Source organism: Sciurus carolinensis, chromosome 14, assembly GCF_902686445.1.
Source record: "Sciurus carolinensis chromosome 14, mSciCar1.2, whole genome shotgun sequence".
NCBI lineage: Eukaryota > Metazoa > Chordata > Mammalia > Rodentia > Sciuridae > Sciurus > Sciurus carolinensis.
Window position 1 is genome coordinate 70,854,797 of NC_062226.1, and position 228,550 is coordinate 71,083,346.

The window sequence follows — 228,550 nt, forward strand, 5'->3', positions numbered from 1 at the left end:
CCGATGAGTCTTTCCTCTTGGTCAGAACTTTGCATCCTTTTCTAATGATGATGGGAAATAAACCCCGACTTCTGGGGCAGAGTTCAAGGCAGCATACCCAGAAGTGTGAATTTTTTTTCCCAAAAACTTTATTTTGAATCTTAAAATTAGATTTTTGTTTTTCATTCCAATACATTTATATTTGTATTTTACAGGAAAAACCCAAACTTGGATCCCAAGTTTTGAGGTAAAATTCTCTACATACATATGCATACATATACATACATCTTCTTTGTACTCATTTGTAAGACATGGTTCTATTAAGAATTCAAAAATTGTTTCACCCTGTTATTAAGGGCCTACTACATATAGAACTCAATTTTTTTTTTTCTTTAAGAACTGGGAATGTCTCAGAATTCCAATCCACCTCAATTTACAAATAAGGACTGAGATTCATGAGCTCTTAAAGATTTGTATAAGCATAGAAAATGAAACCTGGCATAGTGGTGCAGGCTTGTAATCCCAGTGACTTGGGAGACTGAGGCAGGGGGATCATGAGTTCAAAGCCAGCTTCATCAACTTAGCAAGGCCCTAAGCAACTCATTGAGACCTAGCCTCTAAATAAAATACAAAAAAGGGCTGGGGATGTGGCTCAGTGGTTGAGTGCCCCTGAGTTCAATCCCTGGTACCAATAAATAAGAATAGGATGTGAAGAATCCTGGTTGCCTCTGACCATAATCCCAACTTCTAGGGAGGCTGAGGCAGGAGGATGGCAAGTTGGAGGCCAGCCTGGGCAACTTGGTGAAATCATGTCTGAAAAAAAGTTCAGTGCCTCTGGGTTTAGTCCACAGTACCACAAAAAATAACAAAGACTAGGGGAGCTGAGGTTGTAGCTCAGTGGTAGAGCACTTTAGCATGTGTGAGGCACTGGGTTTGATTCTCAGCACCATATATAAATAAAGTGAAGGTCCATCGATAACTAAAAAATATTTTAAAAAATAGGGTATGATATTTTGGATGATTTTGTTAAAAGACTTCAAGGGTCTACAAAACATTGATAATAATGAAATATTTACTAAATAGCTTAAATTCTCAATGATAGGGCATTGATTAAATTATGGTAAATTTGTATGATAAAATACTTTTTGGCTATTTAAAAATTCCATTATAACTAAGATTATACAGTTGAACTTCCAAAGCCTAGATTCCACATCTAGATTGGTTGAATCTCAAATGACAAAATATATCAGAAAAAAATTGTGTCTGTACCAAAATTGTACAGAAAAAATCTTCATTATTCCCTAAACAACATAATAATAATTTATATATCATTTACATTCTGTTAGATAAAGTATACAGAAGACTATGCACAGCTTATATGCAAACAATGCCAGTTTATAAGGCACTGGAGCTTCCACAGATGTTGGTGTCTGTGGAGATCCTGTAGCCAATCTCCTGTGCAAACAGGAATGACTGCATTCCAGAGTATTAGGGAGAAGTATATTCATAGAGGAATAATACTTTTGAAATAACACAAAAATACAATTTTTATAATTAAAAAAAAGTTTTTTTCAAGTTTATATTAACAAAGACACACACTTTGATTAGCCACCCATCTCTTATGCATTTTCTTAGAGATGTATTGACTTTTTTAAGTGATTGTGCCTATCATTATTGTCCTCATGGTTATAAATATATTTTGACATATATGCCTCTCACCCACAAAAACACACTTTCCATATTTTAGAAAACTAATTGATATTTGGAAAAATGTAGATATGTAAAATGAGAAAAACTGGTACCAGAATAATATACAATACGATCCTAATTTCATATATATGATACAAATTGTACATAATATAATCATGTATACATAAAATAGACTGGGATAATATAAACTAAAATGTGAACAATGATTTCTCTGGTAGAATTAGTGGAGATAATCAAGACCTGTAAATATGTGTTCTCTATACTTTTCTGAATGTTTCAATCTTTCTACAATGAAAAATTTAATGTATGTATTAAGGGCCTGAGAGGGAAGAAGGACACAAAGGTGGTTTTAATGACTTTTGAGAAGATATGGGAAGTGACCTTGAAATATGTTTCCATCTCTGTATTATTCTACTGATATCACTATGACATGTTTATGTATGTCCTCCATTTATTTTTATTTGAATTACACCTTCTGGTAACATACATCGGAAGTAGTACTAAATGTGTTCTTATTATGGATTCCTTATTACAAAAACAGCAAGCATATATCTCCATTAAAAGAATTAAGTGCTAAATTTTAAATACTTTATTATAATGTTGCCATTGTGATTATATCTTGTAGTATATCCTATCCACTATCCTAAAATCTAAATCAAAGAACTTAACTAGCAAAGAAATAATAGGTGAAAAAATGTATATATTTAAAAGCATACATTAAATGTAGGGGCATTGAATATATCTTTGTCCTGGTGTGTTAGTTTATTTCCCTAAATATAAGATTCCATTTTTTAAAAAGTCTGAAAACATCCATGAATGCTAATGCCATCTATTGTTATCCCTTGTTTACATCTCTATCACTTCATTTTTCCAGTTGTTGGGATAAAAATAAGAAAATGCATGTGATAGTATCTTTAAACTGAGAAACATACAAATTGTTACTTTTTTCTATGATTTAAGAAACCATTATGACTAGTCAGTTTTAAAACAACCACAAGTAAGACTAAATATTTTGAATATGAAACTGTGATCTACTATTTCTATAGACAGTTATTATACTGCAATTACAATTTAATTTCCTAGTTAAAGAATGAACTTTCTTTAACCTCACAAAGTATATGTTATCAAGATAATAATGAAGATGATTTTAAATGACCAGTTTTTCCTATGTTAGATCCTATGAAGATAGGAGAGTGAAGATGCTGGTTACATAAATAGTTTTTATTATTGTGATATTTTATTTTTCTTGACATTTGATAGTTCCAAAATGTCATCCTTTTCCTTTGGCCAATTCTTCCTTTCTAACACAGAGGCCCAAGAGACCCATGATGTAATCTTTAGAAAAGAACAGGAAAAAAATGAATAGAGAGAAAAAGATTCAATCCAGGACCTGCATATGAAAACAGATAGGGAGAGGGAACCTCCCCATGATGCAATGAATGTCTCTTATGTACTGAAAATGTCAAACTGTCATAGGAATTTCCTTAGTAATATGCCTTTTAATGGATAACTAATTAAAAATTTTCAGCTTAATTATGACAGATGAAAATTATAGACTTAGCTTCAAAATTCATAACTAAAAATTTTTGGTGGGAACTTCATTTTGACTGTTGAAGAGGTTTAGTCTGAGAACTGGTATCTGACTAAAAGTACAGGCTATATTTTCTGTTCTCCTTTCTAAAGTCAATTGTTTAATTCAGAAATTTTGTGATAAAAATACACCTTATTTCTCAGATTATTTCTATTTCCATTGTAAGCCACCTTTGAGACCCACCAAAATTACCCCCAGGAAATGCTGAATTTACTTTGTTAAGTGTTGAATTAATTCTCTTAATTTGCAGTATAATATTGATAGAGACTAAGAGAGAATGTCAAAGAGTAACTCCCTAATTATGTCTTTTCACTTTAAGTCTTTAATTTCTATGGGTAAGCCCCCCAAATCATCAGTGTGCAAAATAGACAGTAAAAATAATACTGGGTTTATAGTAAGGGAAGGCTAAATATTATCCTTGAGAGGAGAAGACATGACTGAGCATTTTCACTTATTTATTCTATAAATTTTAATGAGTGTTACTGTGTATAAGACATTGTGCTAGATGCTGGATATTCATGGTGAGAAAAACAGACCTGCTTTAGACCCTGCCATAGGACTTACAGCCCGATGGAAAAGATGGTCGATGCCCAGATAAGTAGACAAATATGAAATGAACAGTTTCACAAAAGGAAAAATCAGGATACAGATGTAGATTGTGTGGTTAGAGAAGCCCACTCTGGGTAATGATAACTTAAGCTGAGACCTGAAAGAGGAGAAGGAATCAGCCCTGTGAAAAGCAGGGAAAGCCCCTGGTGAGTGGTGGAAACTTGTCAAAGCCTAGTAAGAGCTGACTTAACCTGTCTCAAGAACTGAAAGAAGGCCAAACGAGTAACTTTTACCAATCTTATAGTGTTTGTAAAGTGATTTCAGATTCAGAATGGTTGGCACCTGAATTCCAATAATGAGCATGATTGCTTACCTACATTTTTCACCTTTTTATATTTGCTGTGTTCTTTATTGTACCAAACAGCTTCCCAAGCTGAATGTTAGATTCATTTGCAGAATAAGAAAATCTGTTTTAAGGTAATCAGTTAAGGTCCTCTCAGAAAAATGGAGGTCCAACTCTGTATTCTAAGTAACAAGGTTAAGACAGGTCATTTGAGACTTTTATACCCTTTGAAAGTTGAGAGGACAGAGGTCAGAGCACAGTCACCAACCTCTCAGCCTTCAGTAGTAAAACAAGTGACTATATCTTGTCCAGAAGTTACTTCAAATATCAAGAATCTCTGGGAGACAGTGCCAACTCTTTCTACATTATGTACTCAAGTGCTTCTCAAGAAACAACCTGGGAGTGTGTCAGACTTCATATTGACTGTCTGTACATGCTTCTGCCTGCAGCTGTCGCCTGAAGAGAAAGACCTATTCTCTCCACTTTCCAAATCTTGTGCTCTTGCTAGTAAAATGCCATGTTACCAAGGAGAATAAAAAAAATAAAAAGGAGAATAAAAGGAATGCTGGTGATGTTTGAGTGATCATAATCCCACATTGGCAACAAATAATCTAGAATAGTTTATCTTTTCGACTTTGGATTTTTTTTTTTTTTTTTTTTTTTTTTTTTTGTGGTCCCAGGGATTGAACCCAGGGCCTTGTGCATGTGGGGCAAGCACTCTACCAACTGAACTGTATCCTGAACCCCCATTCTACTTTGGAAAGGAGCTGGGGGGAAGGTGAGTTATCCATAAGAGATAATGGTAAGAGAAAAGCCATTCCCACTTGGTCCCTAGATGCTTTGTATTCTGGTTTTAGAAAACATGGCATCATCATTACATGGTGCTTTGGATTACTTATCTATCTTGTAGTATGTCACTGCAAGTCACAGTGTGCTGTCTAATCAAGCACTGTAAGTCTGCAATATGTCATCCCACTGTTTTATTAAGCAATCTGCTTCAAAATAGTGGGTACATGTTATGATCAGTGAATCCCATAGGTACAAAACCTATTCTCTTGCTCCTTTTGTTGTGAAATGAGTTCCTCAGTCAGAAATTATGTATACTAATTATCAATTGCTGTGTAACAAAACCTCAAATTTAGTGACTTAAACAGCATTATCATTTCTCACAATTCTGTACATTGAGTGGGACCTACCTTGTGGGGTTAGTTAGGGATATGCAATTATAATCAGATAATGACTGGGGTTGCAGTCATCTGAAGGCTTAATTGACCTGGATCTTCAAGACTGTTTCTTTATTCTTATCTGGTGTCTTGGTGCTCTCTTTCTCTCTATGTGACATCTCATACTCTAGGGCTATTTTATAATATGGAAGTCATACACAGGAACTAGATTCCTAGAGACAGGAAGTGGGAACTCAGTCTAGTTAAGGGCTGCATAGCATCGGTTTTTCAACATTAAAATGATCAAAACTGTGCCAGCACTTGCCCAGTTCAAGAGAATGGAGAAAGTCTCATGGGAGTGTGAAGGTCATCTTGCAGAAGAGAATGTGGGATAGAAGATACTATTTCTCCTATCTTTTTAGAAAATAAAATCTATTACCAGTATTAAATAAGGCACCATGAAGTAAATATGGCAACAGTAACCTATGGATAATAGAAGAAGAAACTGGAGGAGGGAAAGGTTAAACTGCTGTATCCATGTTTTAAGAGTCCATTGTGAATAACCTGCCATCTAGTTGCATGTTGGTTCTCTTTGGTCTTTGCTGCTGAAAGCTTGGGCACCTAGCAATAACTGACTAGATCAGCTTCGGGTGGGTGGATGGAGATAAAATTATATTGTTGAACATAGGTGTGTCTTTACTTTCTTCATGAGTTTCTGGAGCAAGCATTGTTATGGCTAAGGAAAGAGACTATTAGTTACAGAATGGAACTGTCTGTCCTCCTGATTATCAAGGACGTTTATGGAACACATTACCAGAATCTACGCCTATTCAGAGAAATCCTCTCTTCTCCAAACCTCTTTCTCATCAGTTTCTTAATTTTGCTAGTTCTTATATAATTGATTCACACATATACAAGTTCTTGACTATCTTACCAAGCTATTTGCCATTATACATAGATCAGTATAGATCTAGTCCTCTTGCCATGTCTTCTTCCAATCTAAATAAACAACTAAATGCACAGTCTGATGTTTTGTCTATTTGGAGATTTCCCTTCTTGTCAATCATTTAGGACCATTCAAGAGTGAGTCTGTAATACTAAAGCCATCCTCTTTTGGGTATTACCAAAACATTGTGATGAACTATCTGGAAACCAGATAAATTGTCATTTTTCACAGTTCTGTGTCTTGGATAATTCTCCATGAGGCCAAAGGTATGGATATAGAGAGTTCAATGTAGTACAAGTTACTACCATTGGTGTCTGAGTCACTTACTCACACAACTTGTGTCTTTGAGAACAGATTGAACTTCATCTCTATCCCCCTAACAGAGCTGTGGTCCTCTGAGTCAGGGAACACCTTAGCTCATATGATTACTTGGTGTCTCATAGTTAGATATTTCCTGAGGGACCAGCAGCAAGCACAGAACTATTTCTCAAAAGGATATTACTTACTACAGAAGAAAGTTGGCTTCTTCCCCACAACCCTAAGTGTATTGGCATGACATTTTTATTTGTTACTGTGAGAGCATTCCTATCTGCTATTTCAAGCACCATTTGGTCTGGTCTGCTGAGTCATATACCCTGAGATCAGCTTGCATGGAAGCTTAAACCTGCTTCACATCCTCCAATTGCTCTGGAATTCTTTCAAAACTATGGGTTACTCAGTAAAGGGTTCAAAGAACATTCAACTAGATTGTATGTCACTTCTGGAATCCCAATTGGCCTATGCATTTCTCAGTGATACAGTCCAAGAGGGAAGACTTGCCTTTCAGCTTGGTGGAAATACTGTGGCATGCCCCAGCCTAATGAATTCCTAGAAACTTCATTCAGGTGTTCCTGAATGTTTTAAAGGCTTATCTTCCATCCTGCCATACATGTGACTTAGCAAGACCTAAGGTGTTTACTACTTCTTGTACATGTAGTCAAATTCCTCAAAGGAATAAAGGGACTCATTACACTCATACACTCCTGCATATATCCATTTAACTAAACAGTTGTCTAATTCAGTATCTTTAGTCTTCCACAGAATGTAAACTTCAGAAGGACTGGAACCCTATTTGTCCCATGCAGTTCCCTTTTCCTTGCCTTGTATAGGGTGGGCTCTCAAAAGTTAAGTGAATGAATGATTGTATGGAATTATGAAAGAAAAGGGTGATAAAAGTATAAGGATGGATATGATAACCATCACATAATATAAGTGTAATAAGGTAGCAGTACAGGAAGTCCCCTAGGAATTCGGTCAGAAACCTAATCATAAGGAACCTTGAGGCTTTATTTTGGCAGTTGAAATTTTTTTTGAAAAGTTGCAGAGAGCCCTTGAAAAGGTTTATGCTTCTTTGCTGTTGAACTCTACTCTTTCTTCAAGGACACTCTCATCACTTTATACTTTGTTTCATTTGGGCATGTGTCATAATGCACACACATATCTTTATATACACACTTAAGAGTAAGAGTTTTATCAGGTAATAAAATGAGAGAATCCATTGATCTTGAATTTTGTCTTCCTAGTACCTGGTACAGTACCTGAACATAGTAAGCACTTCAACACCTATCAAATGAACAAATAAAGGACAATTAAAATACCACCTCCACCTTGAAACCTTCTTTGATCATCTAAGCTGGAAATGCTCTCCTATAATCTTAAACTTAATTGTGTTCTGCATAATCTTTGTGTGGCACTTTTAATGTATTGCCTTATAGTTATTTATATAAATCTCTAATATCTTTTACTAAGTTGGAAGTAGTGGTCAAATAATTTTTGCATACCAACAAAATAGTACATTTCCTTATATGAGGCAGATATTTAGTACATATTTAATGAATGAAATAAAGAAAGAAAATGTATTTCTCTTTCATTTTTAGTTTCATGGATAGCAAAGAATTATGCAACGAGAAGCATAATTCTTAAAATTTGTTATCAGGTAGTTATAATTACTGTAGATGTATTTTATTCTAAAATTTTGTTATTCTCACCAACTGAATGAATGTGGAGAATACAGGAAAACTTGTTTCAGAAAAAAACTATAAGTAATCATGTCTTTTAAAAGTCATTTTCAATTAAGATATTCACAACTCATAAAATTAAACCTTTTAAATTATACCATTTATTGGTATTTAATATATCCATATGGGGCTGAGGTTGTAACTCAGTAGTAGAGTGCTTGCCTAGCATGTGTGAGGCACTGGGTTTAATCTTCAGCACCACATATAAATAAATAAAGGTATTATGTCCATCTACAATTAAAAATACTATATAAAAATACTATATATATGCATAGTATATATATAGTATATATATGGTATATATATATATATATTCTCATATGGTTAGTTATATCACCATCATTACTACCTAATTGTGGAACATTTACATTTACATTTATGCTTCTTTTGTCTCCTTAGACTCTGTTCTTGACTTTTAATTTGCTTTGTGTTTTAGTCAGCCATTTCATTGCTGTGACCAAAAGACCTGACAAGAACAATTAGAGAAGGAAAAGTTTATTTTGGGGCTCATGGTTTTAGAGGTCTCAGTTCATAGTAGGCCTGCTCCATTCCTTGGGGCTCCAGGTGAGGCAGAACATCATGGCAGAAGGGTGTGGCAGAGGAAAGAGATTCAAGACACCACATCAGGAAAGAGAGAAAGGGAGAAACAGGGATTGTGGCTCAGTGGTAGAGCACTTGCCAAGTACATGTGAGGCACTGGGTTCAATCCTCAATACCACATAAATAAAAAAAAGAAAGAAAGAAAGGGAGAGACAAGAAACTGACTCTACTTGCAATGGATGCCACCAATGACCCACCTTCTCCAGTCATACCCTACCTGCCTACAGTTACCACTCATTTAATCCCTGTCAGAGGATTAACATGATGATTGGGTCAAGGCTCTCATAACCCAATCATTTCACCTTTAAACCTTCTTCCATAGTCTCACACATCTCATATCTAAACCATAACACTTTGTAATCTTTTGCTGAAACTGACCATGCTGTGTGGGATAATAGAATTTGAGTTAAATAGGTTTTACTGAAAGGTTTTAATGTTAATCTGACTGGAAGTTGGACTATGTTTGATTTTTGCTATAGCTGTAAGTGCCAAAGGATTCTGTTGATTCAGGTGTACTTGTATTTTTTCTTACCTATTTTCTTTAGATTTCCCTAAAAACTCCTTCTTAAACAGAATCTGTGTCTTGTAGCTCTTTTGGTTGAAGTCCTTTGGTATTATACTGGAACCTTGTAGGTGTGGTAGTAACATGCTACTGTCTGTGGTTTTAATGGACCATTTTATTTGATTTAATTTTCTTTCCTATCTTAGCATATCGTATTAGTTTGTTAAGTCTGTTATAGTTAAAATACCACAGACCAGATGGCTTAAACAGAAGTCTCTTGAAGCTAGCAGTCTACAATCAAGGGGCAGCATTGGTTTCTTCTGAGGCCTGCCTGCTTGCTTGCAGATGTTCTGTTCTTGCTATGTTCTCATGTTTTTTTCCCAGCTGTGAATGTACATCCCCATCATCTGTGTGCCCAAATTTCCTCTTCTTACAAGTCATATTAGATTAGAGCACACCCCACTGCTGTCATTTTGCCCTAGTTAACCTCTTTAAAGTTCCTATCTTCAAATACAGTCAGAGTCTTAAGTACTGGGAATTAGAGCTTCAACATATGAAATTTGGGATGATACAATTCAGACTATACCATGTATCAATTGTAATTTTTAAACTTAAAAAAAATTGTTTTCCTAGCATGCAGAGTATCTATTAAGAACTAATGAAAGTCCATTTCCACGTGATTCTATTCTGCAAGGGTGCAAGTACCTCATAACATTGTCCTGATTCCTCCTGCCTGTGCCTTATAATATTGCTGTTATTCATTTCTCCTATCCATAAATGTTAATCACTGAACACAATATATCTATTATTATTTTAAATATTTTCTCTTACATCAATTGAGTATAAGAAAAACAAAAGATTTAACTTTCATATTTTCCTTCTTGAAGGCTCTTCCTTTCTTTGTATAGATTCATGATTCTGACCTATATCATTTCACTGCTATCTGAAAAAACTTTGTTAAGCATGAAAAATTCCCTAAATTTCTATTTGACTGAGAAAATCTCAATTTCTCATTCAGTTTGAAAGGATAATTTCATTGGATACAGAATTATAGGTTGGTGAATTTTTTCTTCCAACACTTTGAGAATTTTATTCCACTCTCTTCTCACATGGTATCTGAAGAGAAGTGTAATTTAATCCTTCTCCTTTCACTTCTCTAAGATTCTCTTCCCTCTTCCCCAGTTTTGTTTAACTGATTTTTGAACTTTGATTTTCTGTGGTTTGAATTGGAAATGCCTAGGTGCAGATTTTTTGGTGATGATCCTGTTTGGTGTTCTCTGAGCTTCCTGGACCAACAGTTTTGTGTCTGCATCAGTGTTGGAAAACTTAGCTATTTTTACATCAGACTTTTCTGGTTTTTTGTTTTTCTTACTCCTTCTGGGGTTCTTGTTATGCACATGTTATAGCTTTTATAATGATCCCAAAGATCAGCATGATATTTTAACAGTTTGAAATACCCAAGAAACATATTTTCCTCAAGAATAAAGGAAAACCAAAATTTGGATTGAGGAATCTTGGTTCTACTTCATTTGCTCACCTACTTATTCACTCATTCAACATATATCTTTGCTGAATGTCCACTTTGCATCAGTTCTCCACATCTTTGTTTAATGGGATGGCCTTGTATGCATTACATTCCTTGAGCATTTCTCAGCAGTGACAACTTCATCACATTAGTAATGAACCAGGAATTAATAATTCAATATATTATGTTTACTTCCAGGTCTTAATAGAAACCAATTGGAAGAAAAACCATGCAGAAACCTGCAATGACATTTTTAGTTTATTTCTATGGAAAGAAATAGGTACAGAATTGATGATATTATTTACTATTAATATGCTTTGCTTTGAAGGAGCAGCTTCTCATGAAAATCCATCAAAAAGTAAAAAATATAAATGACCATGTAATCTGCAGAGGTGTTTTTTTTTTTTCTTAAATGATGAAGACATCCAATGAAGGGTAAATATGTTTATGTATTTTAATAACTTACATTGAAAGGACCAGTTTAAATGAAGGAAATGAACACTACTACAGATGGCTTAGTTTTACCCCTGAACATGATTCTTTTTGCCATATGGAGTCATGCATGAACAGCAGCTCATTCTCCAGTCTGTAATAATCCTACCAAAAGGAAAGTCTGAACAGGAACAACATGTATTAATAACAAATATAAAGAATTGCTAAATATTTGGACTTATACTCCTGGCTCCAACTTGCTACATGGGGACAGCTTTTAATATCTATGAATATCTATGAATATTCCTCCATTCTGAGGTTAAATAGCATGCCTAACAATGGCTCGCTCTGTAACCAGGAAAAAGAAGTTTAATTTTCTAGTGTTGTATTTTGCATAAGAAGAGCCATGCAAATTTAGGGGTATCTTGCCTTGTACAACAACATATTTATCAATCTACTTCAATCCTTGACTCTTCCTTTTCCTAATATTTAAAACATTTTTTTTCTTTTTCTGTTTTCATGTCTGAGTTTCTCCCCATGACTTGTACACACAGTGTACATATAAGAAAAAGTCTGAAAGACTACATAAGCTCCATAATGTAAATAGTATTTATCTCTGAGAGGTAATTGTTAAATGTTGATTATATAATTGAACATAACTATATGAATCATTAAGGATATTGATAGATATATTTAAAAGATGAAATACTTGCCTTCTTTCTTAGGCAGAATTTTTAGCCTGTTTCCCCTGTTCTTGACAAGGTTGATAATGTAGGTCATTCTTCTAGGCCTAACCCCTGAACAACTTCTGCAGTGATTTTTCCAATACACAAAAATGACTGTGTCAATCCTATGCTTAAAAGCTTTCAGTTGTTATTTTATCACTCACTAAAGAAATATTTGGATTCTTTGTCATGACACAAAAGGCTTTCATAGCCTATCCCAAGCTACTGTTTTCAGAGTTACTTCTTTATGTCAGTCCCTGCAGTAGGATTGCAAAGAAAATGAGAAATGGGTTTTATGACCTTGGGGAATTCACAAATAGTGAACTGGTACTGCTGCTCAATAGCTGTAATGCTCTGGTTAGTGCATGGAGCAGGAATCATCATGGCATTTCAGAATTCTAAGTAATTATGCCCAATGAACAAATAAAGTCTTATCATCTGATGCCTATTTAAGTCAAAATGAGGAGGGCTATAATTGCCCTAGGAAAAGAGATGGGTATTGGAAAATGAGCCTTGAAAAACAGTCGGAGGAGGAAGAGGTTCTGCTAATAGTAATGCCACTCTTTTGTCTGCAGGTGGAATGATGCATAATCACATCCTGTTTTGTTTGGAGTTTTGGAGGTGGCAGATTTTTTTAATGCAAAAAAAATACCATCTCTTACCCACCTGTTTTATTTAACCCTCAAAACATCTCTATGATACCCTCAATTCATAAGTAAGAAAGAAGACTGAAGAAAATAAATAACTGATTTAAAGTTACACAGCAAACTAAGTCAGAATTTCCTTTGAATCAAAATCCTACGATCATCATGGATAAAATATCAGGGTTTATTCTCTGATCTAAGAGTAAGGAAGTGGAAGGAAGTGGGATTCCAGTTTCTGCAACTGGAAGCCATCTTGAAGAAGCCTCTTGGAAATATCTGTGCTCCTTAGTGTGACAAACAAACAAACAAACAAAAAAAAAAAAAACCACCACAGCAAGAAATCATTATTCTGTTTACTAAATGCCCAGTAGTTTGCCAAATGCTTTACATATATCATTAGATTTAATCCTAGTGACTTTATGAGGTAGCTGCTTTATTTTTCTTCATTTTCTAGAGGAAAATAGCAAGGGTTAGGTAATCAACTTAGCCCAAAGTTGCACAATAAATAAGTGGCAGATGAGGGACTTGCATACATGACAGAGCCAATGGTCTTAATGTTGGGCTCCAAAACCCAGTGCATGCCTTCCTCTAAGAGAATGGTTAGTTTTGTTTTTATCAGGATAACTGTTCCCAGAATTTTGGATATCATGCATCAATTTTTTGGTTTTCAGTTTTGTGTGGTAGTGGTGGTGGTGGTGTGTGTATTTTTACAATGTCTCTTCCTTCTTTGGCTCAAAGTCATTTTGATTCAATGGAAGGATATGATAGCAACTTATTCCTTCTGTGATTTTTCTCCTCTCCCTAACCTTATCTTCTTAGTGCTCTAATATTACCAAGCTATTGCAGTTGTTTGTAATCAGCTTATTATTGAGCCACAGTATAAAATCCTACAAAATGAGAATTTTATAGTAAAAAGGGCAGAAGGCACACCAAAATTAGAATCTGAAAGCCTGATCTCCAGTCCCAAGTCTGCCCTTCTCCAGCTGTGTGTCTTTGATCAAGCAGTTTTAATTTTTCTAAGGTTTCTATTTTCTTAACTTTAAATCACCAATAAGTTTTCCTTGTGCCTTTTCTCATAGAAGATGTAGAAGAGTCTAAACAAGTTATTTTACGGATTGATTTATTCAAAATGAAACAATTCCAAACACCTGTATCTTGAATGCGCTCACTTTTAAATCCACTTCTAAGAAAACCCTCAGAATTCTGTGAAAGAATATTTAAATTTTTTCACTGATTTGTCCCTGAAAAATTGTAGAGTGCAATCTGATATTGCATATAGATAAGAACTTTAGTTCACTGCTAATAAAGAATTAATTCTTTTAATATTTCTGGATAGAAATTTGATGAAACAAAAATATTTTAATCTAGAAAACTTACTTTATTGGTTTCAAGTTTATACATGGTAATATTTCTTATAATAATGAAAAACGGGAAAAGCTCAATTTCTTATAATCAAGAGGAAATGATTAAATAGACTTTAGAATATTTAAATAATCACATACTTCTTTTCACCAAATTAAAATGATTTAAAAATCAAATAACCCTTTGGTTATGTCCATAATTATTGTATTAGGTTGTTTTAAAAAACCACTATCAAAAATATGGTTTTAGTTGATCATTAATATACCTTCCACTTTATCCATTCATCAAACATTTTGTGAGTGTAAATAGTGTGCCAGGCATGCTACTATATGGTGCTGGAGATATGGTGGGTCAATGAAAAGTGAGTCACTAGAATCCGACTACATTCTAGAGAGGCAACAACAAAGTAACAAAGAACAATATGAAACAATGCAAACAAAATAAAACAGTAATGAGGTAAACCCAGAAAAAAAAATTGCAGGTTTGTTTTTCTAACAAAAGAAAAAATAGAGTTGTGTGATAGTGAATAAGTTGGTGGATGGTGGCAACTTAAGATAGGGTAGTCACAAAGGCTCTGGGATGAGACTTGACAGATGGGAAGGATTGCCCATGTAAAATATAGGGAAAAGTATGGTCAGGAAGCACAGAACTGTGAAAACAAACATTCTTATGTAGAAAAGAAGTCACTGTGCTATGGGACCAGAAACGATGCCACTGTGGTTAGTGTGAAGTGATGGAGGGTAGGAGGGTGCAGGTAGTGCTAAATGGAGTTGGAGAAATAGGATCTCATTCCTAAGTAAGGGCTTGTATGCCACAAAAGGAGTTTAAATTTTATTCCAAGAGCCATATGAAGCCATTGAATTCTTTGACACTGGGAGATGACATAATGAGATTGTTGCCTTCCGATGACTGGATTATAGTAGAAGTAGGGAGAAAAATTAAGCCTATTGCCAGATGGGAGCTAGGAATGATTGTTGTCATTGAAGGAAAATGGGCCAAATATGAATATATTTTTGAAGATATGATGAATTGCTTTTTCTAATGGACAATATGTTGGTGGTGTAGTGACTAAATACTTAAAGAAGTGGAAATATTGAAAATACAAAGTTATTATGTTATAGTATAAGTATAGTTGACTTTTTATACAATAGATCTCTTGAATGTATTCTTCTTATCTAAATTAAATTTTCTATCTTTGACTAACATCTCCTCTATCCAACCTCTACTTCAGCCTCTGGTAACCATCATTCTGTTTCTATGAGTTCAACCTTTTTAAATTCTGCATGTGGTAAATGTAAATGTGGATTTCAGGAATTGTGCATTTTTGTTGCTATAATAAAATACCTCAGACTGTATACTTTACTTAAAAAGAGATTTATTTAGTTCACAGTTCTAGAGATTCAAGAGCACAATGCCCACTTCTGCTCAGTGTTAAGGGGCGCAACTTAAGAACAGACTGAGTGCCACTGAGAAGTCCAAATTTGGGAGTTTATTAAGCCAACCGACTGACTTCTCTCACACAATGCTCCCAAAAATGGCTAGTGGGAGAACAGCCCTGACTATAGGGTTGTAGGGGTTCTTATACACATCAATCACATCAATCATAAGTGTCTGTTGCTATTATTTGAAATTACACATTAGCATCATGTGATCATCAAAAGAGGGGGAAGTGGGTCAAAACGACCCTTACCTAGGTACAAACTAAAGAATGGTTGCTAACATCCACACAATCACCGTTCACATGGTACATTGTTTAGGAGCAATAGGAATCAAAAGAGAGCAATTTTTCATTACGTAAGAATTGCTAAACATGTCACGCTAAGTAACTTATGATGGGTACAGAGGCGGGGTATTTAGAAGCTAAGCAATTGTTGATGGGTACGGAGGAGGGGTGTTCCCATGGGAGAAGCTTATTTCCTACATAACATGGAGTCTCAGAGCAAAATGGAGTTTGTTTAGTCATTTCCCTTAGAGTCTGGTGTATAACATTCTCATGGAGCTAGGTCTGTGAGCCCATCACACTCAGCTTTGGTGAAGACCTTTTGACGACATCACAATGTGGTAGATGTATCAGTGTGGGACTGTGTGCAAGAGAAAAAGACAGAGAGAGCGCACATGGCAAGGAAGGAAGTCAGAGAAATTCAAGGTCCAGACTTACTCTTTTTATACAACATATAATTGCAAGAACTAATTCACTCTATGAGACCAGCATTAATGTCGGAGAGTGGTACTCTCCTCTCATGACCTATATTACCTTGTACTAGTCCTTACCTCCTAAAGGTTCCAATTCCTGTCAACAACACCATGCTGGGAACAAAATTAATTGAACACAAACCTTTGGAGGACCACTCAAACCATGTTCAAATCCAGCAGGGAAAATGTCTATATTGGATATAATATCCAAAGATTATATAAAACATTGGTTTAGTTATTCCAATAAATCATCTATCACTCTATTTAGAATCTTTCTCAAGTGAATATTTAAGGGTTAATTTTAAATTTTCTCATTATTCTTACCCAGATGTTTTCTGTGAGACTTTCCCCCAAGGTCTCTGATGTTTCTTGGAGAGACTGAATCACAACCTTCAGATTTTGTGTATCACTGGTTCTTGGGTTGCTTCTTGGTGAAATGTTTTTAAAACAAACATTTCTTTTAGCAAAATTCTGGTGTGTTATTATATAGTTGGCAAGAAGTAGAATGGAAAGAAGGGCCAAAAGAGAAGTGGGGAAAGAATGTCGTAAATACAATACTCATAACAAAAGGAATATGAGGAATTAGCATACTCAGGCACTGCTGGAAAGAGTATAATTTTTTTACAAGCTTTCTGGAGGGCTCTTTGATACAATCAAACTCTTAAAGCTGCACTTAGTTTTTAATCCAAAAGTTCAATTTCTACATTATTATAAGGAACTCATTTGATATGCATGAAAAGATTTAGTTGTAAGAAAGCTAATGGCAGCATTCATTATAATAAATAATAGGAAAAACACTACCCAAACAATGAAATATTCTCCTGTCATTAACTATTACATTATAGAATGTTTAATGACATCCAAAATGTTAACATTGTTGATCAAAGATAGTTACAAGATGTTGTTTATATTGTGATTGCGTAACAACAACAACAAATAGATTGGAAGATATTATATCAAAATATCAGTGTTATTGGTATTGTGATTTTTATTTCTTCCCTCTTCCTCTTTTCCTTCCTACCTCCCTTCCTTCCTTCCCTCCATTTCCCTTTCCTTCCTTCCTTCCTTCCTTCCTCCCTTCCTTCCTTCCTTCCTTTCTTCCTCCCTCCTTCCCTCCCTCCCTCCCTTCCTTTCTTCCTTCCTTACTTTCTTCTTCTTTCCTTCCATTATGCACATATATAAGATAAAACATATTAAGAAAAAGAATGAAAATTGCTGCTATTGAATGATATATGCCAAATCAACAGAATTGAGACCTCTGCTAAAGAGGATGACGTGAATATTAGCAACTGTGACAAATACCAAACAAAAAATTAGCAATGCAGGGAGAGTAGACATTCATATTTAGCAAAGAATTATTTTATAATGTTCCCTCTAAAAATATTTGTTGAGATATTTAGATTTCAAATGATTGAAAGTAGACATCTGGACTGCATCAAGTTTCCCCTAGAGTAAGATGTGACTTGGGTCCTTGCACAAGGGACATGAAGGAGAACAACAAGCAGAGAGGGATGCCTTGGGAGCTAATTGAACCTGTAGAGATGTTATTTGTTCCCTTCAGTACAAGACAACTCAGACATAAGGGTCTTAAAAAGTCTGCCCTCAGGGCAAAAGTGACTACTTCAGAGTCTTTCCCTCCAATAATCCCTCTGCCTGTAGAAACTGGAAGTTTGTATTTGAAATTAGATAAAAACCATGAGGCATATTTGGAGTCCTGTGGAAGGCACCATTGCTTTGTACCTTTCTGCCTTTTTGCCATTCTTATGCTACTCTCTCTTCCAGGAATGCCCTACACAATTCCTGACTCTGGGTTATGAACTACTACCATAAGTGATTATCTGCTTATAAATTCTGGCCATGGACAGAAGACAAAATCTTTATATTCATCCCCTAATAACCCCTCCTAAACCAATCTGAGAAGCACAAAGTGCATAACCCCTGTATTGACCAGTATAACTTGTGAGCTCAGTCTGATGGGAAGAATAGACACATGCTCCTTAGGTAGATTAAATATGGTTTTAATTATCTAAATGATCTAAAAGGAACTCATTGAAGTTATGATATACAGCACAGAGATGAGCTGCATCATTCAGGACAGATGGAGGTTCAGTCTTCTGAAATCCTCACCACAGGGTTCACAGTTGCGCTGAACTATATCTGAGTAAAGGTAATAATCAGCCCTTCTAGAAGTTTAATGGGCCTTCTTTTTTCATCAGGTTTATGTACACAAGACTGGATCAGTTCTCCAAGTATGCTAATCTTATTTTGTGCTGGGGACCACCTCACCAGAGCCAGGAGCACCTCATTAAACCCAACTTTAGACTGTGGAAATAAATGAAGATCAACAAAATGAGAACAAGCAAAGACTATTTATTGAGAGCTTGCTATATGGAGGGAGTCAGTCACCACCATTTGTACTTTGTCAGAGACTCAAAGTTACACATAAGAGTGGAGAAAAGAGGTTTAAATTATGCCCTAATTGGAGGCTGTTGGCAGGGGAAAGTATAAGTAGACCTGGGACAAAAAGTAAGGGAACTATCAGTTAATAATCAAGTCCTGGTCATTTGGAGTTGACTGTTACAGGGGTAACTGTCCTGGACTGTCACCAGAGTTAGCAGTCTGACTACCTACAAGTCTGACTTACAGAAGCCTGACTTTCTGGGCTAGTTGACTTCCTGGCCATAGTTCATTCATAGTTCATAGTTCACTTACATATTTAATCTTTCAATATACAGTATGGTTACAGGAGGCAATAAATACAGTACAGTAAACCCAGTACGAACTGTCCCATTTGTCACCTTTGGTCTCCCTGAACTACTGCATCCTGGTCCAAGTAGACTCTTAAACTTGGCATTGCAGAGCAAGAATAGGTTGTCTCCCGAGGCATCTGAGAGTCACAAGAACAAAACCTTAGATCTGTTATAAAGCTTGTCTAGCAACTGGAAAAGTAATGTGGGCAGGAATGGAAGGAAAATGGAAGTGACAATTGTTCTCTTCTCCCAAACCACCTTCATGGCTATATTTCATCTACAGACCTTAATGCAACCAGTGTGCAAGTCTGAAACTGTTTTTAACTGCTCTTAGATATAGCGATTTAGGACTGTGTCATCCAAATAATGCTATTAGTGCTGCTGTAGTGACAAGCCAGGCAGCTCACTGAAGGGCTTGATGATGATCTATCATGACAGACAAGTTGCCTTTGGACAGTATGTCACATGCAGGACTCAGAGATTCTTTCTGGGAATTGTGACGGTACTGCTACATTCAGGTGAGGGAGTTTAGATGAGAAGGAAGCAAAAGGCACTTAAGGTAAATGAGCCAATCATCCTCTCTTGGGTCTTATTTGAACAGGAAGAGAGCTTGATTGACAACTATGAATTGATTTTTATCCATATATTTAAAAATGTAGCACTTTGATGGCTCTCAACCTCTCTTTCCCATCTCTTTTTTAGTATCAATAATGAAACTTTAGCAGTGTTTTCTTATCATTCATTTAGAAATATTTCTGCTTTCATTACCTGAGGCCATAGTATTTAATTTTTTCTCTAAGATGTCTGACATATATGAATCCCATTTCTCAAAAAATTTAACTTGAGATTGAGGAACAAACAAATGCCAACTCAATCTAATCAGATAAGCATTTGTTGATGCCATACTTTGTTCTCAGCACTGTCATCTTGAATAATATCAAAGGTAACATTTCATTCCTGATCTTAATAAATAGAGAGAAGAAAATTTCAGAAAACTTCATAGGAACTACTAAGAAAAATTAAAATGTAATATAATTTTTAATTAATGAAAAATATACTAGCAAATATTGCATAGTCTGTAAATGAGACAGAAATAAAAAAGCAAGAAAACATTGTAAGAAAAGAAAGAAGATAATGTCATTAAACAAAAATATGAGATATAATAATCAAGAGAAATTGTTTTAACTTCACTTGTGAAAGCAAGGTTAACTATATTCTATCTACAAATGAACCCTATCCTAAATAACTCTAGAAGGTCAAGTATAAAAAGATAACCCAAGATACCCCAGGAAAACATAAATAACCAGAGTATATGTTGCAATAGTAATATTGAATAAGTATAATTCAGGTTCAAAAAATTAAAATCAAACAAATGACCTAATTTTATGTTGATGGAATTAATCAAAATATTTGCAAAGATAGCAAGAGGTAGTAGGTTCGTTCACTCTGTTGGTATAATCTATCAGATTCTTTTCAGCCCTTCTATTATTTTCAATCATGGGGGGGTCTCTTCTCAATGCATTTTCTTCTTATCGGGTATAGTTTCTGCACCTCAATGTGTAATGCATCATTTTCAGGAAAGTTTTTTTTATTTTTAAAAAGCATCTTCTGAAATATCACATATTTTATTCTCTTATTGCTGCATAACAAATTACCACAAATGTAATGGCTTAAAGCAATACCCATTTATTAGTTTACTGATCTGCAAGATGGAAGTCTGGGCAGGCTTGCCTAAGTTCCCTGATTAGGGCCTCAACAGGTCAAAATCAAGATGTTAAATGGACTGGGCTCTTATCTGGAAGTTTCAGATCTGACTTTCCCTTGTGCCACCAGCCAAAGAAAACTCAACTTTCAAAGAGCTCACATGATTGATTAAAACTACTTGGGGTAATCTGTCTTTTGATTAACTCAAAAGTCAACTGGTCAGTACTCTTAAATTACATCTGCAAAGTTCCCTTTGTTGTGTAATGTGACATAATCACAGGGTGATACTACATGTGTCTTATTCATATTCCCTCAGATTAGGGCAGGAAATCTTGGGGTGAGGGTGTGCATTTCAAGATCCTTCCTACTACATTACTAAGGCTTCTCTCCTCTTACTGTCACAGGACCCTTTTTTTTTAAAGAATATTTTTCTTTGTAGATAGACAAAGATAACTTTATTATTTGTTTGTTTGTTTGTTTGTTTATTTATTTATTTATTTATTTTTATGTGGTGCTGAGGATCAAACCCAGTGCCTCATATGATAGGCAAGAACTCTACCACTGAGCCACAATGCCAGCACGAGATGACTCTTGAAGGAATACAGTTTCTCAGCATCCTTTACAAATATCTTAGTCTCTCTCTTAATTTTACCAAATTAGAATTTTGTTTTCCACATATCTTGTGACTTTCCAAAAATTTTCTTGATGAGAGGAGCAAACTGCAGAAAATTGTATCCATGTTCACACTGAAAGCTTCTCTGACCATTTTTGGTGGTGTTTTACTCCTTTATCAGACTGTTTTATTATCCCAATGTTTGTTTCTTTTGAATTTCCTTTCAGAGTTATCTTATAGTCTGTGTCTAATAATTCATATTTCAGAGTTAGGAAAGGAGGGATCGAAATCCATTTCTGGCAGGCCATATAGCCCATCTTGTAGAGTGCCTGCCTCTCATGCTGGAGACCCAGGTTCGAGTCCCCAGCACTCTGGGATTGTGGAAATAACAAACAAATGAAATCCATTTCTGTTGTCTTGCTCATCCTAGCTTGCTTCTGTCTACATTGGGTAATATGGTCTTGTGAGGTCACATTTGTTGAATTTGATCTGGTGGAAACCTAAGATCCTAACTTGGGGATGTATTTTGCTTCAGATAGGATTTGTATTTTCAAACACCCCTTCAAATATCCCTGTCTTAATGGTATAAGACCTTGCATCTTGCTAGCAGTCAAGAACTTGATCTCCTGGTAGTTGCTCTGATTCTAACATTAGCCTCAAAGTTTACATATATTTTGAATTTATTTCTCTTTGATTTATATTCATCTGTCTTCTCTTTCTCCCTTCTTTATTTTCTCCTCTTGCTTCCTTTATTTCTCCCATTCTTTCTTCCTTCCTCCCTGCTTAGCCCATTCTTATAAAAATATAGAATCATGTGTATGAGAGACAGTATCTCCACTGAACCCAATGTCCCTAGGGTAAAATCTGGGTCTTTTCCGAGATATTTTAAAGGAAGTCATGACAAAAGTGATGCTGCACAGCTTGGAGCATCAAACCATAACAAAGATGCAGAGCAGGTAGGTTTGCTTACTTTATCTGAAAAAAAAAAAAAAAAGAGGAGGTGTGTAATCTCTCTTCAAATATTTGAAAGGATCTCATGATAGAAACAAGACTTATCTTTTGTTTTCCAGAAGTTGCACCAACAGGTAGATCTAGCAGGAGGGTTCACTTCAGCTCAAGAGAACATAGAACTTGTACAAATGGGAATATTCTGCCTTAAAATGCAATCTCCCTCTCTGTGATCATGCAGATGCAGAATAAGTATCCTCTGCATTTCAACTTTGGCTAAGATGCCATAGAAGTACATGGGTTCAACACTGGTTGGTTCCATGATTCGCTCTCTTTCTCTCTTTAAATATAAAATAAGAAATTGTAGCCACTCATAACAAGTACTTATCCCACATTCTGACTATATGAAAAGAAATTTTGTGTTACAGTATTGAAGAAACCTTTCAAACTTGGCAAATCAAAGTAGTCGTTAACTTATTTTACTTCCAAAATAGTGCTCTTTGAAACAAACCAAGAAAAACATGCAATTAATTTTTATGCAAAGTATTCCTCTCATGCATATCTGCATTGGGATAAAATATGATGTATTTTTCCATAATAATAAGTAAGGTTCAGTCAGAAATAGGGATTTAATTTATCTTAAAGTAGAACAGACACTTAATAGTAGAAACTAAGATTTAGTTTATCTTAAAGTAGAGAAGAGATAACACAGCATAAGCCATATAATGAAATCTGAAATATATTTCAGGGTTCAGGGTATTTGATATATATCTATATTCTTGATAGAATTGGATACATTCTTTTGAATATTTTTATACAAGATATTCAGATATTGTTAATTTTTTCCTTAGAATTTTATAGGGAAGTAAAACATACTTGTTCTAAAATCATAGCTTGGGGAGAAACAAAGCATTTGATTCTTCACTATGAAATAAAAGTTTATGTTGAAGTGTTTTAGAAATCTAGAAATTCCTTTTTATCTCTGGATTCTACAGTGACAATAAAACTCTGAGAAAGAAAGACTAATTTTTCTAGTTCTTCCAGTGACAATAGACACACTACAGGAGATAAGGTTACCCAGAGAAGGACAGTAAGCCAAACATAGGGAGGATGGGAGCAACAAATGGCACATGGTAGAACAGACGTTCTTTAGGACAGAAGGGAAAATTTGATACTAGACCTAAACAGTTTGACTTTTCTTTCTTTTTTAATGCAAGCCTTGGAAAATTAAATCCATAATTTCAGAGGAAGTTAACAAGGCAGGAACTTTGGAAAGAGTGCTAATTGGCCAACCTCCTAATGCCGTAAGTGGAAAGTCATAACATATCCAAGGAACAGAAAAGTTATAGGAGCAATGGTTAAGCTGAAAAAATAAACCTGTAGTTCTAGAGGCCAGATTCCTGCAAACAGAATATATATACATACACACACGTACATATATATTTATGTATGGTGTCTATAGTAGAATGAGCACATTCCTTGCAGTCAGAAGATATGAATGTGTATGATACTAGCTTTACCTCTCAATTATACATGATTCAGTTTCCTTTTCTTAGAAATAGAAATGACAATATATATTGTGAGGGCTAATTTTATGTGTCAGTTTGACTGGGCAAGGGGATACCTGGCTATCCCTGATTTCTGAGAATGTTTGTGAGGGTGTGTCTAGGAGAAAGTAGCATTCAAGTCAGGGACTGAGTAAAGAAGAAACACCCTCATCATTATGGGCTAGCATCGTCCAGTTCACTGTTAGTTTAAGTAGAACAAAAAGGTGGAGGAAGGAAAAATTCTCTTTGAGCTGGGACATACATCTTCCTCTGCCCTCAGACATCATAGCTCCTAATTCTGAGACTTACACCAGAGGCCATCCCTGGTTCTCAGGCCTTTCATCTCAAACTGAATAACTGGGTTAGCTTTCCTGGTTCTTCAGCTTCTGATTGTAGGTGGTAAGACTTCTTGGCTTCCATAGTTGCATAAGCCAATTCCCACAATAAATCTTCTCTTATACATTTATACGGTTATGGAGAACCCTAATGAATATGATAACCCCACATACATTTCGTGAGGGACAAGGAAAAGTAAAAGCATTCTATACAGAGATGGATGAGATATCTTATTGTTTTTATTGACAGAATTATCGTTGATTTTGCCCACCAGGCCTGCTTCCCCCTTATTCTGGAAGTAGTAACCTATTTTTCCCTTTAGTCCAATCTCATACTTTCAGTCTAGGTTGTCATTCCGAGAAGGGAGCCTATGACACAGACCTAGCTAGCAGAAGTATTGCATCACTCCTGGCCCTGGCCCTAGTGATCTATTTTTTCAGAATAGATCATAATAGTAAAGTCAGGCCAATCAACATCTAGGACTTTTCATTGGTTCTAGAGGAAAGGGAAACACTGCATGCTATGGGACAGTGAGGAAACAGTGCATGTCAGTGGTCATCTTGGGGAGGGCTTGGCTGAGAGTAAGCTAACCCAAGAAAGAAAGCAGAACCAGGAAATAGAAACAGCATTCTGAAGGCATCCTCAAGCCCTGGGATTCAGATGTGCTTAAACCTAATGTATCTCTGGAATTCCCAGTTGGCATGAGTCCAAAAATCCCTCTAACTGGTTTGACCTAGTTCTGTCCTTTGTCATCAAGAGTATACTAGCTGAGTCACTACTATTAGAGAAACTTTAACTAGAAAACATTGGTGTTACTTGGAAAATTCCTGAACCCAATTTACATTAAGGCAATTAGGTGACTACTTTGAATTCTACCCTGAAAAGCAGGGAAACTTTCAGTTCCTTCCATAGTTTTTTCCTTCTCAGATAAGGTCAGGAGGTTTTTTCAGCTTATTCCCTTTGGCCCCCTTACTCAACTCTTTTCATAAGAACTTCCAATGGGTAGCTAAATCAGTTTTGCTGCTAAGAAACAAGGAAGGTACCAAAAAGCAAAGCAGTACTCCGGAGAAGAGGAAGAAACCAAGGACTTAGACCATTTCTGAAAAATGGATATTTAGTCTTTGAATAATTAAGGTTATCCATCCAGTTCATAGGATATTAAAAGTCCCTAATCTATTTATGTTAGAGCAGGTCATTACTAATCTAGAATATTAAAATTTTATCATAATAGTTATGGACACTTCTGCCAAAGAGTTTCACTTATTGATTGGATTAGATATTGAAATAAGGGAAATGTTGAATTATGGAATACTGTATATTGAATATTTAATAAGTTAATCTCCCCATGCTGATAGTAGGAGTTCCAGAAAGAATGCCAGTTACATGTTGACACTTAATCAATACTAGTTAATGATAAAGGCTTGAGAGCAAGTGGATGCCTAATTGGTTCACAGTCGAAATTAAAGCACAGAGATATTGCACTCAAGATTAAAATCTTTTTAGAAAAGACTTTCAGTAGTTATGGATAGTTAAGGGAAAGAAGAGTAAAGCTCTTGCTGGAGTTGACTCCAAAAGTTCCTGAGTTTTAGGCCTGAACTTATTCATATAAACTTTAGCCCCTGGTTTCTAGGTCTGATTATTTTTCTTTTATATTTTTTCATACAACTTTGAATTGTACCAGATTTTATTGGGTGTTCAGCAGAAGATTCTGCCTCCAAAATCCATACTGCTTCTCAAAGCAGTGGGGGAAGAAAACAGGGAGAGACAGAAGGAGGAGAGAGAAGAAAGGGAAAAATGGAGGAAAGGAGTTCTTGGGAGAGACAGGAAGAGTGGGGAAAGGGAAAGAAGAAAGGAGGAGATGGAGAGGAGAAAAAAGATAAGGGTCCAGTAGATGGTGAGAGATCAGAATGAATAAGAACTTCTTATTTTGATATAACAAGTGGACACCAACTTTTTTTTTAAACTAACATTCAAAAGGGTACACATGGATGAGTATATGGTTGGTGACAGGAGGTCCTTATTACTGGAGAACTAAAATTAATCCTGGATTATGATATAAATGCTTGGTTTTTAGTTTTTGCATGCTTTATAATATAAATACAAAATTTTAATGCATTTAAACCAGATTTGACATAGAGATAATGGAAATTAATTTTAAGTCATTTAAAATTTTTGTCTCAGCTTAATTGAAAGACATTTGGCAGAGAGAAATAATTTTAATAATGGGGTTTGGGGGAAAACATGCTGCTGGGGACCTTGGAAGGTCCCCAGCAGAATTTTTGTGGGAGTTGAGCTCATGATTGTTAGGACAGGAAGGGAAAGGAGATGGTGAAGAGGTTCACCCCTGTGGCCATTTACATCTAGTGGGTTTTTTTTTTTTTTTTTTTTTTTTTTTTTTTTTTTTTTTAATTTGCTGTCCTGCCCAGTTCTTGGAAGCCTTTTCAGGGATCTGATAAAGTTAACAAGGAAATGTAGTGATGGGAGCATAGCTCCATGGTGGAGTGCTTGCCTTGCATGCGCAATACTCTGGGTTCAATTCCCAGCACTACCAAAAAAAAAAAAAATTAGAAAAGGCTCACATGACATATTCCCATTTATCCTACAGAAAAATCCTTTCATCTACCTGAGCTGTATTACAGTGAAAAGGGATTAGTAAATGGAAGGCATTGCTTTAACCCTGCACTTCAATGGTTTGATGAAGTTTGAGGAAAATAAGAATAACTCAAGTGTTGAAGACCAATGATTTCATATTTATAATGCACAAAGTTTTGAAAAGGGTCTATTGAACACAAAACTACCTCATTATCACTGGTAACATATCCAAATATCTTGCCAACATTTTCTGATTCAGACTTACATTTCATATTAGAATGTGTTAAAAATCTTCCTTTGATTTCCTTTCTGTCAATTGTGGCAGCGCAGAATTAGCATTATTTTACTTTCTGTTTTCAAGCAGTGTATCTGGCTGTTTTGTGAGACATTCTGGGGGAAAAAAGAGAAAGAAAAAAATGATAAAAATGATATTCATTTAAATAAACCTTATAAACAGATACAGTTTGAAAAACAGTATAGTTAGAGAACTGTACATAATTACAACCACATTTTAGGATAGTTTTCCAAATGATAAAGTGAAAGTCTGAATATAATAACAATAGCAGCAGGAGTTGACATTTAATTGAGGGTCAAACACTATTAGGCATTATTCCACCTGCTTTTGGTGTGTTTATTATGTAATCCTCACAAAGACCCTCTGTGATAACTGCTGTTCCATTCCTATTTTATTGATAAGAAATCAAGAAACCAAAGATTCTGCAGAATGTATTGGGGTATACACAAAGAATGGAATGCATCTGAATTTGAAGATATCAGAGTTAATCTCCTACATCCCAGCACAAGGATGTTGAAGAGTATTTGGTAGATACATAATATTTTCCTTTATTGGGTGACAATAAAGCTTAAAAAGCTGATATAGAAAAGATAGAAAAGAATAAAAAGGCATATTCACAGACTCAAATGGGCCATCAGCTTGGTTTAAGAAACTCTCAAATAAATGCTATGTCTGTTTTGCTTGTTTTCTTAATTTAGTACTCTGTGGTGTGCTGAAAACTTTCTAATCTCTGTAGTAACCCCCCTCCACAACCCCCCCATACTTCAGAAAGAGTTTGGCACTGGGCAGCTTCCATTTTTCAGTCAAATCATCTGTAAAGACCTATCATCTTGTTTGCACATATATTATTATCACTTTAAGCATAAGTAAAATATACAAAAATACTAGTAATGGTGGTAACATTTTTGGAGCAACAGCAATATGTTTTGCTTTGATTGAACAGAATTGAACTTGACATGGATCTTATTGATTCTTTTAAAATTAACTTCTATTTTTCTTTTCATTCCCTCAAAAAGAAAAGGGCTAAAATAGCAGTCAGAACTCTGCAAGCACTTAGCTAGTATCAGTGGACTATTTATTTGGTTTTAAATAATGTGGTTTAACTCTGGCTGTTAGTAAAGTAGGGACCTTAAACCACAGGCGCCCACACTATGCACCACAGGCCTCAGAAAAGCACTTAGTAGTTGTGTGTAATCAAATTTGTGAAGTCTGATCCAGAAGAGTGCTCGAGTATTTATAGGAACACTATAATAAATCTGCTGTAAATGAGAGAATCTATTGTAATATCAATTATCTCTTAGTTCTTAAGTTTGAATTTTTGTGCATGTGAGATCTTAAGATCAGACACTTCGGATATCTGTGGAAGTCGTGGTAAATCTAAGGTAGTCAAACAATATTCATTTGTTCACTGTATACTCTGAAAAAAATGCCATATTCTAAGTATTATGCTGGGTGGGAATAAATAAGTTCAATGGTCCTCTTAAAGTGTTAAGTTTAGGGAGGAGAATTTGAGTGTGTTAAACATTATTTTCTTGGAAAGTAAAAAAATGAAATAAGCACCTTTCTATAACACAGTTACCTAACGGCTTCTTGGAGGCAAGACCATAATCTTTTTTGGAATCTCCTTCCCAAATATGGCACACAACACGATATTGTGATATACTTGTGTTCTCACAAAATGTCAACAGTTGCAAGGAGGAGAACTTGGGAAGTCTTGGGGAACCGAGTGCCAAGTCCTAAGTTGTGCTCAGAGGTGGAATCCTCCCACATCACCGTCTGAAGAGACCTCAGATTCTTGGGACTACCCTTCTTCACAGTTCCATCCTCTCCTCTCTTTTTTTTTTTTTTTTCCCCAGAGGCAGATACTAGTGCTCAGAAAAGTTGAGAGAGCAGCTGAAACTGGAACCAACCTTTTTTTTTTTTTTTTTTTTTTTCCCTTTTTTTGCGGTGCTGGGGATTGAACCGAGGGCCTTATGCTTGCAAGGCAAGCACTCTACCCACTGAGCTATATCCCCAGCCCTGGAACCAATCTTTTTGATCCTCAAAATATTCAGTTAATTTGCATGATTCCATGCCTCTATCACAGATAGGCAAGCTGGATAGAAATGACAATTTAGGGTCGGAGGAGCTGTAGTTCTCTGGCTCCCTTTCAGTGGTGTGGTGCCTACAGTTAAGGGAGGTTAAAAAGAACTCCGCAAGGATGGTGGAAACGGACCCAACTTGGGGCTCGGAGACTTTGCCAACTGGTTAGTCCTTAGCTGACCCTCCGCGCCCGGTACCTCCTCCCCCCACTCCTAGGTTTAGGCAGATCAACGAAACTGCAGATCAGCACACACTCCTCCACCTATCCGTAACCACAAGGTCTAGGAAACCAGAGCTCTTAGGTGGGAGGGATCCGCCCTCCCATTGACTACGCCCTCCCATTGACCCCGCCCCAGGTTGCTTGGGAGATGAGGGACGCCGAATCTTGGTTCTTGTAGCACCGGCTGGACGCGTGCAGAGGGAAATCCTCCTGGGTCTCTGCTCACAGCGGCCATGCGGGGCGGTGATGGCCTTTGCCGGGAGTGGTGCAACAGTAATCAATACTGGTTTGAGATTGGACCCACTGACTTGTTCGAACGCAAGGGTTCCCTGACCCTCCGGTCCTATCACAAGAAATATTCGAAGCCTGTGTTGGTGCATTCCTGGTGAGCAACCTAACCGCAGTTCCCGGGTGCTGGGGAGAGGGAGGAGTGGAGTAGGGATGGAACGGGAAAGAGGGAAAGGAGGAACAGAGAGGGAACAGTAGAGGAAGGGAGAGAGGAAACAGAAGAGAGTAACAAAAGAAGGGGAGAAGAGAAGAGGAAGAAGGAAAAAGAATAAAGAAGTGAGGAATTAACAAGGAAGACAAGAGAGAGAAATGGAACCGCGTAGAAGAGACAGAAGGCAAAGGGGAAAAGAGACCTTCCAACGAGCTACGAATAGGGTGAGAGTGAATTGGACAGCAGAAGGAGAGGCGAGAGTCTCTCCAGGACTACGCATAAGCTGGGCCCAGCATATGACAGACCTGCAATGCTGCCGCCCTGCTCCCTGGTCATCTGAGGTTTCACACCATCAATGCAGAGAAAGCAGCTGTGGGTGGTTTCAGAGGCTTGGAAATCACCTGAGACAAGTAATTATAGAAGGCAGATCCTATTAGAGAGGGTTGGAGGGAGCTGTTCACTAGAGGACTAGCCTCCATGGCTGCCTTTCTTTCCTTCCCTCCCTCCCTCCCTCCCTTCCTTCCAGGTAATTGAACTCAAGGGCACTCAACCACTGAATCCCAGCCCTAATTTGTATTTTATTTAGAGACAGGGTCTCACTGATTGCTTAGAGCCTTACTTTTGCTTAGGCTGGCTTTGAACTCAAGGTCCTCCTGATTCAGCCTCCTGAGCTGCTGGGATTACAGGCAAGCACCACCAGACCTGGCTATGGCTGCCTTTTTGTAGTGGTGTCCGGGTGTGGCTCTGGAAAGAGGTCCTTAAATATCCTCCAGGCTATTTACTAAGCCTATTCTAACCAGAGGTAGAGAACTGGAGTCTCCCACTGGGTAAGACCAATAGATAGTTTGTTTGGCATGTATTCTGCCACATTTTTTCTTTTTTATTAAAAAAGAAAAATGACCACAATTAAAGCTAGGAAATTTGTGTAAAAATTCAGGGTTATGTTTTCTCTTGTAAAATTGAAAGGCCAGGTAAGAGAAAATTGTATTCCCCTGGGAACTCTGAATGCACAGGAGCTCAGTGGTCTACCCCTTAAGATGGGACTGGTTCTCTCTCTAGGAATCTTTACTCAGATTGTTTTTAGGCATTTGGATTACTTCCTGTTCTTTGCAGTTTGTGCTTAGAATTCATTAGCGATTCTCTTCTTTTATAAAATGTTATAACAACCATTAACAACACCAAGATGTATAACTGGAAGAGAAGTGGAGATTTCCTTCTTTTGTGGTCAGTTTTCCTGGCTATATAGTTGACAATAATTACTTTTGAGTATTTGGAATATTTTGAGAACTGTACAGAGAGAAATGAAAAGAAGACATAAATCGTGTTGACTGTATGCTTTTGCCTTTGAAAGGAGTTGAATGATTTTTGACTCTAGCCCTACTTGCTTCTATTCATTCATGTGATTTATATGATACCTGCCGTTTCTATCTTGCAGGATTTCTAAAGATCACTCCCTGCTTTCCCACAAGTTTCCTCCCCCACTTTTATTTCTTATCCCTGAAATGGACTCTCTTTACTCTGAACTCAGTGTGCGAGGTTAGATAGATCTGGAATCCAAAGCTACACTGGAAACAGACAATCCTTTTTTTTAGGTTCATATAGGGCTTACCTTATGACTCTCAAGCAAAACACTTAGCTTTTCTGTGGTTCTGTTACGCCATAGGATTTGGGTCATAATATAAATCACCACTAGAAGTTGTTGTTAAAGAGAAAGAACTATTGCAAAGGGACAGTACTACTGCTCTCTTCTGCACTATGATTGCTTTGAAACGCTGCCTTGTGAACATCATAGCCATCAGTAGCAAAGCCACAGAAGAAGAACATTAATGTGAAAGAGGAAAGGAACCTGGTGAGGGGAGAAAGGTAGTAGAAGACTCAAAGTAATTCCCACACTGCTGAAAATGTCATGCTGTTGGTTTTAGAAGGATGATTTGAGAGCTGGGGGACTTAAATTCAATCCAACAAACACTGTGTTAAGTACTTTGCTTCATGTTGGGGGCATAGAGATAGAAACACACTTTTATCAATGAGATCATTTTTGTAAAGCATTTATCTTCATGCCTGAACTTAGTAAGTAGTAAATACTATATGAGAACTAGTATTATTTATTTAGTATAACAATGCTTAGAATACCAACTTTGCTGCTACGTGACGTGGCAAGTTGACCACTCTGGGCCTCTGTCTCTGCATCTGTAAAATTATGATGACGGGATATGGCATAGTATGTGAAGCACCCTTTAACATATAGTCTGGGACATAGTAAGTGCAGTGAAGGCCGCTAAAATCTGTAACTCAAAATCAAGGCACTTTCCTGGTCACTTACAAACATGTGTAGAGCAACAAAAACAAGCCCTCCCCCCAGTTTTTTTTCCCAGCATGTGTTCCCAACTGAGGTTAAACAGAGTCATACTCTGCCTTCTTGTTTCTTTTCTTAAACTGTAAATGTGATCTATTTAATGCCATTTTTTTTTCATTTCTTGTGTGTGTGTGTGTGTGTGTGTGTGTGTGTGTGTTTTGGTGGTATTGTTAAAACAGCCTCTAAGCTTTCTACCAAAATGCTGGTTAGAGTGTCTAAGTGCAAGAGGGCTGTGATAAACTTTATAGAAAACTCGTGTGTGGTTAGATAAACCTCATTCAGGTATGGGGTATACTACCTTTGGCAATAAGTTCATAAATCAACTACATTAATTAAGTTGTCTTTAACAAGAAATGTACATAAAGCAAGTTTATATATTGATTTGTCCGTGAAAATATTGTGACTAGAAAGAAGTTCACAGGAATATAATACTGTTTCCTCTAGGAGAAATGGTTCAGAATTCACTAATGAAGTACTGGTGGCAACTTTGTAAAACATGTAAATAATGAGACTAGACTGTAAAATGTGAGAAATACTAACATTTTTCTGCAGCAGGCTGTACTGCTAACATCCTTGTTTTTCTTCCATATCCAACCAGTCACCAAGATCTGTGCTAAAAAAGCTGCATAAAATTCAGAGTATGTAAGCTTCTGAAAGAAGAATATTATTGACCACTTTGTTTATATGCATTTGGGTCATAATTGTTAACTTTCTGTTAACTTATTTTATGATATATTAAAACATTTATTAAATTTTACTACCTTTTATTAGTGGTCTTTTGTTTAATTGATGAACACCTGATACCTATAATGGTGTATTCATCATTTGGGTGACTTCTCAACTAAGCATTATATTACTTAATTTACTGAACCTATATATACACAGAACAGTCTGTACCTGGCTTACAGTCAGTAAATTCTGATTTACTTCTGATTTTAGCTTAAACATTTGAATCTTTTTCTCATTCTTTTTACCTAGTATGTAATAGAAATCTGCTTGATCTCTCTACATGTTTTAAAACAGTTGTGTATGATGGATACCATAAAGTGATACAATCAAGATGGTTGTTTAGGCACATCTCAGATCCATAACTGGAGATAAGACCTAGCCCAGGAGCTCTCTCTTTTATCCACAGTGGAGAACAGAGAAAGACATATTGCCTCTGAATGAGAGATGCATTTTGTAGAACTTATCCTTCCCTACTCCTTCTGTAGCATTTATGGAAACTTATCCCAGATGTTTCCATTAGAACTTCCAACTTGAGAGGAAATTTTCTCCTGGGTATCTTCCTACTTATTGGAATAATGGAAGAATAAGAACTAGAACAATTTAGACTTTCCCTTAATGAATTCTCTTGTGCGATGCTATTCATTCATTCATTCTCATCTTTTCCTTGGCCAAACTGATATCCAGTAGTAAGTGATAATAATTTAAAACAACAACAACAACAAAAATCATTCAGATCTCTATGGAGATAGTTCCTGCTCTGGTCTCCATGGTGACACTTAGTTTTAAGGACTCAGGTTAATTTTATGTATTTGTAATTTCAATTACTTTTCTTTCTTGCCTAATCCCCAAATTAAAGAACCTGGGTGTTTTATTTCCCACATTCCTTCCTCCTACCTTATAATGGGAAGAAAACAGAAAGAGAAAGGAAAAAAAAAGGAAGAAAAAACGTGATAATTGTGAGGGAAACTCATAGTTCTAAAGATTTTCACAAAAAACTCACTTGGGCATGGATGATAAACTGGAATTAAAGGTGAAAACTAATCTTTTCTGTGAGGCTCTTCAGACGTCTATCCTCCTGTGCTCTTTAAACAGGGAGTTCCTAAGTGTTTAAGGTACTCCACATTCACTGGAGAACCTGGTTCCAATCATTAGCATACTCAAATAGAAAATGGAGTGGATTTTCTAATTTGCTATGTCATTCTTCCAGTATTTGATCAATGATTTCCTTTAGTACTGACCTTTAAGCATTTAGAATTTGCTCACATCACTGAGGGCCAAGCCAGAGTCATGTAGATCTTTGCTAGCCTGCAATCTTATCTCCTTATGCCTCCAGCATACATACAAGAACTAGAATAAAAGCAAAGAAAAAAAATACAGCCCCTTGCTAACCACACACTGCAGCCACTTCTTTTGCTGAAATTCACAAGGGCTTCCCCTCCTATCAAGCCTATATTTAGCATAGACTTGGGCTTCAGTAGAAATCTTAGTTATTCTTATTTTTTGTACATCTGAGGCAAGTTTGGTTATAGGATTTTCTTGCACACAGCATATAATTTAAATTGAAGGGAGAAGACAGTAAAGGGGCTTTTTAATCAGCAGTAAGAAGTGAAAAGAGTAAGCCTTTGGATAAGGAATAAGAACACAGTAAGTGCTCAATTATGTTTATCCAATAAATACATAAATGAGCAGGTAGAAAGAATACAGATAGAAACCCAAAAGACACTACATGCTAGAGCAAAAACATACCTATCTCTATATATCTATATGTTTACACACACACACACACACACATATTTGTATTTTTTAGATGGGGTCTATTTATGTTGCCCAGGCTGGCTTCAGAATCCTCCTGCCTCAACCTCCTAATTAGCTGGGACTACAGGTGTGTTCCACTATGCCTAACCCCTTTATTTATATAGTTTTAGAAGACCTGGGGCTAAAGGCTACCCTATAACAGAAAAAAAAAAAAAAAAAAAAAAAAAAAGGATTCAATTTCCATAGCCATGATCCTGAAGCAACAGGACACAAATTGGCCACCTCTGTATTAGTCACTTTAGAATGGAGAATTAGAAAATGGGAGCCAGGATTGTACTGGTCCTAGTTCCAGTGCGTGACATCCCATCAGGGACTGATAGGTACTAAGGAGATTTTGAGTTGGTGGAGGGAGAAATGATATTTATTCCTGATAGAGGTATTTTTATTTCTTAACTTATGAAAGTTCCAAATTGTTCCATCCAGCGGAACGTGTGAGGAGAAAGGAGACACCACTAATCTTTAGTTTGATGAGATTTATTGCGTCCCCCCTGTTTCTCTGTCTCCTTTGTTCTCTCCCTATCTTCCTTCTCTTCTTTCTCCCTCCTTTCCTCCCCCAGGCTCCTAGCTCATCAGCCAATTATAACAAAGCTTTCTCTCACGCAGGAGAGCATGCAGAGGAATGCCAGCATAACACTATATAAATCACAAGCTGTCCACGCGTGGCATGATATTAGATAGCCAATCCTTGAGCCTGGCGTTAACACATCATAAGTCTCCAAGGAACTAGTAACAGCAAGCAGCCTTTTTGGGTACTTCCTTATTTTGGTAGCCAGTGCCCTTTAGCTCACTGCCAGGTACCATCTTGTCCAAGATGGCCCCCAACACCAAATCACAATATCCTGTGGGCATTTAATATGATGAAATAATAGAATAAGGACATGAAAATATATACACTGTCTAGAGGATAGCAGAATAAAAAATTTGCATACAACTCAGATGCATGTAGAAAATTTATTTTCTGAAACGAATCTTTATAACTTTTCAACCATTGGTGACTACAGAAAAATTCAGACATGCCAATTAAAACTTATTTCTACCTCTTCAAGTTTAAGCAACTTGCTTTAAGTTAAAATTGTCCCTTTCAGAAGAGTGCCTACTGTTTCTGAGTCCTTCATCCTCCACATTCTCCTTCCTCCAATGCCATCTGTGTGTGTGAGAGGGACGGAGGTTATGTGATATGGGGGTGGGGAGGACTCAGGCCTCCAGATCTATGTGTGGATTCTTGTTCTTGCTCACCTCAAGCTAAGCCTACTGCTGTGCCTGCTGCTGGTGAATTTGTGGCTTCAACTGTTGTTTTGTTGAGGACCTGGTGTCTCTGCCTTACAGACTCAGTCCGTCTTGTCTCTTGCTGGTACTGAAGATCCCTATGTCAAATTCATCCTCTGCCAGACCCTGACTTAAGACTAGTCACACAAAGTCCACTGTGGTAGGGGCACCACATCCTTTAATGTGGTAGTCTATGGCCACCCATAGACACTCGACTCAGCTTCCACTGAAGTTCCCCATAGAGGGCTTTGGTGTGCCTGAGATAGTTTACTTTTGTTGGCCTGAGATATATCAAAAGCCCCTCCTTCACTTTCTGTAGTGCCCTTCTTCTCTGACCAGGGCTAGCTCTGGTCAATAGAAGCCTAAGAAATTTGGAAGACATCTGATTTTCAAGAAAAACATTTCACTCAGGACTCAAAATTTTGATTTTTTCAGTCAAATTAATTAGCAGTACTTAATTTTTCTTCATATTTCTGGTGAAAGCAGTCCTAATTCTTCCCAAGACAAACGTGGGTGCCTCTGATTTATTAGAGCAAAGGTTATTTTAATGGGAGTTCAGCAAAGTATAAAGATTAATATTGGAAAATATAATCTCATTCTAAGTAAGTCTTAAAACAAGCACATACTATAGCCTTTGATGAAAAAAAATATGTCTACTTGCATTAAAAAGAGACTTGAAGAACATCCACCATATAACAGAAAATATTTATTACTGGGTGGTGGATCACTGGACTATTTGTCCATTTTTTCCCCTCTTTCTTTGCTACTTCTACATTTTTCTATAAAGAACTTGTATTTTTTCATGGTAAGAATAAAGTAAAATTACTTAAAAAATTTGATATCATTTTCTACAGCTTTCCCCCTGAAGCAAATATATTCTCTAAATGATCCGAATGTAGACAAAATACTTCATCTCCTTCAGAGTCTGACTCACTCTCAGTGGCTTATTATGAGTCTTTTTAAAATATCTTTTTAATTGCTAGTTTATGTTGGGTAAAAAGGATGATGCTGTGCACATTCATTTGGTTTAACCACCCTTTATTCTTGTCTGTATTCTATAATGGTAGATTCTATGCCATGGTTATTTTTAATCCAGTCCTACGTTTTTATTCTTCAATATACGCATTTACCCACAAGTGCTTTTGAATGGAGTAGTTTTTTGGGAGAACACTTTATTTTCTATTTTTTGAGATAAAATTCAGGAGACCCTGCCTCCCTTTGGTCTCAAACTCATATTTTTCTTTTAATGTTCTTTTTTTTAAATTCAAATTCCAATCAAATGCTTTATTTATTTTATTTTATTTTATTTTATTTTTTGCTACCCGGAATTGAACCACTTAACCACTGAGCCACATCCCCAGCCCTTTTTATGTTTTATTTTGAAACAGGGTCTCACTAAGTTGCTTAGGGTCTCCCTAAGTTGTTGAGGCTGGCTTTGAACTTGCAATCCTCCTGCCTCAGCCTCTGGAGGCACTGGGATTATAGGCATGTAGCACCACCCTGGACTCAAATTCCTCTTTAGAAAAACCAATGTTTCTAGAATTGTGCTGCCATGATCTTTGTGTGAAGGTTTGCTGAACTTGACTGGCATTTACAAAAGTAAGACAGTTTTGCATGCAAGGTGAACCCTTGGAAGGCAGAGAATGAGAACAGGAGTGTCCTGGTGTGGACACACTGGGGCTAGGAAAGACCATTACTGTGCATAAGGGACTCTGCTTCAAGCTAATACCCTACCCTTATGACCATCCAACAGTCGGGTTTGGGAGCCACCAGGAGCCACCAGAACCTTCAATGCATTGTAAAGCTGCTACAGTCCTTTCTCTCAGATAGTCTCAAGGACTTTTTCACCAAGCTTCCCTAGTTTTACCTCACTGATGAACTCTTTCTAGGTAAGGGTGTAGGAGTTGAGGGAGAAGGTGAGAAGAATGTAGGGCTTAGTGGAACTTAAGACAAAGAAGGGTTCAGGCTATGGACATCCAGATACCCAGACTCAAGGCTCAGCACCAGAACTAATATTAAATAAACATTTCTGAGTTTGGCTGATAACCTACCACCCTTGATGTCTTTTCCCTTTTGTATCACTCTTTTGGTGACTAGTAACAGATACTCAGCTTGCACTAGCTTAAGTAAACAGCATGAATCAACCCAAGATATTTATGGATGGTTGATTATCTGGTAAGAAAGACAGAAGTACAGCTGGACCTTAGAAACAACCAGACACAAGGATGCAAATGCTAACAGGTCTTGCTGCATTTCTCTTCTTTCTTTCTCTTTATGTGTTGCTTCATCTTATCATTGAAGACTGTGGGAAACATGGTTGCTGCAGCTGAAGTTTATACCTTATGTCTTCATCTTACAAAGAAATTTTGGTTTTAAGGTGTTTTCAGTTCAATGTCAAAAAACTTCTTGTCAGATGCCTATTCCTGGGCCAATATCTGTTTGGAATCGTATGACTGAGCATGATCACATGGGAACATGGCACCTCTCAAACAGTCATGGGGCAAGGTGGATGTACCTGAGGCTAGAAGAAGTGTTCAACTGGTGATCCTAGAGGTAACTCCCAGACCAGAGAAGGAATTCCAAACTCCAAATACCCAGTTTTATAGCAAAAGTTTAACAACCCATTAATGTGTCAGGAGGTTGACTTTAAACTCTTACTCAGTGCAGGTGTAAAAAATTGACCTTAAATGTAATGGGCAGAACAAAGAAATCTTGTGTAGAGATTAAACACATTTTTGTGGTACTTTGAAAGTTAGTTATGAATAAATCTGAATATTGTGTTGTTTTTGATAGATACTAATTATTTATTGCTGTTTCCTTTGTTTCATTTTGAAATACAATTAAATTTTAATTGTTATTAGTCATGCTGTGTATTTTCTTTATTTTGATTTAACTAAGTTTTGATGCATTAAGGATAATTAATTGGCAGAAATATGATATGTTTCCTTGGTAAGATATTAGATTTCCTAACCAGATTGTTCTAGTTTCAATTAAATGGAAGAATTAATATAATGTCATTAATGTATTGCAAAACAAATCTTAGTGCAAATATTCTAGCCTCCTTTTGTAGAAAGTGATAGAAAGAATATTTAAAGATTACAATGTAAGAATGAATAACTTGTCACATTTTTTAAACAGAAAAACTGAATTGCTCAGCTAGGAGCCAGAAGCTTTAAATGAACTTTAAAAAAATCACTAAGTTTTTTCCTTCATTGTCTTCTTTCTAAGTAAAAACCTCTTCTTTGAAAAGTATTTATTAAAATAGATTTATTGGGGGATGAAGATATAAATCAGTGGTATAGTGCTTATCTTAGTACGTGTGAGACCTTTGGTTGGATCCCCAGAAACAGGTGCATGCACACACATGCATGCACACAGGTTAAAAATACATTTATTGAGTCATTACTATGTCAAAGGCATTCTACTGGGTCAAGAATTTTACAGTGACAATCCTCCCTGTCTTTAAGATATTACTGTGAGACAAGAGTGATGAGGACTGAGTGATTATAATACACTATAATACGTGCTTTGATTAGGGGAAAGAAAGGTATTCTGAGAGCATCTGTAGGAGCATTTAACTTGGGCCAGTTGGACCAGATCAAGTTTTCTAGAGGACGTTCATTAACCCGTGGGATTCGCAAGGAGAACCAAAGCGTGGTATGTTAGTTTTCAACAGAGGGCAGTGCTGTCCCTTCCTCCAGAGTCTTTGGTAGTACGTGGGGCCATTGTTTTTGTTGCATTATGACTGGTATCCTGTAATGTAGCATTTGATTACATGAATTGTGACTTTTAGTCATGGGGGTGACCCTAGCATCTTAACAAAATTTATTCATCTATACAATGCCTAATTTATGTATCTGTAAACCTACAACCAAATGAGTGGAAACAGCAGAGATACTGTGTATCTACAGTTGATAAATTAAGGTTAACTAGTTTTCTTTTAATATTTTTAGTTATAGATGGACACAATGTCTTTATTTATTTTTATGTGGTGCTGAGGATTGAACACAGTGTCTCAGACATGCTAGGCAAGCACTCTACCACAGTGCTATAATCCCAGCCCAGTTAACTAGTTTCCATATATCCATTCATAGTAAGGGTGAGAAGGGCAACATCCCTAATAATCCCTAATCATTTATTCAGTGACAGAAAAGGATTTCCCCAGTCATTATTATGTAAGATCCTGAGCATTTGTAGCTCAGTGGCACTTGCTCTCCTTGCAAGGATGCATGTCAATCAGTAACCACTGGGTTGCTGCAGGCAATCTCCTAGAGGTTAAGGTATTGTGACCTCCCACCCAGACCTCAAAAATGTGTTGTGTGAATTGTTAGAAAAATGTAGCCTGGTTAGATTTTATGGATTTTTAGTTGAGATTTTTCTTTGCATGTTAAACAGTTTTATAATCAATATAAGTGAGTTATTTGGAGGCACTATCTTCGGTTGGTTTACACTTAGGTCAAAATCAGTGTGGTGAATGTTACATGATAGGTCTTCCTCATTGTCCAAGCTCCTGTCCCTGCATTTCTGTCAAATAAACTGGTCAAGGCATGTCAAATGTCCCACTAGATAGTAAGGCACAAATTGAAAATTTTCTTCCACATATAAACCATCTGGGTTGAATACTGTCTTGGGAAACAATTCTTTGCTCTTTGATAACATTCTCTATTTCTTCCTCATAAATCATTGATTTTTAGACTTTTTGTCTCTACTGGGGAAAGTTTTGGTAATTTTTTTTTCTTACAAAGTTATGTATGTCTTCTAACTTTCCAAATATATTTGCATGGAGTTATGGAAAGAAGCATTCAATGTGCTAAAATTTTCTTCTATGGTTTCTTCAATGGTTATATTTGTCTATTTTTGCAACAACTTTATTAAGATATAATTCATATACTATACAAAACTCCCCTTTAAAGTGAAAAATTCAATGACTTCTAGTATATTTGCAGAGTTGTGGATCCATTACCACAATCAGTTTTAGAATATTTTCATTACTCCCATGTAAATACTGTTTATCTTAGCTTTTATTTCTAAAACTCTTAAAACACTTAATCCTTAAACCTAGGTAACTGCTATTTTCTGTTTCTATGTATTTATGTTTTGAACATTTCATATAGATGCAATTATAGAATATATAGTAATTTGTGATTTACCATAATGTTTTCAAGGTTTATCCATATTGTAGCATTTATCAGTATTTTATTTCATTTTATTGTTTGATAATATTATAGTGTATGGATGTTGCATTCCTTTCTTTTGTCTTTGCTCTTTTTCTTGACTTATTAGATACAAGTTTATACCATTTACTTACTCATTTATTTCTCGATTTTACTGTTTTCTAATTCATTCAATTCTGCTTTTACTTTAAATTATTGATTTGTTTGCTCTTTTTCTATGCTTGTGAATTTGATGCTTCACTTATTTATTTTCCTTGGTTTACTTTTAGTGATATAAGTATTTATAGCTTTGAACTTTTCTCTGGGCACTGCTTTAGGTTTATTCTATGGATTCTTATAAGTAGTATTTTCATTTGTCTGAATTTTTGAGAAGTTCATCAAGTTGAGTCAGATCTCAGACTCAAGCTGTTTGATAAAGTGTTTAAGTGTTTACAGATTGAAGAAAGACCTCTAAAAATGTCACTTAATTTCTAGTTTTATGACATGGTGGTCAGAAAATGTAATACATTTTTCAAATATTTTGAATAATTTCTTAATTTTTGTGAAAGTTCCATGTACCTTGGAGTTGAATTCTTTAGGCAGGACACCAAATATTGGTTTTGCTCATCTTCCCATATCAATTCTAAGCTCTCCTACTTGCCCTAGGAAAATGACTCAAATTCCATCTAGACTCAGGTCCAAAGTCTTGGATATGCTGTTCATGTCATAGTTTCTTTACCAAGTCTAGCTTTGGTTCTTCTTAGATCAAAAACCTATGAGGAAAATATTTCATGACCCCAATTTATATAATCTCTCATTTCCCTTTACTTTCTTTGTGCAAGTCAGTCAACTATTTTCTAAATTTGTATCATTCTCTTTTAAAAATACCTTGTTAAAAACAGCCAACAGCAATTCACACAGAGAACTAACTTTTTTATTTATTTTATTTTATTTTTTTTTAGAAATCTCTTTTTAGTCTCACTAGGTACGTGGTTTGGCTTCTAATTTCTTGTGACTAGTTTTTTTTTTCTGTCCAGCTTTTAGCCAATGCCATATATTTTATATTTTTGTTATAGCAGTGCCTGATCTGATATAAATTTCTTTGCTAGCCTAGGCTAGGCTTAATCTTTGATAACTAATAACCCCCCAAACTCTGTTACTTATCACATAAAGGTTTATTTCCTGCTCACCTAATGTCTACTGTAGTTTTTTGTAGCGGGCAGGCATTCCTCTGGGATTCAGGCTGATTGAAGTCCTATCATTGCTACATTGTAAATGTCCCCTCCAACACTCATGCTGAAATGTGATTGCCATTGAGATGGTATTGGGATGTGGGACCTCTAAGAATGGTCATTATCTTGGAAGTGGGTTAATGATGTCATGAGTGGCTTTGTTATAAAGCAAGTTTGCCCTCTTTTTCACTCATATGATGCTCTCCTCTGTTGTGATACAGCAAAGAGGCCCTCACCAAACACCAGCACTTGATATTAGACTTTGCAATCTTTGAAGACTTTTCTCTGTTCTGTGACAGATACATGTCTTTGCCAATTATCCAATCTGTGGAATTCTATCATAGTAGCAAAAAACAGGCTAGAAAAGTCATCTAGAAATTCATCTCTTACTCTGGCAGGAGAAGAAAGAGTTGAGAATTGCATAAGAACTTTCATAGTCTTAACCCAGAAATGGAGCATATAGTTTCTACTCAGAATTTGTAATGGGCTAGAACTAGTTGAATGGTCCTACTCTAGGGGCTGACAATTTAGCCTTCTGCTTTCCAAGGAGAAATTGTATTGGTGACCACAACATCTGTCACATGCAGAAGACTTGTAAGACTCCCCTTCTAGTGTGGACTCTGGGGAGACTTTTATCCTCTCACCCTCAAATCAAGAACTTCTAGCCCTGTAGCCATGGCCCATGAACAATGCTGGCAAATGCTCTGCAGACATGAGCAGGTTTGGTGCTTTGAAATTCTGCTTGTCCCTCTGGTTATAGAATTTCACTCAAAAATTGACCTGGAAATTCTCCACTGGATTTTCAGCTCTTAAATGCTTCTAATATGTTGGATCTTTTCATAAATATATTTTGTCTAGCATTTTTTATTGTTTTTGGTGAAAGACCTTACCTGCATAACCACAGGTCATTTGGTTGGCACTCCCAGAGATCGTGCCTCTGAACAATCTTGTCACTGGAACTTCTCACCATAGCCTCTTTCAATTTGACTTTGACTGCACCCTGGCTGCACCCTGGTAGCCCTTGCATGGGTTATAATCTGGGATTTTAACTTCTGATTTTGCCAAAAATTTAGTTTGCTTTCAATTTTTCCATTTCTTTTGCTGTTTTTGCATGGTTTCTTAGAAGAAAGGGGGAAAAGTGTGCATTCATACAGCTATGTTCATAATGAGTGTTTTAAGTGTAGATTCTATTTATGAAGAAAAGTTTGTTTCTAATGTATATGAAATTAATTGCTCTGAGACCAAATAATCTTGTGTTATTTACTCAATATTCATGGCTCATGGACTCACAGAAATGTGCATTTAAATGGACATTAAGCTCACCTAACATACTCTTTTAATGTTATTCTGGGAGAAATAGTAAGACTATAGGGATAGGAGCTTACACAGGTAATCAGGTGTTGTTTGCTTTTTGGATTGTGGCAGGGAGGGGTGTTTGATTTCCATGTCTCTCCAAGCTAGCTATACTACATTCCCAGGAGAAATTATATTGGTGACCACAACATCTGTCACATGCAGAAGACTTGTAAGACTCCCCTTTCTAGGGTGGACTCTGGAGCGACTTTTATCCTCTAACCCTCAAATCAAGAACTTCTAGCCCTGCAGCCGTGGTCCATGGTCTATGGTCCATGTCAAAGTGTTCTTTGAAAATAGTGATTGTTAAAGTATGAGACGCTTTTAAAAACCCTCTCTCTTTGGTTCCACCCTTCCACCACTCAGAGTGTTTTTAACCAGGTAATATAAACTGTTTTTGGAGGAGCAGGTCTAAGAAACCATAACAAGTGTCCTAGAATTTGAAGGTAACTGAGATCTGGTTGTCTCAACATAGGAGACAGAATGTCTTTATCCTGGTTTGACCAGGACGGTCCTAATTGTGACACTCCTGGTGGACTTAGTGTTTATTTCCCTCTTAAAGTGTCCCAGGTGAGAATCAATTATAGCATCACCCTTCTTGATACATGTCCCTTCAGCTGCTTTCAAATCACATGTTTGGCAGTTAATTAGACTGACATTTAACTTTGCTGTTAAGGTAGACAATGTGTTCTTTTAGTTTCTTCCCAGTATTCTCCATAGGAGCTACTGTTTTGGAAGATTTTCCATAAAGAAAATTCATAATAGTCATACGTTTTATTTACACGCTGCTTGATATACATTGAATGAGGAAAATAATTTATCTTTGCAAGATGTTTTTCTTTTGAGTGCAGTTAACCTTTAAGTTCTGTGGCTTCTTGGTATAGATGCACAAATCACATACAGCATGAGACATTGAAAAACAAAGTCCCTTTTCATAAGTTGAAAATGACACTATTTCTCCCAAGAACATAAGATTTTCTTTATGATTCTGCAAGTGTATCTAAAAGTCTTCATTTGTCAGTTTGATGGATGTGCCATCAAGTAACAACTATTTTGGCATGTAAATCTTTTGCCTAGGAAATCTTTAAAGAGGATTGTTAAACATTTCTTTGCTGTCTTTGCTTCGATTGGTTTTATTCTTCTAATGTGTCAGGGAATGTAGCTGACTCTCCAGGGTAATTTTCTTTTAAAGTCTTAGATAGCAGATGATTATAAAATCTAACAGAGAAGTTATCTTTCTCTTCTCATTTGTGCTACATTTGCATCAGAAAATACAATAGCTGACAGCCTGGTTGTGCGCCACATTAATAATTCTAAAATTTAAAGTTAATATATTCTGCCATCTGGAGTCTTAACTAAACATTTTTAACATCTTTGAAATCTGCAAAGAAAATTTGTCTCTTGTTAAGTAACCAGAGACTAGAATCTGGCTCAGCTTTTCATTGTTCTCATGTCAGATATTGCTCAGATTCAAAATCCCATAACCAGTGTGATACATATGTATACCAAGAGTTTTCCCAATCAGCTAGTTGATTTATGATTCCTCTGGAGACAGGTTGGTATTGCAGAAAACCAGCTTCTCTATTTGCACAACCATTCCCTTTTTATGTGTGCTTTTGCAGACTGGTTCAGGAGACTCTATTTTGATGACACATTTGAAAACCCTTGTATTCAGAGAGGTGACAGCAACAAAATTTGGAATATTCAATCAATCAAGAAAGATTTTAATGAACATTTATAATGTGTTAGACTATGCTAGTCACTGAGATTAAAAAAATGAATAAAAAATCATTTTTGTGTCTAAGAAGCTCTTAGTCTAGTGAGGAGGAGGATGTGTTAATGGATAATTATAACACAGTGTGAAAGATGGGGTAGTGATAGAGATGCTGGTATCCACCATACCCCAACTTCACTTCCCTCACACAGACATGGGACCACAAAACCCCTAGATGTGTCTGTCCCCTTTCCACTGAGGAGAATTCTATGAACTAACCCCACCATATCCTCTACCACCAGGAGCTGGGCCTGTCGGGCCTGTGTTAGCCTGAGGGGAGATGTAGGTACCCCCACTGGCCGGCAACTCTGGCATTGAATCTGTTCAGTCCTGTAACTCACTTGGGGAGTTGTGTTTACTTAAGGGGAGTGTACAGATCCAATTCAATATGGAAGAACCTACCTCTCAAGGAAGAAAACCCAAGCTCCCAAAAGGCCCCAGAGACTAGATCTGCAGATTCCCTTTAAAAGTCAAGACTTGGGACTCTGCCATGTTTGGCCCCATGGGGAGGTCGGAAGATAGAGTTATGGAGGTTTCAGGAGAATGAGGGGTTGGGAACTTGAAGTGATTTACCACCTGGTTAAGTTGGGCTTTTGTCCAGAATGAGATTGGCTTATGCTGGTCTTTGCCCTGTTGATGTCTATTGTGCCAAACTCTCTTTAAATCATTTCAAGTAGCATTTCAACAATAGGGCCAGGATTTCAAACTCTGTTTTATGCAGTTTGCACCTTGAATTCTCTCCCATCAGTTTGTTCCACATTCCTAATTCTATGCATAGTGTTAAAACACGAAATTACAATGAATTCAGTTTAAAGATCGAATTGGCTTTTATACGTAATTCTAGAACCAGGAAGTATCTTTCTAGGAAACAGAATAACTGTTCCACTGAGCCAAGCACAAAAGAGTTGAAGAAAGCAAAAACAGAGAATAAAAAGCTGATGGATCATTTCAAAAGTTACTTTCCTTATGGTGTTAAGACAAAGGGGACTCCCATATAATGCTGACTCAGGTGGACTTGTGGTTCCCTGTGTTTTTGGAAATCTAGCCTTTCAAATTCAGTTGCATTAGGTAGTGTTAAGCACAAGTGAGTCCATTCTGGTTTGGCCTGGTCTGCTTGGGGCTTGGTGCAGAGAGCTAATTCAAAACAATGGACTCCTGTAAACTTTAACAATTGTCATATTCTTTCTCTCATAGGAGGTTAGAGAAAATATTTCATCTTCTGGTCTTTCAGGATGTCTTAGATAAGGATTTATCATAAAGAAAAAGCCATAGCATTCTTCTCTGGGCTTTGGTAGAGCAAGGTTGTCAACAGAAGCAACCCTGTTTCTTAAGCAAAATTCTGGTGCTGTAGACGAGAAGCCCTGAGGGCCCTCCTCCCAGCCATAATGAGAGCCTGTACCCACCACCAGGCCTCAAAGACACCATGCTTCCTTCAGTCAGTGGCACAGAGTACTTATATCCAAGCATCGTTGGCCTTGAGCAAATTCTGACCAGCTCCTGTCAAGTTCATATCAGGATGAATTAACATTTACAAAACACTGTGGACTTGACCAATGGTAGTCAATGAGGATCTTTTGCCTAATCCAAAGTGACAAACAAGTGTGATAACAATATAGCACATTTCTTATATTGCTAGATTTATTGAGTTTGAAGGACTGTAGGTTGTTTTTACTGATATTTTGGCATTAGTGATCTTCTTATTAAAGGATAGAGATGATTATTTTTTTTTTGAATGTTCTTGTCAAAACAAAAAGTTGGCAGCCTTCTATTGGTTACAACCATTTTAGGGGGAAGTTTGGCTGCTTGGTGAAGCACTCAGGTTTGGGAACCAATGATTCAAGGGTCTGGGGTGTTGCTATTCTCCAGAGCTTCCTCAGTCTCAGCACCTTCAGCATCTGGGGCCAGATATGTGTGTGTTGTGGGCAGTGTAGAATGCTTAGCACTATCACCAGCAGCTCCTTGCTAGATGCTGTTAGAAATCCATCCAACCCAGATGCCACAACTAAAAATGTCTACAAATGTTAATAAATGTCTTTATTGCCTGTGGTGTTTGCAGGGGAAGGGTACAAATAGATCCATTCCCAAAACTCAACTGAGAAACACTGGTCTAGAGCAGTATTTTTCAAACTATGGTTTCAACCTATTAATGTACTGTGAACTTTGATTTAGAGCATTACTAGAAGCATTAAAGATGAGAAAGGAGATGAGAAAGAAGAGTCTTTTGTATAAGAGAAAACTGGGTATCTACACATAGAAGAACGATACTAGAACCCTATCTCTCACCATCAACTCAAAATGGATTTGACATTTAAATGTAACACATGAAATTTCTAGGAGAAAACAGGAGAAACATTTCAGGACATTGAAATGGGCAAGGATTTCTTTTCTTTCTTTTTTTTTTTTGGACAAGACTCTAAAAACACAGGAAATAGAAGCAAAAGCAGACAAATGGGATTATATCAGATTAAAAAGCTTCGGCACAGCGATGGAAACAATCAACAGAGTGACAAGATAAACCTCAAAATGGGAGAAAAATACTTGCCAACTAAACCTCTGATAAAGGTTATATCCAGAATATAAAAGGAATTTAAAAAATTTAATAACAGAGGAACAGTCCAATTTAGAAAATGGGTAATAGACCTAAACAGAATTTAGCAAAAGAAGACATCTAACTGGCCAACAGATATATAACAAAACGTTCAACCTCATGGATGAATCCATAATGGGAGACCACGAAGGCAGAGGACGCTTCTGCAGACGTAGGTCATGAGAATCAGTGACAACGAAGATGGGGTTTTGTTGTCACAGCACCACACAGAGATGGAAGAAATCCTGAATTGACCAAGATTAAGGTTTGCCCACCCGGCCAAATAAGAGCTTGGAACTTAATTGAAAAATTAAGTTCAATTATGGAAAAGTAAAATTGTAATTGTTGGATACTGGAGTTTGAAGTTTGACTAGTATTCACTACACATAGATGCTCATGATGCTTCATAGTGTATAAAAACTTTTTCCTTTATTTTAAAATTTCAATTCTTATAAAAAAGTAAAAAGATATTGTTATTACTTCTGTAATCATTTTTCAAGTATGAAAATGAAACATGGAAAGGTTAAAGTGACCTGCTCAAGGTCACACAGCTAGGACCCGGCTGAGCAATGACTCAGATCCATGACTCTTCACTCTTCTGCTTCTTGATGTTGTTCAAACTCCTCCCTAAGGACTTAAGTAAAAGCTTCCTGTTAGGCTCTCATTAAATGCTGTTAGGTTACCAAAAAAGCTTTTCGTGTTTGCAATCTGATGCTCAACTATGAGGCTAGAAGGAGACTTACATGCTGGCACTCTGCTGTAACCACTCCAGGCCTCCTGACTGTGCGGTTCTACTGCAAAACTCTGCTCTCATCCTCCAAGGTCTAGGTTCACAGGAATGAGGTAATGACTTGGGACCCAACAGAGCATGGGATGAGAGTCTCATGACTTGGGTGCTGTGTGCCTGATTCAGGTTGGGGAATGCTGCTCTGCTTCCTCATTCACCACATTATAGACTTCTCTTGTTTCATTGTCTCTGCCTCTGACTAGACAGTAAGTAACTGAAGGTGGAGACTCCATCAGGCATGCTCCCCATTACATATCCTGCACTGAACAAAATGCCTTGCAGGTTGTAGTATCTTAGTCCACTTTCTGTGACTGTAACACAATACCTACAACTGGATAACTTATAAAGGAAAAAAGTTTGTTTAGCTCATGGTTCTGGAGGCTAGAAGTCCAAGATCAGGTGAACACATTGGCAATGGCCTCATGCTGCAGTCTAATAGCCAAAAACCAGAAGGGAAATGAGAGGCAAAACTCAAGAGGCAGCCTTGCCTTATAGCAGTTTCCTGTCTAGGTAACTAATCCAGTCTCTTGAGATTGAGAACTCATTGCTGCGAGAGAAGCATTAATCCCTCTTCCTGAGCTACTTACCTCTCAAAGGCTCTGCCTCCCCACATTGCCACCGTGACTATCAAATTCCAATCTGAATTTCAGAGAAGACAAACCACAGCAAGTAGATCCTTAAAAATATTTGCTAAATGAAAAAATTGATGAATGGATGAATTCTTGGCTACTTGGGTGTCTCTTATACATTTCTAATCGTGTGTGCTTTAATAGAGGCTCCTCTGCCTTTTCAGTACTGGGAATTGAACCCAGGGGCGCTCTACTGAGCTACATTCCCAGACTTTTATTTATTTATTTATTTATTTATTTATTTATTTATTTATTTATTCTCACTAAATTGCTGAGGCTGGCCTTGAATTTGCTATCCTCCTGCCTCAGCCTCCCTTGTAGCTGGAATTACAGGTACACCTCTACACCCAGCAATAGAGGCCCTATCAGAGGGGTGTTTAGTCTCAGCTTCCTTTATTTCACCTAACAAAGTTTTAGAAAAATAACAGTTTCTATTGACAGCTAGCACATACCTCCTCTTCATTCCTTATCCCAAGTTCCTCCTTTTCATTATTCCTAGCCACACTTTGGTCAAGATGTTTAGAATATTTTTTCCTCTCTTCCAGTACATTTTTAAGATTTTTTTTTCTTTTTTGCCTATGTTAGTTTTCTCTAGATGCTCTTTAGAAGCAGGGAGCAAGGGTTATAAATCAATATGAGCAAATACTTTGCTATCTCATTTTGTGAAAAAAAAATTAAGTTAAAATTCACGGTAGAAGAAATTTCTAAAGTGGCAAGTTGCCTTTCCAAGATATTACCATGTCTTATTTTAGAATTTACTGTCGGTAACTAATCTACATTATTAAATAAGATTCAGTTCATTGGAGTTGCTGAATAATTACTGTGTTGGGTAAGTAGTGCTTTTGCGATATTATTAGTTTTATCACATATGCTAAGTTACTTTTTGGAAGTAGCCTTGGCATTACTTGAAAAGAGATGGAAAATACTTTATTTGTCACAAATTCAATAAATTTGCAATTAAAATCATGCCACAAATATGGTAAAATTTCACTGGATGGTTTTAAAAAAATGTAGTGCAATGCATGATAAATAAGATTTATCCATTAATGGACTCCTAATTTTTTTTTCTTAAGGCACCATGATAGAGAAGCTTTTCCCAAAGATTATGATATAGAGGGTCCTGAGAAAATTAAAAAACTGTGTAATTCAACATATTGCCGATTAGGAACTGACGAACCTCCAGTAAGTAGTTGCTGCTAATTTCTTAAAGTCTTGCATCTTTCTCATGGTGAAACATGAAAATGTAAGGAAAGAAATATTTTTTCAGCACTAACTCTAAACAAGGTTAGCTGCTTTGGTTGGCGACTTAGCCATTGTGCTTTCACAAACTTACCTATACAAATGCACCTAATTCATAAGGTTTGGGGGAGGAATTAAATGAAACAAAGTACTTAAAATAGTGCCTGACTATGTTAATTACCTTTCTGCTACTGTGATGAAGTACCTGACATATATATGAAGTAAAGAGGTTTATCTTGTTTTATTGTTCTGGAGGTGTAAGTCGAAAATCAGGTAAATCCATAGTTTTGGGCCTCTGATGAGGTTGGAGCACATGTTAGGGCAAGAAGTCACATTTTGTTATGGGATAGATCTTAAATATCCCCCAGAAAGTTCATGTGTTTGATCTGCAGATGGTAGTACTAGTGGGAGGTGGCAGAAACTTCAGGAGGTAGAGCCTCATTGCAGGAAGCTGGTCACTAGGGACGTGGCTTGAAAGGTATATTGGGATCCTGGCCCCTTCTTTCTCTTCTTTTTCTACCCTGCTGGGTCCCTATGAGCTGAACTGCTTTTTTCCACTACACCCTTCCCACTGTGATATTCTGCCTGGCCTTGGGCACAAAGCAGCAAGGCTGAGTGACTATGGCCTGAACCTCTGGAACTGTGAACCAAAACACAATTTTTCTCCTTTTAAGTTTTTTCTCAGGTATTTTGTCACAGTGAGAGAAAGCTGACTGACACAGAGGCTGAAAGGCTGTGGTTCCCCAATACCTTTTTATTTTCTTTTTCTTTCTTTCTTTCTTTTTTTTTTTTTTTTTTTGGTACTAGGGATTGAACCCAGAGGCTCTTAATCACTCAACCACATCCCTAGCCCTTTTTTATTTTTTATTTTGAGACAGGGTCTCGTTAAGTTGCTGAGGACCTTGCTAAGTTGCCGAGGCTGGCTTTGAACACCCCAATTCTTTCTGATGGTATGCCCCCAATGACTTCCACTAGGCCCTCCTCCTAAAGATCCCCAGTGCTTCCTGATACTGCCATCCTGGGGACCAAGTACTTAACAGAAAGGTCTTTGAGGGATATTCAGTATCCAAATTACAGCACTGGCACATCGCAAGTGCTCACAAAATTGTTACCATTATGATTATGTTGCTGTTGCTGCAAAAGCATCTTTTTTTTTTTTTTTTGCCTTTTCTTTTTTTTTTTTTATTATTGTAAACAAATGGGATACATGTTGTTTCTCTGTTTGTACATGGCGTAAAGGCATACCATTTGTGTAATCATAAATTTACATAGGGTAATGTTGTTTGATTCATTCTGTTATTTTTTTCCCCTTCCCCCCCACCCCTCCAACTCCAGCATCTTGCTAGCGGCCTTCTTGGTGTCCAAAATAACCCTGTGAAGTAGATACTATGACCTCTAATTTTATAAAGCAGAGGAAGGAGACTCTCTATCCCTTTGCATCAAGCTGTCTTGTTGGTCATTAGCTAGTATATGAAGCGTGATGCTCAACTAGTCAATAGCCACTCTGCTCCACTCCCACTCCTCCAAACCCATGTTTTCTTGAGTGTGGGGCTGTAATCAGAGCAAGAGAAGACAGGCAAGACGGTCATTGTCTAGCATGTAATTAGGGTCTTTGACCTTCAAAAAACATTTATTTTTGCCAGATATGGTGGAGCATGCCTGTTATCCCAGTGGCTCTGGAGGCTGAGGCAGGAGGATCTCAAGTTCAAAGCCAGTCTCAGCAATTTAGCAAGGCTCTAAGCAACTTAGCGAGACCCTGTCTCAAAATAAAAGATAAAAAGGACTAGGGATGTAGCTGAGTGGTCTACCAAAAAAAAAAAAAAAAAGGGAAAATATTCCCCACAAGTGCAAGGAGTGTGAGTAAATGCCCTCACCACTATACACACGTGCACACACACACACACACACACACACACAAACCACCAAAAACCATTTAGTTTTTATTCCTATGTGGCCTCTGGGTTGTGGGAGAAAGTGAGATGAAGCAAAGTATAGGAACCTCAACTATTTCTTCCCCTAGATTCTATGCATTATATTAGTCAAGCACTAAGTTTATATGAAGATGCATAAATAATGTTTATGTTTTCCATGTCTTTTTGTTCATGGGCATGAATGTAATGTCCTTCCTCTACCAGATTTAGAATATGTATTAGAAAGGAAGGAAATAGATCAAGGAGTCACTATTTCAGATAAAATTGCTATTCTAGTATCTTAATAATAAGTTACATTTTTCTCTCATAGACTTTTTGTGCATTAAGTACTGTTCCATCCATCTTGGTCCTTGTTCTTCACATCAAGGCTCTAAAATTGGCAAGAAAGATATTCTTTTGGTGCTAAACCTAGACTTCCAGTTCTTATCCAAGGTCCCAAGGGTACATAGAAGGGGGGGATATAGGTACGGGGCCTCCAGGATTTCTTATGACAGATGAATGAGTCCTTTTTCCTGTTTAGCAGAATTCTGATAGAGTTCTACAGACAAGAACATTCTTGAAAGTTGGCAGGAACCACACATCTGAAAGCAAGATGCTGGACTATATAGGCAGAAACTCTGGAGAGACTATCAGCTAGGTTAAAGCAGTACTAGCAGTTATGTTCTTGAAGGTTAGAGTCTGAAGAGTTGAAACAGGATTCATTTAATTTGGGGTTTCATTTCCCTTCTTCCCCATCTGAGAGGAGTTATCAAAGGAACCACTGAGAGAGATTACTGTGTGTCCTAGAATTTAGAAGACACAGAGGGAGAGGTCAAATCTGAAAAATGTGAAGTTACACTCCATTTATGTATGATTTATCGAAGTGTATAAATGTATTCTACTGTCATATAACTAATTAGAACAAATAAAAATTTTTTTAAAAAAAGCAAGAGAGGTCAAGAGAGTCAGGGCCTCTTAAAGCTATGCCTTTTTACCTGACCTCTTCCTGTTTGACCAGTTAGAAGAGAGAGTAGCAGAGGGAAGCACAGCTGGGTAAAGCTTCACCCACTGCAGGTTCCCAGGCCTAAAGCAGCACCAAGCAGGAAAATAGGAAGCTTGCATGGAATGCAGTTAGAAACTCTGATCATTTCACTGGACTGGGAACTTTCCTAAGTAGAAGGAGATCCTTTGTCCCAGAAAAACTATGAGGCCGGCCTAAGATTTCCATTAAGCCAAAGAAAAGAATGAGCTGTGCATATGAGATGCAAGGGGCAGCTTGTTTAAAATAAAGTTACTTCATGATTGCATCCCATTGATGCAACTGGATCAATTCAATAAGGCAGTTACATTAAAAGTGCTCATTTCATCCTTTGGACAACTCTCTAAGCAGGTACCATATGTGACCCGTGTTATATAGAAAATGAGACCAAGTGAAGTGTAATCACTATTCCAGGTCAAAGAGCTAAAAAGCATATTAAAAACTAAAATACTTTCCCAAACTGCCTCTTCACAACTAGTTTAATGACCTCTTTACTCTCCACATTGCATCCTGATCATTTTTGGATCTGACTTGAGTATAGTATATATCTCATTGTGCATGTGTTGAGGTTTTGATTTCTCCTAACTTAGCTATGACTTTTGTCCTGTTTCCTTGAGTTACTTCCACATGAGTGCTGGCAAGCCCTTTCCCATCTGTTTCCCCTCCTAGTTGCCTTCTTAGCATTTTTGTTTTTTGCAAGATTACTGCTGAGTGGCTGTTTCTTGTGTCCACAAGCATGGCATTTCTGTTTAACTGATTGAAGTTCTCCTTGCACTTAAATTCAGCTGCAGGGGATAATGTGAACATCATTTATTTGTAAATGAATGGGACTCTCTTTGTCTACATTTTGGTTAAAGGTCCAAAAGACCAAGAATGAAACAATATTTTCACAAGCCAAAGTGAAATATTAGATCACTTAATGCCAGATCCTCAAATATGATGGTGCCCTTAGGAGCCCACTCACATGAAGGATATGAAAGTATTAAAATGTAAGAAGGTAAAAGAAGAGTTTGAGAGAAAGTTCTGCAAAGCTCATTTGCAAATCTCCTTGAGTGCCTAGTGATAGACACAAGGCTCTGGTGATCTATCTAAAGAAGCAGAGCAGAAGGAGGGAGGCAGCTACATGTCTGCCAGAGGTTGAGCAAGGATGTATGAATATGTGGGCCCAGATGTAGCTCTTGTGGATCAGATGTGGGTCATGAGGAACAGAGAGATACCATGGAACAGTTTCATAGTCTGCCTTCATTATATATGGGAGGAGGACTGCCTGGACGTTCAGGGCTTGAGGTTGGTTCTGCCCAAACAGAAGCATCCCGTCTCATGAAATACGCCATTGAATCTTCCCACAGAAGATCCCAAAGTCTACCAGAACATTCCAGGAAAGCCAGCTTTCATCAGTGTCAGGAAGGATCAAACATAAACATTGTCCACAGGAAATTAAAATGAGATTGCATTCTGCCCTGACTGTATTTACCTCTTCTTCCTCCTACCCCACACTCTTGGCATCATCCACCAAGGAGACAGAGGGAGGTGGGCAGTAGGGAAGAATTCTAAGAGGACAATTGAAAAAAAGTCAACTCTGCTCCCCCATTCCCATTAGAGTAGGCCAGGACAGAATTAGACATTAATTAGACATTAGAGTAGCCCAAGATAGAATCTTCAACTTTAAGTTTGAAGTTTTGAGTATTACGTGAGACTGGGCATTCTACTTACCTTGATAAGACTCTTGAGACAGAAACAGCCAGAGAATTTTTTTCCATTATCTGAAGGTAATCAGAAAATTCCTGGGGATTTTCTGATGTATCATCAAAGAGAAATGAGCAAGAACTAGCCCCTAGGAATGACTATGGAAGAGCAGTTATGGAGGAAGAACAGGTTTGTTTCCCTGATTGTACCTACTTACAAATCCTACTTGCTCAGTGAGCCAGTTACCCATTTGCATGTTAAAAAAAAAAGAAGCCCATTTTTATTTTCCTTCTCTATTCCCTTTCCTTACTTTAGTTTTCTTCATATCACTTATATCACTAGATTTATCTTAGACTTATTTAGTTGTTAACTGACTGTTTCCCTTTACTGGGATACGAGCTTCATGAGAGTAGGGACTTTGGTTGGTTTTGTTCCCTGTTATATCCACAATTCCTAGAATAATGACCAGCACATTCACATGTGTGTTCAATATATATTTGTGAAAGGAAGGAAGGAGCAAAGGAGGAAAGGAAAGAAGAAAGGACAGAATTATACTAGATCTGAGACATTAGATAATAATTTACTTACCTAGTTCAGATACTTTTCTTTGACAGAGTAGAAAAGTGATTTGACGGTAATCTTACCAGATACTTCTTGCATTTATGTCTGAGTACCTGAATGGAGTATATGGATCAAATTTTTATAGACAGAGCAACTGTAAATGCCATTTTAACAGTAAGATATTTGGGGACAGTGGGTTGCTGAGCCAGGGCTCCCTTTGCTTTTTGTCTCCATAGTCTCTGAATATGGAGTTGATGGCAACATTTTGAGCATCATTTCCTGGAAGTATGTTGGATTGTCTTTCAGTATCAGCATAACTGCATCTGCCTTTCCTGTTTCAGGAATTCTGTATAAATTTTGGCCAATGAAAGTACTTTGCCTGTTCTTTGCTACATCTGTGGGGTCATTTATTCTAGCAAATATCTTCTCTGTCATTTCTAGGGATTTGGGACAGGAATGAAAGCAGGCCACACACGATTTGAATTCCATCACTCTTTGCTGCTCCACTTAAATGTTAATAATCATGCCCTCATTCAACTCTTAGACTAGATTTTAATTTTTCACATATATTAGTTTACTGAAGCAGGCATAACTGTTACATTGAAGAAATGAGATTTAAATGGCCCAATCATGGGCATGTGCACACATGTACACACACCCACACCCATATTCTTTGCTTCCACTGTTTATACCGCTCCAAGAAGTTTGTTATTCCTTTTTCCTTGGATAAAACCTTATATGGATACCATAATTTTTATAGTAACTCACAGATCATAAAGAGTCTATTGCTCACATTTCAATAATTAAAATATCTCATCAAAGTGATGTAATTTCATGATTTCATTTAAGGTTAAAACTTTTGTCCTCCCCCAGCTAAAGCCTAATTGAGACCAGTGACATTTGCAGAGGGAAGTGGGAAGTAAAGGGTGGGGTGAGGTTTGCTGATTTTCTATTTCTCCACCTGCCCTACTCTTTCCTTTCCCCAGACAACTGTACGGCAAGAAGGTCCTTTTGTGATTATTTGACTACTATTAATTGTGTAATCAAGACTGTTTTGTGACAAGAAATGGTTTTTGTTACCTTACTGTGATCTGAAAAAAAAAAAAAAAAAAAAACTTGTTCAAGATTTATTTCTTCTAGGGAATATAACCATCAAACAAAAGCTTGCTTGAACAGGTAGTGAGAGGGAAATTAATTTAGTTTTTTATTATACCCAACAAGTCCCATTTGTTCAAAATAATGATGGTTATATTTGTGGGGAACTCTCCGGGATCCTTTAGACTCTGTGTGGCACTAATGAGTTAACCTAGATGTGAAAATAACCAGTATTTTCAAGGGCAAAACTACTGCTGAGAAATAAGAATAGCCTTTCGATGACTTTTAAAGATAAAGATTTCTAACAAAGTCATGGTGTTACCTGTTCTTGCTGCTGCTGATTTTTTTGGCAATTGTACAAAAATGCTACCCTTGGAGGGGGTGTGCTGTTTGACAGCTAAAGACTCTTCTTTATTTTTGACCAAAGATCTAAGATCTACAATTTTCCAATTTATTCCAAAGTGAGAAGACAAACTAGTTATGTAGAACATGCAAAGCATTTGGTCAGAAACAGAATTTCTTGGTCTCTCATTTGCCTTGAAGGTGTAAAGACAAACACACAAATGGTTGTTGAATTGAGAGGACCTGGACAAAAGTGTTAAGAATGTGGAGGAATCATCTGGAGGGAGAGTGCAAGTTGTGATCTCACTCCCAGGGGGTAGGGATGGGAAAGGTGTCCCTTCACTTCAAACCTGAAGAGTCTGGCCCTCTCAGGTACTGCCCAGGGACTTGATAAGAGTTCCTTGGAGGTTGAGTGATTTGATGCACTGGGTTCTCTCTCATTCATGCTTGCTAAAAGACTATAGGCTAGAGGGTTTCAGAAGTAGCCTGTGGCACCAGAGGGAAAATTTGACTTGACAAGTACCTATACTTTCTTCAGTATGAGTCAGAGGAGTCTGCTTTTGGGGGCCCAAGAAAGAACTGCCAATTGAAAGTCATCTAACATGAACCTTCCCGTGATTCTGCCAGGAAGTAAGTCCTCCTCAGGTCAAAGATGCTGGCTACCTTAAATGTATAATTTAAGAGGAGGTCACAAGCTACTCCTCATTCTCTGTGCTAATTACCCAGGTTATGGGTCTACCAGGTTTTCTTACATGCAACACATATGGGGGAGTTCATTCTGGAAGTTTAGAAATTGGGACTTAAAAAAATACTGATAGTCAAGAAAACAGGCAATAAGTGATATTACGAAATGTGCTGCCTATACACATTTGATATTTTTTATATTACCATTTGACTCAAGCTAGATTTTATTATGCAAATTAAATGGAAATTTTAGTGATTATGTTATGAGTGTGTGCTGTGTTAATTTAGCTCTCTCATGTACCAAATTGCCAATCTTCAGTTTGTGATATATATATATATATATATATATATATATATATATATATATATATACATATAAACCCAAAAGACTTTTAAACATATGGAAGTGCTTTTATGAATTACCCACGCGTATGTCAGGTTATGAACATTTCTACACCAAAGTGATTTTTCACATTAAGCTGGTGTAGGATTAGGTTTGCCTACATATACCAGAAACCAGGAATCAACAGAGGCTGTTCACATTAGGTTTTATTCTTTTATGTAAAAAGCATGGAGGATAGCAGGTCAGGACAGTATGAAAGTCCTGCAAATTGCCACAAGAGACATCCTCTCTCCAGCATTCTGCTCTGCCATCCCTGGGGTAAGACCAAATGGCTGTTGGAAACCAGTCATTATGCTCACATTTTATCAGCAAAGAGGAAAAGAAAAGAAAGAACTTTCCCAAAGGTTTTGTAAGTTTACTTTCATTTATGTTCCATTGTCCAGTCATGTCTAAGTATAAGGGAGGCTGGAAAATGGTCTACAGTTCAATGTGTCCAGGTAACATGAGGATTCTACTACTGCTATAGAAGGAAGGCTTGATTTTGGGGATAACATTTGCCTCTGATACAGGAACACAGAGGTTATAAGTAGGGTCTAGAGTCAACTTTTCTTTGATTCTTTGCTCTATTACCTGCTTGGTTGCAACTTTAGTCAAGAGTCATAAAATTTCCCATATCTTTATTTCCTCACTTGTAAAGTGAGAATAGCAGAGTTTTCGTGGGCACTTTAAGACGTTTAGAATGGCTGGGCACAGTGGTGCAAGCTTGTAGTCCCAGTGGCTCGGGAGGTGAAGGCAGGAGGATCACAAGCTCAAGGCCAGCCTCAGTAACTTAGTGAGACCCTAAGCAATTTAGTGAGACCCTGTTTCAAGATAAAAATATAAAAAGCACTGGGGAATGTGGTCAGTAGTTAAGTGCTATGGGTTCCAAAAACAACAACAAAAAAAAGAGATATTTAGAATAATGTCTGGATATGTGCTGTTGTTATTGCCATTATCCCATGATTTATTATAACTTACTAAGCTACAGCCAGTGTAGCCTCCGGAGTTTGTTTACAACTCTAACCCTGTATTATTCAGGTTCGTGTCATTACCACAAAATACCTGAGGCATATAATTTATAAAGAAAAGAGGTTCATTTAGTTACAGTTTTGGAGCTTGAAAGTCCAAATAACATAATGCAGGCTCTGATGAAGAACCCATGGCAGAAAGTGGCAGTGTGCATAGGCAGGGAGGATTACATGTTGTGGTAGAAAGCAGGGAGAGCTGCGTGGGACCAGGCTTGCTGCATTTTATCATCCCTCTCTCAAGAACCACCATGGGGTCACAAGAGAACTTCCTTATACCCTAATGACCCAGGAACTCAAACTAGACCCTACCCCTTAAAGGTTCACACTCCCACCTAGTGACACTACCCTGGAAACCAGTTCTTCAATCCTAGGAGCCACTAGGGTGGAGGGGACACTGTTAAGTCATACGCAAGCCATGGCATCTTAAACTACTATGAAGACTGTCATTGCATGAATATATATGGACAGGTGAATGAATGAATCAGATTGGATAGAACTTGTACTTTCTAGCTGCACTTTGCCTAATTCCTTTCAGCCTATTTTCCCACCTCTAGAATGGAAATAAATTATGTCAAGTATTCTTTCTTTGCCCTCCAGATCTATTTTCTAGCTTTCTCAACCAAGTGCCAAGGAAGATGACCTTTGAGCTCCACTGCTCTCTGGCATTCTGTCGGGGATTGGCCTACAGGAAGCTCTGGCAGGTGATTAGAGGTGGGAGGAGAATGGGTGAGACCACTTGTTCCTGTGGTTTCCTGCCTGCAGGACCATGATTTGGTGATCACTGCGTGCCTGTTCTGAAAACCACAACTATTAGATGGTACTGTCTTTATGGCTGTAGGTTTTTTTTTGGCTTCGGCAACTGCTTTGCCATGTGGCTTTTCTCTATTGCTATTCTCAGAGTACTTCAACATTGTTGAGATCTTAATGTTCGCCATACTTTTATAAATAGATCCTTCTTATGTTCTCCTCAGTTCCCCATTTGATTGGTCTTTTCCTTCTGAAGCCATAATTGGTAAACAGAAGTCACAGAGTTGCTCTTTGTATTCAGTGAAATAATGCATATAAAGTGTCTGGCACAGAATAAGTACTCAATAAACTTAAATCCTACTAATGCTATTATTATCTGTTTCCTTTTATCCTGCATTATTTCATGTTTGGCAATATCTTTCCTTCACATAATTTCTGAAGGGTTGGTGGATTTATTGAAATATTTTACTGTTGAAAATGATCAGAGAATAGCTAACATCAAGTTTACAATCTTATACCTTCAAAAAAAATGGGTGCTAATTGTTTCTCCAAAGATATTTTTTCTTTCTTTGTTGTTAAAATGTATAACATGGGCTAGAGTTGTGGCTCAGTAGTAAAATGCTTGCCTGGCATGTGTGAGGCACTGGGTTCTATCATAAGCACCACATAAAAATGAAATAAAGTGGAGGTATTATGTCCATCTACAACTAAAAAAATTTTTTTAAATGTATAACATGAGGTCCCTACGAGGCTCCCTTAGCATTGACTTGTGAGCTGTGAAATCTTGGAGGATAAACAGTTGAGCTATTGGTATATGAGTCATAGCTAGGAAATTAGGCTGGGAGGCTAGTGATTTAGGAAGTTGAGTTTTAGAGAGCAGTAGTCAGAGAAGCCAAGAATTTAGAGATTTGTGGTGTAGATCAGGGAACCAGGTCCAAAGACTAGAATTTAAACTATTTCCAGTAGGGTAGGATCCTAGTTATAGCACAGCCTATTGCTAACCTGAGGTGGACCAAAGATCTTTGACTACAGTTGTGACACTCCTTGGTCAGAGGCTCCAGCTTTCTAAAGAGGGGTCAGTCCTTTGTAAAACGAAAATCTAGTGGAATTATTATGTTCTGAAGCTTCGCCAGGTATTTGGAGGAACATAGTCTTCAGGCTCAGGAAAAAAAGTGGGTCCTTTGTGTTCTGAGTTCTGGTTTTCTGTTCTGAACCTCCAGATTCATGATCTAGAGGTTCGTATGGGAGAAATACTGACTCCTCAGCACCTGTTTTTCTTGGGTGCTAAGCAATTGCTTCACAGTTTTCAGATCATCCCCCATAGTAATTGCTTGATGGTTATTGAATTTTTCTCTCTGCTCAGGAATGAATTACAGTGATGATGATGACAATGACGATGATATCTGAACCCCTTTTTTGGTTTAAAAAGTGATTGCTACAAATGTTTGCTTACTTAGGGAAGTTAAATATACCAACCCTAAGAAGGATAAAGAAGGAAATAGAAAGTAGGTAAAAATTGTTATTTAGTTGAATGAAACCCTTTCCACTTCATAGGAACAACAAATTTGATTTTTATTTTCCAACAACACATAGTAAGAAATTACCATTTTTAGATATTCATGATAAAATAGTTTGATGACCATGAGATATTACTTGTTTTTTAATGTAAAGAAGTCAATAATTGAAATCAGAATGCAAGTCAATGGGAATATATTTTAGTAACTGGCCATTGTTGGTGATTAATTTATTTTTCTTATATTGACTTCTATTTTTTCAGATTTGGATATCAGAAGCACATGAACAGATGTCACAAGTTTTATTAAACAAAAGCTTTGTTGAAATAAAGAGCAAGGCCTTATTAAATGAGGAAACATTGTGCTCTGGGATTATTGAAAGGTATTCTTTTGCTTATAGGACCTGAATATGGAGAAAAGGATTTGTATTAATAGTAATGTATATGGCCCCCTTATACCGTAAGCACTTTTGCCTCAAACTTCAATACTTTCTTGTCATGCCATTCCCTTTCTTTGGAATTCATTTTCCCTCAAATGTGTACCAGTCAACACATTAATTATTCTGGGTCCAGCTAAAAATCTCATTTTCTTTTTATACGTTTTTCTGACTATCTAGGTTTGAACCCCACTTTTACAATCATGAAAGTTATTAGGTGTATACAATCCTGTTTGTACACCTATAAAATGGGAATTACTAAAGTGTTCACTTCAAAAGATTGTTCAGAAGTTTAGATGAGGTAAAGTATGAAATGTACCTAGAAATACGGCCTGAAATGCTGTAAGGATTAGGTAAGCTGTCATTAGCCAGTATTAATTGCTCTGGTATCCCTGCCATTGGAATTTGACATCCTACATGACTGCTGGACTTGTATTCTAGTTGTTTATATGTGTGCAATTCCTTGAGAGTAGGAACTGTTTCATAGTTATACCTACAGCCTACAACTGGCACAGGGCTTCTTCATGGAAGAGCATGACATAGACTTTGTCTTTTATTATTATCATTGGAAAATGCAAAGTGATGACAAAATGTTAAAAATTCCTTTTACTTAGACATTTATCTTGCAAAGTGTAGAAAACATTGCAAACATAAAGTCCTTTAAAAATAATTGTAAGCATTCAACCCCAAATTCATTTGATATAGCTTTGATAATTTATTTATGGCAGTTTGACATGTTTTATTAAAAATTGCTCTCTTGTTTACAGGGACACAGGGCTGCCTGCAAGAGGCTTTGGGGCTGTTTTTACCAGACATCCACCAGATTGGGACAAAATGTAAGTAACCCCTAAAGTGCTGCAGGTTGTATGAAATATTTATTGATCAAGAGGAGTGAAAGTGTGAGGGTGTGCCAAGGTCACAAAATGATCTTTACATGACATTTTAGACTTTATTTAACAAAATTTTTTTGTCAGGGTTTGGGATGTAGCTCAGTTGGTAGAGTGCTTGCCTCACATGCACAAAGCCCTGGGTTCAATTCCCAGCACCACACACGCACACACAAAATGTCAATCAAGAGGCATAACATTAAGGGAAATGCAAATCAAAACTACCCTAAGATTTCATCTCACCCCAATTAGAATGGTGATTATCAAGAACACAAGCAACAATAGGTGTTGGCGAGGATGTGGAGAAAAAGGAACACTCATACATTGCTGGTGGGGTTGCAAATTCGTGCAGCCACTCTGGAAAGCAGTATGGAGATTCCTCAGAAAGCTTGGAATGGAAACACCATTTGACCCAGCTATCCCACTCCTTGGCCTATACCCAAAGGACTTAAAATCAGCATACTACAGAGATACAGCCACATCAATGTTCATTGCTGCTCAATTCACCATAGCCAGATTGTGGAACCAACCTAGATGCCCTTCAGTTGATGAATGGATAAAGAAACTGTGGCATATATATACAATGGAATATTACTCCGCAATGAAGAATGATAAAATTATGGCATTTACAGGCAAATGGATGAAATTGGAGAATATCATGCTAAGTGAGATAAGCCAATCTCAAAAAACTAAAGGACAAATGATCTCGCTGATAAGCGGATGAGGACATATAATGGGGGGTGGGAGGGGTTAGCATTAGGGTTAGGGTTAGGTTTAGGGTTAGGGATAAGGAGTGTGGTAAGAATGAAGGAAAGAAGGACTGTATAGAGGGAAAAGAGGGATGGGAGGGGTGGGGGGAAGGGAAAAAAATAATGAATCAAACATCATAGCCCTATGTAAACGTATGATTACACAAATGGTATGCCTTGACTCCATGTACAAATAGAGAAACAACATGTATCCCATTTGTATACAATATTAATAAAAAAAAACCAATTTACATAAAAAAAGAATTAAATCCTAATTATCAATCAGTACGTATTTCAAAGGAGCTCACCAATAATTTTCTAAATCAACACTGTTTTCTTGTCTGATTGGTTCACATAATGACCACAACCTTTCAACCATTACTTAATGCGTACTCGAAAACTATGTATTAATTTTAAGAATTGTCAAATAGTGGAATTAATAAAGCCAAATTTAAGCAAAAAAAAAGAGGCATAACATTAATAATAATAATAGTAATAATAATAACAGGAATACTACAAGTCAATCCTCATTATTTGCACACTTTGTATTTACAAATGCTCCTACCTCTCTAAAATTTATTTGTAACCTTCAAATCAATACTTATGGCACTGATGTGGTTACTTGTAGACCTGGGCAAAAATTTTGAGTCACCTGATGTTCACGCTTTCAGCTGAAATAAAATGAGGTGATCTGTTTGAGTTCTTGTTTTAGTTCTCATGCAATAAACGACTGTCCCTTTCACAGTCTATTTAGTGCCATGCTTTTCTAACTTTTATGCTTTTTGTTGATTTCATTGTTAAAATGTCCCCCAAGCATAGTGCTGAAGTGCCATCGTGTCCCTAAGTACAATAAAGCTGTGATGTGCCTTTTGGAGAAAATCCATGTGTTAGATAAGCTTCATTCAGGCCACCAATTATAGAGCTGTCGGGTGGGAGTTCAATGTTAATGAAGCAACAATATATTCTAAATATAAATCTTTAAAAAGAAACGTATACAAAATAAGGTTCTGTATTGGTCAAGCAGTGACACCTCGGGACAATATGCTTTCAGGAGCCTTGTATTTCCCTTAAGAGCAATGGTTCAATGTTTGCTAATTTGGTATTTGCAACAACTTCTTAGAGCACTACTGTGAAGAACAGAATGTGCTGTAGAGCAAGAACTTAATGCATTTTTACTGATAATAGAAAATTTGGGGGGAACAGCATTAATTATTACAATAAAAAAGAAATTTCTTATCTACTCATCTTTCTAAAGAAGACGTATTTCCTAAGATACATGTAAGTGGTATGGAAATACACTTATGAACACGATAAAACTCTTGGATTTTTTTATAGGCTTTTTGTGAAGACTAATCAAATTAATATACATAAAACAATTAGAACAGCAGCTGTGAGTTCAGGAGAATTTTCTTGATTTGTTTCATTCTTGATTCGTTTTGTTTTCTCTGTTCTCTTTCAGAAATCCTTTACTTTGATGTTGGGTTGCTTGGCCTTGTTCCTCTGATTTTCTTGTCTTTTCTCTCTCATTTCTTTTTTATCTTCAGTCTTTACTTTCTTCTCTATTACTTCAATCCTACTAATGATTTTTTTTTGTTTTCTGAATTATTCTGTTTTTATAAAATCCTTTTGGGGTTTCATGACTATAGTATCTTCCCTTATCCATTTGGGGATGTTCATGATAGTGTGTTTTTCTTTAAATTTCTTCCCACGCATAGTCTCTGTTTGCTCAAAGCTGCTTTTCCGTTAGTTTTAGTTTTTGTTCACATGGCATCTATCTTCCATGCTAGAGGCATTTTCCTCAGATGGCTGGTAATCAATCCTAGGTTTCTGTTCATGATTAAGCCATAGGGCTGGAAGCCTGTGAGCAAGCATCACTGGAGGAATCCAGGTGAGTCATTTTGTTCAAAGAAGCCTTAGTGTGGTGATTTCAGTCTTTCCTCTTGGGCTGGTCGGATTACCAGAGGAGGCTCCCCAATCTCCCACCTAAAAGAAGACAGACGGGTGCCTGTGTCCTTGTTGTGCTGGGACATCAGTGTTAATCCTCATTGTGTAGAGTCACTGAACTGTGTTGTTGACCAAAGACCTTCTTCTCAGTGAACCAAGTTCAAGCCTTCTGCTGGCAGAGGGGAGGTGCAGCTTCTGTGCCGTGGAAGAAGGTCTTTGGAACTCTAACTGCTTCTCAAATAGCTCTGCCCCAATCACTCTTCGATCTCTTAGGATCTGGCTTTCTGCTACCTTATCCATCGTCCCTTAAGCTTCCACAATTTGTTTCTCTCATCCCTTCTGTTGTATCCGTTCTGGTAGATTTTAAGTTTTTTTAGATTCTTTAATAAAATTTTAGTGGAGCTTTTGAGGAAGCAAGATTCGATGTGTTATTCAACCTTAACTCTGAAGTCATCGGGTCTCATCTGGTAGTTCACCTCCTCCAGAGGACCTTCCCATACCTAGCACCCCTATTCCCATGACTTCATTAGGCCCCTCCTCATGGCTTTTCAAAGTGCTGTGTGCTTCTATTATACTAACACTATTCATTTGCTTTTGTCATTAGTTCCTTTCTTGTGTTTCTTGCTAAATTCAATGCCCTGAGGGGCAAGATTGTCACAGCTCCCTCCCCAGTGCCTAACATAGTGCCTGACCTATGGCAGCTACACCTTGATTTTATCTTGAATGCATAGGTTAATTAATTCTGATGTTGAACAGCAAATTGTAATGAAAGAAGGGTATAACTAATTCCTATCTAATTTGATTTAAGAATTTGAGACCTGGAGAACCCAAAGATGTTCTTAATTCTATTTTGATAAATGCATTAGAAGACATGATCTTTTAGAAAACCAGTCCTTATTATTAATTTGAATTGTTAGATCTACTTGTTTGTGTTATTTGATTTATGAGTATTAGTGAGGAAATAAATACATGAGCACCTTCAACTGTCCTCTGCTAATTCCATATGTAATTCTTTCAGGTAATACACACTAATTAAAGGACAGTCCATATTATAGAATGCTGTGGTGGTTTAGAATGTGCTCTCTTGAATATTAAATATTCTTTTGCTTCTTGCCAGCTGTACAGCTGTGGAAGTTAAATGTCAACTTTAAAAGGCAATGAATAAGAATGAGTTTGCTCAATGGACCAAAATAATGTGCTTCAATCTATAAAAGAAAGGCTGTAATCATAATGTAAATTTAAACTTCAGGTTACCTCTTAAGAAAAAATAAAAACAGGAAAAAGGTATAGTTTTGTTATTAGGGAGATATTAGTCCAGAACACTAATCTTAATTTTTTAGATAATATCCATTATGTTGTAATGACACTCGGGTATTTGTTTCTTTTTCTCATAACTCAGCCTTTGGCCCACTTACTTCACTTTGGACCAAGATGGAGAAGAACACAATATTTACACAAATTGGTAGTAGATATCTCAGTGAAACAGGATGAAAATCAGAAGAACTAGAATGTTCAGTATCACTTATTACTTTGTCAGACTTGTCACTCCTGACTTTAGAGAAAAGGGCTCTGAGAACAGTTTTTTTCCCCTTATATGCCACAGACTGAGATAAATGGAAAAAGTTTATAATAAAGGGAGCAGTTAGGTATAGATGAAAAGTGATAGCAAAGACTTACTATGAAATTTATAAACTTTGAGTCTGGATTGAGCTCATCTGGTACAAGAGTTATTGTTTCCCTTGAGGGTTGGCTATATTCCCAATGTCAATGACTTGATATTGGCCAGTGATGGAAGAGGTGAGAGTCAAGGAGCTTCAAAAATCTCTTAGACAGTAATAGTGCTCTTTCGGTTGCCCATCTGGCTGCCTGTGTAAGGAGTCTCAAACATACACTACTTTTATTTTATAGATGTGGACAATCAGGCATAGAAAAATAAAGGGAGGATGATTTCCTTTAAGCCACATAGGAAAAGTGGATAGGAATGTGAATATAGTGAGCAGGCTAACTTTAGAATCTTTCTTTGCCCTCTTATCTGATTCTCAAGCATCTCAAGTAATTTTGACTCAATTTGGAAAGATTCTTTCCTGGAAAGAAAAAGGCCTGGAAAACTAAATTATGAATTATCTGATTATCTAATACAGAATAATTTCATGATTTGTTCAGACCCAGCTAGTTATAGATAATTTAAGAAGTAAGGTTTTGTGTGTAAAAGTATCTGAACAACATCTGTAACAATTAGATGAATAGCTAGAAAGGAAAACAATAGAATAAACAGCAAAACTATATAAAAAAGATTCAATTTTAAAAGGGAAATGTAGCAAGAAATATAATTTTATGTGAAGGTCTTATTTCTCAGAAGCCCTAACAAATATACTTATGTAATCTTGTGCGATCCTGGGATAAGTTTCCACGGAAGAAATCAGTATTTTGTTTGTTTGTTTGTTTGTTTGTTTTTTAATAGGGAAACCTCAATTCTGGTAGAGGGTATTTGCCATGTGAGAAGCAGCTGCTTAGCAGCTGGGATCAGTTTGAGAATAGTCCAGGAGTACTGAGCACTGAGCACCCACTGGAGGATGGAGAAGTAGCCAAGGTAGACCTCATACAAGGTCAACCCTAGATATTGCATACTGTCATTTTTTAACTGAACCTCATTGCCTTCTGATGGTAGTGATCAGTATAGTTGTTGAAATTTTATGATAAGTGTGTCATGTTTCCAAAATTCACCCAAACATTTACACGATCCTCCTGGTGGGAGAAGAAACAAATTAATATTGATTTGGATCTCTGGGTAACTTTTTGACATTGTGTAGTTTTTTTGGAAGAGCACAGTATGGGAAACTAGGAACCCTGGGATTTACTTTTTGGCCCATGTTAAAGCTACTAGGTGACCTTGTGCTGGCTAATAACTCTCTCTTGACTCCGGTTGTTTCCATCTGGAAAATGAGGGGATTGGACCAAATGATCTGTAAAGTCCTTTCCCGTGCTAAAATTTTATGACTCTAAGGAGCAAGGCATCTATGGTCGTGTAAATAGGCAAGTTAAATGAGGCCAAAAGTAGTTCAGGCAGTTAAATGTTCATTGTTGGCAGAGAGCCCTCATGCATATGTGTGTGTGTAGTGGTCACTTCACAGTAGCCACGGCAAGCTGGGGCCACAGTTTATTCCTCTCACTGGGGTACTTAGCATCTGTAAAACTTCTGCACTCTTCAAAGGAAACGTACTGCATATAAATTGCTAGAGAATTTCCCCCCCTTTTCTCAAAGTACAATACAAAGCATTTGCTTTCTTTTCTGCTTAGGCAGTCCTGTGGTGGTTTATATCCTGGTGAAACACCAGCTAGTTGTTCAGCACTTTTCCAGATGAAATTAAAAAAAAAAAAGAATTTAAAAAAAACTACAGGTTAAACCTCCAAGGGTGATGATGAGGATAACGTCAAAGGAAATGTAAGAGGAGAGTGGTGTGGTGAAAAGACTATACAACTGGAAGGAGAAGGACCTGAATTCCATTCCCGACTCTACATCTTTTTCATGGCAGGACCTTTAGTTTTTGTGTGTCCATCATTTTTCATTTGGGCCAACATCCTCTCTTCCCCTCAGTGTAATTCATCTAGGCCATGTGGTGCACAGGCTGATACTGTTCCCCATTCCCATCTCCCCATAACCTCAAGTGTTGGGTACCTGATCCAGGCCAGACCAAGCAGAGAACATGCAGGGCTGACTCACATGGAGAGGACTATTCCTCTCCTACTCCCAGGTTGCAGGTTCAGAGGATAGCTTCCTTCTGGGGGAGCATCTGTCTATAAATTGAATTAGGCAGAGGTATAGAAAAGGAATGTTCTGATGACCTTCTGCTTCCATGAGCTGGTATTTTTCTTTTCTATTCAAGTTTGAGTTGGGTTCCTGTGCTTTAAAACTATAACAGAAATATTAATAAAATCAAATACTAATATGGAATTTATTATGTGTCATATTTTTATGTATGCTAACTTGTTATTCCCTACAAGAACGCTGGAGGTGGGTTCCATCATCTGCATTCTGTGAGGGTAAAAAAGAGGCACAGAGAAGTCAAGTAACATGTCCAAACTCTCATAGCTGGTATGTGATAACAAGTCAGAATTTGAACTAAGACACTTTAATATTAAAGTTTATGATCTTAGACACTCTCACATGCTACCTTGCCAACTAGGAGGACTTCAGTTCTCTGAATATCACTTTTCTCTATAAAAATGGAATAACAATGATTACATTTAGGCAGACTAGGTCCTGAGCACTTTAGCATTGTTTTATATATATAATGTACACACACACACACACACACACACACACACACACATATATGTATGAGATTTTATAATGGGAATTATCTCACTCAATTGTGGAGGCCAAGAAATCTAATCATCTGTTGTCTGCAAGCTACCAGGAGAGCCTTCAGGTCACTCTGTTAGAGTCTGAAGGTCTGAGAAAGGGGGGAACTGATGGTATAACACCCAGTTCAACTCTGAAGGCATGAGAACTTGTGGGATGTGACTTATATGAGGCTGCTCATATAAGTCCTAGAGTTCCAAGAACTAGAAGCTGAAGGCAAGAGAAAATGTCTGAGGGCAAGAGAAAATGGATGTCCCAGCTCAAGAAGAGAGTGGAAATTTTCCTTTCCTCTGCCTTTTAGTTTTGCTTGGGTTCTCCGTGGGTTGCATGGTGCCTACCTCTATTGGCGAGGGAAATCTTTACTCAGTCTACTAATTCAAATGCTTATCTCTTTTAGAGATGCACTCACAGACACACCCGGAAATCATGTTTTACCAGCTATCTGGGTGTCCTTTGGTCCGGTAAAGATGACATAAAATTAACCCTCTCTAGCACCAACTTCATAAAGAAAATGTGGTGAAAGCTTTTTTATCCCTTTTGAAATTTTCAAAATTTTCAAATTTTCCATGTTTTAAACAATCTAGTTACTGGTTCCTCTGACATTCCTAAATCCTGGTTTGACAATTTTCCCCTGTGAGGCAGGAATTTTACGTGGGCTTGTATCATCCACCTGGGTTGCCTGGCATGGGTGGGTGGGCTGGTGTCGAGTGGTGATGGCTTTCTGTTTAGCCAAATCTGCTGCAGTGATTTCAGAGTCAAGCTAAATGTTATTTCTCTTTGCATTCATTACTTCTACATATAGAGAATCCCTCCTTAGCTGGTGTATGTAGAAGCCAAATTGCTCAGTAGGTGGGATCCTTTTCCATATGTTAATATTTGGACTTGTGACTCAGGTCCTGACTGAGTTTGGTTTGGAATTTGGGTTGTGTGCCTTGGCAAAGGACTGTTTTAATGGCTGGAAATAATAATGTCTTCTATTGCCATCTTTACATTGTAATTCTAACAATTTGATTTTAAAAATTATGTCAAATCACATAATATAGTGCCCATTAGATCTAAAGGTTTGGCATCACAATGAACTGATGGCTGGCAGAACACCCTTTGTTCTCTGTAAGTCTTTTTAGGGTCTGGCTTCATTAAAGAAGCTATTCAAATTAGATTTGCCAAATCAGGTTTCTTTGTGCTTTTTGGAGATGCTCAATAATTTCCCTAAGAATTATGAAGAGAAGCTTATATGATTTACCTGTTGTGGTTGCTAGTCTGTACAGATCACCCAACAGTTCCTTCCCACTCTGTGCATGCTTGCTGCTGCTCCCATCAAGAGGCAGAGGTTGTCTGTCTTCGGTACCTAGAGAGGCTTTGGACTGACTCATTAATAGGATGTGGCAGAGGTGAGTTTAGGGACACTTCTAGTACAAATCTTAAAAAAATCTGGTAGTTTCTATTGGTAATTTTCTGATTCTTGGACCCCAGTTGATATGCTGAGAGAAGCCCAAGTCACACGGAGGAGAACCAAGGCACTGTGTTTGACAGCTCCTGCTGAGCTCCTACACAGTAGACATAACACACTGTCAGTCACGTGAGTTAAGCTATCCTGCATATTACAGCTCAGTCAAGCTCCTCTGTGACTAGCTCTGACACTATGTGGAACAGAAAAGTCACCCAGTCCAATCATCTCCCTGAATGATCAGAAATTATAGAATATTTGTTACTTTCTAGCCACAGCAATAGGTAATTGAAACAATCTTCTTATCTCTTAAAACCATGTTTATATGATTCCGTCTTCCATGATTAGACCTACACGTACAGTTTTAATGATCTCTATCTGAGATGCAAACAGTTCAAATTTGGGGGACTAATGAACTAATAAATCAATGTGATATAGTAATCGACTTAAAATGATTTAAACACTTAAGCGTAAACTATAAAGCTTAATTGTAAACAAGTTAAACTATAAAACTCCTAGGAGAAAATGTGGAGGGAAACCTTAACTTTGGTGTTGGCACTATTTTTGGATAGGACATAAAATCACAGACAACAAGAACAAAACCAAGCAAGTGGTATCACACTGGAAAACAACAACTATGCTTCTGCACAGTGAAGGAAAGGATCAACAAAATAAAAAAGTAATTTATGGATCAGGAGAAAATATTTGCAGGCCATGTCTGATAAGGTGGTAATCTCCAAAATATGTAAGGAATTTATACAGCTTATATCTTAGTTTAAAATGGGAAAAGAATTTAAATAGGTATTTTTCTAAAGAAGATATATAAATGGCAAATAACTGTATGAGAAGGTGCTTAGCATCAATAATTAGCAGGGGCATACAAATAAAGCATAATGAGATGTCACTGCAGACCTCTTAGAATGGCTATGATCAAAGACAAAGATAATAAGTGTTGGCAAGGATGTGGAGAAATTGGAACCTGTGTACACAGTTGGTGGGAATGTGAAGTGATGAAACCATTATGATAAAGAATATGAAAGTTCCTCAAAAATTAAAAATAAACCCACCATATGATCCAGTAGCCTCATTACTGCATATGTGTTCAAAGAAACTAAATCAGTATGGAGATATCTGTATCCTCATCTTCATTGCAGCTTTATTCACAATAACTAAGATATGGAATCAACTCGAGTATCATCAGTGGTGATGGATTGTGGTTTTCATACCAATGGAGTAGCCTTAAAAAGAAGACTATTATTTGTGACAACATGGATGAACCCGGAGAACATCATGTTATGTGAAATGCAGATACAGAAAGAAAAATGCTGCAGGATCTCAATTTATGTGTAGAACCCAAAAAGTTGACTCCACAGAGCAGAGGGTGTAGAATGGTGGTCACCAGCAGCTAGAGGATGGAGTAAATGGGGAAATGTAGAATGAATAAATTCCGGAGACCCAATGTACAGTATAGGAACTAGTTAATAATACTGTATTGCAACCTGAAACTTGGTAAGCGAGTGGGTGTTAAGTGTTAACACACACACATACACACACACAATAACTATGTAGGGAGATGATATTTTAATGAGTTGTAGTTATCAAAACACATCATAGACCTTAAATTACATAATTTAAAAAATCTAAAACAGTAATTAGAAACCAAAGAATGTGGTAAAGATTTTCAAAATTTCTTGATTATAGAATTTATATGTAAACCTGACATTTATTTTTATTCCATGTACATTAATGATGACCCAGCATTACTAGTATTACTCTTCATAATATTGAAAGTTTATGCACTTGTCATATAAATAGCATTATATATAACAACTTAAACTCTTCAGTTGGTCCCAGTACTATATTGTGCATCTTTGAGCCAAAGGGTAGTTTTACAGAAATAAGAACTTTCCAGAATGACAGAAATCTTTGCTTCTGTCCCTGTTTGATTTGATTTCATATTTGCCATTTACATAGGTATATCATTACTCTAACATGTAAACCTTACATTGTTCTTTCAAATGGTTTTTAAAAATTATTAGCCCTGAGAAAATTACATTTGTTCCACACATAAATGAACTAACTCTCAACATAACCATTTGATGAGTTCTACTATGTACTAGGGAAAGTTACACATTGGGAGTATAGAGTCAAAAGACACCTGCCTGTTTGCCCAATATGTGAGACAAAACAATAATCAACCAGCACTTTTGCGTCTGTAAAGAATATGCTTGGCTGGAAGTAACAGATAACCTAACGAGTAGCATCATGAATAATTAAGGAATTTATTTGTTCACCTGGCATGAACTATAAGAGGAGGGAGTCCAAGACCAATATGGTGCTGAAACAGTATTGTTCAGTATCTAGAATCTTTCCATCTTCTTTCTCTATAAGCCTTATTAGGTAGTTTTCATCCTCACAGTCTTGAGATGGTTGCTATGTCTCCAAACAACCAACCTGTTTCAGAAAATAAGAAAGTGAAGAGCTAAAAGGAAACCCTCTCCAGGATCTTCATCTACATAGAGAAAGACATAGGAGATGGAAGTTGGAATAGGTGTTGAATGAACCAACCTGTAAGCTACCACATGCCTGAGTGAACTTTGTATGCAAGGGGACCACATAACTCACATTTGGAAGGCCAATTAAGGCCTGAACTGAGTCTTTCAGTGTAAACTGGAGTCGGCCAGATCAACAGGAGAGAAGAGCACCCTAGACAGAGATGTAGAACCTATGAATGCAGGGAGGAGAGGGACCCATCCTGGGGATGCCTGACTCACAAAGTATAAGTCTATAGGGATGGCAGCTAAAGTTGGAGAGAGATGTTGGGGGACAAGAAGACAAGGACCTGAAAGCCACATTAAGGACTTTGGATTTGACATTCAGGCGACATGAAGAGTTTTCAAGCATGGAGTAGGAATGATCAGATTTGGGTTGAGAAAGCAGAGAACAGAAGGTAGGCAACAGAGACTGCAGTCAGGAAACTCTTCACCTTATCAAAGTCAGACATGATCAGGACCTGACCTCAGTGATGGCTGTGTGAAGGGAGAGAGGTACAGATTTTGGATGCATTAATATAGAAGAATTGACATTACTCGATGACCTAATAGTTGTGGGGGTCAAGAAGACTTCGGATTTACTACTAGGTTTCTGGCTTAGGCAACTGGAGTGGCATGGGGCCATTCCCTGAGTCAGGGAAGATGGCAGGAAGAACACGTGTTTAAGATAGCAGGTGAATATTTGAGATTGGAGCACAAGAGATCATGGATCCAGTTCTAATTGCTAGCATAAGATCAGAACAGGTTCCTTTACCTCCAGTCTTGTCCCCGTTAATCCCTCCTCCACCCTATGGTTTGAATAATCTCTTTAAAAAGCAAGGAGAACCATTCCCTCCCACTGTTTAATTAATACCATCACAGTATAGCTTTCTCTTTTACTCTTCATGAGCACTTACTATGTGTCTGACACTAAGCTAAGGGCTTTACATTCCTTATTTCATTTAATTCTCAGTGTTTAGCATAGATACTGCAAAATTCCTCTTTAAACAGAACTCAGAAGGGTAAGGAAACTCTCCCAAAGTCCCTTACCAATCAGCACTGGAGCCGGGTTTGTAACTAGTCTGCTCCACCTGACTGCAGAATCTGTTTCATTTACCATGACATTGCCTTGTGCTTCATGCTCAGATGTACATGGTACTGCACATACTTAAAGTACTCCCTTCTTCCTAATGATTATACAAGGTTGTTAGGATGGCTAGGTTCCTAATTGTCTAGAGGAAGGAAACAAATTCAGAAATAATCAAGGAGTCTGATTCCTTATTTATTATTATTTTTATTTTTTATTTTTCGGTGGTGCTGGGGATTGAACCCAGGGTCTTGTGCAAGTGAAGCAAGCACTCTACCAACTGAGCTATATCCCCAGCCCTCTGATTCCTTATTAATTAATTAATCCTTTCATATAGTTTATAAATATTTATGGAGCAGATACTAATAGGAAGAGTTATGAAATGAAGCAGTGTTTAAGTGATTTTCTTAAGGTTGCATGACTGCTTAAGGTCAAAGCAGAAACTAGAAGTTTTGGGTCACAGTTCTGTGTTCTTGATGGCAGGGAAGAGCTGCTTTCAAAGTTGCTAGGGCATGGTTTGGATCAGGAGTAAGGACAGATTCAAATTGTTCTCCAATTCATCTTTCCTTTCCATCTCTTACATACTGACTTCTTAGAAGTTCATTTCTAAAAATCTAAATTATAGACTTGGCATTCAGTAGCTGTGGAGAATTATTAGATACCATCTGTATAACTTCAGTCAGTAGATAGAAGTAGGAGGAAATGGTAGGGACATCCATATCAGCACAAAATAAAATATGTTTTAAAAATGATGGTTGCTCTTAAGAATGGAACAGAATTTTCCCAAATGGTCGGAATCTTTCCTCCTTCCCCACTGCAACGTGGAGATTTCGTGACCCTCTGTGCCTGGACTTGTCTTAATATAATGGATGCTGTTCTACTGCTTCTAGTGATGAGATTAATTTCAAATAAATTTTCTACTTCTTTGAGTCACTTACTCAGATTCAGATGCCTAGATGGGACCACGTGATTTGGTGAATATATGTCACATCCCTTTGTTCTGACTGTCAGGGTGCTGGGTGAGAAAATATCTGTCTCTCTGTCTAGACACAACAGAAAACAAAAGTTGACCTTTAAGTTTCTTCCAAGTTTAAGAAATTGTGACTCTGTGGATTTGGGTATATCATCTCGTCACCTCTTCACACGTTATCACTGGTGTTTTTACAGGTGTAGATACTTTAACACTACAGCTCTAATGATAACTTTAACATCAAACTTATTTTTCTTTCTCATCTTATAAAACACCTTTAGTTGTTCTTTACCTTGCAAGTTGTCTCATAGCTGCATCTGTTAAAGGTCAAAGAGGGCATGTGTGACAAGTGGTGGGTGATGCTGGGTGTAAGCCAGCTGTCTAAATTCCAAGCATCCTTACAGTGAGGCATTATCCTGGTGAATTTATCAGCATCTGGTCTTCAGTTTTGCATTTCCAGAAAGATCATTTTATCTGTGCTTCAGAATTTATCTGACTCATGGAGATTGACTTGTGCTCATTAAACTCATAAGAAAAGCCAAAATTCTAATTAGTTAATTTATAATGAGAAATAAAATTTTCAAGCACACTAGACAGTCATGTCAGCCTAATAAAAGCATTCTCTTACCGTAAAAAACCATATGGGAAGCCAGATTATAATCAGAATGTGGGTTCAGTGTTTGGAATCTGAGCCAGGGGAATTGGTTATATGATTATAATGATTAATGACCTTAGACTCTGATTGCAATAGGACTCTCTCAGTTGTAGGTGACAGAAACACATCATCACAGGTAAAAGAAGGGTTTATTAAGGGAGTATCAGAGTACCTCATAGAACTACGGTGAAGTCTATAGTGGAACCTGGCTCTAGGCTTAACTGCAATCAGTACAATACCTCTGGGATTCTCTTTCTGTTGGCTATTTGCTCCCTCTGAGGACCAGCTTTTTCCACTTGTGTGGGGATATTACTTCTAGTGGTTCCTGTTACAGAAGAGTGGCCCTTTCCCATTGGTTTCCATTAAGAAAGGGAAACCCCCATGGTTATGGTTCAGATAATCATAAAGTTTAGAGTTGTAGTTTAGTCAAGACCTATATATGAAATGTCTTCTAAAAGCTCATATGTGAGACAACTCAAGAATTTTCAGAGGTGAAAAGATTAGATCATGAAATCTTGACCTAATCAGCAGATTGATCCTCTGAAATGGATTAAATTGGTGGAGGTAACTGTAGGCAGGTAGGGTGTGGCTGGAGGAAGTAGGTCACTGGAGATATATTATTGCAACTTAAATTTTGTTCTTGACGAACAAAACTCTCTGCCTACTGTTTCCTTGTCCTGAGCTGCTTTTCTCTACCACACCCTTCCTCCATGATTTTTTGACTCAAGTTGGGCCCAGAGCTGGGAAGTCAGCCAACCATGGACTGAACTTCTGAAGCTGTGAGCTAAAAAATCTTTTCCTCCTCTATGTTGCTCTTGTCAGGTCTTTTGGTCATAGTGATGAAAAATTTGACTAAAACAGCCATGGGGAATCCTAACTGCTTGTGGTCAGAGGCTGATATTTGGATTTTTCAGCTCTATAAAGATGGGAATGTCAGAGCAGAAACCCATGACATAAACTTGATCCTGGTGGTCCCAAACAATGATCTAAAGTTATTGTTGCTGCTAGCGAGTCTTTTTAGTATACTGACATTAATGTACTCCAGCTTCACTCCCAGAACTGGAGAGGTGTTTATGAGCCAGGATACCTCTTCTCTAAGTGACAGGATTGCTGGGTAATATGTGATTTGCATCTTCCATTTAGTAAGATATTGCTACAGTGTATGAATGCTCTTATTCTTTAATATCTTCATAAGATTTATAAGGATTTTAAAATCACCTATCTAATGGATGTGAAATGGTACTTCATTTTGTTTTACTTTGCATTTCACTAATTATTGGATTTACAACAGAATTTTAAGAGTGAATTTATTTCTAAATAGTTATATTTAGAAATATTATATATTTATAGTTATATTTATTTCTAAATAGCCATGTTGGTTTCTTACACTGTGAATTGAGAGTTAATAGCCTTTGTGCATTTTCTACTGGAATTTTGTCTTGTTGATTTGCAAAAGTGTTTTAAAATTTATTCTGGGTACTAATCCTATTTTGGTTAAATTTGTAATGAGTTTCTTCCTCCAGTCTATGATTTTTCTTGTAACTTTATTTTTGGTGTCTTTTGATCAACAGAAATTTTGAATTGTAATTTAGCTAAGATCTATATATAAAATGCCAAACTGTAAACTTTTAAAAAGTTACATATACATATGCACACACACACATATATATACATGTATGCATATATACATATGTAACATGCATAATATATATGAATACACATGTAACATTTTTATAAGGCTAACCAGTTAGTCCAGCACCATTTGATCCACACTTCCCTTGCTAATTAACAACACCATTCTATCATATGCCAAATTCTCACATTAAGCAAGTCTATTTCTCAGCTCTAGAGCTCTATTTGTATATTCTTGCACTGATACAGCACTGTATTAATTACTACATCTTTATGCTATGTCTTGATATCTGATGGTGTGAACTTAACCATCATCTTCCTTTTCAAAATTAACTCCACTCTCCTTGGCAGATTTGGAGTCATATGACTTAATTAAGATTTGTTTAGCAAGTTCCATGTAACACCTTGCTTTCGTGTTTGGATTGGCAGAGCTTTAGATTAGTATAGTACTGTTACCCTTTTCTTTTCTTTTCTTTTCTTTTTTTTTTGGACACGGTAACTTTATTTATTTGTATGCGGTGCTAAGGATCGAACCCAGTACCTCACACGTGCTAGGTGAATTGCTGTACCATTGAGCCACAACCCCAGCCCAAAGTTACCCCTTTCTGTTCATTTAATTATATTGGCTTTTCCTGGACTAGCAGCAATCATAGGTAATTATACAAAGGGGAAATAGGTTTGGGCAGTTTGCTCAGTATTTTAGTTCAAGAGTGCCCTCTTCTGTTAGAATACTGAAGTAAAGTTGATTTAATTGGTGACACTCAACTGGGTAGAGGGTACAAGGTGGAGGGAGGGAGGGGAGGTATGCTGATAATGTGGTATCATTTATAGCTCCATGATATTTAATTTCTGATGTTTGGTTTTTCTCCACCTTCCCAATTGCCCCCGTTTTCCCAGAAGCAATGCTTTACCTTGACTGCTATTCTGGTCCTTTGTACTTGGAAAACCATGTTCCAGATCCTCGAGACTTTTCTCAATATCTCCCCACATCAGGGAAGGATGCTTGCTTTCTGGAGGTGAAGTCTTCTGTGTCCTATCCCTGTCCCACAAGGGACCTGCTACCCTCTGCTCTCTTCCATGTAATCCCTTCCTGACTCTGTCCTGTCATGTGCTTTGATCTGGCTTTGCATATTGATTGTGGATTGTTCTGCCTGCCCACATGTAAATTGAAGCTTGTAATGTCAAAAGAAAAAAATTATAACAAATTTAAAGATCTTAGTTTTTTACTTGCAAATCTAGAGTCAGGTAACATTTTCATCTTATAAAGTAAAATGAGCTGAACAGAGGAGGTTGGTTTTATAGACAGTGCAGGCTGAAGAGAGCAGAAACAAAGAACAAAAAGTGGGTTGGTTGTTTCAAAGTTATTTTCCTTGCAAAAGGTAAAACAAAGGGATCTCCCTTATTGTACTATGTAAAACTGGTTTGTTGGGGGAGATATGACTACCATCTCTCTCTCTCATTATTTCTTGGAAAGTCAAATAACTAGGTTTTGGGCTAGGGGAATGGAACCTCAGCATAAGATTCCATTTTGGTTTGTTCTGTTGGGCCTATTGCAGGTGCTCAGTTCAAACAATAGTCTATAAATTTTATTTAACAATAGTATTTTCTATCCTCTATTTTTCTCTACTTATGGGCAAATGTATGATTTAATTTTCTTTGTTGTTGACCTGTAAGACTTTGGAGGGTATATATACAGATTTGGATTTAGGGAACCAAAAGGTGGAGAAATTTCATCTTTGTGATTCTGTCTTCTTATGCCTTATGTATTCTATACATCTTTAGCTTATTGACTTAGAATTGTTATATATTGTCTTGATGACTTGTCCCTTTAATCAGTGGGTAATGTTCTCTATAACTAGTAATTTTTGACTCAGTCTTATATTTGCAGTTAGTATAAGAATATAATTTCTTTTTGATTAGTATTTACTACATATATTGATATACTTTTACTTTCAAACTTTCTTGGAAAATAATTTTATGTTAAACATTAAAGCACATAATTGGACATTTAAAAATACAGATTAAAGTTCAATTTAAGTGAGAAAATGTCTTCACTAATGAGTTTAACCATTTTACTTTCATTGTGACTGCTAAGATATCTTATGATTTTAATTTGTCCTATGAGCAGAAATCATTTTTTCCATTTCCTTTTATTTTTCTTTCCTTCTTTTTTTTTTAAAGATTGTTTTTTCTTTTTTAAATCCCATTTACCAGTTTGAAAGTTACACTTCCAGTTTGTCTTCTTTTGACCATCAGTGCTCAAGACTCTGGTGTGCAACAGGAGTCACCTGGCAGGATTATTAAACTGCAGCTGGCTGTTGCTATCCATAGAGTTTCTAATTCAATGAGCTTGGGTTAGGACCCAAGTACATTTGGCCCTCCAGATCCTCAGGTTTCTCAAATGCATGTTCAATCAGCCAGACCGAATATATTTGAAAAAAGTGTATTTGTACATCTGTACTGAACATGTATAGACTTTTCCCCCTTAATTATTCCCTAAATAATAAAGTATAAGAATTATTTACACATTGAATATTCATGTTAGGTATTAGAAGTAATATAAAGATGACTTATAGTTCATAGGAGGATGTGCATAGATTATATGCAAATACTACATCATTTTACATAAGGATTGTGAGCATCCACAGATTTTGTTATCCACTGGGGTCCTGGAACCAACCCCTGTGATACCCAGGGATGACTATATTTGCATTTTTATCATGTTCCCTGGTACTGCTGTGCTGGAAACTACACATGGAGAGTAGGTAGGAGTTGGTGGTTACCACCAAGCTAAATACTAGCAACTGTAGCTAGTAGACCATCTGATTTGGACTTTGTTATTTTAGGATTCTTGTTGAAATGTCTTACTTTCCAAAGAAACTAAATGGTTTCATTGGCCATCTGATCCTGTAATATTGCTAGGAATAGAAGTAGGGTTTAAATTTCTCACAGGAGAATCATTTTCCCTTATCCTAAGCTCCAGAAGGAAGCTTTCTCACAAGTTTCTCTGGGCTGGGAACTGTGGTTTCTCTGGTCTCTTTTATGTAGAAGTGCAGCCTTTACAGATTCTAAGTTGCGAACTGGAGTTTAGCTCCTTACCTTATGTGATGCTAAGATTGTTTCTCTTGACCTAAAGTTAGAACTCCCCCTCTAAACCTGGGCCAACAACTTTTAGGAATTCCCATTGTAGTGAGTGTCCTCTTCATTTCTAACATCTTTGGGTTTCCCTTTTGAGCTTTGTTTGGCTCGTCCATTAGTGTGTGTGGAGGTGTTTCATCCAGCATTTCTCTATGTTTAAGGGGATGTGGGCTGGATATACTCCGGGTTTTCAGTTTACCTAGTTGTCTTCTATTATCTTTTCAGTTGTCAGCCTACAGAGAATGTAGGGGAAAGGGTCAAAAAGGTCTAGAAGCCAAAAGAGGGTAGTAAAGAGAATTCCTGGTATGCAGAGCACCTGAGCTCAGGGACTTGGGACTTAGTAGCCACAAATTTTATTCACACAGTAGAGTAGTAGGTGGTGCTGCATTGAAGTAATAGAAGGAGGGTTACGTGCTGGTGGTGGATGATACTTAAACAGAGTCTGGGACAGTTGTGTGGTTTAAACATTTTGTTGGGGCCAGTCCATCCTGAAATGTTTATTTCAGGCAAAGTTTATATCACTAACACTTTAAAATTTCTTTCTTTTTGGAGTTCTTTTCTCAGATGTTGACTTATCCCTCTTAGGTATACAATGACAACATACTCTGAAGATTATGTTCCACCATATGATTGTCCGCCACGTGTGAGTACAAGAACACCAATTTAATATTTATGTACTTAAAATAACAGATTGCATCTAGTGTAAATAGTCAATCTTGTGAAGAAAGAAGAATTTGCTGAGATTTATGATGTTTTATATTTATTTAGAGATATTACTTGTTTGTGAAAGTCAATAGAATATTTTATAATTATGATTTATTTTTTGAAGCTTATAGATTTTAGGGAGGAAAATATTGCCGTGTCCAAAACATATTAATCACTTTCTTCCTCATCTTATTGCTCCCACCCTAAACTTAATTTATCTGGAATGAGAACCTACTTTTTATTTGTGTCATATGGACACATAAATATGTGGCTTAATTTAGCTCTGGGAAATGTGTATGTTGATTTTTAAAAAGTCCAGTTTGTAACTTGAACATATTTGTAGGGCTCAGTGGCAAGGTGTTTGCCTAGCATGTGTGAGGTCCTGGGTTGATTCCCAGTACCAAGAAAAAGAAAAGAAAGCTGGGTGCGCGTCATGCACCTATAATCCAAGCAGCTTGGGAGGCTGAGACAGGAAGATTGTGAGTCAAAGCCAGACTCAGCAACGGCGAGGCACTAAGCAACTCAGTGAGACCCGGTCTTCAGATATAATACAAAATAGGGCTGGGGATGTGACTCAGTGTTTAAATGCCCCTGGGTTCAATCCCTGGTACCAAAAAAAAAAAAAAAAAAAAAAAAAGAAAAGAAAGAAAGAAGGAAAATATGCAACAAAATTAACTTTGCCTTGGAAGTTTTAACCAGTGCCATAGACATGAAATAGAAATAAGAGATTTAACTACTGATAAAGAGGAAAAATAAGACATTGTTTTCACAGATACTGTGGTTATCTACTTAGGAGAACCAAGATATTAAAACTGAGAAATAATTAGAATGAATAAAATAGTTTTCCTTCATATCAGCACATATAAATTATTAACCAGTTAGTAAATTATAAAGAAAAAAACCATACAAATTATTACAGTAACACAAATTTAAAATACTTGTATGAGAAAAATTTTACTCAGATTAGTCAAAGAAGATGTGGTGATTCATCTCCAAAGATGGCAGAGGCTACTTCCCCATCAAGAGGTGATTGTCCCTCCATCTCTTGAATCTGGACTGTCAGGACTGATTGGCAATATTTTTTTAAATAATAATAATCAGTGGGGTGAAAATGGGGTGAGATGGGTACTTTATGTGTTGCTAGGAAGACTGTAAATTGGATTTGGCAACATGCGTTAAGATACCATTTGACCTAGTAATTCTACTTCTAGGAAATTTCCCAATGAACAATATTTCAAATTAGGAATAAAACTTACATCAAAATGAGCTAATTACTGAATTATTTATAGTGGCAAAACTTGGGAACATCTAAATATTTATATTAGGAATGGTATTAACTATAATCATATGATGATAGTGCAGCCCTTATAATGTCCATAGATAGTCCTTAGTGTCTTAATAAATCTTCATTGAAGGCTTAAAAAAATTAAGATGCCAAATTATGTGTTGTTTATCCTAAACTGGTAAAATATAAAGACAATTTAATAACTGGAGAAACGATTGAAATACTAGTAAAGTTGGCCAATGAATGTTGAGATTCTAGGTGATTTTCTTCATCTTTATCCTTTTTAGAATTTTCTAATACAACAAGCATTATCATTAATAATTAGAAAATCAGGAGGAAACATTATTTAAATATGCACTTCAGATCTATTTCCTTTTTATATAGGCTTTGTCTCGATCTTTGAACAAAAGGAAATTGCATGACACCTAACTAAAAACTCACAAAATTCAAAGAACTGAATATAATAACTATAAAGTATGTGAGGTGTATTTTCATGGCACATCAATTTTTAGCCATTGTGTTATATGTTCCTGTCTTTAATATTTTCAGCATTGTGCTTTAATATTTCTCATTTTGCTTGTTTCCACATTAGTAGCACAGCATGCTATAGCAGTTGTTTAGATTTATTGCAGAGTTCCATTCCTTCACTTCTAACTTCCATGCCAAAGTAAATGAATTCAAGGCATACTTTTAGCACTGCATCCAATATCCACATTTAATGAGCACTTGCATTATATTGTTACAGGATATAAAAAAAATTAAATTATAATAACAGTAGATGGTTAAAACCCAGCAGTGTAATGACTGAACTCTGACAATGAAGTTACCGTGCATGAATAAATATATGACACAAAATACTGAAAAAGAGGATGTTTGTTGACTTGCTAGAGACGTCTCCACGTGGCCTAGGCAGAAGTTAGTTTCACCATTCATTCATCCTACTATGTTTGCCATTATGTAATTCTGAAAGAAATCTGAAAACATTTGGATATATATTATTTCAAATGTGCATGAACTGATACTTCAATTTTCATATTATGTTCTCTTACATTTTCTTAATTCACATTTATGTAAAGTGGGACAGAATTATTGTAGGTAAAGGGAATGCAGGGTATCATCTCCTGGTTCTAAATAAAGACAAGAAAAGAATGCTAAAAAGTCATTTACAAGAAGAATGGGGGGAAAAAATTGCGAGCTGTCTTTTCTGAACTCCATTTCTTAAACTGGAGGCTCCTTACAGCTCATCTCAATTTTGATTAAAGATATCAGCTCTTAAAAGTACTTCTCCATTTCCTAAAGAGTCAGAACAGAGAATAAGTTGCAGAAAAGTTATATTAGAGAATGGGTCCAAGGCTGACTGACTGATGCATAAGCCCTTAGGACAAGGCAGCAAGCTGAGGATAATGGTGGAGAGTTGACTTACCCTAGTGAGATGTGTAGGGAGAAGAATTAGTTCAGTCAGGGGCTAGCAAACTCAGGAAGTTGAAAGGTCAAAGACATGAAAAATGTAGATTTTTAAACAAACTATATAAGAGTAGCTATAGGAGTGAGAGCTAGAAGAAGTCATTATTGAAGGGGCTATATTAGAACTTACTATTTCAGAGGTAGGACAGTTTTGGAAAATGACAGAGGCTAGGATGTGATCATGGGAATGAGTTTCTGGCATGTATCAAATTAATTAATTTAAGAAAGTGAAAGCATGGCAAACCAGATGTTGGCTAGATCCAAAGTATGAACGTTGGAAGTTAACATACAAGAGGGCAGGACAGAAGGGCAGGGCCGAAGACTGAATCAGATAACCAGCTCCCAGTGAACTTCAGCAGCACCTGAAAGTTGATGGCTCTTCCCAGCCACGCAGCTACCATTTGGTCAATCACAAGTATGAAGCACATTTTTTTTTTTTTCTTTAATGGAACTGCCTTTTGAATTGTCTTTCCAGGCATATGAGTATTTTCAAATGAAAAATTGTTGTGTAACCTAGTTCATTCATAAGTAAAAAGCTAAGGAAGTTTTTAATAATTATATTTTAAAGTTAGCCTGTGTCCCAAATGGACCCCAGGAGTGCATGCATTATCTAATAGTAAAGAAGTTGTTTCTGTTTAAGAGTCATTCATAACAAAAACTGGATTGGCCTGCCCTACCCCTGAGGCTCTGTGCACTGGGATGGACATAGCATTGTTAATATACTGTATTTCTGTGCTGGTTGGAAATTATCTGTGGTTTGAAATTCCTCAGGACTCTTCTGGCTCAGCCCTCCCCTGGAACCTCTGACCTCAGCAGGGCATGATTATTTTCTGTGACCCTAAGCACTTTACCTTCACAGGTCCCTCCTGCCATTAAAATACATGAATAAAAAATATATTTTTGACTGAGTTGGTGTAAAGACAAATATAATCCACTAGATTTTTTTTCCCTTGGGGGACTTTTAAAGCTTATTAAAGAAATTATATTTTAGGTTCTATTTCTCATTAGCATTTTGCAGAGAAAACCCACTTTTTCTTCTTTTTTTTTTTTTTTAACACTACTTGAATCCTTGCCTATTTGCCTGTGCTTATTTGTGTATTTATTTATTTATTTTTGGTACCTGGTGGTGAACCCTGGGCATTTAACCACTGAGCCACATTCCCTAGCCTTTTTTATCTTTTATTTTGCAATAGGGTCTCGCTAAATTGCTTAGGGCCTTGCTAAATTGCTGAGGCTGTCTTTGAACTTGTGCTCCTCCTGCCTCAGCCTCCCAAGCCACTGGGATTACAGGTACACCACTCTGCCTGGCTCTGTGTGGTATTTTTATAGCCATACTTGTGAACCTGTTATTATTGTTAACCCTCCTGAAATTATTACCAATGTACCAATGAGTGTTCTTACATAAAACTGAAGTACCAATACTCACTTTTTCCTGGGAAGTACTTTTGGACTTTTATATATTATTTTAGGCAAAAATTTCTATATTTCTATATTGCTATTATCAATGCAAAACACACTTCTTGCTCCATAGGGATTGAGTTTACTCAGGATCAAATTTGAGTGATCAGGGCCTGGGAACATGGAACAAGTTTCCATAGATAACATGTTTTGCAATGGAAAAGGTTACATGAACAAAGTAAAAGTCATAAATGGATACATTTGCCATTACATTGGTTGGGGGCTTCAGGTAGGGGGCTAGAGCAGAGCAGGACATTTCTTCTATAGGTTTCAGATGACATCTTACAGCCAGTCTTCTTAGCTGTAGAGTTGCTGGAGGCTAGGGGTTGCTAAACTTAGTGATACATTCCAAGAATTTCACCTAGTGATTATGAGAAAGTTAGGTCAGAAACGGAGGTTGGAAGATCATTTTCATTCTTTAGCTGAAACATTCCATCTTTCCACAATCACAATGTTCTAATCAACCTAGGTCGGTCTGCAGGATCTTTAATATAGAAGGGCTTCTTCAGAGAACTTCAGTTCACATTACCTTTGGTTTCGGCCCTGAAATGTTTGTGGATACTATATAACCAGCATGATTCTCTAGCCTGTCATTTGATAAAGTCTATTTTTTAAAATGGAGTCTGCATTTTTGGATTGTGGTAAAATATACATTAACAAAATTTATCATTTGAACCTTTTTTTCTTGTATAATCCAGTAGTATTAAATACATTCCCATTGTTATATTCTTTTTTTAAAAATTCTGACTTTTAAAAGCTATTAAAACACTATTATGGGCCCCTAAAAGCATCATGGGCCCTAGACACTGTGCTTCCTGTGTGATGTCTACATGGGTCCAGCCTGGACCTCCTAGAAGCAGGTCAGTACCTGAATGCCCAGGGACCTCCAGAAATTGCTAAGTCAGACTGGCTGGTAAATACTTTTCATGTCATTCAGACCTCAGTGCTTCTTGCCTACAGACCAAGGTGGACATGGGGGCAGCACCATCAAGCAGAGGTGAGCATAGGGGCAGTACCACTACAGAGCCCTTTATTTATTAGCCTTATTCATAACAAAGGAACTTCACAAATAATGGAATTGCTTTTGGTTTTCTGCCAGTTAAAAAAAGGATGCCTACCAGAGGACTTTAAAAGAAAACAGGAATGACTCACAGAAAAACAAGAAGAACTGAGACAGAAAATGACTTTGGAACAGGGTGGGGCTCTATAGGAAGCATCACTTCTCTGAAATAAATTAACTGTCAATGCCCAGTTCTTTTTAAGACCTTTAAATTGTATCTTTGCTCTATTCTTGGTCCCTGGTGTTTTCCCTGGTGTCATTTCAGTATAGACAGGCCTGTTATTTTCCTTTTTTCCCCAGCTATTTTAAAAATAATAAAATGGGAAATTATGTGATATAAATTTGTTCACATAAAATACTCATGTATAAAACCTTGTAGTTCAGGATAAATGGGGTTCAGCCAAACTTTTACCTGGGAAATTAAGGCTGACATTTAAGTAGATAATGTTCTAGGCTCCATAATGTGTCTTCATTACTTTTTATTTCAGTGCTTCTTTTATTTGAACTGCACCTGAACATATCCACTATTTAATTTCCCCTTTTTTCCTATTAATGTTCTGACTCATTATCTACTAACAAAAGAAAAATTGCCAATTACTGAGTATGCTTATTTATCTTTTTTGTATTGAACAAGATGAGTGAGATTTTTAGAATCTGTAAATGAGGCAGTGACAGTGGATGGAATTGGAGGAGAAGGAAGAGGTCATGCAGTTGTACCACAGGTCTCATTATCACGTCAGAGGGTTCCATAATGCTGCTTCCTCTGTTACTTGGATCCAGAAGGAGATGGTGACCTTCCTGACCTTCGGTGTTCTGCCAAGGTCAATGTGTGTTATACTATATGTGCTGATCTCATATGCACATGGGTAGGCCTGGTTTTGCAGCTCCATAGGCAAACAATTCTGGCTCTGAGTCTCATGTCATTCTGCCAGTACTAAGGACCACATTACCTAGACCCCAGCTGCAACCTCAGGCTCTGCTGGTAGTTGTTCTGATAGCTCTACAGGGCTTCCATAACTTCCCCTTTTGATTGGGATACCATAGGATTTGCCTTATTGGGTGTAATATACAGTTGCTGGTATATAACAAGAAGAAAGGAAAGGAAGGAAGTAGGGGAGGAAGGAAAGGGAGAAAAAGAGAAATGGAATAGCATTTGTTGAGTGTCTACCATACTGCAGGCAATGGCCTAGTTTTCTTGCATGCTCAATTAACCATCTTGTTACCCTGGGAAACCATCCCTGCTAAAATTATATATTGGAAAACCTGTATATTAGTTCAATAAAGATTAGTCATGACACAGCAGAGGTGTGTCCACAATTAACTTGAGTCTGACTCCAGATAGCAGGTTTTCATCCACCTTGTACAAACTGGACTCAATTACATAATCAAACGTTGTAGGCCTTGGTAGTCTGAGCTGAAGATTAGTGGGTTGGACAACCATGATGGTTAATTTTCTATTTGAACCTGGTGGGGCTACAATACCCAAATGTTTAGTCAAATACTAACCTAAATGTTGCTGTGAGGCTTCTTTGTAAATATGACTAATATTCACAATCAGTTGATTTTAAGTAAAGGAGATTGTCTTCAATAATGTGGGTGGGCCTCATCCAATCAGTTGATAACCTTAATAGAAAAGCATTGAGGGTTCATTGAGAAGAAGAAATTCAACCTCAAGACTATAGCATAGAAATCTTGCCCAATTCCAGCCTGTCCACCTGCTCCAGGGATTTAAGATTTGCCAGCTCTCATACTTATATAATCCCATGAGCCAGACCAGATCCTTAACATCTCTCTCTCTCTCTCTTTTTCTTTCTCTCTCTCTCTCTTTCCTATCATTTCTGTCTCTCAGGAGCATCCTGACTGATGTAGATAGAATGATCTTTACAAGTTCTTTGACTCTCAAATTCTACTCTTTGATTTGACTCTATCTCATTGATTCTGTTCCGCTGAAACTGTTATTTATTTTATGACCAAGTAATCTTTTTGATTAAAGTCCTTGCCAGACATTTAATTCAAGGCTGCTTGAAAATTAGGAAATAAATATTTTAACTCCCTGTTCATCTCATGTACTGCCAACAGCACTGAAATTGTGGAATATCACTTCTCAGGTTATAATTTTTAGTGTTGTGTCCTTTCAGTAGAAAAGATAACCTGTTTCTCCTGAAACTTTACCTTTTATTTTATTCTTTTTTTTTTTTTTTTTTTCAATACTGGCATTCAACTTAGGGCCTTCCGTGTACTAAGCAGGCACTCTACCACTGAACTACATTCCCAGCTTTTCTTTAAAATTTTTACTTTTTTTTTTTTTTTTGGGGGGGGTGCTGGGTAAAATTTTTACTTTTTAAGACAGGATCTCACTAAATTGCTTGCACTGGCCTTAAACTCGCCTCAGCCTTCTGAGTAGCTGTGATTATAGATTAGCATCACCGTGCACAGCCACCTTTGTCTTATATTACCTTCTGAAGTTAAGTAACCCTACTCTATCTTTTTTTTATGGGTTAGATCACACAGCTCATTTCTACTTCAAAGAATTTGGGATTATGAGAGATTTTCTTTTCTTTTTGATTATGCTTAATTTCTACAGTGAACATATTAGGCTTTTGTGAAGAGAAAAATAGGTTTTAAAATCAAGAATGCTAGGTCTCAGATTTATATATAACCCATTATAAATATAAATCAGTGGCAGAGGCAAATGTCTTAACAAATTAAAAAATAAGAAAAATGATATTTGTATTTTATATGATTGAAATAATAGGACTAGTCAAACTTTGTGCATTAGAAAGAAAAATATGTGTTAGTGTCTAATGTTTGATAGCACATTGCTTAGTTTTTGATGCTGGCCATAACTAAAATTTGTGTAATATTAATCTTTTAAAGTCAACTTCTTTTGTGGCAGTTTTGTTCAGAAATGTTATTATGTTGACTAGATTTATTGATGATATGGATATTTATATTTAAACCTACAGCCTAAATTTTTTGTACTTTCCTTGACTATTTTCCTATTGTTGAATAGCTATATTTGTTTTAAATTCCTTGTCATAAATTTTATCAAATAAAAGCAAGTTTAGAAAATGTTTCTTAAATACATAACAAAAATATATCCCAATAGTTGCATATTTTTTGTTGCTACATTTGCCAATTATTCTCGTATTTGTAATAAAATCATTGGGAGAAATAAGAATATAATAACTTGAAGTTTAGTGAAGGAAATGAGTGTGGAGATCTGTTCCTGATGCTCCCCAGGGTAGATAAAGATAGATGTGGCCATAAGAGAATCATTCTTTTCCTTCCACACCATTTTGGAAGGTATGTGCTTAGTAGAAAATTATTAGGGGAAGAGAGGTCTTCAGTCAACTGTATAAGTGGTAAAATCTTCATATATGAGGTATACTGAAAATAATGAAGGAAAATAATACAGTAAACTACTTTTACATCTACTTTCATTTTATCCAATGTGACATTCACATAAATAAGTGTGCTGCTTCAGATATCATTTAAGAGTAAATGAAGTACCCAAAATGAGCTTACTTACAGCCATACTAGGGAAGGATGGTCTTTGTTCTATGACGGCCAGGTGGCTAATAGCTGTCTTTAATGGTGGACACAAGGTTAGTTTGCAGTGACTGATTTGGCTGGGAAACAACCTATTATGCATTTTTATGGATGAGCTAGATGAAAGAATTGAGACTATGCTTTCGAATTATCTTATAATACCAAATTAGGCAGAATTACTGATGTTCCAGAAGGCAGGTCTAAAACTGAAAATGACCTTGAAAAATAAAACTATCCAAAATAAAAAAAGTCCTAATAAAAGGATGAAATCAAATAATAAGTATAACCAGGAAAAGTCTACTGAAAGATTGGGTGAGGACTGAGGATACATTGACTAAGAAATGGTAGTGTCATTTTATTCTGGAAAAAAAAAGAAAAAAGATGCAGGAGATAATGCTGCTGGGAATAAGAATACAGTACCCTAGAGGCAGTCGGGGTGGAGGTGATGTGGGCATTGGCCACCCTGTCTCTTAAAGACACATCAATACTTTTTACTGACGGAATGGGGAAAGGTGTTATACTTGTCCTTCATAATGAGGGAAGGGCAATTGGGAAACTGCTCACTCACCTAATGATCTATTAAAGAAAAAGAAGGAAACAAAAGAGAAGGAAGTTTTCTTAACTGATTTTCTTAAGGCTCTCTTTCTCCTGCAGAGATTCTCTGGCTGCAATGTCAGTGGTTCCTGTTGCTTCAGGGCCTGTTTTAGTCTCAGTGTTCTTTTCTCTGACACTTTCTTTTCTGCTTTTTATTGGCTTGTTTTATTGAACTCCCAACCCTCTTCTGAAGAAGCAGCACACTCAAAGGCAACCAGAGATCGATTTACACTGTTGCATTTGGTCCAGTCTTGCTCTCTGTCATGCTTCCTTGGAAGTTAACATTATTGGCTCCCACTGCATTTTTTAACCTCCCTGCCCCTGCAGGACCTACAACATTGTGACATGATCTTTACATCTCTTTCTCTGTCTTTGTGGCTTCTTTATGGTCTCACCTCTGGGCATCCCCAGTGTTTAGGCTCCAGAACCCTGCTGCTTCCACTTTACACAGTTTCAGGGAATTCATCCATTCCCAGGGCTCTGCATCAACCATCATTTTGGGGTTACAACTTTTATTGTTTTATAATTTTAAACTTACAAGAATGCTGCAAGAATTGCACAAGGAGCTCCTATATTAAGCAGTTTCCCATGTGAGAGAGGACTAGAAAATTATGCTCCTTTACTCTAAATAGATCAATGTGGATTTCTTAAGAACAAGGACACATAGCTATAGTACATTATTCAACCTTAGGAAATTTGATAGAGTACAATTATGTAATCCACATGCAAATATCACGCATAGTACCAATAATGTTCTTTATATCTATTTTTCCCCTGCCAATGTTCATGGCTGGGCATGGGACACTGACTCCTCTCCAGGCCCGGGCCATCTGTCCCATAACATCACCTTCCAAATAAACATTTTGTACTGATGTCATCTCAAAATAAAAATGTCTAAAATGTGACTCATCATTCCCCCCCACCAAAGAAGTCCTCCTGCATCCCCCATGTCTTTCTTATTCCTTTTAGTAACATTATAACTCTCCTAGCCATCCAGATTTGAAGTTGTGAATCATCTTTGGTTCTCCATCCCTGGTTAGTCACCTTAGTACTCTAAGTTCTTCCTGTGAAATGTGCTTTCCACTCTGTTTCTGCATAAACCTTTGAGTGCTAATTCCTACCTATTGCACACCTTAGACAAATTCTTCCATTTACCATCTCTTACCTAAAGGGCTCAGAAAAAGCAAATGTCTGCCTGACTTTAAGTAAACTTTGTCAGAAATTAAGAACTGAGTAGCACTAAATAGTGGGCCAGCCACCAATGTGTGGTATTTCACAAATCTGTCCCTCTATGTAATTTCTAAATAATTTTTCCCTCCCCATTATCTCCTGCATCTTTTTTTTTTTTTCCAGAACCACTAAGATTTAACTATTAAGTTAGGGCATTGAGCAATTTCCTTCTCCTGTCGACTCATGTATGCAGAGGAAGTGTGTAATTAGCCTTCTCCCCAACCCACCAGCAGTGGGAAAACACTTAATTCTTCCCACCAGTTAAAGCATCCTTTGGTTCCAAAAGTGTTTAATCTCTCTTGAAAATATTCTCACTTCCTCCCATCCCCTGTATGCAGTAAAGAGCTAACATAACAGAGCTGAGATTATTGTCCTTTAAAAAGCCTGATTACAAGGCTTGGCTGACATCTAGAAACTTGGCTTTCAGGGTAAGAATTCCCTGAGTAGAATGGCTCACTGTGTATAATCCGTTTGTGCAAACGATATGGTTTAGCCAAACACATTTTCTTTCTGGGAGCCTGAAATTTTGGAACATGCCAGGCAAAGGATGCCTGTGTAACTGGTCCCTGATTAAAAAAAAAAAAAAAAAAAAAAAAAAAAACTTGGGCAATGAGTTTCTAATGAGCTTCACCGGTAGAGAACATTTCACAGTCCAGTGTTGGGGAAATTATATTCACCTGTGAGTCCACTGGGACAGGGCTCTTGGAGGTTTGCACCTGACTTCTGCCCATGCACCTTTTCTCTTTGCTAATTTTGCTTTGTATCCTTTTGCTATAATACATCATAGCCATGAGTTCAACTACATAAATATATAACTATGAGTCTTCCTAGAAAATCATCAAGCCTACCAGTGGTCTTAGGGACATTGATATACCCTACTTTTCTCCCTGAAAAGAAGAGGAAAAGTGTATTTTTCAAAAATGGCTGCCACTTGTGCTCCCATCCCACTTGATCTTATAATGTAATTTTGACATTCTCCCCACTGAGAGGCAGAATCTATGTTACCTGCCCTGGAAGTGATGCTCTGTGGATTTGAAAGCTAACTAATAAGAAGTGGTGCACCTTCCTCCTAGTTCACTTTGTGGTGCTCATTCTCAGAACTTAGTTGCCATATTGTAAGGAAGCCCAAGCAAGACATGGGGAGGACTGGTGCAGTTGTTCCGTCCCACAGCCCAGCCAAGATCCCAGTGGACAGCCAACATCAGCTACCAGTTGGAATGAGAGATGTTTCCTGTCCCCAGCCCTCAAGTTGCCCCAACTTTCAAGTCTTCCCAGATGATCCCTAGATGTTGTGGTACAGAAGCTCTGTTTTTGCTATACCCTGTCCAAGTACCTGACCCAATATTATGATGGCTACTGTTTTATATTACTGTGTCTGGGGTGGTTTGCAGTAAAAATAAGATAAACTCTCCCTAAGAAGATACCTTACTTTTGGAGAGTGGGATGTGGCTTAGCATCCTGATAGCAGAGACAAGAGTAGAGTTTACCTGTAATGTTCTCGCCTCTTCTGGGTCTCTCTGGGGGATGCTGTGCTCTACCTGGTGCTTTTCAACTGATGCAGTGTTCAACTCTGCAGCACCATTGTTCCTTTCTGCAGACTTGCAACTACTTCCAGATCTTGTCTATTCCACAGGATACAAAAAATGGTTCAGGATAGATGACTTTTAGAGGGTCCTTCTGCTTGGTCATGCCAGGCAATTGAAAGGACAGTCTGAGAGGTAATCTGCTTCCAGAGTTTTCTGTAGGGGTGGAACCAGTAGACCCCCTATGTCTTTCTGCCACTATTCTCATTTATATAATGTACTTCTCTCTCTCTAGGACAAAGGGACTCTGCCCGATTAAAACCCAAGGATGGAAACATTGGAAATGGGCCCTTTTCCATTTTCTTTTCCTTTATTTGTTCCTTCCTGCAATTCCCCAGATAGACACTTCCCTATAGTCCTCTTCACTCTTCTCTAAGCCATCAGAGCAAAGGGTGTTTTCCCTATGCATTTGGAGAACTCCACGATCTGACATTTGGTCACTGACATTCTGAAATACTCAAAACTGTGCATTGGGTTACAAGGCTATTGTCTTACTAGCCAAAAAATATCCTATTTTGCATGTTAGAAGTTGACATTACTTTGCTCTTTGATTGGTATGTTTCTGAAACAAAATTTAACCTTCTTTTGGGCAAGTGAGGGATTACGTACATTGAAAGGGGAAAATATACGAATAATTTTCAAATGACTCCCCCTTTATCGGTTTGAGTGGTACACTAAGTCACTTGCTTCTGCAAGACTCCCATCATCTCAGTTTTGTCATGGTCTAAGCTGCCATGGATATTAGAGTCTTTTAAGGTTGTTCTTAGGGCACCTGCTTTTCTTTCTATTCTACTTTATGATGCCTTTCGTATTAAACTTTGAAGAGCATACTCATTCTGCTTTTTTATGATAAATTATATCCTCCAGGTTCCTAGTAATTTCTTCTAATTTTTGAATACTTGCTTTGTTCACCTACTTCATATTTGCATCCCAATTGTCTCCTTCATCACAAATCTCCTGTTTGCCTTCCCTCTTTTTATACATACCCTACTCCCTTGGTTCTGACTCATTTTTTTGCTGTAAGTATCTCAGTGTTGCAATACTGCATATTATTAGGTATTTGTCAGGATGCTTTAGGCAAGGTGTAAAAAATCTAGATCCAATTGAATCAGGCAATAAAAGCAAATATTAGCTCACATTTTTTTGAAACATTAGGCTTCAGGAAAGGACTAATAAATACAGTGATGCATCTTGTTTCTCACTGATTCTCAGATCTGCCTTTGAATGTGTTGATACATGCTAAATTAGTTGTAGGAAGGCTGTCAATAGCAACCTGATCTAGATGCTTCCTCATTTATGACCAAGAATAGAAAAAATCATTGAACAAAAGTCCTGGGATTTAATCTGTTTGGACACAATCAAGTCATATGCCTAACACTGAACCCATCCTTGTCTTTGAGAATGGAGGAAGATTTCACTAATTTTATTAGGTTAATTAGTTTCTACCCCTAGACTTGAGACTGGGGCCAATCCTAGTGAAACTGCCTGGCAGTTACACATTGGGAAATGGGAGAAGTGGATTTAGGGTGAGTTGGAGCCAGTTCTTAACAGTCTGTACAAGCTGATTAAGCTCCTGTCTTCTTACCTAACTCAGTCTTCATTGATTTCACTCTGGTAACTTGAAGTCAGTCAAAGCAGGAATATTTATCTCACAGAAATCAGCAAATGTTACAAATTGACTTTTTTTTCATTTGCTTTGTTTTTAGAATCACTGATACGCCACTGATGAGGTTTTGTAATCAGTGTGAACAGGCAATAGTTTCTAACTAGTTTTTCTGACTTCAGAAATCGCTACCTTTAATGCAGTTGTTCTTTTTAAAACACCAGTTCTAGTGAGATGTAAATCCACATACCATAAAATTCACCCTTTTAAAGTGTATGATTCACTGGTTTTTAGCATATATGTTTTTTAGCATTTAGCATATAATGATCGCCACGATTTCCAAACATTTTCAATTTCCAAACATTTTAATGTATGCTTAGACCACATTTGTTTATCTGTCCATCAACTGAGGACATGTGAGTTATTGAGATCCAGTTCTCAGCACAGTTCTGAATCCAGTCCTTTCCATTTCTAGTCTTTAGTACTTCTACTGCTAGAATCATTTTCCTAAAACATAACATTTCATCTTGTTGCTAATCGCATAAAAACATATCCTCCTGTCTACCTATGAGATGCTGAAGGAACAAATTAATTTTGCATTTGAAATGCTCTTGAGTTTGACCACAATAGGGATGGGAACAAGAAGATCCCATCTCCTTCTGATGGAGTAGTTTGAGCCAATGTTGCTCAGATCTCATGTAAAGTACCTCTATCAACCAACTAACCATGCAATCAACCAATCAACTATGATTACCACAACCACCACCAACAATGGCAACAACAAATAAAAAAACAAAAACAAAGAAATAGTCTATTGGAAAAAGCTAAAGTCCAAAATATGTAAAGTAATGACATAGATATTATGTAGCTTTATGATTTCATAGTTTATATTTCTTTTCATCTCTTCATTAAAGGTTTCTAGAGAGACAATGGGTCTTTCAGTCAGTCAGACCTAGTTTGTAGTTCCTTATTATTGGCTTTCTTTAAATTCTCTCCTTTTGAGATTTTAAGCAAATTGCCTTATGTGTAAAATAGGAGTAAAATTCTTACTTCAGGGCCTGGTTATGGATTAAAAGATATATATACTCAAATACTGTGCCCAACCCATAATAGGCACTCAATAGATAAATGGACACTATTTTGGTTGAACATATGGTTAAATTTTTCAATTTGTAAGAAAACCAATCTAAGATTAGGACTACTTTCATTGTTTTATAGCTTTGGCAATTTAATTTCAATATTGTCCTAGTGCTTTAAAATTATAGCCAATTTAAAGCAGAAATTAGATAATCACTTAAAAGACTTTATGTTCCATGTCTGCCATCACCCCTAGTATACCCCAAAAGAATCAATATTTCCTTTGGAAATGGTCAATGATAATGTCTTGTTATATTACAGTGAAGTTTTTATGAAGTGACCTAAGGATAAACATCTTAAACTATGCTGAGTGACATGGGGTTGATTTCTCATAGGAATGAATCTAGGCTGTGGCATTTACCACTGTGGGAAGTCTGACTCGGTAGTGATTATTAAAGATGCAACCCAAGATGTTGCTCTTTGGAATGATTATAACATATATTAACAACAATAACAACAAGGGAAAGTGTTGAATGGTAGTTAAATTTTAATGTTTGGTTGCATTTAGATGATCATAAAATTTAAATTGTTCTTTATGCCAGGTACTTAGAATTTAGAAAACATTTACTTATATTACAATTTGTCTTTTTAATTTTATAAAAAAATTAAACAGGATTTTTTTTCTTTCAGATTTTGAAATACTTATAAAGGCAAGGCTCATTCACTTGAGGCATTTGTTTGAGAGACTAAATTCGTTAATTGTTAAAAATTTACTTTTGATTATAAGAATAATATATTAAGATGAACTTTTGGAGATCATTCTTCTTTATATATTTTAGACATTCAATGTTATTTATCTTTTTCCTCCTCTTAGGATTATCTCTGTCAAGATGATTACTCAATAGTCCACAGAAAATGCCGTTCTCAGTTCACAGACCTAGATGGTTCCAAAAGATTTGGCATCAACACTTGGCATGATGAGAGCGGGATTTATGCAAATTCAGATGTAAAACAAAAACTCTACTCATTGACTGTTAGTCCTATTGTGCCCTTTTTAAAATAATGTATTGAATCAGATCTTTGGATAATGAAAGAATAATGGATGTAACAGTTTGACGATTGCCTATCTTAATAAATGCAATGGAATTAGGTTCCTTTTAAACCCAAATTCTTGTATTCTAGACCAGTGTTAATGTCTTTATTTTCATAAGTTACTTCGTCTTGTTCTCAAGTTAAGTATGCATACCATTCAGGGCATACCACAAAATTCTAGATGGTATTTGGGGCAATTTTACTTTATTTTATTTTGTTTTATGTTCTGTGAGTTATTTTAATATAATATAATTTAATAGGATAAATGGATACAACCAGTTCAGTCAAGTTTATGATTGCCTAGTAGATAGATAAGTTTTTAAAAGTTTAAAGATTTTTTTTCTTTTTTGAAAAACATTTTGATTGACACAGTAATTGTACTTATTTATATTTTACAGGATGATATTTCAATATACAATGGATAACAATTAAATCAGGGTAGTTAGCATTTCTATCACCTCCAACATTTATTATTTCTTTGTGCTGGGAACATCTATTTAGCCTTTTTGAAATATATAAGAAACTGTTGTACTTACCTTTCCCTGCTTTCCTCCAGTTCCTGCACTCTTTTAGTAATGCCTTTATTAAATGCTTCCCAAATAGCTCATAGTGGTATGCTATCTGCCTATACCCCAAGACAGAAGAACTCTTAGAGATCTAGTCTCAGAGCTGTCTGTTGAATGTTGGCATCCTTGGTTTCTCACACCACTAGCAATGTCGACCCTCAGACTTTGACTGGGACCCCTGATGTGCTGCTCTTTCCTCTCCAGCACCTCCATCACTGGCTCCTCTTCCATTTCCTACCTGTAATTAGCGAGGTGTTTCCCTCGCTTCTCTTCTGTTTGGTTTTAGCTATTACCTTTATGTAGAACTGTGGTTTTGTTCTCTTATTTACCATGACACCCTTGAGAGAAAATATTCACATGTCTGACACAATGCCTTGATGTTCCCAGAGTGTGATGAGGTCCAAAGAAACTGGTTAGCAAGTAAAACAATGCTCACGATGGTTAATTGTATATGTCAAATTGTCTAAGCCACAGTGCCCAGATAATTAAATAATGTTTCCGCGAGGATGTTTTGGGGTGAGATGTATTTTTATTTTATTTATTTATTTATTTATTTATTTTTATTGTAAACAAATGGGATACATGTTGTTTCTCTGTACATGAAGTAAAAGCATACCATTTGTGTAATCATACATTTACATAGGGTAATGTTGTTTGATTCATTCTGTTATTTTTTTCCCTTCCCCCCACCCCTCCCACCCCTCTTTTCCCTCTATACAGTCCTTCCTTCCTACAATGGAATATTACTCAGCCATAAAGAATAATAAAATTATGGCATTTGCAGGCAAATGGATGAAATTGGAGAATATCATGCTAAGTGAGATAAGCCAATCTCAAAAAACCAAAGGACGAATGATCTCGCTGATAAGCGGATGATGACACATAATGGGGGGTGGGAGGGGGGCAAGAATGGAGATGTATTTTTAAATTGGTGGACTTTGAGTAAAGCTGATTGGCCTTCAAACGAGGGCGTGTGGACCTCAACCAGTCAGCTGAAGGCCTGACAAGAACAAAAGACCAACCTCTCTCAAGCAAGAGGGACAGATGGTGAGATGCCACAGACAGCCTTTGAATTTGAACTGAAATATTGACACACTACCCCACCCTTCTGACTTTGGAGATGCCAACCCCACGTGAGCCAATTCTTTAACCCTTCTCAAATTTTACAAATGTCTGACACAGATTAGATTGACTGCAGATTATAAATTATTTAGGCTGGGCTGGGTGTGGTGGTGCATGCCTATAATCCCAGTGACTCTGGAGGCTGAGGCAGAAGGATCACAAGTTCAAGGCTAGCCTCAGCAATTTAGCGAGGCCCTTAACAGCTCAGTGAGATATCCTGTCTCAAAATAAAAAAATAAAAAGGGTTGAGGAGCGACTCAGAGTTCAAGCACCCTGGTTCAATCCCTGGTAATCCCCAAAAATAAATAAATAAAAGAAAAGAAAAGAATTTAGGCTGGTCTGGGCTTAACTGCATTGCTTCTCTCCCATCCAGGAATACATCAGAATGCAGGCTAGGGAGAGCAACACTGTTGGTGTGCACTAGTTTGTTTCCTAAAAGAAACAAAATTCTTATACTGGTTTAAATGATAAGCACATTCATGACCTTATGTAACAAGAAGTGCAGGGGTGGGACAGACCCCCTGTGCATGACGTCCAGGTTCTGTGGTTCTCTTGGTTCTACACTTAGACTGGCTCCCTGGAAGTTGAAGCTATTCCCGGACTTGCAACCAGGCACGAAAATATCCACAGGAATAAATATGATGGTCTCTTTCTTGAGTTTGTTTCTCAGAATTTGGGAAAACTTCCCCAGAAACCTCCTCCATGCAATCTTAGTGGTCAACCTCAGGTTCCTAAAACAATCCTGGGCAGGGAGAATGGCACGCTTGGCTCAGACAAACTAGAATCTCCTCTGGAGCTGCTAAATGGATTTGGCTTCTTCTGAATACAGTCAGGTGGTCACATGAGGAAAATCAAGATCTTGCTGAGAGGGAATAAAGGGGCAAGCAAGAGTTGGCTGGGTAGTCAGTGAAGTATACCAAAGGAGTCACCTTAGCTTTATACAAACAGATGCTGCCTTGGTTCTCTGCCAAATAAAATAACAGTTTCTATTAAAAAAAATCAAACCACACTGAATACAATGTTCTTTGAGGATTTACTTAAGTTCTGGGGCATGAGGATGAGTTGTATTACACATTTACTTGAAGCCCCTCATGAGATGTCTCTGCTATCTCATATCTTTCTGCTCCCGTCCTCTTGTGTCCTTCCATCCACCCTAACCCTCACTGTCAAACAGCTCTCTCCCCTTTTCTATTTTAGGAGTGAACTCATATCCTGTTTCTTGTCTCATGCAGCGAAGCTCTACCAATGCTTATTTGAGAACCTAGAAGCTCAGCTTCTTCAATCACCAACCAGAATGTTCTTTTTCATATCATTGCATAAAGTCTATAAAAACTTTTATTTTCTTTGAAAAAGTAAAGCTTTTTCAAGGACATTATTTTAAATAATATCAGTGGAAGGCTACCTGTGACCCATCTCGTTAGTGATTTTAAGGGGCTGGCACTGTGTAGTGAAAGCTTTCATATCAGTAATGGTTTGGGCCTTTTCCTTGCTGGAGTCACACAGACTGCTAATCTTCACCAGGAAAGGAAACTAATGTTCAAAATTGAGGTAATCTTCCATTCCTCATTCTCATTCCATTTCTGTTTCTCATGACTGTTAGCAACACCCTGTCCTACCACCTGCCACTTTAAATTTCTTTCTCCTTTGTTCTTTACATTAATCTATCACTTTCCTAAATTTGGTCTGGGAGTGTTAATTGGTGTTTCTGGAAGCAAAGTGGTCATGGTCACACAATTTTGGGGAATTTTTTATCCTGGAGCACTTTCATACACACAAAATCATGCACGTTCGAATATTAAAGACCCCAAGAAATTTCATATAACAAAAGGCAGTTAAGTTAAATCCCATTTAATCCAATATTTCCCAGATTTCTTTCATCCCAGAATAATTTTTGTAAGGAAAACCTATTAATAAATACTAGGATATTCATATTTAATGGAAAACAGTAGGAAAAATATTGAGCTGAGCAATTTCTAAATCAGGGTGCAGGACAAAATTAAGATTTCCTGAATGTCTGGTAAGTACTATATATGTTGGTAAAATCATTTTTAAAATCTCATTTCTACCACTAAGAAAAAAAAAAAACACACTACATACATCTTTTATTAAACTGGTTTTAGACAGAAATCCAATTTCATGATGATGAAATCAAGTATGAATTTACCTCAAATAAAGTACAAATTTACCTTAAATAGGCACATTACTATCCTATCCTTTCTCCCTTATCTTTCTAAGGAAAGAATAAAGGTTAACCCCTCTATTTTAAATTCTCAAAACTATTCATGCCACATTTCACTTGAAAGTTTTCATTAAATACCAATGATTTGTGGTTTCAACTATCATTTTAATATGTGCAGAATCGAGTATCTGTAGGTTATAATTATTTTATTTTACATGGCAACAGCAATCTAAGGACTTAATGAGAGTTTGTTTGTTTTTTTTAACCTTAATGTTTAATGGAATGCATGTAGGTGACTCCTAAGGGTCCCTTTATTAGAATGTAAAATTCTTTGGGACAGATTATTAACCTAACATCAAGACTATTAGCAAAAACTGCATTTAATTAAATTTAAGACTATAAAAATAGGTAGAATCATCAAATAGAAAAATCACCAAATCAAGCAAGTTGCATCCTGCCAAACCCCAATAAAGTGGATAAACAAAAGGTAATCCTTCCCAAAGAAAGAGAGGCAAATTAAAAGGGATAATGTGAAGCAAATTTGGAAAGATGTAGGAGAGGAGAAATTGAAGTTGTATTTGGAAAATGGGGAGAGTTTAATGAATTACAGTTAGAGTGTTATTCAATATTCTCTAGATGAATTTGACTCACATTTTTATTAAAATTTATACAAACTCCCAATAGATTGGTTCTGGTAGCATGTTGACAAGCCTGGTAATTACAGTTGACTGAGCTGTTTTTATAAGACCCAAGAGTTGGTCACAGAAAAATCCTATAGTCACTACTTAAAACAAAACAAACAAAAAACCCTGCACATGTATATTGTGGCTTTTTAAAAGCTGAAGGTCAAAGTACATCATCATATAAGGAAATAACTCTGAAAAAGCTCAAGCAAATATAGAAGTCAGAAAAGATTTCCCTGTCTAAGCCAATGGAAGAAAAGAACACATGGCAATCATAAAGAGTATTTCTTTTCAGGATGCCTCTTTCTCCTAAGTAGTTTAAAGCCCAACAGAGTGTGCAGAAAGCTCATTTATAATGCAGGAAAATAGAAAAAGAGTCTGTTGGCATTTCTGGTTTCTATTGAATAGCAAGACAGTGACTGTGAAAGAAAAGAAAAATCTCAAGGAAATGGGTAGTTGAAAGGCACGATGAGATGATAAAATAAAGCAGTTAAGTGAATGTGGAGGCAGATTTGAGAAAACGATCTCAAGAGATTGCCAAACAGATGGCGTGCTGAAGAAGGCTGGATTTCTCAGAAGACAGGCTTACCTCAGTTAAGTCCTGGAGCAGGGGAAAGGGGGGTTTTCTGAGTAGAGGATAACTGGATTGTGTCCTCTCTCAAATGAAAGGTGTAGGTGGTGATTTTTTATGAAACTATATCAAGGATGAAATTTATAAAGTTTTGTAGACTTTTAGAATTAAAGAGTAGAAAAGGTACATCTGCTACTCAGCTTTAAATGATACCTGTTTGTTATGGCTTGGATATGAGCACCCCCCCACACACACACACAAAAACTCCTGTGTTAATTCAGGAATGTTCAGAGGTGAAAAGATGGGATCATAAGAGCTGAAACCAAAACGGTCCATCCTAGTTTGAATGGACTGACAGGGTGATAACTGGTAGGTAGGTGGGGCATGGCGGGAGGAGGCGGATCACTGGGGCGATGCCCTGCAGAGGCGCATCCTCCCTCTGGCCCCTTCCCCCTTTCTCTGTTCCTCAGCCACCCTGAGGTGAACACTTTACCTCTGTCATGCCCTTCGGCAATAACACTGCACTTCATCTTGGGCCCAGAGCAATGGAGTCAGCCAGTTTTGGACTGAACCCTCTGAAACCATGAGTTAAAATAGATTTTCCTCCTCTCGCTTGTTCTTGTCAGGTATTTTCATCGTGGTGACGCAAAGTTGACTAACACATTGTCTTAAAAGTGTTTGTGGTACTAGGGCGCCTTGGAGAAATGTTTAATTCTGAGATGTGGCAGGGAATATATAAGATGAGCCAGGATCATCTTGTCATTGCAACTAGTAAAGACACACACAGACACATAAGAACAGTGTTAGGGAGATAATGTCAAAGCGTCACAAGAGTTGACTGAAAGGGCAACCAGATGGTCCTAGCTGAAACATGCTTTGAGCAACAAAATAAATAAAATCATATTAGCTTCTAGTCAAAACTAGAAAATAAATGCCATATTTATATTGTTATATTTGTACTAGTTAAATAAGTGATTGAGTACACACTAAATGGAAAAGAATAAACAAATCTCTCAAGCCTTGTGCTGTGGAACTTGTTGTTGGTTTTTTCCTCACATGTTAGTTTGTTTGGGTGCAATACCTTATTTTTAAATTGTAAAAACGCTATATCAAGTTAACCAAGTTAGTGGTTCCAGAAAACATTTGGTAGGAAAAAATAAATAATATGATTATTAGGCTCCATAGATGCAAAACATGCTATGTAATTTCATGTATTAAAAATTCAAAATATATAATTAAGGCAAACTAATCTAAAATCTTAGAGGTTAAATGGTGGTTACCTTTGAGAGATGTGACCGGTGAGGCACTAGAGCTGCTTCAGGGGGCTATGATGCTATTTTTCTTGGTCTGAGTGGCAGTTACTGCTATAAGCTTATGGGTTTTTTTTCACTTTTTTATATGTATATTATACTTTAATACAAATTTTATTAAAGAAAAATACTAAACTGGAGAGCTTTGCCAATGCTCTTTTTGAAATTTATCTTAAGTATGGTCTACAAATGCTTCCTGAATAGTAAACATATTTCTTAATTGAGGACCATGGGGTGCCGTGTTGTCATTAAAAATGTTTTTTGTCCATTTATTCATTCACTCTTTCACAAGTGTTTATTAAACTTCTAGGGCTGGCACAGGGAATGGATTGCCTATCTCTAAAACCATAGATTACATATGAAATGGAAATAGAAACAGAACACTACAAAATATCAGAATAATTGCTATCATGTAATATGTGCAAATGCAAAGGGATTCTAGAGATGTTCTCTGGTCTCCTGGGGGAAATCCAAGTTTCTCAACTAAGGAGGGACACAAGTTGATATATAAAGAAGTCATTACATGACCTTTGTACACTTGAGTGAAAGAAACTAGGGGTGGGTACATGGGAGAGGTGAGATGAGGAGAGAATTCCAGACAGAGGTGCTGGTTAGAGAAAAGTCACAGGGGCATGATGCATATAGGGAACTTTCCATAGTTTTGGAGAGAGAAAGTGGCAGTAACTGAGATGACAGAGGAAGGCAGGAGCCACCTCATGCAAAGTACACCTGCAGAAGATTCTATTCAGGAGGTGATGAGCTTTTAAGATGTTGAACAATCTGGCAAGAAATATGAGTAGAAATATAACTGAAGGTAGCATGGAGGAATGCTTAGAGAGGACATGGCTGGAAGAAGAAAGACTCTGAAGAAGCTGCCATCAGGGTATAGAAGACAGACTATGGCAGAATGGACAGGAAGCAGCACAGATGTTTAAGATTTAGAGTTGGCAGGTCTTAGTGATTAGATGGGTAGGGGATGAAATAGGAATCCATGAAGACATCAATGGTATCATTATTGATGTTAGAGAACACAGAAGGAAAAGTCAGGGTATGGAAGATGAGTTCTGTCTGGGATATGAACATAGGCTTACTCTGGGTGGGGATATCTAGCACAAAGTTGGATGTAATGGGAATGGAACCCAGAAGAATGATCTGGAGCTATGGGAGTTTTCTGTCATAGACATGTAACTGGTAATTAAAACTAGCTGAGGTCAACCGTGGCATGTAGAGTCACCAGCATACTAGAGGTCCTAAGGAGGCAGACTTCTGTAGTTTCTCTATGGTGCCAGGCTAGCTCAGATGCTGAAAAGGATGCGGAGTCAAGACCCAGACTCTGGGAGTTGGGTGGAAGCAGGCTTGTGGCAAGCAGCCTGCAAACTCATTTATTGCAGGAACAGTTATACATTTTGTAGGTTTCTTGCCCAATCACAATGTGCCATGGGGGATCAGACAACCAGGTTCCTATACGAGTTCCCTTGGTAACACTGAGTCGATTTGGGGCAGTTGTTTACTTTCCTAGGTAACCAAAGCGGGATGCTCCTCCCTGCAAGTTTTCCTTACACACTTGAGACATACACTGCTGCCAGCCAAGAACTAGGATTTCTCCCAACAGACTTGAGATTCAGAGTAGTGAGGGAATGAGAAAACAGAGTGAGGTCATGAACTCGTGAGAAAAGCACATTATTAGAATTTAAGATTTTTAGGCTGGGCCATTTCCGAGTTATAAATGGAATTAAGTTCCATGAGGGCAGAAGCATTTCACTTCCCCAATAAGTAGAACAGAGTATGACATATGGTAGGTGCTCAGTAAATATTTGATAAATGGAGCATTGTTGAATTAGACTGAGTGGGAAGTTAATGAATGGGATAAAGTCAAGGAAATCTCATGAAAGTTTTATAAAATTTGGTTAAGGGAGTTTGATTTGTGTTTGATAGTGCATGTTTCATGTCTTCCTTTGTGGAAAGTAAATTAGTAGGTATGTTCAGGAGGTGTCTATTGCCTGGAATATGATCATATTCATAAAACATCTTTTACTATTTCCTGCTTTAGAGAAAATTAATATATAATACACACAATAGATAACTGTCTACAGTCTATTCTTTTCAACAACATTCTACTTTGAGAATTTCACCAGACTACCATTTAAAAATGTTTGATATGAAATACGTAGAATCATCTATGAGGTAGTCTAATTAAATGTTTAGCTTGAATACATCAAGCTGTTGGTCCTATCCTTCAGTTTGTAAGCAATACAAAGGATATAAAACCAGAAAAAATGACACCACATAGAAATAATCAGATAAATATTGAAGACAGGACATTCTGTAGAACAGTTGGCCCAGTTGATTTAATGAGCCAGTGAGATTTAAAAGAGGAAAGGGATGATTCTGCCTGATTAGAAGAAGGAGCTTGGACTGGATTATTGTTTGGATCAAGCAATTGTGAAAACATTTTGTCACAAATCAGAGAATTAGACTATGAACTTGGTATGAGAAAAATGAAAGCTTATTGATGTGGAAAGGTATGGTCATATAGTGACTAAAACAGGATATCTAGAATATATGATTTTGGTAAAATTTTCACCAATGTTTATAAGTGTCTAAAAATACCTGAAAGGGAAGGTACAGGGAATTGAGATTAACCAAATTATGTTATGCCTGTGTACAAATATGGCATAATGAATCCCACTATTATCTATAATTATAATGCACCAATAAAAAATATCTGAACAGATCTGAAATAAACTCTTAACAGAGGTAAGTCCTGGCTTTTGGAAATGTAATAATTTTATTGTTCTTTACCAGTACTTTTTACTTTTTACAATGTATTTATATATTTTTGGAATACTAAAAGTTTACTTTTTTGTTTTAAAGGTTAAAGTGAAAAGAAATTGAAGATGAAGTTTAGAAATAACATTTTCATTCTAAACATCACAAGAGAATGAAAGAACTTCCTGTATTAGTTTGCTAGAGCTGATGTAACAAAATATTATACACTTAGTAGCTTAAACAACTGAAATTTATTGTTTCTCAATGCTGGATTCTGAGATGCAGGTGGCTGGTTCCTTCAAGGGCTGTGGGTGAGAGTCTGGTCTATGCTTTTTTCTCAGCTTCCAGGGGTTTGTTGGCCTCATCCTTATTTCTGCTTCCATTGTCTCCATAAGTTCTTCCAGGGTGCATATCTGTGCCCAATGCCCTCCCTGCCTTTCATAAGGACACCGACACTCTTGGGTTAGGGGTCCATCCTATTTCAGTATGATTCATCTTAACTAACTCTATCTTGTTTACAAATATCACCACAGATTCACCTCCATAGATCTGAATGTCTTATTTGAATTTGAACTCAGATGCCCCAATACATGTTTGTCTATAAAAATCCTGGGAGGGAGTTTAAGAGTTTTTAGGCTGGGCCATTTCTGAGTTACAAAGTCAGATGTTGAAATTGATGAAATTGATAGAAAAGGTTAAAAAAAAGTACAATTATTTATGGAAAAATATTGATTTGGAGAATCAATGTTGGTCTCATATGCAGTTTTTGATTATTAGGTAATACCAGAAATGAGGATACAGTATCAAAATACATGTATATATATATATATATATATATATATATATATATATATATATATATATTTTCCCCCCCCTACATCTGGCAAACATTGCCATGGAATGTTCATATTTTAGTTTGGTCTTGTCAACGTTTAAATCTGGCTCCCTCTCCTGGAGGATATGATTTTTTCCTCTCCTTAATTGGAGTCCAAAAAGAGTATACAGAATAAGTTCATAGCTCAGGGATTTTGATTGTTCATTTGTAGATGGTTATGGCTTCCTTGACCAACTTGTGGTTTATAATGGGTAAAAACTTGTACTTCACATTTATAGATCAGACACTAATTACCCACCACCCTCTACTTCAAACAGAGCTAACATTTAACTCAGTTCCTAAGGTACGTAAGTCCATGACCTTGACTTTCAGTCTTCCTCTTGTCAGGATATAGTCTGCTGGTATGAATTTAGGCTTTCAGAACTAGAAGGAACCTGTAGATCTCCTCCAAACCAACTCTTCTTTTCCAGATGAGAAAGCACAGGTGCAGTGAGGAAGTGATTTCCCTAAATCCTGCAATTATGAGAATTTCATTGTGGGTATGTCACAAATTATGTATTATGTGCTTCTCTAACACTTTACAGCCATTAATGCATCAATCTAAGGTAAGGGACATTTTTTGATTGCCTACTTCTTGTCAGACACTAGGAGATATACAAAAATGTGTGAGATGTGATCTTTGCTCCTCAAAGAGCAATATTAATTAAATTGTATGAATAGTGATTTTAGGCTAGACACAGTTGCCAGGTCTACGGCTCTACACAGCCAATTGAATGCTGTTTTTCACATTAATTAGTACTCATTTTTAACAGATGACTGATCATTTCTTTGCATTGCCCATTAATCTTCGTGATTAGATGTTGGCCCCTTTACAGCTGGCTTTGGGGCTTGACTTTTTCTGAACTGGAAACTGGTGACTTTGAATAGGAGTGATGGAACCAAATGCATGTTGAGGTTTCAAATATTTTTTTGTTAATGTGTAAAATGTTTTGGAATGTTTAGGTGAAAGTTGTTTTTGGATAAAAATATCAGAATCTCCATAAATTCATTTGTTCCCTGGAAAACAGGTCAGTATCTAGTGCTATTTATGAGTCCAGCTGTCTCAACACTAATTCTTTTTTTTTTTTTTTTTGATACAGGGATTGAATCTAAGAACACTTAACCATTGCACTACATCCACAGCCTTTTTTACTTTTTGTTTTGAGACAGGGTCTTGCTGAGTTTCTGAGGCTGGCCTTGAACTTGTGCTCCTCCTTCTTCAGTCTCCTGAGTCACTGGGATTACAGGTGTGAGTCACTGTGTAAGCCCTTTTTACAATATTAAGATGCCCATGTAAGTCTTTTGTAATCATATACTACTTTTATCTGTCCACTGTGGTAACATAATTCTTATGTGGTAACATAATTCTTCTATACCTATATGCATATATAGACTCTCACAAGAGTTAACTAATAAGCAGAGAGAGAATGGAGCCATTCTGATTTTATTGCTTAGACCATTCTATCAATTACTCGTTTTGCTGCCCAGAAAATCAACAAGAAGCGGTGTGCACATAGAGGTGGCACATTGTAATAATTAGCACAGACTCAACCTTTCGCTCTGCCATTTGCCTGCTATGTTACCTTGGAAAGTTACCTAATCTCTCTGTGTCTCATATTCCTCATAAAGTTGTTGCAGTTATTAATGAATAAATATACATGAGTCTGGAGAACAGATCCTGGAACATAGTAAGTATGTATATATACTCATGAACTCTATTAATACTTTGATTTATATGTGCAAGAAAAATAATTATGGTGTTCATGGATTCTAAGAAAAGATTTAAAAGTTAATTTCAAAATAAGAACCAACTTAGTAAATACTATTTCATACTAGCTCTGGACATAGATGTGAGGGTTGGTGTTCTTTAGGGAGAGTGCCCTTTTCCAGAACCAGTAACCAGGGTGATAAATCTCAGTTCTAACCTAATGAACTAAATGTCAATCACCTACTGTTCACATACCTTCTGCTTAGAAGATATGAAAGTACTTAAGAGATGGTCTTTAAGTTCATCAAGAGGGGGGAAAATCCTCTCATGTCAAAAGTTGAAGAAGATGTATTTGAGCATATTACATTTCTCTTCCTCTGGAAACATCTTAGAAATCATAAACTTTTCTCATCAGTGATTCTTGGGTTTTAGTATCAAAGGAAGGTACAGTTGTAACAAAAGGACTTTGTGTTCTTAATATTCACCCTGTAACAGCAGGTACTTTGTTGAGCACCTCTCTGAAGACTTTACAGAATATGAAATCACTTCCAGAGCTGAGAATCATTTTGGGGTTCAGCACTACCTCATTTTCATCAAGGTAGATGTAAATGAGATTATTTCAAATGACTAGAGCTTTTCTAAGCATTTAACTTTTAAAACTCAGATGAGATTTAATCACCTGTTTCCTATTTTATATCATTGATGTCTTTTATTCTGCACTGCCCAGAAATCAAGCTGAGTTTGAATTAAAATCCATTTTCCAGGCTGCTTCTGAAAGATAAAACAGACTAATTGGTTTGAAGCTTCTTCAAAGCCCATACAACAGGTTGAGTTTTAGATGTTTAGTCATTTGTACTGTAGAGTGTCTGTCCAATCACTGACAAGCCAAAACCTTCTATGAGCTGTTTTCTCTCAGTGCCTGTGATCTCCAGAGCAGACCACAGGCTTCACCATAAGTAGCTTGTCACTATTAATTGGGGATCTTACATCATGCCACTGTTGCCGCAACCCCATTTAGCATCAAAGAGTGAATGACATCAATGTCATAGCACCCCTGCTATAAGTTAGCAATGAATAAACCCATTAAAATGAAGGGCCACTGGACCTCTACTTTACTGTTCAAGGAGCTCTTCTGACCTGATGCACAGAGAAACTAGTGAGAATCATTAAACATAAAAAGCAAAACCTCTGGAAATGGTCCTAGGGAGGAACAGCAAATGAAAAAAAATCTATTCAAGACCTACAAAAATTGGTAAGAAATGTGACAGTCTCTGGTATCTGAACCAAGATCACTCCTTCACCTTTTCCAGTTCAATGAGGCAAAAACACTTGACAAATGAGGAATGGAAGAATTTCCTCAACCTGATGAAGAGCATCTACTGAAACCTCATAGCTAACTGAATGTGGTTGTGCACACCTGTAATCCCAGCTGCTTCAGAAGCTGAGGCAGGAGAATTTCAAGTTCGAGTCCAGCCTGGACAATTTAGTGAGATCCTGTCTCAAAATTAAAAAATTGAAATGGCTGGGGATGTAGCTCAGTGGTGGAGTGCCCCTGAATTCAAGCCCTGGTATTATGGGAAACAGACTGGTTGAGAAGCAGCAAGCAGCACTTGGAGAGAACTCCAAACTTAATTTTACACTGGTGGGCCCAGAGGAAAACAAAATTCCAAAGTCTGAGCCCTGGTTTGTAGTGTCTCACAGCATTTAGAGGTTATTGGGCATCATCTTAGACCCATTCCATCATTGGGGCTTTTTTCCTCTTAAAAAAAATTCCTAATCTACATAGCTGAAGGCTTTCTGCAGGGTCTCTAACAAAGCATGCTTACAGAAACAGACAAACAACAGTTCTTTTCATAGGCATCTGTTACATTTCAAGAGGGCATGTGGTCAGAATCCTAGGGCAGTTATTAACAATCCAAAAGGTAGGGACCTATGGTTAATTAGGCTTCCTGGAGAAAGGCTGAGAGGAGGGGAAGGGGAACTGACCCTTTCCCTAGGCATTGGTCTTTCACCATAACGCTTTTATCATTTCATTTCACAACCAGGTCTGGTTTTGCCATCACACTAGTACAGAAGTTGTCTGTGTGTGTGTGTGTGTGTGTGTGTGTGTGTGTGTGTGTGTTGGGGGGGTGGGAGACTCATAGCTGACACCTCACTTAATGGTGAGAGAGTGAATACTTTCTCCCTTAGCTTAGGAATGGGACAAGAAAGTCCTCTTTCTCCACTTCTACTTGACATTGTATTGAAGATTTTAGTTAGGGAAATTGGTCCAGGAAATAAAAAGCAAGCCTTCAAATTTGAAAGTAGTACAACTCTCTACTTCAAGAAAAGATGCTCTTTGTATGTAAAAAATTCTAATGAATTCACTAAAAGTTATTAGAACTAATTTAAAAAATCCAGCAAGAGGTTCCAAGATTTCAGGATAGAAAAGGTTGTGTTCCTGGCTGCTCTGTGGTGTGAAACCAAGAAAGCAGACAGGCAGCGTCTCTGCTGCAAGGTGGGTGAACAAAAAAAAAAAAAAAAAAAAAAAAAAAAAAAAAAAAAAAAAAGGTGGGGGGAGGGGGTATATTCTGGAATTTAAAACTGGACATTCAAAGCAGATAAGGGGACTCAGGAGGTTGGATATAATAAAATAAGTTGGGCCAGATGCACCAACCAGAGCAGTCCCTCCATGAGTGTAGTAGAGGGATAAGGGAATTAAAGGAACCTGCATTTTTAGGAGGCCTGAGGCATGTCTGGGTACAGAGTGTTTAGAGATCAAGGACACTGCCCCACTAATCTGAAAGGCACTCTGCACAATGTCTTGTGTGGGAAAGAAGTCACCATCTCTCCAGGTGGATTATGGAGGACAAAGGAAGGAACCATTTTGCAGCCACGATGTGGGGGCTGGTAGCTGAGGAAGCCATTCCTTGAAACCCAAGTTTGGCTCCAAATTACAGGCCCAGTAAACACACACTGCATGACATTAGCGTGTGCTTAAGTGTCCAGGAGAAGATCAAACCTGGAGAGAGGTTTACACAGGGGACAACTGGTTGTGGAAACCCCCGTGAATCTGATACCACTCTTTACGGGTCCTGCTCCCTCAGGTGTTGAAGTATAACGCCGAGAAGCACGCCAAAGCAAATGTAGAGTGGAAATTAAGCTTTATTAAAGACAAGTAAAAGCAGATTTCTCCCGGGTGGAAGAAGGGGACCCAAAGGCGGAATACATGGGATGAGCAAATCTTGTCCTTTTTATAGGCTTTATTCTCCCATTCTTTTCCCCTTATCTCTTTCCTTCCTGCCTACGGGATTAGGCCTGGTTTTGCAGGTGAGATGTAGAAGGTGAAAAGTGGATGGGGCAAGGGAGGGCCAAAGTGATTCAGCCAGGTAAGGGCCCAGGGGGCATTAATCAGCATCTCCCTGCCTGTAGTCTCTGACAAGGGCAGGTAAATTTGGTCATCAATGGACTCTGCAGGTCCTTGACATTCTATTCTCCCAGGGCAGTCTCCAACTTCCAGAGGCAGATGACTTTCATGGCCTCCATTTCCTTGATCTGACCCGATCCCCTATTTCCACACTAACTGCCTGTCCCCAATTCTGGCTTCAGTTCTACTCCTCCCTTTCCAATCCAACTGCTTGAAGGACCTGCTGGGAGAGATGTATCTGACTGGGAATTCAGAAGGGCAGAGATTAGAGAGATTGTTTGGAGACTGAACCTGAGACCAGGAAACATGGCATCCACAGGTAATATAGTAGACTATGTATTGGCTTCGCCACCACATGAATGGAACTCAGGGGAGATCCCTGGGTACAGTCTTCCAGTATGGACTGGCAATTACTGGACCCTGGAGGTGCACGCATTTAAAATCTCCAGACCAACTGACATTCAGTGAAGAGCCTGGAGCCCACCTACACCTAAACCTTGGCTCCAGGAATTCCACCTGTTGGATTACCTCTCTCACTCCAGCAATCTGGAAGATAGAGCACCATGCTCCAGATGACCTTAAACTAAAACTGCTGAAAAGAGAAGCTGAGAATCTTCTGAACTCAAACAGAAAGAATTCTTTAACTTTTCATTAAGATTTTTTTTTTTCTGTTTTCCTTTCTTTTTCTTTTCTCTGTTTAATTTTGACCTTAACAGTTCATGGACATTTATATATATACATACATATTTGATTTTTCCCCCTCACTTCTAGCACTTAGAAGTCAGTTACTTTTTATGGATCAGTTTTTTGAGGACTAGGATGTTTGATTATTATATTTGTCTTGTTTTATGTTCTTTTATTTTATTTTTAATTTAAAAAAATTTTACTTTGTATATTTTTATCTTACCTGTTTCCCTTGATTCTCTTTCTCTCTTTTCTTCTGCTAACAACCAATCTCTATTGTTCTCTCTTGCACTCTTCCTTTAATTTTCTATTTTTATCTTCTCTCCTCCTTCCTCATAATCAACACATTCTATATCACTTCTGTTTTCTCCCTGTCCACAGTTTGAAACTGTAAGCTCTTTTGCAAACTTTGCAAACTTGCTGTTTTATTGTAGACAATAACTGATCATATTATTTCTGCTTGTTGTGATAATTAACATTGTAGACATCATAGTAGGGACTATTTGGTTTAATGCTGGATATTGCTTGCATTGGCTGTTATTATTTGTCACCCTCTAAGCAGTGAAGTACTGGAAATGTTCAGGGACACTATGTGTCCACAGGGTAAAAACTCTACTACCTCAGGCGAGTAGACATACAAACAACATGAAAAAACAAGGAAACAAATCACCCCAAACAAACCAAGATACTCCAATAACAGAATCCACTGACACCACAGTAGAGGAAATGTTAGAGAAGAAGTTAGAATGTGCATAGTTAAATTGATCTTTGAATTAAAGGATAGTGTAATCAGAAAAAATACATGAAGTGAAAGATCACTTCAATAAAGAGAGATTCTGAAAAAAAAAACAAGCAGAAATATTTGAAATGAAGGAATCAATAAACCAAATTATAAATTCAATAAAAGTATCACTATCAGACTAGACCACTTGTAAGAGTTTCAGGCAATGAAGACAAAAATATAATCTTGTAAACAAAGTTGACTGTAGAGAAAAGATGTTAAGAGACCATGAACAGAACTTCTAAGAAATATAGGATAATGTGAAAAAAACAAATTTAAGATTTATTGGGATAGATGAAAGTCCCGAAATACAAATGAAAGGAATGTACAATATTTTCAATGAAATAATATCAGAAAATTTCCCAAACCTAAAGAATGAAATGGAAAATCAAATATAGTAGGCTTATGAGACCCCCACATATACAAAATTACAACAGTCCCACGCCAAGGCACATTATTATGAAAATGCCTAACATACAGAATAAGGATAGAATTTTAAAGGCTGCCTGAGAAAAACAGCTGGTCACATTTAGAGGGAAACCAATCCAGAACTCAGACCCTCAAAGCTAGGAGGTCTTGGAATAATATAAACCAAGCTCTGAAAGAAAATGGGTGCCAGCAGAGAATACTATACCCAGCAAAATTAAGTTTCAAAATTGATGATGAAATAAAATCTTCCATGATAAACTAAAGTTAAAAGAATTCACAACCAGACAGCCTGCACCACAAAACATACTCAAGAACATATTTTATGAAGAAAGAAGAAATGAAAAATAAAAGTGAAAACCAGCAAAGGAAAGAGCTACACTAAAAGAATAGTGTATCAGTAGAGAAACAAATTAAAATTAAAAATCAGAAATAAAAAACAGAATAAAAATCATATCTCAAAATTAGCATTGAATGTAAATGGCCTAAACTCATCAATCAAAAGATATAAACTGGCAGATTGGATCAAAAAATAAGACCCAACAATATTCTGTCTCCAAGAGACTCACCACATAGACAAAGATACCCACAGACTAAAGGTTTGAGTAAACAAGCAGGGGTTTCTATCTGATCAGACAAAGTGGACTTCAAGCCAAAGTTAATTAGAAAAGACAAAGAAGAACATTTCACACTGCTTAAGGGAATTAATGTTATGTCAACAAGATGTAACAACTGTAAAAACTTATGCTTCAAACAATGGAGCATCTATGTAAATCAATTTGAAGAAGCAAATAGACCACAACACAGTAATACTTGGGGACCTTAATACACCTCTCTCACTGCTGAATAGATCCTCCAAACAAAAACTAAATAAAGAAGCTACTGAACTAAAAATACAATTAATAATTTAGACTTAACACATATATAGACTGTTTCACCCATCAATGACTGATATACAGCAGCACACAGATCCTTCTCTAAAATAGACCATATCTTAGGCCACAAAGTAACTCTTAGTGAATACAAGAAAATGGAGATAATACCCTGCATCCTATCAGACCATAATGAAATGAAATTAGAAATCAATGATAAAAAAATTAGAAGCTATTCCAACACCTGGAGACTAGATAATATACTATTGAATGACCAACAGATAGCAGAAGAGATTGGGAATGAAATTAAAAAAATATTTAGAGGAAAATGAGAACACTGATGCAGCATATCAAAATCTCTAGGACACTATGAAGGCAGTGCTAAGAGGAAAGTTCATCACGTTGAGCTCATTCATAAAAAGAATAGAAAGTCAACAAATAAATAACCTAACATTACATCTCAAAGCTCTAGAAAAAGAACAACAAACCAACTCCAAAAGCAGTAGACAATGGGAAATAATTAAAATCAGCACTGAAATCAGTAAAATTGAAGCAAAAGACACAATTTAAAAAATTGACAAAACAAAAAGTTGGTCTTTGGAAAAAAATCAATAAAATTGATAAACCCTTAACCAAGTTAACAAAGAGAAAACTCAAATCACTAAAATTCATGATGAAAAAGGATATATCACTACTAAAATACAGAAGATAATAAGAACCTATTTTGAAAATTTATACTCTAACAAAACAGAAAATCTCGAAGACATCAACAAATTTCTAGAGAATATGACCTACCCAAATTGAATCAGGACATACATAATTTAAATGGATCAATTCCAAGCAATGAAATTGAAGATGCCATCAAATACTTACCAAGATAGAAAAGCCCAGGACCAGATGGATTCTTAGCTGAGTTCTACCAGACTTTCAAAGAAGCACTAACACCAATCTTCCTTAAATTATTCTAAGAAATAGGAAAGGAGAGGTCCCTTCCAAACTCATTCTATGAAGCTGGCATCATCCTGATACCAAAAACAGGCAAAGACATATCAAGGAAAGAAAATTTCAAACCAATATCCTTGATGAACATAGATATAAAAATTCTTAATAAAATGCTGACAAATCACACACAAAATATGTTAAAAATAGTGCACCATGATCAAGTGGGGTTCATCCCAAGGATGCAAGGTTGGTTCAACTTATGGAAATCAATAAATGTAATTCATCACATCAATAGACTTAAAGACAAGAATCACATGATCATCTCAAAAGATGCAGAAAAAGCATTTAAAAAAATACAGCATCTCTTCATGTTCAAAACACTAGAAAGACTAGGGATAGTAGGAACGTAACTCAACATTGTAAAAGGTACATATGCTAATCCCAAGGACAACATCATTTTAATTGGAGGAAAATTGAAAGCATTCTAAAAACTGGAAGAAGACAAGATTGCCCTTTATTACCACTTCTCTTCAACATAGTCCTGGAAACTCTAGCCAGAGCAATTAGACAGAGGAAAGAAATTATAGTGATACAAATAGGAAAAGAACTCGAACTTATTTGCTGACAACATAATTCTATATTTAGAAGCCCCAAAAAACTCCACCAGAAAATTTATAGAACTCATAAATTCAGCAAAGTAGCAGGATATAAAATTAACACCCATAAATTAATTGTGTTTCTATATATCAGTGATGAATCAACTAAAAGAGAAATTAGGAAAACCATCCCATTTCAATAGCCTCCAAGAAAATAATATATTTGAGAATAAATCTAACAAAAGAGGTGAAAGACCTCTACAATGAAAACTATAGAACACTAAAGAAAGAAATTGAAGAAGACCTTAGAAGATAGAAAGATCTACCATATTCTTGGATAGGCAGAATTAATATTGTCAAAATGGCCATACTAGCGAAAGTGCTATAGAGATATAATGCGGTTCTATTAAGGTTCCAATGACATTCTTCATAGAAATAGAAAAAGCAATTAGGAAATTCATTTGGAAAAATAAGAGGCCCAGAATAGCCAAAGCAATCCTTAGCAAGAAAAGTGATACAGGAGGCATCACAATACCTGACCTTAAATTATGCTACAGAGCTATAGTAACAAAAACAGCATGGTATTGGCACCAAAACAGACATGAAGACTAAGGGAACAGAATAGAAGACACAGAGACAAACCCATGAAAATGCAGTTATCTCATCCTAGACAAAGGTACCTAAACATATATTGGAGAAAAGTAATGGTGCTGGGAAAACTGAAATCCATATGTAATAAATTAGACCCCTATCTCTCACCCTGCGCATAACTCAATTCTAAGTGGATCAAGGACCTATGCATTATATCAGATACCCCATGCCTACTGAAGAAAAAGTAGGCCTAAATCTCCATTATGTCAGCTTAGGAACTGAATTCCTCAACAAGATTCTAAAAGTGCAAGAAGTAAAATCAAGAATCAATAAATGGGATAGTATCAAACTAAAAAGCTTCTTCATAGCAAAAGAAACAATCAGGAACATGAAGAGAGACCCTACAGAATGGGAGAAAATCTTTGCCACCTGCACCTCAGATAGAGCACTAATCTCCAGGATATATAAAGAACTCAAAAAACTCAATACCAAAAAAACTATTTACCCAATCAATAAATGGACAAAGGAACTGATCAGACACTTCACAGAAGAAATATGGTCAACAAATACATGAAAAAATTTTCAACATCTCTAGCAATTAGAGAAATACAAATTAAAACTACACTGAAATTTCATCTCACTCCAGTCAGAATGGCAGTTGTAAAGGATACAAGTAACAATAAATGATGGCGAGGATGTGGAGAAAAAGGTTCACTCATACATTACTGGTGGGACTGCAAATTGGTGCAACCACTCTGGAAAGCAGTATGGAGATTCCTCAGAAAACTTGGAATAGAACCACTATTTGACCCAGTTATCCCACTCCTCGGCATATACCTAACAGGCTTAAAATCAGCATACTCTACTGATGTGGCCATTCCAATATTCACAGTAACTCAATTCACAATAGCTAAGCTATGGAACTAAACTAGGTGCCCATCAATGGATAAATGGATAAAGAAAATGTGGTATATATACATAATGGAATATTACTCAGCCATAAGGATGAATGAAATTATGGCATTTGCCAGTAAATGAATGGAACTGGAGACTATCATGCTATGTGAAATAAGCCAATCCCAAAAAAACAAAGACCAAATGTTCTCTCTCATATGTGGATGTTGACTCACAATAGGTGATGTTAGATGTAAAGGGGGGCAGTTTTGGTTCGTTGATAACTCCCAGAAAAGATGCTCCGCAGATACAAGTCTCACATGAGGAACTTTTATTCAAGTGGACAAAACGTGTCCGCTCGGGGGAAAGGGGAAAGGGAAAAAGGGAAGAAGAAGATGGGGCACGGTTCTTTGTATTGGAATTTCGCGGGCTGGGAGGAACCAATCACGGAGGAGAATTATTACAGACTGACTGATGGACCAATGACATATTGGAACGTAATGTAGGGGGGGGCAGGAAGGTTACAGCGACCTAAGCCGGAAATTCCTGTAACGGGAGAGGCGGGCTTAACACAGATTGACAGGTGATGCCTGTAGCGGGAGAGAAAAAGGTGGCTTTATACCTAACAGGTGAGAACCGGGAGGAAGAAGTGGAGGTTCACTGGATTGGACAGGGGGCAATGTGGAGAAGAGAGCAGAGATGGGAATGGGAAGGGGAATGGGAATGGGAAAGACAGTAGAATGAATTGGACATAACTTTCCTATGTTTATATATGGATACATGACCATTGTAACTCCACATCATGTACAACCACAGGAATAGGAAGTTATATTCCATGTGTGCATGATATGTCCCAATACATTCTACTGTCATGTATAACTAAAAAGAACAAAGAAAAAAAAGAAAAAAAATCAGCAAATTTTCAGGATACAACTCAACTCTATTTTTATATATATGCAATGAACAATCAAAAAATGAAACTATAAAAATTCTATTCACAGTCACATCCAAAGAAATAAAATATTTGGGGAAAGAAAAGACGGCATAATTTATACCTGGAAAACTACAAAGCATAGTTCAAAGTAATTAAGCCAGCACTAAAACCCATATGGAATTGCAGGGGACCCAAAATAGCCCAAGACATACAAATAACAAATAAGCACATGAAAAGATGATTAACATTATTAGTCGTTCGGGAAATGCAAATCAGAATCACAAGATAACACGCCCACTAGGATGATTAGGATACAAAGGTGCTGCTGAAGATGTGGAGAAATTGGAGCCCTCATACACTACCAGTGGGAGCATAACATGGGTAGTTGCTTTGGAAAACAGTCTGGTAGTTCCTGATATTATTAAACATAGAGTTACTATATACCCCAGCAATTCCACTCCTAGTTTCATACCCAAGAGAAAAGAAAACACATGTTCAAACAGATGAATGTTCATAGTAGCATTATTCATAAAAGTCTCAGGGTGGAGGAAACCCAAATGTCTATCAACAGATGAATGAATAAACAAAATGTGACCTGACCATATGACAGATAATTATGCTGCCAAAAAAAAAAAAGAAATTCCCATATATGCTACAATATGGACAAAGAACCCACTCACAAAATATTAAATAGCATATGATTCCATGTATGTGACAGTTCAGAATAAAGTAGTTTTTAAAAGAAAAAGTGGTAAATGTTTGCTTAAGATGGGAAGAAGTGGGTGGACATAAGGGTGATTACTAAAGGGTATGGGGTTTCTTCATGATGTGATAAAAATGTCCTAATATTTACTGTGGGGGGTTACACATATCTGTGGATATACTAAGAACCAAGGTGTAGGCTTTACATGAGTTATTTGTATGGCATGTGAATTATATCTCTATAGCACAATTTTAAAAATAAATGGAGGGTTGTTGAAAGAGGGAAGAGAAATATAGGGGGAAAACATGTGAAATAACATAGTACTCAAAATTAGGAATATGTTGGTGGGTATGGGTTTTCAAGTAGCGGTAAGGGAAGAAGGCTGGTCATTCAGTTAACCAGGATGTTTATTGGTATGCTAGAGTCACACTGAAAATGGTAAATATGCTTGAAGCTTTTTCTCCCTAATAGTTTGAAATAGAAGAAATTCAGAGAGACCCTATAAAACAATCTTCCCAGAGTTTCAAAGTATTTGCACATCCTACATGAAACTCATGCTGTCTTTTCTAAGTCCAATGGTAATGAAGAGTTATCACCATCATATTTACAGAAAGGAAGAATGAAATTTATGATTGTACCTTGCCTATGTTCCTATGTTTTTATTTAAAACTTTATGTTGTTCCCCTATAAAAAGTAAACTCCATAATTCATTCATTCTACAAACATTTGTAGCATTCCAAACACTGTTTTAGGAGCTTGGGATATTTCTGAGAGCAAAGAACAAAAATTTTATATCTAACATAGAATTTATATTCTGTTAAGGGGAAATAGATAATACTCAATAAACTTTAAAAAATAAGTAAATCTTAGGGTGTGTTTGAAGGTCCTTTGGATAAAATAGACCATGAGCACATTGACTTACTATATTTCTATGTGTGCCAACTCTAGTACCTAGAAGAGCTCTTGGCTTAGGGAGTGTAATAGTCAGGGTTCTCTAGAGGAGCAGAATCAACAGGAAGTATGATTATAAAAGGGGATTTATTAGATTGGCTTACACAGAAACTGGACTCCATAATGTCCATCTGGAGGCTGGAGAACTGGAAGAACCAGTAGCTGCACAATCCAAGAGGCAGAAGCCCCAGAACAAGAAGGATCAACAGTGCTACCCTAGTCCGAGACCAAGGCTTCTGGAAACTACCTGGAGAATCACTGGCAGAGTCCACTTTGGAACAGTGAAGAAGAGAGAGTTAGATATCCTCAGATGATCAAAGTAGTGATCAAGAACCCCTTCAAGAAGAGTCGAGCTTGCATCTACAACTGCCTCCTTGTTCTTCCAAGTTTTATTCCATCCTATTGGGCGGTGCTACCCACACTTTAGGGAGAGTCTTCACTTCATTCAGTTCACTATCCCACATGCCAATCATTCCTAGACACACCCTCATTGACACACCCAGAATCCTCTTAATCATTGGCATCTCTTAATCCAATCAAGTTGACAATTCAAATTAATCATTACAGGGACTGGGGTTGTGACTCAGTGGTAGTAGGCTTGCCTAGTACACATAAGGCCCTGGGTTCAATCCTCAGCACTGCATAAAAATAAAGGTATTGCATCCACCTACAACCAAAAAATATATTAATTTTTTTGGAGCCAACCTAGATGCCCTTTAACAGATGAATGGATAGAAAACAGAAAATGTGGTACATATACACAATGGAATATTACTCAGCTTTAAAGTAGAATGAAATTACGGCATTTGCAGGTAAATAGATGGAACTGGAGAGTATCATGCTATGTGAAATAAGCCAATCCCAAAAAACCAAAGGCTGACTGTTTTCTCTGATAAGCAGATGCTGATCCATAGTGGGGAATGGGTAGGGGAGAATGAAAGAACTTTGGATTGTACAGAGGGGGGTGTGGGGAGGGGTGGGCGGGTGGGGAAGGGAAGGATGGTAGATTGTGAGACAGACATTATTACCCTATATACATGTACAAAAAGAATTTTTAAAAAATATTTATTAATGACAAAAAAAGCTAATGAAAATAAATAAATGTTTTTAAAAAATGAGAAATGTGATTTAAAAAACCAACCAAACAACAACAACAAAAAAAACAAATTAACCATTACAGGGAGGCACAATGAATATTGGTTGAATAAACAAGTAAATTAATGGATTGACATAGAGTTTTTTGGTTTGTACTTTGGAACTAGTTTCCTCTTATTTAAAAAAATTGCTGCAACTATAGAAAGATTTTAACATCTGTGACCCTCCCTGTTCAACTGTGCTTTTAAAAATTTTTAAAATTTTTAATTTGTTCCAATTAGTTATACAATACATTTATGCATTTTGATAAATCATACATAAATGAAGTATAATTTCTCACTTTTTTTGATTGTACATGTTGTATAATTACCTTGGTTATGCAGTCATATGTGTACATAAGATAATAAGGTCTATTTCATTCTACACTCCCTCTTACCCCCAGGTCCGCTCCCCTCCCTTCACTCCCCACTACCTAATCTAAAGTAACTCTATTCTTCCCCCCATCTTATTGTGAATTAGCATCTACATGTCAGAGAAAACATTTGGCCTTTGGTTCTTTGGGATTGGCTTATTTCACTTAGCATGATAAAAGGAAGTATAGTGTATTGGTGAAGCACAAAATTCTCTGATGCTAGACCATATGGATTCATGTGCCAGGTTTACTACTTCTTTCTGAACACTTTAATTATTTGTATCATTATTTATAACGATTTCTAATTGCACCATTTTATTTATAACTAGAGACTTTGTGTTTTGAAGACCTCCCTGCTACAGATAATTTTGACATTGTTAACTTCGTCCTGATAATTCCCTAGAACTCTTACATTCAGTTGACATTTATTATTTGTTAGTTGTTTGCAAGAAATCCTTGAATCCTAAGGGTATTAAATAATTCCTTGCCCATCATAAGTGGATGCTAATGATCCTTCACTGCCATCAATAGGAAATTAGATGCCAAGATCCTGTGCAAGATTCATCTTTATCAGCTGGGACTGTCTCATTCACATCCAGCATTCTCTGAACCTGGCATGTACAGAAATATAGCATGTGTTTGGTGAATAAACAAAAAGTTATAATCCAGTAGCAGCACTGAGGTATACACACCAAAACCACATAGTTTCAACTGCGTGATGTTCTGTTTAGAGTGTCTTTGGGCTATTTGAGGTTGGTTGCCTTTTCTGGTTTCCCTTTCAGACCAGCAAATTCTGCACAGAGGACCAGGTGCCTGTAGTTTGTCAGCAGCTCAGGAACAGGTTGTGCCTTGGACATCAGCCAGCCTGGGGTGAAGTTCAGAGAGCAAGTCCCTTCTTTGGAAGTGCTATTGCAACCACTGTACACAACCCCAAACACTTGTGAGCTAGATTTTGCTTAGATTCTGTTATTTCTTCTTTTTGACGGTTCTGCTTTGAAAGTAAAGCAACAGTAGGGTTTGTTAAGATGGCTCATTCAAATAATAATTTATTATCCATGATATAAGGATATCAGGAAGTGGCAAGCTCTTCAGCTGTTTATTTCCATCCCTCTGGGTGGAAAGAAGTATGGAGATGTCTCAGTTGCTATGGATACCAAGTCTTCTAGAGAATAGAATCCTTTTAACAAAATCCAGTTCAGTTAGATTGGTTTTTCTTTTGAACATATCTATTCAGCATACTTTTGTCATACAAAAAGTTACATACCTGCATTAGGAAATGGTGTTTTAGTTTTTTCTCCAACTTTGCCTTGAAGTTTTTGTTTTTCCTAAATCCCCTTCTTCCTACACCAGAAGATGTGACATGGAAAACTGTATTTCTGGCATTCCTTCTATCCTAACTAGGAAAACTGACTTACTTAGTTCCACACAATTATATGCAAGTATCACAACATAAATGACCCATTTGGGAAGTTGAGGTCTTTTTCACTTAGTCTTTAAAAAAACATGTTAATTATAAAAAGGCACATAACCACCTCCTTAACATTTCATTGGTTCATTGGATTAGATTTCCTTAAATTAGAATCTCTTTAAGATGTCTAATTTTGAACATAGTATTAAGTTAATTGATTGTTGTAGATGGGGAAAAAGTCACAAAGGCTTCAAAAGAAAACTGAGAAAGCGACAACTCAGGTCAAGGGTCTAAGAAAAGTCTATTCCCATGTATGAACGAAGCTGGACTCCTCGCTAAGAAAAGACATTTTGAAAGTTAAAATTTCTAGTTAAATCATCATTCATCTATTTTTCAGATGAATCATTTTAGAGGATTTATAAGAACACCATCACTTTTTGAACTCTTGCTTTGGTCTCTCATTTCTAATTCTAACTCATATCTATAGAGAGGGGTTGAGGTTCATTACATAAATTGAAAATTGCTGTAGGCTGCCATGATGGAGATGAAAGGGCCAGCTTATGAGTCATGAGGACTGGAATGTAGTCCCAACTCTGCCTCCAGCTGTGTGGCCTCAGATGAATCATTTAACCTCTCTGGTCTTAATTTCATCATCTGAAAATTAGAGGTCAGACTACATTATTTTCCAAAGTCCCTTGACATCCTAAAATATCTACATTGCTTTGAAATTTATTCACAGCTCCAATTGATACTCAGCATCAAGGCTAGAAACTAAGTAGGCTAACTGAGTTCAAAACCAAATGGAAAAGAGAAACTTTTAGAAGTACAAATCTGCCGACAACTTTATTTCCATCCCGCACTGCATTCAAAATGATTTTAAATTTGTAGTGGAAAATAAGAATGTGACCACATTCAGGTGAATGATGTACCCCATTTTTGTACAATGAATCAAAATGCAGTCTGTAAAAAAGAAAAATTTTAAATATTTTAAAGAAAAAGAAAAATCTTTATTGTTGGGGATGCTTTGTCCGGATGTAAAGTAAGTATGTAAAAGCAATCCTGGCTTACATTTGTATAAAGTAAGTGTAGCGCTTGTATAAAGGAAAAAGATGTTTCCTTTATACATGTGCGACATTTTGCTAATTATTTTGCGTGGTTCAACTCACTGATCCTCACAGCTAACTATATGGTGGATATTATCCTATTTATTTTACAGATAAAAATGGAAATAATAAAGAATAAAAAATATTAGTCTTTTGTCCTAAGTGTCTCAACTAGCAAGTGGCAGAGCCAGAAACTGAATCCCTGCTGCTGAATTTGTATGTCCAGGGCATATAAACATTATAAGGTACAGCCTTTCTGGTTTTGTGTGTGTATGGTTTATATCCTATGTGTCTAAACACAAACTCATTATCTCCCTTGCATTCCCCAACCCAGCCTTCTCTGCGTGCCTGACCTCAGTGAAAGGCACCATGCCTAACAATAACAAGGCAGGAAACTGGAAATAGGCTTCACACTGCCCATCCCTCACTTCACCTACCACCCATGTCACCCTCTCTTCTTACTGTCAATTTATTGAATAGTTCTCAAAGTGAATGTGTCAGAGTCCCAGAGGACAACCTGGCACATTCTAAGGGACTTTAACAAAGGGACCATTTGTCAGTTGTGGGAAAACTCAGCATAATCTACAAGAAATGAGGACGAGAAATAGTAGATGCTGTGGGTATATGTCATAGGTTGAATCATGCTCTTCCCAAGGAGACATCTCGGAGTCCTCCCTAATACCTTTGAACATGACCTTATTTGGAAATAAATAGTTTTTTTTTTTAATAGAGCTAATTGAATTAAAATGAGATCAATAGGGTAGACCCTAATCCAACAGGGATTTTCCTTATAAAAGAGGGAAATGTGGACACACAGACATACAGATACACAGGAAGAAGGCCATGTGGACACAACAGCAAAGCGGGGGATGATGTTCCTGCAAGCCAAGGGACTCCAAAGACTGCCAGCACACCCAGTGAGGAGAGACAATGGAACCAGTTCTCCCTTGCAGCCTTCAGAAGGATCCCACCCAACTGATACCTTGATCTCAGATTTTCAGCCTCCGCAACTGTGAGATTAGATAATTCTGATGTTTAAGCCACTCAGTTTGTGGTACTTTATTACACAACCTAGCACACTAACACAGCGCCCTTTGACCTGAAGGTGGTTGGAAGAAGACGGTATCCTAAGAACCAGGTGAGAGCTATAGTTATGGATAAGGGACTGCCTCCAGGGAACTTTGGTTCAACTATTTGCTTACTTTAATTAGTAGAGTTTGCACAGGAAAGATGCAATAAATTCTCGATTCTTTCCCTTTGTTTACTAGTTTTCAGAATAGTGGATAGTTTTCCTACAACCTCCAAAAAGATGACTGATTTTTTTCTGGATCATGAATTGAAGATTTTTTAGCATACTTAGTGTACTGCAATCATTGCAGGCCATGTTTGCAGCTTTTTGTTACTATAATGAATACCTGAGATAATCAACTTAGAAGGAGAAAAGGTTGATTTTGGCTCACAGTTTCAGAGGTTTCAGTTCCTATTCACTTGACCTATTGTTTTGGAGACTGTGGCAAGCAAGAAGTACATCATGGTAGGATCTTGGGTTGAAGGAGGCTGCTCATCTCATGGTGGCTGGGAAGCAAAGAGAGGAAGGGGCCAGGATCACAGTATCAAGGGCACACCCCCAGTGACCTAACTTCCTTCCAGGAGGCTCCACCTCATAAAGGTTCATCATCTCCCATGATGGAGTTTCATGGGCTGGGGACCAAGCTTTTAACATGGACCTCTGGGGGACCCTTATTTAAACCTTCACACAAAAGTTACATTTTCTTGCCATACTTATCTTAGTTTGGGCCCAAAGAGACTCTTTGTCAGTTTAGCTCTTTAGTCATTTCCTATAGCTCCAGAGGTCTCTGACGACTTTCTTACTCTCTGGTATGACAAGATGCCTAGGCTCTGCTTGATTCTTTTTAGGGGAAAATGAATGGGACCATAGAGTATGGCCATTTCCTGACTTTTGATGGGGCTTCATCTTGCATCCTTTGAAAAGTAATTGCCTCTTTGGTTGGTGTCTGGTGGGAGGGACCTGGTTGAGGTGGGGTTTGTGTGACTTTTCCTTATGAATTTGAAGGATTACATACCTGCTCCTACCACTGAGTCCCTGATTTATTCTGTTGCCTTTACTAATATCAGTGGTTAGGTCAGGAAAAACAGTGGTCTCTTTGAATATTCTAGGTAGGATATCTTTTAATAAGGAGATACTATGGCCTTAATTTTATCCCTCCATTCATATATTGAAGTCCTAACTCACAATGAAAAAGTATGTGGCAATAATTTTTGGGAGGTTTAGATAAAATAATAAGGGTGGGGCCCTCATGATGGAATTAGTGCCCTTATGAGACACTAGCGAGTTTGTCTTGCTTCTCCCTCTCTACCTAGACACACCAAGGAAAAGCCAGGTGATGACAGAGAAGACAGCTTTCTGCAAGCCAAGTAGACAGTCCTCACAAGGGACTGAATGGGCTGGTACCATGGTTTAGTTGGAGGTGTGTTTTGGAAATGCAGTAGGAAAGGGAGGGGAGGAACAGGAGATTTAAAGAAACAGATGAAGAAAGGAACAATGTTGGAACTGGGAAATGGAGGAGTCCATAGAGCCTCAGGGCTGACTTTTTCTCCCCTTCCTTTCCCTTTCCTACCCGCTACCATCTTTGATATTCCAGTGTGTATCAACCAAATGTAGTTCCAGAGAGGCAGCCTGGGAGGAAGTGAGCTGTAAGAGTTTTCTGAGGGGCTTCCCACAATATGACCCTTTTCAATTTAGCCAATTTCTGCAATAACTGCTGCAGCCACAAGCCAAAAATCTTTACATGTGACTGTTGAAAAGCTATGTACAGATTGAATGAGTAAGATATGGACCCTGCCCCTATAAAAATTCACAAAGAAGGAGACATAACTGATACTCTACCAGCAGAGTTATGCTACTGGTACCCATCAATTAAAAGGTCTCTGATGTTGTGATGACCTGGAAAATTCCAGTGGCAGAAAGAATTTGCAGCATCGTGGGTATGAAGGGAGAGGAGAGAGAGAATCTGAAGCAGAGGACATGATATGAAGGGCTTTTTAAAGCCAAGATTAAAAAGTTTGGATTTTGTTCTACCTGCAATGGACCACCATTGGAGTATTTTGAGCAGGAGAGTGATATGATTTGACTTATACTTTCAGCAAGCTGCCATTTGGAGAATGAGAAAAGAAGAACACCATTCAGATGGGCTTTGCAGCTGAGTGAAGGTTTAGGGTTCCCTTAGCTAAGGTGTTAACAAGGAAAATGGAGAGAAGTGATTTGATAAAGAATGTTCTTTTGAGGTAGTGTCAATACTTTCCAATGGGTTGGAAGTGAGAGTAGGGAAAAGAAAGAAATCAAAAAAAGGACTTTCAGATTTTGTCTAGAGGAATGGGAGGTTGGTGGTGCCATTTACTGAGATGGAAAAGGTTAAGGGAATAATACATTTGGTGGGAAAAATGAAGAGCTCTCTCTTGGTCAAAATAAGTTTGAGAGACTTATGGGACATCTGAGTGGAAATGTTGTGGTAATGTCCCCAACTGGGCTCCCATGCTCCAGTCTTTGTTCTCATTACCTCCCCTCCACTTACTCCTCCCTTCTCTTCTACAAGCCTATTAATCCTTCTAAAGTTTGTCTGAGGTCATGCAACCTGCATGCTTTAAAACACTCAGTATGCCTTGGATACCCTCAGAATCACATGTGCATATCCATCTGGTTTTCAGCCCTTAAACTATGCTCAGAGCATCTTTCATTCTTGTCTCTCACAACTGCCCAATATCTACCAAGTAATCTAGCTAAGCTGGATGACTTCTGTTCCCCAAATACACCTTGTACATCCCTGCTCTAGACCTTTTTCTCACATTCTTCTCTCTGCCTGCAATGTTCTCCTTCTCCTTCTTCTAATCAATCCTGTATGTCAGACCTATTTTGATTGATGGTAGTTATCAACAGACTTCTCCAATTGCCACGGTCAAGTGGAATTACTCTTTCTATCCTTTTATAATGTATTGTTCAGATTTTACATATGTGCTAAGATTCTACAGGGTATTGGAGTTACTGGTTTATTTACTCACCATTTACCCACTTTAGTAGAAAGTTCTGTAAGGTCAGAGGCTGTATTTTCTTCTCTGTATTCCTTGGTTGTCATTGAATCCTGTATAATAAAAACACAAAATTAATATTTGCTGACCAGGGTCAGTGACATGTGCCTATAGTCCTAGCACTTGGGAGGCTAAAGTGAGAGGATCACTTGAGTCCAGAACTTTAAGATCAGCCTGGGCAACATGGTGTGAGACCCTGTCTCAAAATAAAACAAAGCAAAACAAATAATACTTACTGAACTGAAATGAATCAAATTGTCATTTTATTCAATAATGCATTTTTCAGACAAAAACATATGATACACTCAGTGTACACATTTTTTAGGTTGGTGAGAAGAGAAAAAAGCAAGTTTACAAGTTTATATAAAGAAGTTATTTATTAAAATCCTGCAGACAGCCAATGAGTGTCAAAAAAATAATTTAATACAATCCAAAGCATGGGTTAGAAAGTCCAAATCTCACCTAGTTCCAAATGGGTACCCTAATTGTTCTGAACAATTTCAGAATGGACTATTCACTTTCTGTGGATTATACTAGGTCTAAAAACAAATAATCTTATTGGTGTAAAAGTTCTTTTTTTTAATCAGCCCAAACTGCCTTCCAATTACTTCTGACGGTAGGTCTATTCTGTTAATTCCTGCCACCGCATGATCAAACCCAGAACTTAATGAGTTAAACAGGGACTTTTAATCCTCTCACAATTCTGTGGTTTGATGGAGTTCATCTGGTAGTTCCTCAGCTTCACATGATAATAACTGCAGATTCAGGCATCTGAGGGCTTGTCTGAGCTTAAACACCCAGCATGGCTCAGTTATATAGCTGGTCATTGCCATTGGCTCTTGACTGGGGACTCAACTGGGACTGTCAGATATAGCGCCTTGGTCTTCTCCATGTGCCCTTTGCATATGGGTTTCTTTTGGGCCTTATAGCAAAATAACCTAGTGTCTCTGAGTAATCTCATGAGTGAAAACATAGTTTTTAGAGACTTTGTGCCATTACCTTCCCCTAAAACCTTTCCAGATTGTCATTACTAACAAAGTAAATTATTTGAGACAGAACAAAACAATCTGTACTAGAAGATTCCAAAGGGTTTTTTGTCTGCATATCAATACAAATACTTTCTATCCACCAATGAAACTTAAAGGGGCCACAGATGATAAAGTATCTATGCTTATGTATAGTCAAGGAATTCACTGGTAAGTAGGCCCATATTTCACATGCTTTATCTTAATTTTTCTATAACTTGCTATGGATTCATCAGAAGTTTCTATGAAGAAACTAGAAGTTAAGGCTAACTGTTTTGTTCCATGTTTCCACTGTCTTCCGAGTTGTTAAAATGGGATTTCATGCTGTCACTGATGGTCATTAATCAAGGGACCTCATGACCAATTTTATCTGAAATCTAGTTAGAAAATGACAGAAAAGGATCATTTAAAACAGGCATGCGCTATTTAGAACAGAGGCTATATGGTGACCTCAGTGTCAGAGACATGTAGCTTTAAGATATGTCACTGACCAACTCTGAACAAGTCACTTGAGCTCAAAAGATTCAGTTTTCTTATCAGAAAGATCAGATTATAAAAGTTGTTGATTGGGTAATATTAAACAAGGTAATAAAGAGATTGCATAACACAATATGCCTGACACAATCTAAGTTTTAATCTCAGTATTATTACTATTAGTGTCATTAATATAAAGAGTTGTGCTTTTTTAAAAAATTAATTTTTATAGCAACACTTTTGATCAGGGATGTAATTAACTTTATTAGTTATTTATTTCAAACTTCTCACCTGCAAATGGAGGAAACATAATAGATATGACAAACTATATGAAAATTAGGAATAATACATGTGTAGTGCCTGATGTATGTTAAGTTTTCAGTAGGCAGAAGACACTATTGTAGCACAGAGTAGAATCAGAATTCAAACCTAGGTCTGATTTATGCTCCTCTTACTTTTCCATGAGTTTCCTTAACATGAAATTTTCTTGCTTCACAATTGTGCTCAAGATTCCCCCACTTGTTGTGGTTTTACTTCTCAATTAATGTGTAAGTTGGAAAAGAAATTCTGTGATCTACCATACATTCATTTATTTTTAAAAAGAAATATTATAAAGAGAAGGAATTGTGAGATTAAAATAATTGTCAACCAAGATTGCTATATCCAGCAAAGCTATCCTTCAGAATGTAAGGATAAATAAAAACCTTCCAGATAAGCAGAAACAAAAAGAATTCATGACTACTAAACTGGTACTACAGAAAATACTTAAAGAAATGCCACATACTGAAGAATAAAAAACAAACCCCAGGGCTCAAAACTGAACATATCTCATTTGAAGAGTAGTTATGCATTTTTTCTGAATGTTTAAAGATTTTGGTTTAGAATGAGAGGGCAATTTTGAAAGAATAAACGAAGATCAAATTCACTAATTATAATCAACTAAGGTTCAACTGAAATCAAAAGCAGCAAAACACTAGACTTTTATCAAAATTTGGATAATACTGACATTGGATTATTGATTTGGTGATTCCTGTTAACTGGGCCCACCTCCTTTTTGGCATTTCGAGCACATTTATAGAGAATAAAAGATTTAAATGTTTTTTTATTAAATAGCAATGCTTAGTACTGTGACTAAAATAGTCAGAATACTTATAAACTAAAGGGTATGACTCCAAATGAATAGAACAAATGGTACACACCCTTGAAGTCTCATTAATCTTTGCTTAGGAGCTACAAGAGCAAAACTCACCGCTCAGAAATTTAAAAAAAAATATTTTGAAAGGTTGAAAGTCTAGAGGATAGTTTAGGAAAAAAAAAAATTCCAGTGGAAATCTTCTTTCATATAGTGAAAAAGAATTGTCAGTATGACTGAAGCAAAGCAAGGTGGTTGTAAGATTTTAATAATAACAACAATGTCCATGAATAGTACCTTCATGCTAGCACCAATGTTCTTAGACTTATTGGTTTGTTGCTAGTCCTACTTCAGTGAGAGTCCTGTGTTACCCTCTGAAAGAGTCTTCAAAGCCCTAATACCTTTAACAGAGTCCCATACTCTGTGGTACATTATTATGTCAATTGGAAAATGCGTCTGATCATGGGCATGAATATTAACACTTGGATATTTTGTAATGCACATGATGATAAGGTACCATCCACAGTATAGAAAAAAACAACTTGCAGTCATGGAAATTTGCATATTTATATTTGGGTGGATAAAAGAAACCATATCAAAGTATAACTCTAGGTTGTAGCTAGTTTTGCCACCAATTACATAATGTTTTCAAATTTAGTATTACAGGGAATAGGTACCTAGACTTTCTAGATGCTTCTTTAAATGAATTGCCTTTTATCAATTGTATCATGTAGGACAAAACCAATGGTCATTATTTTTGCATCTATGGCTAAAGTGACATAAACTAAATTGTTTTTATTGATCATTAAATTGAATTCCATAGAAACTCATAGTCAACACAGATAGAGGTCTTCTTTTTAGTCTGCAGTACAGAACTCCAACCCAAGGCATTAAAAAATTCCTCTTTGAATAGCTCTCCTCCCCAGTGGTGCTATTTTAGAGACCTTACAGTTTTATTCCCCCCTTAACATGTTAATTTAGTTCAGAACAGATGTGTATGGCATCTGTGCACATATGTTCCCTACAGAATTCTTGGGAGTGAAGGATCAGTCCTCCAATTTTGAAGCAGATCCCTCATAAAGAACACACTTGAACCACCATTTCTGAATCTAAGAAACTGTGCTTTCTCTCTATCTTGAAAACTATCTGTGTTTTATGTGCTGGACAATTTAATGAGTTGCCTTTTTCTTCCTCCAAGATTTTTTCTTGGCACACTCTACTCTTCCTGCTGGGGTCAGACTGGGGACTCATTCAATTTGTGCCTGCAAGTCAGCTGGGCAGGCCCAGTCTCAGAGCGATGGCCTCCTCACAAAGCCAGCTTTGTAACAGGGGTCCTAGACCGTGGAGAAATCCACCAGAGCAAGAAGTTCCTTTCTGCAACTCTTGGTTAGTGCTGACAAGTGTTCTGGGAATTTTCACCAGGCATTCTGATTTCCCAGTGAGGTTTCTATGGCTACATAGTCAACATTTTTCAATACTAACTTTGGACCACATGGGAGAGAGCTCCAAGAAATAATGTCTGTTTTACATAAAAAAATCTTGTCATTTCAGAAATGATTAGGAAAGCCAGTTATATTTGAGAACCAGTGAAATGCCTCATGCCATGGGACAGACATCCTGTCTTAGAGGGGAAGCCCCACTCGGCCAAGGGTTCATCCTCACTGATGCTAATGGTCTGTGGGTAAATGACACTAACCACACCAAAGTTCACAGTCAAAATGCTCCTGACATCTGTTGGAGGACAATGGGAAGGTCAGGATATGACAATCCTGAGTCCAGTGTTACCTGAAAACTGGTCTTCCCCACCACCAAGATTTTGCAATGCTTAAATATTGTTCTACTTCCCATATCATTCAGGGAATCAATCTAAGCTATGCTTAAATTATTCTGAACTCTCTTTAGAAACCAGTGAATGTTGAAATTTAATTGACATTATGATGGGATTGGGAGATGCGACCTTTAAGAAGTGAGTAGTTCATAAGGGCTCCTATGAATGGATTAATGTCATTATCATGGGAGTGAATTATTTATCACACAGGTGCGTTTGTTATAGCTGGAGAAGTAGCTCAGTGGTAGAGTACAAGAGGGGCCCTGGGTTCAATTCCCTAGTACCGGGAGTAGAGGGAAGTGGGTTTGTTGTAAAAGCAAGTTCTCTTGAATACCTAGTTTCTGGCTCTTATATGTTCTCACTGGCAATGTGATTCCTTCTGCAATGTTATGATGTAGCATGGAGGCCCTCACCAGATGTAACCCTTCAGTTTTAGATTTCCCAGCCTCCAGAACAGTGAGAAATGAATTTTTTTTCCATAGATTACCCAGTCTGTAGTATTCTGTTATAGTAGCAAACAATGGACACCGGCTAGTATTAGAAGATATATAATTAAAACCAACATCTCCTCCCAACCCAGAAAACTTCTTTACAGTGGTAGAAGAGAAAGAAAACAATTTTATATTTAAAAAAAAATCTGTGAAACCAGAATGTGATGTGTGTTATAGGAAAACCAATAAAGAGATTGTAAAAACAGATAGGAATTTCACTTTTTTATATTAACAAGTGGATGATATATTAGGCAGGTTTTGTAATTTACAGTCAGGTGAAAAGTTAGACCCATCTCTTCCCAGGACATGGGAAGATGCACCTTATCTTCCTTACACTTCAAAGACATGAATCCCAGTCTTAAGGAAATATAGCTGAGCTCTGAGACTGGCAAGAGACTCTCTCAGCCATTGAAAAGATTTGTGTACATTTGAAAAGGATATGAAAAAAATTTTGAAAGGGAGGAGAAGGGAAAAATTACTCCTGTTTTTAGTAGGGATAATTAAGCCTCTTATTTTTAATTTGCATTTGCTTTTTACACCACCTAAGTCCTAACTCTTCAGGATTATGCTAAACTTAACCATCCTTCTCCACACACCCAACTTTTAGGGTCAATTATTCTTCACTGTTTCTGCTCCAACAATTTCCTGCAAAGTTATCCTTGCATGTCTCCTCCTGGGATTGTACTTTTCTGATCCGGAACTTCTCAACTCTCCCTAAAGTAGCTACCATACCCAGATACAAGTTTGAGTTTATTTTCTTTCCTTGGGAATATCATTAGAGTAAACATTAGCTTCTTTCCAACTAAATTTGTATTTCACTCACTTTGGAGGTGAAAATGGAATAACTCCTAAATATATGAGCCATGGAGGACCCTGCCCTCAGAATTTAGTGACTCAAATTTTACAAGAGGTCAACCTCTAAGGAAAAAGAAAAAATGGCACCTAAGACATAGATCTATCTTCTCATTAACTGATCTGAAATAAAAACGTAATTTGTTGCTTAAACTTGCTATAAATTAAGTTTCAATGGAATTTCAGACTGAGCAGAAACTGCATTAACATTGGAGTCATCTTCTGAGGTTACTTGCCCTCTAATTCTCCCTCAGACAATTCTCATCCTCCAGAAAAAATGATCCCAAACATTACAATTTAAAACCTGATAGGATATGAACTAACTTTGCACCTATTAGCAAATTTATGTCAGCATTCCCTATTGCCAACATCTCCCTGTTCTTCAAATTGTTATTTGAATTGATTTTAACGTCTTACTGGTTTCCACATTAATGAATTCAAGTCTTTGACACTGGTTTCTTTTACATTTGTTTGAGAGTGAGTGATATTTTAAATTCTTTGAATAATTTATTTTAGCATCAGTTTCTGGAGTTTGGTCTTTTTATATTTTTATTTTTTATTTTTATTTTTTGCAGTGCTGGGGATCTAACTCAGGCCCTTGTGAATACCTGGCATGTACTTTACCACTGAGCTACATCCCCAGCCTAAGTTTGGGGTCTTGTTTGGCTGGTTTCCAATCTCATTAGGAGCCAAATCTAAAACTCTGCAGCAGCCTAGACTGACCTCTCTAATATATTCCTTCTATGGCTTGAATGTTTTATCCCTCCAAAGCTCATGTGTTAGAAACTTAATCATTAATGTAGCGATGTTGGGAGGTGGGGCCTGATGGGAAGTGTTTCAGTTATGAGGGTTCTGCCCTCGTGTACAGGTTAATGCCGTTATAAAGGGGAGAGATTGGCATCCTCTTGTTGTCTTAGTTTGCCCTTCTGCCATATGATGATACATTAAGAAGGCCCTCACCAAACATCGGTACCATGTAGTACTTCCCAATCTTCAGAACTCTGATCCATTACATTTCTTTTCATTCTAAATTACCAGGTCTATGGTATTTATAGCACTTCAGAACAGATTAGACAGCTCCTATTTCTTCCTTTATCCAATTAATAAGTAATTCTCTAGCTCTTATTATTGTACAACACTGCTAGAAACTGGAGACATAGTAATGAGAAGATGAGAAAGTCTTGATACTTATGCAGCTTAGATAACAAATAAGTAATCTTATTGAATAAGCAAGTAAATTTCAAACAACTGATATGTGCAATGAAGAAGATAGTTCAGAGATGAGGAGCTACTGTAGACTGGGTGGTTAGGACGCCTTCATGACAGAGCAGCATGAAATGACAAGAAGTCTTCCATGGAAGGATTTAGGAAAACGTCCTAGGCAGAAGGAACAGCAAGGGTGAAGGTCTCTTGATGAGAACATGCCTAACTGATTTGAAGAAGTCAGAAGCCAGATCATGATGGGTCTTGTGGCTGTGGGGAGGGATCTGGTTTTGACTGGAAGCATGATGTGAGTTTCAAGCAGGGATTTGCACAATGTGAGTTATCCTTTGCAGAGACAACTCAGGCAACAGGGAGTTTGGGAGATAGATGGAGGGCTTTGGGAAAACTAGTCCATCTCTATTAACCACATATGCCTTCTCAGTAAAGTGAGTATAATACTAACCCCAATGAAAGATCGTTGTGAAGATGCAGTGAGACTGGATCCCTGAAGTCTTACTTTCCTCCCTTACGTAAATCACTCTTCTCATAGGTGAGCATGTCAACACCAAGCCAGGCCAGGTTGGCTTAGTCACTGAGCTTCCAGATGGCATCTCCCAAATGACCCCTGTTTGCCTGAGTGGGGAAAGAGGTCAGAGAGGTAGTTAAGCTAGGTAGGAACTGGGTGGAGGTGAGAATAAGAATCTAACACATGCTTTATGAGCCCTGGTAAGTCTGTAAGTCCAGATTGAGTGGTGATTTTGTTTTATCTTCTTTTAGTACTAGACAAATGTAAAATAATCCTAATATTCTTACGAAGGTCAGAAAGAAAGGGATGAAGGAAGGGAAGGAGAAAGGGATGATGGAGGAAGAGAAAGAAAGATGAAAGGAGCAAGCTCTACATTGCAGAGGTTTGGGTTGAAGACATTATTTCAGATAGATTCTTCAATCTTCCTTTTTGAAGGAGTGATGTCTTTCTGTCCTTCTTGTTTGGAGCAGCTCTTCTGGCTTAATTATAAGAAAGGGAAACCTGGCTTAGAAAAATTCAGGAGAGAGAAAAAAATTCCAGAAATGTCAAGGTTCCCCTTGCCCTTTACTGATGGGTGTCAGCTGAAGTACCTCCCTCTGGTAGAGGGCTTGGTGTAGCAACGTCCCTATGAAGCTGATATTATCTCCCATGTTGAAAGAGATGTTGAGACCCAAAGGGCTTAAGGAACTTGCATGTAGTTGATAAGTAATGTAGCTGGACATGAACACAAGTCCTATCTGACTCCAAGTCCCACACTCAAAAGCCACAGAGTAGGTATATATCAGCTTTTCCTATGGTTTGACCCCTACCAAGGGTCTATTTTGAACTCAGACTATTCAGATTTTTTTAATGTTCTTGTCTGCAACATAGATTCTACTGTTATATTCCCTAACCCTGCTTAGGTAGGAAAGAACGCATGTAAATATTATCTATTTTAGACTTGGGATCTGTAATCTTCCATTTTTCCAAACGATATTTCTTATACTTAAAAAAAGACAGATTCTTTTAATTTCCTCTTCACAAAGCAGCATGTTGAATCTGTGCATAAGAATAAATCTGCTTCGTGTAAATAAATTTGAGTGGTTAAAGCAAATATATTCCACATTTGTTTTTGTTGATTAAGGGAACCAGGCAAAGTCAGATGGTTGGGATGCTGCACATGCCCATGGAGTATTCTGGACAGTTCCAGAAATCAACAATTAAGTTAGGCCCATTTTGACTATCTTGTGTTAGCTCAGGGCAGATTTTGTATCATATTGGGTCTGACAGTCACCTCTCTACAATGTATCATTTCTGTGATCTTAGGAAAGTCTGTTTTCCTAGCCCCGAATTAACATGGGACATTAGGACTGAGTGGAGAATGTGTGTTTGGGGAGGGTGGTTGTGGGTAGTGAGAATGTGCATATTTTAATTTTCAGAGGCACAATGCACTAATTCATTATCTCCTAAGTTCTGCTCTGTGGCAGGCCTTTGTGGTATTTAGCCCACTAGTAAGAGTTTTTGCCTTCATTTGTTCCAATTACAGCCATTTTTGTAAATGACTAAAGCAATTATTTCCTGGGTTTATTTCTCTTCCTGAGGTGCATGCAGGGGAAAGTATAATAAAACATGGAGCTGTTTTGGAGGATAGCAAGGGGATCTCTGACCTCCCTCCTTACATTTTCAAAAGAGGAATATAAAAGCAGCTTTTTTTTTCTTTTTCTGGTTAGTTCTTGCATATCACAGACATGAGATGCTAATGGCAGTTGGGGAAAGAGTGAGCAACCAAGGCTGTTTTCCTCCAAAAGCTCTGTCATTGTATCTCAGACTAGTTTCTCAGCTGTAGTTTTTGTTCTTCAGGACTCATCGGTTATATGTCAATAAATACATTTGCTATGGGCTAAATGTTTGTAGCTCTTGAAAACTCACTTGCTGGAACCCTGATTCCCAGGGTACTTGGAGATGTGGTCCTTAGGAAATAATTAGGGTCATTTAGGACATGAGGTTGGAACCCCATGGTGGGATAAGTACCCTACAAAGAGATGAAGTGACCAGAGCTTCCTCTCTCTGCCATGTTAGTCTGCAGACTAGGAAGCAGACCTCACTAGAATCAGGCTGTGTCTCCCTGGTCTTGGACTTCTCTCTTCCAGAGATATGAGGGATAAATTTCTGTCCTTCAAGCCAGCCATGCTATTGTGCTTTGGTAACAGCAGCCCAAACAGACTAAGACACCACTCAAACCAACTAAGCAAAAGGGCTTACAGGGGGGAAAAAAAAATAGTTTTTCTTCATCTCTCAGAAATTCTTAGTTGGAACAGATCCTGGTAAGAAAAGACAGATTAACAAGAGAAAAACAAATGGAAGTTTATTAGCATGTGCATTTCATGTGTACCTGGAAGACATCCAGAGAATGAGTAGTTCTCAAAGAGGTGGCTTGAATTTCAGCTTACATACCATCAATTTTGGAAAAGTGACAAGACAAAGGGAAGGAACTTTGAGTTTCTAGGGCTGCAAATTGTGAGATGAAATGGTAACTATATGGACAATAAATCTACTGACTGAAACTTGCTCATGTTGATTCTTCTGGTGCCCCGTCAGGTTGATAAGGATCCAGAGTTGTCTTCAATGGTTAATCTTATTCTTCCAGGTAGAAAGGGTGGAGGTGAAATGGCAGGATACCCTTTGTCTTTATAATTCTATGTCCTGCTTTTAGGCAAACAGAAGGAATGTGGAGAGTTCTCCTGCATGAGTTTCTTTTGAATTGCCTTCAGTTCAACAACCGTTTTCAGTTGGGGTGGAATAATTTGGTCTCCTACAGACTTGAAGGAATTTATTAAAAGGACAAAAGAGATACTTTAGAATAGCACAATGTAGGGATGTAGCTAAGGGGCAGATTGGAACCACCACTTGAAAGAGACATGAGTGTTTATTGTGTCTGCCTAATTATTTATACCTGCTTTATTCTGTCTTTCTGCAGACTGACTTCCTCTACTTTTCCTGTTCACACTGTGGAAAACCAGTCTTCTGATAGTTTTTGAGTTGAAATACTATGGTGTGAGTCTCTGGGTTGATTTTTCTCTCACAGACACCAATTCCAAATTTCTAGAAAAAAGGATCTCATTTGCCAGTCTGGCTCAATTGCCCATTCCAGACCATCAACCATGGTCATGGTTTTGAGGAGATTAATATTGTGCAAGAAGGCTATGACCACATGTGGTTGGGGACTTGAGGGGTAGTCACCTGAGAAGAGGGAATTGTTGTAAATTGGAGAGATCACTCAGTAGGTATCCATTGTAGGAGTGTTGATTTGCGATGGTATATTTAACTAAGAATGATATCATAGGTCTTTCTATAGAAATATGGAAGCAAATGGCTATGCTCTGGTTGGTCTGATCAGACCAGCTGTCCCTTGTAACTGGAGTTACATATCTTAGGAGTGTGACGTCTTGTGTTTGTTTCCTGTGTCTTTAATGATAGTCCCATCTCATAGCATGAGAAAGTTGTTCACTGCAGATTTAGGGAGGTAGAATGAAACAGCAATAGTTTTCCCTGGTGAGCTTGAGAAAAAAAAACAACCCTGGAAAAAGATGCATGGAATTTCCCTGTTTAATTAAATGTCCTCAAAGCCATGAATACTAACATGCAAATTGAATTAAATCTTTGTCCTTCCTGAACAGCCTTGGAGGAAGATTTCCATACTAAAGCTGAGGGGCTGGAGCTCATGGCTCTAACTTGTCTTCTGTGTTTAGAGGCTTCTATTTTCTACTGTGACCATCATTCTAATTGGGGTGTATGTAATCTGCTCAGTTTTTAATACTTCTGCTTAATGAGGAAACGTGATTTCCTAGACATCGGAAAACTCAGTGGTGATAAGGCTGGGACTCTATTGCAAATGCCAAGAGAAATGAGATAATATGGTTTACAAAATAGCCTCCACATGTGAACACTTGGAAGAATGTGCTTTTTGTTTAATTTCCATTTTATATAGAAATATAGAAACATATCTATATATGTCCTTTCCATGGCATTAAAGAGTGGAATGAGCATATTGTAAGAAGATGCTGTGAGTTCCCTTCAAACTGGTGTTACCAGGCAGTGGGGAGAAAACTTGTCACCAGAAAATGGCAGGGTTGGAAACCCCTGCCTCACCCATGTGAGTCTCTGTCATCCTGTGTGTGTGTGTGTGTGTGTGTGTGTGTGTGTGTGTGTGTAATCTTCCCTGAAAAACTCACTTTTGTCATAGTACTCATGTTCTATTGCTGCTGAAACCAATTACCACAAACTGAGTAGCTTAAAACAACACAAATTGATTATGTCACACTTTGGGAGGACAGAAGCACAGGACTCACTGGGATAAAATCATGGGTTGGACAAGGTTGAATGCTTTCTGAGTTTTTAGGAGAAAATCCATTTTCTTTATAGATTTTAGAGGCTGCCCACATTCCTTGGTTGGTGGTCCCTTTGTCGCACTTTCAAAGCCAGCAGTGTTGTTTCTCTTATGTGGTCACAGCTATCTCTGACAACCAGGGGGAAAGGTCCTGAGATTTTACTAACCTATTACCTGGGCCCAGCTGGATAATCCAGGATAAACACCTCATTCCAGGATCCTTAATCACATCTGCAAAGTTCCCTTTGCCACATTAGGGTAACATAATCACAGGTTCTAGAGATTAGGACATGGACATTGCAGGAAGGCCATTATGAAGGTCTTGCCAATCATTTCTGAATGGAAGAAAACAATTCTATCTGAAACACAGGATGACTGCAACCTCTTCTCCCTTCCAGAAAGATGATGGAATTCTTCTGCAGAGGAGTTATAAAAACAATCTAATTTTTTTTTTTAAAGGAAAACACCAAGATATTCTTAAAAGGCCTTTTTAGATATGAAAGGTGAGGCTTTCTTGGGCTTGGATAAGATGGGAAACGTTCAGAAAAGAAGAAAATTGTTCTGAATAATGAAGTAACAGGGACTTTGGAAACTGCACACAGGAATATACATGCAAACATGTATGAAGATCCTTGGCAACTCCTCTACACGTTGAAATTTAAAGTCCTCTAATATGGACTCCCAGTGTGACTGAAATTCCACAATCCTTCCTTTTTTTCATAGTTTTTTTGGGAACATTGCTCTTGAACTTCTCACTTTGGGTCACCCACATACCACCTATGTCAAGGAGGGCATGGTGAGATTTTTTGGCCTTGGCTCTGGGTTTACAAAGATTCTTCCCTCTTCCTGGCCTCAGGGAGAAATCCACACCCTTGTGGCCTGGCAGATTTTGGTTTAGCAAAATCTCAAACACAAACACCTACCCTTTTGAGAACATGGGGAAGGGAACATTTCAGTGTGCAACTACTTCTGTGTAGCTAATTTGTTTTTTAAATAAAATGGGGAACATTTTTTTTTCTCTGCTCATTACTATAATCCTATATTTGTGATGACCTTCAAAGTCCAGAGTGATTGTAGGTTTATCATGCAGTTATCCCTTCCAGGATTGCCCTTCTTACTTCCTACCATCTACCTGAATTCCCTCATCTTTGCAAGACCTGGCTTGGCTAGGGCTTCCCCCAGTTGAGCCTCCTCTGATTATCCAAGAAAAAATGAAACACTCCCCTCTTTGAATCCTTTTAGGATTCTCTTCTCACTTCACCATTAAACATTTTCCTCCCATATTTTCTTTCAAAGGAATAAATTAAGAGGGTCTCTGAGTGTCTGAACTTATATATCTAAGTTTTCATTTTGCCTGGTAACTGGTGAGCACTCAATAAATGTTAAATGCAGTAGAAAAATGCAGTAGAAAGCTCTTATTTTTTCTACTTAGAACTTTTCCTTTTTTTTCCTTTTTTTTTTTTTTTTTTTTTTTTTTTTGGTACCAGGGATTGAATTCGGGGCACTTAACCATGGAACTACATCCCCAGTCCTTTTTTGTATTTTATTTAGAGACAGGGTCTCACTGAGTTGCTTAGGACTTCACTAAGTTGCTGAGGCTGGCATTGAACTTGAGATCTTCCTGCCTCAGCCTCCTGAGCTGCTGGGATTATAGGCATGCACCACTGCGCCCTGTGAACTTTCCCCTTTGTCTTGAAATTGCACTTTCCCTTTCATTTGGTAACTGATTTATCCATCCATTAAATTTTTATTGGGTACCTAGAGTCAAACAACTCCAGCTGCCTGGAATCCATCGACAAACAAAACTTACCAAAAATTCCTGCTGTTGTGGAGAAGGGAAAAAAATAATTGGCATAAAGAAGTAAATCTGATTGTAGAAAGTAACATGTGAGTGGAGAAAAGAATATTATAAAGAGGAATGAGGAGAATTATGAGTGTCAAGGGAGAGGAAAAAATTGTAATTAAATTGGATGGCCAGGTTTGGCCTTGCTGAGAAAGTGATATTTGAGCAAAGACTTGAATGAGGTAAGGAAGAGGATTCTGTGGCTATCTTAGAGAAGGATGTTCCAGGAAAAAAGAAAATCTCATACAAAGGCTGGAATAAGAATGGGGTTGGCATATTTAAAGTGCTGCAAGATGAACAAATGGAAAATAGTTGGAGATAAGGCCAATGATTAAATAGGGGACCAAGATCACAGAGGGCTTTTAAGTCTATCATAAAGGTTTTCACTAACTCCCATTCAATCAAGTGGTTTCAGAGGATGCTTCAGGCTCTAAAGTGGTCCCTCCTCACTCCTATCCAATTCTGTTGCTCTCCAGTGCCATTAATTAGTTCAGGGGTGAGTAGGGGAAAATTTCTTCCATGAAATTTTATACCTAAATATGGGAGCAGAGAGTGAGGATCTGTTCTATATATACGGATGGATTTTCAATTCCTTGCCAATCCCTTTCAGTGTGGCTGCAGCCTACAGGGAGAGAAAAAGAACAAGTTTTAGCTCAGACTTCCATAACAAACATCATAGATAGGGTGGCTTAAATGGCAGCCATTCATGTCTCATGATGCTGGAGGCCAGCAGTCTGAAGTGAAGGTGCCAACACGGTTGGGTTCTACTGGATGCAGACTGCCAACTTCTCCTTATATCCTCAAATGGTGGAAAGAGGGCTAGTAGCTAGCTCTCTGGTCTCTGCAAATAAGGCTCCTAGATCTATTCATGAGGGCTCTACCCAGAGGGCCTGTTAATGCCATCATATTAGGGATTAAATTTCAAGATATGAATTTGGGGGGGAACATACACATTCAGTCCATAACAGAACACATTACCCAGACTCCTTTATAACTGGGTTTTTCACGTGACTTCACTGACACTAAATAGATGCCCCTGAGAGATTTGGAAGGCAGAAGTTCACATTGTGGAGCTGTTTCTGGCAAATACCGTGTGCATATGCTTGGGTTTTCTGTGACAGTTGGAGCTGAGGTCCCTGCACCTGGTTCCTAGCTTTGTGGGCATCAAGAAGCAGAATATGGGACACCCATTTTACTTGCACAGAGAGTAGCGGAAGCAGTGGATGGTTATCTGATTGTGGCAGAAAACTGTGGGAGTCGATCCTGGAAGCTCAGTCTACTGCCTGCATCTCCAGTCCTTAGTAAACACCTAATTCTAGGAGGGATGGAGGGAGCAAGCACCATGTGGTTAAACGTGATCACCAGATATATGCTTTCTGCTTGAACTGGCAGGAAACGTTTCTGCTTTCTGCAATTGAAACCTGATGCATATAGACCCTTTCTGGTAGGAGGTATAACATGAACTATTAGACATCCTGATGGGATTGCTTGCTTGCAGAGAGAGAATGAAGTCAACTCAGGCTGAAGGATAGAAGGGGACTGAGGCAGAGAGTTTAAGTTTAAATTTCGATTCCTACTACCCATGAGGCCCTGTTAGACATATTACTCTTTCATAATTTGGAATATGAATATTTGAGTTACCTCAAAATCTTTACTAAGAATTCTTCTATTTGAGGTAGATTTCTGTTAGTAGCAGATCAAAAATGAATTGAATTGGGTTGAAAAATAATCCTGGAGATGTCATTACTGGGATGTAGAACTTTTAAACATTTGGAGATGTATAACTTTTAAACAATTAGTCCATTTAGTATGTCCTTCTGTCCTCTCTCTGCTTTATGGTTACTTATTTTGATCATGTAGAATTTGGGGCAAGGTCAAACTTAAAGCCATGAGGTTGCATTGCTCTGATTCATGGCCACGGCTTCATCCTAACCAATCTTTCACTGCTGGAAAAATCACCTCAAGTTAGGGGCCTGCTGTTGGCAAGTCAGAAATCTGTACGAAGTAGAGGTAGCACATGAATGGGCCATAAAGCAAGCTGCTCCACCTGAAACATTGATGGCTACTTTGGAACATAGCACTCTGCCACCTGAAGCGGTGTGCCAATGTTGGCGATTTCATATTTAGTTATGAAGACAAACTTGTCTTTTGCCAAAATCCAATGCCAAAGCCAGATACATCGTTTCCCAACAAGTGGCCTATCTAAAATTGCAAGCAAAACTTTTTGTAATCACATAACTAGGAATTGCAAACTAGTACCCCTAAGCCTTTCTCATCTCCACCACTGGGTGGCAGCCAGCTGCCAGGTGTCAGGTTGACAATACTGAACAATTTTCTTGGGGTGCCCTGTGGTCCTGTTACGAACCCTTTTTTAGGAATGATCCTTGCTCATAGCTCTTGATGAAAGCATGCACTTGGTGCTGATTTTCCCCCATGTGATCTCTTCTCCCTCAAATAGTCCTGGTCCTCTGGGTCCTTATTTTGCCCCTAGAAAAGCCAATCATTGACTGGCCAGGGGCCCACCAAAGTTGTTCTTCAGAAAGTAAAGAAACTACCTAGCCGGTAATAAATACTGGTGTTCAAATGGCCAAAGCACAGGCGAACAGAGGAGGAAAAAGGAAGATACCCTGCACTTTCATGTGTCAAAGAATTCTATCAAGAAAGTAAAAGGACCACCCACAGAATGGAAGAAAACATTTGCAAATCATATTATCTCATAAGGGTGTAGTATAAAGGATGTAAAAGAGAATTCTAACAGTTCAATGTAAAAAAGACGATTCAATTTTAAATATGAACAAAGGATCTGAATAGAAATTTATCCAGAAAAGGCACACGAATGACCCATAAGGAAAAACAAAGAAGCTCAACATTATTAGCCTTTATGGAAACAAAATTCTGATAAGATACTACATTATACCCAATAGGATGGCTATAATTTAACAAAAAAAAAAGTAGAATGTGGGAAAATGGAATCCTCATGTATTATTGGGAGGTAAAATGGTACAACCACTGTAGAAAACAACTTGGCAGTTCCTCAAAAAGTTAGACCTACAGTTATTAAATATGACCCAGAAATTCCATGCCTAGATATATACCCAAGAGAGTTGAAAACATTTTCACACAAAACATATATATGTACGTTACTAGCAGCATTATTCATAATAGCCAAAAGGACAGAAACAATCCAACAGTCCATCAACTGATGAACAGATACACAGAGTGGTGTATCTACACAGTTCTTTGGGGGACATACCTAGGAGTGGAATTTTTGAATCATATGGCCTTCTTTACCTTTTTGAGTAACTGTCAGACAGTTTCTGGGAATTTATTTTTGTCTGTTTCTTCTACTACTTTTAAAGGATCTGATGATAATGAATATGAAATCAGAAGTCAATAATATTTATGGTCATGTATTAGATGGGTTTACAAAGCCATTTTTGTCAGACAAACTTTTACCAGGGGCTTACTGTGTGTTAGGTACTCTTCTAGAGGTTGAAGAAACAAAGACCCATAAGGTAGAGTCCTTGCTTAGAGGGGCTTACAGTTCCTGAGTGGGGCAGGGTTACATAGGAAGAAGCAGAGAAGTGGTCCCTGCCTGGAAGGACTTATACTCTAGTAAGGAAAGATTCTAAAATAAACAGATACACATGTGCAAAAAAAGTAGAATGTGGGAAATAACCGCATTATGGTTATCCATAACCAGAAACTGAGTTCAAACAGGGATGGATTTATATATATATATATATATATAAATGATGGATTTTGAGTAGAATTTGTTTTGATAGAAAAAGTGGGCTAAGAATTCTAGAGATGAAGTCCTCATGATATGGAGGGACAAATTCTGAGCTTCCATGTATCGGCACTGCAAGTTTCCTGCCAGCTTGGCCACAGGCTGACGGTACAAATATTTATATTTTTCTAGGCCTCAGTTTCCTTGATTTCCAAAAAGGGAGGTGGTTTGGATCATCTCTATGACCTTTCAGGGTTTTTACAAGTTGTTCTTATTGCTATAGAGGAAGCTGGAATTGTTTTTTAATGATACCAAAGTCTTGGGAAAAGAATATATAATGTATTAGCAATTGTTCTGTCTGACTGGGAGCCACTCTTGGCATATGAAAAGGAAAGTTTTACAGGTTTATCCTTATGGAGTTTCGCAGGACCGACAGGATGTTTACGTGCATGACTGAGGCAGGAGGAAGGGAATAGAATTCTACAGATATTGTTGATATTTGACAGTAATCTGGTTGCTGCCACTAACTGCCCAGGGGCAACATGTTTGTGCCTGAATGAAACTAGGGCCATGGAAGCAGGTGGGTGGGTATCACACTGGGGAAACACAATATTTTGAAATAATTCATTGTACCTACTGCAGAGTACATAGTGGCAAGGCAGAGTGAAAGATGAAGATTCCCTCAGGTGACCTGGATGCAGAGCTGACTCTGCAAGTACATACTGACCCCTCCATTTCTCCAGTCCTTCATTCCTGCCAGACTTTTCTTTCCCTTCATTATCCCTCACTCCACATTCTGTAATCTCCTAGTATTTCAGTCCTCTTTTGACTCCATTTGACTCCCTATAAACTCTGAATTCCAAGTCAGTCATTGCTCTACTCTGTAATCTTCAAACCCTTCGCCCCTCAGACCTCCGTCCTGTCTTCCACACGGTAAGGACTTCCTCAGTCCCTCACCCTGATACAGGGCAACTTGCCTTCATTTTGAGCCTTGTCTCCTGGGAAATTCTATATATTCTCAAATGTCCTTTTCACTTCAGCCCAATTCCACCACTGTCCTATCCAAAGCTGGTCCCTAAAAGTCATTCCTTTGATAATCCTGCCTGTCTTATAACTTTGTTTTCTCCTTTGATATTTTCTAATTGACAAATCTGCCCAAGTCTTTTTTCATTGGAAACACTACTTCTTTTTTTGCCCAGGATTAATACTCAGGAGTAATGGTAATTGACAAAAAGAAATAAGATAAACCTAACATTTTAACGTGGACTCATGGTTATTACTGGAGCTTTAGATATGGTTATAGGGTGGAAGGGCACAGTTTGAATTGAAACCCTAACTCATACAGGCTTTATATTCAGAGGAACTGGAAATCTCAAGGAAGGCTGGCCACACAGAAGGCTTGGTTTTATGGCTCAATGAGGTCCTCAAAACCCGGACTTTCATTTTTCTATTTCCCCTTCCATGGTATCAATTTCATCTAAACTAAACTCTTTCTGTGGTCCTGAGATAGTTACAAGCAACTTTCTGAGCTGGGGACTTCCTGTTCACCTCTACAGGCAAGAAAAACTTTATTCTAACATCCCAGAGGAAGCCCTGAAGTGCACTCTGAGTGGGTCTGAGGTCATATGCTCACTGAGAACCAATCACAGTGGTTATTCCATGAGTGCAGTGGTTGCCATATCCTGGGTCACCAGCTCTATTCCTGTAGCTGAAGTGGAGCTTCCGTTCCTGAAACCTTGTGACTCCCCTAAATTAAATCAGAGCATTTGTCCTTTCCCTGTGTACTTCTAGACCTGCAGATTAGTTTGGACCCCCCTTCCCAATGCTGTTGTTTTAACCTTTCTGAGCTCCAGCCCTCCTACTTAAGTTAGAGCACTAGATGTAAACAGGTACCATGTGGAAAATTCCAGAACTGTGTGGAAGCATGTGGTCAGAGATGAAAGGAGGCAGAGAAGTGGTGAGGGTCAAGAACCATTTGGCTCTGTGATAGTGATGAGGTGATGTCATGATTTCAACTCTCCAGACATCTGCTGGGAGGGTCCCGTTACTAAAAGTGGAACAGCTGATTAGAGGACAAAGAGAACAGAGCTTCCACTTAATTCTGACCAAAAAGGAAAAGCCAGTTGGTGCAACAGAAGGTATGGTAGACATGGGAGGAAGTGACTGAGTCACCTTGGAATTCATAATGGCAGAGAAGGGAACAAATGGGCATGTTCAGACATATTCATTGGTTTTTTTAATCAAAGGTAAAATGAGTTCATAGCATGTTCCTAAAAGGGACTATGACTTCAGAAGAATGAGTAACTTTAAAAAAAAAGAAAAAGGAATGTGTACTCTGTAATCTTGGGTTATCCTAATGAGAAGAATACAGAGGAGACATTAAAGAAACTGACTGAGTGTGTCCATCTAAGACCAGATTTAGAAAGAACAAAAACAGAATCTTGGAGGAAGGGCATACAGTCATGGTTAAATCTATGACCACAGATGTGGTACAAATCTGTACAAAGAAAATATCTTGAAAGACTGAATATGAATAAGTTGAGACTAGAGCAAAGGTTCAAACCAAAAAACTTTTACTTTTTTTTTTTTTTTTTTTGTAGTGAAGATTGAACCCAGGGCCTCACACATGCTAGGCAAGTGCTCCTACCACTGAAATACAACTCCAGATATCTTTTATTTATTTATTTTTTGAGAGATGGTCTTACTAAGTTTCAGACTGACCTCAACTTTATGATACTTTTTCCTCTGCCTCCTGAATAACTGGGATTACCCCTTTACTTTTTTCATATTTTTTAATTGGTACTTTATAGTTGTACATAATGGTGGGATTTGTTGTTACATAATCATATATGCACACGATAGAACAGAACAGTATAATTTGGCCAGTGTCATTCCCCATTTTTTCCTTTTTCCCTTTCCTCTCTTCCCCTGATCCTTCTCCTCTACTCTACTGATCTCCTTTCAATTTTCATGGGATTCTGCCACAGCCACACCTTTCTTTTCCTTTTACTCTCTAACTTCTATGTATGAGAAAAAAGATATGATCTTGACTTTCCAAGTTTGGTCTATTTAGTTTAATATAATGGCCTCAAGTTCCATTCATTTTCTTGCAAATAACATAATTTTATTTTTCTTTATGGCGGGATAAAACTCCATGTATATAAACACCACATTTTCTTTTTCTATTCATTCGTTGGTGGACACCTAGGCTGGTTCTAAAGTTCAGTGATTGATAATTATACTGCTGCAAACATGGGTACGCATGCATTGCTATAGTATGCTGACTTCAATTCTTGAGGATAAATACCAAGGAGTAGTATAACTGAGTCATATGGTGGTTCCATTCCTTGTCTTTTGAGGAAGCTTCATACTGATTTCCATAATGATCATACTAATTTACAATCTCACCCAAAGTGCAAAAGTGTTCTTTTTCTCCACATCCTCTCCAGCAGTTATTATTGTTTGTATACTTGATGGCTGCCATTCCAACTGGAGTGACATAAAATCTCAGTGTAGTTTGGATTTGCCTTTTCCTAATTACTAATGATGTTGACATTTTTTTCATATAGTTATTGACTATTTGTAGTTCTTCTTTTGAGAAGTGTCTGTTTTGTTCATTTGCTCGTTTATTAATTTTTTTGTTTTTTGTCATATTTATATATTCTGGATATTAATCCTGTCAGAACAGTGACTAGCAAAGATTTTCTCCCATTCCGTGAACTCTCTCTTTACATTCCTAATTGTTTTCTTTGCTGTTCAGAAGCTTCCAATTTGATGTCATTCCATTTATTAATTCTTGGCATTATTTCTTGAACTTCATGGGTCTTATTGAGAAAATTGTTACTAGCACCTGTTTGTTGAAGTATTGACCCTACATTTTCTTCTAGTTAAGTTGTGTGGTTTCTGGTCTAATTCTTAGGTCTTTCATTTTGAGCTGATTTTTGTGCAGGGTGGGAGATAAGAGTCTAGTCTCATTCTTCTACATATGGATAACCAGTTGTCCCAGCACCTTTTTTTTTTTTTTTTGCAGTGCTGGGGATTTGAACCCAGGGCCTTGTGCTTGCAAGGCAAGCCCTCTACCAACTGAGCTATCTCCCCAGCCCCCAGCACATTTTTTAATAAGGCTGCCCTTTTTCCAAAAAAAGAAATTTTTTTGGCACCTTAGTCAAGGATCACATGACTGTAGATATATGGGTTTGTCTCTGTGTCTTCTATTCTATACCATTGGTCTATGTGTCTGATTTTATTCTAGTATTATGCAGATTTTGTTACTATAGTTCTGTGCTATAATTTGAAGTCAGGTACTCTGACTTCAAATGCCTCCAGCATTGCTTTTGAGGCTTAGAATTGCTTTGGCTATTCTGGGTCTTTTATTCTTCCAAATGAATTTTAGGACTGTTTTTCTAGTTCTGTGAAGAATGTAATTGGTATTTTGGTGGGGATTGCATCTTATTCACTTTTTTTTTTTAAGTGAGAAGATGAACAAAGAAGGAAAAGGCTATCGTTTGGGGCTGGTGGTATCGAGTTAGATGAAATTTAAAATACAACAACTCAACTGCCATGCCTGCCTCTCCCCTTTAAAGAAAAGGGGTTTTCAACATGGAAAAGTTGGCAGGTCAGAGAGAACTATATTCTCTAAACATGATAGTAAGCATATCAACCCACTAAAATGCATTTCATTAATTCAGTTAAATGAATTATATCCAAAGATATCAAAGCAACTTGCTAATCTAATGGGTCTTGGGATCTGTAGTAGGCAGAATAATAACTTCTTTTAAAGATTTCCACATCCTAATCCCTGGAGCCTGTGAATATGCTACCTTACATGGCAAAAAGGAACTTTGCAATTGTGATTAAGTTAAGTCTCTTTAGATGGAGAGATTATTTAGTTATTTTGATGGGCCCAATGTGATCACAAAGCTCCTATGAGATGGGTAGGAAAGTCAGAGATGGAACAGATAATGTGAGGATGGAAACAAAAGTTGGAGTGTTGTCACTACTGGCTGGAGTCACAAGCCTCCAGAAGCTGGAAAAGGCAAGGGAAGATTCTCCCCTCAAAGCCTCCAGGAGGAAAGCAGCCCTGTCAATACATTCATTGTAGTCCATTGAGACTGATTTGAGACTTCTGAAGCTCAGAACTGTAATGTAACAGCTCAGAGCTGTTATTTAAAGCCAGAAAGTCCGCGTTAATTTGTTATAGCAGCAATGGGAAACTAATACAAGGTCACTGCTCCAGATCTGGAATACCACCTCAAAGAGGAAAGAAAGTTCCACAGAATGGAGGTGGGCACGTTCCAATTTTATATGGGATGTTATAAGTATAAACTTAGTGTTAACTTTTGGTATGACTGTGGATTAGATTATTACACAAGTGGCTTGTAAGCACTTAGAATAGTAGGTCAACATCAGGAACAAGTGAAAATAAACTAAGAATCAATTATCTCTAAATAAGGTGAGTTGGGTTTTAAAGTTACTGGACTTTTATCAGAAATATGTCTATACCATGCAAATAAAGGATTTGACAAAGCTTTTGATAAAATGCACTATTATAATTATGCAGACAAGATAAACCGATGCAGACTGAATCATGGACAATTTAAACTGATTTATAGTTGATTGAAAAACTGCATCCAGAAAGTATTGTTTGATTGATCACTTTGGAAAACAAAAACAAAAAAGTCTTCTCTGGTATTTTTGGTCAAATCCTAGATAGATAGATAGATAGATAGATAGATAGATAGATAGTTTTTCAAAATGAGCTTGAATGGTTACATACATGATACATTTACTAGATTTATTGATAAGACAATGTTAATAGATGAGTGAAAAGAATCATACTTTAAAAGGCCTTCCTAGGTTGTAAAAAAGTGTGCAAAAGTAGTAACAGTAATACTGAAAAGAGAGATCTATAAAATCAGGCATTAGATTTTAAACATTGTGAAAGTATATATAGTATAGTCAACAGAGGAGATATTTGGAATAACAAAAAATACCTATTTCAGAATAAAATAATACTTGGTGATTTTAGTTGAGATGGACAGAATTTGAATCAAAAAGAATGTGGTAAAACTACAATTTCATCCTGGGTTGCATTTTTAGAAGCCAGACCTTTAGATCTGCCCTGGTTTGACTGCTGCTGGGATAAGTACCCAGTATTGTTCACCACACAAGCAGGGTGTAACCTGAGAGGGTGCTGGAAACCATATCTGTAATTGTGGGTCCTAAAGATGTAAATATGCAGGGTGTGTCCTGGGTCTGATGGACAGCATGGCTAGAATGAAGGGCTAGAATGAAGGGCTTTCACTGGATGTGAGAAGAACCAGACTGATAGGTTAGGTGCAGGCAATTCGCAGTGACTGGACCCTGAATTCTAAGCCTAAAGTGTGAGCTCTATCTGTTAGACAGCTTGGAGGTCCTGAGCATTCATAAGTAGGAGAGGGTAGGTAAGAGCTGTGTTTTTGAGTTTACATCTGACATTTGCATAACATGGAGGCAATGGGATAGAATAGCAGTATTGCTGAGTAGTAAGTGCTCAGGATCTGAAACCCAGGCTGCAATAGGATGCTGGTCTTCAATTTCTTGATATTTAACTTTGGTCAGGATTCTGTACCTTATAATATGAACCATAGTAGTATCTATATTATAAAGTTGTTATGTGTAGAATAAGTTAAAATACATGCAGGCACATAGTAGAGCTCAGAATATACTAGCAAGTAGCTATTATTAGAGTTCAAACTTGGAATGTATGGGCAATAAAGACTCATAATGGAAGGTACAGTTGCACAAAACACACTGAAGGAAAAATCCAGAGGCCTTGCTGCATACCTGGACTTGAATTGGCTCTTACTCGGTCTTTTTCAAGTGTTCCCAGCTTTGCTCCATCATGTTGCAGGATGGAGTCTGTGAGGTCTTCCCCTTCATACATGCCCAGAGTGATTTCCATAACCAATGGCTCTTATGTAACATAAATCCCTCAAGGGATTGGTTCCATGACTATGGATAGCAAACTCTGCAGATGCTCAAGACCTTGATACAAAATGGTACAGTATTTGCACATAACCTATGTATGTTCTCCAGTACACTTTAAATCATTTCTAGATTACTTAAAATGCCTAATACAATGCAAATAGTAGTTATGCTCTATTGTTTAGGGTATAACAAGAAGAAAAAAAGTCAGTATAGATGCAATTTTCTCCCCGCATATTTTTAGTCCTCAGTTCATTGATTCCTTGGATGTGGAAACTGCAGATATAGAGGGCCAACCCTATGGTTGATAAAGGAGGGAGCGAAATTAATGATGATTCTGTTTCCAATCCTTTCTGTGTGTGCATGTATGTGTGTGGAGGGGTTGTCTGTGATTAAAAAAAAGTGACACACAAGAGATAAATCAATTAACTTTAGAAGTAAAGGGGTTCAATTTGGAAGTGTAGTGAGGTTGCAAATTATTTAGGGTTGAATTCCAAAGGTGCTGAGACAGAAGTGATTTCAGTTACTCTGGGTCTGGTCAGTTTCTCTTGAGTTGCACACAGAGGAAATGGCTGGGATTTTTGAAGATATGCCTCATCAAAATTTATCTTTTTCCAGAGGAGCTGCAACAATTTGCAACTCCACCAGCAATGTAAAGTGTGCCTTTTTCTCCACATCCACGCCAACATCTGTTATTGTTTGTGTTCTTGATGAAAGCCATTCTAATTGGAGTAAGATGAAATCTTAGAGTTGTTTTAATTTGCATTTCTCTAATTACTAGAGATGTTGAACACTTTTTCATATATTTATTAATTGCCTGTGTGTCTTCTTCTGTAAAGTGTCCAGTTCCTTGGCCCATTTACTGATTGGGTTCTTTGTATTTTTGGTGTAAAGTTTTGTAAGTTCTTTACAAATTTTGGAGACAAGAGCTCTATCTGAAGTGTGTGTGGAAAAGATTTTCTCCCACTCTGTAGGCTCTCTTTTCACATTATTGATTGTATCCTTTGCTGAGAAAAAACTTTTTAGTTTGAGTCTATCCCATTTATTGATTCTTGCTTTGATTTCTTGTGCTTTGGGGGTCTTGTTGAGGAAGTCTGATCCTAAGCCAACATGATGAAGATTCAGGCCTACTTTGTCTTCTATTAGGTGGCAGGATCTCTGGTCTAATTCCTATGTCTTTAATCCATTTTGAGTTGAGTTTTGTTCAGGGTGAGAGATAGAGTTTTAATTTCATTTTACTGCATATGGATTTCCAGTTTTGCCTGCACTATTTGTTGAACAGGCTATCTTTTCTCCATTGTACATTTTTGGCTCCTTTGTCTAGTATGAGGTGGCTGTATTTATGTGGTTTTGTCTCTGTGTCTTCTATTCTGTACCATTGGTCTGCCTGTCTGTTTTGGAGCCAATAAGCAGTGTGGTGAACCCTAAGAAAACTTGGAATGGATCTACCTTTTGACCCAGTTATCCCACTCCTCGGTTTATACCCAAAGGACCTAAAATCAGCAAATTACAGTAACACAGCCACATCAATGTTTATAGCAGCTCAGTCCACAATAGCTAGATTGTGGAACCAACCTAGATGCCCTTCAACAGATGAATGGATAAAGAAACCGTGGTATATATACACAATGGAATACTATTCAGCCATAAAGAAGAATAATATTATGGTATTTGCAAATCAATGGATGGAATTGGAGAATATCATGCTAAGTGAAATAAGCCAATCCCAAAAAACCAAAGGCCAAATGTTTTCCCTGATAAGTGGAGAATGATATATAATGGGGGAGGGGGCATGGGGAATGAGAGAATAATGGGGGAACTTTAGAATATGTAGAAGGAAATGAGAGGAAGGGGGATATGAAAAATGGTGGAATGAGACAGACATCATTACCCTATGGGCATTTATGATTACATGAATGGTATGAGTCTACATCGTGTACAACCGTAGAAATGAAATGATGTACCCCATTTGTGTACAATGAATCAAAATGCAGTCTGTAAAAAATTAAAAGCTAAATAAAAATAATAATAATAATAAATTTATCTTTTTCTAGGTGTGTGAGATGGTGGTGATGGTGCCATCTATAGTTTTTTAAAGTGAATATTGTAGAATTATGAAAATTCACAGTGTATATGATCAGAATCAGTTGTACAGCATACCAGCAGAGATACCTAATGAATATAGGTGAGAGTTTCAATGCCTCATGGCTCCATAGTGATAATCTTTTTCTTCCCCTCCCCCTCCTTCACCTCTGCCTTCTTTTTCTTCTTCTTCTCCCTCTTCTCCTCCTTTTCCTCCTCCTCCTCCTCATTTTTCTTCTTTTCCTCCTCCTCCTCCTCCTCCTCCTCCTCCTTCTTCTTCTTCCTTGTATTGATACTGGGGATTGAACCCAAGGGTGCGCTACCATTGAGCTACACCCCCAGCCCCCTTTACCCCTTTTAAATTTTGAGACAGGGTTTCACTATATTTTCAAGTTTAGCCTCAAATTTGCAATCCTTCTGCCCCCAGTCTCTTGAGTTGCTGAGATCGTAACCAAGTACCACTGAACCTGACTTGGAGAACTGCCCATCATTTGGCAAATCCAAGCAAACAAATGATTTTGAAGATGACTTTTCATTACAGAGTTGGGCTTAGAAGTCATCATACAGGGGACAACAGGACAAGTTCCCTCCATTCTTTTTAATCTTACTCTTTTGTTTCCATAATGATGCCTATACTTTCTACACTATCCCAAATACCCATCTAAGGACAGGAAGCAAAGAATAGTCTGGAAATGCTTTTCATTCCTTCAGCAAATATGGACTATTGCATTAACCACCAGATTTGGGGACTGGGATTCAAAGATTACTATCAGTCTAACACTATGTGCCATAATGGTTCAGGGTTATAAGTCAGAAGGGGCATTTTAAAAACACTAACTAGCTTTGGAGGGAAAAATGCAAGCCAGAATGCAGTGCTTCACTTTGCTAGACTCAAAAAAACAATTTTTAAAAATGATTCTGATGAATGTAGAAGCCAGCAATTGAAGAAAACAACCTATTATGCAGAACACAGAAACCATCTAGCCATTTGCTAATGGTCAATAGACAATAGTTGACTGATAGAAATCAGCCATGAGCTAAGCCCAAATATGAATACCACAGAGCTCTTCACCTCAAATGCCTGAGAAGGGTTGCCTTGTTTTGTTGATATTGCTGTTAAGGAAAAAGAAAATCATGAATCTGGACATCCTTCCTCCTAATATTAACCATCTGCCCAAATGTAACCTACTTATTTCCTGGCTGACATTCCACTTTTGTGGCTCTTTCTTTTCATAGTGATTATGAAAAATTCCTAATGGTGAATGGTGCTCAGTAATGTAATGGAACAGCTTGGAGGCTGGCTTCCAAGTTCTTCAACAACAAGGCTCCTTCTCCCTAAAATGTTAAAATTCAAATATTAAAACTCCAAGAGAATGGTTAGGCAAGTCCATGTTCCTTGTGAAAATCTCCCAAATGAAATATGTTTTGAAAAAATTTTAGAAAGGAAGAGTTGAACATGAGGATGAAAGGTCAAGGTCAACTTAACTCTGCTTCAGAGGAAAAAGGGACCAAAGCCTGTTTTGTCAGCACCCAGACCCTCAGAAGCAGAGAGGAGTCATCTTCTACTAATGCTCAGCAGATGTTCAAACAGAGATGCTAACCTCAATTGTCTTAGCTGAAAGTGGTCAGAAAATAATGTTTAAAAGAAGTGACAAGATGCTGTCTTTAAATTTGAAGGTTTATGCAACAAAGGTTGGAGTAGATAAACAGGAGACTCTTGAAGACACTTCTCAACCTTGAGCTGTTTTGCTCAAAGTTTGACTTTTGTTTTGTCTTTTTTCCATAGAAGGATATTCCCATTTGAGTCCCTGGCAGGGGTGTATTGCATAGATCATGCTGGGTCGAGACTCAGTGATATCCACATTTAGCCAGACTCTCAGAAATGTTCTCATCCTCAACACGGACTGAGCCTTGAATCATTAAATGAAAGGGAAGAGTAGATTTTTTCTGGGCATCATTTCCAAGTAATAAAATTATGAAAAAATCCAATGAGAAGGTTGGTAGGGTCTCTTAGTATATGGCTTCCAGAAGGGGAATACATTCAGTTTGCCTCTAATTATCAATCAACATATTCCATTTATCTTTAACTCTTTTAATGAATTAATTCAAAGGGCTCTGTTGAAGGATTCTTAGGACGGAGTCTCTGTAGCACCTGCCTTGGCCTATCCCCAGACTCAGCCTTTTCTGCTGTAGGTGTTTAGTCCACATTGGCCTTGGAGAGGATTTTACAAACATCCTCTACGTGCATGCCTGTGTATAGAGAAATAAAATGCAGACAGAGGATGTGGTGTGACCGACTGTCTCTCACTTGGAGGCCCCTGACCTCACTTGGAGGGATCTGGCCTCTTGGAGAAGGATGCAGATGCCAAGAGCCCAAAGGAGGGAAAGATGCAGCCCATGCTGGATTGTTTGCCTGTAACCTCTGGGTGATGTACGGGTTGCTCCTGAAAGCGGAAATCTGCTCTGTTTCAAGTTTTCTGGCTTCTGTCCTCAAATACTGGCCATAATTTCAGGCCAGTTGAGATAGATGATGTTTCTGGGATTTACACTGCACTTCTTAAAAAAATGTTTCCCTCTCACATGACCCTGAGCGGTACTTTTCTCCTTTCTACTTCATCCTCACGCAAAGATAAAAATGCCCTGCAAGGAGTTAATGGCCTAACAGCCACGCAGCTGGCAGTAGTAGATCACAAAGCAGTACAAAAATCCAATTATCTCCTTTGTCTGAGATGAAAACCTATACTTTGAGAGTGGGGGAAGGGTCTCTCTTGCACGGTTGCTTGATTTAAGATTTTGTGCTAGAAAGGAAGACAGGTTCTCTGGTGTGGCTTGGCTCCTGGTTCACAGAAGTTTGTCTCTCTTGCTTGACTCTGGTTGCCTGAACACTTTGGAAATCCAGGAATTAGGACAAAGGAACCCCTTCACCTAGGTTTCTGGCTACTTTAGAGCTTGTGTGTGTGTGTGTGTGTGTGTGTGTGTGTGTGTATGTGTGTGTGTGTGTGTGTGTTTCTGGTATTTGAACCCAGGGCCTCATACATGCCAGGCAAGCACTTTACCACTGAACTACATCCTCAGCCCCTACATTAGAGCTTTGAATGTGTGGTTAGCTAGCAATAAATATGTTAATGATGATGGTGATTCCAGTAACTTACTATCACTGTAGGAGATGTTTTGGCAGAAATTTGGAAAGAGGCTGCTGCTGAAACTTTGGAGAGCCAGTTGCAGTAAGAAATATGTAAAAGTCACAGAGAGATAATAAATAGTTATTGGCTATCTCATTGGCTTAGAGATGGTGGGAGAATTTCCAATTCCAAACCAAAGAGAATGTTTGGGATTCAGTTAGAAAATAAGTAGCCATTAAAAATGCAGAATGAATAGAAACAAGTAAACAGTTTACCATGATCAGAAACCATTTGTCACTTAACCTATTATTCTCCATCTCCACTTTGCCCTGACAATCTTGTGGAAAGGCACAATTAAGGCCTTCTTAAAAAACAGCAAGAGGATCAGAAAGGTGAGAGACTTGTATAGTGAGCACAATAATTAGGATCAATGCTAGAGTCAAACTCTTGGCAGGGCAGGAAAGGGCAGGAATGCAGATCTTGAAATTCAGTAGTTCTGGGTTTGAATTCTTGTTCAGCAGCAAAATAGTTCTATGATGTAGGGCAAATGAAGTCTATTTATATGAGCCTTCCTTTTGTTTTTAATGTATAGCCTAGTAATACTTTGGTGAGTTATTAAGGAGGGTTAATAATAAATACATAAATATGTCTTCCCCATAATATAATCCTACAGAGTAGGACGGGTAGATAATATCATGGAACCAATGTAGGACTCAAATTATAAAGGAACTAGAATTCATCAGCAGTGCCTGTCAGGATGCCTGGTCACAAGGGTCAGAGAGAGGCTTTGACCCTTTCTGTGATACAGCATTGTCAAGCCTTTTGGAGTCTCAATAGACTGATGAGAAATTTACCACTGTGAAGAAGCAAAGCTCTTTTTATAGGGCCACAGTTAGACCTTTGAAGGCCAAGGTTGTCCTTATTCCAACCTGCAGGTATAAAAATGCAGGTTTTACTTTACATGGGATGCTCTGGCCTCTGCACTCAGCCCCATCTCTGGGAAGATCTAGGATCTACCGGTTCATGTTTAGATTTTCTGGCATATTTCATTTGCTCTGCTTGTTGACTGGTTTGGGGATAAACCACAGAGAAAGCTTCCTAAAACCTGAGTCTTCAATGTTGTCAGTCCTCAACCTGACCTAGTTTACTAACTTAAGCCCAACAATAATGAATTACAAAGATAAGGGATTGCTCAGAGGATAAAAGAAATTGCAGAATGACTAGACCTCCCAGAGAGCAGTCTGACTTTACTTGGTTAATTCCTGTAGGAGGCAGGAATGAAGGAGCACTTCAATGGGATTAATTCTTCAATCGTTTCTCTAAACCTGGATCCCTTCCTAAGATCCAAATTCTCAAAGGAGATAATTTGATTGGCCTAACTTGGGTCCCATGTGCAGAGTCTCACCCAAACTCATCCCAATAAAGAAGGGATATTTTCCTCGAGGAGAAAGCAAAGGAAAGCTGGGTGGGTCAAACATTGGGTGTCTCTCTTCTGGTTAGGAATGTCAGTAGAAGCGTTATAATCGCCTGAGGCTGTAGTCTCACAATCTTCTCTGCAGGTAAGATATAGTTGCAGAATACAGAGAGAAAATGATTAACCAAGGGCTGGGGATATAGCTCAATTGGTAGAGTGCTTGTACTGTATGCTCAAGACCCTGGGCTCAATCCCCAGCACCACAAAAAAAAAAAAAAAAAAAAAAAAAAAAAGAAAAGAAAAAAAAATTAACCAAAACCTGTCCAGGTGTTGCACTTCACTCCCAAGTGAAGTATTCCTATGTATATTAACAAGTGAACAAGCTTCACAATAATTTAATATGAAAAGTTCTACAGAGCACCACATGGTCCAAATGTTTCAGGCCTTGAATAGGAAGTCTGTTTTTTAGCACCTAGAAGGAAATACACCTACTGGGTATGTGCATAAGAAGCTGATTCAATTCTAGATCTTGTTGCATCAAACAGCGTCTATCTTAAGTAGCTGGAAGACAGGAGCTGCTGGGACTAAAGCAGGAAGAGTCATGGTAGAATTGGCATCTCTTCACCCTAGAGCTGAGCACAGCAGCCTGAAATAGCTTTCTGGATTTACCAAAGGAGACTCAGACACTATGTTCCTGCAGCACAATATTCTAAATCTTCCTGAGTCAAAGCATTCAGAAGCAGGTCTCTCTTTAATCCCAACCCACCTCCGTAGGCAAAGTAGCTTCATTTCAAAGCCTGGGTCTCTCTCCATGTGCCATTCTGATTCTCTAAGAGGACAAGGAATCCCTCCCTTTACAATCATGTAAGAATCTGTCTTTAGGAATAAAAAATAAGCAATAGCCAATATTTGTGAATACTTTGTTCTGAGAGCTGAGTTGCTCATTTCCCCTCCTTCTCTGATCACCTAGAGACTGACATCTGTGGACCATATCAACAGGTCCATTAGCCCACTGGTTTCTGCTTACATTTGACCAATGGGAGGTGCCAGTGGGATACAGGAGAGAGAAGAGGGCAAGATCAAAGCACTTCTCCTGGGCTCCCTGCCTGCTGGGCCAAGGATTAGCAGTATCTGCTTCTCTTGGAAGTCACAGCCCCTGTTGTGTAGTCCTTTCCTAAGCCATAGCTGTAGCTCACTCCTTTAAATAGTAACCTTCTCTGCACTGTTTCCTTCAGATTCAGGAGGGATCTCTCCAGGGGGCGTCAGCAACCTCATTGGTTTCTATTAATCCTGTGCACAGTTTGGTAAATGCTCCCTTAATAAACTCTCCTCGATATTTGAATGTGGTATCTGTTTGCTGAGTGGGCTCTCCTTTAACAGCTATTATTGTCCCTGTACTATAGATGAGAAAAGAGTGGCCCAACATCATCACAAAATTCAGTGTTAACTCTGGGGCTTGAACTCAGGCCCCCTTTACTAACCTAGTCTGCATGACTGTCTTCATATTAAGGAAAGCTCATTGCTTTCAGCTCAAGTCACTCTCCAAACTCACAGGCATTTGTCATGTGTGAGACAGTATTTTTGGAGGAGTGACTTCATTTCCCACAAGGAGTATGTCCAGCTTTGTCCTACATACCAAAGGTGATCGGGGTCCCTATTCCTTCTTTGGTTAAAAAGAATTGTTCGTCTCTCCTCTTTTCATTCAGGAATACCTCCAGAGATTTTGCTATTTGTAATACTATTAAGCAGAACTCTTAAACATAATTATTGGAAAACAACCTTAATGAAATCTGGCTCAAGGCAAGTCCTGAAATACCAGAGCAGAGAGAAACCTAATTAGCCATTTCCCCCCAACTCTAGATGCCACAAAGCACATTAGAGCTGCAAATGACCTTAGAGAGTATCCAGGCTCTTAACCTCATTTTGGGTAATGACCCTCTTAAAATCTGAAAAGCTGTGAACCCTCCCAAAAGAAATGCAATCTCTGTCTCTCTTGCTCTCTTTCACACAAACACACACACACACACACACACACACACATACACACACAAACTTGCGTACACACATGCATAATCTTACCTATTAATTTTTTAAGGGAGTCATTGTCTTTCTGAAGGTCACCCATGGGCCCCCATATTAACCTTCCCTGTTCCAGGCTAATCTCTTGCAGATGAGGAAATTGATACCCAGTAAGGTAAAATAAATGGCTTGCCTAGGGTCACACAGCTCATTAGTTGGTATATTAATCAGATTGGGTTAAGTTATGCTGCAATAACAAACAAAATAATTTCAGTAGGTTAATTAAAACAACAGGGCCCCTCCCACATCATGTGGTTTCCATGTGTTCTGCTGCATGCCATTTTCACACAATGGTGTAGGGTGACCAACAAGTGCCTTCTAGAGCATCATCTGTCATTATGACAGGAGAGGGCATTGTAAACTAGGCACTGATTTTTAAAATTAGGTATTTTTTTCTAACTCTAGATACCATAGAGCACATTGGAGAAATGACCTTAAAGATGATCCAGGCTCTTACCTTCATGAAGAAAGTGACACCTCACCCCTGGTCATACTTCATTGGCTAAAACATGTCACATGGCCATTTCCAACCATCAGCCAGGCAGAGAGGCCACTGGTGGATAGTGCAAGTGACTACAAAGGCTGGAAAAGCCAGAGGTAGATCCAAGTCATTTTAACTCTTGTCCAAATGCTCTCTACATTCCCAAGGCAACCAAATAATACTCTAATTCATCTGGATGTATCCTCAAGAAGAGTTGTCATGTGCTCAGGCGGATCATGTTTCTAGTACAAAATTGAGCTTAACTTGGAGGCGTCTGTCTTATTTGTAAATTCTGATTTTCTGGCACAGTTCATTTGAGATGTTATCAAGGTGAAGGAGTCCTGTCCCATATGTTGCATCAGTACTGATCTTATACAACTCTCAGTTTTCTAACTAAAGAAATTTTTATTATCTAAAATATTCTTTTTTTTAGATCATTAAAATTTTAATTATTTGCTGAAAATTCACATGCCATCATATATTTTTACATTTCTATAAATTACAACTGGATTTGTTCTCCAGAATTTTTTATTTATAACAATAGCAATGAAAACACATGTAGTTTAAAAAACAATACACTTAAGAGTTAGTTAATTTTGTTGATACCTATAATATCATTGTACTATTTTAAAAAAACCTTGTCAATGTCACTTTATTTTCCTATTATGTTAGGATTGGTAGATGAATTAATATGGTTTAACTACTCACTATATAATATGTCAAATAGCAGCTCCCCCCTCAAGATATCTACTTTATCATCCCTGGATTTGTGAATAAGTTATGTTGGCATAACTTCATGGCCAGGAGAGTGAGGTTGCAGGTGGTATTAAGGTTGCTGTTCAATTGACCTTACAGTAAGAAAATTATCCTGCAACGTGATCTTAATACGAAAGAGGACAGCAAGAGGATCAGTGAGTGATACAGTGTTAGAGAGACTGGCTAGTCTGCTGCTAAGAAGTTTGGTGGCCACAGGCAGGTAGCCGTAAGCAGCTGGCAAAGGCAAGTAGATAGACTCTCCACTGGGGCTTCTAGAAAAAAATACAGTCTTGTGTTCACCTTGTTTCTAGCCTAGTGAGATCCATTTTGAGATTCTGACCTTCAAGTTGTAAGAATAAATTTGTGTTGTTTTAAGCCCTAGAACTTGTAGTATTTGTTTTAGCAGCAATTGAAAACTTAGTATATACTATCAGATAGAAAGATTAGATTTCTTTTATTTCTATTGTCCACACACTATGGGTCAAGTACTTTAATGGGTTAAATATGACATACACACTGACACCCACACACTCATTTTTTTTTTTGACCAAGAGAAAGATAAAATTTTTACTACTCTTAATAGCTAAAGGATCAGTTCTTTGCCCCAAAGAACTCTCTATCTTTCAAGGCTGGCTGCTACACAAACATCCTCAAAAATATATTCTGGAACAAAAAATAGCTGCTCAGAAGATATGCAGAAACAAGGGAGGCACAGATTGTTTCCCAGCAAATCAGCATACTACAGTGACGCAGTCACAATCAATGTTTATAGCAGCTCAGTTCACAATAGCTAGATTGTGGAACCAACCTAGATGCCCTTCAACAGATGAATGGATAAAGAAACTGTGGTATATATACCCAATGGAATATTATTCAGGCATAAAGAAGTATAATATTATGGCATTTTCAAATAAATGAATGGAATTGGAGAATATCATGTTAAGTGAAATAAGCCAAGCCCAAAAAACCAAAGGCCGAATGTTTTCCCTGATGATGATATATAATGGGGGTGGGGGGGTGGGGAGTGAGAGAAGAATGGAGGAACTTTATATTATGTAGAAGGAAATGAGAGAGAGGGGATATGAAAAATGGTGGCATGAGACAGTCATCATTACCCTATGTACATGTATGATTACACGAATGGTATGAATCTACATCGTGTACAACCATAGAAATGAAATGATGTACCCCATTTGTGTACAATGAATCAAAATGCAGTCTGTAAAAGATAAAAAAAAAATTTTTGAAAAGAGTAGAATTATGCAGGAAAGTGATTTCCAAAAATTTGGCTGTAATATTCTCATACGTCTTTTTTCTAATTCTCATTTATTTTTCCTAGTCCTCCAAAGCTTAGGACCCATAATATTGCCAACGCAAATACAGAGTCGTCTCTGGATTTTTCTGATGTTAGTAACTGGTGATACAAGTCTCTATTTTTACCTCCAATTGTTCATTCATCCACACTTTGTTGAATAACTGCTTTACTCTGAGGATTGTAATAAATTATAGAATTCACATAATCTGGAATGGAGTAACTGCTCGAAACGTGAAGTGTGTATGTGTGATTATATTTATATTTTGAAGTGGATATAGGATAATGATTAAGAACACATACTCTAGAATCTGACGGGCCAGGTTAGCATCTTGATGTCACCACTTAGTGTAAGTCAAAACATATTTGATAGTTTTTTTAACCTCTCTGTGCCTCAGGTTCTCATCATTAAATTGGGATAATGACATTTCCAACATTTGGGCAGTGGTGAGAATTAACTGAAGTAATACACGGAAACCATCTACTGTGGGACATGGCTTGGAGAAAGCCCTTGATACCGTGAGCTATTATTACTGTTGTCAGAATTTTTATTGGAGAGTCAGAGGCTATTTGCCACCTGGGTCACGCAGAGAGCAGGAAACAGCATGGGCTTTGCAAGTCGCTAGAGTTGGGTTTGCATCTCAGCTCTGTTGTGGTGTAAAGTGGGCAAGTTACTAACTGCCCTGTGCTGTAGTTCTTCAGTGATATGTGACAGTTCTCCATGTCTTGCGGGGTGTTTGGGAGGACCCCATAGGGATGGAACTCTACAGTGGCTCACAAAGGGAATGGTATGGTGGAGACAGTTAATAAACGGTAGTTCTGGATTCTGTGGGGCATAGGAAGATGAACCAAGGAAGCGAGTCCTCTCTCTAGCCTTGCAGAAATTTATAATCTTGTTGTGGAGATCAGATGCATTCACAGATAACTATACCTAACCCAAAATGATGAGTGCCATCAAGGAAAGACAGCTAATGCGCTGGTGGGCAGTGGTGGTTTGCATTAGGCCAGTTCCTCTAATGGGGTCATTTGAGCTGAGCTGTTGACTTTGACTGGAAAATGTGCTCTTTGCTAAAAAGATATTTTAATTTACAAACACCGGTTGTTTTCTTTTTCTCCTTCTCTCCTCATCAACACTTCCTCACCTCCAAATCTGAGAACACCCTATTGTAATCACTGATAATTCTTTACAGAGAGCAGAAATCTATTACCCTCCCTGCCAGCACACTGTGCTGATGTGCTCTGTTTTCTGGTTGTGATATTTACAGCAGCTCAGTTAAGATTTAATTTTCTTCTATTCCCTGAACTTTGCAGCCCTCATTTTTCATTTGCTGTCTGAGATTCAATGCTCCGGCACCCTGGAACCACTGCTGGAAAGACTTACTTAACATTCAGAATCGATGAACAAACAGGAGAAACGTTTTACCGGAGGCAGCCTCAAGTGATGTGGGGTTTAGCTTTGTTTCTTAGCAATAGTTTTGTATGCTTTTTTCTGCTTCCTGTGGCCAACTGCATTTCTCCACCTAACTATCAAATAAGATGCCTTGGAGGCCCCTGAACTTCGGCATTCTCTCCTGGAGATGCTACTACAGTCCAGGACCTCTCTGGTGCCTTTATTATTTCCTTCTGGTGTTCCCCTCTGGACTTGCTTGACCTTGTGTGAATCAGCACCCCCACCTCGACCTTTTTTCTTTTCCTTTTCACATGACTCTGGCTGGACTTGCTATATCACATAAAATCTTGACTAGTGAGATCTCAGAGCTGGCAGGTATTTCCCTTCCCTCTGTAGCTGTGGGCTCCGGACTTTGATGAATGTATTCTACTCCAGCGCTCCCTACACAGTCCTGCTTCTCAACACCATGAGAGTATTCAACGTGGGTAGGGGTGGTTGGATACTTTTCAGCCCCTGGCCTTTCATTCTGCAGTTCCTCTGCTGAGGTATGAGTGGGCTTCTGGTCATTCTGGATCTGTGACGTTTGGGTTACTGCCTGCCCTCGCCCAACACACATGTCCACATTATTGCACTAGGAGCCAAGTTGACTATACCTCCCTAGCCACACTTCATTGGTTAGACAGGAATGTAACAGAAACAGGACAATGAATCTCTTCCCTGAGATTTAGATTTGGGACTGAGAGAGAGATTTGGGCCAATCTTTATGGGGACTCAAGCCGCAGATGTGAAAGTGAAGGGAACTGGATGCTATTTTTCTTCCAGGATGAGTCAGTGTGCAGGAGAAAAAGAAAACAGGACAGTCATGCAGAAAGTGAAGAAGGAGAGATGGGACAACTGGGAACACTTGGAGTTCTGGTTCTGGTTGCTCTTAAGGTCTAATAATGCATATCTTCCTATTGAGAGGACTCTTTATTGGGTGCCACAGGTTGCCTTCAAACCTTTGTTAAAAACAAACAAACAAAAAAAACTACTTGGTTTAGACTGCTGCTAGTTGTTTTCTATCACAGGTAATCAAAGTGTGTCAATTAGTGCAATGTTTTCCCTTATTGAATAGCTAGGTTTATGCTTTCCATGATGGCTAACCAAGAGAGAAGTTAGGTTATTATTCAGCACCTTTCCAATGTGGTCAAAAAAGAATCACCAAAAACACCCCAAAGAATTGAAAGCAGGGGGTCTTGGATAGAAATTTGTACAGCCATATTCATTCTTGCATTGTTTATAAACAAAAAGTAGAAGCAAGCCAAGTGACCACGAACAGCAGAGTGGATACACAGAACGTGAAATATATATATATATATATATATATATATATATATATATATATATATATATTTCAGCCTTAGAAAAGAAATTCTGATATAAAGCACAATATCAATGAGTCTTGAGAACATTATGGTAAATGAAATGAGCCAGTCACAAAAAGACAAATACTGTGTGATTCCTCTTATATGAAGGACCCAGAGTAATCAAATTTATAGAGACAGGAAGTGGGATGGTGGTTACCAGAGAATGGAGAGTTTGGAGAATGGGAAGTTGTTTATGGTCATAGAGCTTGAGCTTTGGACTATGAAGAGTTCTGGAGGCTGGTGGCACACAGCTTGGATACCTGTTAACACTACTCAACTGTACATTTAAAATGGTTATGATAGAAAAATTTATGTTATGTATTTTACCACAATTTTTAAAAAAATCATCAAGTTCCCTGAATAATAGCTTTGATTTTGGGAATGTGAACAGAGAGAGTTTGATTAACCTGGATCGTGAATAAAAGGCCCACCATCTCTTCCTGGCTTTGAACTCAAAGAGGTGTGTGCAAGGTCACTTAACTTCTTTAAACCTCACTTCACTCATATGTTCCTTGGATTCATTCATGTTGGGGGCCGTCTTGGACAAGATGGCGCCTGGCAGTGAGCCAAAGGGCACTGGCTACCAAAATAAGGTAGTACCCAAAAAAGGCTGCTTGCTGTTACTAGTTCCTTGGAGACTTATGATGTGTTAATGCCAGGCTCAAGGAATGGCTATCTAATATCAGGCCACGTGTGGACAGCATAGTGTTATGCTGGCATTCCTCTGCCTGCTCTCCTGCGTAAGAGAAAGCTTTGCTATAATTGGCTGATAAGCTAGGAGCCTGGGGGAGGAGAGGAGGAGAGAGGAGAAGAAGGAAGATAGGGAGAGAACAAAGGAGACAGAGAAACAGGGAGGACGCAATAAATCTCCTCAACTAAAGATTGGTGGTGTCTCCTTTCTCCGTGCTGGTTCTGCTGGACGGAACACATTCACACCTTCTGTAGGTTCTAGGACCCACACAGACTTCTGGGAACACAAAGGTGAATGAGAGATGGGTTCCGGGAGAAACTTGTCTGGAGAGGCCATGTCTGGGAGGGAGTATCAAGAAAGATCATCCAAGAGGGACTCTGGGTAGGAAAGGGAGGGCATTCCAGGCTGTGAAGCAGTGTGCACAAAGGCACAGAGGGGTGAATGGGCCTGAAGGGTCAGGAGAATCCTGAGAAGCACATCACAGTTGAAGCCTGAGCATGTCCAAGTTACTCTATCAGAATGGCAAGGGACCTGAAATATGTACCCACCAGCCCCTGCCAGTGAGAGGTTAAGGGCTGCTCATCTCCCTTCCCCCTGCACTGTGGCTGACCCTGGCTGCCGAAGATCTGGAGACCACCTACAGACAGAGATAAGCCACAAAAGTCGGACTGCCTGGGAAGGGCCAAGGGCATACCAGTCGGGGGTAAGAAGTATATAAAACTATTTTGCTTTATTATTATAAAGGCAAGCTAGAGATAATCAAAAACACAAGCAATAATAAGTGTTGGTGTGGATGTGGGGGAAAAGGCACACTCATACATTGCTGATGGAGTTGCAAATTGGTGCAGTCACTCTGGAAAGCAGTATGGAGATTCCTCAGAAAACTTGGAATGAACCCACCATTTGACCCAGTTATCCCACTCCTCCATTTATACCCAAAGGACTTAAAATCAGCATACTACAGTGATGCAGCCACATCAATGTTTATAGCAGCTCAATTCACAATAGCTAGATTGTGGAACCAAACTAGATGCCCTTCAATTGGTGAATGGATAAAGAAACTGTAGTATACATACACAATGGAATATTGCTCAGCCATAAAGAAGAATAAAATTATGGCATTTGCTGGTAAATGGATGAAGTTAGAAAATATCATGCTAAGTGAAATAGGCCAAGCCCAAAAAACCAAAGGTTGAATGTTTTCTCTGATAAGGACATGACAATATATAACAAGGGGAGGTGATGGGGGGAAGAGAAGAATGAAGGAACTTTGGATGGTATAGAGGAAAAAGGGGAGGGGGGTGGGGATGGAAAAACAGTAGAATGAAACAGACAGTATTACCCTACATATATGTATGATTACATGAATGGCATGAATCTACACTGTGTACACCCATAGAAATAAAAAGTTTATGTACAATCAGTCAAAATGCAGTCTGTAAAAATAACAAAAGTTTTAATAAAAAAGTAAAAATAAATAAATAAATAAAGGTAAGCTAGAGATAAATCCCACCCTAAAGCTTCACTGTGTCAAGAAACATGGACCAAAGTGTGTGTAAAGCAAGATGGAAAGGGTTGAATACCAAAAGAAGTCAAGAGCATTTCATAGGCATCAGAGGAAGAGCTAGGAGGGAGTCAGAGGGGAGACTGAGGGGGTACAGAGGAGGGGTAGCGTTTGAGCTGTGCGTTAATAGGATTAAGGCATGCAGATCACAGAGTTAGCATATTAATTGTATTTGTGTATTTAATTGTGTAATGATATGTTAATATGGCACATGTGTAAATATCTACACCTGGCTGACCGGCAGCAGTATTCATTCACTGTTCATTCATTCAATAGTCATTTATTTAGTGCATACCACAGATAGGTGTCTGTTCTAGATGTTTAGCTTAGATTCTGGAGGGCAATATTAATAAGTGTTAAAAATAAAAGGATTCTGAAAGATCGTGTTCCATGTGAGCCTACTTTTACCCTGTGTGGACATATAAACATATGTATGATAAAAATGAGACCATGCATGCATATTTATATATAAATAAGAGAAAGTGAGGGAGCTACTGCAACAGAAATTTGGAAGGATACAAAAGTGTTGACCGTGATCATATTTCAGTGGTGAAATTACATTTTCTTTTATCTCTCTGATTTTCCATTTTGGGGTGCAATAAACTTGTGTTTTATTGCAAAAATGAGAAAATTATATAGAACTTGTGTGCACTCAAGCAACTAAGTGCTAATAGTTAGAATTTAGCAGAAATTGCAAAGAGTCATTACCTACTTTCCTTATGCCCGTTTCCTAAAATAGTTGTTGCATTTCTCTAACCCTGAAGGCCTCTTGATGTTCGATTCTTTCCCCTACATCTGTTACCATCCCCATTGTTTGTGGCCCATAAATCCTTTTATTTGATAAAATAAAATCTTCAGCTTGAGGGGCGTATTTTCCCCAAAGAATATTGTGCTCAAAATCTGAAGCTTTAATCTTTTAGAAGGAGAAAATACTCTATAAATGCAAATGATTACTATAAGTTAAGAGTATAGAAAATGTTCAGATAAAACTGACTAGAAAGTAGCTCATGGATTTTATAATGAAAACACATATACATACACAAAAAATTTAGGGTTTACTTGATGTGGGAACCTCCCATTTGTAAGAGTGGTCCGGATGCAAAACTGTGGTTCTCTTCCTGAACCCCAAATGCACAGGGGTTGGCCCTGACTCACCAGCCCTCAGCCTGGAGCCTCAGCCATTGAATGCATTTGCAGAGCCAAATTCTAGACTGAGGCTCAGGAACAGTTTGTTTGTCATGGCATTACTGCTGGCAGACACAAATGCCTTTTTTCCACTGAGGCCCAGTTTGCTTGGCATGACCTGGTTTATCTGGCACAGCTACTTAATGGTGCTCCAGCTTTCCAGAACTGCCTGCCTCTCACAAATAGGCTGGGTGTGGTGATTTTCATAGGCTCACAGTTTAGATTATGAATTTTCACCTTGGCTTTCATTTATTTACTTTTTGGTTTCCTATTCCAATTGTTCCTGACTCTTCTTAATTTGAATGTTGGCAATTTTAATTGCAATTTTGAATTGCGTTCATTTATTCCATGAATATTTTTTTCACCCTGACTGTGATTACGGACACTGCTGTCATTTTAAGAAAAAAGATCAATTTGCCTATGTAATTTGTTAAAAGATGAAGGTTCGGTGGAGGTGGGTATAATTTGAGGGATAATTTACATGAATTCAGGACAAAAGCTTAAAAAATATGATTCCTCTTTCTGTTAGTCAGTTTTCCTCCACTGTGATGAAACGCCTGGGAAAAATAACTTAAAGATTTATTTTGGATCATGGTTTCAGAGATTTCAGTCCACAGTTGCTTGGCCCTGATGTCATAAGCTTGTGGTGAGGCACAACATCATGGTGGAGAGGGTGTTATGAAACAAAACTGCTTACCTCATGGCAGCCAGGAAGCAGAAGGGTGGGACAGGGACTAGGGAAAAGATACAGTTCCCAAGGCCATGGCCCCAAGGAACCACTCCCTTCAACTAAGTCCCACATGGACAGTTTCCACCACCTTCCAAGAATCAGTTCTGAAATGGTCCATTGATGAGGTCAGAGTCCTTGCTATTCAAACACTTCCGCAAAGCCCCACCTGTGATCATTGCTGCTTTGGGAACCAAGCCTTCAGTGTATGAGCCTTTGGGGGATATTTCATATCAAAACCATAACAATCATCATTTTCATGATTGTTTCATTTTGTTACTTAAATTTTTTTTTTTTTTTTAATTTCTGTTGCTCTTAGAATGAAGTTCAAGTGCATCAGGATGGACAGTAAGGCCTGGTGCCTACCTCTTCTGCAGCCCCAACACTCACATTCTAACTGCAACATAATCCATTTGTTTGTTTCCGCTGGAGCACTGAACTGTTTCACCTCTGGGTCTTCACATTGGATTTTTTCTTTTCTTCCTGGGACACTCCACCCCTTCCTTTCTGCGTAACTCCTGCGTATTTTTCAGACCTTGGCTCACAAGTGGTTTTCTCCAAGAAGCCTCCCCAAATCTCCTTAGGCTAGGGTAGGGTCCTGTCCTCTGTGTTGTGTCTTCATGGCATGTCATCCCCTGTTCACTTCTCTGCCTCCTCCATTTGTCTGTAAAATTGCTGAAGAGAAGGGACCATTTCTTTCTGTTGCCATTTTATCCCTTGTACCTAGCACACTACCTGGTGGGCACATAGTAGGTGCCCAGTAAAAGTTTCTTAATTGAAAGGGTGCTTTAGAATAATTTTTTGAGAGAAGGAATCAGGATTTAAGTTGTTTTATGGGTTCTGTTCTGACATTCATTTGGGCACCTGAAATATTCAATTAATTCAGATTAAACAAATATCGAACAGTTATGTGTCAATTGCTTCCACCTATGCCATTTTACTCCATATTTCCTTTACTCTCTGTATTTCAGCTGATGACCTTTAGGTTCAGTGAGGATGAACATGATCACGGTAGCCAATGAACGCAAAGAACTCTGAGCTTCAGAGACCTCCCTCATTGCTCTTGGCCCTACAGCAGGGTGCGACCTCTATAAACATTTGACTCTTAGCATGTCCTCCTGCCACAGCCATCTCCTAGGCTATCATGTTGGAACATGTTGAATTGCCTACATGAAAGATAAATCTAAGACAGAACTCTAAATCGAATGCTGGAGGGGCGTTGGGAGTGGAAAGTCTGGTCTAGGAACAAAGACATCTTGTTCTTGTCTTACCTTTGTTACTAGTTGTTTTGACATCGGGCAAGTCACTTAGTCTCTCAGGACCTTAGATTTCTTCTCTATCCAATGAGTAAAAATAACTCATTATTTTTAACTTATCCATAACTTAAGTTATGGATAACTTTTAGGGGCCTTTCAGCTTTAAATTCTATAATACTAAGCTTGCAACCTGGTATGTAGCATCAGAATTACACAAAGATTACTGCTCAGGGTATCATTAAGTCTCTCTGAGACATCTCACTTCTCAGGGACTATCCTGAAATTGCATTCTGAAGGTAAGAAAGAAGAGAATAAACACAGTTTCATACAACTTTTTTGTGCATACAACTTTTTTGTGCTAGGGGAGAATTAAATGAAAAGAATGACTCTCATGGAATATGCCACCTGTCCTTCTGCTCTCATTATTAGCCCTTGAGTAAGCCCCAGAGAAATGTGCTTATTTTTCGCACACCTTCCCATAATCATAGAATAGATTCCTTCTAATGGACACTTATTTTATGAAAATTGTTTGTAGCTCTGTATCTCCTGAAACTACCTTAAGCATTTAAGCCATTAGCAATCAGATTTCACATCTTATTGCTTCATGAGCAAATCTGAAATATAAAAATGCAAATCGTAGGGAGCGAAAATAGATTTTAGGTTGTTTGCCCATAATTTGATTTCTATGAACAATTAAACTTGCCATATTTGAAAAGATTTTTAAAGGTGCTAAAGTAAATACGATAATTATCTATCTGTGAACTTAGTAAAAGAACAGAAAAACTGCCATTCTAACTTAAAAAGAGAGTCAATTTTGACTTTAAAGTAGCTCAAAATAAGGAATACTACAGAGTAAATTTAAAAATATATGTAATTTTAATAACCTTAGCATTATCATAGATCATATATCAGTGACTACTTTAAAATGCCCTTTAAAAATTGAAGTTGTGTAAAGGAAACAAAAGAAATTAAAGCCAGGCATGGTGACACAGGCCTGTAATCCCAGTGGCTCAGGAGGCTGAGGCAGGAGGATCACAAGTTCAAAGTCAGCCTCAATGACTTAGTGAGGCCCTAAGCAATTTAGTGAGACCCTGACTCTAAATAAAAGAAAAAGGATTACCAAAAATACAAAGAACCCAATCAGTAAATGGGCCAAGGAACTGGACAGACACTTTACAGAAGAAGACATATAGGTGATTAACAAATATATGAAAAAGTGTTCGACATCTCTAGTAATTGGAGAAATGCAAATTAAAACAACCCTAAGATTTCATCTTACTCCAATTAGAATGACTATTATCAAGAACACAAGAACGATGACGTGGATGTGGGGGAAAAGGTACACTCATACATTGCTGATGGAGTTGCAAATTAGTACAGCCACCCTGGAAAGCAGTATGGAGATTCCTCAGAAAACTTGGAATGGACCCGCCTTTTGACCCAGTTATCCCATTCTTCCATTTATACCCAAAGGACTTAAAAATCATCATACTACAGTAATGCAGCCACATCAATATTTATAGCAGCTCAATTTACAATAGTTAGACTGTGGAACCAACCTAGATGCCCTTCAACAGATGAATGGATAAAGAAACTGTAGTATATTTACACAATGGAATATTATTCAGCCTTAAAGAAGAATAAGATTATGGCATTTGCAGGTAAATGAATGGAATTGGAGAATATCATGCTAAGTGAAATAAACCAGTCCCAAAAAACCAAAAGCCAAATGTTTTACCTGATAAGTGGATGATGATACATAAAGGGAGTGGGCAGATCAGGGGGTAAGAGAAGAATGAAGGAACTTTGGATTACATAGAGGGAAATTAGAGGGGGAAGGTGGTGGGGATATGATTACACAAATGGTGTGAATCTATATCATGTAGATAGAAATGAAAAGTTGTACCCCATTTGTATACAATGAATCAAAATGCAGTCTATAAAAATAAAAATTAAAAAAAAAAAAAGAAAAAGGGCTAGGAATGTGGCTCAGTGGTTGAGTGCCCCTTAGTTCTATCCTTGGTACCAAAAGAAAAAAAAAAGAGAGAGAGAGAAATTAAAATAACAGGAGTCTTGAATTTGTAGAGTAGTTGGGAGTTAAAATGTAGCCATGGCCAAAATGATGGAAAGTAAAATAGAAAATGAGATTTATTTTTTTCCTGTTTTGTTTCTGCGTGTGAATTTGAAACTTCATCAAAAGTCAGGAATCTATTTTTTTCTGCCACCAGCTGCCTATTTCAATTTAGGGAAATCACTTTATCTCTCTGGTGAGAAAAGTTGCTATGCATGGAACTACTATTTTATAAAATGAGTTAAACCTTAGTAACTTCAAGAAAATGATGGCAATATCCCAACAGGAATGACACCCTAGATTGCAGTCTTATTGCAGGTTAAATAGATTTTGAAAATAGATGCCCACTTTTCATGGAAAAATCATGAATTTTGTTTCCCTGTTGAATCAACTTCCTATATTAAGATGGGATCTCTACTGTGAAAATGGACTTACCATTGGCACTCTGGGAAGTGGATACTAGAAGGCCAGAACTCACAGATCACAGGTGTGTGAAAATTCCTGAAGATATTAACTAATGGGGCAAAGTGTAGAATATAGTCCTTTAATAAATGAAGAATCAAAAACAATATTTCCAGCAGGGCTTTTGAAGTATTGAGACATCTCATGGAAAAAGGATCTCTTTTTCCTTTTAGGAATGGTACCTATTTTTTAAGAAGTTAATTAAGAACAGTATTGTTTCCTTGTTGACAACAAATCGATAACAACATTCCAGAGCTTTAAACACCTTTCTCTGAAGAATATACTCAAGTGAGAAATCTATTTTCCTTGTTCAGAAAATTGCCAGTTTGATTTGTCTCAGTGAGAATGTAAAAATACGTATCACCTATGGAACAGGGAGTGTTTATTTCCTCTTTTGAAACTCAGAAGAAAGCAAGAAATGAGGGCGAGCTTGAGTGGATTGGAGCTTTGCTTAAGCTACAAAAATTAACAACAATGTAGATTTAGGGAGCCAGGCTCATTTCAATGTCAAGGTTAGCTGTGGTCTGAAGGTCTATGTCCCCTGTCCCCATAATTCATATGCTGAAATCCTTATCCCCAAGGTGAGGGTTTTAGGAGATGGAACCTTTCTACCCTTTGTGATTAAATCTTGAGAGTGGAATCCTGAATAGGATGAATGCCCTTATAAAAGAAATCACGACAGCTTCTCACTGCTTCTCCCATGTGGCCAAGGGAAAGGGTTCCTGTAGGAGGGATGGGTTGGCTGCAAAATAAAAGCTATGAAATTTATTTATCAGAAATAACAACAGAAAACAGAATTATCTCAAAGGCAGGGGCATGATAGATTGAGTTGTCCATAAGGGTCTGTCTCTAACAAAGGAAAGAGGTCATGCTTACCTTATTTATAGCGGTACAGCTCAAAAGGGGACCATAGGCACTTCTTTCATGGAAAACAGGATGGGGTGTGGAGTTAAGCAAGCCATTTGGCTCTAGTAGGTCATTCCCATATCCAGGGCTTGCATTTGAACTTCAGTGGAGCACCAACGCAGGATAACCACATGACTCGGGCAGTTCCTGAGGACAGATCCTCCTGTCTAATAGCTCAACCAAGCTGGGTTCTCACACAAGCCATGCGTGGTTCCCTGCAACAGCTGCCTTACCTCTCCACCATATGAGGACACAGTGAGAAGGCACCATCTATAAACCAGGAATCCGGCCCTCACCAGACACTGAATCTGCCGGTGCCTTAATCCTGGACTTCTCAGACTCCAGAACTGTGAGAAAAAAGATGTATTTGTTGTGTATAAGGTGCTGAGTGTATGGTATTTTGTGATAGCAGCCCAAACAGACTAAAGCTTGAACCAGATGTTCAGGAGTGAATCCATGGAGCTTCATAATGAGCTATGAGAGTCAATTGAAGGAGAAAAAGATGATGAGCAAGAGTGATTCAGTTAGTACAAAAGAAAATGTGACTCAGAATAAAGAATGAGAGAGGGAGGGCATGAGGAATCATGAATAATATGAATGCTATGATGAGAGGTCACTAAGGCTATCAACATGAGGTCAGAGTGCAAGGGACCTGGTGAATTTGAGGTTGGTAATTATTAATGAGTATACTTGACTTGCTTTCAAACCTGCACTCCTGAAAAATTGTGTGAAATTCTGTCATAAAGTAAAAACACTTTTCATACTCAGTTATTGGAAGGACATTCATGTGTGGAAGAGAAAGCATACTTTGGCAACATGAATAACAACCTCCTAAATTATTTCTTTTGAAATTCAAGAATTTTTTTCATGATGAACTTGGAACTTAGATCAATGGACATTGGAATCAGGTAGCCGAGAGAGAGAAGAACGCATCCATCATAGTTTTGGATGTGCCATCACAAAAGGACAGAATGTTCCCAACTGAAAGAGGCCCTTGCCATTGTTCAGTTCAACTCCTCATCCTCAAGGTTAAGCAGCAGGTCACTGAGAGTTAACCAAAGTTTGAGCAATTTGTTCCTGGTCCACAGCTGGCTGTTTGGAAAGTCAGAGGTACAACCCGATAGTCCTCCCTCCCCCACGAGACACGTCCTCCGGGCTCCTTTAGATTGGGTGGTGCAGTGTGAGGAGAGGGGGTTATGGCCCCCACACTGCCACATGCTCTTCTCCAGGACCCTTTCCCTTTTCGGAGACTTGTGATTCTATGTCATTACTGCAGCTCCTGTTTTCTAAGACTGCTGCCTAAAAGGATTCATTGTAAGAGCAAGAGGCAGCCAAAAAACAAATAACTGTTATTGGCTCTCAAATGGCCAGGGACTCCAGTAATATATCTTATAGAAGGAGATAGATAATGTTAAAAGAAGAAATTTATCTCCCAGAAAGCAATAAAGCTTTAAAACTGAATGCAGAAAAAACACAACAACTCAATTTCTCCTCAGTTCTTTGGGAATCTATCACATATGGCACCTTAAACGGGTCCAAGTTTCGTGGATACCAGGAAACCGCAAGTGTGATGTGTTTGAAGATGCTATACGGCTCCCCAAAACACGTCGTTTTACTCCAGCTTTCTCTTCTTTGCATACCATTTAACTTAGCTTCTTATCATTTCTTCTCAGAGATTGCACATGTATCTTCAGTTCCCTAGAAATGAGCCTTTATTTGTAACTGTAGAAAATTGTGCATTATGTGAGAATGCAGAGGGAGAGATTTAATCTCAAGGACCACTTTATTTATTCTCTGCAAGCATCATAGTGCTGATCTGTAGGTGACAACTCTGATTTTAATCTCAGTATTTTAAAATTATTTTATTCCTAAGAAGCAGTCTTTCATCACTTATTTAATCTTTTAATCTCTGACCCTTCCTTTTATAGCAGCAGATTTCTTGCTTAAAGTGTTTTGCATCATATTCACTTATATGAAGTCTTTCATGTGGCAAAATTGTTAGTTGGATCATCCAAAGAAGAATAGAAAAGACTAGAAGAGAGCTTCTAAACTAAACTGTCTTTGAATAGAAACTACACTCACTGATGACAACATTGTCTAAATTTTAAGCTACATGTAAAATATCAAATAAAACATCTAAATAACCATTCTGGGCTTAATATAGACAGAGCCATAGAATCAAAGGCTGCTAAGGCTGGAAGATAACTTAGAACTTCTGGGGAAGTTTTCTTATTTTATCCATGAAGAAACCAAAACCCATGACAGACAGATGAGACGAAGGTTGGCCGGGTGCTACCTCAACTGCCAATCTGTGAAGAGCATAGAACATCACTAGGACCACTGGGAAATCAGAGCCAGATAACTCAGGCCTCCATAAACAACACCTTATTGCTTTGTGCACTATTAGTTGAAAGTTGACAATCTGCTGAAGTTTCTAAACTAAGGAATGCATGATGTGGTATGTTAACTAACAGCACGTAATTTAGGGCTGGGGATGCTGCTTAGTGGTTGAGTACTTGCCCAGCAGGCATGAAGCCCTGGGTTCAATACCTAGTGCCACACACACACGCATGTACACACACACACACACACACAAACACACATGCACAAAGATATTTTGTTATTTGAATTTTAATTTCTTTGTTTGCCTTCAAGCACATTTATTTTTCAAACACACTTTTAAATTTACCAGAGGACAAGAAGTACAGAAGAATGAGTGAAATTTTCTTAAATATTTTTTTAAAAAATACTAATCCTACTACTTTGGCCAATGGGAAATACGTAGGTGAACAATTTTCTTTCTGAAAACAAACATTTTAAACATTTTAAAGTTCACTTTTTTTCCTATATTCCTGCAAAATGGCAAAGTGAAAAAAATAATGGCTGACAGAATGCCAAGTCATCAGTATGCCTCACATACCCATGATCACAGCCAGGTGCCAAAATCACAAGGAGAGACTGACTCTGGAGATCAGGAGCTTTGCTATGCTCCTATCAGTGGATATCATGCGACACATGGTGATGCTGTGCCTGTGTCAGACCACAGATGAAAGAGTGACATGGTCCCTTCATCCAGATCTCACATTCTGGTTGTGAAAAAGACCTGCAGATGCTAATACCATAGACTGGTTCTTTCCAAAGATAACTGGAGGTCTCTGGGAACACAGAAGATAGAAAGCTGATAGAAATCAAAAGGGCTTCACAGAGGACATTACATTTGAGTTGGTAACTGAAGGATTGGTAATCCTAACCCTAACCCTAATCCTAACCCTAACCCTAACCCTAACCCAGGAGTTTACTCTAGTAGAGTAGGGCAAGAAAGTGGAACCAAGAGGTCATCTTGGAACATCAGCATATGTAACATAGCCTAGAAGATTGGAAACTAGTCAAAATCTTCAACTACAACATAGCCTAGAAGATTGGAAACTAGTCCAAATCTTCAACTACAACATAGCCTAGAAGATTGGAAACTAGTCCAAATCTTCAACTACAACATAGCCTAGAAGATTGGAATCTTCAACTACCACATTAATATTACTTTAATATTACTTCAACACAAAAAAATAATAAGAACCCAATCAATAAATGGGCTAAGGAACTGAAGAGACACTTCCCAGAAGAAGAAATACAATCAATCAACAAACATATGAAAAAATGTTCATCATCTCTAGCAATTAGAGAAATGCTAATCAAAACTATTCTAAGATTTCATCTCACTCCAGTCAGAATGGCAATGATCAAGAATACAAGCAACAATAAATGTTGGTGAGGATGTGGGGAAAAAGGTACACTCATACATTGCTGGTGGGATTGAAGATTGGTGCAGCCTCTCTGGAAAGCAATATGTGAAGGGCTATGGAAAATAATATTCCTACAAGACAGCTCCCCAAGAAAAACGGAGGGACAGTGTGGCTCAGGAGGAAGCAGGGGAAACTGGCCAAACATTAAACCTCTTTCCTGATAACAATGGGCCCTAAAGGAAAGGGACAGATAAGGAATGCTGGGCCCTAAACCTTGACCTTCTCCCATTGCAAATTAGTCCTAAATAACAATGGGAAAGATTTGAGTACTCATCCCTCTCTCAGGGATGTACAACTAGCCCCTGACCGTCAAAACTTCATGTGCACGGTTTCCAATGATTACATCATCCTCATTGTACCCTATAAAACCAAAATTCCCTTTGTAACTGACGGCCATTTTCCCAACTAGAGAATGGGCCCCAATGGCACCCTATCTCCAAAAGAATAAAGGCTTCTCTCAATCCATTGAGGTCTGCTTGCTGTCCTTTTGCTCTTTCAGTATGGAGATTACTCAGAAAACTTGGAATGGAACCACCATTTGATTCAGCTATCCCATTCCTTGGTTTATACCCAAAGGACTTAAAATCAGCACACTAAAGTGACACAGCCACATCAATATTTATAGCAGCTCAATTCACAATAGCTAAACTATGGAACCAACCTAGAGGCCCTTCAACAGCTGAATGGATAAATAAAATGTGGTACATAGACACAATGGAATATTACTCCGCCTTAAAGAAGAATGAAATTATGGCATTTGCAGGTAAATGGATGGAACTAGAGAATATCGTGCTAAATGAAATAGGTCAATCCCCCCAAAACAAAACGCCATATGTTTTCTCTAATAAGCAGATGCTGATTCACAGTGGGGGGTGGGTAGGGAAGAATGAAGGAACTTGGAATTATGCAGAGGGGAGTGAGGAGAGGGGTGGAGCAGTGGGGATGGGAAGGACAGTAGAATGAGATGGACATTATTACACTGTATAGATGTATGATTACACTATTGGTGTGACTCAGCACCATGTACAGTCAGAGGAATGAGAACTTATGTTCCATTTTGTGTATAATGTGTCAAAATGCTTTCTACTGTTATGTATAGTTAATTAGAACAAACTTAAAAATTACAAAGAAATAGCATCAGCAAAAAGGTGATGAGATATAATGGGTATATGGACAAATGATATACCACTCAAATCCCTGTTGGGCCAAAAAAACTTATTCCCCCAGCTAGAGGGTAATGCTGAGATGGTCCCCACTGTAAGCATATGGCACAAAAGTGATGGAGGCAGGAGACAGGAAGCAAACCTCGGATCAGCAAGCTCTTCTTTATTCTGCAAGTGAAGTCAATCCAGCAGGCGGGGGAGGGCTCATTTTCTGGATATGGAAATGGTCCACAGGTTACAGAAGGAGTCTGAGTTCCATAGTTTACAATGAGGGTGAATCAATCACTGGAGACTGCAAACGTGCTGTTCAGACAGTCAGGGACCTAGTTGTGCAGGTTAAAATTTTAACTCAGGAAGGCAGTTGTAAAGTTTGAAACTCCTTGTCACTGGGAGAAGCTCACAACTCAGTGTTCACTGCTAATCTTCTTTCTCTGGGACCCATTGTTACCTAGAGCTTCACTATTTGCTTTCCTCCTTCCAGGACTCATCTGTGATGGGAAAGGATAAAAGTCCAGGGTCCAGTGTTTCAGTATTCACCTCCTCCCTTCAGGACCCATCGTGGTTGGAAAGGGGTAAATGTTTACTTTGGGTGGAGATGCTGGGGCTCCAACCGGGTAAAGGATGAAAGTTTGCTTTTCCCCTCAGGGTCTATTGTTACTGGGAAAGGATGTACTGGGAGAGGTTTAATGTTTGTCTAATTTCCCCTCCCTCCTCCTGAGCAACACTGCCCCCCCCCAGTTTTTCCTGGGGCACTCACTTGTAGGAACATTATCTTCCATCACCCTTCACCCACCTATCAGCCTTCTCTAGGAACTGCATGGAGTCCCGTACCGCAGGTGCTTCATTTTTTCTAGGCACATTCAATCTGGTCAAGGTGGACGTGCCCCCACTAGAGACAGTGCTGCAGGGCTCATTTCCATTTCAGAGCTCCTGAGGGGTCAGCTGAGGCCATCTGCACCTCAACCTAACTTCTTCCTCTGCCCGATTCTGCTTCCCTTTTCATGACTGTTAACCCCCAAAGCACGCTTCAATAAGCTTCTAGCTTGCATGCAAATCTCCATCGCAGAGTCTCCTTCCTAGACACAGGTGATCAATAAATATTACAAGATAGATAAAGATGGACGCATGTCACATTTCAACAAGCAAGAGCCTATCCAGCTAGTACTCACCAAAGGGGTGGTGGGTGGTCTGAAAAGCTAGGATGGTCACCAGTTCATGGCAAACACATCTGAAATTTTCCTTCTATCTCTCCTACTAAGAACAACTTCACCCCTTTCAATCTTCCTGACATCCTCCAAACGTTTTCCCCTATTCCTACCTTCAGGAGCTTTTCATTCCGGGGCTCTAGCCTCCAGATGATTTGTCTGTAAGCAACCAGACCCATTCTTTTGGGGGATCTTCCAGATATTTTCTCTAGCCCACACAGAATGCTCTGACCAGATTCTCAGCATGGTCCTCAGTCTGCCTGAATCAGGTGCTTGTTTAAAATGCAAAACGCAGGCTCCACTCCAGTCCGTCAATTCAGGAAGGGAAGGGAGGGTGGGGAAGGGGTGGGGAGTAAGATCAGCATCTGAACAAGTTCCTCGGGAGGTCCTCATGCCCACTCAAGTTTTAGAATTTGAAAATCTTTTCCTCTGGTGGTCTGGGAGTGTGTTAAAGAGAAACAATGGTACGTGTTTCTGAACTACCTATTGAATCCATTGTTATATGTAATTTGAGAGCTTTATAATTTGTGATGAAAATAGTGTAGACATTTCTTTTTTAATTTTTGTGAGGATATTGGGGCTTCAACTTACTCTCAGTGGTAGGTTAGAGGCGGTCTTAGTCTAGCCAGGCTTCAGGAATCAGACAAATCTGACTATATCTGGGGAGGTTCTGTGGTGTTGGTTGGGTCTAGGGCAGGGTGTTGAGGGACACTTTTTCTAAGACACAGTGGCAACTTGCTGATAGACAGGGGTGGGTTCTGTTGGGTCATTTTCAAAGGCTTAGCTCCACATTTCTAGTCAGCTGTAACTAGAGAAGGAACAAGTATGTAGGACTAAGCTTTAGCCAGGTTGCTGCAAACACAAATTTGCCAAGGGCATTGAAATTTACAGCACTGCAGTTGTTGAAAATACTTTTATAAATACATAAACTCACATTGGAGAAAGGCTAGCCTCTTCAACAAATGGTGCTGGGAAAACTGGAAATCCATATGTAATAGAATGAAATTGAACCCCTATCTCTCACCCTGCACAAAACTCAACTCAAAGTAGGTTAAAGACCTAGGCATCAGAGACCCTGCACTTAAGAAAGAAAAAGCAGGCCCAACTCTCCAACGTGTCGGCTTGGGAACCCAATTCCTTAACAAGACAAAGTGCAAGAAGTAAAATCAAGAATGAATAAATGCGGTGGTATCATACTGAAAATCTTCACAACAAAGGAAACAATCAAGAACAATTAGGAGAAAATCTTTGCCTCCAGTACCTCAGATAAGGCAAGAATTTCCAGGATATACAAAGAACTCAAAAATCTTAACACCATGAAAATAAATAACTCCATCAATAAATGGGCAAAGAAACCGAACTAACACTTCACAGAAGAAGAGGTGCGAATGGTGAACAAATATATGAAAAAATGTTCTACTTCTCTAGTAATTAGAGAAATGCAAATTAAAACTACACGGAGATTCCATCTCACTTCAGTCAGAATGGCAGTTACAAGGAATACAAGTAACAATAAATGTTGGCGAGGATGTGGGGAACATACATTGCTGGTGGGACAGCAAGTTGGTGCAAGCGCTATGAAAAGCAGTATGGTAAGTCCTTAGAGAACCTGGAATGATTTGATCCAGTTATTTCACTCCTTGGTCTATACCCAAAGGATTTTTGAAAACAGCATACTACAGTGATAAAACCACATCCATGTTTATAGCAGCTCAACTCACAATAGCCAAGCTATGGAAACAACCTAGGTGTCCTTCAACTGATAAATGGATAAAGAAAATGTGGTATTTATACACAATGAAATATTACTCAGTCATAAAGAAGAATGAAATTATAGCATTTGCAGGTAAATGGATGGAGCTGGGGAATATCATGCTAAGCGAAATAAGCCAATCCCAAAAAACCAAATGCTGGAAGTTCTCTCTGATTTATGGATGCCCATGCAGAACAAGGGAGGGTGAGGAGAGGAATAGCAGAAAGTCATTGGACTAGACAAAGGAAAATAAAGGGAAGGGAGCAGAGAGGGGAACAGGAAACAGTAGAATTAATTGGACATAACTTTCCTAGCTTTGTATTTGTATACACAGCCAGGGTGACTCCACATCATGTACCACGACAGAGTAAGAAACTAAATAGAATAAGTTATACTCTATGTATGTATGTTCTGCCAAAACACATTCTACTGTCATGTATAACTAAAAATAAAAAAATAAAAATATTTTTAAAAAATCAACTTATTCGAGTTATGAATTGATTGATTGGGCTTAATTAAGCACTCCTCTTTCATATGCACAACTTTTAGACACATAGTCAGCTGTGCAGCCATGACCACAATTGATGCAAGGACAGTTCCCTTATCTCCAAGATCCTATAGTGTTCCATCTGTAGTCTTTCTACCCACTATCCCTGGTGTGAGGCAACCATTGAACTACTTGGTGTCACCATAGATCAGCAGTACCTTTTGCAGAATTTCCTATCCATGGAATCTGCTGAATGAGCTCTTCATTTGAAGCCTATCTTCACTGAATGTAAAATTTTCGGTCACAGTTTTCTCTTTCAGCAAATTTATTTTGCAGTTTCTAATAACTTTTGTGATTGTTCTTATTTTCGTTTCTGTGTGCTGTTTGTTTTTCTCTAGCTTCTCTTAAGAGTCTTGCTTTCTCAACAGTTTCAGGCAATTTGCGTGTGCGTGTGATGTGTAAGTGTGTATAATGCTTGGGATTCTTCAAGCTTCTTGCATCTGTGAATTTATGATTTTCATCAATTTTTTTGCCATTCAGATATTTTTAGTGTCACCATGTCTTCACCTATGAGGTCCAAATAATGATAGTTTCTACTTTATAGGGTTATTATTTAAGATGATGCATTTAGTCGTCTTAGCATAGCATTTGATACTTAAAACATGCTCCAGAAAACTGTTTATGTCAGTAGGATGTAGTATAATTAATTATTCCAACCTGGTCTAATTTGAGATTGAAATGGGGTATTATAAATATTTATGCTGGCACAGGCATAGACCAAGACGATTGCTGACAAACTGGGACATATGGTCATATATGAGAATAAAAGCTGACTGATTCAGCTTCCATTTGTATCTTGGGACACTCTCGTGGTGTAGTGGACCCTCCTCTCCACATCTGTCCCCTTAACAAGTGAATTTCCTCTTAAAGTGAAGCGAGGGGACTTGGATAATTCCTTGAACCAGGACACAATGTAGTTATTTGGTATTCGACAACCTTACTGAGCCTTGGTGCTTTAAAAGTGTTAATTGATAGACTTTATTTTTTAGAGTAGTTTCAGGTTTACAGAAAATTAAGCAGATAGTAAGGGTTCCCACATATCCCTTCTCTCTCTTGCTCACAGACTCCTTTATTATTAACATCTTGCATTAGTGTGGTACATATTTTTTATATAATCCATTAGCCAGTATCTATCCAGTTTTCTTGCATTAGCATTCATTCTTTTGTGGTACATTCTGTGGGTTTTGGCAAATGCATACCACCATGTATCTGCCATTATAGTGCCACACAGGACAATTTCATTGCCTCAACAATCCCCTGTTCTCCACCTATTCACTTCTCTCCTCTAGCCCTAGGGAACTATCAATCTTTTTCTGCCTCTGCAATTTTGCCTTTTCCAGAATGTCATACAATTGTATCCTATAGTACATAGGTTTTTCTGAGGAACTTCTTTTGCATAACAATATGCATTTAAGGTTTCTCTGTATCTTACAGTGGCTATTAGCTCATTTCTTTTTATTGCTAAACAATATTCCCTTGAAAAGATAAAATACTTTGTTTATGCATTCACCTATGGAAGGACATGTTGGCTGCTACTGAATTTTGGCAGTTACTAATAAAGCTGCTCCAAATACTCACATGTGGTTTTTTTTGTGTAGATGTAAGTTTTCCATTCATCTGGGGAAATACCAAGAATCTTGGTGGCTGGATCATGTGGTAAGAGTATGTTTAGTTTTATAAGAAACTGCCAGACTGCCCTCCATAGCAACTGTACCACCAATGAATGAGTTTCTGTTGATCCACTTCCTTGTCAGCATTTAGTATTGTCAGTTTTGTTTTTCGGCCAATCTAGTAAGTGTACAATGGTATCACATTGTGGTTTGAATTTGTAATTCCCTGAGGACATATTACATCGAGTATATTTTTCACAAGCTTATCATCTGTATGTCTTCTTTAGTGGTATGTCTGTTCAGATATTTTTCCTATTTTTAAATTGGGTTTTGGGTTTTCTTATTTTTTAATTTTATGAATTCTTTTTATATTTTGGACACAAGTCCCTTATCAAATATGTATTTGCAAATATATCAGATACATGTTTGCAAAAAACACAGATATACCTTTTGCAAAGTCAATCTGTGGTTTGTCTTTTTATTCTCTATGTCTTGAAATATGTTTATATCCCACCATTTTGGAATCCAATTACATGTCTATTAGACTACCTGATATTTTCCACAAATACTAAAATCTGTTTTATTTTTCAGTCATTTTCTCTGTACATTTCAGTTTAGTTTCAATTATTACATCTTCAAGTTCACAGATCTTTTCTTCTGCACTAATTTTCTATTAATTTCATCTAGTGAATTTCCCTTTCCACACACATGAATATTTTCATCACTAAGAATTTCTTTGTTTCTGTTGGACATTTTTATGTTTTCGATTTCTCATTATTTTAATATTTTCCTTTATATATTTGAGCACATTTATAGGAGCTATTTATATGTCTTTGCCTGCTAATTCCATTATTGCTGTCATTTCTGGATCCATTTCTACTAACTGATTTCCTCCTAAGTTACAGGTCACATTTTGCTGCTTGCTTTTCATGCTTACACATGCTAGATATTTTGAATTTTAGAATATTGAATACTGGATTTTTTTTTTCTTTAAGTAGTGTTAGACTTTGTTTCATAGGCAATAATACTATATGATCAACTTCATCCTTCCAAGGTTTATTTAAAACTGTTAGGGCAGGTTTGGAGTAAACTTTGCCTACTTATTAAGTTTATCTTATTATTAAGGTGTGGCTTTTTGGAGGGTCTACCAAGTGCCCTGGGTACTTTCCACTTTGACTGATCAGAATATCAACGTCTCTCAGACTGCTGAGCTCCGGAAATTGTTCAGGTTAGAGTTTTGCAGCCATTCTTTGCCTAGACTAGAGGAATTTCACCCTATTTTTACCACACAAAAGCTCAGTCTGTTGCTGCACAATGGAAACTCATTAGTGGAGAGGCAAGGCGGTGGTAGAGAAAGAACTTTAATACAATGAACCAGCTCACTGGAAGATGGTGGAATAAAGGGCCATTTTTCCAGGAAGCTGACAGGAGTGGTTTATGGGTAATTGCAACTTGTAGGCACTTTCTCATGGGTGGAGGTTTACAGTCAAATGAGGCACGTCTCATCTTTTAATTTTTTCTTTTCTTTACGTTTCCATATCTTTATTCTATGTATGTTATAGGTGCATTATAATAAGCACTAGTGGGATTCATTGTGACATATCCATACATGCACATAATTTGATCAATCTCATTCCCCTTTCCTTTCCCCTCACTTCCCCTTTCTCTACTCTACTGGTGTCCCTTCTTTTATTTTTGAAATTAGTATGTAAAAGTGGGACCATTGAGAGGCAATCTGATTTTAATATTTTAATCACAAGATGTTTTTCAGTTACGCAAATCTCAACAATAAAGATTATTATTTCCTCCAGCTATCTTGTGACTGACTAGTTTATCGACATGCAGTTCCTGACATATTACACAACGGATAAGCTAGAATAGGCAGCTGCCCAGAGTCTCTGCTGCTGATCACCAAACTCACTATAATGAAAGAAAGAATACTTCACCTAATTGTTGCAAAGGACAAGAGTCACATGAAGTTGAATAGAGAGTCCACCATGAGATCTGGTCTTAATTCTTGGTTTCACTATAAACTAATGGTTTAAGATTAGCAATGAACTGCTGGATGCAGAGGTGCATGCCTGTAATCCTAGCAGCTCAGGAGGCTGAAGCAGGAGGATTGCGAGTTCCAAGCCAGTCTCAGCAACTTAACGGGGCACTTAGCAACTCAGCGATACCCTGTCTCTAAATAAAATATATTAAAAAAAGCACAAATGGTATGCCTTTACGCCATGTACAAACAGAGAAACAACATAAACAACATGTATCCCATTTGTTTACAATAAAAAAATTTTTAAAAAAAGGGGGCTGGCAATGTGGTTCAGTGGTTAAGCACCCCTGGGTTCAATCCCCAGTACCAGGAAAAGGAAAAAATATATATATATTAGCAAAGAACTCAAGAGGAACTCTGACAAAAAGTTTAAAACTCTTTCTCTGCCTGATCAATTCCGGTTGCCTTTGCTTCCCTGAATTTCAGCCTCTGTCTCTTCAATTCGGTGATTCTCTGTGCTTTTCCTGGGACTCCCCTCCCCCCACTACTTTCCTTATGTCAACTCCAGACAGAAAGCCAAAAATGATCCTAAGACTCACTTCATTTGTTTCCTTTTCCTCCAAGAGCACAGGTCCTGTACTCCCGAAAGTCCAATGTTTATAAACAAATATATTTACTACATTTTGTCGAGTTAGAATTAGAGCAGTATCATAATTCTAGTTCCAATTACTAATCATGGTAGAAAGTAGAGTTCCCAATAGTTAATGTCTTAGGATTATGCAATCTTTCTCCAGCTGTGGTTGAGAGCTTATTCTAGCTCTGAGCCAGCACCGTTGACAGCTGCTCAGAAGCCTAGGCAAGAGAGGCCCCCGTGGATCCCACACTTTAAAGAGGCACATGTGTCCACGCAAATGAAGTTACTAGGAGCTGATGGGCAGTGGGAGCTCTGTCCGCTGAGATCTGGTGCTTAGCCCTGACCATGACCCACGTATGACCTGCACTGGTCAGGCACGGGGGATGCTTCTGTCCACCTCTTGCCCCATGTTCCTGACTCAGGATACTACAAAATATAACTTCATCTGAATGCCCTGAGAGTGTCTGGTGTTTTGCCAACTTTAGGGACAGACACTCCTTTAGGGTGTTAGAAGTATCTGAATGTCAGAAGCTTGTAGAAGAAGGACAAATTAACATGCCAAATTCTTCCTCTCAAAAAACTGAATATAATAAACTCTCATTGATCATTTATCATTTGCAAATAGTGCCGATATTTATTTTCTTGCTTCTCCCTGTGTTACAATTTGTGTACCAACATACTCACAAAACTACTATAGTATTCATAACATTTGTACCTGGCAGCTTGAAAATATTTTAACAATTAATATTTATAAAATGTGGATGTATGTGTCTGTATACATAGTACTTATGTAATGTGATACTGATACTTTGCCTCACCAACTAGATAAATATTGAGTCCTAGAATTTTGAATATAGTACATTTTCTTAAAATATTTATTATTAAATAAATATGTAAAAAATAAACTTGTAAAAAGACAAATTTTATAATTCCAGCATTATTTAAATATTTAAATACTTTCAATTTAACATTTTGCTATCAGTAAGTGATAATGTACACTTTGAATTTTAATAGGTAATTTTGAATAGTTCTGAAGAAATATTTCAGAAGTATGAAAATAATTTTAATATTTAATTAAAAAATTTGAAAACATTTATTCAAATTTGTGGACTTTAAATAAGTTATATTTTAATATCTTTGTCACTGGGAATGAGTACAGGTTGAAATCATGATAAATGCAGAAAACATAAAAATGTAGTTCAGTTAAGTAGCCGAAAGGGAAAAATGGATGTCCTTATGACGTGTATTTTCAAGGCAGAAGTATTTGTTAAAGAGAAGGGCTTTTATTTAACAGTTACCTTGATTTGTAACTGCTTAATATTCATACATACGGTGGGAGAGCCCTGGTTAGTATCCTACTCTGAACTCCATGAGTCTGTGGTAGCTTCTGTCGCAAGCAGTGAGTAAGAGAGGAATCACATTTGGTTCCAACAAGTGGACTTTAATCATGCATTGCACACTCAACTTAACATTCCTAATAATAGCAAGTCACAAATACATTGAAGATTCACTCTCTTGTTCACCTAGAGTCCAATCCACATGGACTTACTCAATGCAATGTCTTAGCCAAGAAGTCAGTCAGCAAGACGGAGGGGATCCTTCTCAGTTGTAGCCTCTCTCAGCTCTTTGGATGTCTCTGGCTGTCCTTGGGTGTCCGATAAGCCAGAGGCTGGGTGGCAGTTGTCACTGCGGGAGAGGCGGTCAGTTGTCTGGCCTCGGTGACAATGGTTAATCAGTTATCAGTGATGGAGTGGACAGCAGCCGGGGCAGTCAAGAGACAGAGCGACATGGAGTCCTCTGGTCACGGTGCTGCTGACAGTTTGCTCCAAAAGTCCAGAGGTTTAAGTAGTGATTTTCAGCCCAGTCATGCTCTGGTCTTCATTGATAAAGACCAGAACACGACTATATTAGGAGCCACCACTCAAATCATAGATAAAGGTTCATATCGTCATTGTTCTGGAGTGTCATCCTGCCACACAGCAAGTTTGTCACCAGGCGTCTTTATTTTAGTTTTACAAGTCCAGGCAAATACCAAATACAGCTTATTATTACTACATAACACACAACTATAGCAATTCCTATTATTTCCTTGTCTCATTATAGCTTCCATGAGAGGGATACAGACAGAAGCACCTCATTAGTTGAGAGAGGGTCCCCATCAAGTGTGTTGTACTCAGACTGGGCAGGTGACATGGGAAATATAGAAAGATTGTTGGGGGACACTTATATCTAGAATTTCTAGTTACAGCTCTGCTGTTGGGGCTACTTTCATCAGCCAGTGGTCCTGTGCTCAGAGTTGAAGGCAGGAAGTCTCTGCTCTGGGGCAGGATTCCAGCCAGCAAAGAACTAAACTGTGAGCAGGGTCGCAGAGGCAGACGTCTATCTGCTCACACAGAAAGGTCAGAGTTGGTGAGGGTGGCTGGTGGCTGGGAGGTGTGTGGGGTCTGGGGAAGAAGAGACAGGAAATGCCTGTCCTTCGTCCCCTCTGGGGGTCTCAGTGGTACACCAGCACTCTTGTACTCAGGCTTCCACTTGTACCCAACTCCTGAAATGATTCATATACTGGTCAGGATTGACCCAGGCTCTGAGCTGATGGAAGACATCACTGACTCCTGTTCAACAGGGTAGCAAACAAAAAATAGTGGGGAATATTTTTATCTATCCCATGTGATTAAGAATAGACTTCGCAGTAATGTTTTTTAAACAGTTTAGTCATAAGCACCTCGCTAGGCATGTCTCCTATGACAAAATTTATGTTCTGTCTGTGATCAGCTCTGCTGGGTTACGTTGACTCAACCAAGATTGATGGTGTGTTGTCTTTGTGCCAATTGCCAAGCTAGGCACTTGGGGGACTCTGGGCAGAAGAGACCAGCTCTCAACTTTTAATGGACTGCTTCAGCTGTGTGAGGAAATCGTGCCTGTGAGAAACAGTCACTGAAACAAATCAGAGACGCTGAAAAAGAACCATGTGGGACCATTCATTTGGCTAGCAGATAGTGCATCTTTTTCCCCCAACCGATCATCTGAGTAAACACTGCTAGCAAAGCCCAAATTGATGACTGCCTTTCCCACAGTGAAACATGAGTGCCAGTTATGAATCAGCCAAGAACCATGATCTACTGGCAGGGAGGAACCGTGCCAGGTTCACAACAGTGCCCCTACTGCTTAGATTGGTGGTTCCCAGGCTGTCCATCACAAACACCAGGGCAGCTCTTAAAAATATTGCTGCCTAAATCTCACTCCAGACCAATAAGTTAGAGTCTCTTGGTCACTGAGCACTGGTACATCCTATTTTTTAAAGCTTCCCAGGTGAGTGTTACACGTAGCGGAGGCTGGTGTTTGCTAGCTAGCTAGAGAGCTACCCATTACGTAGTAATTGCAATAAACATTCAATAAACTGAACTTGGAGTGAGTAGGTTTACTAATACTTTGAGAGATAGAAAAGAATGAGGAGAGGGCTGCCTGTTTCCAGTTGGCAAACTACAGATAGACTGGTTTGTCTAAAGGTGCAATATCATGGCAATTTAAAGGGAATGATGAGTGTGTGTGTGTGTGTGATTTTAGTCTCTATTGGTAAGCAGCGAGGGTGACAACTTTTCTAAGACTGGCTTTTCCAGCCAAAAGTCCAGGACTGTGGTGAAATAATTGGAATTTTTAAATTGTACCACATTGCTGGTTTGTAGAATAAACAAACTCTGTTTCCATTTGCCCATTTGCTCATTGGTCTCACATAGATACAGTTTCCTCTGGTACCTAGTGTAAAGCTCTACCAGCGACTCTGTAAGAGAGATAAGAATGTCTGGTCTCTGTGTATTAAATGCACTCCATACAACTCAGTTCTGCAGTTTTACATTTTTATCCAAATGTGAGCCTGGACTTCAGGGGCCCCTCCTACCTCAATTATTTTTTACTTGTTCAATATTACAGAATTATGTGTGAGTCTGTGTGCAAGATGAATATTAAAACATTGAACTAACATTTCTAATGAGAGCATCAATGAACATATGAAGAGTGAAACTTAATGGCTCTTACTTTTCCTTTCTTTTCTTCCATGGGTGGAAAAGTTAGTTTATACCCACACAGAGCTGACTACTTTAGGTAGTATTTCAAATTTCAATAAGCTCTTTGTGGGAATTTTCCTAATTGTGATTGTTGTCTATATGGCTGAATTCCAGGAGAGGGCTGAGTTATAACTATTAGAAGGAAAGAATGGTACACCTTTGTTGCAATGTTTTTCTTTGTTACTTTGTATCCTCTAGTGATGAGCCAATGAAAAGAAAGATATTTTGGGAGGTTGCTTTAGAACATAGATAAGCTACCTGCAGTTATCAAAAAAGTAAATAAAATAATGAATGAGTTGCTGGTGGGATTGCAAATTAGTGCAGCCACTCTGGAAAGCAGTATGGAGTTTCCTCAGAAAGCTTGGAATGGAACCACCATTTGACCCAGCTATCCCACTCTTTGGCCTATACCCAAAGGACTTAAAATCAACATACTACAGAGATACAGCCACATCAATGTTCATTGCTGCTCAATTCACCATAGCCAGATTGTGGAACCAACCTAGATGCCCTTCAATTGATGAATGGATAAAGAAACTGTGGCATATATATACAATGGAATATTACTCAGCCATAGAGAATGATAAAATTATTGCATTTGCAGGCAAATGGATGAAATTGGAGAATATCATGCTAAGTGAGATAAGCCAATCTAAAAAAACTAAAGGACAAATGATCTCGCTGATCAGCGGATGAGGACATATAATGGGGGGTGGGAGGGGTTAGCGTTAGGGTTAGGGTTAGGTTTAGGGTTAGGGTTAGGGAGGGTGGCAAGAATGGAGGAAGGAAGGACTGTATAGAGGGAAAAGAGGAGTGGGAGGGGTGAGGGGGAAGGAAAAAAATAACAGAATGAATCAAACAACATTACCCTATGTAAATTTATGATTACACATAAATTTACATAAAATGGTATGCCTTGACTCCATGTACAAATAGAGGAACAACATGTATCCCATTTGTATACAATAAAAAAAAATGAATGAGAAGATGAAGATGGACAGATGGTGAATGACCCAGCAACAGCAACCTCAAACAGCAGTGACTGTTTCATAATTTGCTCCATGATGTAAAACTGGCCCAGTTTAGTTGTAGTTTTATTCAAATTTTTCTTAGGTAGAAGAATCTCTCACCTTCCCCTTGACAGTGAACCCAACATTGATTTCACTCTATGTTGCATTTTGCTCTGCTCTGGTCACTGATCCATGATTTCAGATGTTCCTTATGCCTTCATGTCATAATGGATAGTGAGGGTAAAATGAAAAGTTTAGGGTATATCACAAGAATAGAATTTAAGGAATGAGACAGACATCATTACCCTACGTACATGTATGATTACACGAATGATATGAATCTACATTGTGCACAACCATAGAAATGAATTATGTACCCCATTTGTGTACAATGAATCAAAATGCAGTCTGTAAAAAATTAAAAGCTAAATAAAAATAATAATAAAAAAAATACAAGACTTTATCTTTCATTCTATTTACAGTCTTATAATCTGATAAGCAATGAGTGTCTTTAGAAGCTTGCTGCACTTGTAAAAACAGAAAAATATTAATAAATTTTGAGAATTTTAATCTCAAGGACTTGGACTGATCTAGTCCATTTTAAAGATGAAGAAACTGGGACTCAGAGTTTGACTTATAATCTGCCTGGGTCTCAGCACATGTGGAATTGGGAACTAGATGGGACATAACTCTTCAAACAGGGTTAGAAAGCAAAGCCGAAAGTGGGCTCCCTGTTATCTCACAGTCCTCCTTTATCCAGTATAAATAGGGAAAATCTATTTGTTAAGGTGAAAAGATGTGGGAAGTCTGGGTGGGTAGGAATAAGAAAATGGGGAAAGGGCGGGGGAATGTTTGTCTCTGTCAGGAGTGAGCATTCCCATAGCTGGTGGTAATGCCTTCCATTAGCTGGAGGCAGTGCCAGGTTCAAGTCCACTTGGGAATTAATTACAATCTGAACTTAAGGTCATAGTCCATCTTATTGGTTACAGATCAGCTCAGGAAGCCTCCATTGTGTCCCCTTGACCAGTTGACTCTGAGATCATGACAATACTACTCTTGTCTTGATATTAGCTCCCATACACTGTAGGGTACCACCTGCATCAATTTAGTTTTGCAACTGTCTGTAGGACTCAAATCCTAAGCCAAGACTTTTTTTTTTTTTTTTTTTAGTATAAAATAAGGGTAAACAAGAGGAAATTAAACACTGAGTATCTCAGGATGAATGGTAATAGCACTCATCAGTGATCATGTTTTACAGAGTCTGCTGAAGGAAGAGAGTAAACTTTTCTATACCAATAGGTATAATGTTTATATTGAATTGACAATGTGCAGACAAACCTCAAGAAGGTTAATTCATTCCTAGGTATTTTCAGCCTAGAGATTTGCTGCTCAAAGTAGGGTTCTGCCTAGTGTGTGGAAAAATCGATTTGACTGGGTCTGAAGATCTGAGTTCAGGAGCCAATTGTACTAGGAGGGAGTTATTTGACCTTGGCCAAGTCACTTTCCTTCTTTAGGTCTCCTTTTCTCATCTGTGTACTGAGACAGTAAGACTAGCAAGCCTTTAGGTTGTTTTGTTTTGTTTTTTAGTTATAACTTTTTTACTAGTATTTTATGATCCTAATAATTTCTTTTACTCCCTTTCCCCCATACTTGGTTCACTGACAACAATATGTGGAAAGTGGACTCATGGGCTCTTGGACAATGCTTGTAAGTTAAGCACTGGTCATTGACAACTACCTGGGCCCCCAGCTGAAGCATCCCTCTCTGGACCACTTCCTTTCTGAGGCTTGGCTCCTGTGAACCTCACTGAACCTACCATCATTCCTTTTTCCTTTGAAAAAGTCACTTGCTTTCAAGAGACTTCCAAGTCTTTCTCTTGAGCCATGGTCTCTCTAACCTGTAGAATATGATTGGGTCCCCTGGTTGCTCCTTGTGTGCTGAGCACTGGTGACTATAACCCAGTCTTAGGAAGCACAGAGAAGATCCTCCACTTGGAGACCTCATGAGACAAGCCGTGTTTGTCTTTGGTGGTTTGGAAATCTGAAACACAAAGGATAACTTTAGAAATACTTTTGACGCTTTAGATTTCACTTTTGATTCCAAAAGATATCTACCAATACTTCAGTAGGTTACATATCATCAGCTGTGCTTTCTGTCGATCTTTACTTTCTATCGTTCTGTGCTTCCTTTGTAACAAGATGAATACATGGACATTCTTTGGTCCTAGAGGAAACATTTTACCCAGGAAATTAAAGTCTGCTGTTTTTTTTCTGACAACCTTTATTTTGTGTTTCTTTGGGAGAGATTCCTGAGTCATGTAATCAGTGAAAACTGCCAAGTTCTTTTATTAAAATCTCACTGAGTCTGTGAGACAGCAAAGAATTATGGCATTAGAACACTACTTGACCTGAAAGACTTTGAAGATTATGGAATCCAATCCTCTCTCTTTACAGATAAGAAAACAGACTCAGAAAGGTGAGATAACTTGTTCAAGGTCACATAACTTGCAGGGAAAACCGAAAAGTAGAATGCAGGCAGGTCTCCTAATTTTTAGCAAACACATTTGAGGAGGAAGGAAAGTACAATAAATGGAACAAACATAGTGATCTTTTGGTGACTTCATGTTCTAAGGAAGTCCATTTTTCAAGTTCATTAATTATATTTTAGAGTTTTGTCATTAAGTTTGATGTTTTAACAAAAATCTCCAACATTGTGAAATAATCTTGGTACTAACATGTATTGCAGAAATGTCTTCCCAGGCCAGGGTAATAAACTCAAATGCCTCAGAGGACAGTCAGATAATAGGGGACAATACCAATAGGAATGGATACTTCTTGCCAAGAGAACTGCAGTATAAGCCCCGCCTGTAACCTTCCCAACCGGCCCCACTCCTACCCCCTCCTCCACTTCCTTCTCTGACATAAACCAAGCACTGGGCCAACAGTTGCTCCTGAATGACAGATGTGCTCCCCCTAGTGGAAGCTGTAGATTTTTTCCCTGCAATATTAAACTATCATTCCTCTCTGTTCACCAGTTAACCCCTGGTATGGTACCTATCACTAGGCACCTAAAATACGTTTTTGTTTTGTTTTGTTTTGTTTTTTCCCAGTGGATCAATGATAAATTAAATATGTATTTTGGAATGTTGAATTCAGTGTAATGATCTGCTTTTGTGAAGCTAATTAGTTCAGATCTTGAAAATCTTTCTAAAATTTACGGTATAGAATGTGTCATTTCCTTAACTGTAAATACCTTGGGAAAGCCATCCGCCATCAACAACCTAGTATAAATCAATCCCACTCACTTTGTTTTCCTTCTCACCTTCAGTTGAGATGAGTCACCTTGGGGAGGAAGAAAATGTAGAGAAAGAGAACGCTAGGGGATGGGGTTTGGGAGCCTGGTCTCACTGCACCAATGGAGCACGGGAAAAAGGGGCTTCAGCAGGCAGAAGAAGCCAAAGGGTGGGTGAGAATAACAAACAGTATTTATTTCACAATTGTGTTTAAGGCTGGCACTATCAGATTCCATTATGAAGGAAATGGCTTCACTTTTAGATACAGATGACTCATGAGCAAACTCATTATAAAGTCTTTGGGAGAATCTGACCCTGTATTCTGTTTTTTCTTCAGAGAATCTCCCCCCAAACACCTCCACAATCCCCTGCCCTCCCTTTCTAATCATTATGCCAGATAGAGACATATTTCCCTATTATCACTGGGGCCAGGTATCACCAGTGACATTCCCAACATTTCCACAACACAGGCTGGAGAGCATCACACACCACCAGGCCTTCAGGCAACATGCCCAACACATGTCCTTGCTTGGGGGAATCAGGAGCAGAAGTGCTCTGGACTGCACTTTTCAAAAAACCTGTTATGCACTTGTGCCAACAGAGTGGGGAAATTTTCCCTTCCCAAGCTGCCAGGAGGAGCCTCCAACTGTCCTTACTGAGCTGAAGTGCACCTGCATAGGAGGCTGCTCATCCCAGCAGCAGCCAGGAGACCTTGGGAAAGCAGGCTACTCAACTCCATGAAGTGGTGTCATGGGCGATTTAGAGCCAAGGAGTTGCAGAGGAAAGGACTTCACACCAGGTGACCTTAGTTCCCAGCAGTACCCTTTCCTAGCAGGTGGTCTTAAGTCCCTCAATCTGCCTGAGCTTTACTCTTCTGGTCTGTAAGCAGAAATTCCACCCTCTGTTGGCCTCTGTGCTGTGCTGGCCATACTTGTGCATCTGTGAGTGTGTTTTCCTAATTACTGCCCTGTGGATGGTCAGGCACCATTACTACCCTCACTTTTTAGTAGGGTAAAGCCCCAGCTCAGAGTGCTTACAAGAGCTGGTTAAGGTAGCACAGCCAGGAAGGGGTATAGCTGAGGTTTGAAACCAAATTTGCTTTCAGCATTATTGAAAAGATCAAGTGCTATGTTTCATGTAGAAGGGCTTTGAGAAAACCATAATCTAGTGATAATGAATGCAAATGATTAAACAGCTCAAGATGTTATATTTAGAGAGGGCTCGGGCGGTGTAATCGATGGTGGAGAGAGTTCTTGATCTCCCTCTCCCAGCCTCAATCGCCTTGTCTATAAAATGAAGATGATCACGAAACTTACTTCCTGGGGTTATTGTGGGAATGAAATGAAATTGCATCTGCACGGCCCTCAGCCCAGTGACTGGCACATCAGTTCCACATGTTAGCTCTTGCTGCTCTCTGAAGCTTGATTTTCAGGTACTGATTATAAATTAGAAAAGATGGACTTACTCACAGGCTTTTCACATGGTTCACATGCCATCTTTCATTCACTTCCTATTTCCAGTTAACTGCAAAAGCCAGGAGGAAAGCTGATGACTAACATCAATTTTTAACAAGAATATTGTGTAGTAACAAATATACTTAAACTTGAATGAATAAAATTCATATTTCACTAAATAACAGACAGAGCCTTTTCCAGCCATATCTACTCCTCACGAGCTTCACACAGGGTTCTTGGGATCTGCTCTTCCCATCCTTTATCCTGTCTCCTTTGACTCCTTGTCTGTTTCTTGGCTCTGAGGTGTCAGCTCCTCCCCCACCTGTACCTTCTGGGTTGTGTTCATCCTTGTCCCCATAATTGGGCCCACGTTCTCCTTTAGCTGTTTTAATAGCATTTCTGGTTTCTGCAGTCTCTTTGGTTTTAGGCCCAAACTTTGTGTCCTGACCGAGACCTGGGTGAGCCCACCCCTGTTGTAACTGATGGTGGGGAGAACTTTGAACTGACCCAGGCTGTTACTCCCTGTCTTCAGCTCTCTCATGATTCACACAGGGACACGAACCAAACAAAATAGCAATTGAGGCTCAGACTCTGTCTCCGTGTCAGACCTCCAGATGTTTCCAGAAATACAGAAGTTTTGATCATGTAGTTAAATTCCTCTCCACTTAGGTGTTCCATCAACTTGTCTTCACCATGTGGTCTCACACAGGCTCAGTTTGTGACTTACGGAAGTGAAGCACAGGATCTCTGGGTGCACAGCTTTGGGACTATTTCTGATGCAAATGCACCTTTTCTAAGTAAGCAGCAGAGGAGTCTTTCCAGGCTGGTGTCAAAACTGGGCCAGAAAAGTGTTCTTCAATATTGTAAGTAGGTTTTAGTAATAGAGAAAAGAAGGTGTGGGATTAATCTCTTTCCTGCCAGCAAAAGTGTGCTTTTCAAATACTTTTTCCTTTGTGGCTTCCAAGGTATCTGCCAGTCTTCCTTGTACTCACTTCTTCCTCACTCTTAGGGCCAAGTGGAAACTGCATAATGTACAGAAAAGTGACCCAGGCCTGGAATGGAAACCCAGCTCAGCCTCTGATATGCAGGTGCCAGGTAAGCTCCTGGCGAGGGATGTGACAAAGCCCAAAACCTATCTCTTGGGAGACTTAAAAGACATAGAAGTCCCCCTTTACATATAACACACACACACACACACACACACACACACACACACACACACGCACACACACAATACATGTAAAACATGTACATATATACTATATATATAAGACATACTAGCAACTGGCATGAAGTGTGTGTGTGTGTGCGTGAGCATGCATGCATAGCTGCACGTGTGGTATGCTTTTGTGGGGATCAGGATACATCACCCCCAAATATGGCACACTGGCATTTGAGAAAACCACAGAAGCAGAAAGTCCACTTTCATCTTCCCTTCAGCCATCTTCTCTGAAGCTGTTCATGAAAGTTTCATTTCAGAGGCACCTTTCTATACTCAGAGGAAAAGAATGTCCTTATCTCTGAAGACACAGGGACCCAGAGAAGAATCTGGACAGGTCTTAGTAGGTAACCCCCCCATTTATTCCCTAGAGATAATATTTCCTGTCCAATCATACTTCTGCACTGCTGTCTGCTCTTCTTCAGACTCAGTGTAGAGATACACAGGTGTCCCTGTTTCTTTGGGTCTTCATTCTTCTAGATTCCTGTATCATGAAAAACTTGTATTAAATAAATTTCCGTGCTTTGCTCTGGCTCATTTGTCTTTGTCATGGGTGCCTTGCCCCTGAACCTAGCAATGGGGGAGGAAAAGAAATCCTTCCTTCCTTACAGATTCTTTGTGTCCATATAGGTCTATATATAGTGCCGTTGCTTTAGTCCTCATCCTTTTGGGGGAGCAATTTGATATAAATGTCTTCCTTTGATTACAGAGATTATCTGGAATTTGATCCTGATTCCAGTGATACATAGGGAGTTCTCAAAGGATTTTAAAGGTTTGCATCAAAAAGAAATGATAAACGTTTGAGGAGATAGGTAAACTGAATCTGATTTAAACATCACGTAATGTACAAATATATCAAAACATCACACAGTACCCCATAAATATGTACAACCTCTATTTTTAATGTGTCTTTAAAAATAAATTTAAATTTAAAAATAAATAAAGAAATACAAGCAGGTTAATAGTTACTAGAAAGTAGTATTATAACACAAATGAAGGTAAGCCATTCAACTCATACGGATGTTACTTGTTTGGGAAAATTTTTTCCCCATCAACAAACTAAAATAAACTTGCTAGCTATATAAATAAAATAATATTAATAAATAATAACTATTTTCTGTCCAAAAAATAGAGAAGTCCATTTAAAAAAAAAATTCCTAAAAGTGGCCTTGTTCAGACACCATAGGATTGTTGGGTTTGTTTTGACTGAGTGTGTATATGTCTGTCCTAGTCTCCTGGTCCTTTCCATTGCCACACTTTGTCTCCCAAAACCTGTGGTAGAAGTGGTCCTGGTGACTGTCTAGTAGGGCTGGCTGGTGGGGCCGCTCCAAATCTGATTTCAGAATTTCCGTTGGCTTCTAATGGCCAGTCTCCCTCATATGTCCTTAGCGAGTTTAGAACTAGATGGGCTGTTTGCTCTAGCAAATGCATCTGAATGATTTCTTTTGCAAGAAAAGTTTATTAATATGATTTTCCCCCTCAGGAAAATATCCCCCTTGTGTTTGATGGTTGGGAACTTTAGGTTAGATCTGTCAGGGAGTACATTTTCTGAAAGTAAACACAGAGGAGGCAGTTAAATCTATAATGGAACCATTTTATTACTTAGTCATAATATGAGAATTTTTAAAACATAGTTTCTCTAATCCAGAAAAGATTTGAATTTGTTTAAAAAATGAATGCCATACAAATTAAATAAATAGCTAAGATGTCAGCTATGGGTAAGAATTCAAAACAAGAAGAAAGTGCAGCGTACTGCCCTGGGTAGTGACTACTGTCAGGGGGCCAGTTTAACTCCAAGCTTTTCCTAATGGCCAAAACAGAAAGGGAAACTCAATTTTAGAAGTTACAGTGTTATAATATACATCCAAATTAACTTTTCTCAGACCAAGAGGAAATTCTATGTGGCTACTCCCCAAGGAAAACCTTTATAACTCTCAAAGACCTAACTTGACCTGAATTGCTAGACAACCCAAAACTTTAGGGATATTTTCCCAGTTGACTTGGGCCTGGAGGAAAAAATATAGCAGAGTTAATGTGCACACAGACAGCATAAAACTACAGTCTCTCATCTCCTATGCACCAATGTCAAAGAGTGGTGTGAACATGTCCCTGGCTCTTCTGTGTACCAGGACCACGCAACACTAAATAGCAGAACATGTGTGATCTCAGATCATTTGGCTGGATGAAAAGTTTCATTTATCCTTCAAGGGCCTACTGAAGTGCCTCAATCCTGTGACCTTACAAGGTACTTTAGGAGTCCCCAGCATCATAAGCCTTAACAGAGTAGAGAGGACCTTCTATGTGCACTGCAGGGATAAGGCTCAAGTGAAGCATTAGTGATTTACTTCCACGTCTATACCTCAGGAGGCATTGGGATTCCCTGTCTTACCCATCACTGAAGGGTGGTGCCCAGCACGGTGCCTTCTACAGCATTCGCTGAGCATAAGAAGAGTGAATGCCATGTGCTAGCCAGAGTTCTGGACACCTTGCAAGGTTTTCCTTGTGGGTTCCTTCTAACAGTTATATGAGGTAGTTACTATTATCATCTTCCTTTTATAAATGAAGAAACCATGACTGGAAGGGTAATTTGCCTCTATTGGAAGCAAGTGGTAGAAGAGAGAAGTTAAGCCCCTTGTTTGAACCAGCACACCACAATAAAGACCAAATCTGGATGTTTGAAGGAGGTAGGCCAGTCTCAGGCTTAGAAGGCACTAAATATGCCAGTGGGTTATGTTAGAGGAAAGAGTAAAATATTATTTATTGAGATGGTTCAATATAAATTCCTTCTTATTATCAAAGTCCCAGGATTGAGGTCCCTCTAAGTTATGGCCTATGGACATTATCTTCAGAAGCCCCATGTCATCCCTGTGAGTAAGCATAACTGGGCAAACTGAGTATCTGTGTGAATCTTCATTTCATAAGGTATGATACCATTTAAAATTCAGGAGTGCATTTAAATAGGATTAGGGATGGTTCTGCATTAATTGATTAGAAGCTACTAGATAGAAAAATGGAGGCAATAATCTTTGCTTCTAATTTCTTCTAAATGTTTACTCTTTCTCAAGGCAAAGTACTATTTATAACTTTTGTATTAATTTAATCTAAAGTCAGCAAATTCTTAAGTGACCTGACATCTTTTTATGGTTTTCTGGGGGAAATAATGAAACAGTTGGGCTAATCTAATGTTGGTATTTGCTCTAACATTTTGATGAATAAACCCCTGTTCTGAAAGGTACTTATGCCCTTTTGAAATGCTTCGCATACTTCCTTTCCAAAGGTATCCCAAATAGTTGACTACGAATATTTCTACTTAATGAGATGGCTTTGAAATATTACCACTGTGGTTATAGGTAAAAATAGTGAATTTCATTAGGTTCCTTGAGTCCTACTTTTGAATCTCAAAGCAATCATGGGCAGTAAATAGATGAAGAGCTTTTTGGATACAATTAACTTATCCTAACACACCTACTTGCTATCCTAACATTGCCATTCTGACTCAGTCCCAGGTTATCTTAAGTACATAGATCAATGTAGAACTGTTATAGGGAGTCTTCATAACCCCAAAGAATTAATAAGTCAAAACACATTCACACACACAAATTCTCCAGTTTGAGGGAGCAAGAGGGTGCTATTAAAATTCTCTATTTTACTAATATTCATGGTAATTTGGTTATAATCTGTGCTCTAATACCAACTGCTAAGGTGATATCACATATTATCCTCACAATAAATTTAATTGAATCAAATTCTATTGTTTTGCCTTAATGATATTATTGTGCTTTGTCAATTCTTGGACCATCATTCATTTTGGTGTAAATCCTGATAAACTCATAATTTGTGCATGTGTGTTGGCCTTGGGGATAGAAAGGAGTTTTTCTAAGCCAGGAATGAATATACACAGGCTTCAAGATACATGAATAGTTATACTCACAGTCCATGAAAACACCAGCTTCCCCACATCTTCGCTAGTGCTGTTTTGAAGAGACCAGGCCAAAGGTCTTATAGAATGTTTTATATTCTAGATTTGTCTGATTGTTTCCTCTTGGTGGAGTTTAACTTGTTTCTGTATCACCTGCATTTCCTATAGACTTGAGTTAGCTCTGAAGTCTTGGAAGCAAACCATTCATTGATGATGCTGTGTAGCACGCATCATTACATCCAGAGCCACATTATGTGACACTCTCCATCCATTCATGATGCTGATGGCCAGTCTCTCCATTTGAAGGTACATTTCTTTCTTTCTTTCTTTTTTTTTTTTTTTTTTTTTTTTTGTGGTGCTGGGGATCGAACCCAGGGCCTTGTGCTTGCAAGACAAGCACTCTACCAACTGAGCTATCTCCCCAGCCCCTTGAAGGTACATTTCTCACTTCGTAGTTAGTTTCACATCATACTTAGTTGGTGGGATGCATTTATTTAATTTTGATGATGTGTAATATGTTTGAATTCCATTCTTGAGGAAGCAAAGTGTTTTGTTTGGATCAGGTCTTGGGGGCAGGGCATTCCAGCCTGTCTCTGTTCACACCAGGCAGATTCCCACTTCTCTGTAAGTGATATTCAGAGAGCATTCAGACCAAGGGCACCTGGGACAATTCTGTTGCTTAACCGGTTTTAGGGGTTAAGTATAACCTTGGAATTTGGGGGATAATTTTAGTCTTATTTACCTTTTTAATTGGAAATACACTAATGGGATGCAAAATTCAAAACACATAAAAAGGGTAAACAGTGAAGAGCCTATTCTAGTTACATGTTGCTTTTTATTTTTAGCAAGCCGCCCCCAAAAATAGTGACTTGGAAGAGTAATGATGCCCTTATTTAGTAATGAAGCAGGGGGTAGGTGGTGAATGAATGGGCTTAGGTGGTCCATTCTTACTCAGGGTCTCTTGCAGTTGCTATCGGTGGCTGGGGCTGGAGCCATCAAAGCTTTCTTCATTCATATGTCTGCTGCCTGAGCTGGGAAGACTCAAAACAGCTGGGTCCAGGAGCAGCTGTGCTCCCTGGATGTCTCTCTTCTCTGCCCCTCACTCTGTGACCTCCGCACGGTGGCCTCCTGGTGACTGGGCTTCTTACACGGCAGCTGATGGCTCCTGCAGTGATTGTCCCTAGGGAAACTTGAAGACACTGAAAACCCATTCCAAATGCAGCCTTGGACCTGGTACAGCATGACTCCTACTGCATTTCATTCATTGGGATAGTGGCGAAGGCCCACCAGGGAAGGAAAAGGCCACAGACTCCACCTTCTGAGAGGAGGAGGAACAAAGAATTTGCAGCTGTGCTTCAAAACCATCATGTTCTCCTACATTTCCCTTTGCCAGACACCAAGTTCACTTTTCCTAGCACAACTGATGTCACCAGTGTCCAGTGGAGCATTTATGAGTCGCTCTATGCACAAGATAAGCATATTCCTCCCACTTAGCATGTGTGTTTGTTCTGGGCTTTGATGTTTTTCCTTAACAGTATTTCACAGAGATTGTTCAGATCAGTCCACCAACTGGACCTTGATTCTTTTAAATGCCTTGTAGTATCACGTTATCATCATAATGTTTAACCACTTAATTGTTAGTGGTCAATTTAGGTGATTTTAACAACTGTCATTGTTAAAAACAATGTGTTGTTAACACATGTGAAGATTTTACTTTTCTATGTTTAGGAATCACTGGTATTTTTTCAATTCCTGAAAAGGGCTTAAGGAAGATTCTAATGTAGAATAAATGTTTGAGGCAAGTGAAAAGGTGAGATACTCCACATTTTTGATAAACATAAGAATTTTTGAATAATTCAGAAAGGCTTCCTTTTCTGAATCCTACCAATGAGTGAGACGTGAACATTTGAACCCTCTGTGATTGTTGGACTTTGGATATTTTCCAAACCCATCCTGAGAGTATTAGACTGGTAGAAACACTCTGAGATGTTATAAGTAGATGTCTATCTCCATAGGAAAAATTCTTAATTTAAAAAAAATTTCCTCATGACCCCATAGGGCTTAGTACAAAATTTTCATTATTTCTGTAAATCCTTCTCCAACTTTTAGATTTGAGACGAATGACTTACCTTTAGATTTTTGTGCACTTTCCTCACAAAATGTATTCTACTTTTACCATCTCCTCTACTCTTCCTAACTAATAATTTACTTTATAGATTCATAGGAAACCTCACAATTCAGTTTATACAGTGACATAATGTAGGGAGTAGGGAACAGAATTTCAGCAAAATTCTGGCAAAAAAGAAGACAACTCCATATGGTTGAAACGTCACCGATACTTTAGCTAGAAAACCTACCATTTATTCTGCTGGCCATGGGCTAGTTTGTCAACTTTCAAAAAATCAATTTCCTCATCTGAAAATGAGGATAATACTTTCTTACAAAACAGTTTGCCATGAAAACAAAGAGAAAGAAAGTGCCCAACTCACATTTACAGAGTTTCTGCTATGTTGAGGTGTGTTTATACACTTGGTCTCTTTAGTCCTCCAAGAAGTTCACTAACTCTCAATCTTAGTGACTGTATTAGGTTCTTAAAGCTGCCATAACAAATTATAGGTGGTGTAACGATCAAAGTTTATTCTCTCACAGTGTTATAGGTCAGAAGTTGGAATGAAGATGTTGGCAGAGTTGGTTCCTTCTGGAAACTTTGAGGAAGAATCTGTTCTATGCCTCTCTCCTAACTTCTGGTGGGCAATCACAATTCTTGACATTGTGCAGCATGTGGATATGTCACTCCAATCTTTGCCTGTGTCTTCATTTGCCCTTCCCACCTGTATTTGTCTCTGTCTTCTTTTCTGTCTCTTACAATGACATTCTTCATTGAATTTAGGGCCTACCCTAAATCCAAGATGATCTCAGCTTGAAATCCTTAATTTAATTATATATTTATATTTATGAATGTGACTCTATTTCCAAACAAGTTCACATTTATAAGTATGGAGTGGGGTTAGGAATTGAGCGTATCTTTTGGGGACCACAGTTTAACCCACTATAGTGACCAAGCTAAGAATTAAATCGAGGTTCTTTCTGATTTCAAGTCTGTGATGCTCTCTTCTTCTGTGAAACTGCTCTGCCTGGTTAAGCAGCACATCACGATCTCTTCTTATTATTCTGGGGTTATATGGTTCCCTGTGCTTCTAGTTCCTATCAGGAAGTAGCTTGGGCACCTGGAAGAAGTCACTGAGTTCTCTAAGTTTTTGATTTGGTGATAAGGGCATACGTGCCTAAACAGTTTTTGAATAGTAGTTGGGTTATGCACTCAGGATTTGTTATATCATCTAATCTTATAACTAACTTTCATTGATTATTATTTTTTATGTGTCACACCTACCTGTGCTGATTGTTTCACATGCATCATCTCATGTCACCCTAGAAGGTAGTGACTGTTACCATTTCTCATTTACAGAAGACACTGAGGTTCCCAGGGAGCGTATCTCCAGTCACAGAGCTGCTAAGTGGTACGGTTGAGATTTGAACTCAGGCAACGTGACACTAAGTCCCAGGCTCTTGAAACTATAGTAGAGTAACTTTGCTCCTGCACTGTTGGCAAGGAATCAGCTTCCCTGCCACCAGGCTGGCCCCTAGGCAATTAGACTTAGCAAACAAAGACTTGTTAATCATGACAATTAACCATGTATTTCTAATAGGAACAGACCGGGCATTCAGATGTCTCTTTGGTTTTTTTTTTCTTCATTTCATTTTGGAGTGACATTGTTGAAAGATACTTGGAACTGTTGAATGAAAGTACTTGGAACTTAACCTTAGCTTTTAGGAAAAAATAAAATCAGGGTGTTTCCTTTCGTCGTTATGATTTCAGGACTTTGGTCTGGCGTTTCCCTATGCATTCATTACTCAGAACAGTTGCTTTGAGTTCGTCAGCACATTAAAATGCAATTTTAAGAAAATACAGCATTTTTCTCCCACCACAAAAGCTAGATTTATTTTGGTTTGCTGTCAATGTAAAACAAATTTCCCTTCAACAGGGTAATATAATAAAGTCTCAGAACAACGAGGAAGGATGTAGTAAGTAAGACCTAGTCAGCACTCTAATTCTTTCCTTCTGATTAATATTTTTAAATTATCTTTGGCTGAAACAAGAAAGATAAATCATTAATATGACCCAAAGTCTAAACAAAAGCTTATTGCTTTACAGTATATTCATTTATTTTTTAATGCTCATGTCAGTTTTTAAAGGATGGCTTTATAACAGTATTTAACTACTTAAAACATTAACTACCAGTCTGCTGGTCCATCATCTTAACTTAAATGCTGAACTAAACTAGAATTGCTCATTGTCTCCTCTCCCCTGTAATGAAATTCATTAATGATGGTGTATTTATAGTTTATATGGAAGAGGTCATCTTCTTTTGTACATTGTCTTCCTTTAATTAACTCGGTATCCTTGAGAAAGAATTTAAACCTACGTGTCTTTCTGATGGATTTATTATTTCCCTCTTAAAGTAACAATGTCACTTGTATTTAAAGGATCAAGCCATTATACCAGCTTTGCTTCGACTCTGAAGCCGTCTTTGTAAGTCATGCGTTCAAGAGGATCTTGGGAACATATTCTAGGATTTAGGCTTGTAACTTATTATGCTTGAGAATGAACAAGATTAGGGAACAAAAACAGGAGTTCTGGCAAGAAAGGAAAAGACTGCCCCCCTTGCCCATTTGCTAAGCTACTTCCTGTCCTCTGCATTGGACACCAACATGTCACCAGGACAACAGGAGGCAAGAAACATGGGTGGATTGCCTGCTGTTGGGTGTCCATGTGTTTAGACTTTTAATGTAGAACACTAGTGGTTGTACATAAAGTTTCTATTTTATTATTTGGAATATTTCAAGTGCATGAAATAAACACTTGATGATTCTTGCTCAATTTATTGTTTTATAGATTTTTCTATAAATTTGAAAGGAGTAAAATGTCTCCCTTGGCTTTCTGCTTGCTGTGGACTTAGTTGACAATAATGAATTCAGTGAACTTCCCAGTCACCTTGGTGGTAGAGTATTTTCATTGTCAAGTTAGGGAAGCTGAAGAGCAGAGAGTTGAAGCAATCTGCTCAAGGTCAATTGGAGATCAGGGAAGTTTTAGTTGTAAACTTCCTTTGCTGGTTATTAATCAGTTACTCTCCTCTTGATTTATGCCTTTGTTAATTATTGTCTTTAAACATGGAGAAAATTAGTCTGAAAACCTTTTGATGTTTTTGTTGTCAAAAAGCTCATTCTTCTATTCTTTTTCAATATTTTGTTCATTGTTTGCTAAAATGGGGGGACTTAAACATAGATGAATGTTAGTTATCCCGATGCTCAATTTTTCAATCTACTGCACTGATTGTGTCCTGAAAAAGTCATCTAAATTCCTAGGGGCTCACATCAATGTTCATTGCTGCTGAATTCACCATAGCCAGATTGTGGAACCAACCTAGATGTCCTTCAATTGATGAATGGATAAAGAAACTGTGGCATATATATATATACAATGGAATATTACTCCTCCATAAAGAATGATAAAATTGTGGCATTTGCAGGCAAATGGATAAAATTGGAGAATATCATGCTAAGTGAGATAAGCCAATCTCAAAAAACCAAAGGACGAATGATCTCACTGATAAGCGGATGATGACACATGATGGGAGGTGGGAGGGGTTAGTGTTAGGGTTAGGGTTAGGTTTAGGGTTAGGGTTAAGGAGGGGGCAAGAATGGAGGAAGGAAGGACTGTATAGAGGGAAAAGAGGGGTGGGAGGGGTGGGGGGAAGGGAAAAAATAACAGAATGAATCAAACAACATTGCCCTATGTAAATTTATGATTACACAAATGGTATGCCTTTACTCCATGTACAAACAGAAACAACATGTATCCCATTTGTTTACAACAACAACAACAAAAAACTGCATTAACAAAAAAAAAAATTCCTAGTGGTTCAAGCTCCAACAGACAGCTCTCATCATACTAGAAGAACCTCCCTGCTGCTGGCTAGAGGGGCTCACACAAAATACCAGCAACACCCACCTCACAAGATTCTGCTTTTCCCAATCTTCTCTCATGCAGACTGTGGGTGGGTGGGGTGCTGAGTCAGAGGCGATGACTGGGGGTTGCAGCCCAATTGGGCACTTCTTAATAATCAGTGGAAGGACTGCCAGGCCCACATTGACTTCACTTCTCCTTCAAATCTAGAGCATTCCACAGTTCTTTTGTCTCTGGGCAATGGGTCATATTCCACTCAGTGCTGTATTGCTATACTCCCTGGGTGGTGGTGGTTGTTTCGTTTTGTTTTCTGTGGAAAAGTCCAGAAAAAAGACTCATACTCAGTCTCCTTTCAGAATTCTTATCTTTAAGCATCATCCAGAGGCTGTTCTCATGTTTCCAGAGATTTAAGTTTATGGGTATAACTTTTATGTCCAGAGATATTAACTAGCTCAATATATAACTATCATGCTATAGAGCAATTCTTGAAGGATCCCAGATAAGCTCCACAAATCTCCATTGCAACTGTTGGAAACCCTAGAGAAACTAAAGAAGACCAAAGACAAGGAGTGAAACTTAATAGTGAACAGAGAACAAAGACAGATTATACACACAGATGCAACTATGAGTGCATCAATAAACTCTCAATAGCATCATCAGAGGCAAAGGGTGATAAATAATAATCATCATTATTAATTGTTTCTACATTGAAAGATAAGAATTTTTTCCCCCTTTTCTGCCCACTGTGGACATGCATTCTTCCAAGGTCCTAATATAATATAAAATAATATAATATAATGTAATAATAGGGTAATTTTGTTTAGATCAATCACCAGTGCCTACATTATTATGATGTAAATAGCTGCTTTTGGGTGTGTATGACATGTATTCACCCTCTGAGAGCTTTTGAGATCTTCTTTTCCTTATCGTTCTGATATTTCACAGTGATGTAATCAGGTATGAGGCTATTTTCATCTGTTGTTCTGAGAACATTGTGAGCCATTCAATCTGGAAACACATGTATTTCAGTTCAGAAAATGTTCTTAAATTAGTTCTTTAATTTTTTCTCATTCATTTTATTTGTTCTCTCCTTCTGAAGCTGAAATTGTTCAGACTTTGTTTGACCTCCCTAGACTATTTGATGCAGTGTTTTATAATATACTGTAATAGTTTATATTTTCTGTATGAAATACAAATATATAAATATATATATTTTCTGTATGAAATACAAATATGTAAATATATTATATATTATATATATTTTTCTCTTTTTCTCTTTCTCTTGGCTTTTTTTTCTACTTCCTGGGAGGCAGATTCCACCTGAACCTCCAATTTTCTATTGAGAGGTTCAGTTCTGCTATCATGTCTTTAATTTCTAAGACCTCTTTTATGTTCTCTGAATGTTTCTTTTTATATAGCATTCTGACTTTGTTTCTTGGATTCAGTATCACTGATTTTCTCTTTATGGAAATAGAAATTTGTTCTTCCCTTCATAGTTTATTTTTCCTCCATGTTACCTTTTTCTGTATATGGTTTGTTTAATCTCTATCTCATATGTTACAGGCATTGTCTTCTAAGTGTGATAGAGATACCTAGTATTAGATGTCTGCTCATGTTTAATTGTGGATGAGTAAAAAGTTGATTTCAAGATCTGATTGACTTTCATAGGAGAATGTTCTGCCTGGGTTATTTCTTGGGCAAAGCCTTGATATCAGTATGGTTATGCTTTCCTCTGGGATGGTCAGAATCCTCAAAGATTACTGATTCTTCCATTCTCCTAAATCTTCTGTTGGGAGAGAAAAGGTCTGGTTTTAAACATTCTAGAAGCTGAGTTGGGGATGGGATTTGAGGCAGAGTCTCAGTCTCTAGTATCTTCATTTGCTTCCCTTGGTTTCAGTGTGAGACATGTACCCTTAACTCAGGCTGTGTCCTCCAAGTCCAGAGTAGTTCTGTTGTATCCTCTCTAGAGAATAGTCACCATTCTTGACCAGGGTGGGGAGGAGAAGTCACCCAGTAGTGTGGGATGAAGACGGAATCCAGGACAGGAGCACTTCTCAACAGCTTTACTCATCCTCCTTATTTTAAGTCATCCTCTTTACCCCTATGTCTTCTGCTTCCTGGTGTCACCATTTCCTGGATTCTTGATAATCCCTCAACAAAGACTAAGCCAGCTTCAAATTTTATTTTCTTTTATCTGTTGGTCAGTTTTTATGATGTATTCTCTTTCTAACTTCTAAGAGTTTGTTTTTGTTTCTTCTCCTATTCCCCATATCCTTAAAGGCTCACATATTTCTAAATGATAGGTATTTGTTGTAGTGTTTTCTGGAAAAGCAAAATTTGGATGCTTGTGCTTAATCCACTGTATTTACCCAGGACCTTATTTTATTTTATTTTATTTTATTTTTTCTTTATTTTTTTTATTATTGTACACAAATGAGATACATGTCGTTTCTCTATTTGTACATGGCGTAAAGGCATACCATTTGTGTAATCATAAATTTACATAGGGTAATGTTTGATTCATTCTGTTATTTTTTTCCCTTCCCCCCCACCCCTCCCACCCCTCTTTTCCCTCTATACAGTCCTTCCTTCCTCCATTCTTGCCCCCCTCCCTAAACCTAACTCTAACCCTAACACTAACTCTTCCCACCCCACATTATGTGTCCTCATCCACTTATTAGCGATATCATTCTTCCTTTGGTTTTTTGAGATTGGCTTATCTCACTTAGCATGATATTCTCCAGTTTCATCCATTTGCCTGCAAATGCCATAATTTTATCATTCTTTATGGCAGAGTAATATTCCATTGTATATATATACCACATTTTCTTTATCCATTCATCAATTGAAGGACATCTAGGTTGGTTCCACAATCTGGCTATTGTGAACTGAGCAGCTATGAACATTGATGTGGCTGTATCTCTGTAATATGCTGATTTTAAGTCCTTTGGGTATAGGCCAAGGAGTGGGATAGCTGGGTCAAATGGTGGTTCCATTCCAAGTTTTCTAAGGAGTCTCCATACTGCTTTCCAGAGTGGCTGCACTAATTTGCAGCTCCACCAGCAATGTATGAGTGTACCTTTCTCCCCACATCCTCGCCAACACCTGTTGTTGCTTGTATTCTTGATAATCGTCATTCTAATTGGGGTGAGATGGAATCTTAGGGTGGTTTTGATTTGCATTTCTCTTATTACTAGAGATGTTGAACATTTTTCCATATGTTCATTGATTGCTTGTAGATCTTCTTCTGTGAAGTGTCTATTCATTTCCTTAGCCCATTTGTAGATTGGATTACTTGCATTCTTGGTATAGAGTTTTTTGAGTTCTTTATAGATTCTGGAGATTAGCGCTCTATCTGAAGTATGATTGGCAAAGATTTTCTCCCACTCTGTAGGCTCTTTCTTCACATTGCTGATAGTTTCCTTTGCTGAGAGAAAGCTTTTTAGTTTGAATCTATCCCAGTTATTAATTCTTGCTTTTGTTTCTTGTGCTATTGGAGTCCTGTTGAGGAAGTCTGGTCCTAAGCCGACATGTTGAAGCTCTGGACCTACTTTTTCTTCTATAAGATGCAAGGTCTCTGGTCTGATTCCAAGATCCTTAATCCATTTTGAGTTTAGTTTCGTGCATGGTGAGAGATATGGGTTTAGTTTCATTCTGTTGCATATGGATTTCCAATTCTCCCAGCACCATTTGTTGAAGAGGCTATCTTTTCTCCATTGCATATTTTTGGACTCTTTGTCTAGTATGAGAAAATTGTATTTATTTGGGTTTGTGTCCATGTCCTCTATTCTGTACCATTGATCCACCTTTCTATTTTGGTACCAATACCATGCCATTTTTGTTACTATTGCTTTGTAGTAGAGTTGAAGATCTGGTATTGCGATACCCCCTGCTTCACTCTTTCTGCCAAGGATTGCTTTAGCTATTCTGGGTTTCTTATTCTTCCAGATGAATTTCATAAGTTCTTGCTCTATTTCTGTAAGGTACATCATTGGGATTTTAATTGGAATTGCATTGAATCTGTATAGCACTTTTGGTAGTATGTCCATTTTGACAATATTAATTCTTCCTATCCAAGAACATGGGAGATCTTTCCATCTTCTGAGGTTTTCTTTAATTTCTTTCTTTAGTGTTCTGTAGTTCTCATTGTAGAGGTCTTTCACCTCTTTTGTGAGATTGATTCCCAAGTATTTTATTTTTTTTGAAGCTATTGTGAATGGGGTAGTTTTCCTAATTTCTCTTTCTGAAGATTCATCGCTTATGTATAGAAATGCCTTAGATTTATGTGCATTGATCTTATATCCCGCTACTTTACTGAATTCACTTATGAGATCTAACAGTTTTCTGTTGGAGTTTCCTGGTTCCTCTAAGTATACAATCATATCATCAGCAAATAGGGATAGTTTGAGTTCTTCTTTTCCTATGCGTATCCCTTTAATTTCTTTGGTCTGTCTAATTGCTCTGGCTAGAGTTTCAAGGACGATATTGAATAGAAGTGGTGAAAGAGGGCATCCCTGCCTTGTTCTAGTTTTTAGAGGGAATGCTTTCAGTTTTTCACCATTTAGAATAATATTAGCCATGGGCTTAGCGTAGATGGCCTTTACAATGTTAAGGAATGTTCCCACTATCTCTATTTTTTCTAGTGTTTTGAGCATGAAGGGATGCTGTATTTTATCAAATGCTTTTTCTGCATCTATCGAAATAATCATGTGATTCTTGACTTTAAGTCTATTGATATGATGAATGACATTTATTGATTTCCTGATGTTGAACCAACCTTGCATCCCTGGGATGAAACCCACTTGATCATGGTGCACTATCTTTTTAATACGTTTTTGTATGCGATTTGCTAAAATTTTGTTGAGAATTTTTGCGTCGATGTTCATTAAGGATATTGGTCTGAAATTTTCTTTCCTCGATGTGTCTCTGTCTGGTTTAGGTATCAGGATAATATTGGCTTCATAGAATGAGTTTGGGAGGGTTCCCTCCTCTTCTATTTTATGGAATACTTTGAGAAGTATTGGAATGAGCTCTTCTTTAAAAGTTTTGTAGAACTCGGCTGAGAACCCATCTGGTCCTGGACTTTTCTTTGTTGGTAGGCTTTTGATGACTTCTTCTATTGCATTACTTGAAATTGGTCTATTTAAATTGTGTATGTCCTCCTCGTTCAGTTTAGGCAATTCATATGTCTCTAGAAACCTGTTGATGTCTTCGAAATTTTCTATTTTGTTGGAGTATAGATTTTCAAAATAGCTTCTAATTATATTTTGTATTTCAGTCGTGTCTGTTGTGATATTTCCTTGTTCATTCCAAATTTTAGTAATTTGGGTTTTCTCTCGTCTTCTCTTTGTTAGTGTGACTAAAGGTTTATCAATTTTGTTTATTTTTTCGAAGAACCAACTATTTATTTTGTCAATTTTTTGTATTGTTTCTTTTGTTTCAATTTCGTTGATTTCAGCTCTGAGTTTGACTATTTCCTGTCTTCTACTACTTTTGGTGTTGGTCTGTTCTTCTTTTTCTAGGGCTTTGAGCTGTAGTGTTAGGTCGTTTATTTGTTGAGTTTTACTTCTTTTATTAAATGCGCTCCATGAAATAAATCTTCCTCTAAGTACTGCTTTCATAGTGTCCCAGAGACCTTGATATGATGTTTCTTTGTTCTCGTTTACCTCTAAGAATTTTTTTAATTTCCTTCCTAATATCTTTTGTTATCCATTCATCATATAAAAGCATATTGTTTAATCTCCAGGTGTTGGAGTAGTTTCTGTTTTTTACTCTTTCATTTATTTCTAACTTCAATCCACTATGATCTGATAGAATACAAGGTAGTGTCTCTATCTTCTTGTATTTGCTGACATTAGCTTTGTGGCATAATATATGGTCTATTTTAGAGAAGGATCCATGTGCTGCTGAGAAGAAAGTGTATTCGCTCTTGGTTGGATGGTATATTCTATAAATGTCTGTTAAGTCTAAATTATTGATTGTGTTATTGAGATCTATGGTTTCTTTGTTCAATTTTTTTTTTTTTTTTTTTTTTTTTTGCGGTGCTGGGGATCAAACCCAGGGCCTTGGGCTTGCAAGGCAAGCACGCTACCGACTGAGCTATCTCCCCAGCCCTCTTTGTTCAATTTTTGTTTGGAAGATCTGTCCAGTGGTGAGAGAGGTGTGTTAAAATCACCTAGTATTATTGTGTTATGGTCTATTTGGTTTCTAAAATTGAGAAGGATTTGTTTAACATACATGGATGAGCCACTGTTTGGGGCATAGATGTTTATGATTGTTATATCTTGCTGATTTATGCTTCCCTTAAGCAGTATGAAATGTCCTTCTTTATCCCTTCTGAATAACATTGGCTTGAAGTCCACATTATCTGAAATGAGGATGGATACTCCAGCTTTTTTGCTGAGTCCATGTGCATGGTATGTTTTTCCCCATCCTTTCACCTTTAGTCTATGGGTATCTCTTTCTATGAGGTGAGTCTCTTGCAGGCAACATATTGTTGGATCTTTCTTTTTAATCCAATCCACCAGTCTATGTCTTTTGATTGATGAATTCAGGCCATTAACATTCAGGGTTATTATTGAGATATGATTTGTATTCCCGGTCATTTGGTTCATATTTAAAATTTTATTCATTTATTTCTTTCTTTTTTGACACATCTTGGTTCCTCCTTTATTTGACAGTTCCTTTAGGATAATTCCTCCCTTTGCTGATTTGCTTCTTTGTTTTTTATTTCTTCCTCATGAAATATTTTGCCGAGAATGTTCTGTAATGCTGGCTTTCTTTTTGTAAATTCTTTTAGCTTTTGTTTATCATGGAAAGATTTTATTTCATCGTCAAATTTGAAGGTAAGCTTTGCTGGGTATAAGATTCTTGGTTGGCATCCATTTTCTTTCAGAGCTTGAAAAATGTTGTTCCAGGCCCTTCTAGCTTTTAGGGTCTGGATTGAAAAATCTGCTGATATCCGTATTGGTTTCCCCCTGAATGTAATTTGGTTCTTTTCTCTCACAGCCTTTAAAATTCTGTCTTTATTTTGTATGTTAGGTATTTTCATTATAATGTGCCTTGGTGTGGGTCTGTTGTAATTTTGTGTATTTGGAGTCCTATAAGCCTCTTGAACTTGATTTTCCATTTCATTCTTCAGATTTGGGAAATTTTCTGATATTATTTCATTGAATAGATTGTTCATTCCTTTGGTTTGTTTCTCTAAGCCTTCCTCAATCCCAATAATTCTCAAATTTGGCCTTTTCATGATATCCCATAGTTCTTGCAGATTCTGTTCATGATTTCTTACCATCTTCTCTGTTTGTTCAACTTTGTTTTCGAGGTTAAATATTTTGTCTTCAATATCTGAAGTTCTGTCTTCCAGGTGTTCTATCCTATTGGTTATGCTTTCTATGGAGTTCTTAATTTGGTTTATTGTTTCCTTCATTTCAAGGATTTCTGTTTGTTTTTTTTTCAATATCTCTAACTCTTTATTGAAATGATCTTTTGCTTCCTGAATTTGCTCTGTTAACTGTTGATTGGTGCGATCATTCAATACCTACATTTGCTCTTTCATCTCATCATTCAATGCCTGCATTTGCTCTTTCATCTCATCGTTTGCTTCCCTAATCATTTTAATTATGTACATTCTGAACTCCCTTTCTGTCATTTCTTCTGCCATGCTGTCGTTGGATTCTATTGATGTAACATCTAGATTTGTTTGGGGCATTTTCTTCCCTTGTTTTCTCATATTGTTCAGGAATCAGTGGGTCATTAAGATATTGCAGATTTCCTCTATCGACTTATAATGTCCCTGAAGATTGCTAGTATATCCCCTCTTATCCTTCAGTAGCCTGAAGTCTTGGAGGAAGTTGATAATGCGGAGCTCCACGAAGAAGCTGCCTCTCTAGGGTGGTGACCCTCAGGTGGCGTATATTCCCTGCTAGTGGTCAGAGGTGTCTCCACTTGTTGACCAATGGTCATCCAACGGGGAGCAAGGCTGCGGGCTGAGGCAAGTCCTGTTTGTGCCTGTGTCTCTGGTTTTACCGTCCCTGTGGGAAAACCTCTCCCGGTAGGGAAGACTCACTCGGTGGGAACGTCTCACTGGTCAGTTCCCCTCCTAGAGGTTCCCCTCAATCTACAACTACCGCCTGGGCTGGGCTGTCTTCCTCTGCAACGTTCCCAGGGGCCCGGACCTACCTTCTGGGCCTGGGAGCCTCACCCTCCGCAGGCGAGTCTCCTTAGGCTCAGGACCTTATTTTAGAAGTCTGTTCTCACTAAACTATCCTTTATGACTGATGTTTTCAAAAACTAGGAGACTTGACCTTTCACAGATCTTTGCTGAAAAAAGCTACTAAAGGATGTATTTCAAATATAAGGAAATTGAATACTGAAGGAAGGAGTAGAATACAAAAATCAATAGACTTGGGGACATGCAGGAGACCCAAGCAGAGGCCAATTCAGTGCAGCTGTTTCCTTCTAGGAGAGTGTGGTGACGTTTTTGGTGCAGTATGGAAAATTAGAAGACATGCAAGAGGCAGCCCCTACTACAACACATTTCTACAGTGAGAGCTAAGGATGCCATTCCAATGCTATTGCCTTATTTTGGAGTGACATCTTCAGGTGAGGGAACCAGTGTCTCCGTGGAGCACACCCATCCTCCACCACCATGGGGAAATTCTGAGTTCAATAAGCTGAATATCCAGATGTCTAATTTGAACCTGCCATAATAAATAAAACTTCCACATAGAAAGATACATTTTTTAAAGTATATATTAACTTGTAAGATGGGAAATTTAAAAGGCAGCATTTTCAGTTTGGAGAGAAATTATTGGGGTTTCTTGCTAAAAGTTTCTATTCTTTTTTTTTTCAAAGACCCTTTCAGTGAACACACAGAGGCTTGCCCCTCAGGTTATAACCAAGGCCCAAGATAATATCCTTTGGCTTCTAGAAATAAAATCTTGTAAGATGCTGCTTCATATATCCCATTCCATTTTGTATGCTGCACTACCTCAAGTGTCATCAAGAAAATATTTCTATTTTAATCCTGAAGCCATTTTCCACATTACTATGTTTAACGACTTACATGTTGGTACTTGGAATGGCATCCACTCAGTAGTTTAGATTTTTCTTCTATTTTGATAGAACAGCCAGGCTACAGCTTAATAACTGTTCAATATATATTTCTAGTGTTTCTTCCTGGCATCCCCAAAGACAGAATGCTGTATGAAAGGCTATGTCGAAAATAGATTGCAGTATCAGTTTCAACTACAAATCTAGACCTGTGAAAACTTGGTTGTTAGAAAATTAAGAGTAAATATTATATAGTAAACAGCAGACCAGGCACTCTTTTGAGCACTCTAAAATACAATCTACTTAGTACTTATGTCTGCCCTATGAGGTAGGAACTGTTATTGTTTCCATTTTACAGATGACCAAACTGAGGCACAAAGACACCAAATAACGTGCTCTCTGTTCGCAGATAGTAAGTGACATAGCTACAAGTTAAACCCAGGTGGTCTGCTCCAAAGTCTGTGGTCTTTGAGACAAAATTATGCTCCTACTCCTGATATAACACTTTCTTGCTCTCTTTCCACCCCCTTATGTTAATAATTAGAGTACTTAATTTTGTTAATCATGAAAGGATTAAGCCAGTGCATTCTTAACCCTGGTTAGGTAGAATCACCTTCAAGAGCTTCAAGGAAATACTGTTGCTTTGGTTCTATCCCAGAAATGATGGTCTAATTGATCTGGGGAGGCCCAGCCTTTGTACTCAAAAAAGAAACAACTTCCCAGATGGTTCTAATGTACAAGTGGAGTTGTGACTCACTGGTATTAGGTCACAGAGGCATCTTGTGATGTCTGGTGGTAGAGTTTCTCCATTATCACCAATTATCTGTGCCTTGGGGACTTAGAAAACCTGAAAAAACTGGTATCACTTAACATCTTTAAATCCTTAGTGCCTAGTCCTTTGTGTTTAAAGCCTCCATATGAGTGATAACACTGTGACTTGGCTTCTCAACACTAACTTGTTTTTGCACATGACACACACATGCACACACACACACACACACACACACACACACACCACATCTGCCTGTTCAGAGCTATATTCTGTCACTCTCCCAGTGGGTGTCTGTTCTGTCTTCCAGTGACCAGGCTTTTTTTTTTTTTGTGAACGTCACCCTGTGTCCTGCTCAGTTTAGATGGAATCACACAATGCATAGTTCCCCAATCTTGCAAATTATATCAGACACTATGAGTCAGTAGCTAAGCTAGGATTTCACTGCTCTTTTTGGAAATATTTAGGAAATATTGTATGCTTCATTCTTCCTTTTTGTGTGCAAAAACTTATAGAGAAGAAAACCTATCACCTATGGTTAACCCAAGGTGTTCATGGGCCTCTGGAGTCACCATTAGTTCTAATAAGTCAACCTCCTGTGTCCTCAGCTTCAGTCTGGATCCCAGCAGGTGACCTCAAGTCTTAGTTCCCTGGATTTGGGGGGACATTCTACAGGCAAGCGCACATGCTCAGGAATCAGCCTGCACCCTCAGCACAGCCACCCTGCTGCTCCTCTCTGCCGTGGACGTCGACATGCCAAGGGGTAGATGGATCATAGCAAGAGGGCTACGGTGCTCCCACCTGCTTTCTATTTCATACTGACACATTCAGCATCAATGCAGCCACAGAGCTTTCTTTGGCTCAATGTTTTGCAGAGATTTAGGGGAACAGATCTTTTGGCTTTTCCAACTGCCCAGACGTTTTCCTGGACCCAGGTAGAAAGGAGTTCATGGAGCTGGGCTGGGATACACTCAGGTGGCAGGATCCAAGCTGTCTCGTAATCTCTATTTCCTTCCAACATCCAAGGTCTGCTGCCTCCTTTCAGAGGCTGAGTCCTCCCTCTGAGGCCTCATCTGCTTCTCATGACAACAGACTTCTGCAAGTTTGCCTCTTTTCTCTAGTTTGTTACATGAGCTGCTCTGACCCGCCAAAGCCCACTTTTATTCTCGCTTCAGGCTGTTGCTTCTCTTCAGTTGCCTCTGTGATCTCACAGCACATCTGTGAAGTCCATTCATCTCCTTGAATGTCCCCTTGGGTGTCCTACACCTTAGATTTAGTTCCTTTTCTTCTAATCATAGGGTTGCAGCTTAGGCACCCCCTGGCTGGGTGTACCAATAAGGATATGCTGTTCCTTAACCTTTTCCTCAACATGTATTTATTGAGCACCTACAATTAGCCAGGCACAGAGATAGCATGGGAATGGACACAAAGATAAAGCAGACTGGTTCTGCCTACTGCCCTTGAAATCTCAGCTTCTGTCATAGATAACAGAGACAAAGTCATTTCAATGCAGCGTACATGGCATGAATGTTTGTGTACCCAGCCTCCCGAGCGGCTGGGATTACCGGCCTGCACCACCTCACCCAGTGAGAATTCTGCTATTTATAAGACATTTTGTCTGGGATATTTTGTCATAGCAACCTGTGGGGACTAAGACACAGCATAATACACAGTGTATCACAGGAAAGCAGACATAGAAGAGAAAAGATTTCAATTGGGTCTTGAGAAAGGATAGTAGTGTGTCAGTTTAACTATGCACCACAAACTGCATGAATTAACCACTTGGTCTCAGTTCTAGAAGTCTGAAATCAAGGCATCAACAGAGCTGGTTCCTTCTGGGGACTGGGAGGGAAGGGTCCACTGTGGGACTTTCCCCCAGCTGTTGGTAGTTTGCTGGCAATCTCTGCATTCCTTGGTTCATGGAGCCATCTCCCTCTCCTCTCCCTACGTCTTCATGTGGTGTCTATGTCCAAATCCTGCCTGTTCATAAGAACATTAGTCGTTGAATGAGGGGGTTCACTCTCCTCCAGGATAATCTCATCTGAACTAATTGCAACAGCAGTGACCCTGGGTCACATTCTGAGGCACTGGGGGTTAGGACTTTGACATATAAATTTGGGTGGGAGGCAAGGTGACACAATTCAACCCGCAGCTCAAGTTTACCAACTGGAGACGGGGAGGAAGGCGTTCTGATTCTGAACAGAGAGAAGAGCATTGGCAAACACGCAGGGGTGGAAATGAGGACATAGCTGGGGAGGGTGAGTGACCCATGAGGAGATGTGTGAGTGGGATGGGAGGAGTGGGGATGGGAGGAGTGGGTTGGACAGGTGACAGAGAGGTAGGTGTGAATCTAACTCAAACAAAGCACTTGGCATGAGTACTCTGGATGTGACTACTTCCCTGGGATGGAGAGAAACACCCCCCTGGGCTCGGTCCTGCTTCAAAGTGAAGGAAGGAGTGAAGCACCTGACAAAAGACCCTTTCCTTTCAAAGTGCCTTCTCAAACCCTCCTGATGTCAGATGCCTGCACAGAGGGTCAGAGAGCTTTGATAGCAACTGCAGTAGGACTCGTATCCTTAGGCAAATCACCTCAACTCTTCAACTACTGTCTTCCCCCTGAATTGATGATGAGATGGCCAAGCACATCACAAGCACTGCACAGAACAGCTAGTGTTATTACCGTGACCCATTGGCCCAGAGAACTTTGATTAAAAAGAACCAAAAGGTTGCATTCAAGAGGAACTGAAGGATGTCTAACTCCAAGCTGGGATTTGGAGTCAGCAGCAGAAGAAAGGAAAGAGAGAAAGAGAGCATCTATTTAAGGATCAATTTTTTTTTTTTTTAAATACTCACTATAAAAGAAATACTTTTGAGATTCAGGTCATTTGAGTGTGGCAATTTGAACAGTAAGCTATACATATTTTGTAATAAAAAGAGATTGGTAAGCACTGACTAGCCTTGGATCTTGGTCCCTCATAGTGAGGATTCAGATCCACAGCAGGCACATAATTGCCCATTGTGGGTGAGAGGCAGATGGTGCTAGGCAGTAATCAGGGGACACTACTGGCCTCAGAGCAGAGCCTAGACACCTCCTGCTGGAAAGCAGCAGAGATGACTGACTAGACCAGCCAAGAATTGGCCCAATTTGGCAGTCTTGAATTGTTTTACCTGCTCATTTTCAACCTGATAGCATGTAACGAGTGGGGGTGTGTTGGGTGTATGGGTTGACAGAGAGAGAGACAGAGTAAAAGCAAGACAGTGAAACACTGAGTGTAGACTGCCAGTGTGGTCCTTTTTGACTTCTGAAGACAAATATAGACATTTATAAAATTCACATAAAGATATATTTTAAAGGTTCCTGGAAAACATAAATATTAATAACAATCAGCCACAGTAAGTATATCAATCCTTATAAGTCTATCCATACCTTTAGTTGATTCTTATGAACATGTTGAACATTTTTAAGACAAGAAACATTGAATGTAAAGTGACAGCAGCAGAGGTGAACCCAGACAGAGCACATCAGATGGAGAGAAGAAGAGGGGAGGGAGAGGCTGATTGAGACAGAAGCAGACAAGAATCTAGAGACAATGTCATGGCGCAGACCAGAGGAGACTCAGGTTTGAAGAGAGGGAAAAGGATATTCATCAACATTATTTGAAAATACATAACATATGAAAAGAGAGCAATCAAAGTATAATGACAAGAAAAGATATTATTAATGCTATTATTAATAGACTTCATGTCCGCATAGGATCTAGGGTATAAAATAAGCCTGTCCAAATAGTACCAAGTAGGAGATGAACCAATGGCTTTTCATCCTGCCCCTGCCATGTAGAGATGGGTCTTGGCTAAAAGTCACATATTTCCATTTTCTCTTCTATAGACTGAGACAGGTCACATGTGCCTGGCTACCTCCTCTGGAGAGGTGGGAGGTGGGTACTCCACTCTGTCTCTATAGTGCTGCAAACTGAAGCTCAAAAATCAAATTTAACCTCCCAAAAGGTTTTATTCCACCCTCACAGGGATTCAATTATCTTTCATTTTAATTTATTGCAAATGTTTGAAAATCAGAAGCTATTACTTGAATACCTAAGTATTGGCTTCCTTCTAAAAATGCACAGATGGGTTGAGCTGATCCCAGTGACACCACGTAAATGGGCCTGCTCTCTCCAGTTCACCCCGGTCCCCATCATTCCTGCTGCCTCCCTGGGACCAGCCAACTTCATCCATTTTTGTTATTCCCTGATCCCCAGGCTCCTTCTTTACAGCCTTTGTTCTTTCTCACCAACATGTTTTATTGAAATTATCTTTTGGGGTTCAGTCTCCTGTCTCAGAGGTGGGGATTTAGCTCAGCAGATTGGGCACTTGCCTAGCATGTGCAAAGCCCTGAGTTCAATCCCCAGTACCAAAAATATAAGTTTCCTGTCTCAGAGGCAGAGAATGTATCCACTGGATTTCCAGCACCAAGCTCAGAACCAGGGTCATAGTAGATATTCAGGAAATGATTCCTGGACTTTTCATTTTGTGACACTACATGAGAATGACAAAAAAGGAGAGAGAAGCAACAGAAGGGAGAGTGGCGCCGAGGACCGCCTGTGCTGGGTACGCATCAACGGGGCACGTGAGGTGCCAGCTTCACGCTGGATTTCTTTGTCCCGGTGGATAAGCTTCTTTCCCCTACGGCTTAATCCAGCTTTGAGAGCAGACACTAGATGAGAGTGACGCAGACGCTTGTGAGGAGCCCCAGTGGTTCACCTTCCTGTCTGACACAGAAAGTGAGAAGCAAGAATCTGGAAATCTCCAGGCGGAAGGTGGTACTACAAAAAGCAGAGTCCCTGTTAATGACAGTGAGGACAGGATAAGCATTGTAAGGATCCCTTCAGACAGTGGGTCATCCCTCCTGTGTGAGTCATCAGCAGCCTTTGGAAAGAGAAAGGCCTTTGTAAAAAGGAAGCTTGTAGGGCCAGTGTGGTGTAGTGGCAGCAGAGTGGGATTTGAGTGGAATCAAATCCTGGCTACTGGCTAGCTGGCTGTGTGAACCCGAGTAGGTTAATTGACCCATCTGGGCCTGTTTCCTTGTCGATAAAATGGAGAAAATAATGATATCCACCTCACAGGGATGTTGCATGGATTGAATGACAGAATGCTGTTAAGTGTCTGGCATGTTTGTTTTACGTGCAACACTAATTTGGGCTAGTTTCCTATAGTTGTTAGAACAAATTACCACAACAGAAAGTTGTCCTTTCCTAGTTCTGGAGATCAGAAGCTCAAAATCAAGGTGTCTACAGAGCTATCGTCCTCTGGGGCTCTAGGGGCATATCTGCTATTGGCGTCTTTCAGCTTCAAGAGGTTCCACACATTCCCTGGTTTGGGGCTGCACTGCCCCAATCTCTCCTCCAACTTTGTATGACCTTCTATATGTGGCTGTCTCTTCTGTCTCTTAAAAGGTCATTACCATAGATGTAGGGCCCACCTGGTAGTCCAGGATGATCTCGTTTGATATCCCTAACTTAATTACATAAATATACAGTCCCTTTTCCCAAACAAGGTCAGATTCACAGGTTTGGGGATGTAGATACATCTTTTAGGAGGGGCTACTATTCAACATATTACAATGCTGAAATCTTTTTTTTTTTATTGTAAACAAATGGGATACATGTTGTTTCTCTGTTTGTACATGGAGTAAAGGCATACCATTTGTGTAATCATAAATTTACATAGGGTAATGTTGTTTGATTCATTCTGTTATTTTTTCCCTTCCCCCCACCCCTCCCACCCCTCTTTTCCCTCTATACAGTCCTTCCTTCCTCCATTCTTGCCCCCTCCTTAACCCTAACCCTGAACCTAACCCTAACCCTAACACTAACCCTACCACCCCCCATTATGTGTCATCATCCGCTTATCAGCGAAATCATTCTTCCTTTGGTTTTTCGAGATTGACTTATCTCACTTAGCATGATATTCTCCAATTTCATCCATTTGCCTGCAAATGCCATACTTTTATCATTCTTTATGGCAGAGTAATATTCCATTGTGTATATATACCACAGTTTCTTTATCCATTCATCAATTGAAGGACATCTAGGTTGGTTCCACAATCTGGCTATTGTGAATTGAGCAGCTATGAATATTGATGTGGCTGTATCTCTGTAGTATGCTGATTTTAAGTCCTTTGGGTATAGGCCAAGGAGTGGGATAGCTGGGTCAAATGGTGGTTCCATTGCAAGCTTTCTGAGGAATCTCCATACTGCTTTCCAGAGTGGCTGCACTAATTTGCAACCCCACCAGCAATGTGTGAGTGTACCGTACCTTTTTCCCCACATCCTCGCCAACACCTATTGTTGCTTGTGTTCTTGATAATCGCCATTCGAATTGGGGTGAGATGGAATCTTAGGGTAGTTTTGATTTGCACTTCTCTTATTACTAGAGATGTTGAACATTTTTTCATATATCTGTTGATTGCTTGTACATCTTCTTCTGTGAAGTGTCTGTTCATTTCCTTAGCCCATTTGTTAATTGGATTATTTGTATTCTTGGTGGAGAGTTTTTTGAGTTCTTTATATATTCTAGAAATTAGTGCTCTATCTGAAGTTTGAGTGGCAAAGATTTACTCCCACTCTATAGGCTCTCTCTTCACATTACTGATAGTTTCCTTTGCTGAGAGAAAGCTTTTTAGTTTGAATCTGTCCTAGTTGTTGATTCTTGCTTTTATTTCTTGTGCTATGGGAGTCCTGTAAAGGAAGTCTGATCCTAAGCCAACAAGTTGAAGATTTGGACCTACTTTTTCTTCTATAAGATGCAGGGTCTCTGGTCTGATTCCGAGGTCCTTGATCCATTTTGAGTTGATTTTTGTGTAGGGTGAGAGATAGGGGTTTAATTTCATTCTGTTGCATATGGTTTTCCAGTTTTCCCAGCACCATTTGTTGAAGAGGCTATCTTTTCTCCATTGCATATTTTTGGCCCCTTTGTCTAATATGAGAAGATTGTATTTATTTGGGTTTGTGTCCATGTCCTCTATTCTGTATCATTGATCTACCTATTTTGGTACCAATACCATGCCGTTTTTGTTACTATTGCTTTGTAGTAGAGTTGAAGATCTGGTACAATACTGAAATCTTGAGTACTTTCATAAGTCAGAACTGAACATGTATCATTTGATCATTTGATTAAGCTGTATCTTGGAAGACAGGTTCCTTGATAATGGAGTACCATGGCCATGTGGGCTCCATGATTAGTGACTCAAGGAATTGGCTGACATACATAATTTCTGGATTCTCTGAATTCTTTCCTTGGCCTTCTTCCTGCCTCCTGACTTAGTCCTGACTTAGATGCAGTATCTCTTCCTTTCTCTGAAAAATGTCTATGGTGGACACTGATGTGCCTTCCTGAGACCCCTTCAAGGAAGGATTTGTTGTCCCAGCATCTGGGAGTATTGTCATCAAACAGCCTGTGGTTTCCAGCCTCAGGACAGTCTTGGAGCAGGGAGACCCTTGGTTTAGCTCATACCTGTCCCAAGCTGGGCCACATCCCAAGACTGACAGAGGCAGCTGTATAAAACCCTGGTCATTTCAGTCTATTATAGGGTATATCAGATGGACCTTAACTCAAGTTCCCTTGGGTTAGAAGGGGTTTTACAGGGCCTTTTCATCTTCACTCCTCCCTTGTCCCAGTTCTGCTGACTCCTCCTCCCTACTATGGGTGTTGATCCCAAGAGCACCTCT

The 228,550-nt window shown here is 38.1% G+C and overlaps 1 protein-coding gene and 1 long non-coding RNA gene across 5 annotated transcripts; one reads left to right on the forward strand and one right to left on the reverse strand.

Annotated features, from left to right (window-relative positions):
* Positions 1-27,070: 27,070 nt before the first annotated feature.
* Positions 27,071-191,740, reverse strand: LOC124963999 (uncharacterized). Of its 2 annotated transcripts, XR_007104875.1 has the most exons (4): positions 191,573-191,740; positions 137,450-137,619; positions 129,955-130,034; positions 108,410-108,845 (listed from the first exon to the last, which is right to left on the reverse strand). It is a non-coding gene; the product is annotated as an uncharacterized LOC124963999 (long non-coding RNA). The 2 variants fall into 2 exon arrangements; XR_007104874.1 differs by lacking the exons at positions 108,410-108,845; positions 137,450-137,619 and adding an exon at positions 27,071-27,201.
* On the forward strand, positions 29,594-99,436 carry Cfap95 (cilia and flagella associated protein 95). 3 transcript variants are annotated; one of them, XM_047524915.1, is made up of 6 exons: positions 29,594-29,793; positions 50,602-50,710; positions 62,019-62,137; positions 62,959-63,027; positions 82,180-82,237; positions 98,080-99,436. In XM_047524915.1, the coding sequence occupies exons 1-6, from the start codon at positions 29,642-29,644 to the stop codon at positions 98,266-98,268; spliced, it is 696 nt and encodes a 231-aa protein (XP_047380871.1). In that variant the 5' UTR covers positions 29,594-29,641; the 3' UTR covers positions 98,269-99,436. The 3 variants fall into 3 exon arrangements, with proteins under 3 accessions (XP_047380871.1, XP_047380872.1, XP_047380870.1); XM_047524916.1 differs by lacking the exon at positions 82,180-82,237 and having other exon boundaries at positions 98,080-98,256; XM_047524914.1 differs by lacking the exon at positions 50,602-50,710 and having other exon boundaries at positions 29,662-29,793.
* Positions 191,741-228,550: the final 36,810 nt, after the last annotated feature.

Bases quoted from the DNA above. Each gene is read 5' to 3' on its own strand.
- Cfap95 (XM_047524915.1), top strand. From the start codon at position 29,642: ATGCGGGGCGGTGATGGCCTTTGCCGGGAGTGGTGCAACAGTAATCAA. The intron at 29,794-50,601 runs GTGAGCAACCTA...TTTTTTCTTAAG, and splicing joins CCTGTGTTGGTGCATTCCTG to GCACCATGATAGAGAAGCTT. The intron at 62,138-62,958 runs GTATTCTTTTGC...TCTTGTTTACAG, and splicing joins TGCTCTGGGATTATTGAAAG to GGACACAGGGCTGCCTGCAA.